Raw genomic sequence first — 288358 nt, forward strand, 5'->3', positions numbered from 1 at the left:
GAATATTTTCTACGACGCTTGTTAATTCACAAAAGTGTTTTGGAACACTTACATTCTTTATTAAAGTGCAAATAAACACGTGAATAGCAACAATAAATCACAAATAAAAAATGAGGTCAAATGCTGATAGCATTAACTAGTGCAAAAAAATTTAATGTAAACAGAATCAGAACACTGACTTTGCCTTTCCAACATGATTCAAAACAATTCTTAAAAAAATATATAGCATTAATATTATAGTATACTACTATATACAGTCGGGCAAATAAGTATTTAGTCAACCACTAATTGTGCAAGTTCTCCCACTTGAAAATATTAGAGAGGCCTTTAATTGTCAAGATGGGTAAACCTCAACCATGAGAGACAGAATGTGGGAAAAAAAAAAAAAAAAACAGAAAATAACTTTGTTTGATTTTTAAAGAATTTATTTGCAAATCATGGTAGAAAATATGTATTTGGTCAATACCAAAAGTTCATCTCAATACTTTGTTATGTACCCTTTGCAGTCAATAACGGAGGCCAAACGTGTTCTGTAACTCTTCACAAGCTTTTCACACACTGTTTCTGGTATTTTGGCCCATTCCTCCATGCAGATCTCCTCTAGAGCAGTGATGTTTTGGGGCTGTCGTTGGGCACTACGGACCTTCAACTCCGTCCACAGATTTTCTATGGGGTTGAGCTCTGGAGACTGGCTAGGCCACTCCAGGACCTTGAAATGCTTCTTACGAAGCCACTCCTTTGTTGCCCTGGCTGTGTGTTTGGGATCATTGTCATGCTGAAGGACCCAGCCACATCTCATCTTCAATGCCCTTGCTGATGGAAGGAGATTTTCACTCAAAATCTCTCAATACATGGCCCCATTCATTCTTTCCTTTACACAGATCAGTTGTCCCTTTGCATAAACACAGCCCCAAAGCATGATGTTTTCACCCCCATGCTTCACAGTGGGTATGGTGTTCTTCAGATGGATTTCAGTATTCTTTCTCCTCCAAACACGATAACCTGTGTTTCTACCAAAAAGTTCTATTTTGGTTTCATCTGACCATAACACATTCTCCCAGTCCTCTTCTGGATCATCCAAATGCTCTCTAGCGAACCGCAGACGTGCCTGGACGTGTACTGGCTTCAGCAGGGGGACACGTCTGGCAGTGCAGGATTTGAGTCCCTGGAGCCGCATTGTGTTACTGATAGTAGCCTTTGTTACTGTGGTCCCAGCTCTCTGTCATTCACTAGGCAAGGCAGGGCAAGGCAAATTTATTTATATAGCACAATTCAACACAAGGCCATTCGAAGTGATTTACATCACATGAAGATTATAAAAATCACATTAAAATCAATAGAATGTTAAAAAAAAAAAAAAGAATTGAAATAGGATATAAAATTATACATAAAAATTGCATTTAATCACGAATAGAATAAAAATAAATAAATAAATAAAATATATATTAAAAAATACTACTACTGCTCATAATTGAAATCAGCAGTGGCGATCAGAATAGAAAGCAAATAGAATGAAATATATAGACAGTTATGGATGTGCAGTGCTAAACAAAAGCGTTTTTAGCCCCGATTTAAAGGAGCTAACAGTTTGAGCATACTTCAGACCTTCAGGTAACTTGTTCCAGAGGTGAGGAGCATAATAACTAAATGCTGCCTCACCCTGCTCGGTTCTTGTTCTTGAAACATACAGGAAACCGGTTCCAGATGACCTTAGGGGTCTAGATGTTTCATAGCAATCTAACAAATCAAGCATGTATTTTGGTCCAAGGCCATTAAGTGTTTTGTAGACGAGCAGTAGTATTTTATAGTCTATCCTTTGACTCACTGGAAGCCAGTGTAACGATTTCAAAACCGGTGTAATGTGGTCGAGTTTCTTTGTATTTGTGAGAACTCTGGCTGCAGCATTCTGTACTAGCTGCAGCTTCCTGACTGATTTTTTTTATCAAGACCTGTAAATATACCATTGCAATAGTCCAATCTGCTGAAAATGAATGCATGCATAAGTTTTTCCATGTCTTGTTGAGTCAGAAGCCCCTTAATTCTGGTTATATTTTTTTAGGTGGTTATAAGCAGATTTAGTGACAGACTTTAGATGGCTATCAAATTTTAGGTCTGAATCAATAATTAGGCCAAAGTTTCTGACTTGATTTGTAGCTGTAAGTGACATTGTGCTAAGGTTCCTGCTTATCTTTGACCTTTCCTTTTTTGGCCCAAAAATGATAACTTCTGTCTTCTCCACATTTAACTGGAGAAAATTATGGCACATCCATTCATTGATTTGATTAATGCATTTACTCAGGGAGACTAAGGGACTATAATCATGTGGAGACACAGAAATGTTGAGTTGTATGTCACCTACGTAGGTGTGATAGGAGATGTCATACTGTTCCATAATCTGAGCTAGGGGAAGCATATAGATGTTAAATAAGAGTGGTCCAAGAATTGACCCTTGAGGGACTCCACACGTGAATTTGGTTCGTTCTGACTGATGGTTTCCGATTGACACAAATACATCCCTATAATGTAAATAAGATGTGAACCACTGAAGAACAGTGTCAGTCACTAGGTCTCCCCATGTGGTTCTGGGATTTCTGCTGACAGTTCTTGTTATCATTTTGACACCACCGGGTGCGATCTTGCATGGAGCCCCAGATCGAGGGAGATTATCAGTGGTCTTGTATGTCTTCCATTTTCTAATAATTGCTCCCACAGTTGATTGCTTTACATCAAGCGTTTTACCTATTGCAGATTTAGTCTTCCCAGCCTGGTGCAGGTCTACAATTTTGTCTCTGGTGTCCTTCGACAGCTCTTTGGTCTTGGCCATAGTGGAGTTTGGAGTGTGACTGACAGAGTTGTGTACAGGTGTCTTTTATACCGATAATGAGTTAAAACAGGTGCCATTAATACAGGTAACGAGTGGAGCTTCGTTAGACCTCGTTAGAAGAAGTTAGACCTCTTTGACAGCCAGACATCTTGCTTGTTTGTAAGTGACCAAATACTTATTTTCCACTCTAATTTGGAAATAAATTCATTAAAAATCAAACAATGTGATTTTCTGTTTTTTTTCCACATTCTGTCTCTCATGGTTGAGGTTTACTCATGTTGACAATTACAGGCGTCTGTAATCTTTTCAAGTAGGAGAACTTGCACAATTGGTGGTTGACTAAATACTTATTTGCCCCACTATAACTAGTGCCACCAATGACCGCTAGTACAGTACAATAATAATTGTTATCAGGAGGTATACAATAGTACCATACTGGATATACAGTATACCACAGGTGCCTGTAAAAAAAATAATGCACTATTCTGGAAAGATTTTTATTATATTTATTTTTGTAAATTATTTCAGACAGTAAAACTCAAATTGATTTCGGATTACACAGAGAGTGAGATTTGGAGAAACAAGGTACCTACAGTACAACAAAATTTTAGTTATGTCATACCTATAGAACTACTGTTCATAGTAACATTAAAGAAGTACATTTTTTTAACTTTAGGTCCTTTAGGTCACTGCTTCTCTGAGATTACTTTCGATTTCCCACATCATGGCAGCCAGTTGTTGATTAGATTTACTGACAGCTGTCAGTCAAATTTTGGTAATGTCTTACTTTGCGACACTGTAGTTGGACCACATTTGTTCATCTTATTGCCTGTCTCACATCTCAGAGATTGTAGGTCTGTCCTCTCTCTATTCCAGGTTACATTGATATTTTTTTACAAAAGGCAAGCAGAATGAATGGTTGAAAAATGTAGTATCTCAACACTTTTTTTTTTCCTGAGAAAGAAATCAGTTCTTGTCAAAAGGTCAAATCCGTCAACAGAGCAATCATATTTTTAAAAAACATGTCAAAAAATACAATGTTTCTTTTTTTTTTTCTTTTTCAGTTTTCACAGAAGTGAGTAGGTAACAGCAGAAGCACAAGATTAGATTATCCCAAAAATATGTGCATATTTACAGAGTAATACAAATAAATATATTATAATGATAGCAGTGAAAGTGCATGTAAGGAAAATAGAAAAATATAATATCAGTAAAGTGGGAAATAAAGCTAAAAAGCAGCAGTGAATTGGCAGTAGTTATAAGGACTCTTAAATAGCCATCATTTTTTCATTTAGTCAATTTGGTTTTCATTCGCTTCTAGTCTTCCTTCTGGGAAAAAAAAAAGTTTATTTTTGGGCTTCTTGAGTACATTTCATGTTTGACAGTGTATATTTGCAAAAGTACACTACGCATACAGACTTTTAAAGAATAGGCTTAGATGGCATTGTATAGCGTTTTTGTATACTACATTGGTACCACTACATACATTTAAATCGTTCCAGGACCTGGCTTGTAAGTCAAAATGGTCGCATGTTGAGCGGGATTTTCCCATACGAATAAATTATAATTCGATTAATTTGTTCCACAGCCCAGCAACCTACACTAAATCATTAATAAATACTGTTAGTACAATTTAAAAAAGGAATTACACTTAGCAAAACAAATAAATTATAAATACAATTCGTAATATTATTATTATTATTATTTATTTTTTTTTTTTAATGTAACAAATCGGGTTTTATTGTGACGGTTGTGTTTGGCATGCTGTTCCTAACGCACCGTGTGACTGACAACAGAGTGAGAGAGGTGCGTGCGATGTTTACTTTCACTTTTCATATTCTTTTGTCATTGGCGTCAGCTAAGGTGGACAGTCGCCATGTTGTGTTGCACAAGTTCTCAAATAAATTATTCAAAACCTGACGAAGCTGGCGACTTCCTTGCTGATGTTACAACAATAATTATTGTCACCTTAACTTATAATGGCTGGCGAACGGAGGTCGGAGGAGGACAGTCCAGATCGTAGACATATTCCGGCTGTATTGTCGAGCCAGTTCACTCATACTGTTTTATCTTTTCCATCTTAATTTAAATGCTAAGGGTCACCTTTTCCCTTTTTCCCCACCTGTACTTACCTTCTCAGGACCCATGCTTATTTTTCTCACAAGGAAACGCGCCGTGTGTCCGTCTTGCGGGAAAACAATGAAATTGCGACGCTGTCATAAATCGTCGTATTTCGAGCATGTCATCCTATGTCGAGACAAATGACGAGTCAAGTTTAACATCAGAAGTCGAAAAGATCGTAAGGCGATGCAATCGTATGTCAAGGTACCACTGTATTTAGCAAAGTGATAGAGGTATAAAGAGGTAAATAAGTGAATTCCCCAAAAAAGATGCACATACCTAATGCTGCACCCGCCTGTACCTTTCATTCACCTCCAGGGCCTTTTGAGGTGTCTCACTGTGAGAGAAAATTAGTTTTCCTCAATTAGCATTTCACTACGATTATCATGTTACCCTTTATCCCATCATAATGGAAGTATAATGAACAAAGGTGATTACAAACTACAGTACAGTGCCTTCCAATATAAACAAACTTTGAACTGTGACAAAGGACAAGACAACTTTTTTAGATTAAACGTCATCATTTATTCTAGGACCAAGGACAAAATATGCAAACACTGGAAATAATATGACGATAGACTTTATAATTGTATTGACGGGTCACATCCGCCAGCCACTGCGCAACGCCTTCAAGTCAGGGGCTGTCCTACAGTCCGCTTCAGTTATTCACAGTCGGTCGCAGTTAGTCAACACATGCAGGGATCCAACGCCGAATTTAGGTTACGAAAAGTATGAAAGTTATACACCATACAAACAGAAGGGATTGTCTCAGGAGTGAGTTGTTCGAGGATTCAAAGAAATAATTATATTTTTTGCACCATGCATACATTTTGAAACATTGTGAAAAAAAAATCAATGGGAGAAATTAGCCGCTACAGCATTGGCATTATACTTCGCAATATTTAGGTAAAATAACTGCGAACTGCATGTTTTTTGTTTTTTTGTTTTTGTTTGTTTTTAACCAAGAATCAAGACTGTGTAATGTCCATATCTATAAAGAATTCAGGGATTAAATCATTTATTCACAAGGATTTTCAACGGAAAAGCTCTGTTTACATATGGCAGCTACCACATTGACTGACAGACTAGCATTATACTTTGACATATTTACGCAAAATAAATGCTAACTGCACACTTTTTTTTTGCTTTTAACCAAGAATCAAGACCGTTTTACGTACATATCTATAAAGAATTCTGGGATTTGAGCATTTATTCACAGGAATTTTCACCGGAATAACTCTGTTTACATATGGCAGCCGGCACATTGACTGATGGACTAGCATCGTACTTCGACATATTTACGTAAAATAAATGCTAACTGCACGGTTTTTTGTTTTTTTTTTTTTTTGCTTTTAACCAAGAATCGAGACTGTTTTTATGTCCATATCTATTAAGAATTCAGGGATTTACGCATTTATTCACAAGAATTTTCAATGAAAAAGCTCTTTGTCTGTTATTCCACTCGGTCAGCTTTGACGGTCGCGCCATCAATGCAGGCCCCCTTTATTATTTGTATTACCTGTAATTTAAAATTTATTATTATTACTAGGGGTGTAACGGTACACAAAAATCTCGTTTCGGTACGTATCTTGGTTTTGAGTTGACGGTTCGGTTCATTTTCGGTACAGTAAGAAAACAAAATGCAAAATATAAATGTGCTAGTTGTTTATTACACACCTTTGTGCTTTCAACAATAGGAACATTAGCCTATACAAAGCTAGAATTTTGCTCAAAAAGTAGCGGGTATTTAAAGGTAATCCAACAATAATTCGTCTTTCAGACCCCGCGTATTGGTCAGCTATCTTTCTGAAAGAATGAAGAAAAAAGAAGTCCTGTGCAAAAGAGAAAAGCAATCCCAATGACAAAGATTTTAACATGTATTTTACAAATGAAATGCCTCAATGAATCATTTTTTTTTTCTTATGAACGGTTTTCAAAAGCTTTATTGTTGGATTTTCTCAAGTTAAAGCGCCACACAGAAATTAGTAAACTTAATTGCGTAAGCAGGATCTGTGTATTATTCTTATTATTTAATTACATGTGTTTTAGCTCATTTCAATTTATGTTATTTAAATGGACTATTATTTATTTTATTATGTGTTTATATTTACAAATGTGATGCAATATTCATTTATATTGTATATTTTATGTTACATAACTTTAGTTCCTATGTGAATATTAGTTCCTACTTGTTTTGTTGTGGTAGGAGGGTTTTGTATTGAACATGGGGCTGTGTTGGTTATTATTATAGCAGAGAAGACAGCAGTAAATCAACAAAGACAAGTCAACTGTGCCCCGATCTAACACTCAAGAGATCTGATGGACTCAAAAAGTGGGTTATGATTGCATATTAGTTTGAAAATCAACCGGATACACGGTATTTTTACACGATGACTTCCGGTCTGCACGATCCTAGCTACCAGTGGTAGTATTGACGCAGGAGGGTCGCGTCTCGCGTCAAATAATAAACTCTGCCGTTCTTTTCGCGTGCGCCGTGTTGAGCCGCTTCTGGGACGCGTCTAACACGCGGCCGCACTGCGACTGGTGTGCATTGGCAGATTGACACCCGCGTGTCAAGCCATGTTGTCGCGCCGTTGACGTTTCTGGGTTATACTGTCCTACCGTGTTGGTCCTCATTACAGTAGAGAAGATGGACTAAATATAATCTACACAAAGAAACTGTAACCCGACCGACTCACAGCCTCGAAAAGTAAGGGTTACATTATGTCAGAAACTCATTCATTACGCCTCCGTTCCGAACCGAGCACCACGTACCAAAACAGTTCAATACAAATACATGTACCGTTACACCCTTAATTATTACTGTTTATTATTAATACAATTAATATTAAATTTATGAATTATATGAACTTCTCACGGGGTTATTTTTAACTTGTATATAAATATCAGTCTTTGAACTAGAATGTGATGAAGTTTCTTTCCACAGGAGTGCACTTTCACAAAGATGTTTATTTTTCAAAAGCTCACGGAGAAAAGATTTACTTATATTCTTTTACCATACATGTACCTTAGCTGGGAGCTACAGCGAAGCATTGGTATTCTAATGATTATAATTTGATGTAGATGAGGAAAAAGTAATAAGATTTCCTTATTTGTAAAACCGATTCTGTTGTGTTTGCAGACACATGCAATGTGTATGTTGTGACAATACCAGTTAGGCCAGTGAGTGGCGCTGTAGGAGTGTGTATGTATAATGCGGAGAAGAAGAGATGAGAGTGTCTGGCAAGGATGCTTTGTGATGTGATTCTGTGTTTTCACTGGTACGAGTTCATTAAAAAAGTAATAGAATGCTTCATATGGCTGCTTCCTTCTGAATAAGCAACACAACAGATTCCAAAACAAAAATCCTTTTAATACTGTTGATTTCAACGGAGGTGTCTACTGCTTTAAGATGGCGGCTGTTTACTAACGCCAGCGAGTCTGTCATTTCGCATCTAGTTCTATTTACATGTGATATCGACCGTAGCCCGACGTAATAATACGATTTATTCTCATACTATTCCATCCATCCTTTATCTACTGCTTAATCCGGGGTCGGGTCGCTAGGACAGCAGAAGACAGACGTATTGTATGTTCTACTTACCTGGTTCTGACAGCGCAGCGTGTCAACTACATAGCACTCAGCTAGCTTTGCACTTGACACTTAGGCTATATTCCACAAAGCCGGTCGTGCATAATTGGCCGTGCAGCCACCTTTGCATGATGTAGTTGTGTTGCAAATGTTGCAGTGAGCTGACTGTTCATTTTTCTTGTAAAGTTAAGCCAACCTTTTGAGCACCGCTGCATTGTGTCCATGGTTATAATCAAGTTGCAATGCACAAACACGTGTCTTGTAGTTTCTTCTTCGTCGTTTTCAGGAGGATTTTTTTTCCGTTTTCCCTTTTCCGTTTTTTTCCAGTCAGAGCATCGAAACATGGAATCAAAATTTTAAAATTCAACGGTTCCAGGAGAACCGGAGTATTAGATCCCATCGATGCTCAATCCTCGATGCCCAGCCCTAGTTTCCAACTTGTTATTCACCATATGGTATAATTTGAGAAAATGTCTTTGTAAATATGTAACTATTACATGGGCAGGTTTTGGGTTTTTATATTTAATGGTAGTTTTTTTTGTATTTTGCTTTGTTTTACCTTGAAGTCTGTAGGAATTTATTTATTTATTTATTCATTTATTTATGTTTTTGCGTTGATATGACAACACAAGATGGCGCCAAACCATCGACCAAAGAAAAATTTGTTGGTGGTTGGGTGCCATCTGGTGGTATATTGGTGGCAAAAACCCATTATGTGTTCACAGTGCAAGTTGGCGTGGGACTGCTCTGTGATCGAGCTCCATGAGCTTGGGTGTTGGGTGATTAATGAGCTTGGAAGCAGTGTGTGTTATTTTGATCAGTTTGTTCCTGTTGGTGATGGACAGCATATTATAAAAGCAGGGAGAACAATACAGAACAATACAGAAGGATTGGTAGAAGAATGCTTGTATACAGGAGTGACAGGAGATTGGTGGCAACAGAAAAAGCATCGAGTTTGTGAACTGCATGGAGTCTCTGTTGGGATCTTTTTCTGAATGTCTGTAATGTGTCGGTCAAATGTCAGTTTATTGTCTATGGTAAGTCCAATTATTTGAAGTAGCTGGCCTGTTCTACTGTTGGTTATAAATGGAGGTGGAACAAGTCCAGAGAGTAGTGTGTTTTGAGTTTTGTATGACTATTTCTTTTGTTTTTGTTACATTCAGTTTCAGGAAGTTGTCGGTGCACCACTGAGTGAAGTGAGAAATGGAGTTTTGATAGGCGGTAATGGCGTTCTTCTCACTGAGTAGACCTAGGAATGGCAGTGTCATCTGAAACTTGAAGTATGTGGTGATTAATGAGGGACTGATGCAATCATTTGTATACAGGATGTTGAAAAAAGGGCTGATGACACAACAGTGCAGAGCATCAGTAATGGTTGATGATGTGACAGTGTCTATCCTTAGAGCCTGAGGTCTACTGGAGAGGAAGTTGTGGACCAAACGGATGAGGAGTGGAGATATGTTAAGTTGACTGAGCTTCTTGATTTATTTTGTTTATTATATTCTGTTGAACAAAATGGTTCTTTAAAATATTTTACACTAAATATGTTAAGACAAGGGACATCTTGCATGAAGTGATAGTGGAATTTTTTTTCATTTATCTGTAGTGGCGTATGTGTGCAGCAGAATCACCATTCATGTATACTAAACTAAAGCTTAAAAAAACAATCATAATAAACGCCCTGATGCTGAATGTAACTGAATATATGTTGTATTTAAGTGTGCTTCATTCAAGGATCCCGAACAGATGGGTCAGTGGGCAGGACCTGAAAAAAATGAGTGGTGGGGGCTCCCAGTATAATCATCTGCCGCCGTTTTCTATTTCCAAAATAAGGCTAACAGCACCCTCCTGTGTCTAAACCTGGCAATAAACAGAGCGACGCAAAGTTATTTACAGTATATGTTGTTGTATTTTTTAATACAATAAATCAGATTATATTTGATTAATAGATATGACACATTGGTAGTCACAATGTGAGGCTAATACTGTAAACTTTTGGACTTTAAAAGTTGTCATGCCAGCTTAATAGTGTGTAAGTGTAACCAAAAGAGAACTTTAAAGTAATAATAAAAATGGTAATAAAACCCTTTGACATAACAAAAAAAAAAAAAAAAAAAAAAAACTTTCCAACTTTCACGATTCAAAGCGGACTTCAAATAACTATGATATTATACTCAAGACAATAATAACAAATTTCATACCAGAGCATGGCACTTTCTTTCAAGACATTCAATCAAAAATCTTCCCAACCATCACAATTGAAAAAGATATGCAGTATATATAGTAAGAAAACATTTTAAATTACATGGCTATAGTACATTGTATATAGGTTGAAGACCTTAAAATTGAGAATGAGCTCCGCAGGTGTTGACAATGACTTGGCCGAACCCTCAAAGACCACTGACACTCCTACTCGTCATGATAGGGATAGACAGAAGCAAACGGGATGCGCTGGGGAAAAGCACCACATTTGCAACCTGTTAAGATTTACTATTCAAATATACTGTGTTGGATTGATAAAAAAAAATAAAATAAAAAAAGTCAACTCACCTACTCGTCTCCACGTGCTCTATAGATGAGCCACAAGAGAACCAGGCTAGACATCAGCACCAGAAACCAGAATGAGACTTTCTGAAACCTTTCTTGCGGAATTGCAAGCAATATCTCCAAGGGACTCTCCAACAGTCTCCAATAGCTGGTTATAGTAGTTTCAAACAAGAACAATTTCAAACAAACAGCAAGACGAACATGCGCAAAAAGTTGTATTCAAACTTTTCCCATTCTTATACAAGTAGGAAAGTGTATTTGATGCAAATATGTTATGTATTTTTTGCTACAGCCAACATGTTAACAATAATTTAATTTTAAAAAAGTATCCCGAAAAGAAAATCTAAGAATAACTTTTAATGTCTGGCTCAACAAAAGTTGGCAGCACTCACCCTTGACTTCAACGGCGTGGATAATGGTTATTGTCTTTTCAGTTGTACTCAGTTGTAATGTTGGAGCCTGCATTCACATCCCAACTTCAATGTTTTTTTTTTTATTTTTATTTTTATTTTTTTTATTTATTTTTTTACCAACACCTTGGGAAACCGGAAGTAATGTGTTACAACAGGAAGCACAAACAACTGAAATAACTGTACAATTCAACGTTTACTTGGATTTATTTAATTAGCACACTCACAATAGGCCCGACTGTGTACCAAAGAACTTTAAAGAACTCAAAGCTAGACAACAATGACGTACTGTGAGTAAAAAATCTACCAGTGTATTCAAGGAACCTCTTTGGTGCTAGAAGTAGTTTGAATATTTATTTAAAAAAAAAACATTATGAAAAACAGTACTGTGTTTTATGTCAATGTTACAAAGACATGGTTGCATGATTAAAGAAGTTAGATATTTTTTTGTCGTCTAAATGGAACCAGACACAATGGCATGTGCAGAGTCATGATGCTTGAAGCAAGCCCATTGAATTTTTGATTGAAAGCAAAGTCTTGGATGCACTTTTGTCACCTTTTACAGTCACGTCCATGTTTTTGTGGATGCATAGACATAGAAGAGAGGTTGTCATGCTGATGCAATTATCTGGCCCAATCCACTCACCTCTTTTACAGTGCATCACAAAAGTGAGTACACACCTCACATTTCTGCAGATATTTACGATATCTTTTCATGGGACAAGTTGGACAACACTGACAAAATGAGACTGACACAATAAAAAGTAGTCTGTGTGCAGCTTATATAATAGAGTTAAATTATTTTCCCCTCAAAATAACTTAAAATATAACCATTAATATCTAATCCCCTGGCAACAAATGTGAGTACACCCCTTAGCTTTGAAACTACATCCCTAAATGTCCAAACTGAGTACTGCTTGTCATTTTCCCTCCAAAATGTCATGTGACTCGTTAGTGTTACTAGGTTCAGATGTGCATAGGGAGCAGGTGTGTTTAAATTTGTAGTGCAGCTCTCACACTCTCTCATACTGGTCACTGAAAGTTCCAACATGGCACCAAATGGCAATGAACTCTCTGAGGATCATAAAAGACGTATTGTTGCCCTACATGAAGATGGCCAAGGCTACAAGAAGATGTGCCAACACCCTGAAACTGAGTTGCAGCACAATGGCTAAGATTATCCAGCGTTTTAAAAGAGCAGGGTCCACTCAGAACAGGCCTCAGGTTGGTCGTCCAAAGAAGCAGAGCGCACATGCTGCATCCAAATGCTTTCTTTGAAAGCTCGTCGCAGGAGTTATGTCAGCATTGCTGTAGAGATTGAAGAGGTGGGGGGTCAGCCAGACCATATGCCGCACTCTACATCAAATTGGTGTGCATGGCTTTCACCCCAGGAGGAAGCCTCTTCTGAAGAAAATACACAAGAAAGCCCGCAAACAGTTTGCTGAAGAACTGTCAACAAAACACATGGATTACTGGAACCATGTCTGATGAGATGAAGATTAATTCATTTGATTCCGATGGTCTCAAGCATGTGTGGTGCTGACCAGTTGAGGAGTACAAAGATAAGTGTGTCTTACCTACAGTCGTGCATGGTGGTGGGAATGTTGTGGTCTGGGGCTGCATGAGTGCTGCAAGTGTTGGAGAGTTAAATTCCATTGAGGGAAACATGAACTCCAACATGTACTGTAAAATACTGCAGCAGAATATGCTCCCTTCCCTCCAGAAACTGGGTCGCAGGGCAGTGTTCCAGCATGACAATGACCTCCAAGATGACTGCTGCTTTATTGAAGAGGCTGAGGGTAAAGGTGATGGACTGGCCAAGCATGTCTTCAGACTTGAACCCAATAGAACATCTTTAGGGGATCCTCAAGCAGAAGGTGAAGGTGCACAAAGTCTCAAATATACAGCAGCTCCGCAACGTCGTCATGGAGGAGTGGAAGAGCATTCCAGTGGCAACCTGTGAAGCTCTGGTCAACTCCATGCCCAGGAGAGTAAAGGCAGTTCTGGATAATAGTGGTGGCAATACAATTGACAGTTGACATGTTGTATGTTAATATTGAAAACTTTCATTAAGGGGTGTACTCACTTTTGTTGCCATGGGTTTAGATATTAATGGCTATATTTTGAGATATTTTGAGGGGAGAATAAATCAACTCTATTATATAAGCTGCAAACAGACTACTTTTCATTGTGTCAAAGTGTAGTTTTGTCAGTGTTGTCCCATGAAAAGACATAAATATCTCCAGAAATGTGAGGGGTGTACTCACTTTTGTGATACACTGTAGGTTGTTCTATTGTTTCACATTTTCCCATTTTCTGTAATTGTAACCAGTTTCTAATACAGTATTTTGAATTAGTGTATTTGTTGAGCTTACAGTTACATACAATATATATATATATATATATATATATATATATATATATATATATATATATATATATATATATATATATATATACAGAATTTTGGAGTTGTTCTCTATGTTGACTGATTTGGTAATACGGTAAAAAATAAATGATGCAGTAGTTTCTTTGGTCTGCAGTATTGGTTTTATCTAGTAAATATAAACAGACTTACTCTTAATAAGAAATAAGTGAAACAAGGTTTTGCGAAAGTTTGGTTTCATATGGTCACAAAATGTGTGTGCGGGTGTGTGGGGGTGGAGTGAGTGGGTGGCTGGGTGTGTGTGTGGTTTTTAAAAGAGTGTTTCATTTTACAAAGGTTTTAGTGTTCTGATACTTGTGGGTTGAGTAAATTGTGTGCAGTGATTTGACAAGATGAGTGCAGTTTTTAACTGTAATTGTGTTTGTCTGTCAAACTGAAAGCTAGAAAACAATTTTGCACCGCACAATTCAGTTCACAAAAAAAGCTCAAATTGCTGTTCGGTGGGTCAACCACTCTTCACCTTTGGAACAAGAAACTGATGTGTTATTCTTTATTTCCAATGTAATTTCTCATACCAGGCGGTACGGTGGACGAGTGGGTAGCACATACGCCTCACAGTTCTGAGATCAAGGGTTCAAGCGATTTGGAAAATTAATTTCTCAAACCAGCAAAAGTGTTCTTAATTGATGTCGTTGGGAAAAAGTGAAGAACATGCACTAGAGCCTATTTTCCACCAGAGGACGCACATGCACCTATAAAACAAACAGTCACTTTCGTCATGCATTTGCATGACATACCTGCAATTCAAATACCTGTATACGGTAAACACACACAAACACAAATAGAAGAAGTCAAATGACTTCTCTGGTGTTGGCAGCTCTTGACATCAGTCGTTCATATTTAATTGACAGACATCACGGACTATCATCATCATCATGAAACAGCAGAATAACCACACGAACCATAACAAGCATTGCTCTAAAAGTGACAATAGACTGAAGGAATTTAGTCCTCCCAGCCCAGAGCGCACGGGGAGGCCGGCAACAGAACGGAAATGTGCTCCGCCACCCGACCCCTCCGAGCGGAGCCAGGCCAGGAGGAAGCTAAACTCCGCGCGTTCCTGTGTTAACCCTTTGCACACTGACTCCATGTTTCAAAAGCTTGAAGAACACTCGCCGAAAACAGGTTGACAATTTATTCGTCGACAATGGTAAAAAACAAGGCAAAAACAGACGACGGAGGGACAGTTCTGGATCCAAAACAAGGCTACATGTTTCCGAGCAGAAGAAAATCTGTCTTATCTCAGTGTCCAGTCTTTTTGAAGTCTTTGCTGACGCGGGTCTCGTCGAAGGCGTTTCTGGGCGTTGCTTTGGGGCCGCCCCCGCTGTGGCCGGTTTTGGGCGGTTGGGTTCGTGCGCGGATTGGGACGCCCGCTATCAACTTTGCTGTCCGGGCTGGTGGTGCTTGTTTTAGGACAAAACGCTTTGTCCTTGGAGTTTTGCTGAGAGCAGATTCCCCGAGTATGTGCGTCACTCTTGTGATAAGACGGCATTGTGTATCTCTATTTCTTCTCATTAAACTATGGTGTGCTATTTATTTTATATTAGTAGTGTAGTCCTACCGTAAATATGAAAATGATACACATTTCCTGATTAATTATATTACGTGTGTTAGCCTAATGCAAACAGTTATATGGTGTGTGCGATGACGGTATCGTTTCCCCTTCATATTAACACACATATTAAACTTCACACAGCAATTCCAATCTTGAATTGAAACCCAAAACCCAAAATGCAGATGTTCCAACCACTAGTGTGCTGCGGGTGGAGAATCCCAGCGAGTGGCTGAACAGTAGGGATGGACAGAGTGGAGGCCAACTATTGATTAGCGTACATCTCTTTGACGTGTCTGTCCTCACTCTTTCTCCCTGACAGCTGGGCTCGGCTGGGGAAGCCGTGTCAGGTCCAATTAGATCAGTCTGACACGGATGATAATAATGAAACAAAGTGCTCTTTGTGCCAGCTCGAGGCTATTGATGTATCTCCAGAGTTGGATGGAAGGAAGGTGCTATTCACACACCAAAATGTCTTATCTTACTGCACGCTTTGGCAAACAGAATAAAATACCTGCATCAACTGGAGTGCATTAGTATGGTTTATGTAAATTAGCCTCCTCCTTGAGTCATCACCTTATCGTGGTGGAGGGGTTTGCGTGTCCCAATGATCCTAGGAGCTATGTTGTCTGGGGGCTTTAAGCCCCTGGCAGGGTCACCCATGGCAAACAGGTCCTAGGTGAGGGGGCAGACAAAGAATGGCTCACAACACCCCTTATGATGGAGAAAATTACAGGATCCAAGTTTCCCTTGCCCAGACGCGGGTTACCGGGGCCCCCCCCTGGAGCCAGGGCTGGGGGTGGGGCTCGAAGGCGAGCGTCTGGTGGCCGGGCCTTTTTCCATGGGGTCCGGCCGGGCACAGCCCGAAAAGGCAACGTGGGTCCACCTTCCCATGGGCTCACCACCTGTGGGAAGGGCAAAAGGGGTCGGGTGCGTAGCGATTTGGGCGGCAGCCAAACGCGGGGGCCTTTGCGGTCCGACCCCCGGCTACAGAAGCTAACTCTTGGGACATGGAATGTCACCTCTCTGGCGGGGAAGGAGCCCGAGCTGGTGTGTGAGGCAGAGAAGTTCCAACTAGATATAGTTGGACTCTCCTCCACACACAGTTTGGGTTCTGATACCAGTCCTCTCGAGAGGGGTTGGACCCTCTTCCACTCTGGAGTTGCCCACGGTGAGAGGCGCCGAGCAGGTGTGGGCATACTTATTGCCCCCAGGCTTGGTGCCTGTACGCTAGGGTTTACCCCAGTAGACGAGAGGGTAGCCTCCCTCCGCCTTCGGGTGGGGGGACGGGTCCTGACTGTTGTTTGTGCTTATGCACCAAACAGCAGTTCAGAGTACCCACCCTTTTTGGAGTCCTTGGAGGGTGTGCTGGAGAGTGCCCCCTCTGGGGACTCCCTCGTTCTGCTGGGGGACTTCAACGCTCATGTGGGCAATGACGGTGAGACCTGGAGGGGCGTGATTGGGAGGAACGGCCCCCCCGATCAGAACCCGAGCGGTGTTCTGTTATTGGACTTCTGTGCTCGTCACGGATTGTCCATAACGAACACCATGTTCAAACATAAGGGTGTCCATATGTGCACTTGGCACCAGGACACCCTAGGCCGCAGTTCGATGATCGACTTTGTGATCGTGTCATTGGACTTGCGGCCGCATGTTTTGGACACTCGGGTGAAGAGAGGGGCGGAGCTGTCAACTGATCACCACCTGGTGGTGTGTTGGCTCCGATGGTGGGGGAAGATGCTGGTCAGACCTGGCAGGCCCAAACGTATTGTGAGGGTCTGCTGGGAACGTCTGGCAGAATCCCCTGTCAGAAAGGGCTTCAACACCCACCTCCGGCAGAACTTCTCCCTTGTCCCGGGGGAGGTGGGGGACATTGAGTCCGAGCGGACCATGTTCCGCACCTCCATTGTTGAGGCGGCCGATCGGAGCTGTGGCCGTAAGGTGGTTGGTGCCTGTCGTGGCGGCAATCCCCAAACCCGCTGGTGGACACCAGTGGTAAGGGATGCCGTCAAGCTGAAGAAGGAGGCCTATCGGGCCTTTTTGGCCTGTGGGACTCCGGAGGCAGCTGACAGGTACCGGCTGGCCAAGCGGATTGCGGCTTCGGCGGTCGCCGAGGCAAAAACTCGGACATGGGAGGAGTTCGGCGAGGCCATGGAAAACGACTTCCGGATGGCTTCGAGGAAATTCTGGTCCACCATCCAGCGTCTGAGGAGAGGAAAGCAGTGCACCATTAACACTGTGTATAGTGAAGATGGTGTACTGCTGACCTCGACTCGGGACGTCGTGAGTCGGTGAGGAGAATACTTCGAAGCCCTCCTCAATTCCACCGACACGCCTTCCTTTGAGGAAGCAGAGTCTGGGGACTCTGAGGTGGGCTCTTCAATCTCTGGGGTTGAAGTCACTGAGGCGGTTGGTAAGCTCCTCGGTGGCAAGGCCCCGGGGGTAGATGAGATCCGCCCGGAGTTCCTAAAGGCTCTGGATGTTGTAGGGCTGTCATGGCTGACACGCCTCTACAACATAGCGTGGACATCGGGGACAGTGCCTCTGGATTGGCAGACCGGGGTGGTGGTCCCCCTTTTTAAAAAAGGGGACCGGAGGGTGTGTTCCAATTATAGAGGGATCACACTCCTCAGCCTCCCCGGTAAAGTCTATTCAGGGGTGCTGGAGAGGAGGGTCCGTCGGGAAGTCGAATCTCGGATTCAGGAGGAGCAGTGTGGTTTTCGTCCCGGCCGTGGAACAGTGGACCAGCTCTACACCCTCGGCAGGGTCCTCGAGGGTGCATGGGAGTTCGCCCAACCAGTCTACATGTGTTTTGTGGATTTGGAGAAGGCGTTCGACCGTGTGCCGTGAGTCCTGTGGAGGGTGCTCCGGGAGTACGGGGTACCGAGCCCCTTGGTAAGGGCTTTTCGGTCCCTGTACGACCGGTGTCAGAGTCTGGTCCGCATTGCCGGCAGTAAGTCGAATTTGTTCCCAGTGAGGATTGGACTCTGCCAAGGCTGCCCTTTGTCACCGATTCTGTTCATAATTTTTATGGACAGAATTTCTAGGCGCAGCCGAAGCGTTGAGGGTCTCCGGTTTGGTGGCCTCAGCATTGCATCTCTGCTTTTGCAGACGATGTGGTGCTGTTCGCTTCATCAAGCCATGACCTCCAACTCTCACTGGGGCGGTTTGCAGCTGAGTGCGAAGCGGTTGGGATGAAGATCAGCACCTCCAAATCCGAGACCATGGTCCTCAGCCGGAAAAGGGTGGCATGCCCTCTCTGGGTCGGGGATGAGATCCTGCCCCAAGTGGAGGAGTTCAAGTATCTTGGGGTCTTGTTCACGAGTGAGGGTAGGAGGGAACGGGAGATTAATAGGCGGATCGGAGCAGCGTCTGCAGTGATGCGGACTCTGCACCGGTCCGTTGTGGTGAAGAAGGAGCTGAGCCAAAAGGCGAACCTCTCGATTTACCGGTTGATCTACGTTCCTACCCTCACCTATGGTCACGAGCTGTGGGTCGTGACCGAAAGAACAAGATCACGGATACAAGCGGCCAAAATGAGTTTCCTTCGCAGGGTGTCCGGTCTCTCTTAGAGATCGGGTGAGAAGCTCGGTCATCCGGGAAGGGCTTGGTGTCGAGTCACTACTCCTCCGCGTTGAGAGGAGCCAGTTGAGGTGGCTAGGGCATCTGGTTCGGATGCCTCCTGGACGCCTCCCTGGAGAGGTGTTCCGGGCATGTCCCACCGGCGGGAGGCCCCGGGGTCGACCCAGGACACACGCTGGAGAGACTATGTTGCTCGGCTGGCCTGGGAACGCCTTGGAATCCCGCCGGAGGAGCTGGCTGAAGTGGCTGGGGAGAGGGAAGTCTGGGCTTCCCTGCTGAAGCTGCTGCCCCCGCGACCCGACCCCGGAATAAGCAGAAGATAATGGATGGATGGATGTAAATTAGCCAGTCGTCTGTGTTTGTCATGGTCTGGAGAACACATTTTGAAAGTCATGGTCTTGTCTCGAACCACAAGACTCTGAATTTTAATCTCAAGCCTAAACACTTCACCTTCATTACTATGAATTTTGACACTTGTTAAAAATGCCACGGTTTTTGTGTGATCAGTATGTTTTGGTTTCATATGATTCTTGTCTGTTCCTCAGTGTGTCTTGCTCCTGTGATTACCAGTACATGTCACCTATTGCGTTTTGACTAATCAGCTCTCCCTCTGTTCCACCAGTTTCTCATTTCATTACCCCGTCTGTGTATTTAAACTCCCTGTTTGATTTCAGTTGGTTATCGCAAAGGCGTAGGTTTGGATCGGGTCCGATCACGTCATTTTCAAAGTATCGGAATCGGCAAAAAAATATCGGCCATGCCTTTTTTTAATATATATATATTTCAATCAAATCGTTTTCTAATTGTATTTAATGTTACGGACATAATATGTTACACTCATCCACAGTCTTTAGTATAGGCATAAAGTAGGGTTATCAACTTTATCCCAATAACGGCGGCAATTAATTTATTAAAAATGTGTCACGTTAAAATAATTAACGCAATTAATGTATGCGCTGCACGAACCTCTCACTCATTGTCGCGCTCAATCTGTAATGATGCCATTTTACCTATATAGAAAGATAAAAGGCAGCGCTAAATGAGTCGAGTGAACTTTGGCAGCCTCTGGAGCCATATTTTAATTGGATAAAGCCTTACAGTCCCTCTCCTTATGATTGGAAATATCATAGGAGGCAATGTGGGGAAGCATGGTGGCGATGGTGATTTTTGTCTGAACACCTTAAGCTATTTCCCAACGCAGAGAAGATATATCAATTGGTAGCACGACGCAGTCATGGGTGCACTTCCCATCATGCATTTGGGATGGGCACAGTATCATTTACTGAAAGCTCAACAAATACACTAGATGGCAATATTTAGTCACAATACACAAAGTCACAAGTCTTTCTATCCATGGATCCCTCTCACAGAAAGAATGTTAATAATGTAAATGCCATCTTGAGGATTTATTGTCATAATAAACAAATACAGTACTTATGTACTGTATGTTGAATGTATATATTCGTCCGAGTTTTATTCATTTTTTTCTTAATGCATTGCCAAAATGTATATGATCGGATCGGGAAATATCGGGATCGGCAGATACTCAAACTAAAACGATCGGGATCGGATCGGAGCAAAAAAACATGGTCGACACCTTGTATTTCGGTCAGGGCTGTGAGTGCATATGTGTGTGTGGGTTGGGGGGGTCATCAAATGTGCGCTTGAGGGGAAAAAAATGGACTGGCACATTCAGCTTGTGAAAAGGGGTATACAGTGCTGCTCAAAAGTTTGTGAACCCCCTCAACATTTTGGAATTTTCTATTATTTCAACCTGATTTCCTAATCAATCAATTCAGTAGTTTTTTTTTTTTTTGTTTTTTTAACAGTTGTGTTGTCGAGACTAAATTAAAAAGAGTTTTCATCAACTGATGTAGGTGCAAAATTGAACTGTTTGGTCACAACCAAAACCGCCATGTCTGGCGAAAAGTCAACACTGCATACCACCAAAAGAACCTTCTCCCAACAGTGAAGCATGGAGGTGGGAATGTCAAGATCTGGGCTTGCTTTTCATCCTCAGGACCTGGACAACTCCACATAGTCCAGGGAATCATGAATTCTGAGGAATATTGTCAAATCCTAGAACATAACCTGACGCCATCTGTTTTGAAGTTAAAGCTTGGCAGAAGGTGGATCATGCAACATGATAATGATCCAAAGCATTCCAGCAATACAACCAAGGAATGGCTGAAAAAGAAGAAGATTCGTGTTCTGGACTGGCCCAGTCAAAGTCCTGACCTAAATCCCATTGAAATGCTGTGGCGGGACCTGAAGCGAGCAGTTCATGCCAGACGCCCATCAAACCTCTCTCAACTGACTGCGTTCTGCAAGGAAGAATGGGCAAAAATCCCCCAAAGTAGATGTGAGAGGCTGATTAGTCACTACAGAAACTGTTTGGTTGAGGTAATCGCTGCAAAAGGAGGCGCAATATCCTATTAACTGAAGGGGTTCACATACTTTTGCACACATGATATCTGAGTTTTTCTTAAATCAACCACTTTTGTTAAATAAAGAATGACAATATAACTATTTCTTTTGTTTCAGTCCATTATTTGGAATGTCAGTATTGTGGATTTGGGTATAACTTAACATTTAATAAGGTTATTTTAGTTTTTTTTACAAAAAATCTGACCATCGCTGTGGGGTTCACAAACTTTCGAGCAGCACTGTATGTAAGTCTGAACATAATGAAAAAACAATATTTCACTTAATAATAATGGTAGGGTCAAATCTATCCTTAAAAACATATGGGAAGACAATCTAAATTACCTATATAACTGATGTCATTATATAATGCAAATAAGGTTGCTTAAAAGTTTGTGGTGACAATTTGAGCATCCTGAAAAGTTGGTAGTGTTATGTCCCTACCGTCCCTATGCAAACCTACGTATGCCTTTGGTTCATTGTCGATGTCACGTCTCGTTTGTGCTTGTGTACCTGCCCTGCCTCCATACCTGTGTTTGTTATTAACTCTTTCAGCGCTGTTGACGATAACGGACGTGAATCATGTGGCTCTTTTCATGGATTTAAATGAGTTTTTCTCGAGTAGGCGTCCAATCGATTTGAATTAAGAGTGTGTCAGCGAATTAACATTTATTCATTGCAGACAGCCCTCTCTATCGCCGTCACAGCCAGTCACTAAGTTTGCTGGCGTGGTTTCATCTGCATAGAGCAAGGGTGGGCAAACTATTCCACAAAGGGCCGCAGTGGGTGCGGGTTTTTGTTCATACCCATCATGAGAACAGCCTTTCACTAATCCGGTTTCTTACAAGTGCAATCAGTAAATTTCAGTCAGGTGCTTCTTGTTTCCACTGATACCTCATTGGCTAAACTGTCTGTGCTGAATAAGTTTGAACAAAGACCAGGACCCACTGCGGCCCTCGAGGACCGGTTTGCCCACCCCTGGCATAGAGTATAACAGCACAGCACACAATGTTGCCCACTCAACTAAGTTGTTTTTTGATATCCAGTTTGTTTGTCTTTTGCCACATGAGTTTTTGTTTGTAATTTGGTTTTGAACTTTTAGAAAATTATAACATTTGCACCTTGCATATCTGCTTCCCAGCACTTGGCTTCACTTTTCTCTCAACCTCACCTGTACATGTACACTCTGTAAATGACAAAAAAATATAACAAAAAACATAATATACATTTAACAGACTTAACAACATACAATATATATATATATATATATATATATATATATATATATATACAAATATATATATATAATATATATATATATATATATATATATATATATATATATATATATATATACAGTATATAAAAAATCGTCGTCTCGCCCACCCGGGCTGTATGGTCTCTCCTTTCAAGCTCGGGTCCTCTACCAGAGGCCTGGGAGCTTGAAGGTCCTGTGCAGGATATTAGCTGTCCCTAGGATTGCGCTCTTCTGAATGGAGACGTCGGATGTTGTTCCTGGTATCTGTTGAAGCCATGCACCCAGCTTGGGGGTTACTGCCCCTAGTGTCCCGATCACTACCGGCACCACTCTTGCCTTCACTCCCCAACATTTTCTCCAACTCTTCCTTCAACCCTTTATATTTCTCCAGCTTTTCATGTTCTTTTTTTTTTTTTATGTTGCTATCGCTCGGGATTGCTACATCTATCACTACTACCATTCTTCTGATGTTTATCCACCACCACTATGTCAGGCTGGTTGGCCATCACCAGTTTGTCTGTCTGGATCTGGAAGTCCCACAGGATCTGGGCTCGATTGTTCTCGACCACCTTCGGAGGTGTCGCCCACCTTGACTCTGGGGTCTGCAGTCCGTACTCGGCACAGATGTTCCTGTACACTATGCCTGCTACCTGGTTATGTCGTTCCATGAATGCCTTGCCTGCTAGCATCTTACACCCTGCTGTGATGTGCTGGACTGTCTCAGGGGCCTCTTTGCATAGCCTGCACCTGGGGTCCTGTCTGGTGTGATAGACCCCAGCCTCTATTGCTCTTGATTTAAGGGCCTGTTCTTGTGCTGCCATGATCAGTGCCTCCGTGTTGTCTTTCAGTCCGGCCTTTTCCAGCCACTGGTATGTTTTTCCCATGTCAGCTACTTCCTCAATTTGTCGGTGGTACACACCATGCAGGGGCTTGTCAATTCATGATAGCTCGTCAGGGTCCTTCTTCTTCTTGTTGGGCTTCTGATGCCTGAGGCATTCACCGAGCAGGTCATCACTGGGGGCCATTTTCATGATGTACTCTTGGAGGGATGTAGTTTCCTCCTGGATCGTGGCTCTGATGCTCACTAGTCCTCGGCCTCCCCCTTTCCGCTTTGTGTAGAGCCTCAGGATGCTGGACTTTGGGTGAAACCCTCCGTGCATTGTAAGGAGCTTCCTTGTCTTGATGTCGGTAGCCTGCATCTCTTCCAAGTATATATATATATATCAGAGGTTGCGCTAGACTTTTTCGTTGTCTGTCATTTTGACTGACAGTGTCATAAAAATCACTTACATTTTTAAAATGATAATAATGACATATTCAATAGTATTTAGTTTTCATTCATTTTTAATTAATATTCTGTCCGAACAAGCTTAACAAGAGGCAAACAGACAGCGGAGTACACCAATCAGCGACGGGCAGACGTGCCGTTCGCAAAGCGACGAGGGCAGGACGAGGGACTTGCGCGCGGAAGTAAACATACGAGGAGAACGGAGTTTATTCAACATGGCTAGCGCGAGACAGACTGTTGTCAATGACTCGTGTCGATGTGTTTTAGCTCATTTAAAACTGAATTTACCGCGGATTGGAACATATTCTCGGCTCTCCCGTTCGCCATCCGTGTTGTTGTAGAGACGACTTTCGGCGCGCAAGAGTGATGTTGCTCCTGAAGAACACGTCACGCAAATAAACAAATCTGATTTGTCGATTGATTTTGTACCTACTCGAGAGGCTGTGTCCCAGACTTTTCTCTCAGTGTTTGAAAAATACAGGGAGAACAGTCTGGCCGTGCCAGGCAAACACTCAGTTGCCTTGACATTTTTCCGAGTAAGGCCAACGACGTCATGCATCAAGAGAGACAATAGCTAATTAATATGCTCACTCGCCACCCTGTGGTCTGGGGTGTGAATTGCAACCTGTCAAAATGACAGATGGATTTCAGTTTTTTCCGTCACTGTTTTAAAAAAACGGTCAACGACGGAAAATATTCGCTTAACGCGACCCCTGATATATATATATATATATATATATATACACATATATACAGTGCCTTGCAAAAGTATTCGGCCCCCTTGAATCTTGCAACCTTTCGCCACATTTCAGGCTTCAAACATAAAGATATGAAATTTAATTTTTTTTGTCAAGAATCAACAACAAGTGGGACACAATCGTGAAGTGGAACAACATTTATTGGATAATTTAAACTTTTTTAACAAATAAAAAACTGAAAAGTGGGGCGTGCAATATTATTCGGCCCCTTTACTTTCAGTGCAGCAAACTCACTCCAGAAGTTTAGTGAGGATCTCTGAATGATCTAATGTTGTCCTAAATGACCGATGATGATAAATAGAATCCACCTGTGTGTAATCAAGTCTCCGTATAAATGCACCTGCTCTGTGATAGTCTCAGGGTTCTGTTTAAAGTGCAGAAAGCATTATGAAAACCAAGGAACACACCAGGCAGGTCCGAGATACTGTTGTGGAGAAGTTTAAAGTCGGATTTGGATACAAAAAGATTTCCCAAGCTTTAAACATCTCAAGGAGCACTGTGCAAGCCATCAAATTGAAATGGAAGGAGCATCAGACCACTGCAAAGCTACCAAGACCCGGCCGTCCTTCCAAACTTTCTTCTCAAACAAGGAGAAAACTGATCAGAGATGCAGCCAAGATGCCCATGATCACTCTGGATGAACTGCAGAGATCTACAGCTGAGGTGGGAGAGTCTGTCCATAGGACAACAATCAGTCGTACACTGCACAAATCTGGCCTTTGTGGAAGAGTGGCAAGAAGAAAGCCATTTCTCAAAGATATCCATAAAAAGTCTCGTTTAAAGTTTGCCACAAGCCACCTGGGAGACACACCAAACATGTGGAAGAAGGTGCTCTGGTCAGATGAAACCAAAATTGAACTTTTTGGCCACAATGCAAAACGATATGTTTGGCGTAAAAGCAACACAGCTCATCACCCTGAACACACCATCCCCACTGTCAAACATGGTGGTGGCAGCATCATGGTTTGGGCTTGCTTTTCTTCAGCAGGGAAAGGGAAGATGGTTAAAATTGACGGGACGATGGATGCAGCCAAATACAGGAACATTCTGGAAGAAAACCTATCTGCACAAGACCTGAGACTGGGACGAAGATTTATCTTCCAACAGGACAATGATCCAAAACATAAAGCCAAATCTACAATGGAATGGTTCAAAAATAAACGTATCCAGGTGTTAGAATGGCCAAGTCAAAGTCCAGACCTGAATCCAATCGAGAATCTGTGGAAAGAGCTTAAGACTGCTGTTCACAAACACTCTCCATCCAACCTCACTGAGCTCGAGCTGTTTTGCAAGGAAGAATGGGCAAGAATGTCAGTCTCTCGATGTGCAAAACTGATAGAAACATACCCCAAGCGACTTGCAGCTGTAATTGGAGCAAAAGGTGGCGCTACAAAGTATTAACGCAAGGGGGCCGAATAATATTGCACGCCCCACTTTTCAGTTTTTTATTTGTTAAAAAAGTTTAAATTATCCAATAAATTTTGTTCCACTTCACGATTGTGTCCCACTTGTTGTTGATTCTTGACAAAAAATTAAAATTTTATATCTTTATGTTTGAAGCCTGAAATGTGGCGAAAGGTTGCAAGGTTCAAGGGGGCCGAATACTTTTGCAAGGCAGTGTATATATAAATATATACATATATATATATATATTCATCTTGGTCCTCATTTTGTTATCTTGGTCTTGGTAATTTTGAGTCTCAGGCAAGTCTTGAGCATAACACTTTCACATACACAAGCACACACTAACCCACACCGCTCCATCCAACACATGCACACAACAAATATACACATTTTCTTTCTCTCTCACTCCATACACACAAGCCATGCAAATCAGCCGTCAGGCTGATAAAATTTACAGACGAACTCGGTGACACGAGTGTAATAAAAGCGCAATCTAGCAATGGGCAAAGTCAATTAGGGAACTTGGTGTGGCAGAAATACGAGGCGCCGTCGCCACTTGCGACCCTGACCTCTGTCGTTTTGAAAAGAACCGGCCCACCCCGTGAGGAGTTTCGAGGGGAAGGAGGTCACACTTCTGCAGAAGGCGCACAGAAAGAAGCAGCAGCTGCAACAATCTGAAATGAGGAGCAGTACTCGATGACTTCTTTCACCTTCTTGAGTAGGCTTGTGAACCTAACACCCCTCCTGGAATGGCTGTTAGCATCTTAGCTGCCTATTGGCTTTTTTTCACATTGCCTCACCCTGCTCTGCTTGGATTTATTTAGCATAACTCAAGTAACACAATTCAGATATTCATGCTGTTATATGGATATTAAAGAATGAAAAATTAAAACACACAAAATCGGATATTGAGTAAAACCATGCATATTGAAGGTTAGGCGTCCACAATATCCAATTTTTGCTTTTGCTCTGACGCCATCTACTGTATCTTGGTGTCAAGCATCTATCATTTAGTCGGACCACAACTATAGAAACAGCAAAAGCTAACTAAAGAAATCGCATGTAATATTTCAGTGATGCATTACTGTATTTATTATTCAACATTCCAGTGTTTGTCACTGTAGGCCAGTCCTTCTCAAATATTGGGGCGCAAAGCAATGCCGGGGGTTCATGTGACCTCGGGGTAACATACGTTTTTGAAGTACTAGAATAAAGTGTAATTTCACATCCACTCAGTGGGTGGCAGTGGCGTTCTCATTTTATCTCCTCCCTGCATCAAACAAGAGCTAACAGCAAAGAGCAGGAGATATGAAGTGCTTTGAACAAAGCCTGAACAAAGCGACACCATGAAAAAATATTTGGCAGGGATGTCGGAGATGTCTCCTGAAAGCTAAGACAAGGAAATATGACTAAGTTTATGTAGCGTTTGGCTTCACTTTTAATACAGTGGGAGACAAGGAAAGACTAGTATGATTACTGTGTCTAAAAATGTTAGCAGCGGAATGCATCAAGCCAAATCAATTAGGACGTCACTTAAAAGCATTAGACACCAATCACCTTGATCAGCCGCTAGCTTTTTTTCTGCGAAAAATATTGCCAACAATCGTCCCCTTTTGTGAGTAAATCAGCAAGAACGGTTCGCATCATATATGGCGGCATACCAAGTTGCTCAGTGCAAAAAAAAAAAAACACCATAGCAAAGCTGATACTGCTTGATGCAAAAAAAAACCTCCCAATCCAATGACAGCGTAGATTTTGTTTAATTAATTTGAGTGTGCGTTTACAGTCTAATGTGACTTTTTTTTTTAATTCAAGCAAAATGATTCGCTTCAAGTCTTTTCTGTTACGAAAAAAAAAAAAAAAAAAAAAAAACAATGTTGATAAAGTTATACTTTATTGTAAGTTGATCTACATATCACGTTTTTTCCTTTAATGTTAACAAGGACACAATGTTATGTAGAGGTTTACTTATAATAATTTTATTATAGACAAATGATTTACTGTGGAGGCAGAGTTGGGGGGGTGTGAAACATTTACGTCTTCCTGAGGGGGGGCGTAACAGAAAATAATTGAGAAGCACTGCTGTAGGGTCTTTGAAGCTATTTACATGAAATTTGAGGTTCTAATAATTAACTATGTACTTTTTTTTTTTCTTTTGATCCCGCGAGCTACCCACACAAGCATCGCGATCGACCAGACGTAATGGGCACACCTGCTCTAGCCTCTAACGAATTAAAACCTATCTTTGATGCATGCTACTACAACATCGTAGTTTTGGTTTCCTTCAAAGGGCCATTACGTCTGCCAACTAGGGCTGCCACAGTTAATGAACAACTAATCGATTATAAATAGAACCAACCCTCTTTAGTTTTCACTTTTATTTTGTTTTTGTTTTTATATATTTTAAAAGAAAAACTTAATATTCATTCATTAATTTGTTTTTACATATTTTAGTTTTCATTTTTATATGTATTTATCTTTTTATTGAAAAACAAAAAAGGGAAACTTGTAAATATTTTGAAAATTAATTATAAATGACAAAAATGGAAATAACTAATTATTCATTCATTCATTCATTTCCCTTGCCGCTTTTCCTCACGACGGTCGCGGAGGTGCTGGAGCCTATCCCAGCTAACTACGGGCAGTAGGCAGGGGATACCCTGAACTGGTTGCCAGCCAGTCGCAGGAGACATACAACCATTCACACACACACACTCGGACAATTTAGAGTGTTCAATCAGCCTACCATGAGAACAGATTTCTCGGAGGAAACCCAAGCAGGCACAGGGAGAACATGCAAAGTCCACAAAGGGAAAACAGAAAAAAATTATTGATTTCTGTAGTCTTCAATCTTTCATAGAGGTGTAAAGAAGTTGCATTAAAATTTTATTTTCGCGAGGAACAGGTCGATGCACATGATTTATTTTCGCAGGCCAGACAATATGATATGCTGGACTAGATCTGAGCCCCCGGTTCTTGGTTTCACACCTGCGCTCTGGTTAATGTGTTCCAAAAATGCTGATCCTGTCATAATGAATGTGTTGCTTGAAACCAGACATGAAAAGACAGGAAAACAAGCAAACAAACACACAACCAAACAAACAAACAGATAAATGCATTTAACAAAAACTTGGGAGTAGGAGCTGCAATGTTAATGCTGCTTTCTGATCCACATTCGAGCACAAAAGTGAATTTCAAGACCTTGATTTTGAGCAGAACCTGCAATCAGAGGCAGATGAATAATCAAGCTGCGTGCCATCGGGGTATTCACCATACAACAAGCATCCACCTGCTCCCGAGGATGACGTCACCATCTCTCTCGCAAGCGTCACTGGCTGCAAGGAGAGAGGGTCTGTGTGCAATGGAAAACTGACTTCATAACATCAATCCAGTATTTCTTTTTCATCCCAATTTTGAAGCAAGGCCGACAAATAATCTTTTCTCTCATATATAGTAATAATGTGCATGCAAACTTGCCTTCTATCAGATTATATGTAAATACATCCTCAGAAATTGCTTCTATTTCAGAATCTAAAGAAGTAACAGCACTGAACTTTCTCTAATTATACACAAGTTGTAAAATTGGATTGATAAACTTCAAGACTTTTAGTGAACCTCAGATACTTTGACATGACATCGAAGGAGCGATTCTGCAAAAGGTTTGGAAAGAACGATTTAAATATTGTGCTGTTGGTTGTGAAAATCCATGGGCGTAGGTTTGCATAGGGACGGTAGGGACATGACCCTGCCAACTTTTCAGGATGCTCAAATTGTCCCCACTAACTTTTAAGCAACCTTAATAGCAACCTTATTTGCATTATATAATTAGTGCAGTTATATAAGAAATGTAGATTGTCTTCCCATATGTTGTAGGGATAGAATAAACCATATCATTATTAAGTGAATTATTTTCATTATGTTAAGACTTATATTTATCCCTTTTAACTTGGTGAATGTGTCGGTCCATTTTTCCCCCTCATACGCACGTTTGATTGGCTGATGATTTGACCCCCCCAACCACCACCACACACACAGCGCACAGTCATACAGCTCCGACAGATTCATGTCGACAACATGCAGCCTCCTCCACCAACTTCGAAGAGGAGGGATATTAGAAGTTGTTTTTTTTCCGGCCAGCAGGAGTAAGTAATGTAATGTAAAAAGACGTCAATGTTGTAGAGGTGTGGGAAACACCACTTATTTTGCTACTGAAAGTCCACCCTGCATCAGTAGTTAGCATAACATGAAACTGTGTGAACTTGCTAACCTGAAAAATTACAGCTGTCAGGCCAGCCTCCACTAGGAACAAAGCAGTCAAGCTAGCCGTCCCCTCATTTGGATCATTGTATTATCTGCATTACAGTAATGCAATGCCATGGCTTCAGAGTGCAAGTCTCTAAAGAAAGAGGAAGCAGCAAAAAATGGGGAGCTATCCAAAACGTGTCCACTTCAGGGGAACATTGACATGAACATGAAAATTCTGTGAAATGAAATCACACATCAGGATTTCATTAGAGTACTTTGGGTCGAGTCTTGGGATAGTTTAGTATGCCTCAGATGTAGATCGGTCCTTGGATATCTCAGATTTTTTTCCCGTTAATTTTTCCCATATCACCTTTATATTGCAATTACTTTAGTTTGAGTCTAAGGGTGCTCCAGTGTCACCCAGAAGTGGACCCATTCTTGAATAGCTCTCCGTTTTATAAATAAAGGGACTGCACTTCGAAATGTTTTAGTAGTTTTTGAAAACAAATGTTTGAATCGAATGTTGTATCAGCTGAATGAATACACATGAACGTTAGTATCAGTCAATAGAGATTTATTTTGCATTGATCATCAATTAAATGGTTTCATATTCGTGAGAAATGTAGCCCTGACCCCCGCTCACCTAATCTGTTTGGTCTTATTAATGTCCCTTCCCCATTATAAACTGTACATGGAGGTTACGCTGTCCCTGCCAATGTTGAGACCAAACCTACGTCCTTGTGCACATCTGATCTGCAGCTAACGGGAATGTTTGTTTGAGTTTATTGCTGTCAGAGGAGGTGAGGCAGGTCATTAACTCAAGCTTCCCTTATGCTTGCCTCCTTCATGTGTGAGTGTTTTCATCATTTTCAATTAAAAAAATAAATAAATAAATAAACGTTTTCTTGGTTTGTACAGAGAGCCCCTGGTGCCATGTCATTTCTTTCGTAATCGGTACCCACAGATTACTAAACTGTGGGTACCTTTCTAAACTGTACCCTCAGTTTAGTTATCTGTGGGTACAGATTACTAACCTGTACCCAGAGTTTACTAATCTGCATCCACAGATTACTAAACCATGTTTACAGATGACTAAAAAAAAATTTTTTTTCTCCCCTGGCACTGTAGGTTTGCAATTTGAACATGCATTTTTTCCTGGTCAGGATTTCCACGAAGGAACCAAGAAGTGCTTGAGTGTCAGTCGGTGATGTCACAACTCCGAGTGCACATTAGTGCTGCAGGGTGAGTCTTTAAAACAGGCATGGCTGGGGTTCTCGGTGATGCCTCTCAAAGGGCAAAGGGGGCCACAGGCTGTGGACGCGGGCAAACGCAAGCCTGACCTTTCTTCATCTAACTCACCCCTTACTCCCTCTACTGAATCTCTGCTAGCACCAGGAGGTTCCCTCCTACTCCCACCCCCATCACACACACAAAAAAAAGAACCAATACATTTTGGAACATGTTTGTAAAGTGTCACTTTACATATTAAAGTATAACAGTTCAGCTTTTATTGCTTTACACATGTCCTCACTGGTAATTGGACCAAAACCAATAACTGTGGTTTGGAGAATGTGATTCATGACTTAAATTGTACATTTTTTTCTACAATGGTCTCAAATGTAAAAGCACAGTCGCTAATTGAAAGCGAGAAAAGAGGCTGCCTCAAACATCTTACTGAGATTAGAGCACGAGGAAAAGTTTGAAAGGCGTCCAGTTTCTTCTAAAAATAGCCAGCAGCATGAAGATCGTGTGACCCTGAAGGGTGCAGGTCTTTTTCCTTGGCGGCTGCTACGTGCTGAACACCTTTCAGGCCAAGACGGGAGAGATAAACCCTGCGATGGCCGGAGAGGAGATTGAAAAAATCCTCCTCAGGGAAGTTTTATGATGTGTAGAAATAATCCGGCGTTTCCTCTGCCTCACTCCACGTTAGGAATGTGAGTAAAAGGATGCTGGACCTCTTTTAGGGTAAGAGTTAAGCATGAACTGACCTTGTGTGTATGACAGCTCATCAAAAATTCCAATTTATTGCATAACTGACAACAAAATAAGTAAATTCCCTTGTAAGTATAATGACATTTAAATCCAATTCCTTGTATATCCACCGTAAACATATTCATGTTCATAGTTTAGTATGCTTTGTTATCATTTACCTAACCTCGTTTTTTATTTCCTTTAACAATGATAATAATAATAAGAATGTTTAAATACGAAATGTTTAGTTGTCTACAAGTGTCATTTAATTATCACACTCGTGGACGATCTAAAAAAATTAGAATTGACGCAAACATTTGTTACGTAATTTTGGGGTACTGAATCCAAATCCGACCTTATTTTTTTCTGTCAGATGTAGGTTTTTTTTTTTCCAGAGTGTATTTTTATCTTTATTCAATTTTGATTTCATTGCTGGAGCAATTGACATTGTATTCATTTACAAATGTATTTATTTATCTATTTAAAAAGAATATAAAAATAAACTAATATTTTATAATTTAAAAATGAATATTAACTATATATATGGCGGAAAACACAGACAAGACTGAAAAAGCAGTTTCAGCTCTTGCACTCTTCTGTAAAAGAAACTGCTGTATTTTAAGCCAAAACAACTGTTGTGTTTGATAGAACAATATGTCTATATGTTGCCATAGCATATTCATGGCGCAATAAGCCCCGAAACTATTGTTAATTTGTCCGTTTTACCCTGAAAACCCCCGTTTACAGACGTCGCGCATCTGCTTTTGTTTTAACCCAGCCATTAAACTAAGGTTATTAATTATATTTACCGTATTATTCAAAATGTCTGTTATTTCTAGCTTAGAATCAATAATTGATGTCTAATATTTCATTAAAAAAAAAAAATACTTAAAAATAAATATTCACTCGCATATTTTAAACTTTTTTAAACAAATGACGTCACAATAAAAAAAAATGGCGTCTGTAAAAAAGTCACGGGATATCTACCTCATAACTATCGCTTAATTGTATTTTTTTTATTACTGTCGCATTTTCTCCGATATGTTTGATGATAAATAATCGATCCAAACAAAAAAAAAATTGGAAAAAAAAAAAAAAAACTTTTAAAGGGGTAAATATATGAAAAAGAAAATCTCGACCACTCCTTGATGTCTGCGAATTCTGCATTGCAACCCTTGTTATATTTTTATGTTTTACCCATAAAATCCCCCCAAAATCCAGCTGTGGCCATTCACAACTGTGTCCTGACACTCAGTGATACATGCTACATGGAGTTTTTGGATCAAAACAAGATATGTACGCGATAATATGTCATTAAATTCATGGCGTCTGTTATTCTGCTCTCGCGTGCTCTCGCCTCCAGATAGGGTTTTGTTGTTTAAAAAACGTTTTTTTTTTTTGTTTTTTTTTTTTTATAAATGCCCCCTGTTCAAAAAATGTCTTCCCATGCATGTATCACACATGCATATCGGACAATTTTTGAAATCTGGTCAAATTAGGGGTCTCAGAGTGAAAACTTCAAGTCACCTGAGTGTTTTCTGCCCCATATATATATATTTATATACTCACCGGCCACTTTATTAGGTACACCATGCTAGTAATGTGTTGGACCCCCTTTTACCTTCAGAACTGCCTCAATTCTTCGTGGCATAGATTCAACAAGGTGCTGGAAGCATTCCTCAGAGAGTTTGGTCCATATTGACATGATGGCATCACACAATTGGTGCAGATTTGTCGGCTGCACATCCATGATGCGAATCTCCCGTTCCACCACATCCCAAAGATGCTTTATTGGATTGAGATCTGGTGACTGTGGAGGCCATTTGAGTACAGGGAACTCATTGTCATGTTCAAGAAACCAGTCTGAGATGATTCCAGCTTCATGAGATGGCACATTATCCTGCTGAACGTAACCATCAGAAGTTGGGTACATTGTGGTCATAAAGGGATGGACATGGTCAGCAACAATACTCAGGTAGGCTGTGGCGTTCCAACGATGCTCAATTGGTACCAAGGGGCCCAAAGAGTGCCAAGAAAATATTCCCTACACCATTACACCACCACCACCAGCCTGAACCATTGATACAAGGCAGGATGGATCCATGCTTTCATGTTGTTGACACCAAATTCTGACCCTACCATCCGAATGTCGCAGCAGAAATTGAGACTCAGCAGACCAGGCAACGTTTTTCCAATCTTCTATTGTCCAATTTCAATGAGCTTGTTCAAATTGTAGCCTCAGTTTCCTGTTCTTAGCTGAAAGGAGTGGCACCCGGTGTGGTCTTCTGCTGCTGTAGCCCATCTGCCTCAAAGTTCGACGTACTATGCGTTCAGAGATGCTCTTCTGCCCACCTTGGTTGTAACGGGTGGTTATTTGAGTCACAGTTGCCTTTCTATCAGCTCAAATCAGTCTGGCCATTCTCGTCTGACCTCTGGCATCAACAAGGCAGTTCCGCCCAAAGAACTGCCGCTCACTGGGTATTTTTTTCTTTTTCGGACCATTCTCTGTAAACCCTAGAGACGGTTGTTCGTGAAAATCCCAGTAGATCAGCAGTTCCTGAAATACTCAGACCAGCCCTTCTGGCACCAACAACCATGCCACGTTCATACTCACTCAAATCACCTTTCTTCCCCATGGCATCAACAACATGAAAGCATGGATCCATCCTGCCTTTTATCAACGGTTCAGGCTAGTGGTGGTGGTGTAATGGTGTGGGGAATATTTTCTTGGCACTCTTTGGGCCCCTTGGTACCAACTGAGCATCGTTGGAACGCCACAGCCTACCTGAGTATTGTTGCTGACCATGTCCATCCCCTTATGACCACAATGAACCCAACTTCTGATGGCTACTTTCAGCAGGATAATGCACCATGTCATAAAGCTGGAATCATCTCAGACTCGTTTCTTGAACATGACAATGAGTTCACTGTACTCAAATGGCCTCCACAGTCACCAGATCTCAAACCAATAGAGCATCTTTGGGATGTGGTGGAACGGGAGATTCGCATCATGGATGTGCAGCCGACAAATCGGAATCAACTGTGTGATGCCATTATGTCAATATGGACCAAACTCTGAGGAATGCTTCCAGCACCTTGTTGAATCCATGCCACGAAGAACTGAGGCAGTTCTGAAGGCAAAAGGAGGTCCAACCCGTTACTAGCATGGTGTACCTAATAAAGTGGCCGGTGAGTGTATATATATTAATAAATTCTAATACTTAATTATTTTATATGACCACAAATAGTCACTTAGCCCTCTAAAAGGTTATGTGTCAACTTTCGAAAAGCTGTCCTCTGTAGTGACCACTGTACCAGAAAGGGTTAAAATAGATTTGATGTTTATTGCTATCACTGGCAGTGAATGAGCCAATAGCAACTAAAATCAAGTAATGATCAAAAACACCATACGATGGACCTCATTGGTTTGAGCAAATGTACCTAATAGGATGACCGGCACGCGCGCGCAAGCAGAGACGCACACACACGCCTCCCCCATCCATCCATCCATTTATCCTTCCATCCAACCATTCAATCGCATGCCGCTCGTCACGTGATCACAGTGGGAGCTAAAATGCGCAAAGAGCGCGGCAGCCGGACGCAGCATATGGACATCAGCCCTCGAAAAACAGCACAATTTTCCTCTCCGCGATAGCGAACAGAAAAAAATTGGTATTCCATATTTTTTCTTCTTCTTCTAGGGACACCACTGGGAGAGAGCCAATCGGCGTATGCGTGACGTGGACGCGCGCTGTGGTTGCGTATCCTGTTGATTGTGAAGCCAGACAAGAGAAGCTCCACTGAGAAGAAGCCACACTAGATGGCCTCACTCCAGGGCTTTATTTGTACATAGAACCCATTTTCCCCTTTCTATTGGGACTCCTTTATATTCGTTTAGAATTTTTTTTTGGAAGCGCCAGTTGTTTTTCCCCACTGCGCGTCGTGCTTTTCCTCTCGCGTGTGTCTATGCAACCTCACGGCATTGATGGTGGGAGCGTGTGCTTTTATCCACGTGCATTGATGTAGCACGCAGCGAGGACGAGATAAGGTAGGAGACTGGAACACACACATACGTACCTGTTATTTGCAATTTGTAGCAGCACAGCACATTATTTTCATTGGAAGAACCCCTCTACGAACACACACACGAGCGAGACGGACCATTGTCTCCTCGTTGCTTCCTAATAATTGCGTGTGGTTAAGCAAAAGGGTGTAAAACGCAATTGAGGTGACTCTCGCCCCCTTTGTACTCTTACAGAGCCCTTATCTCAGCATCTGGAAGCCCGTGGAAGGATTTGATTGAAGACAAAGCAGCCACAAATCAGGATTCTTGTCTAAATCGGGAATTACGCATCCAAACTGGGATCTATGAGCGGAAAAGTGGCGAAGCCTAAAGAAGACAAGGATGCTTCCAAGGGTAAGAGGCAACATGCTTTTCATGTTTGGCCTTGCACTGAATGCTTTATTAACTTCCTTACTTGAATACCAAACAAAATAATGATGAAGGTTGTGCAATCACCCCCCCCCCCCCTCCTCGCATGGTGCACCGGGTCACTGTATGTCATGATAGTGAGTTGTTGTCAGCATGTGGAGGCCGCAGGCCCACATTGTGCACGATGAGCTTTTGTTTTGGTGATGGCCATGCCGCAACCAATCATAGCACACATGTAGACTAATAAAAGGATGCAAGTAGAAAGGTGGAACCGCGTGCGATCCAAATCCTTGTATCTCCTCCTGGCTTCCTGTTGAATAACACAAAAAGGATCATCTCAACAAACAAACCAAAAAATCATATATTCAAACCTGTTTTTTAGGGGGGATAAAGCTGGAGTGCCCGTTTATCGCCATGGCGACACGGCAGAGTCAGGGTTACCAGAGGAACCAGTGCATGCACACTCGACACACAAGCGTTTGTGGGCAATACAATGTATCAGATCGTTGTTTCTTCAGGTCAATAGAATTGCACACAAGTTTTAAGCAATCATAGTGGGTCAGTAGTGTTAACTGGATCATTTACGCACACCTGCTACAAGTCGTTTTACGACATTTGTGTGCATCGTAGTGGGGTAAAAAAATAAATAAAACATCCTATAAATACACGCTGGATTGATTGCCATCTGCCATTGATGCCATCCATAAAGTACCATCTTTTTAAACTGAGGTTTAACGTAAACCAAGTATGTAATTTACATATAATAAATTCGTCAGCCTGTCGAAAATCTAAATTCATGCTCAAATTAGGGGTGAGTGATCTAGCCTCAAAATTATATCACTATATTTCAAGAAAATTTGCGATGACGTGCATCCATATACTACATACTCATTTGAGGACATAATCGGCGTCATTGCTGCTACTTTTGCTCTTCAAAATTGTTGTATATAATGTGTGCACGTCTTTAGCAATGTATTCAGTAACGTCCGACATCATCATATCACTGCAGCCTAATTATCACAATATTTCAAAATTAATATCACCACCAAAACTACACCAGTAATAGTAATCTTATGGTACAGCCTTCTCTCCAAGAGTACAGGAATTTAACCAGTCTTGGTACTCGCCAATTTACTGGTGGTACTTAGCTTTAGCTTTCTTGTGAGGGATCACACAGTCTAAGGTTAGGCTGATTTGTCCATACAGCACATCTGGTCAATCCTGTTACATATTTGAAAAGGAAACATGCAAATTCTGCAATTTTTACATCCTTTCACATGCCAGTAAGTCTCTGTCCTCTCGACTACGTCTTTTGTACACAATGGCAATCAAACAGACAACAATGTTAACAAACACTTTGGACCACTGATGCATAAGCTCCCCTAAAAAGGGCATCCATCGCTAAAAACTATTTGTAATTGAGGAAGAAATAATTTGTGTTTCAGTTTTATGCACACACTCAATACAGTTAATATTACAGTACAGCTACTGTACATTCAATGGAGATGTAAAAGTGGAAACTTCAAACGGCAGATTAATATGGTATATTACATTCATTTTAAGTGTTTTTATGAGGGCTGTCAAAAGTATCGAAAAGTACCAAGACTACAGGTGTGACAAAATATCGAAATGTTGATATATCGTGATACTTTGCTTCCCAAAAGGTTATCGATATGCTTGTGCCAAGAATCGAGATATCGTTTTAAAAAGCTGCCAATGTTTTTTTTTTTTAAAAGGAACCAACAAGTTGCTACTAAAATCTTCCACCATAATAGTGTCTCAGTTAACTCTATGACTGCCATTGACAGCGCTCGACGCCCAATGAATGTTCATTCGTTCGAAACCAGAGCATTCACAGTCACTCTTTCCGATTTTCGGGGCATTTATAGGTCACTTTCTGTTCTTTTTAGGACATTTAGAGGTCACTTCCCGTTGAGTTTTGAGTCACTCCCTAATCATTCCCGAAATGCCCCAAAATCAACAGGAAGTGACTGAAAATCAACAGAAAGTGGCCCAAAATGACCTCGTTGCCTGGATTTGGCTGCCTCTGACGGCCACAGAAGTGAGAGGGGCCCGTTTGAAGTGGGAGGGGTTCATTTGCTGCCTGCTTCCCGGTTCAAATGCACTGGACATCTACTAGTGATAAACTTACAGCAAAAGGATGAAAATAGCTTGTTATTTTGTTTATTAGTTGTTTTGTAGAGTGATTTCCTGAACAATGTATCGATATTTGTTGTATTGCCATATCGTGAGATTATTGTTATCGTGGGCTGTGTATTGCAAATCGTATTGTGAGGTACCAAGAGGTTCCCAGCCCTAATCGAGACTGAAATGTTTTATCCAGATACAATATTTGATTGCAAAAGTATCGATACTTAAGTTACAGTATTTGTTTTTGCACTACCACAGGTCACCACAAATGTTGTCATGGGGTAAATTAGATTATTCACATCTTGACAATAATAGTAATGGACAATATTTTTGCATTTTCCTTGTTATCTGATTGGCTGCCATTTACCGTGCTAGACATCCAATTCGTTTTGACTGGGGCTGCGGACATACTACCATCAATGGCACTGGAAGAGTTAATACAAACATATCATTTAACTTAGTTTTTTTTTTTTTTCATTTAGTATCTAAAATGGTGTCAGGTGTTAATTATTTTTTAAATTATCGATCGATTATCGTGACAGCAATACAGTAGTTTTCATTCCTCCACTCCTAGTTCATGTTTGATATATTTTGAATAATTTTTTTCATCAGATTGGGATGTGTTGGTAGGCCAGTAATCACAATTCACTATGTACTGCGTTTTAATTTTCGGTTGACATAGGTAACAGAAAGTCATGGGTCTCTCAGCTTTTTAAGCGCTAGTAGCCGGTTTTGCATAAAGACATATTTTGACCGACCGGGACAGAATCACTTAAAAATGTCCTTGAGCAACACAGCCAAGATTGAATTGGTCCTGATTAACTTTTTGGCAACAGTCACCATCAGTTTGTGCTTAAGTGTGCAAATGACTTTAAATGAAAGCACCATATGCATAATTGTTGTGAATATTACCCTTTGTTTCCCTTGTGACACTTCGAAACACCCGACTTTTAAGTGAGCATCACTTCTTTTGTGCTGACAAGAGAGTGAGAGAAATGTGCTGGCAAAATTGATTCCAAGATTAACCTCAAGAGCATTTTTCTCTCTCAAACTCCCCCTCCAAATCAATGGCCGCTCTGAATGGCTGACTCACTCGAGTTCCGTGGCACAGACCCATCCGAAATCTTCACCTTCATAGAAGAAATTGGGGAAGTAAAATCAACATCATCTCTTCATACATCACATGATGCTGTGGTATATTTTACATTTTAATTTAATAAATACAGGATGTCTATCCTACATTTTATTTACAGTACTAGAGAAGGGCAGCGCACTTCCATATCTAGGAAGTTTTATCCATGAAACACAAAAAGAAGACATATCTACATCAAACTACACCATTACATTGCAGTTTGATGTGAGACCCAGCACGTTGAAACTTTATAATTATAAACATATGATGTTTTAAAGACATTTTTCCTGGTCGTGAAATGTGAAACAGGCAATTTTTCATATTAAAATGTGAAATGTATTGCATTGTAACGTGAAATGTTAAAGGTTCTATATTTAAAAAGAATTTGAACGTAAAAATCAAATGTTTCAATTTAAAACTACAGGTGCACAATAATTATTGTGCCAATAAGAATTATGACGTCATCCCAATAAATCCGATAACATCATTAATAGGCCTGATAATATACAATATTTTTGGCACGGTGTCGGTGGATTGGGATGTGTGTTTTTGTTTCCACTCCTGTTTTGCCAGTACAAGGTATCAGTGACTGTGTGTGGTTCGGAAAGAGGGAGTTTTCCTACAAATCAATCCCTCCCTTTCTGTAACGTAACGCACAAGCGACTTCAGTGTGCAGCACGGCTGGCTAGTAAATAACAAGCATGGCGTCGGTGGTGTAGGATTCTTTCAAGTTGTCAGTAGAAAACTGACAAATCAAAACTGTTCTTGTCTTTGTTTTGTTCATTATATTAATGTTCATGTCATCATGAAAGATCTGGTTAGGTCAAAGGCAAATCTTTGCTGAATCCACAACTGATATTTCTGATCGCCAGGTGTTCAAAAACTCAAGTGAATATACATTTAAAAATTATATATACGAGTATATTATCGGTTATCGTACAGGTATTGGCCTTGAGGACCAGGAAGTTATCGGTATTGGCATCGGTTTCAAAAAATGGATATCGTGCACCCCTGTTTAAAACATACTAATCACCTTAAAATAGCAAATCTACCATGTTCAACGTGAAAAATTTCCAACTCAAAACATATGAATTGACACATTAAAATGTCAGATTTATTAGAGGACATAATATTAGTTTCACAAACTCAAACTCTAGGAAAGGGCGTGAGGAGAGATCACATCTAGAAAAGAAATTGAAAGATCTTCAAAAATTGTCAAAGAGGGCACTAACCCAGAAAAAGAAGTCGAACTAATCACAGCACGAGCAGAATGTAAAAGATTATCTGCATCGAGAGCGGCTGCTGGTTTACTAAGATTGCAGCAAACATTCTATGAACAAGGTGATAAATCCTGGAAGTTACTTGCATGGCAGATATGACAACTAGAACGAAAGACACCAGTTACAAATATTGTAGAGGAGGGTATTACCATAACAGATCCATTAGAAATCAATAATACATTACAATACTACTATAGCGAAATGTATTGTTCAACAAATATAATAGCACTGTCAGATGAGGATTCTTTTTTAGATGAGTTAAATATTCCAATTTCACAAATGAACAGGTGGAAGAATTAGAGGCAGAAATTAATCTGAGGGAAATTGAAAAAGCTATAGATAGTATGAAACCAGGAAAAAGAGCAGGTCTGGATGGGATCCCAATTGATTTGTACAAGAAGTTTAAAAAAGAGTTACTTGTGCCCATCCTTGAAATGTTTCATGAAACATTTGATAATGGCGGTTTTCCACCTCTCTTTAATGAAGCACAAATCACTCTGATACCAAAGCCAGGTCAGCCGGCTAATAAATGTGAAAATTTGAGACCAATAAGTCTACTCAATTCGGATCTGAAGATATTGAGTAAACGTCTGGCATTTCGGTTGCATAGATTTCTGCCTCTGGTTATCCATAAAGATAAAAATGGATTTATATCTTGAAGGCAAGGTTTTCATAATGTGAGAAAATCTTTGAATATCCTATATACCACCAAGCAACTCAACTTTGTTTTATGTTTTGAACAAAGACCCTCCATTTTGGGTCGAAATGGAGTCCTGTGGTCTTAAGTTGCCAGAATTGTTATATCTATACTCTGATTTGAAAAAAAAAGGCTGCTCAAGCAGACCAAAAACCCAATTTTGAAAAACATGATAACAATATGGTATCAAATAAAAGGATATTTAGTAGAACCAAATACAGTGGGGCAAATAAGTATTTAGTCAACCACTAATTGTGCAAGTTCTCCCACTTGACAATATTAGAGAGGCCTGTAATTGTCAACATGGGTATACTTCAACCATAAGAGACAGAATGTGGAAAAAACCTAGAAAATCACATTGTTTGATTTTTAAATAATTTATTTGCAAATCATGGTGGAAAATAAGTATTTGGTCAATACCAAAAATTCATCTCAATACTTTGTTATGTACCCTTTGTAGGCAATAACGGAGGCCAAACGTTTTCTGTAACTCTTCACAAGCTTTTCACACACTGTTGCAGGTATTTTGGCCCAATCTTTCATGCAGATCTCCTCTAGAGCAGTGATGTTTTGGGGCTGTCGTTGGGCAACACGGACTTTCAACTCCCTCCACAGATTTTCTATGGGGTTGAGATCTGGAGACTGGCTAGGCCACTCCAGGACCTAGATATGCTTCTTACGAAGCCACTCCTTTGTTGCCATGGCTGTGTATTTGAGATCATTGTCATGCTGAAAGACCCCGCCACATCTCATCTTCAGTGCCCTTCCTGATGGAAGGAGATTTTCACTCAAAATCTCTAGATTCATGGCTCCATTCCTTTTTTTCCTTTACACAGATCAGTCGTCCTGGTCCCTTTGCAGAAAAACAGCCCCGAAGCATGATGTTTCCACCCCCATGCTTCACAGTGGGTATGGTGTTCTTCGGATGCAATTCAGTATTCTTTCTCCTCCAATCACGAGAACCTGTGTTTCTACCAAAAAGTTCTATTTTGGTTTCATCTGACCATAACACATTCTCCCAGTCCTCTTCTGGATTACCCAAATGCTCTCTAGCTAACCACAGACGGGCCTGGAGGTGTACTGGCTTCAGCAGGGGGACACGTCTGGCAGTGCAGGATTTGAGTCTCTGGCGGCGCATTGTGTTACTGATAGTAGCCTTTGTTACTGTGGTCCCAGCTCTCTGTAGGTCATTCACTAGGTTTCCCCGTGTGGTTCTGGGATTTTTGCTCACCGTTCTTGTTATCATTTTGACGCCACGGAGTGAGATCTTGCATGGAGCCCCAGATCGAGGGAGATTATCAGTGATCTTGCATGTCTTCCATTTTCTAATAATTGCTTCCACAGTTGATTTCTATACACCAAGCGTTTTACCGATTGCAGATTCAGTCTTCCCAGCCTGGTGCAGCTCTACAATTTTGTCTCTGGTGTCCTTCGACAGCTCTATGGTCTTGGTCATAGTGGAGTTTGGAGTGTGACTGACTGAGAATGTGGACAGGTGTCTTTTATACCGATAATGAGTTAAAACAGGTGCCATTAATACAGGTAACGAGTGAAGACCTCGTGAGACCTCGTTAGAAGAAGTTAGACCTCTTTGACAGCTAGAAATCTTGCTTGTTTGTAGGTGACCAAATACTTATTTTCCACTCTAATTTGGAAATAAATTCTTTAAAAATCAAACAATGTGATTTTGGGTTTTTTTCCCATATTCTGTCTCTCATGGTTGAAGTCTACCCATGTTGACAATTAGTGGGCCTCTCTAATCTTTTCAAGTAGGAGAACTTGCACAATTGGTGGTTGACTAAATACTTATTTGCCCCACTGTACACTATCCCAGTTTAGTCCAGTCTGGGGTAATAATTTGTTCATTCCATGGAGGGCGGACGCTATAAATAAAATGTATTATTATTATTAAAGATGTGGGTCTGCTCACGTCATTTTCAAAGTATCGGAATCGGCCTAAAAATATCGGACATGCCTTTTTTAAATATATATATATTTTTTTTAATTAAATTGTTTTCTAATTGTATTTAACGTTACAGACAAAATGTATTACACTCATCCAGAGTAGTTTTGGCTTAAAGTAGGGCTATCAAATTTATTGCGTGAATGGCGGTAATTAATTTTTTTAAATTAATCATGTTAAATAATTAATGCATGCGCAGCACGACCCACTCACGCATTGTCGCGTTCAATCTATAAAGATGCCGTTTTACCTATAGATAGCGCTAAAAGGCAGCGTATAATGAGTAGAGAAAATTTTGACAGCCTTTGGAGCCATTTTTTATGTGGCTAAATCTTACAATACCCCTCTCAACAATTAAAATTAACGTGGGAGGCAATGTGGGGAAGAAAGGTAGTCGTTGATCATTTTATTAACACCCTATGTTCTTTCCCAATGCAGAGAAGATGTATCAATTGGTGCCCCTACGCACAGTCATGGTTGCACTTCCCATCATGCATTTGGGCAGAAGTTAAATGGCTGCAGTATCATTTACTGAAAGCTCAACAAATACACTAGATGGCAATATTTGGTCACAATATACAAAGTCACATTTATCCTTTAAGAATTACAAGTCTTTCTATCCGTGGATCCCTCTCACAGAAAGAATGTTAATAATGTAAATGCCATCTTGAGGATTTATTGTCATAATAAACAAATACAGTACTTATGTACTGTATGTTGAATGTATATATTCGTCCGAGTTTTATTGATTTTTTTTAATGCATTGCCAAAATGTATATGATCGGGAAAAATTATCGGGAATGATTGGAATTGAATCGGGAGCAAAAAAAAAAGCAATCGGATCGGGAAATATCGGGATCGGCAGATACTCAAACTAAAACGATCGGGATCGGATCGGGAGCAAAAAAACATGATCAGAACAACCTTAATTATTATTATTATATTTAAGTTGTGACACTTAAAGGGACTTAAAACAGTCAGTGATTTTTATGTTTCTGACACCAATATTATGATGTCCTTTGATCAATTAAGACTGAAATTTGGATGAGACAGAAAATATTTTTTTAAATACTTGCATTTCAGGAGTTTTATTAAAACAAATCACAATCTTGATCTCTTTAAACCTCCTCTTTCCTTTTTAGCTGAGGGAATTCTTTACCTGTGCCAACTGATCTAGGCAGACGTCACTAATGTAACCCGCCGAGTCAGGCCCTCACAACCGCGCAGATTGTGTGTGCCTGTCCGTGCGCTCTTTCGCCAGGGACAATATATGTATTCCATCGGTGATGCTGAATATCTGCGTAAGAACACTGTATGCCGTGCGATTCGGAGTGGGGTATGGAAACGCTTCAAATTGATGCATTTATAATAATCATAGAAATATGTAGACTATTTAAACATTGAGAAAACTTGCGTTTTTTTCTGCCAACTGGAGGAGATTAAATTAAATGTCAAATCCACTGATAGGACAGACGCACAAATATAAAAGATATAAATGTTTATTGAATATGCATCTTACAGTTTTGTTTAACTGTGAAAAATCGTTACAAAAGACGGGCTTTTATTTACGCAACAACGCATAGCATCCCCACATTTCCTTCTTCTCCTGAGTCCTCACAAATATAACATTTTTTTTGTGTGGGGGGAGGGGGGGGGGCGTTGGGGGGGGGTTGTCGGGCTCGGGCCTGCAAATCAAGTTTATTGATCGGACTCGGGTCGGGTCGGGCTGGATTTTTTAGGCCCAAACTAAAAAAAAGAACATACGTATACAGTCAAGGGGACTAAACATACAATCATCCTGTTTCGTGTGGTGATGCGTGACAATTATTTCTTACTGTTAATGTACCAAATCTTATTTTATTGTCCTGACAGCAGGCTTTATTTCTTTTCATGGACATAAGTAAACTGGCATATTGACGCATTCACAAATCACACGATCTGTAAATTCGCTGTCAACAGACCCGTTGCGCTCTACTCGCCGAAGCGGTGTTGGATTTCGCGGTGAGGGTGGATTTTAATTCCTCATAATTCCGCATGATCATCGCGCATTCCTCCTCCGTGAAGTAAGGTGCCCGTGCCATCGTCACAAGTAGTGTTTGACTCTGGTCACCGCCCCCTTTTATGTGAACGCGCAGTAACTCTGACTGGGTTGACACAGGTTCGACTAATCAACCTCATAATCAGCGTCGTAGTACCGATTGACCACAAACTAGACAACCAGGTTTTGTCAACTCCGGTTACCCGATGGTAAACTGGATTACTTCTGGGGAGGTTGAACTCGGTTCGTAGTATAGGCCACTGGTGTGGTCTTTTTATGTTATTGTTTTGATGGTGTGAATTCTTTGTTTGAAAATCAATATAAATATTATGGTGAAAAAATGTCAGATTTATCACATTAAAACATTAAATTGATCACATTAAAATTGTCACGCTATAATGGGAAATTTACCATGTTAAATAATAAAATGTATCATGTTAAATCATGATATCATGTTTTTTGTTTGTCTGTTATGGCCGCAATATGCTCGCTAGCGATAGCCAGCTGGAGTGCATCTACACTTTCTCCTTATCTCATATGATGATTCATTGTACTCATCATCAAATGAGGGAATCAAGTGTTTGCTTGGCGCAAAACTGACAAATTAAAGATAAATACCTTTACACGACACCTTAGTTGTTCAAGCATGTAACCCTAATTTTAACAAAATTAACGTTTTGACCTCCTAGTGAGAGTAATGTGATTTCTTCTGTGAGGGTCATCCAGTAAAAACTCCACTCCCCCTCCTTTCTTTCTTCTGCAAGGCCGACACGCGGCGTGGTGGACGTGTAGAAGGATCGCCAGCGCCGATATCAACACCAGTGATTCACGTTGTGTTAGGTTCTTCACTGTCCTTGTGAAGCTAACGCAGGGCGACAAAGTGATGTGTGAATGCGTGACGCACGCACTTGGCTCTGCGGCGCTTTTGTCTCCTGAGCCGGGAAACTCTTGTTATATCGACCCTCGTTCACATGTTGAGTATTAACATCAGAACACTTCTGTCTTAATGGGCTTAACTGATGATAGAAGTTGAGATCATATCTTTTGGCATCTTCTCTCTTTTTCCGTGCAGTGCGCAAACAATCTTGCAGAGGTGGCAAAAGTTGTGTTAAGTACAAAGCTATACTGTAAGTAGCTAACAGACAGTCTGGGTATTGTGGAAAAGTCTACAACCCCTGTTCAAATATCAGGTTTTTGTGATATCAGAACATAACTTCATTCCAAACTTTTTTCCACCATTGACTTTTAACAGAGATGTCAAACTAATTTTTTTTTTGCAGCCTACATCATAGGTATGCTTTCTTCTGGATGGCCATTTGTCTGCCAACTGGTACTCCCACAATTCATTGATAGGCCATCAATCGTTCAGAGGCACTGACGACCAACAAATTGTCCAAATTCTCTTTTTTGAGCCACCAAAGAGCAAATATTCTCTTCATCTTTTGTATTTTTGATTATTAAAGAACAAAATGGAAAACATTTCATTTATTTATTAATTTCCTTTTTTTTCTTGAAAAAAGGGAAAATATTATTCTCTTTAATTTAGAAAATTAAAAAGCAAAAAAAAAAAAAAAAACTGTTTCTTTTTAAATTATTTTAAATTAAGAAACATACATTTCTTAAAAGGAAAATGAAACAGTATTTTCATATTTTTGTTGTTCTTGATCTTTTATTGAGGACTACGAAAATTTAATTCAAATTTTATTTTGTGAGAAACAGTCGAAGTGCATGCTTTACTAGGCCTGTCGCGATAACAAATTTTAGTGTGCGATAATTATTCTCATAAATTATTGCGATATGCGATATTATTGCGCCCCCTCCAATTTTTTTTTAACCAATTTACAATAACAGTGAGAATACAGTATATATTAATAGATCAAGTACACCCATTTAAACGCGATAAATATTTACTCTTAAATTCAAAATTACGTTTTAAGAAATCACAACTAAAAACAATAGACCATGCCTCTTAAGTAAAAAACAACAATGTTGATACCGCACAGATACACAGAATAAATAAAATGTGTTTAAAAAACAAAAAAAGCACTTAATAACTTAAGCATTTAGGCAAATGAAAACTTTTCCCGGCATAGCTTCTGCAATGGCGTTCCATAGGGATGCAACGATACAGTTAAGTCACGGTTCGGTACGATTTTTGATACGGGGGACACGATTTTCGATCCGATTCAATACATTTAATGCTCTGTAAAAAAAAAAAAAATAACAATTATATTTTTTGTTTCTATTTTTGTTGTTGTTGTTGTTGTTTTTTGCTAACAAGCAAAAATTAAATTGCCATCATATAAACATGCATTTTAGTGCATAATATCTATGTGCTTACTTCTTACTGATCTGAAAAAAATGTGTATAAAAGTGCTGAGAACAATCTTGTTCTGTTTGAAAAGTGAGGCAGGGCACACTGTTGATTGCTACAGCTCTCTTAGTAGCTAGGTTTACTACATGAGCAAGACATCCTATTTGTGGTCCAACTCCATCAGTGTCACGTACTGAATTAACAATATTTGCAACATTATCTATAGTCACTGGTATGGATTGATTTGGCCTTCTTAACTTCCATTCAGTCATGACAGTTTAGAATTTATCGATGAAGTATATGGACTACGTGTCCCATAATCACTCTGGGCTCACGTAGCCAATGGCATGGGACGTAGCACATCTAGTTTACCATTTCATGATATCTAGTGTGTGCGCTCATTAAAAAAGTTAGCAAGCGCCGCTGAAGTCACGTCTGCTCATTACTACACAACACCAGCATATGACAATCGACTTTCATAAACAGGACGAGTTTGAAGCAGCTGTTCGTTGTCAACGCGAGGTTGTTCGTAGCAGCCAAGTCAGTAACAATGTTTTGGCAGACTTGGTTGTAAATATCCGGCGTTGTGCCGAAAAATAGCCGCCCCGCGTGATATGTCACTCCTGACGGGAGCTCCCACATGTCAACAACACCGGCGCCATAGATGGTCTACAGTCACTCCGGAGGACTGACGCGGGCGGTATAGGATATATACAATAGGATATGTACAATAGGATATAATGGGAACGATTGGCTCCGGCGCTAGTTTTTGCCGAACGAAGATGCATTTTGCGCAGTTGGTAACGAGGAATCCGAACTTTTAACAGCACGTCTGTTGCACGCGCGCACGCACGTGCACGCAAGGCGATAATTCGCAGCGGAAAAATTACCGCCTTCATTTTTATTTATCACGCGATAAATGGAATTACTGCATATTGCGACAGGCTTATGCTTTACATTCGCAGGCCACACAAAATGAGTTGGCGGGCCGGAGTTTTGACACTTTTGATTCTGGGACTTGAAAGTTGAATTGTAAATTGAAGCTCTTGCGCCCCTTTAGAGGATTAGTCATATAGAACTTGAATCGATGAATGAATGAATGCATCAATGATTTGAAACAGTTTTAGAAAGCCTTTTCTGATACTTTAGTCATAACACAGTTATAGTGTTATAGTTAAAACTATGGCTTTATAGGAGGAGCATGACACGTTTCCACGTGTTCATAGACTTTAGTTATATATATATATATATATATATATATATATATATATATATATATATATATTATTTATACCTCATGCATTCATTTAATTGTGTTATTTACTGCACTGAAGTTAGCACCCAAGTACAACATATACAGTATTTTATCTATGAGATGTGTTCCGGTGAGATTGCGGCAGATTGGTTTAACGTCAAAATGGTCTGATGTGGATTGGGTCGCAGCGCCCGGAGCAAAGTGACTCGCCTCGCATCAGAGATGTGCCACTCTTCATCACTGCATCGCGTGCTGACCTGTGTTGGGCGTCCTCGTTTCTGGAGTCAACTGGATTTTTGTTTTGAGAAAGAAACTGATGGAAATGCATCATTTAATCCACAGATACGGTTACATTCAGTGGCAAAAATAATAGCCAAAATGTCATTATTTCCCCTTGAAATTTGATGATTCCCTACGATTGTGACAGCACATCCGCGTTAGAAAAAGATCTATAACATTCAATTATTGTGCCTTCAGACGGCAAATTGGGTCTCTAACAACATAACATCATCCCAACATGTTCCCTGAGAGTCGAGTATTTTTATAACCGGAGCTTGACAAAAGAAAGACCCACAATGGATTCCTTTTGTATGATTCGATAACTGATAATCTCCCATAAAGAGCCACTTAAGAGTATATTCTCGACGACTCTCTATGCATTTTTACAGTCTATTTTTAGAAGCGTATAGAACCTAACATTGTCCTCCAGACAATACCCTGGTGTACCTCCCACTGAAGCCAGTTATCCGTCCTATTTTATCTCAGCACTGATGGTGTAAAAATCCTGCATGGCACTAGCTTTTTTTCAGATAAATTGAAGTTGCTCTCAAACAGCTGTGGCTGTCAGGCGCTTGCTTGAGTAACAGATTTCTTCTCCTGTGGCGACATACTTCAATGCCAGTGTATCACAATTTTTGACTGCTAAATATTTAGAGATCAAGCAATTTTTGTAGTATGAAGGGTAACAATCGTAAAAGGATAAGTTTAATCAAAATGTCAAAATTGGCAAAAAAGAATATCAAAAGAAGAAGAATTACCTCAAATTGCAACAAAAAATACTTCCCAGTGGAAGTGGGTGCTTTGTGTTGACACTCTATATAAACAAGCGACAAGCCTATCCCATGGGTCCTTGTATTGGGGTCCATCTCATGGTTAATCATTCCACTCCCAACACACATCTGGTTTATGCGAACATTTTTTCACAGAAGGCTGAAGAGTCATAAGCTAAAATTGACTACCGTAATTTCCCGAATATAAGGCGCACCCGTGTATAATGCGCACCCAAAATGTACTTGTAAAATCTAGGGAAAATTATTGTACCCGTTTATAACGCGCACCCTAATTTTAGCACCAATAATTAGAAGAATACAAGAAAACAGAGCTCGTGTACAGATACAGAAATGTCATTTTACTGACTGGTGAAACCCAGCACAAGCATAGCACATTGGTAGTTTAAAAAATTACCGTAAACTGACAATATATACGGTAATAACATGATCTGACAACTTCATCAACCAGAATCCAGGAGAAAACAAAACAGATGTGACTTTTCTTTTAAAGGCTGCTGTATAACTTGCTCGTTTCATAATGATGAATAAATGTTTCTTCCATGGATTGATACGGTAAAATAAAAGTGGTGATTTAGGTCGGAAATCAGAAGAGCGCCTCGCTGTTGACCAGGCCGCGGATCGGTACCGGTCCGTGGCGCATTTGGTACCGGGCCGCGCAGAAATAATAAATAATTTATTAATGACTGCATTCTGGCCAATTGACTTTGGCCTGTGCTGCTTAACACACCAATATCCCTGTCTCCTCTAGATTTACAACTACAGGATAGGAGGTCGTCATAGAAATGCATTGATTGGGATGTTAGCACCAAATCTCGTTCTGTATATCTATGCGCGCTTGGACTCGATAATAACGTATGACGTAGGTCGTCGCCAATCACATTTCTTCCCGGAAATAATTAGCCCCCACACCAGAATGACTGAATAACAGACGTCTTTGGACAGACTTTTTACGGGGAAAAGGGAACCTGACGAGCCAGAAGATGTGCCTACAACCTCGAAGAAAACAAAATTTATGCTACTTCCCAATGACTAAAGACCCACGAACTGCGAAGGAGTGAATTTGTGACCCGTATGTGAATAAACCGAGTGATTGGAGCATGTCTGTGCAACAGGAATATCAGCTTGTAGAGATTGCAAATCACGGCGACCTTAAACGTACATTTGAGACAACAACTCTACCGAAGTTCTGGATTAAAGTCATTTCGGAATATCCTGACATCGCTAGGAGCGCGCTGAAAACTGTGCTACAATTTCCAACATCGTGTATTTGTGATGCTAGCTTCTCTCACGCTCCCATCTCGGGACCATCTCGTCTCAACGAAACAAACTCAGGCCTCCCACTGATTCAGCGGGTGAGTTGTATTTTTTCCCTGCACTTAACACGAAGGGGCTTCAAAACAAATGCTATTTTATATTTGCTGTATTTTTCTGCCGCACATTGTTCTGACAAAGTTGGCATGCGCGTAAAGTTAAAAAGGACCGCGAATGCAGCGATTCCAAAGTACACACTACAAACTTTCTTTAAAGAAAGAAATATTAACTTACGTTTGCCATGTTGAGTGCACACAACAACTGCACGTAACCCTCTCACTTCACGACTTCGCCGTGTCGTAAAGCATTAATTTACGCCATTTCCGTGTTGCACATGTATGTTTATGATGTAAATAGTTTTTTAGCACCATTGGATAACATTGAGAGTCCAGCTGAATATAAAAGAGGGCTTTTTTCACCACCACAAAAGCTTTGGGAGCAAAATTTTATAAGGGTGCAAAATTTGACAGGACACCGGTCCGTGAAAAAAAGACCCAAATCACACCGGTCCGTGGTACAAAAAAGGTTGGAGACCTCTGGACTAGAATGTCACAATAGGAACTATTGTTATCTGGATTTGAGTTTCCCGAGGGACAGATATAGTTGACGGACACAGAAAGTCTGTGTTGTGTTGCGTTTGTTACGGTCCGAGTTGCCGAGCTGCAATAAACGTTGACTCAAATGAGTTCAAGAAACTAAATTCTGTGCTTTATGAAGAGTGAAAAAAGCAGAATTTAACACAGACGAAATCATTCGACCACTCAGAGTGAAGTATTACCGTGTAGCGAGTTATAACAGAATTCACCGGTGGAACTTATGTTGACACGTTGTATAGTTCCCGGAGGAAGGTATTTTGTTGAGGGAACAGCCAGAAAGATAGTTATATTCCGCGGGTTGCATATGAGACAGACATTGCTACGGTATTTTGTTGCAGCCTAAATGTCAATAAAGCAACGCGGATTAGCTCCGTTGTTTGATACTCCGACTCCTTAACTAGCTCGCCAAGACCGAAACAAAATGGTGACGTCACGTACCGTAATGGTCGGCAACGGATCGCCGCATACGTTTCTTCAATGCAACATGGCCGTGTCAATAAAAAAAAAAAATCGGTCTTTATATATACATATAATATATTTTTATTTTTGTCTCCATCCGTGCACCCGTTTATAATGTGCACCATGATTTTACAAGTTGAGTTTGGGGAAAAAAAGTGCGCGTTATATTCAGTAAATTTCGAATGCGGTTTTCTTATCTTTTGTTCATCTTCGCTCGTGTTGGAGCTGGACGTGCTCGACGCCATGTTGTTTGTTTTCGAAACCATGGCAACAATCCTCGTCTCCTATTGGTGCACGTGACCTAAAACAGCTTCACACACTGACGATACTACATGGCCATATCAATATCACTGAGCCACGCGGAAAAAAAAGACCGACACAAAAACCCTAATTACTAAAAAAAATGACTGGAAACTTTTTTTGGTACTAATTAGCAATGTATGTATATTATAAAGCAGAGTTCATATAGATCCACTTGAGTGGAACGAAATCCATTTTCTAAGCACTTTTTCCATGGTCTTATTACAGCCTAATCAATTCGAAAGTGAGTTAATTTGCCGGTTGACACAAAATGACATCCGTCATAAGCATTCATGCTTCTCCTCATGGCAGTGTCATGTCGTAATTATGATGGTCTTATGAGAGTTTTATGGCACCACTGCCAAATAAAGTGTTACAGAATACCAGACCTAGCTATTAATGAAACAACTGGAAGAGTAACTGTAGATATAATTAACACAGAACATGAATTTGGATTGTTATATACTTCTATAGAGCTGCAATGCATGCTACGAGGTATGCTGGATGACAACAGTGTTGACAAAAGGTGGCAGCAGAGGTTTACTGTCTCTGCCAAGAAAGCAGTGATGTTCAAATGAAGCTTCTTGAAGCAATGAAGCTTTGCCGCATTTGGTTCAAAGCTTCATAGTGGATCATTTGGTCTTATGACAGTCTTATGATGCTGCTGTCAAATAAAGTGTTACCATTTAATGTCTTTTAGTGTAAATATCCCATAATACAGTGAGGTCAGCTGCGGCTTATAGTCCAGTAAGGCTTATCTATGAAAAAATGCCATTTTCGTGTCAAATTTGGTGGGTAGCGGCTTATAGTCAGGTGCGCCTTACAGTCCGAAAATTACGGTATTAAGATTTTTTTTTTCTCCTACAAATTGGAGGAAATTCAAGATCATAAAATACAGTATTAGAAAAAATGAAATGGTAACAGCTGCTGAAAAACAGCCAAGGTAATTTTTAAAAATGCTTTATTGACGTTTATGATGGGGCTTCTTACAAGCAATTTTTCAAAGACAAAGATGCAAACCTTAATGTGGGTTTCCGTGTTGAGCTTTTATTTCTAAATCATCCAGAAAACTTATAAAAAAAAAAAAAACACATGATGAATTACGCACATGGATTCAAGTGGGCATCACATCTTATTGTAACACTAAGCAGGAAGAGCATAGTCACAGTGAAACTGCTCACATCATAAATAAATCAACCAAGCAACAGTTCATAATTAGAAAAAAAAATCCCTCCATATAATTCTGTCATGTTGGGGTTTTTTAGTATCACAAGTTGTATTTGTTGTTGTTACGTCACCTCTGCCAGAAGTATTTTGCCCTCAAAGCCTCTAAACACTTGAATATTCTAGTGCATTAGTCAGCATGCAGCTCTAATCCACAGAGCTTTTGAGGTGAACGGCTTTGGGAGCTCAGCGCCCGCTGTAACCAGTTGCCGTTAATATTTTGTCCACACAACTCGCAGAAACAATGGCCCGTTGTCGCCCAGCTTTCTTGTACTGTGAGTGACCCTGTTCGCTCCTGCTCTTGTTTTCACTCACAGACCCACTGACAGTTTGAATCTGTGGTGAGGAAATGGCTGAGAATATAAAAGCATCTGGCTGTATGCCGACACTCTCGCACTGACACAGCAGAAGACACAATCGCACGTCAGCGCCCTATCATAAAATCGGCGCAGCAATCACTGGGTTGATGTTATGACCAAATATTGACGACATCAGACATACACAGAGTTCTCATTAGAATAATGGTATCTTTTTGGAACATCAGATAGGTAACGGATTAGTACCTCAGGCTTTATAAATTGGGAAAATGTTACTTACAGAAATGGACTCGATCGTGCAACGGTAGTTAATCTAGTTTTTAAAAAATTTAATCCTCATAATTGTGGCGATGTGTGTCACACCCACCAATATCAATGATGCGTTTTTCCGATAGAACATGACATTCTTCATGACCCGTTCCTCCGGTCTAGAATATCAATGCCAATTTGGCTCAGCACTTTAATGGGAAAGTTTATATTAGGGCAACTATCTACACAACTACCTGTAAATACCAATGATTGAGATACAGTATCGTTATTAGCAAAGGTTAAAAATCTGCATTTCCTGAGATTAATGTTTTGTGATCATGACTAGTGAAACATTCCTTCATGGTTCAACCAAGATCTCATATTTAACGGTATGTTGTGTGCAAAGTTTTCTTTCAGTATGCTGATTTCTGCATTTTAAATCCCACCCAGGATTAATACTTGCTGTGGACATGAAGCAATTAAAGTTGGTGAAAACTATAATGGGGATTAAGGCGAAGTATGAAAGCGAGGCGATAAGGCACGACCGGGACTAATAAATAGGGGTTACAGGCTGGAACTGAGCTAGCCAAGAAAGCAGGAGTCTAACTGGCCATGTATCTTCCGAAGTGCAAATGATTGTTCATGGTTTGAGTTGATATTGGAATAGTCATTGCCAGCTCCTTAACTTTCAGGTCATAAACTCTTGTCTTGTGGCCAAGACTCACCAAGTGGTCACAGCTAGATCTTCTCATTAATATATTTGAGAGTATTCAAAAACATGTGCCACTGTTTCATACAGACTAATACTGTTGGAGACTGCCATAGAGGGAAAGTTTGAAGCAGAATGTTTTTTGAATCAACATATCCACATATCTTCTTAATGTTTTCTAGAAGTCAGGGTGGCATACTAGGAGTAATGGTTCAAGAAAGACTCAAATAAACCTTAATGCAGTGATCTCTCATTTTTCGCGGTTAATGGGGACCAGAACCCGCTGCGACAAGTGAAAAACTGCGAAGAGGTGCGTTCAATGTATTCATTTAGATTTAGCATTGCAAAGAGATACATAAAAGACATCTTTTTTCTCTTTTTTTCCCAAAGTATGATTAAAAAAAAAAATAATAATAAAAAAAAAAAATATATATATATATATATATATATATATATTAGGGCTGTCAAAACTATCGCGTTAACGGGTGTTAATTAATTTTTTTAATTAATCACGTTAAAATATTTGACGCAATTAACGCAGATGGCCCGCACAAACAGATTAAAATTAGATCACAGTGAAAGGTGTACTCGTTGTGTTTTTCGGAGTTTTGCCGCCCTCTGCTGGCGCTTGGGTGCGACTGATTTTATAGGCTTCAGCACCCATGAGCATTGTGTAAGTAATTATTGACATCAACAATGGCGGGCTACTAGTTTATTTTTTGATTGAAAATTTTACAAATTTTATTAAAACGAAAACATTAAGAGGGGTTTTAATATAAAATTTCTATAACTTGTACTAACATTTTTCTTTAAAGAACTACAAGTCTTTCTATCCATGGATCGCTTTAACAGAATGTTGATAATGTTAATGCCATCTTGTTGATTTATTGTTATAATAAACAAATACAGTCCTTATGTACCGTATGTTGAATGTATATGTCCATCTTGTGCCTTATCTTTCCATTCCAACAATAATTTACAGAAAAATATGGCATATTTTATGATGGTTTGAATTGCGATTAATTACGATTAATTAATTTTTAAGCTGTAATTAAGTCGATTAAAAATTTTAATCGTTTGACAGCCCTAATATATACTGTATATATATATAACATACTATATATATATATATATATATATATATATATATATATATATTTTTATGATTTTTTTTTTTAAGCACTTAAAATCTAATAATTATGATACTGTAAGTTTTAAACATTTTACCGTCCCACCAAATTATTTTTAACTAAGAATAAAGTAGTAATAGAAAAATGCTTGGCTTAATTAAATGCTTCACTGAGTGAGTCTACTCAAATTCGCTCAGAGCTGCTCACTTACATACAGTGAGTTGCCACAGTCACTGTTTAACAAGTTAAACGATGATTGACGCATGCGGCTCTTCAGAAGTTCGTGACTCTGGCAAGAAACACATTGATCTGTCAGTCATCGTTTAATTTTAATAAACAACTCAACGAAAAAAGAGCAGGGAGAGGGAGGCGGGGAGCGAGAGGGAGACTGTGCGATCGGCTGGTACAGCTCATCTGTATTTCATTTTTCTTTTTTTTTTAATAGAAAAAAAATCCGCGATGGACTGAGGGCGCAAAGTTTGAAGCGTGAATTAGTGAGGGATCACTGTATATAATAAATGACTAGAGTGATGAGAAATCGTACGGTAAGCTGTCACATGATCTCTTCTGGGGCACTCCTCAAATACTGTCCCATTCCATAATGATTAGGGATCATTTGATCATAAATCGGGACACTTGAGCCATTACCGAAAGATCGTAATCGGGTGAAAAGGATTGGGTTTATAATTTAAAAAATTAATAAATAAAATAAAAAATAAAAAAAATAATAAAAAGGGTTTTTTGACATGACTCAGACAAAAATATGTGATCAGGACATCCCTAATCATATCATCTTCTGTGTCTTTGGCGCCACAGTCCCATCTTTGTGCACCTAACGATTCGATTACTATTACGATTCAGAGACTACAATTCGATTATAAATCGATTATTGTATAAATACTCGTCCCCATTCTGTATCAGCAGCTTTAAACTACATTCAATTAATTTAATGTCGTTAATCAACTGTTAAAGTTGTTAAATTGCTCCCGTTATGCCATAATTTTCCCTGTCTACTTTCGACATGTGAAAGTTTTAAAACTGTTTCATCATTTAAAGATGTATTCAAGTCAAGATTTTGCCGATTTAGGAGTATTTTAGATAAAAAGTTAATCAGGTCTGTAAGAAAGGTTCGCTACAATAGGCTTCAAGGGAAGTCTACTGCTTTAAGATGGCGGCTGGTTACTAAGGCCGGCAAGTCTGTCGTTTTATATCTGGTTTTCTATACATGTGCTGCTAATGCCGCCGAGTCTGTCATTTTGCATCTAGTTCTTTATACATATGATATCTACTGTAGCATTATGTGGATATAGTTTTTGGCGGCTGTCTGCAGCAGTCAAGCATTATTATATTTCATCTAGCGGCATGAGTTGAGCCAGAGCCGTGAGTTAAGCATTGTCATTACCCGGGTAATGACAAGCATGATGTTTACTCTCGGTCCAAAGAGTGCGCTGACTGTGTTTTATTTCCACTTTACTTGGCATATTTCAATAATCGGAATTTGGATGTTTGTGAATCGTTCTCGAATCTTCCACGGCCGTATCGCAAATAATCTAAGAATCGGAAATTTCGCACACCTCTAGTAGGAGCGGAATTCACGTTATAAACCGATGAACCCATTTATTCTCAAATTACAGTTGAATCAAGATCTGAGATCTGATCTCAAGAAGTACAACAACAAACCTCTAATTTAAACACTTATCGTAACATTATCTTAACCATAATGTCTTGAAAGTCACAGGAGTAAACTTTCCCAAACATCCTTCAGTCAGGGCTGCCCCAAGGCTGGTTCATACTGCAGGTCTTAAGGCACAATTCCGATATTTTGTCATATCTGTTTTTTTTGTGTGGCTGTTCAGACTGCCTCTGTCAACTGAGCACGTTCAAGTATTACGCATGTGCACTAACTCACAGTGCGACACGTGCTGAACAAACTGATCTACATGCACAGAAGCATCAAAACATCAAAATAAATGACTACACATGCTGGCTCTGCATCATTCATTCCCAATTTTTTTTTTTTTTTTTTAAATGACAGTCGTCAGGCCAGTCTTTTCCCAAAAAGCCGAGCGCTAATGTATAGCACCATCGCTGCCGTCCTCCGTGCCTCTCATTCTTTGCTGACATAATTGCTGCATGAATTCCGATTTGGGAGATTTGACAGGTCACACCGCAGAATGTGGTCCAGGTTGGATTTAAACCACATACGAAAGTGACCAAGGTCGGATTTACTGGTCCACTTCTATGCGACTTGTCACGTTCAGACCGTCAAGTTAATGCCTCACTCGAGTTGGAAAAACATGAAAAAATCAGATTTGTGTATTAAAGACCTGCGTAATGAACATAGCCCAATTGACTTGATGTTATCAGTCCTACTTCTGAAACCACAAGTAAAAGACTGTGTGTGTGTGTTTGTAGTATTACCATCCCATATTTCAACCTTGAATCCTGAAACAAAGTTGTGTTTGTTGAAAAACCTAAAACCAGCCCTGCTGATGTCAAATAGTTACTTTTCTTTGTGTGTCTTGCAAAGTTTTTCGGTGAAAAAAAGCAGCAATGACCAAGAGTAAGCAATTTGAAAAGCTGTTCATTAATTAAGGCTCTAAGTGACCTCTGTACCTTCAGTGAGATGCCACGCTCCCTGGAGGTTAATACTATTGACCGCATTGATCGGTGAGATGTTCTCTCAAAGCAGCTGCTTCATTAGGACAGACATTTGCACAGAGTCTCCCTATTCATAAGTCGAGGATGCCAGAAAATGCTGCCTATGTCTGGTTGTCCATCAGGTAAACGAAAGAGACCATTCCGCAAGTAATGACTGACATTTATAGAAATGCTCAAGAAGCTGTATTAATTTTTTATTATTTAGACACTGACTGACAAGACACATAAAAGAATGGCAGCTAATTTGAAGTTGAATGCGTCCAAAAGTAGATTCATGTCCTAGTTAATGTCTTGAGCTCTTTGTATTGGCTTCTTCTTGAACTGGGATATGGAAGATGATATATAGCACAAAGCCATTAGCACCATTCTGCAGGGAAAGCTAAGCCATTCAGCGCTGATGAGGAGAAGGAAAGCTGGAAGGGTAATACTGCCCTGGTGATGTATTCAAGGCAGAGAGGATGAAAGATGAAATGGCAAAAGGTTGGAATATCATCATATGGAACCCAGAGGTATTAAATATCAGCCTCTCAAATAAAGCGCAGACGTATGCTGTCTTCCTGTGCATGTTGAAAATGTTTTCAGTATGGCAGGGCTTTCTATTTGGGGAACATCTGAATGAATGCTGGAGAAATACATGGTGCAGATGATTGCTAAATATAGCGGTGATCCTTCACCGATCCCTGAAGCCAATTTGACTAGTCTAGAGAAGGCTGAACATCACGGCTGCGCCTGCCTGCTTCTCATCAGGGAGAGGTCATTTACATAATGAAATGCTGCCACGGCAACCACGGCATCACGCAAACACACGCCTTCAGCCCGTGAGACACCCTCCGTATGGAAAGACACACTTGATTAGGAAATAAAGGGTGGGAGAGCAGCTGTAAATGAGCCATCCTCAGGGGTGTGATGGAGGTGGGGCTCGGTACAGTATGTTTCTGCTATGAAGCCCTAAAATGAACTTATACTAAATCCTGGAACAATCTTTGGTTGAATTTGGAGTTTCATATCATGCATTCACTTCACTCATTTTGGTTTTACTGCCCAACGTACTTCAACTTGGTTCCTTGGTGCAAGATGCCTCAAGCTGATGGCAAAGCAGTACTTTTTGGTGAGGCAGTCTGCTCGCTAAACCTACACTGGAAAGACAGTTGACAGTCCTTTAAATGTCAAGACAACCAATTTAACTTGCATTTTCAAAGTTGTATTGCAAACAATAAATAAGAGAAAATAAAATTTATCAGTTAAAACTTAATATTTTAAGTGGGGATTTCCCGATCCGATCACATGATCAGAAATCGGGCTGATCGCGCCATTTTTCAGAGGATCGGAATCGGGCGAATATGATCGGTTTTATGTTATTTTTTTACAATGCTTTTCTTGGTCAGCAGTGCACTGGAGTTTGCTAGTTAAAGTTAACGATGATTGACAGGTTTTTAGCCTTGATCTTGCCAGAGAAGCTTGGTAGCTCCATGATCAAAGGTGCAAATGTGTCAGTCATTGTTTAGCTTGTTACACACTAGTGGTAGTGTGCTGTGGCAACTCATTGCGTAAGTGAGAGGCTGTTCTCAGCTGCAGTGCGCAGAGTTGAGTAGACTCACTTAATGAAGCATTTAATAAAGACAAACATTTTTCTACGTTATTCTTGTTTTAAAATAGTTCACCTTATGAATGTGGCACGATGGGTCAGTAACATGGTTGATTTAAAAAAAATCTGTATCGGATCGGGGCTCGGTATCGGCAGATCCTCAGTCTCGGACTCGGGTACAGAAATATGCGATGAGGACATTCCTAATTTTAAGTAATCTGGACTTCAGTTAAGTACTGTAGTTAGAACTCAAAATTTTAGTTTACAATACTAACTTGATAAATGAGTTAGAAATGCCCCCCCCCCTCCAGAAAAAACAAAAAACAGGTTACTTAAGATAATTTAAGAATTCGGGTAATACTTAACTGAATGTTAAAATTAGCATGATTTATTTGAAGTTTTGAAGTTTTATTTTAATGTATTTGGGAGCGTATGTCTGTTGGTCCGTTTGTGTTCAAGATAACTCAAGAAGGAGTAAAGAGATTATTATCAAACTTGCAGGGTGTATGTTTGTAACATGAAACAGAAGAGGTGAATTTAATGTTGAGATAATAAGGGTCAAAAGTCACATAGGTCAGAAATTGTGTTCAAGATAACTCCAGAACAAATAGAAGGATTATTATCAAACTTGCAGGATGTGCTTCTAATATGAATAGGTTAAGATGATTAACTTTGGGGTACTGAGTTCAAAGGTCAAATGTCACATAGGTCAATAATATGCATGTGTTCCAGATGACTCAAGAACAGATAAAGGGATAAGCGTAAAACTATTTGGGTATGTTTTTTAATATGAAAGGAGGTGATCAAAATTTGGGGCTAATGAAGTCAAAGGTAACAGAGGTCAGAAAAATGTATTCAAGATCAGGCAAGAATGAATAAAGGAATTATTATCAAACTTGCAAGATATGTTTGTCATCTGAAATGGAAGAAATGATCAAATGTCAAAGATCACAGAGGTCAGAAAATGAAGTTTGGGATAACCTGATAAAGGATTTGCCTATTTAACTCAAATTTGCAGGGTAGATGATATGATGAGAAAAGAAAGTCCCATAAAGGGACATGAGCGAACGGAGTGCCCACTCTACCAAATCTGGCGATGATTTGGTGGTCTGTTCTCTCTGGGTGCTCTTCTAGTTTTTTGTGTATACACAGTCAAAGCCAGTCAAATATGGAAGATTTATCTTATTTTAAGATTTGCAATTTAAATTAGAGTTCCACAAGCTCAACCTCACAGTCCGGGTGTTATCGTTTCTTACCCTTATAAACTTTTTGTTTTGTCACATGTCATCAGCTATTGTCCGTAGTGAGCGATCACATGGTTTGCAGCATGATGAAGGGAGACAGGTCGCTGCCTACACTGCAGTATGGGGGCGAGGGGGTGAGATGGGGAGAAGCAAAAGGACGAAGAGAGAGCGAGTTGGCAGCCAGTGATCTAACAGTAATCCATAACAGCAGAAGTGACGAGCATAAAGAAGATGAACGGTGCTTCAGGCCAAATGAAAAGGTTGCACGCAATAACGAGAAAGCGCTTCAGTTTTAGTGAAAGGTTACTGTGGAAAATTAGGACAGAGACAATGTTCAAATTTCTCTGTTCCGTTTCTTGACTTGACTTCTTTGACACCACAGTAGGGCTACATCATGGCCTACTGGTTTGCGCATCTCCCTCAAAGTTCAAGCTTGGAATTTGCATATAAAATTTCTTGAATATGACATGTGGGGAGGCCAGGGCACACTTTTAATATCCAATGTATGCGTAACAGTGTATAGATCTTAGCATGTGCTCATAGTTTAGTATTTTGCCATTTTTGTGTGCCATGTCCCAACAGGAATTGCAGATGATATCATATTTATTCATACCTGGTTATTTAATTTCACTGTGTTTATATCATGCGGCGATGATAGAAACAATGATTCACTGCCAGTTCCAATTTTACTTGATCAAGTACCTAGGTTTTAAGAGAAAAGGGCAGGGAGAAAGCATTGCATGGAAAGTAATGACTTCATCATCTGCTAAAATGTCACCACAGCAGAGAATAGAGATATTGTTAATTGACAGGAAGTTAATTCTTTTAATTAAAGACATCGGTGTTCCTTGAGTTGCATCTCAGTGCAGGCAGCACAGTGATCTGGATGTAGATTGTCTTAATATTGATTCATGACTTTAGACGTTCTCCATTTGTCAAATCTGACAGTTGGATGAGTGGCGATGCAGGCGGTGTGGTATGATAATCTTGAAAGGACAGCTGGTTTACACCAATTTGTGTCGGAAGGAGTGATTGGAAGGAAGAGGCTACAAGTGCAACATGCGCTGTTTTATCATACATTAAAACAAATCCCAAGTGTTGAAATATTTTGTTAACCCTTTATGGGGCACTCATTTAATTCATTGGCTGACACTAACGGTGCAAGATGGCTAAACCATTTGGACTGGGAATCCTCAATATCGCTCTAATTAAAATTGTGACCTGTCATCTACATTTGTGGGCATCACATTTTGGGTAATAAGGGCCACAGTTATAGAACAATTGTTAATATTGTAGCCTCCATGACCAAAATGTGACCTGGTCACATTCCTGATGGAAATGGGACCAGGTCTTTATGAGGTTACGTTTCTTAAAAATGACCAAAAATAGTCACTTGGCCTACAAAGGGTTAAGGTTGCAGATATCAAATATTTTTTAAACAAAATTTTGCACATACAGTGGTACCTCGACATACGATTACTTTGACACACCATCTTTTCGATATCCGATGTAAAATCTGACTCGCCATTTGTTTCTACATCTGAGGACACGCTCGAAATACGACGATTTATGACAGCGCTGCAGTTTCTTTGTTTTACTGCAAGACGGATAAATTTCACTAAGAGCTACGGTCATTTTCTCATCATCCAGCTGTCCTCCTACACTCGAAGATCAATAGGGTGAGATTTACACACGTTTCTACCACATCTTTCATTAATTTTTTTGCAGATGATGTATAATTATCGCCTGCAAATTATGCCTGGAGTTAATGTGTGTAGGATTATAGTTAAGCGAGTGGTATGGGAAATTCTACCCATTTTGTATAGTCATTTAAAATTAATACCGACATTCAGTGTTAAAAAAATAAATCAATCAATCAAAGGCAGAAAAAAATACAGGAACAAAATTATACTAAAATGTGTGATAAACTGAAATGGCGAGAGACTACAGTCTGGTATGGTCAGTATTAAAATTAGGGATTTTCCGATCACATATATTTGCACCAGAGTTCGAGTACTGATTTTGAGTCCCGATCCGATACTGAACAAGTGTTGTTGTTTTTTTTTCTTTAACAAAAGTCCCAAACATGTTACAGTGCTTCACTTTTTCCAGGAGTGATGCGGAGTATAAAACATATGTTTTTGTATCCTTTGGCTGTGCCATTGCATTCCTGGATTATTTAGTTACTTTTTGGCCCAAAAAAGTTAAAAAATATATATGAATTAGGTCTGAAAGATATTGGAAAAAAATAACATTGCAATATTGCGAAGGCACCAACTTTTTTCATTGGTTGCACTGGTGCACCAAACCTTTTTCTTAAAGTGCACAAGCATAAAATGAATGCGCACATTGGATCACCTTTAATGCCATACCTCCCTCTCCATAACATTCATATGATACATTAATCTTCTGAACCACTTATTCTCACGGGGGTCGCATGGTTGCTGGACCCTGTCACAGCTAACTCTGGGCAGAAGGTAGAGTACACCCTGATCAGGTTGCCAGCCAGGGCACATATTTGTACACAACCATTCACACACACACACACACACCTAAGACAATGTGGAGCGTTCAATCAGCATACCATGTACGTTATTTTTGGGATGTGGCTGGAACGCCTAAGACAATGTGGAGTGTTCAATCAGGATACCATGTACATTATTTTTGGGATGTGGCAGGAAACCGGAGAAAACCCAGGCAGGCACGGGGAGAACATGCAAGCTCCACACTGGAATGCCGGAGCCAGCATTGAACCCACGATCCCAGAATTGTGAAGCAGATGTGCTAACCATTGTCCCACCATGCCGCCTTCATAAAATGAATTATTTCTAAACAATAACAATATAGAAAAAAGATTATCTGTGTTAAATGCCTCATTGAGTGAGTCCACTCAAATTCACTCACGCGGCCGAGAATAGCCTCTCGACACCGAAGATTGACTAAACGGTGATTAACACATTTGTGCCTTAGATCCTAGTGCTTCCAGATCAAAGCTACAAGCCTGACAATCAACGTTAACTTTAAGTACTAAACGCAAGCTGCACTTTTGGCCAAAAAAAAGCAGCCGGAGGTAGGGTGAGAGGCTGTACGAGCATGAAGCAAAAAAACATAAATATATTTTTCTTAACTAAAAAAAACTATTCTGATCCTCTGAAAACCGGCACGATTGGCCCGATTTCCAATCACGTGATTGGATCGGGACATCTCTAATTCAAATTATAAACATAGGATTGTTTTCAATTATTTGCACTTATTGTGTAGGTTAAGTAAATTAATCCCAAATGTGCCCATAATTCCACTCCAGATATTATTGCAAAAATAAATGCATAAAAACATGCCTCAAAGCACATTAGATAAATAATGAGATCTCTCTGCTCTATTGATTCGTTTGATGTGTAATTGTGCCATCAATCGAGCTGAAAAACAATTCAAATACGTCACTGCGTTAATCGCATGATTGCTTTTAATTAATTGCGATTTCTGTCCTTGGTTGCCCTTAAAACTGCATTTTGCTGGAATGATATTTGCGGATTCATGTAAATCTATTCAGTGCTTTGTGTGAAAGAAGATACTTGATACACTTATTACACAATGGTAACTAGTCATAATGTTGTGAACATACACTCATATACAATGTGTAATGCAGGTGGGGCCTTGTTAATCCGTTGTCATGTCGTAATAACATTCATTTCAGTTCACTACATGATCATGTGTTTTTGTCTCCCTTTATTTTTATCTACTTCAGTCACATGTTTTTTGTTGTTAGCATCAGTGCCCTATTAATTGTGACAGACTCCACGTGTGCATATTGGGCAGGGTTACCGTTCAGTCGAATGAACAAAGCTTCTGAGCGTCTTCTCTGTCTCAACCATTAGTGTCTTAGTTTGAATTTCACCTTGGGTCAGGCAGAAGCAGTAAGCATAGTTAAAAGGCCACCTAGCCCAGTTAGCAGCTGAAAAAAAAAAAAAAAAAAGAAGACTGTTCCTGTGTTTGTGGACAGTACGCAGGAGGGTGGATTTATTAGGGCTATGATGCTGCAGCCAAGCCAGGATGGAGACCTGCAGTCAAAGACAAGAGGACCGGTAGAAGACACACTGAGCCCGAGTTGCCATCTGTCCCTCAAAGCTTTTACAGCATGGAGCAATGAGCACCCACTCACCCACATACTGTACATTCCACACACGCACGCGCACCACTACACACACACACTGTTGAACAAGGAGCAGTTTCACAGGAGTCAGCAGCAAAGGCAAAATGTTCCATGAGTGAACACATTTATTATACATCCATCCATCCATCCGTCATCTGCAACTACAAATACAGTATTCTTTATCCTCCTCTGCGAACCACCATTATTATTGCTAAGGAACTAAGGTGAAATCAAACATTAACCGTCATTATATTTTGCAGATCTGATGAGCTAACACTTGGAGAAAAGACTGAATCTTAGAAGCATGAGGAAAATCTTGTTTGTGTGAGCTAGTACAGTATAACTGCCAAGAAAAGGCTCCGCAGATGTTCCTTATGAGTTTTTTTTTAATATAACACGAAAGCCGAGAAAGCAGAGGAACGCTTTGTAAGGTCCCAGTGACCTGTCAAGATACAAATTGAGATCATTTTTCACTCGCACGAGGAAAGAAGCGTGTAAGTGGATCTATTAAACCAAAGTGATGACTAATTGCAAAGCAAGTGTGAGGACAGCCTCCACACATTCTGCTCACACAACCCTAAAAAAACATGTTAACATTGACTCGATGCAGAGCCAACTAATAAAAGATTTGCCAGAAATGGAGTTGGTTTAACACATAAACAATTGAAATGTGGGGTGGAGATAGCACATCTTTACTGCTGCCACAAGCACAAAACCTGTGATTTTTGTAGCAATAGATGTAAAGAATTACAGTTCCTTCATTATTCATGCTGTCATGTGAATATTAACATTTCAAGTACATTAAGATGGATGTAGGAAGGATTACACAACCTTATTGTGTGGCCTTGCTCTGCTGCAAATTTGTAACCTCAACTCATAATCATCAAGTTTAAATATTGTAATGGATAGACATAGCCGTCAATGCACCAGCATGTTGTTAATTTCTTTATTTTACTTTTTTAAATATATTTTTTTCTAAATTAATCAATGTGATAGTACAGTGGTACCTCTACATATGAAGTTAATTCATTCCAGGATCTTGTTTGTTAGTCAAATTGGTCGCAAGTCGTCAGGATTTTCCCATAAGAATACATTATTAATTCCATTAATTCGTTCCACAGCCCGAAAACCTACACTTAATCCTTAAGAAATACTGCTAGTACCATTACAATTGGCAATTACACATAGCAAAACAAATAAATTATGAATAAAAATCAGAACAATAATATAATAATAGTAATGATAATAATACCTGAAATAATGTAACGAATCGGGTTCTAATGTGGCTGATGTATTTTTGCATGGTGTACCTGAACGCACCGCTGACGTGTCAGAGTGAGAGAGGACTTTTTACTTTCACTTTTCATGTTCTGTGTAGGGTTCAGCTGCAGCGGACAGTAGGCATGTTGTGTTGCACAAGTTATGAAATAAATGATTAAAGACCTGACGAAGCTGGCTATTTCTTTAACGATGTTACAATAATAATAATTGTTACCTTACCTTATAAGAACTGGCGAATGGAGGAGGACCGGTGAGAACATAGACCATCTGCTATTGTCGTGTGTTGTATTGTCGAGCTAATTCACCGACGCGCACACCAAGCTCACCTTTGTCCTTTTTTCACCACCTGCACTAACATTGTTGGAACCCATGTTGATTTCTCTCACAAGAAAATCCGCTTTGCATTATGACTATAGCTTTAAAAAAAAAAAAAAAAAAAAAAATCTTTCCTTCCTCTTGCTAGTGATATACAAAACAGTTACCGGTACTGCCTAAGTACTGGCCTTATTATATTACTTATACTTTTGTCTCTTTAGGAACTTTTTTTTTTTTTGCCAAAATTTGCGGTACGAGCATTGTGGCAGGGAAATCAACTGAGCTGACTTCACAAGCAGCTGTTTGGCAGAAAAAAAACAATTGTTTGAAAAAGAGGCGTCAATCTATTTATTGTGATTCTGAGTTGAAGTTGACTTTCTAGCTTAACATGAAATACGGAGAACAATATAACAATATAACATTGCTTTAACTCTTTCTAACAAAAAAAATGTTGGGTTCAAGTGCAGTAGTGAACGCACTCGATCACACAAATCACAAATCAACGGTTTTAAGGAGCCAATGTCACAATAAAAGCATGTGAAATGTACAGTATGAATGGGTTACGCCAGGGGTCGGGAACCTACGGCTCGCGAGCCAGGTATGGCTCTTTTGATAGTTGCATCTGGCTCGCAGACAAATCTTCCATTATTAAAAAAAAAAAAGTTTTGTTATTTAGTGGGAAGGGCGCTAGGATCTCTGGGAAAACCTGGTGGGCGTAAGGGCCAAAGGGGAAGCGTTAAAAAGAGCAACCAGTAGGGGGTGCTCACATTTTTTCCTTTGGCAAGCCAGTGATCAGGCAACATTCAGGACAGGTGCGGCAGTGGAGAACGCAAAAGTCTGATGATGCGTCTGGCAGTCGGTTGAAATAATAGCTATGCATCCGTAGTGTGGTATAGACAGAGATTAAATGCTTCAGTGTGTTACTACACATTTAATTTTGTTTTATTTTCGTTTTTCTTTTACATTTGAAACCAGAAAAAATACAACAACGTCCGTCTCGCATTGCTGCCAACAGACGGCTCATTTCTTATTCGCTCTAAAATGCAAATTCTTGTATTTGTTTATTAATATAATTATTTAAGTTTATGTGACAAAACATTTAACTTCTGCATTTTAGACACTACTAGCATTCACTCGTCATCCGCTCGCTACTACGAACACATCTGCAGTCATACATAAACATAAAGATTAACATATTTCTGAACTATATTAACACACTATACACATCACAACCATCCTAAAATAAAGCAATCCACTAATATACACAGTCAAATTATACTCTTTTTCTCACCTGAAACAAGAAAAAAAATACTTTCAACAACAACGTCCATCTCGCATTGTTGCACAGACGGCTCATTTTCTTATTCGCTCTAAAATGCGAACACTTATTGCCCATGCACGCCAAGAAGTGAACGCAGCACTGGTTAGGGTTAAGCTGAAACTTGTGTATTTTCCACAAGCACAACGAAATAAGATGAAACATTTTAAACAGAGGTTGAATCTATCTGTGGACACAACAAAATAATATTATTTAATTTATTCAATACTATTTAATTATTATTTAATTTAATGAAGTTATTATTATTTATATACTGTAAGTTATTAAAAAGAATTCAGAGACTTATTGTACTTTCAAAGTGTTGAAATTACATAAAATGCACATATTACTTGTATTTTTAGTTTTTAACATATTGAATGGCTCTCACAGAATTACATTTAAAAATATGTGGTGTTCATGGCTCTCTCGACCAAAAAGGTTCCCGACCCCTGGGCTACACCGTGCCTGTCAGGCAGAAAAACACCGTGGGCTGGAATGGACCCCCTGACGGGCCACTTCAAGCCCACGGGCCGTACATTTTGCTCTAAAAAACGAAACGGCACATTTCCATTATTTGTGCCAAAAAAATGTGGCGAAAAAAATCTTTTTAATTCTTTCAATTACATTGATTCTAAGGTACTGTACAATATTATGTTTTGAAATAAATATTACAGCACTTTATGTGTTTTCAAAGAGGCCTGTGAATGAACAAATCAGATGACTGGAATATACTAGGGCTGCAACTAACGATTATTTTCATAATCAATGAATCGTAGGATTAATAAACGATTAATCAAATAATCAATAAATGTCACTTTTTTCAGTTATCTTCAGAATTTTTTAGGCATGTTGTAAGTAACAATGAAGACAAAATGGTTGACTGTTTCCTTAAAAAATATATTTTATACAACTTCCTCATTTAACTATAGGTTACAACTGTACTGTTTTAAGTACATATAACTTGATTTTTAGGTACAAAATTTCTGGAAATTTTTTTAAACATAGGTAGGGCTCATACTAGGGATGGGAATTGATAAGATTTTTACGATTCTGATACGATTATCAATATTGCTTAACGATTCAATTCTTTATCGATTCCCTTATCGATTCTAATTTGGACTAATGGACTGTATGAGGTTCTGGGTTCAATATGTTTTATGGTTCATTCGCCTCGGGTGTTGGTTAGAACACGAGGAGCGTAGAGTGGAGTTGGTCTTTGGCACTTTTAATCCAACTTGGCAACAAGCACAACTATATACAGGCAATGGCACTCAATATGACAATCACTCAATGAGCAGATGAGAGCATGCGTGGAAAGATGTTGATGTATTTGTACGGTGTGGAAGAAGACTGAAATGTGTGGGTATATGTGTGGTTCTGAAAGGAAAGAAAATGACATCTTATTAGTGCTGATGCAGTAAACAATGCAGATTGACTGTAAAGCAGTCAATAAGACACATACATGACCCGTAATATTATAATGACACAAAGGTGGGGGGGGGGGGGGGCGCGAGCGCTAGCGCACAACTAGGAATCACGCTGTGTGCACGTGCGGTCATCTTGGCCATAAAAGTGGCGAAAACTAAGCACTTTACACTCATATGTATGTACAACATCATTTTAAGATGCTAAACTAACACATTCCCTCTTAACACAAATGTGCAACGCGAATATAATGTAAACAACGCTCTCCTCGACGCAACGAGAACGAGCGGGAGCAACCAGCCGACGTAACAGTAAAAACACGAAATGGTCGCGCTGATAACAGCACTAACTTATCATAAGAACTTTATGGCATCAAGAGGAAATACATTCATTCCTGGACGCACAGATTATACTTCCTCTATCAGGTGACCGTCCTCTGCTCGAAATGCGCACCTTACGCCTATTCTCTGTCCCAGAATACGCAGCGCGCATGACGTAGGACAATAACCGGAACTAACTGACTAGTTGCTATGGGAACGAACGCATACCGATGGAATCTTTCTAACAGGAGTATTAAAAATATTAATAAAATCGTTTAGGATTATTTTAGATGCATATATGTTATATTTTTCTTATAGAGTATTCGACGAGGAATACGATGGACCCATTAATAAATATTATTATTATTATTATTGATAAAAAATAATTTTTGGGAAAAATCACCATTTCTTTAAGTAGTCTCATAAATAATGACATGGCCTGTAAAAGTCAATGTAAATTCACTCTGCAACGACTCTCTTCAGGTAACACTTGATGAGAAGTCTCGCCATTGGTATATATATATATATTCCCGTGCTTGCCGATTCTAAAGTGTTTAACATGTGCAAATTTTAAAACGTAAATCGTGCTATAAGAGAATCATTAGAAAAATTGCCAAACGATTCCATGGAATCGGAACACTTGGAACCGGTTCTCTTTAAGAACCGGTTCTCGATTCTCATCCATAACTCATACACACCTGTATTTTTAATTGGAGAGAAAATAAACCTGTATTCTCATTTATTAATGGCAGATTTTTCTCTCTATCCATGTTTCAGATAAAAATGTGCTTGCCTTGTTTCTATTTGTCGCTCCAAATAGCACCCGAACAAACACTTAGTGGTGTGGATGGACATGCAGGTGGATCCAAGACAGCTGCATATTTACTGTGTAAATCACTTGCCTGCAGGTTTTATGTTTTGATGTAGTCAGTGCAGAATGAATACTGTATACCAACATCTTGTCATTGTCGCAGAATGACAGCAGAATAGCAATAATCTGGTGAAGTATATCCTCATTAGATAAAATTCGAATGCATCAGGCATTTAATTGCAGTCTTGGTATGTTTTGTGTTCTTTTTCTAAACTGTTTGGCTCCTTACTTATTACAATGGCGTGACGTCTAATTGAGGTGTATGTCTTTGCAAAGCAATCCCCGCTGCCTGCTGGCTAATGAGCGCTTGGGTCATGGCACCCTCGCTTGCCAATTGAAAGGGGGGTTAGTGGGATCGGAGGGACAAATGACGACTAATGAAAAATGCCCTACAGTGGTGAATATTCTCACAGTCTATGCTGTCGCTTCTGCTTGTTAATGGGCAGTTGTCTGGCTGCTTTATAGGCGTCTGTGGTTACTCTATTTTTTTTTTTTTTAGATTTGCTGAAACTATCATTCCTTTGATGTAGAGGTAAATAAAACCTCAAAGAGCAGCAGTTTGTTATATACTTGCTCCCGCCGGGGTATCTTGACATATAGGTGCTCCAAGTTGAGTTTTTCGATTTAATTCTTCGGTGCCTAAACTTGTCTAACTTCAACATGTTGGCAATTCTCTTCCTGATAATTAAAGAGATTCCCTCTTACTCATCTTCTCAATGAAACCGGAACTTGAGCAATATTTTTTCCCTACTGAATTCCAATAGAAAATGTTTTTTTTTTAATTGAGTGAATTATGAGCTTGGTCACAGAATGAATTAAGCTCGCAAGTCGAGGTACACTAAATATGTTCTCACCTAAATGACCTTTAGCACCAGCTTATGTGAGCGAAATATGAGCTTTTGTTTTGAAGGGTCTGCATTTGGGACCAAGTAAAAGTACACACTCTGAAGCGAGGTGAAAGCGCTCATCATGTCTTAATGCATCTCCCATCTGCTTTGTATGTGTGTGTGCTCTTCCAAGAGGTCTCATATCACTCGGAGGGATCACTGTCAGGTCAGTCTAATTTGTTGTTTCTCAAATGCCACCTTGAGCTTGTATGACATAATGTTTAAATAATGGCAATAATTCAGTATTTTACAATGCTGATGTGGCAAATAACCGCAAGTATAATTTAACTTTATCCTGATTTTTTTTGTAAAGGTTTAAGTAATTTCTAATAATTTAAAACAGGCCACCCTGGCCACGGAGATGTGCATTAAGCAGTTGATAACTGTGGTATTCTGAAAGCCTCTCGAAATTTTGGGATATTTTATTGTGGTTTTCTCCAAAAATTATGCTGGTTCCATTTACAGGAGCAATTTTAGGCTGCAAATTTTAAAGCAATAGTTGCTGAAATCAGTTTCCACATTAATTCCTTAGAAAAATACATATTTTTTTATATGGAATACACACTTTACCGCCAGTGAGAATAGTAACTAATTTTTACACTGTGCGAAAAGCGTCATTCTGCATAGAGTGGCTCAGATTTAGAGGCATACTTTTTTGTTGCAAAAATTTCCATTGCAGCATATCTGCAACATGATGACATTTACGAAATGTCTGCAACCTTATCAGTCGGAACTTCTACAATATTGTAGAGATGTTCCGATACCATTCTTTCATCCCGATACCAATTCTGATACTTGTGCTGTGAGTATCAGCCGATACTAAATACCGATCCAATACCAATGACATCATACACTTTCGTGATCTGGCTCAGTGCACGTTTTTATCTTATACATAAAGAACATTTCAGCTGCTTTTTGGATTTAATTGAAACAACATAAAATGGCATTTTAATGTATTTGCAAATGTGTGAACACTCGTCTATTTAAAAACAAAAAAATTATATGCAAACAGGCAAATGGGAACTCAAATGATCTGTTTACACAAGGACAGTCCAAAACAAACTTTAAAAAAATTATCAAAATAGAATCCACATAATAAACGATAAATACATTTATGTATTTAGCTATTTCACGTAGAACAGAAGTGGATTGTGCAAAGTTGTAGAATTTGAGTATTGATCTTTATCACAGTCCAACCGTTAACTAATACGACTGAGACGATCAGCTTTTGTCACGATCCGTATCTAGATTCAACAACAGCAATATATTACTTATTAAATTTAAAAAAGACATGCATGTATCACCAATTAAACTAGATGCCATTTGACATTTATTCTTTGTTTACATAGAGAAGTAGAAATACAACAAAAACTATTTAAAACACTTCACATTTTATACCGAATCCCAATCTGATACCGGAAAAAAAACATAAAAAAAAAAAAAAATAATAAACATGTTGCTGTCCCACTGAATTATTTTTAGACAAGAATAACGTAGAAAAATACTTGTCTTTATTGAATGCTTCATTGAGTCAGTCCACTCAAATCCGCTCTGAGAACACCTACACACAATGACCTGCCACTCTCTACCTCACTACCGCAAGTGTTTAAACAAGCTCAACGATGCGGCGTCTTTCAAGTATAGCACTCCCAGGCTTCTCTGGCAACATCAAAGCCTCAACAGCTGTCACTCATCATTAACTTTAACAAACAATCTCGAGCGCACTGCGGACCAAGAAAAGCAGCAGGACGGAGAGTGATCGGATCGAGACATCTCTAGTTTGTTGGTTTGTGGTCGGCGCTGCGTTGGCGCAGCACGTTAGAAGTATCTAGAAGTATCTAAAGCATTGATACTCGGATGGTTACATTAAGGATCGCGATATATCACAAGATAACTTTAGTTACGATAGCCGGGGGGGGGGGGGGGGGGTCATTTTGATAATAACAGTCCAAAACCAGGCTTTTTAAAGTAGAAAAATTTTAAGATAATAAAATGTTAACGTATTTACCATTATCAAAACAGAATCCGCATAGTTATCAGGATATTAATCTACCTATTCACGCTACTTCAGACTCTGAAGTAAGTGAAAACTGCACGCATATCTTTAGGTGTAGTTAAAACAAGCTTGCAAACCTCACCATAGAGTTTTGGTAGTGAAGTTTCAAAGATATATTTACGACCTGGCAAGCAATACCTTGGCTCCATGTGTTCCATTAAGCAGCAAAACCCAACACTCTTGACAACAAAGATTGATCATCAAGCACAATAATTTCCAATAATTTGACTGTTATATTTGTTGTTTTTTTATTTTTGCTGTCCCTGGTAGAGGCGTGCGAAATTTCCGATTCTTAGTTTATTCGCGAATCCACCTTGGAAGATTTGAGAACGATTCACAAACATCCAAATTCCGATTATTGAACTATACCAGGTAAAGCGAAAAATTAAAAAAACAGCACAGTCTTCAGGACGCAATGAGGAACGGACCGAGAGTAAATGTCATGTTCAACTCATGCCGCTAGATAAAAAAAAAAAAAAACAATTAAAATCTGACTGCGGCCGTCAGCCGCTACAAACACACCCAGTTGCTAGTTGCTACAAACATACGGCAACATACGGCTATGGTAGATATCACATACATCTAGAACTAGATGTGAATTGACAGACAACGGTCGTGTTAGATCACATACCAAGAACTAGATGCGAAATGACAGACTTTCCCGCGCTAGTAAACAGGCGCCATCTTAAAGCAGCCTTCTCTAGAAGGCTCTGTTGTAGTGAACCTAATTACTTTCTATATATATAAAAAAACAAAAAAAACAAAAACAAAGCTGCAAAATCTTGACTTGAATCTATCTTTAAATGATGAAACAGTTTTAAAACTTTCACGTCGAAAATAGACAGAAGGGAAATTATGGAATAACGGGAGAAATTTTAACAACTTTAACGGTTGATTCGCAACATTAAATTAAAGCTGTCGATACAGAATGGGGACTTGAGTATTTCATTTACTGTTTTTAACGCTTAACTTGATACTGAAATAGTAGTTTATTTCGCCTGAGAGGATTTTTGAACAATTTTGGCTAGTGTACAAAAAAATTAACAGGTGGGTTGTCTCAATAATCGATTAATAATCGAATCGGAGCCTCTGAATCGTAATCGAATCGTTAGGTGCCCAAAGATTCCCACCTCTAGTCCCTGGGTAGTTTTTTTCCCTTCGCTGCAAAGCAGCTTCAAAAGTTTGCTGTTTTGGCTGCTGTTGCGGCTGTTTTTACTCTTGGTAAGCTACTAATATTCCTTTCCATGTTGACTCCTTAGGTGCGTTACTAATTCGGTGGTATAAAATCTGGAAACATTTGTGCAACCCTTTAAAATTTCCTTCTGACAAATCTCGCATTCGGACATTTTACTGGCGGGAGCGTGGATTGTAAAATATCTCCAAAAAGCTGGCATGTTGTTGTTGCTGCTGTGCCCTTACAGCATTCTACTGCGCATGCGTTGCAAGCGTCAGCACCTGCTGTGGCACAGTGGACCTACGGGCATCGGCGCCTGCCCCTCTGAGCTCGCAAGTACCGAGTACAGTGAATGTGGCCGTATCGGTGTTACTCTCGATGCTGGTATTGGAATCGGAACTTCTTTGCAATATTCTACCATGAACACATATTTCTCCTGACTGTGCCCAGCTGTATTCATCCTTCTGTTTGAACTTGGCTTGTTCATGCACGGCTGGGAACTATGTGCTGTCTGGCAAGGTTACGTCATGCAACTCTTGACAGTCCCTCCCCCTCCTGTCTTTGCGTGCGCATAGATAACCTGCTACGAAAGTAAACCCTCCTTAGAAAGATTTAAAATGCTCTCTCATTAACAGCCGGAAGCGGGATGAAGGATTGCATCATTATGGCGAATGAATGCAGTTTAGGGACTGTGTCATTATCATGGATTTTTCCTGCAATAATAACGGCTAAATTCAATATCTGCACGTCCTGTTTCCTCATGCTGCTTTCTCTGCTTCATTACCTTCATTTTACCCTAGGAGAACCAGAACTTTTTTTTCTTTTTTTTTTAGTAGAAATATATATCATTCTGTCTGTCTACTTTGCTTCTCTAACTTAACACTCTGCTCAAATGCTCTGCTCCCTGCCTCAGCAATACTTATAATTCATAGTGTCAAGTTTGACGTCGCCTTGGTGGCCAACGAGCTTGTAATATACTCGGCCCGGGGTTTATACTGAGCTGTTTGCATCGGGTGGCTTGTCAAGAGTGCAGCGTGGGCAGGAATGATGACAAACATAACTTGCAATTGTGTGATAAAGTAGCGCTGCTTTCGACAGTTGAGACTACCACTTTTTACCTCCGCTATTCATAGTGTGGATTTTGTCAAGGAGTCTGTCAGGAACTGCGATGTCCTTTTATCTGCAAGCAATGTCAAGAATGTGAAGCACCAAAGAGACTCTGAATCCAAAAATGAATAATAATTTAATTGATAACTGATGTAATCCTACAGATTAACACTTCAAGTGGCCTAGAATTGTCATTATTCCCTCATCTCAACCTGAAAAATTGTCTTTGACCAGGTAGTCCTTGTGCGCAAGCAAAAATGTTGTGAACAACATCGGGGTGTGGATCCCAGGGTGCTCTGGGAGTGCTTGAAGAAATGTAAGCAGCTTAAACAGTCTGTGATGTTGTCATCTGCTTTCAGCTGCGCTCCCAAAATAACAGGCCCTCCGGGTAGCGACCAGCAAAGCAGCGCAGGGCCAGCCAGCCGACTGACAAACAGACAGAGAGACCCAGAGACCAAATTACATCCACTTACTCTGTACACTTAAATTCATATTGCACCCACCAACACAACGAGAACCCTCTTTTTAAAAATGTGTATATTATTCTGCAAGTGGGCCATGTACTGTGTCGTGTGTCTTTTCCAAAATCACCTGCCTACTAATTGGGCAGTGTATTACAGTATCCTCAGTACCCCTCTCCTCCCATCTAGGTCAGAATGTAGGCTAGTTCAGGTCATCATGCATGCATTTGGTAGAAGGACATGGACATGGGATGGGTGCAAATTGTAATGCTCCGTCAATTGAAAATTCAATCTTGTTTCCATCTCAAACTGAATGATGAAAATTAAGTCCACAGTTCAAATACTTAAACATGATAAGCAGTGCAGAGAATGGAAGGATGGCTCAGTTAGTAAAGTCAAAACTTAAGACATACAGCAGCCTGGAGTGTTGAGACCACATCAATCATCATCTTAGTCTCAGAGTCAGTATTTTCCATTACCTTTACCTTTCCTTTTTTTCCCTTAGTATTTTATTTTTTTAGACAAGCATTTTTCTACTTATTCTTGTTTAGTTCTGGGATTTTAGATTTTGCCTTCCCTCGTGGAGCTTTCATGTTTTTCCTATACCTGCGTGGGTTTTCTCCGGGTTCCTGCCACATCCCAAAAAAACGTGCGTGGTATGCTGATTGAACACTCCAAATTGTCTGTAGGTGTGAATGTGTGCGTGAATGGTTGTGTGTCAATATGTGCCCTACGACTGGCTGACAATTAGGCCTGCACAATATATCGTTTGAACATCGCTATCAAAATATTGCTTGCAGGACGTGCAGTTGTTTTTTTTTTGTTCTCTTTTGAACATGTAAACTTTTGTTTTGCTTCATAAAAGCAGCAAGTGTGCTTAGACATGGCCTCCTGGATCTCTTTTATATACCCTTTATCCTGGGGTAAACTGTATTTTATGAATACAATGTGGTCATGTTGAGTCAACCAAAGTCTTCCCAAACAAAGCTATTCAAGTCAGCTGGTGAAAATTCTTCTAGTTTTAATAATGCAATATATATCCCAGTATATATACAGTAAAGTTTTTTCCAATATCGTTCAGCCCTACTGGTAACCTGATCAGGGTGTACCTCATCTTCTGCCTGGAGTGATAGGCTCCAGCACCGCTGCAACCCTCGTGAGGATAAGCGGTTCAGGAGATGAATTAATTATATGAATGTTATGGAGTGTAATTAAAAGTATGGCGTTAAAAGTGATATAATAAAAAATGTGGGTGCACCTACATTTTGTGCTGGTGCACCTTACGAAAAAAGTTAGGCGCACCAGTGCACCCAATGCAAAAGGTAAATGTGGAGCCTTGGCAAAATTTATTTCAAATTCGCAATGTTATTTTTTTTTCCAATATCGGTAGAGGTCTAATTTATATATTTTACTACTTTTTAATATATTTTACTACTTTTTAATGGTTAAAAGTTACAAAATAAGCCAGAAGTACAAACGCTGCCAAAAATGAAAACAAAAATATATGTTTTATATGCCGCAAAACCCCTGGAAAAAGCAGAAGTACTGTACTGTAGAAATTACTGTGCTGTAACATGTTTGGAACTTTTGTTCAAATAAAAAAAAAAAAAAAAAAAAAAACACAAAACTTTTTTTTTCGATATCGGATCAGGACTCAGCAGATTCTCAAAATCAGGTCACTTGGACCCTGGTACCAAAATATGCAATCGGTATATCTCTATTTTGAATTGTTTCAAATCTCAGCTACTAATGAACTCTACCAAATAGTGATGAAACAGTAAATGGATCACTTCTCACACTCAAAAAGTCCAAACATTTACAGTGTATCACAAAAGTGAGTACACCCCATAGAAACCATGTACATACCTAAATGTCCAAATTGAATACTACTTGTCATTTTCCCTCCAAAATGTCATGTCACTTGTTACAGGAGTGCTGTCAGCATTGCTGCAGAGATTGAAGAGGTGGGGGGTCAGCCTGTTAGTGATCAGACCATACGCCGCACTCTACATCAAATCGGTGTGCATGGCTGTCACCCCAGGAGGAAACCTCTTCTGAAGACGGTACACAAGAAAGCCCACAAACCGTTTGCTGAAGACATGTCAACAAAGCACATGGATTACTGGAACCATGTCCTATGGTCTCATGGTTTCATGTGTACCGTCTTCAGAAAGAGGCAAGAAGGACTCAATTTGGACATTTTGGGATGTACATACTTCCGAAGGGGTGTACTCACTTTTGTTGCCGGGGGTTTAGCTATTAATGGTTATATTTTGAGTTATTTTGAGAGGAAAATAAATTAACTCTATAAGCTGCACACAGACTACTTTTCATTGTGTCAACGTGTCATTTTGTCAGTCTTGTCCCATGAAAATATATACTTAAATATCTGCAGAAATGCGAGGGGTGTACTCATTTTTGTGATACACTGTACCTTTTGGTATTGCCATTTCAGGTACCACTGTGTTTTACGTCTCAGATTCCAATGTGAAATTGAATGTTGGCGAGTGAAAGATACATAATGTGAGAAATGTACACTTTGTTTGTCACATCTCATTTCAAAACAAGCAACCCATGAAACAGTGTGTCCCAGAGGCTACTGCCAGTAGCTTTAACCCTCTGAGGCTATTAACCACAGTGCCATTCGTTGTGTTATATCAGAATGCCATTGCTCTCCACGCCGTGAGAGTCATTCGTAAAGGTCGGATGGTTCTGACTGAGGCACCATCATTTATAAGGTCTTGCTGCATGAGTATCTGCATTATTTATAATCCATGACACTAGGATGCGGTGGAGAAGAGCTGTAAGGGTTACCGGAAGAGCAAAGCCCATCTTTATTACTTTACCCCTCGATTTGTAATTGCTAAAACCCAGAGGTGGTAAGTCAAGTCATGACAGCGACACTCATTACCATGTAACCTGTTTTACCTCTCCTACGCACGGCACCCAATCGTCTGGATGAATTACTGCATCTCCAAGGTCAGAAGCTTAATTGCAACTATATCATCAGCTAACAGAGTCCCCCTGACCCTTTGTAAACCTCCACCTGCCACACCCTGATATCAATTTTTACTTGTCAGACCCCTGCTTGTGGTCAGCTGTTGCATTGCGAGAGCGGTTCAATTTGTGGCTCTGATAACCTGCTAAGCTGTCATCATGTGCCGGGCCTTGAAATGGCCTGTCCACAGAGCCGCTGCTCCGTGCGTCCCAACTCCTGTTTACAAGTCGGGTCAAGAGGGGAGATCAACATGTTGACTTGAAGGCATGGCGACGATGGGGGGAATGCGGTCAGTTGAGGAATGATTGGATGGTTCTGAAGTGTCGTATTATAGCAGGTGGTGGAGAAAAAGATAAAACTTGCTATAATAAATTTTTCACTGACCGACTGCCAAAATCCAAATGAATTTTTATCATATCCAAAGCCTAAATGCTAGACTCAAAGGTCACATGGGTTTTTGTATTTTTCAATTATCTTTATTTCTTGCGAATCAATGAGTACTTCAATCCTTATTTTCTTCTATTAAGACCCGAAGAAAAGCTTAACTACTCAATCAATCAATCAATCAATCAATCAATCAATCAATCAATCAATCAATCAGATGTAGAACTAAGAATAATATCCCACCCCGATATTTTTGCTCCCGTGTATTATCCTTAAACACATCAGACCTTGCTGCACAAAAAAAACAAAAAAACCCTTCCTTCTTGATTAGACTATTTGAAGCAAATTTTACTGCATGTTATCCACCTACTTTTTTGTGTTCAGTGGTGAGGTCGAGAAGCCACTTACTCAAGGTGCTTTTGGCACTTAACTGGTGTCCTTCTGGGATTGTGGCTTTGAGCCTTGGTGAATGTTTGTGATCAGGTCATATGAAACACAATGACTAATTTCCTCACTTTACATTACATCTTAACCTGCCTGTTGTGTTATTGCGAGGGGAAACGGTAACTACAGGGCTCTAGACTGCAGCCAAATGGTCACATTTTCCAACTAAAATTAGAGACAGTACGGGAATTTTTTTTTTCATCTACTCGCTCTTGCACGACCAAGGCATGGCAAGGCAGATTTATTTATATAGTACAATTCATAACAAGGCAATTCAAAGTGCTGTACATCACATGAAGATCATAAAAACCACATTAAATCAGTAGAACATAAAAACAAAGACAATCGAAACAAGAAATAAAATTATTAGGGCTGTCAAACGATTAAAATTTTTAATCGACTTAATTAAAGCTTAAAAATTAATTAATCGTAATTAATCGCAATTAATCGCAATTCAAACCATCCATAAAATATGCCATATTTTTCTGTAAATTATTGTTGAAATGGAAAGATAAGACACAAGATGGATATATACATTTAACATACGGTACATAAGTACTGTATTTCTTTATTATAACAATAAATCAACAAGATGGCATTACCATTATTAACATTGTGTTAAAGCGATCCATGGATAGAAAGACTTGTAGTTCTTAAAAGACAAGTTATAGAAATTTTATATCAAAACCCCTCTTCATGTTTTCGTTTTAATAAAATTTGTAAAATTTTCAATCAAAAAATAAACTAGTAGCCCGCCATTGTTGATGTCAATAATTATTTACACAATGCTCAAGGGTGCTGAAGCCTATAAAATCAGTCGCACCCAAGTGCCAGCAGAGGGCGGCAAAACTCCGAAAAACACAACAAGCACACCTTTCACGGTGCTCTCATTTTAATCTGTTTGAGCGGGACATTTGTGCGTTAATTGTGTCAAATATTTTAACAGGATTCATTTTTAAAATTAATTACCGCTCGTTAACGCGATAATTTCGACAGCCCTAAAAATTATACATAAAAATCACATTTAATCACGAATAGAATAACAAATAATAAAATTAAAAAATACTACTACTAATAATAATATTTGAAATCAGCAATGGAGATAAAGCACAAGAGGAATAGAAAGCAAATAGATTGAAATATATAGATAGTTATGGATATGCTGTGCTAAACAAGAGCGCTTTTAGCCCTGATTTAAAGGAGCTAACAGTTTGAGCATACTTCAGACCTTTAGGTAATCTGTTCCAGAGGTGAGGAGCATAATACCTAAATGCTGCCTCACCCGGCTTGGTTCTTGTTCTTGGAACATACAGGAGACCGCTTCCCGATGACCTTAGGGGTCTAGATGTTTCATAGGAATCTAACAAATCAAGCATGCATTTTGGTCCAAGGCCATTAAGTGATTTGTAGACGAGCGGTAGTATTTTATAGTCCATCCTTTAACTCACTGGAAGCCAGTGTAACGATTTCAAAACCGGAGTAATGTCGTCTAGTTTCCTTGTTTTTGTGAGGACTTTGGCTGCAGCATTCTGTACTAGCTGCAGCTTCCTGACTTTTTTATCAAGACCTGTAAATACACCGTTGCAATAGTCCAGTCCTGCTTCTTCAGGATTGATTAGTACTGTATATGGCTATAACCCATGACAGATTTTTAATATCGAAAACAACGATTTCGGCACAAACTCCCGCAAAGTACAAAAATATTTGTTTTCACATCACTCGTGACACAAAATGAATTAGTTAGATAAATCTTTGGCACACATAAGAACAATTCCTTGGAACCCTGGGACAGGTTCTCAAAAAAGAACTTAAAAAAACTATCCATTTGTCCTTTGTTGAGTACTTGTACTTAACTGCCCAAGCAAACTTGAACAAATCTTAGAATATGATCCCCAAATGAAAAGCCATTCAAAGAAACTCAAAGGGATCTAGAGAAAAACAGATATGAAACTGCACAAGATAGTCCCTTACTCCCTGCGTTAGTCTCATGTCTTATCTAAGAGTCTTAACTATATGTGTGTAGGAAGAGGACCAAGAACATCCGATCGTAAATTGCTATTGATGCTGCAGAGGAGGTGTGCGCCCGGCCATAGGATTGGAGAACATTGGAGTGGATTGGAGAACTGAAGGCGAGGTTGGGCAAGGGGAGGGTCAAACATAAAGTTAAGATGAAGCGCAGAGACTCCCCGCTTCCTCCCGCTTCACCCCACAAACACACATAATAATTTTACATCTTTTGTGGTAAACCAGATGATGATAATCAAAAGTGATGCGCCTTACGATGTGACCGCAAATAGTACACTCAAACCGCCTGTTTGCATCCTGTCGTATCACGGAGCAGTGGGTGTATTGGGTTTATTCTTAGTAGCGCTTCATCTCAGTTTGAATGGGACATCTGGTCTTATGGTAACGCAATAATACCATATGGAAATGAAGGCTGCATGAAGGATGTCACCACTTCAGCAATTGTAGCGTTCATTTCCAGTGTGTTGCAGTTGCAGTTTTCTTGTTGAAAGTCCACAACTGAGGGTACAAGGTGACGACTATGTGTGACTCCTTTATTGGAAAGAATATTGCTTTTAAAACGGGCACTAAGCCATACTTTAGATTAAAAAGCTGGAAGAGTTTTAACACTTTTACTTTCAGCATATTAATGAGCTATAATATTTCATGGTGGGTCATTAGCAATTTATTTTCTGAGTCCTCTAAATGTATTGCGAATAACACAAAGTGCACAATCGGTGATGGAGCCAACACTTTGCCGCATCATGTGACCAGAAAATACTTTTACTTTAAAGAACAGCTTGACGAGAATGAACTGTGACGTTAATCACCAGGTGAGGCCCACTCAATGGCAACTCGACAATGCAGACATCAGGTCAGATAATGAGATCATGTAGCAATTAATGCTGGATTGCTGTAATTCTTCTCTCTTAAGCAGCTATTGAGTGGAGAACTAACAGCCAGTGTCCCTCGGGGAGAAACCTGCTTATTTTGGTAACATTGCGCTGCTGCCATTGTAGCCGTCATCATGTTGATTATCACTGACATAGCACAGCAGTTCAGTCCTTTGTGGCTCAACAGTGTTAGCAAACACAAAACGGGGGCAGCTGTAGTAATCGTCCTGTGCAGGTGCAGAAGAATGCAATAGTGGATGGGTAAAAGATCAGTTATTTTGAGTTACATTTTGTGTTCGTAGATTAGTAGTTGTGCCGTGGGCAATTATCCAATCACTTACTTTTTTCAAAATAAATTATTAACAAATACTGTCACCTAATCTTTAATCATTTATCTTTGCGAGTGATGTATAATGAATGGCAGATCAAGTAACTCATACACTCCACAAGTTTGATCAGCATATTTAATCATATTGACAACGTTTTTTTGGAACATTTTTACAGATCTTTAAAGACACATTATCATACCTGTCAACCCGGGGCCGTTGGCAATCTTACAAATAGTGACGTATGCCCTTACAAATTGGTGACTAATCTTACAATGTTGTATATGGCGTGCAATATGAAATAAAAATAAAACTCAATTTTTAAAATAATATGAGTTTATTGGTAATATTTTAACATATAACCTGGTGCAATCAAAGAACAATCAATATCTTCAGCTACATCTTGATTACTAAAATTTAACAGTGATGTTTGTTATAATTGTATGTAGCACTTTTGGCAATTTCTATCATGTCTTGATGGCTGTACTTCATGGCACTTCAGTTTGCAATTCAGTTTGACTTGAAGTTATTTCCTTAGTGTGTCCAATTATAAATTAAAAAGGTCAATTGATAAAATTAACTTACCGATGCAATCTTTGAGTGTGGGACCATTTATTTTGCCAATTCTGAGAAGTGATCAGCAATAGTTGGAGGCAAATTGTGTACAGCATCAAATTGGCAGTATAAAATCTACGCTTTCGTCACTTTTCATTCTGCAGACTTCATCTTTATGACCAGTCTTGCTTTTAAAAATGACAGTTACAAATTAATTCTCCCAAAAATTGAGTTAGTAACTTGGTTACCTGAATGTAAGAGTAATTAGTTACTTGGCAAAGTAACTGGTGTTACCTTTCATGTTTGTTTTTTCATTTGGGGGAAAAAAAAAAAAAAAAAAAAAAAAAAACAGTAACCTTTGCTATGTTTGGAAGTCATTTAATGTTGTGAATCATTTTGTCTACTTTCGACATGTGAAAGTTTTAAAACTTGTTTCATCATTTTAGGGCTGTCCTAAATGACTAATTTTCTCCCGATTAGTCAGCCGACTATTTTTACGATTAGTCGACTAATCTAATAATTTAATTTTTTTTTTTTACTAATTTAGCAATGAAATTTTTGTTGACGCTTATCAAATTCACAAAAACATATTGGAACACTTACATTATTCATTTAAAGCACAAATAAACACGTAAATAACAATAATAAATCAAAACATAAACAATGAGTTCAAATGCTGATAGAATTAACTAGTGCAAAAGAATGGAATGTAAACAGATTCAGAACACTGACTTCGCCTTTCGCATTAATATTATAGTATAGTACTATATATAATTGTATTATAATAATTATAATAATTATTCATTGCCAATCAGATTTTTCATAAAGGGTGTCATTTTAAAGGTATTCTTAGTGTAGAATCTGAATTCTGAAGTATGTGGGATTAACTCCAGTAATCGCTTTTTATATGACGAACATGACATGTTTTTATTTTGAAATGTTCATTGGAAGTACGTTCGCTAAACCGCTAACTTCAGCTTTACACTCCGCAAAAAAAGCACTTTTTGTCATTGCATGTAGTGTCAGTAATAGATTTTTTTGTCATTTTTTTCGTTTGCAAATGCTGTTAACCAGCGATTTTTCATGTTTGAAGTGTCACCTTTTAACCGCAAGTTTGCTTTCACGAGACGACTGCCAATGTTTTATAGCAGGCTAAAGTAGGTTGCCTTTTTTACCCCCATTCACCCCAGTAGCAGTGCTAACGTTAGTGTTTAATATAGATGTTTTCTTATTATGTATGTCTGAACTTTAATTCTACAGCGTGTTGATAAGAGAAAGAAACTACCAATGTATGGACGCACGCACGTGCGCAGCAATAAAAGGCAGCCGTGAAAATTACCGCCCTCATTTTTATTTACCGTGCAATAAATGGACTCATTGCATATCGTGACAGGCTTAGCAACTTCAATAAAACATGTCGTTAGTTAATTAGATGGACTTACAAACTGGGTGACGGCGCTTTAGGTGTTTATTCACGGCCGACGTGCAGCCAAGCTTGGCAATGAAGAGACAGGACACAAGAGTGTACCCTCCTTTGTTACTCTGAAATAAGTCAATGTTTTGGACACTCTGGTGCGCTTTTTTGGCTTTGTGCCGCTTTCCCCGCTTGCATACAGAGCGTCCGACATTCTGAACTTTCCACGCATATATTTTTTTAACCCTTCATTACCTGTAGACGGGATGTTGTGCTCGTCGACGGATTACGTCATCGATGACGTCGACTATGTCGACTAGTCGGGACAGCTTTACATCATTTAAAGGACGTGTGAAAGTTTTAAAACTTGTTTCATCATTTAAAGATAGATTAAAGTCAAGATTTTGCCGATTTAGGAGTATTTTAGATAAAAAGTTACTTATGTTCGCTAGGAAGGTTCACTACAACAGAGCCTTTCTGAGAAGTCTACTGCTTTAAAATGGCGGCTGTTTACTATGCCGCCGAGTCTGTCATTTCGCATGTAGTTCTATATGCATTTGATATCTAGGCGTAGATTGCAGGCGGTCGGCTACAGTCAGGAAATATTGGAGCCACCTAGCCTAGCATCGCATTTGCTACAGCATCACAACAAACAGTCTTCTCTCTCTTTGTCTTTGATTTTTCTCGCGTCATTTAACCACCGTAGTAACGCATACTAACGCACATTGTCTCGTTGTTAAAACGGTGACAAAATCCGAACGGAGAAAAAAAATTTAATGCACAAAAAACGTACAGATTTTGAATGTACGGCATACACATTTAAAAATCAGTGCTCACTTGTACAAATTACGCTGAAACTGTACAACTTGACAGGTATGCATTATACTATTCTGTTGTCCCCAGCCACTCTTGTCCAGGTGTTCCTTGGCCACTCAATTTCTTTGATTTCTTCATTGATTTTTGTTTCATTTTTGATTTTGCGTCGTGTCACATTCACGTCACAGTATGTTTTTTGATCAGTACTCTGAATCTTCTTGTATTCAGTCTTCTCTTCATACCTGGTTAGCTTTTTTAATTTCTAAGTTAAAAGTACAACTAAATAAACCGTTTTTACCTCCAACCCAACCTTGCTTCTTGGCCCTGATTGCTCAACTATTCATTTCACCAACTCCATTTCTGTCATTGTTAACCTTTTATATAATTTTATTAGTCTTTTATTTAAAGTGTGAACCCCTGTTGGTTTAATGTTTTGCTCGTCAATGACAAAAAACGGCTTTAACTGATATATGAGTGCTGTCCAAGATAATAGGAGTTAATAATTCGGAGAAACACATGCTACATCAAGTCATTGAAATTATCAAACAGAAAGACCTATTTAACCTAATGCCCCAGATGAGGCCCAACTACTGCCAAAGGTCTTTTATTCCTTCTGGTCAACACTAATACCACTTAGGTGGAAAAGCGCTATATAAGTGTAACACCATTTACCATTTATTTCAAATGAATCAATTTCTTTCAACTCTTTGATGGCACTCTAATCCCTTTTGATGTTCTTGTTCAATCACCCTTCCCAGTCAAAATGAATTGGACATCTACCGCCATCAATGGGACTGAAAGATGAACATTCACAACCAGTCTTCCCAGTTTTAAAGAATTGAATATTAATCGTTATCAGTGCCAGGCAATTAGTTAACTACCGTAATTTCCCGAATATAAGGCGCACCCGTGTATAACGCGCATCCCAAATTTACTTGTAAAATCTAGGGGAAATTATTGTACCCGTGTATAAAGCGCACCCTAATTTTAGCACCAATAAATAGAAGAATACAAGAAAACAGAGCTTGTGTACAGATACAGAAATGTCATTTTACTGACTGGTGAAACACTTCACAAGCATAGCACATTGGTAGTTCAAAACATTACCGTAAACTGACAATATGTAGCCTACTGTAATCATATGATCTGACAACTTCTTCAACTTACCAGAATCCAGGAGAAAACAAAACAGATGTGACTTTGGCTGCTGTATAACTTGCTCGTTTCATCATTATGAATAAATGTTTCTTCCATGGATTGATTGATACGGTAAAACAAAAGTGGTGTTTTAGGTCGGAAATCAGAAGAGCGCATCGCTGTTGACTAGACTAGACTAGAACTATTGTTATTTGGATTTGAGTTTCCCGAGGGACAGATATAGTTGACGGACACTGGAAGTCTGTGTTGTGTTACGTTTGTTACGGTCCGAGTTGCGGAGCTGCAATAAACGTTGACTCAAATGAGTTCAAGAAACTAAATTCTGTGCTTCATGAAGAGTGAAAAAAGCTGAATTTAACACAGATGAAATCATTCGACCAATCAGAGTGAAGTACAGTGGTACCTCTACATACGAAGTTAATCCGTTCCAGGACCTTGTTTGTAAGTCGAAATGGTCGTATGTCGAGCAGGATTTTCCCATAGGAATACATTATAATTCCATTAATTCGTTCCACAGCCCAAAAACCTTCACTAAATCCTTAAAAAATACTGCTGGTACTATTACAAATGGCAATTACACATAGAAAAACAAATAAATTATAAATCAAAATCGGAATAATAATAATAATACTAATAATTCCTGGAAAATGAATGAATGAATGAATGTATTAATGTAACGAATTGGGTTCTAATGTGGCGGACGTTTTTTGCTGACCCTGAACGCACCGCGGAGCTGACGTGCCAGAGAGACCGGTGAGCTTGAGTTTCACTTTCACTTTGAATGCTTTCTTGAGAACACCGTCAATTGCGGCAGACAGAAGGTGTTTTTGTTTTGAATAAGTTGTGAAATAAATGATAAAAACGTGGCGAAGTTGGCGATTTCTCTGGAGATGTTACCACAATAAGAATTGTCAGCTTAACTTATAAAGACTGGCGAACGATGGTCGGAGGAGGACCGTGGAGATGTATTGTTGAGCCATTTCACGGATGCCCACCCTACGCTCATATTTTTCTGTCATTTGCATCTTCATTTAGAAGGTAAGCGTCAACTTTTTCCTTGTTTCACCACCTGTACCAACCTTTTCTGAAACCAGTGTTGATTTGTCACACAAGAAAATCCGCCGTGCATTCGTCTGCGGTGCTGCCATTGTCGTCGTATTTCGAACATGTCGTCGGATGTAGAAACAAATGGCGAGTCAAATTTTACGTCGGATGTCGAAAAGTTCGTGTGTCGAAGCGATCGTATGTAGAGGTACCACTGTATTACCGTGTAGCGAGTTCTAACAGAATTCACCGGCGGAACTTATGTTGGCACGTTGTATAGTTCCCGGGGGGAGGTATTTTGTTAAGGGAACAGCCGGAAAGATATATTCCTCGGGTTGCATGTGAGGCAGACATTGCTACTGTATTTTGTTGCAGCCTAAATGATAATAAAGCAACGCAGATTAGCGCCGTTGTTTGATACTCCGCCTCCGACTCCTTCCCTAGCTCGCCCCTACCGAAACAAAATGGTGACGTCGCGTACCGTAATGGTCGGCAACGGATCGCCGCATACATTTCTTCAACACAACATGGCCGTGTTAATAAAAAAAATAGTTCTTTATATTTATATATGTATATATATATATATATTTTTTTTTTGTCTCCATCCCTCTACCCGTTTATAATGCGCAGTTTTGCACACCAAGATTTTATAAGTTGATTTTGAGGAAAAAAGTGCGCATTAGATTCGGGAAATTACGGTATGTGTTTGTGTGTTGATGCTGTCTGTGTGTGTGTATAGACCTGGAAACTGCATTTAAATTTCCTGCACCCGGGTAACAAGTTAAGTAAATTTGAAGCACTGAGATTTGTTCTCATGCAACATACTGTATTTTACTTGGCTCAGTAAATGGCTCAGTAAATGGAGAGAAACACTAACATTGATTATTGCCCAAACTGGAAACGGCGACACACTGGCCTAGGTCGACTCTGGTATGGCTCCATGGCGGAATAGAAAGCAGCTTCGCTTACAAAAATAAATAAATAAATAAATAAAACTTAAAAGAAGGATTGCCGAGGAACTGACACTTGTAGAGCTCTTCACACTGCAGGTGTCGGACGTTATTTAGCAGTTGCCCGCAGCTTCGTTTTGTGGTTTCTCTCATTTGCTGTTTCACAAGCTAATCTTTGGCTTAGGCTAGGATTTTAAATCATTTGCTGTATGTTGTGCCAGATCAGCAGATTAATTTACTAACCTCATGAGCCAATGAAAAGTGCAAACTAGGAAAGTAGAGAAATAGCTCACAGTTTTGGAGGGGGATTGATACTCATTTTAATTTGAACCCTATAAACAGCTCAGTCATAATTTACTACCAGTTTTGCAACATTTGTTTTGTCTTCTGGGCCATGGACACTTTCCAGTGTATTTTTTTTAAATGCTCATTTACTACAAGATGTGTTTTCTTTCATCGCTGCTTTTCCCAGAAAATAGTCATTGTCAATACATTTGATCATTTTGGATACGGGATTCACCCAGTTCATGAGTCCATGAAAAGTTACTGTGAAATATTGGAGCATTTTGACAAACTAACCCGTGTTCTTAAGAATTGAATATGGTGGAATGAAACTTTTTTTTTTCTCCATACATTTCCTTTCCTTTCATACGTTTTGTCCACAAATATATATTCAGTGGATTAAGGTTGTGGCTTCTCTGTGAACTAGTTATGTTTCATGTGAATACACTTATCTATATATAGAACTGTTACTATTATGAGCATCCTGGTTTAGTCGCCCAATTGCTCGTGCGAGAGCTGTAGGTCCCTGATGGAGTGTATATTACCATCTCAAGTTTTTGTAAATGTGTGTGCTGTGTGCTGTTAGGCATCAGCGTCTGGTGAGCGTGGGTGGTTTGATAGCGCTGAGTGAAGCAGCTGTCTTAACCATTTCCCATGTAATATCTCTGATCAGACTCACTGTAAATACCAGATAGGAAACCCAGCCTGAAGCTCAACCCCAAAGGAAACATACTTACACACAGTGCACATGCCTGTACAAAGAGATGAAGCCATAAACGGTGACTTGTTAAATTAAAGCTATAGACCACAGGTGTCAAACTGGCCCGCTACAGCATTTTGTGTGGCCTGTGAAAGTAAATCATGCGCATCGACTTCATATTTTTGAGAATAACCACTGTTTTTACCCCCCTTTTAAACAAAATTTTTAGAAAAGAAAGATGGTAAATAATAAAGTATAAGAATGAAAAAATAAATGAAAAACAAATTGGAAAAAAAATAATAATAAATTTAAAAATAAACAAAAAAAGAGGATATATACTGTGCCTGATCGAAAATTGGGCCAGATCACATAATTTTGAGAGAATCGGAGTGGGTGAAAAAGAACGGGGTTTTTATGATATTTAAATCTTTAAATTTTGCTCAAAGCAACAAAATATCAACGCTAAGATAGTATCGTGCAAGAATTATCATCTGGGCAGTATGGAAATAGTTTACATTTAGATGAGCTTTTCCCCCCTTGTGCTTTCGCCACCTCATTCCCATTTAATAGTATTGCTGAGGTCAAGAGATTAGGTTTGGTCTCAACATTGGTAGGGACGATACAACAGCATAACCTTTATGTACACTTTTTGCTGGGGACGGGACATTGATAAGACCAAACATATTGGGTGAACGGGGGTCAGGGCTACATTTCTCAAGAATACGAACCCATTTAATTGAAGGCTTTAAGGGATCCTCTATTTTTAAGACAAGTAATTCTTAAAACATAAATGTTAGTATGAGTTATAATACTTTGATATTAAAACCCCTCTTAATGTTTTTGTTTTAATAAAGTTTGTAAAAATATTTTAAGTGATAGGTCGCCATTCTTGTTACATCGCAGTGCGTGACGTCACCGGGCCCGTTGTCGAAATCCCAGCGTGTCACTCGTTAGCTTTCCCAACATGTCGTCGGTTCTACCCTTCCTAGTTGAACCAGATCTGAAAAGTGAGGAGCAGGACAGCACTGTCGGTCGTTCACAAGACGAACTTTAGGGAAAAATGCGTACAGCAAATACCTGATAAGACAAAAGTTGGGCAAAAGTCTCAATGACAACAGAGCGAGAGAGCGTATTCAGTTGGGAACTCCGGTTGGGCGCGAGAGTGTATGCTGTTGGAAACTCCGGTTTTATTATCAGATATTCCAGGTAAGCATATTGCATTTTCAAACTTATCCCAATTTAATTATGTAGATTGTTAGCATCCAGAGCTGTCGTGTGCTTTACATACAGTACAGGCCAAAGAACACACCTTGTGTAATCCATGCCTTGTACATTGTAACGTGTGGTAGGTAGGATACGTGTATGAAAGTACCAAAAAGGGGAGAAGCTTCCACCTATGCACATTTATTCACAAAAAATAATATTTCCACCTTGACCACTCTTCATACGGGAGCTCAGCAGTACGCAAACACGCGTTCCCTGACGAACTCTAACATTGTTGTAAGGTCCATGTCAGAGTCATCACTGTAGCGTGCCATAGTGCTTTGATTATTTGGTATGATTTGGGGAAAACTCCCACGAAGAAAAGTCAACAAAAAAGATAGTAATAGTAATCCAAATCCGCGTGTATTACTCACTCGAAGATCCAGGAATTAGACCGATTCTATGGCAATGCTGCAGCCGCGATCAGGCCGTCGATTCCACAAAATAGACTGATCTGAAAAGCCGCTGTGGGACCGACGAATAAAAAAATAGGCAGATCCGAAACCAATATTGCAGACGCGGTGGGACCGTCAGATCCAGAAAATAGACGGATCCCTTACTTGACTGAGGATCAAGGAAAAATGTTCGGGCGCAAGTTATAACGCGTGGTGGGTAGGATACGTGCATACAGGGACCAAAAAGCATTTATGCACATTTATTCACTAAAAAACAATAATTCCACCTTGATCACTCACTTTACTCCCCTTGTTTCCATTTGACTGGAAATTGCATCCAAAAGCAGCACATCGTGGCATTTTACTTCGCAAGTTTAGGCAGCAATAAGCAATTGTTGAACACGCTACACGTTTGGAAAGATCCCACTTACAGTACGTCATCACCGCGAGCCCGTAAACCATGGCGCCAACTAACGGTCAAAATATGTAGTAACTATTATGAAATATTGCCATTGATATAACATTTTATGTGTTTCTAACAACATATTTTAGTACAAGAGAACAATTGTGGTTCATTAGAGCCAACATGTATTTAAGGTAGAGGATCACTTTAATGATCAATGCAAAATAAATCTCTAGTGACTAATATTAACATTCATGTTTATTGGTTCAGGTGATACAATGTTCAAACCTTTGTTTTCCAAAACTACTAAAACATTTTCTTTTATTTATTTATTTTCCCTTCAGGCATGACAAATCCAAACAAACATACAGCATTCATATGTGTTTACATTTAATTCAACCCAAAAAAACAAAGGGCAGAGAGGAGCCGAAGCTTATTGAATCCCACCCCCAGTATACCATCGGACGCAGAAATGATCGAATAACAATTTTTTACATTCCAGAATGTGTAGTGATTGAGAATGCGTCCTTCCTCTTTGAGAGTCTGCTTCAGGATTTTGAAGTGTAAGTCCCTTAATTTAAAAAACGGAGAGCTATCCAAGAATGAGTCCACTTCTGGGCGACACTGGAGCACCCCTAGATTCAAACTAAAGTATTGCCATATAAAAGTGATATGGGAAAAAATTAATGAAAAAAATATGAGATATCCAAGGACCGATCCACATCTGAGGCATACTAGACTACCCCAAGACTTGAACCAAAGTACTCTCATGAAATTCTGATATTTGATTTCATTTCACATAATTTTTCATGTCAGTTAATGTTCATGTTCGTGTCAGTGTCCCCCTGAAGTGCACCCATTCTTGGATAGCTCCCCATTTTTTTTTTTTTTTTTTAATAAAGGAACTTGCACACTGAAGCCACAGCATTGCATTACCGTGAATCACATAATACAAACAATGATCTAAATGAGGGACGGCTAGCTTGACTTCGTTGTTCCTTGTGGAGGCTGGCCTAACCGCAGTAGTTTTGCAGGTTAGCAAGTTCACACAGTTTAATGTTATGCTAACCCTTGATGTATCCAATGAGATATCCAAGGACCGATCCACATCTGAGGCATACTAGACTACCCCAAGACTTGAACCAAAGTACTCCCTTGAAATTCTGATATGTGATTTCATTTCACATAATTTTTCATGTTGTTTCACGTTCATGTCAGTGTCTCCCTGAAGTTCACCCATGGATAGCTCCCCATTTTTTTTTTTGTTTTTGTTTTTTAAATAAAGGAACTTGCACTCTGAAGCCACGGCATTGCATTAGCCTAAATCACATAATACAAACAATGATCCAAATGAGGGATGGCTAGCTTGACTTCGTTGTTCCTTGTGGAGGCTGGCCTAACCACAGTAGTTTTGCAGGTTAGCAAGTTCACACAGTTTAATGTTATGCTAACTCTTGATGTAGGTTGGTCTTTCAGTAGCAAAATTTGTGTTGTTTACCCTACCTCCACAACATTGTTGTCTTTTTACATTACTTACTTACTCCTGCTGGCCGAAAAAAAAACAACTTCTAATATCCCTCATCTTCGAAGGGGGCAGAGGAGGCAGCATGTTGTTGACATGAATCTGTCGGAGCTGTATGACTGTGAGCTGTGTGTGTGGTGGTGGTTGGGGTGTCAAATCATCAGCCAATCAAACGTGCGTTTGAGAGGGAAAAAAATGGACTGACAAATTCACCAAGTGAAAAGGGATAAATATAAGTCTTAACATAATTAAAATAATTCACTTAATAATCGTAGGCTCTATTCTATCCTTACAACATATGCAAAGACAATCTACTATATTTCTTATATAAGATAACGGATTATATTACTGAAAATAAGGTTGCTTAAAAGTTGGTGAGGACAATTTGAGCATCCTGAAAAGTTGGTAGTGCAATGGACTTACCGTCCCTATTTAAACCTACGCCCTTGGTTGAGGTATTGGATTGGGGCTTGGTAACTCCCTAATATTTGTTTTTTACTCCTTTTAAAGAAATAATGAAAATGATTATTTGATAATCAGAGGTTAAAAAAAGAGGATTTGGGCAGTTTTGAGGTCAGCAATGTTTTAGTAATTCATCGACTAACAAAATACTGTATTGGCCCGAATATAAGACGGCCCTGATTATAAGACGACTCCCTCTTTTTCAAGACTCAAGTTTGAAAAAAAAAAGACTTTTTGAACACCAAATTAATTTTTATACAGAATATAATTACAGTACATCTGACACAAATGATTATAACAATATATTTGAGAGAAAAAGCATGTTATTTTGCCTCATTCAAATCTTAATATCTGAACATTTAAATATGTAAACTAAAGTGCAATCACATTCGTAAATGAATGGCTTCTGGTTTTTGAAATGTAAATAAACCAATCTATTGTGATAAAACAACAAAATTGCAATAACTGCATTAACCATAAGTGCTTTGGCCTGGGGGAGTAAAGTTCAGCATTCGCTTCAATGATATCTGGCGCCATCTAGCGTTGTGAATGGGTATAATGTCCATCCATCCATCCATCCATTATCTTCCGCTTGTTCCGGGGTCGGGTCGCGGGGGCAGCAGCTTTAACAGGGAAGCCCAGACTTTCCTCTCCCCAGCCACTTCAACCAGCTCCTCCGGCGGGATCCCAAGGCGTTCCCAGGCCAGCCGAGAGACATAGTCTCTCCAGCGTGTCCTGGGTCGTCCCCGGGGCCTCCCGCCGGTGGGACATGCCCGGAACACCTCTCCAGGGAGGCGTCCGGGAGGCATCCGAACCAGATGCCCGAGCCACCTCAGCTGGCTCCTCTCTACGCGGAGGAGTAGCGGCTCGACGCCGAGTCCCTCCCGGATGACCGAGCTTCTCACCCTATCTCTAAGGGAGAGCCCGGACACCCTGCGGAGGAAACTCATTTCGGCCGCTTGTATCCGGGATCTTGTTCTTTCGGTCACGACCCAAAGCTCGTGACCATAGGTGAGGGAAGGAACGTAGATCGACTGGTAAATCGAGAGCTTTGCCTTTCGGCTCAGCTCCTTCTTCACCACTACGGACCGGTGCAGAGTCCGCATTACTGCAGACGCCGCACCGATTCGCCTGTCGATCTCCCACTCCCTCCTACCGTCACTCGTGAACAAGACCCCAAGATACTTGAACTCCTCCACTTGGGGCAGGATCTCATCCCCGACCCGGAGAGGGCACTCCACCCTTTTCCGACTGAGGACCATGGTCTCGTATTTGGAGGTGCTGATCTTCATCCCAACCGCTTCACACTCCGCTGCGAACCGCTCCAGTGAGAGTTGGAGGTCACTGCTTGATGAAGCCAACAGCACTAAATCATCTGCAAAAAGCAGAGATCCAATGCTGAGGTCACCAAACCGGACCCCCTCAACGCTTCGGCTGCGCCTAGAAATTCTGTCCATAAAAATTATGAACAAAATCGGTGACAAAGGGCAGCCTTGGCGGAGTCCAACCCTCACTGGGAACGAATTCGACTTACTGCCGGCAATGCGGACCAGACTCTGACACCGGTCGTACAGGGACCGAACAGCCCTTACCAAGGGGCTCGGTACCCCGTACTCCCGGAGCACCCTCCACAGGATTCCCCTACACACACGGTCGAATGCCTTCTCCAAATCCACAAAACACATGTAGACTGGTTGGGCGAACTCCCATGCACCCTCGAGGACCCTGCTGAGGGTGTAGAGCTGGTCCACTGTTCCACGGCCGGGACGAAAACCACACTGTTCCTCCTGAATCCGAGATTCAACTTCCCGACGGACCCTCCTCTCCAGCACCCCTGAATAGACTTTACCGGGGAGGCTGAGGAGTGTGATTCCTCTATAATTGGAACACACCCTCCGGTACCCCTTTTTAAAAAGGGGGACCACCACCCCGGTCTGCCAATCCAGAGGCACTGTCCCCGATGTCCACGCGATGTTGTAGAGGCGTGTCAGCCATGACAGCCCTACAACATCCAGAGCCTTTAGGAACTCCGGGCGGATCTCATCCACCCCCGGGGCCTTGCCACCGAGGAGCTTGCCAACCGCCTCAGTGACTTCAACCCCAGAGATCGAAGAGCCCACCTCAGAGTCCCCAGACTCTGCTTCCTCAAAGGAAGGCGTGTCGGTGGAATTGAGGAGGGCTTCGAAGTATTCTCCCCACCGACTCACGACGTCCCGAGTCGAGGTCAGCAGTACACCATCTTCACTATACACAGTGTTAATAGTGCACTGCTTTCCTCTCCTCAGACGCCGGATGGTGGACCAGAATTTCCTCCAAGCCGTCCGGAAGTCGTTTTCCATGGCCTCACCGAACTCCTCCCATGTCCGAGTTTTTGCCTCGGCGACTGCCGAGGCCGCAGTCCGCTTGGCCAGCCGGTACCTGTCAGCTGCCTCCGGAGTCCCACAGGCCAAAAAGGCCCGACAGGCCTCCTTCTTCAGCTTGACGGCATCCCTTACCGCTGGTGTCCACCAGCGGGTTCGGGGATTGCCGCCACGACAGGCACCAACCACCTTACGGCCACAGCTCTGATCGGCCGCCTCAACAATGGAGGTGCGGAACATGGCCCACTCGGACTCAATGTCCCCCACCTCCCCCGGGACAAGGGAGAAGTTCTGCCGGAGGTGGGTGTTGAAACCAACCACCTTACGGCCACAGCTCTGATCGGCCGCCTCAACAATGGAGGTGCGGAACATGGCCCACTCGGACTCAATGTCCCCCACCTCCCCCGGGACAAGGGAGAAGTTCTGCCGGAGGTGGGTGTTGAAACTCTTTCTGACAGGGGATTCTGCCAGACGTTCCCAGCAGACCCTCACAATACGTTTGGGCCTGCCAGGTCTGGCCAGCATCTTCCCCCGCCATCGGAGCCAACACACCACCAGGTGGTGATCAGTTGACAGCTCCGCCCCTCTCTTCACCCGAGTGTCCAAAACATGCGGCCGCAAGTCCGATGACACGATTACGAAGTCGATCATCGAACTGCGGCCTAGGGTGTCCTGGTGCCAAGTGCACATATGGAAACCCCTATGTTTGAACATGGTGTTCGTTATAGACAAACCGTGACGAGCACAGAAGTCCAATAACAGAACACCACTCGGGTTCTGATCGGGGGGGCCGTTCCTCCCAATCACGCCCCTCCAGGTCTCACTGTCATTGCCCACGTGAGCGTTGAAGTCCCCCAGTAGAACGAGGGAGTCCCCAGAGGGGGCGCTCTCTAGCACACCCTCCAAGGACTCCAAAAAGGGTGGGTATTCTGAACTGCTGTTCGGTGCATAAGCGCAAACAACAGTTAGAACCCGTCCCCCCACCCGAAGGCGGAGGGAGGCTACCCTCTCGTCTACCGGGGTAAACCCCAACGTACAGGCGCCAAGCCGGGGGGCAATAAGTATGCCCACACCTGCCCGGCGCCTCTCACCATGGGCAACTCCAGAGTGGAAGAGAGTCCAACCCCTCTCGAGAGGATTGGTACCAGAACCCAAGCTGTGTGTGGAGGAGAGTCCAACTATATCTAGTCGGAACTTCTCTGCCTCACACACCAGCTCAGGCTCCTTCCCTGCCAGAGAGGTGACATTCCATGTCCCAAGAGTTAGCTTCAGCAGCTGGGGGTCGGACCGCCAAGGCCCCCGCCTTTGGCTGCCGCCCAACTCCCTACGCACCCGACCCCTTTGGCCCCTCCCACAGGTGGTGAGCCCATGGGAAGGGGAACCCACGTTGCCTTTTCGGGCTGTGCCCGGCCGGGCCCCATGGGGACAGGCCCGGCCACCAGACGCTTGCCTTCGAGCCCCACCTCCAGGCCTGGCTCCAGAGGGGGGCCCCGGTAACCCGCGTCCGGGCAAGGGAAACTGGGGTTCATTAATGTTGCTCATCATAAGGGGTCTTTTTGAGCCATACTTTGTCTGGCCTCTCACCTAGGACCTGTTTGCCATGGGCTTGAAGCCCCAGACAACATAGCTCCTAGGATCATTGAGACACGCAAACCCCTCCACCACGATAAGGTGATGACTCATGGGGGGGGGGGGTATAATGTCTAGACCCCGAATATAAGACAACCGCCAATTTTTCAGTCTTATTTCAATGCAAAAAACATCTTATATTCGGGCCAATACAGTAGTTGTCGATTCATCTGCTAAAGTATTAGATGTCAATTAGTCAAATAATTGTTGAAGCCTTTGTTTCGTTGTCATTGACGGTGCGAGAAAGCTAATCTATTTTGACTCATAGGGGTGAATGAACAATTCAATGAGTAAAATATCTTTATTGGTTGACCAACATAATGGCCCTTCAAAGGAAACCATAACTACAATGTGGCCCGCAACAAAGATGAGTTTGACATATCTGCTATAGACCTTTAACGAATTCTCAATGCTTATATATTTCCGGATTACCACTTAAGGACTATATTTTCAATGAACACATTGCATGTTTCACTAATTTTTGTGGGAATATAATGAGCAGCTTTGATTGGCTGTGAATGGAATTGGTGAGTTCACACCTACAGCAGCGCAAACCATCCTCTTTCAAATACGCCTGTAAAATTACAAACACATTGTCTAAAACGTCTGTCTAGATCCATGCTGGACATAATCCCAAAACCTACATTTTCACAGATAATGTATGACTATCTTAGACAGTGTCAGTCAGGTAGCAAACTGTGTGTGTCTTATTAAAATGCTTCAAGTGGAGCGAAATACAGTATTTTCCCCATCACAATTGAATGTCACTTTTTATCATGATGTGACAATGGAAACCTTTACATCCTTGCAATGTGTTTTCATCACACTAAACTTGCAGTGGCACTGTATTTATTAAATATACGCAGCAACATGTCTGGATGGCCTTACTGCATAATTCATGTGGCGGTGTTGAGCTAAATCCTGTGCCCTCAAAACCGCTACCGCCATCGACGTCTGCTTGATACACTTTTCAACTGTGCTGTTTGGTAATCCTTTTTTTTTTTTGCTCTGGACAAAAGCCGTTAGTACACTTTGGAGCTGAAGAAGAATGCACGATAAGGATCTAAGGAGACCATTTGTGTCACATTATTTAAAAACTAGTATTCTGGTTAATCAGACTTGCTTGTTGACAAGGAAGAGATTTTTGCAAGATGAGTGTCAGATAAGGTGATGAAAGTAGAGAAAAGGCTGCTGTTGAGTTTTGGAGACCATGCGGGATGTCTGTCTTTCATGATGGATAACAGACACCAACTTGGCTTCAAACTGTCATGGTTTCACCGAGAGGTAAGCTAATGCTAGAGGGTACCTGACCCCACGAAACAACACAAGTCTAATAGAAAGCAGTTACTTTAGGTTTACAAAATAATTATCTTGAAAATGGACGTCATTTTTCTCTTGAAATCATCCACCTCCTGTTTGGTTACCAAATAAGAAATTGTGCTTCTGATTACTAACGACGGCTCCACCCCTTAATTTTTCTCTGTTGCGTGTCTGCTTGCACTTGTAGTTTGTGTGTGATAGCTTGGCTGATGAGGTAGTAAATGTTTATGCGGAGGAACAGCATAGTGTCAACAGGCCACTATGTCATTGTGTACATGCCTTCTCAATTCATTTTTCATAACAGCAGTAGATCATTTAGCCCTGACATCACAAGTGACGTAATGTATAAGATATAAGATATGAACAGAAATGTTCATGTTGGAACTGTCACTGCTATAATAATCATTATGGTCTCTAGTAACACAATGTTGGTGCTATCCAAGTTGACCATGATGATGACCAAGAAGTACACTGGAGCACTTTTGTGAGCCACATACAGTACAGTATGTCCGTATATTATGTGATTCAGATACAGTTGCTCTTCCTAAATCCTCCCTTCTCTCTGAACGCCTGGATTTGAATGCTTTACATAATCCTGCACGCAGACCAGGCTAGTTGGCACTCGTGGGTCGGAACTGACCTGTTGACTCTGCCTTTTGTTTGTTTGTTTGTTTGCCTGTTTTCTACTCTTATTTTATCTCTAGGTTACATTGTAATGGTAAATAGTAGAAAGGTCTGCACAAGCAGCTTTTTGTTCAACAAAGTGTTGATTTTAATCCTTTGTAGTTGGTGTCATGTTTTTGAACTGCTGTTTTAAATGTTTATACGGCTTAGACTGCTCAGCGACCAATAACCTACAGACTACCAAGTATCCACCAGCGCTGCTCTTCCAAAGACTATGTTCTGCTAATACATTTTTTAGGTGGAATATAAGGTTTTACGCAAGGTATGGTGACATCATGCAGCTGCTCTTTATCTAGTTCTCACACTATTATGCAACATGCTCTTTGACAGCTGTTGCTGTTTTTTCATCGTTTGTAAATTCAGGTCTGAATAATTGTGGCTATGATATGATAAATTACACATATTAGGGAAAGTTCATTTTGTTTTATTGACACTACATTTTTAAGAAGGAGGGCCGGAGGGTGTGTTCCAATTATAGAGGGATCACACTCCTCAGGCTCCGTGGTCAAGTCTACTCAGGGGTGCCGGAGAGGAGGGTCCGTCGGGAAGTCGAATCTCAGATTCAGGAGGAGCAGTGTGGTTTTCATCCCGGCTGTGGAACAGTAGACCACCTGGGGAGTTAGCCCAACCAGTCTACGTGTGTTTTGCGGATTTGGAGAAGACATTCAACCGTGTGCCTCGTGGAGTCCTGCGGGGGGTGCTCCAGGGGTACGGGATACCGAGCCCCTTTGTAAGGGCTGTTCGGTCCCTATATGACCGGTGTTCGAGTTTAGTCCGCATTGCCGGCTGTACGTCAAATTTTTTTCCCAGTGAGGGTTGGACTGCCCTTTGTCACCGACTCTGTTCATAATTTTTATGAATTTGTAGGCGCAACCAAAATGTTGAGGGGTCCGGTTTAGTGGCCTCAGGATTGCATCTGTGCTTTTTGCAGATGATGTGTTGATATTGGCTTTTTCAAGCCGTGACTTCCAACTCTCACTGGAGCGGTTCACAGCCGGGTGTGAAGCGGTCGGGATGAAAATTAGCACCTCTTGTAGTCTTGTTCACGTGTGAGGGTAGGAGGGAGCGGGAGATCGACAGACGAATCATTGCAGCGTCTGCAGTGATGCGGTCTCTGCACCGGTCCGTATTGGTGAAGAAGGACCTGAGCCGAAAGGCGAAGCCTTGGATTTACCAGTCGATCTATGTTCCTACCATCACCTATGGTCACGAGCTGTGGGTTGTGACCGAAAGAACAAGATCCTGGATACAAGCGGCCGAAATGAGTTTCTCCGCAGGGTGGCCGGGCTCTCCCTTAGAGATAGGGTGAGAAGCTCGGTCATCCGGGAGGAACTGGGTGTCGAGCCGCTACTCCTCCGCGTTGAGAAGAGACAGTTGAGGTGGCTTGGGCTTCTGGTTCGGATGCCTCCCTGGAGAGATGTTCCGGGAATGTCCCACCGGCGAAAGGCCCAGGGTACGACCCAGGACACGGTGGAGAGACAATGGGGCAGTTTACATGGTGACTCTCCGAGAAGATGAAAAATTTATGTTTGCATTTATATGGTTCCGTCTCCATTGGAACAATGTCGCAATTCCGCATGAAAACGATGTAGTATTCATGCCAGACCCTATGGGGCAGTGCAGATTTACAAAGCTACAGTGAATGATGCACTTTTACCTCCTCAGCCCGGAAGACAACATGCCCGCCCACTCCAAGCAATGGCATTTTCTTTTGTTCAAAAAGGCAAAAAAATGGAAACATTCAACATATTTAAATTGAAAATATTATAAAAACAGTAAATTAAAGCCGACGTTCTGCCAAATTTGCTGTTTTTAATCTTTAGTAGCACCGCTGCGCACGCCCAATGTGACGGGTACGAGTGCTGACGTTATCAGCGCGGTCCCGCGCCGCGGGAGCTTTTGATATGCATGCGGAGCAAGCCCCCCTCAAGCCCCCGCAATCGAATTCTTCCACTTTGGAGGAAGGATTCCAAGGTTTGCGTCTTTCCCGACACCAAATGAACGCCAGGCCACTCCGCAACACAGTCATTGCGTCTTCGTGTCGCAGAGTCCCCATGTAAACTGCCCCTGTCTCTCGGCGGGCCTGGGAACGCCTTGGGTCCAGCCGACCCTTGATTAAGCGGTAGATGATGGATGGACTGGATGGCACTACATAAAACTCACCATCATATAACCTGTATTAACTCATTGTCTTAGACATCCAATCAATTATAAAAACTGGACCCCCACAATGGGAATTTTGGTAACTGCACTTGCTAAGAATATTTCTATTTTAAATGTTTTTTAAATTAATTAATAGTTTTTCAAATTAGTTATCTAAAACTGATTTTTTAAAACATTGACAGTTCTGTGTTCACGTCAGTTTATTTCATTCAATTAATGTCTTGCATTCTAGAGATGTACAAGTACAATAATTTTTCGACTTCCCATCTGATTTTTTTGAAGCCCAATCCAATGCCGATACGAGACCTATATTTTTAGACAATTAAAAGTAATGCAAAAAAAACAATGAAACCAGTAAATGACAAATTATGTATTTTTACGTATTTACGTAAGCCCCTTGTGAAACCTGCTCAAGAAATGCTCTAAAAATATTACATGATGCCCCTTTTACTATTTTTGGCTTATAAAAAGAAATAGTCCGACACAGCGGACATTTTTGCAAAGTGGTTTGACAGTGCATGATGGTGTTGAAAACACACGTGACATGAATACAAGTTCGGATCCGACCTTTTGACCAAATGCGAGACTGTCCGATACACTGAAAATAGCCGTATTGGTCGCCATACTGATACGCAACGCTCTCACATGAATTATGCAGTTAGGCTATCCAGACATGTTGCTGCGTATATTTAATAAATACAGCGCCCCCTCAGGTATTAGCTGCTTTTAATGTTTCGTACAGTAGCTACAAAAATTGTACAAAAAGCCTCTCAGGCTTAAATAAACGACTATTTCAGTATCATGTTAACAGTTCAGAACAGTAAATAAAATACTCAAGTCCACTCTCTGTATCACCAGTTTTAAACTACATTCAATTAATTTAATGTTGTGAATCAACAGTTAAAGTTGTTAAAATTGCTCTCATTATTCCATAATTTCCCTTCTGTCTACTTTCGACATGTGAAAGTTTTAAAACTGTTTTAAAGATAGATTTAAGTCAAGATTTTGCCGATTTAGGAGTATTTTAGATTAAAAATTAATCCAGTTCGCTCAGAAGGTTCACTACAACAGAGCCCTCCTAAGAAGTCTACTGCTTTAAGATGGCAGCTGTTTACGAACACCGGCAAGTCTGTCATTTCACATCTAGTTTTCTTTACTTTACATGTGCTGCTGACGCCATTGCCACGTCATTTTGCATCTAGTTCTTTATACATGTGATATCTACTGTAGCATTATGTGGACATAGTTTGTAGCGGCTGTCGGCAGCAGTCAGGTATTATTGTTTTTTTTTTTTTTTTTTTTTTTTTTTTTTTTTTTTATCTAGCGGCATGAGTTGAGCCAGAGCCGTGAGTTGAGCATTGTCATTACGAGTGTAAAGACAAGCATGATGTTTACTCTCAGTCCGTTCTTCATTGCGCCCGAAGACTGCGCTGACTGTGTTTTTTTTCTGCTTTACTTGGCATATTTCAATAATCGGAATTTGGATGTTTGTGAATCGTTCTTGAATCTTCCACGGCCGAATCGCAAATAATCTAAGAATCGGAAATTTCGCACACCTCTAGATACCGATACTGAATATCGGATCGGTACGACACTCCTGCATTATAGTTTATATCTAGCAATCAGTACACATGCTGTAATGCTTGAAGGCATTATGCTGAACTTAGAAACAATGTAAAAGGATTGATACAGCTTTTATCGTGTCACCAATTTGAACCCTAATAACATTAGCAAGTGCACTCCATCTATATGCTGTGAAGCACGAAATAAGCTGTTCACAGAGAAAAACACTCGTGCTTATATAGTAAATATTATCTATATTATTATAGCTATCAAATGACTGTGCAGCTGTTGTGTTGTTTGGAGGACACACTGCTCTAATCATCTTATGCGTACAGAGATGACAGATGTTCCTATTAAAACCTTTGATGAATGCAATTTATAAACATTATCTCCAACAGCAGGCTATCCATTGTGCTTTAATGTTTGTAGGATAAGCAGGCAGTGAGAATGGAACAAGTAGGAGTCTTATATGGCTTTGAAGTGGATTTGTGACATCATAAGCAGTGTTTATTTACTGATTGTATTTTGTTGATCCTATTACACTTATCCTTGTATTTTTAATGTATAATAGCTGTAGCAGATATTACCTTCACAAATATCCTAACAAATTTAAAGCGAATTTTTTTCTGATTTGAATATTTTACGAATGTTTTTTCTTTACGGCCAGCTTTTTGAAACCTGAGGAAAATTTGATAATAAATTTTGTTTGAAACTCTGATCTATGCTAATATGCATCAACAATTTCACAGTCTCATAGCTATGGTACACTTACATAAATCTTAAGACATATTTGTCACTTGAATTCATGTGCTACTCCTTCAAAAGTAACAGGAAAACAATGAAAAATACTGTGAGACTTCTCGTGGTATGTGAAATATTCACTGCATTAAATACAAATATAATTGCAGTTACAATTTTCAAACGGTGCATATTGTTACATCGCCATATAATAATAATATTGATGCTGTTTGGACTAAATTGACTACCAAGGAGCTACGCAGCAATGCATCGGTCCTAAAACCATAAGAAACAAACAAACAAAAAAAACAATCCCTATTTAAAGCAATTCTATAGCTTCCATCATCCAAGGTGGGACACACATCATGTTTGGCACCGAGTTTGTCAAATCTCTTTTCACAGCAGCCTTTTGAAAACGTCCTCTGTTAATATTATTTTGTAAATCATGTCACACACACTTTTGTCTTCTCAGAGCCAGTCTTTGTGTAATATTTTACATTTCAATCCCACACCACTTCCATCACCCACCAGGTTCATAGACTGATGACATACATCTCTGACTCATCAAGTGCTGCGTGCGTGAGCATGTGTGTAGATTGCGGCCAAATTGGGCTCTCTCCAAGGCCGTTCTCTGATGTCGGATCAATACTCTTTCAAATGAACGCTCTTTACGTCTATCATGAGTCAGTCAATGACAGTTTCATCACATACATCTATTTTGGCAGGTTGGCACTGGTATTAATCTCTATATTCATACCCACGTGCACACACAACATAAATCACACATACCTGACACACATAATCTCAACCTGCTGACATTTTAATGGCGGAGCTCTCATTCTGACCGCCCATCTCTGCTCAAATTTCCCCTCATGATTGTGGCTTCCGTTTCCTCAAACATCAGCCTTGTTACATCCCATGAATGGTGCTTTGGCTCTGTAATAGATGGCTGGTCATTGTGTCACATTTATTGTTTTCATTTGGACTTCTTTGCACTTTTGTGACAGTCAAAGTAATTTGTCGCACAGTCTATTTTTCACGTTTTGTAAATTCTCATGGATCTTGCATACTCATATGATATATGTATCCCCATTATCATCCTTCAAAAGCTAACTGTCCTTTGTCCATGCTCAGAAACTGAAGTACTGTCCCCTTAGTTAGGGATACAACGATACAGTTAAGTCACGGTTCGGTATGATTTTCGATACGAGGGACACAATTGTTGATTCGTTCAATACAATTAATGCTCTGAAACAAAAAGAAGTGTTATGTAATTTTTTTTTTTTTAAATTTTGCTAACAAGTAAAAATAACAATGATATGCGTTAGACCTGGGAATCTTTGGGCGGCTAACAATTCGATTACGATTCAGAGGCTCCGATTCGATTATAAAACAATTATTGATGCACCCCCCTCCCTTTTTTTTTTTTTTTTTTTTGTTCAAAAATCCTCTCTGGCTAAACCAAACTACTATTTCAGTATCAAGTTAACATATAACAGTAAACAAATATACAAAAATAACAGTAAATAGAATACTCCAGTCCCCATTCTGTATCAGCAGCTTTAAACTACATTCAGTTAATTTAATGTTGTGAATCAACCGTTACAGTTGTTAAAATTGCTCCCGTTATTCCATAATTTTCCTTCTGTCTACTTTTGACATGTCAAAGTTTTAAAACTTTCATCATTTAAAGATAGATTCAAGACAAGATTTTGCCGATTTAGGAGTATTTTAGATAAAAAGTTAATTAGGTTCTCTACAAAAGAGCCTTCTAGAGAAGTCTACTGCTTTAAGATGGCGGCTGTTTACTAATGCCGGCAAGTATGTCATTTCGCATATCTTTTCAATAATACATGTTCAGTGTTTCCCACAGGATTTTAGGAGACTGTGGTGGGAGGGTCTCTGACCAGTGTTTCCCATAGGATTTTTTGAAACTGTGGTGGTGGGCTGCATCGGAGTCGGACAGCCTCACCATGTCGTGCCACGGCGAATTTTTTTTTTCTTCATTATTTTTTTCCCCCAAGAAGAACCATAACAAAGATATATTTGAAATATTTCATTAGCTAGGCTAATGTTATAGCTCTCAGCTACGGTATATGTATGTGAAATGCGTAGCTGATTACAGCTACGTTACCCTATGTAATAATGCGACTTTTTTTCTCGTAGCAATAGTACGACTTACATCTCGTAGTGACTCAGGGTTGGCAACCCAAACTGTTAAAAGAGCCATATTTGACCCCCACCCCCCCCAAAAACAAAAAAAAAAACTAATACAGTATGTCTGGAGCAGCAAAAAATTCAAAGCCTTGTACAAGCCTTATAATTATCAATACTAGCTATATTAGCCTACTATAAAAATGACTAAGTTGGCTAGAAATACATAATTAGCCTTCATGATTAAATGTTTATTTTCCCTGCAGTTGATCCTATAGCGCACCACGTGACTACTCTGTTGTACGATGCCACCACAACTTTAACTTCATTACAATATTAATGAATTGAAAGAATGTTTGTGTCATGTTTGTCCTCCTAGAAATCCTATTAAAACAAAAAATATATTTCCCTCCCCCATCTTTTTCCATTAAAAAAAAAAAAAAAAAAAAGCAGCGCTAAAGAGCCGCATGCAGTCCGAGAGCCGCGGGTTTCAGACCGCCGTCGTAGTCTTCCTTTTTCCTTTTTATTTGACCCTCGTAAGTACTACATTACCACAACAATAACAGCCCTTCTGTCAACTGACCCATTTACAGGACTGGGGGAATTCTAATAGCCGTGTAAAGAGTTTTACTTGATTCGGTGAGAAGGTGAATAGTTTTTTCCCCGTTGTTCGTGAACTAAATTTCCACACAAACGCACATCGAGGTACCATTAACTTAGCAAGGAGAGGTATGAGAGTCATTTTTCGAGTGTCCCAGAGCTCGCGAAATTGGGGGGGGGGGGGGGGGGCGCATTTATCAAAGTTTCGTCAGCCGTAATTTGTCTGAAGTTGGCGCGCCGGTGTTGTGCCGAAAAATAGCCACTCCACGCGAAATGTCCCCCCTGACGGGAGCGCCCACGCGTCACTCGTACAAACAGCCTTTTCTTACCAATCGATGGACACGGAAACGACGTTCTTGTACCGTGAATATGCATCATTTTACTCTGCTTGAACTAATAAATATTTTACTGTGACCAACGCTCTGAAAATAGAGCAAGGCTTTATTTTGGGCCCCGCCTCTCCGCGCAAGTTCAATCAAAGTTTGCTTTACGTCCAAGACGGCCGTCCACCACTCACTTTCGCCGAAAAGTCCGATCCAAACTATTGTAATGCCCCGGATATGGGGAAGAAGGAGAGAAGTCTGTATTTGCTTACCCACTTGATTGTGGTAACAATAATACAGAAAAACAATAACAAAATAACAGCGTGCTGCTAAGACATGCGACCGCTATCTCTCGCTATCTCGCTCGTTCTCCCATTCTTCCTACTCGTTCCCCTTGCGTCTCTTAAATAAATAAATAAAATACTACTCTAAAATGCTACTCTACTACCCGCGCGCGCTCTCGCGGGTAGTAGAGTTGAGTGGGCTACAGCTGTGTCAAAAAAGTGAAAAAACATGTCTTATATGTATCTCTTTCCAATGCTAAATGTGAATAAATACATTGAACACACACCAAAAAAAACCTTCTTTTTTTTTGACTGACGCATCTGATTATTATCTTCTTTTTTTTATTCGGCGGGGGGGGGGGGGGGGGGGGGCAAACGAGACTGTGGCGTTCATTTGTGGGAAACACTGCATGTTCTAACACCGACATTGTGTGTCATTTTGCATCTCGTTCTACATCTATATGATATCTACCGTAGCCGTATGTTTGTAGCAACTAGCAACTGGGCGTTGTTTGTAGCAGCTGTCGGCCGCATTCACGTATGATTGTTTTTTTATCTAGCGGCATGAGTTGAACATGATATTTACTCTCGGTCCGTTCCTCATTGCGTCCCAAAGACTGCGCCTACTGTGTTTTACTTCGGCTTTACCTGGTATAATTCAATAATCGGAATTTGGATGTTTGTGAATCGTTCTCGAATCTTCCACGGCCGAATCGCGAATAATCTAAGAATCGGAAATCTCGCACGCCTCTAATATGCTTTAAGCCTTAACGATGTATGGTTTAAACATCGCATGCGCGATAGTCCCATCGCAAGGACGTGCGATAATTTTTTTGTTTTTTTTAATCCACAAACGTCATGCGCTCGCAGAGCCTCCTTCGCTCCCTCTCGCTCTTTGGTCCTTAGTCACTGTGGCACTCGCTTATTAAAGTTAACGATGTTGATTGTCTTTGATCTTGCCACAGAAGCCGACTTCACATGGTCCTCATAAGTCAATCATTGTTTAACTTGTTAAATAGTTGCTGGGCAAGGAAGCGCGCGCTGGAATGAATGTGTGTGTGTCGAGACATTTGATGCAGCCGGACACGCTTGTGGCAATAAACGCTAGAAGTGATCTTGAGGAGTTTGTAATTTCTACATGTCACTCCAGGAGTCATAGCCTAGATAGGTAAACAGAATAATTTACGGTAATAAAGCCAAGCATTTTTCCACTTAAGTACTTTATTCTTGTTTGAAAATGATTCGGTGGGACGGTAATGTTCAAAACTGATCATAATTAATACATTTGAAGTGCTTAAAAACCATTTATTAAAATATATAATAATATCTAATTTATACTGTATACATTTTTTGAAATCATACTTTGGGGAAAAAAAGTGAAAAAACATGTCTTATATGTATCTCTTTCCAATGCTAAATGTGAATAAATACATTGAACACACACCAAAAAAAACCTTCTTTTTTTTTTCTTCCTGGGGGGGTGCGCTACTTTGCGGTCCCCATTAACCGCGAAAAACGTGGGATCACTGTACACTGTGGTCACGGTGAATCATCCAAAGTCTTTCCAAACACCTATTTAAGTCATCTAGTGAGCATTTCTTTAACAATATATATATATATATATATATATATATATATATATATATATATATTTATTTTTAATATCGCTATATCGCAAACCCCCCAAAAAATCGCAAAAAACAGTTTTTTCCAATATCGTTCAGGCCTAATATGCATTACAGTGCATAATATTTATGTGCTTACTTCTTACTGATTTGAAGAAATTTTGTATAAAAGTGCTGAGAACTATCTTTACTGTTTATAAAGTGAGGCGGGGCACACTGTTGATTGCTACTGCTCCCTTAGCATGTATGTTTACCACATGAGCAAAACATCCTAATTTGTGGTCCGAGTCCATCTGTGTTAGGTACTGATTTAACAATATTTGCATCATTATCTATACTCACTGGTATGGTTTGATTTGGCCTGCTTAAACAGGACAAGTTTGAAGTACAGCACTCTTAATTTGCCACTCATGGTTCATCATATCACCATGAGATACAGTGTACCACAAAAGTGAATAAACCCCTCGCATTTCTGCAGATATTTAAAGTGCTTGTGACACGAAAAAGCATGTTTATTTCATAATACACGCGGTATTTTATGCTCCTGAATGATATGGACCGCTTGGATGTGTGTGGAAGCGATCGCTATATTTATTTAGTTTTTTGAATCCCGCGCCAGGAAAATGAGTGACTTCCGGCTTCGGTCTCGCATTGAGGAGGAGGGCGCTGTGACGTGTACGGTAGAAGACGTCCTCTTCACGCTACAGTGTACTGTTGTGTATGAGGACGAAGGATTCAGCTGATTTTGCGGATTAATACTTTTATTTTTTGCATCACGCCAGCCAAACTGGGGATGGTGTGGCTCAGTGGTAGAGTAGTTGTCCCCCGACCCAGAGGTTGTGGGTTCGATTCTCTGCCCTGATGAACTTGTAGCTGACCGCTCGGAATGATGCGACACGCAGAGGGCTTCGACGGGTGTTCTTTAACTTTATTTTCAGTCATTTTTTGTTCTTTTGTTGACACCGTGAAAACTACAAAAATTCAAACGTAACAATGGTGTGGCATTAAAATACAATTCACAAAACCAACAATAAACATTTTCATTTCTCCTACCTCCATCTGCTTTCCAAGCGTGCTATCTTCAATCGGACCAATACAACCTCTCCACACTACAGTCTTTACACAAATACAAGCCAAACTAATATAAACATAAATTCCCGCAGTAATAATAACCCTTGCGATTTATTTGTGGACTCACCTACGATGTGGCTGTGCTGCTTCTTAGACAGTGCAGCGTGTAGACAGGTTTACAGACAGGTGTGCTAGATTTCCTCATTAAGAAAAACACGGGAGCATGGGGTTGTGCGCGGTGCCTTTCAAAATAAATGCAAAAACGGAAGTGCCCGCAAATTCACAGACCCACACGCCATTTACACTCCCACCAAATTCTGTTACAATGAACAAACAGTAATATGAATTGTGCAGAATTTCTCGACGGTGTGCGTGTATAACTACTGTCAATTCTCCATGAAAAGAACTAGTTTTTGAATTGGTGTCTCGATAACGGACTTTTTAAAGGAGGAACTCTGAATTTCTTGCGCCTTGCGTGCGCCAACTTTGATTCGCCGAACTAAGTCATTGCCATCTTGGACTGCCTCAACTACTCGTCCTAATTGCCACTGATTTCTTGAAAGGTGATCGTTCCTTATGATAACAATATCATTGACATTTAGGTTGCGCTTTGGTAAGTGCCATTTCTTTCTTGTGCATATGTTAAGGAAGTATTTCCTTTTCCACCGACTCCACAATTGTTCAATAAGATATTGGACTCTCCTCCACCGCTTTGTCCCATATAAATCTTCCTTTACAAATACTCCAGGAGGAGGAAGGGAAACTTGTGCTTTCAACATGAGATGGTTTGGTGTTAAAAGTTCCCAAGTCTGTGGATCATTGTCATTTCTAATTAATTGAGCACAATTCACAACCTGTTTCAATTTGAGAAGATCATTCCTCCATTCCTCCCACCGTGGTCTAATATCTTCTGAGAATGGCTTGTCCCATCCAGTGTTGCGTTGACTAAGCTCTTGAAGGATTCGCTTTCCTGTTAGAATGAATGGGGCAATGAATCCAGGTTGATCGAAGAGAGAGGCGATGACGGACAAACAGCCACGGCGGGTGGAAGGCTGATCCTTTGCAGATATGTTAAAGTTGGAAGCGTCTTCTTTAATTGACCACTGAACACAGAGACACTGTTCTGACGGAGATACATCTTCATTCGACTTGAACTTATGCAGGCGCATGCCTCCTATTTTGCACAACTCTTGTGACTCGGTGATCAGTTTCTTGGCTTCTTCCACTGATGACACACTAGCTAAACCATCATCGACATAAAGGTTTTTCTCCAAAAATGTTAATGCCCGTGGATGATTATCCTTGTATTGTTTTGCTAGATGCTTGAGGCCAAAATTGGCACATCCCGGAGCCGATGCGGCTCCAAAGAGATGAACTGTCATTCTGTACTCTTGTGGTTCCTTCTCCAGATCACCACCTTTCCACCAAAGGAATTTCAAATAATTTCTTGACTCCGGAGAGACAGAAAATTGATAAAACATTCTTTCGATGTCACAGATAATGGCTACCTTTTCCTTTCTGAATCTACAAAGCACTCCTACTAAGGGATTAATTAGATCAGGTCCAGTTAGCAGTGTGTCGTTTAAAGAAATTCCATGAAATTTTGAAGAACCATCAAACACAACTCTTAACTTATCTGGCTTTTTAGGATGATAAACGCCATGATGCGGCAGATACCACTCTGTTTGACCTTTGAATGTTGTAGGGGCAGGCTCTGCATCACCCTTGTTAATAGTTTCCTCCATGAATGTTTTGTATTGATCATAATATTGTTTATCGGCCTTCAATTTTCTTTTGAGACACTGTAAGCGAACCATAGCTAATTTCTTGTTGTTTGGCAGATTAGGTAAACTGTCACCTTTGAAAGGAAGGGGCATCTCATAATGGCTGTCATGATTTTGCTTAATATTTTTACTGAGAAACTGTATAAACTGGACATCTTCTTGTGACACGTACCTATCCTCGTACGCTTTCTCACTGAAGTCTGCTTCAAGGGCCTTTATAACATCTGTCGTTGTTGGACATGGCAACTCCTTGACTGTGAGCCGGTGCACAAAGCTATGACTTCCTTGTCTGTCTAGGTGGGGGTTTGCTGAACCTATTATACTCCATCCTAGTTCTGATCGTTGTGCGAACGGCTGGTTTGTGTCACCTAAAATTACTTCACGAGGAGCCAGTGCTGTAGGACAGTCGTATCCGATTAAGAGCCCTATATCACAGTCTTGAAGAGGTGGCATCTTGCATGCCAAAGTTTTGAGATGAGGCCAAAGCAATGCTGTCTCCTTTGTTGGAATATAAGATTTGTCTACTGGGATGAAGTCACGACTATAGGCTTTTTGTATTTGAATGAGGATCTCAGAATTGAGTCCTCGTATTTGTAGACCATGAACGCACTTGCTGGGTATAATTGTGTCAATTGCGGTCATGGTACTAAGTTTCAAGTTTACTGGTTGGACGTTTACACTTAATTTGTCGAGCACATCTTCTAAAACAAATGTTGAATCACTTTGTGTGTCCAGCATTGCATATGTGAGTACTTCTCTGTGTGGTTCTTGAACTGATGAAACAAAAACTGGTACAATACTTGAGGTGGCAGACGTATGTTGTGTTGATATGTGTGACACAGCATGGTGTGGCACTTGACTTTCATGTCCTTCTGTGGCAGCAGAGTTACTAGTTCGTGCTTCCACCAGTTCTTGCCTTCGGTCCTCATGCAAACAGGTTGGGTGACGTCGATTGCAGGTGCTACAGGTGTGTCGTCTTTTACAATCCTTGGTCATGTGACCCTTTCTCAAGCATCCAAAACAGAGTCTGTTTTCATGTATAAAGGCTCTTTTATCCTCAATGCTCTTAGCTGCAAAGGTGGGACATTTTGTGATGACATGTGTCTCATTTTTACACACAAAACAAGGCCATTTGGGTTTACTGCTAATTGCTACTTGGCTTTCGTGTGCAAGATCTCTTGGTTGTGTGTTTGTATTGAAGGCTTTAGCTCTCTTTAGGTTCCTGTCATCTATAGTTCTGAAATTTGTCAACAGTTGAGAAGTAATGGGATTACAAGAGATTCTCGCTTCTTTACTTAGGAACTCAGTGAAGCATGCGAAGTCTGGAAAGTTGCCTGTTGTGTCGAGTTCATCGACCACAATTCGACTCCACTTTCTAACAATCCATTCAGGTAGTTTTTTGAGCAACCTTTGATTTTCTTCACAATCGTTAAGAATAGCTAGACCACTGACGTGTGGCATTGCTTCAACACAGCTTTGGAGGAAGTCAGAGAACTCTTGTAGTGCTCGTGGGTCATTAGTGTTTATCTTTGGCCATTTTAAGAGCTTATCACGGAACGCTTTTTGTACAATAAACGGATTTCCATATCTGTCTTGTAGAACTTTCCAAGCTCCGTTATAAGCATTTTCGGAATCTCGGTAAAAGAAACCTTCCACAGCTCTGCGCGCCTCTCCAATAAGATAATTTTTTAAATAAAACATTTTTTCGCTTGCAGGGAGGGGCTTTCTGTCAATGAGAGTCATGTACGACATTTTCCAATCTGTAAATTTTAAAGGATTGCCACTAAACATGGTGGGTTCAGGCACTGGTAACCGATTCATACTCAAAGAACTAGCAATTGCTTGTGCTAGGCTACTTTCCTCTTGCGTCGTATTGTCAAACGATGCTTGGCGAGGTTGAAACGGTGCTGCACCTGGATTCAATGAAGGCTCAGTTTTAAGTCGTCTGTGACATACAGGGTTAATTCTGTCATTGATTCCTTCGTTGCGATTCTCATAGCCATCAAAACCATCATATGCTCTCACACGAGCTGCTGCAATAGCGACCTCCTTTTTTGCTTGTAACTGCTGCAGTTTGGCCCTCTCCTGCTCTAGCTGCTGCTGCGTTTCAACTTCCCTTTGTTTCATTTCCGACATCATTTTTGCTTCTTTAAGCTTCCATTCACTTTCCAGTTTGTGGACATGGGCTTGCTGTGCTTGAATTTCTTCCATGGACTTGGATCGTTCAATCCTAGCGGCTAACTCTGCTTTGGCCTCTACTCTGCTGCTTTGAGTGCTGCTTGACCCAGAATGATCACTTGTTGTTTCAGATGAACTTGTAGTTTCCGTTATGGTGTACCCAAAAACTGAGCCATATTCATTTTTATTTAAAGCTGCTCTGACTCGCTCTTTCTCAAGTTGATCATTATAATCTTCGTCAACAGTTTCAAGGCGGTTAACTATTAGATTACTTATTTCCTTCGTTAAAGTAACACAGGCGTCCATTTTGTTGACAATTTCAGGTGTGGTGTTACTGTTCCTTAAAATAGGTTCATATTGCTCTCTTACAGCATTGTGCTTCATTTCAACATCTTGCTTTGATTTGTTGAGTTCTTCTGCTGAGCAGAGGGTCTTTAATTGTGTCCTTACATCCCTCGCCGTCAATTTCCAAGAGTTATAAGCTTTATGAAATATTTTAGCATGTTTTTTAGCCATTTGCTTCTGCATCTCTTGGCCCTTTTCTGTTAATTTTCTCTCACGTGAGCTAGACCTGAGTGGCATGTCTATGGGATTGTCTGTTTTCTCGGCTTGAAGTGACATTTTAATTTTTTCTTTTTTTTTTTTTTTTTTGACTGTCTTATTTGCTTGCAACCTTTTATTGTCCCACGCTTGAAACTATACTTATAAGCTGCAGTTATTTTACACCACAGAGTAACACTTTGTCAAGCATTTAAAACTTATGGACCTTCAAATAGAATTTCAGCATACACAGTGACAATCAAAAAATGCCATTAATGGAAATCCCTAAATAGACATTAATAGCTATAGAGCTTCAACCGTATTTCCCTTTTATAAACAGACATGTCATGTAATATTATACCATAAACATTTGAACCAAAATTGCGCCCCAAAGTTTTTAATTTACGCCACAAATTACTTTGACGTCATCTAATGCGAGCTGTCATGGCTGGATCTTCAATTCCACTGCCAGATTGGGTGCGTATGTCCCTCCTCTTTGCTCCTTGTCGCTCTGTGTCATGTGTCTGTGTCCGTAGATTACCTTGAATGCGCTTTTCCCTGCGCAAGATGCCGATGGGAGTGGAGTTAGTTTAGTTGGCTTGTTGTTGGACGATCGATGAATTTAAGGTACGAGGGCGTCCGGGCCTCCACCGAAATGGCAATCCGTTGCAGCCGGGAAACATGCGCTGGTCGCCGCCGAGGAGTTTTCACTGTAGCTGACCGCTCGGAATGATGCGACACGCAGAGGGCTTCGACGGGTGTTCTTTAACTTTATTTTCAGTCATTTTTTGTTCTTTTGTTGACACCGTGAAAACTACAAAAATTCAAACGTAACAATGGTGTGGCATTAAAATACAATTCACAAAACCAACAATAAACATTTTCATTTCTCCTACCTCCATCTGCTTTCCAAGCGTGCTATCTTCAATCGGACCAATACAACCTCTCCACACTACAGTCTTTACACAAATACAAGCCAAACTAATATAAACATAAATTCCCGCAGTAATAATAACCCTTGCGATTTATTTGTGGACTCACCTACGATGTGGCTGTGCTGCTTCTTAGACAGTGCAGCGTGTAGACAGGTTTACAGACAGGTGTGCTAGATTTCCTCATTAAGAAAAACACGGGAGCATGGGGTTGTGCGCGGTGCCTTTCAAAATAAATGCAAAAACGGAAGTGCCCGCAAATTCACAGACCCACACGCCATTTACAGAACTCGCCTAGGTATCCTTGAGCAAGATACTGAACCCCACATTGCTCCTGGTGCTGCATCACCAGTAGGTAGATGGCGCTGTAGTGTAAAGCGCTTTGAGCGCCTTGAAAGGTGGAAAAGCGCTATATAAGTATAACACCATTTACCATTTACCAAACGGCTGCAGAAAAATCATTCTGTATGCGGGAGAGGCGTATGCGCCTTTTTGGAGTTTCAAAAGGTTCCCATTCACCGTGGATATTTACTGTGGGACCATTGGACTTACAAGGAAGTGAGTAAACATCTTGTTTTGTATTATGTCAAATACTAATACAGTGATTACAAAGTAAACACTATAAAATTCCTTTAAATAAAGGACTACTTACGTTTGATCATTGATAGGCATGTAAAAAGCTATCCTCACGCTCATTAGCAGTTAGCTGTTAGCACGTTAGCTACACAACAATTCCAGCCACCCTCCTCCAGGGAACGAACTGTAAATAGGGAATGGGACGTACTACGTCATTGTTTGGACCCGCCTCCATGCTGGCAATATAATTCACTTCCGGGCCGGCAGAGTCAATGCGGATTGTAACGTGTGGTAGTGCTAAGCTAACTCTTTCGGTGTTTTAGAAAGAAAATATGGGTGCTTATTGTTGCGTTACCGGGTGCAACAGCGTCTCCTACGACAAAAAAAGGGGTTAGGAAAAATGGACTCACTTTTCACCGTTTTCCTGCATGGAGGACCAAATATCAGATCACGAAGGTACGACGGATGGCTGGATTGCAGCGGTTCGTCGGAAAAGCATTTCTTATGATCATATTTCTGCTGGAATGAGAGTGTATTCCCCTCATCTCTACTCTTGTAAGTTGAACGATTTATCCGTTTTGGTTTCAATACGTTTTTTGTTTTTTTCTTTACTGTTGTGTAAATCTGCCTCGGTAGCAATGCTAACCTACTCCTCCTCACCTACCTGTTGTGTTACTAGGAAAACCTGCATATGAAATGCTGACAACACATCCCGATTGGTCACCATATCTCTTCTTGGGTTATTCTGAGGTCAAGCGCACCACATCGGAGCGTTATGAGAGGTTGGAAAGGCGAAGAGTGCACGCTGAAACTTCAGTTTGCTCTGCTCTTACAAACACAATCCCAAGTGTTGTTATGAAAAGTCAATAAAATATGAATACCAAAACATGACTTGAACAACTTCTTGACAAACTGTAACTGCTTGTTGTTTACTTCAGGTCTTCATAATAAACAGGTGTAATAATTACAAAGTCAGGTGACTTAATTTTGTTATTCTATTTGGAATATGCATTGACAATTTTTGGACAGTGTTGTAGACAAGAACTGGGACTGATAAGTTGCAATAGATTTATTTCAAGTAATGCAATTTCTCCAATACGATATTTGAATTGACAGTTTAAAATCTTTAAATTAGTGCAAACAAGGCCCACCCTCTGACGGTGGCAGCAAATATTATATAATTATAAGTAATACACAAATACAAGATCACAATAAACGAGTCTTTGTCAAAGCAGTTTAAAACACTATTTACTGGCCTTGGGTAAATTGCCAGACAGGATAAATATGTGCTTTAAAGTTCTTGCATTTCCATTTTAAGTATTGCAAGTACTAGTCTCCAACACAGTATTTGAACTGACAGTTTAAAATCATTTTAGTACAAAATGGCCCACACTCTGGCAGGGGGCAGCAAATATTATAATACATAATACATTATAAAAAGCTATATACTATATAAATACAAGATCACAACAAAACCTGTATTTTTCAAAGCAGTTAAAAAACATCCAGTGGCCTTAGGTAAATAAACGTGTATAAATATGTACTTTACAGTTCTTGCATTTCTATTTTAGGTATTGCAACTTTTCCAACACTATTTGAATTGACAGTCTACATTATTGCAAATAAGAATATTATAAATTAAAAATAATAATAGAATATATAAATTCAACATTACAATGAAACGTGTCTTTGTCAAAGTGGTTAAAAAAAACGTCACTGGCCATAGTTAAATAGCCAGGCAGAATAAATATGTGCATTAAAGTTCTTGCATTTTCACAAGTTAAAAGCCCGCAGTTCATCGACGAGAAGGGCAGACCCAGATGGCGTCTGCTGCAGGGGCTTGTTTGAGTCAGACACAGGACAAATGGAACCACTCCATTGAACAAATTTTCTTTGTCAAATGATCCAAGAAGAGAGATGGTGACCAATCGGGATGTGTTGTCAGCAGGTTTACCTAGGAACACAACAGGTAGGTGAGTCGTAGTAGGCGAGCATTGCTACCGAGGCAGATTTACACAACGGTGTAAAAAAACAAAAACGTATTGAAACCAAAAGTGGATAAATCGTTCAACTTACAAGAGTAGAGATGACAGGAACACACTCTCATTCCAGCAGAAATATGATCATAAGAAATGCTTTTCCGACGAACCGCTGCAATCCAGCCATCCGTCGTACCTTCGTGATCTGATATTTGGGCCTCCATGCAGGAAAACGGTGAAAAGTGAGTCCATTTTTCCTCACCCCTTTTTTGTCGTAGGAGACGCTGTTGCACCCGGTAACGCAACAATAAAGCACCCATATTTTCTTTCTAAAACACCGAAAGAGTTAGCTTAGCACTATCACACGTTACAATCCGCATTGACTCTGCCGGCCCGGAAGTGAATTATATTGCCAGCATGGAGGCGGGTCCAAACAAAGACGTAGTACGTCCCATTCCCTATTGCTCTCCGCCGGGCGGTTTGCCGATCCGCAAAGAAACTCGACAACCGGGTCGTCATGTCACAAAATCCAGGCTAGTTATGTGTGATTTTCCACTTCGAAGACTTTGAAACATCTCTCGGTTCGGGTTAGCATGTCGGCTAGCTGTCACTCCTTCTGGTCTGTTTACATTCTCCGAAGCCGGGGAAGGGAAATGACATATGTCCGATTTAGGTGTCATAAAATATCGTTCGGCAGGTGTGACAGTAAAGGTAAAGTCGACTGTTTTGACCATTATGGAGTAATTTTGCCATGTCGTCTTGAATAAATGGATTTTTATTATTTTATATTCCATTTAGCACAAGTTATTTGTCATGACCATGCCATTTATTTAGCAATTGGGGAAAGTACTTGGGTAAAAAGAATATCCTGTAAAAATATTGAAGTAAAGAGACAGAAACAATGACATTTTGCCGCTCTCTTCGTCGCGTTTTCCTCATTGTGAATAGTTCCCCCTCGACGGGCTGACTGGTCCTTCTCAAGCCATTTATATAGCTATTGGGGAAAAATACTTGGATAAAAAGAATATCCTGTAAAAATATTGAAGTAAAGAGACAGAAACAATGACATTTTGCTGCTCTCTTCGTCGCGTTTTCCTCATTGTGAATAGTTCCCCCTCGACGGGCTGAGTGGTCCTTCTCAAGCCATTAATATAGCTATTGGGGAAAATACTTGGATAAAAAGAATATCCTGTAAAAATATTGGGAGTAGAGAGACTGAAACAATGACATTTTGCAGCTCTCTTCGTCTCGTTTTCCTCGTTCTGAACAATTCCCCCTCAATCGGCTGAATAGTAAAACCGATGAGCCTAGTCTACCGCTGACGTCATCCACCTGTTGGGGACGCTAAAGCCCTATAATTGTAGGCGTGGCTAACCAGCAGATTAAAAGACTAATTTCTCGTCATCTGCGCTTCGCTAAATTGTTGTATATAGTCAAATCGTCTCAAAATATGATTCTAATTCACATAATAATGCCATTTAAGACTTTTTTTCTGGTGTCGTATGCTCTTTAAGTATATCTTTTCATGAGACAAAACTAACAAACTGACACTTTGACACAATGAAAAGTAGTCCGTGTGCAACTTACATAATAGAGTTAATTTATTTCCCCCTCAAAATAACTCAAAATATAGCCATTAATATCCAAACCACTGGCAACAAAAGTGAGTACACCCCTTAGAAACTACGTACAACCCATGTCCAAATTGAGTACTGCTTGTCATTTTCCCTCCAAAATGTCATGTGTCTAGTTACAGGAGTGCTGTCAGCATTGCTGCAGAGATACAAAAGGTGGGGGGTCAGCCTGTTGGTGCTCAGACCATATGACGCACTGCCCGTCCCATCAGACCATAAGACCTGGTTCCAGTAATCCATGTGCTTTGTTGAAATGCCTTCAGCAAACTGTTTGTGGGCTTGCTTGTGTATTGTCTTCAGAAAAGGCAACAAGATGAGGTCTTCAAAAGAAACTTTCCCCTTCTTTTCTACAAGGTCATACACAATCAGAATTCTGTAAACTTTCCCATGATGAGCCACAATACACCAAAATGATCCAGCGATACTCGATTCTTCTTAGGCTAAACCACACAAGCAACACACAGACGGGCATAGTTGCGATTCTATTTCCACGAGTACTACCGGCTATTCGTCAAGCACTTGACGCATACGTTCCCGCTGCTTATAAGCCATGACTTAAGTAAATTGAGCAGATTGAGTATCATAAATTATAACGCATTCCGACTCCTTTTGATAAGACATGTCCTTGAACTCCACTTGAAGATAAGATAGGTATTGTGAACGGGAGCTTTGAACTCACGATGCCTTGTTATGTAACAGCTTGTCAACACACAATCAAGCTTGCTTAGACAAGGAGGCGCAAGGATGGTTATTGCATATTACCTACTTTATACTCCATGTAGTAAATATTGCCTGCACCTGTCACATCAGAGCTCCTACATCCATAAATAAAACTGGCGGATGCCTTCTCTGTCAAAGGGGGAGGTTTGAGTAAATGAGCAAGTAACCCAGGTGAGATACAACTCAACCCTGCTTCTTCTATTTGGACTCACCTGACCGTTATAGAGCGATTTATTCCTGTCAGAGGTGCAAGGACATCTATTGCAGCTTTCTGAAGGTCCAGAGTGGCCACACAGGTGCATGTAGATCATGAACCATAATGAACCTCGGTGACAGCTCACTCCAGAGTGCTGGATGTGATAGAGTGAGATTGCCGGCTTGGTCATCTATCACGCAGCCTTTCAATCGCAATATGTGTTCTTCATCAAGGCTATGGCAAAGATGAAGGAGCTTGTAAAAGCTGGGTGATGCTGTCGATCCCTTGTTTGTCCTCCGATTCCACCCCATCACATGTTCTCTGAGAATTAAGAATAATAAAATAATAAATTAGGCTTCAGTTGAGCTGAACTCTTCAATAGACTTAAAAGAATGAGCAGTTCAGAAAGTGAGTAGGTGGAAAGGTAACTCAGATGGTACATTTGCCTCACTGGCCAGGTTTACATAGTGTCTTGCTGTCCGATAAGAATGAAACTCAATGAAAATTCCCCATATGAACGCTTCAATAAGAATCTACAAGAAGAATCCGAACATTTCATTAATATACAGGGAGGTGGCGTATTCTATTCCACACTGCTTATTCAATGCTCAATGCACCATTACACACTTGAAAATATAGTGTCGTCCTACCAGATCTGGTCCGTCAAAGGAAAACACGTTTTGAACTACTTTGCACTTTTTTCATCAAGATGTCTCATTGAATAAGTACAATAAAACAATAACATCTTTTTGACACACCAGAGATCAATAATTGGAGTAAATTCCCATTTTTCTTCTGTATAATTTGTTTCTTCACGTATTCTGGCTTCTTTCCACGTTCCAAAATTCATGCTTGGTTAATAGAAGACTCCTCAATCTGTTTTCTATGTTAAGTGGAGAAACTACAATGAGTTTTAATCTTTTGTGGTATTTAAATATACATTTTTGAAGTCACTGGGTGAAATTGGACACTGGGTGATTGCTCGCAGTATTACGGGCTTTGTTTAGAGGACAAAATTTTCCATTCGAGCTGAATGTAAGTTTGAATATTTGCCCATATGTGTCCTTTGCCCAGTCAGCTGAGCTAGACTCTAGTCCCCAAACCCCCGGGGAGAAAACTAAATGGGTGATACAAGCATACAGTAATAATGAAATACTGTTGAGGCAGAAGATTTTGGCTGACCTCCAATTTGCTCACCACCATAAAACTTTTTTATTAACTTAACTGTACAAGTGTTTCATTCTTCTTAATTTATCATTATTGTCAACTTAGACATATTGTACTGAGCAGCCAGATTAGTTCGACTTGTGCATTACTACTGCACAGTTTCTCTTTTAAAGCTGTCGTCACATTGTGCTATCAGTTTTAGCCTTCCCTGATAACAAGTTAAAATACAATTGAACACAGTCTAGGCATGTGCTGGTATGATATTCTGACGGTATGATAACCGTAAGCCAAAATGTCACGGTATCACTGTATTGTAATTGCAACTCTAAAACGTGTTACTTTGAGATATCTGGGTTATAACAAAAAAAAAAAAAAAAAAAAAAACAGGAACAACAGAACTTTTATTTACTAGGATTTTATTTATATTTTTCAAAACATTTTAGCAAATTGGAACATAAGTAAAGTATAATGTTAAGTTAAAATTAAATTTAAAAAAAAAAAAAAAAAAAAACATTTTCTAAATAAAATTAAAATGAATGCAGTCCTTTAGCTGAGCCTATAGACCCCACTCACATGACATCACAACCACGCCTCCGTGCCAAATGGGGTCAGATTTGGTGTGGTAAAAATTTGGGGGCTACCTTGGCTGATTTACGTAGAACAATATATTTAAACAAATTTTAGCAAGCCCTTCTGTGTGTCACATTTGCTTTATTATTTTTTTTTTAATTCATAATTTCAACAATCTCGCATTTGTGGCGTTCTCTTTCGACACTCGGGCTCTTGCGAAATACTGCTGCTGTGAAATTAAACTAGCTTCAAGTTGCTTTCATTTCTCGCTGCGTATCTTCCCTGTAATGTTCTACATGTCAGCGTGTCTTGTTTGGTAATATCGCATCACATCGAACTCTTTGAAAACAGCGACTGTCTCTTTGCAAATGAGGCAGACACAGCTGTTGCGTATTTTATTGAAGAAATAGTCCAATATCCACCTATCCTTGAAGCGTTGGCCATCGCAGTCAACTTTTTTTTTTTATTGATTGTCGCCATTTTAGAAAATTGGAAGTAAAGGGTCACACGGGGTAATGTTGCTTAGAGTGCCGTTCTAAAATGTTTCAAAGTTTCGTGAGAATAGGCTGAGTTTCTGTGGACAAGATAGTTGTAGATATCAGGGTAGCAGATGTCAGGCAGAGACGGCAAAGACAGCAGGTCGAAAAATATCGATTTAGGCATCAAATATGGATCTGGCGAATGGATCGACCGAAGCTTTTCCACATAACGCCTTTTATGCAACACATCCAATGAGTTTACAGCGTCTGAAAGCACCGGGGCTTCCATGAATTACACTATAAATTGCACGATAAATTGAGACCATTGAGAATACGGACACACAATGACGGACAATATGGCGGCACAATACAGCGACACGCCATTGTATGACATTGGTGAGTGGGGTCTATACCCACAGCCACAGCTCAACATTATTACCCTCAGAACAGAAATAATTGAGTTATTTTCCATAAAAAGCACGTGTATAACTTGTATCATGTTTACATTATAAACACACCCTATTTCTCAAAGCAGACAGTTGCCAGAGAAGAAAAAAAAACACGTTTTACCACTGCTAGACACACAAAACATACTAGAGTTAAGTCTCGTAACTAGTGGGGAAACATTCATGACACTGTTTACTTAGCTTACTAACCTAATTTTGTATAAACGTGAAATCATATTGGAGCTATTGCCTCCCCGGCAGCCACCCTCCACAAACATGTTGGTTGGCCCTCCTCCTCTAAGCCGTGCTCGTCTGTAACTTTTCTGTAGCTGAAGTATGCCCATACCAGCGATTTCGTTTTTATTCGATGGGGGAAAAAATATCAGGAGTTTGCGTTCTCCAGCCATCATGTTGCACAGCTGACTCACTGACACTGAGCAACAACTAGTGGGGAAGTGGAGCCTTGCAGCTGCAAGCAAGGGATTTCTCCTTGCATTTTTGGGACATTAAAAATAGCTAATACCTTTTGGATGGTATGACGAAATATTTTTGCGGTTTTGAAACCTTGATGTTTTTCATACCACGGAAACATGTAATCGGCATATGTCTGGAACACACTTTTAAATACCGCACTGCTTACGTATATGCAGGTTCATTTGGCAAAATTTGAGATAACATTTCAAACTCTGGATTTCTGTCCACTTAAAAAACACATTTTCCAGATAATTAACAGTATGTTCAATTGTCCATCAATATTTGTTCTACTGTTTCACTCAGCTGCAGCAGTTCCCTTCATGTGGACGTTGATTGCCACTGAATTGTGACATTATGGATTGCGAGAGGGGCCAGAGTATTAATCTTCTATTTAAGGGCTAAACCTTCAAAGATTGAAGAAGCGGAGAACATATGATGACAGCAACTGAACAATGGTGACAGAAGACACGTTTTAGAAACATCTAACACGCGAAAGGCTGTTTTGAGCTAAATGTTTGACAAATACACCAAAAATAAAGGCAATCTTACAGTCTGCTGTTGATGTCATCTTAGAAGAGGAGTCCAAAAAAGGATATATGTCGATATATATTTAGGAACAAAAGTTGCTATTTTCACATCAAAACTCCCTTTTCTGTGTCTGTTATTTTTTACATGAAAGGAAAGTACTGCAAAGGATTAATCAAATAGCGAGACCTTTTTTCATACGCCACCTATATCAAGACTATATCAAGACGAGTCTATACCAAGTGAACGTATTCGACCAGTTTTTGGTCATTTTGAGGATGGGTTCAAGTGCATTGGAAGGAGGATGTGAACACTGGCAACTCCTCGTTTTTCGGCAAAGTTAATAATTTACCTAGGTGAAGCTGAAACTAAAACATTGAGTGATAAAGATTGACGACCCCTGGCTTAAACCAACACTTTCACTTGTGAGTGTTATTCTGAATATGAGCTAGACGACCTCACTCCACTGAGCTGTTTTGAGATTTCGTTAGGTGTTGCTTGCTTCCAGATGTGATTTTAACCGTGAGGTTTAGTTCACCTTGATGGACAGCCACACGTCCCCAACGCACTTCTTGGGTCTCGGTTACAGCAGAATGGGTTCAAATCAATAAAGGGAAACTACAACATTCTCTCAGTCATCCTCAGCCCACATTAAAATTCTAGTAGTTGTGGATTTTCAACACAGTCTGGGGGCTTCTCTTGACCTTCTGCTGGTGCAGAAATGTCACTGTATATTACCCTTGCACAATATATCATTTGAACATCACTATAGCAGGATATTCAATTGTTTTTTTGGGTTTTTTTTACATGAAAACTTGGAATCAGGTGAAAAGGATCAGGTTTATAATTTTAAAAATATATATTCATATTTTTCTTCTACGTGCTAGTACAGTGCCACAGCCTCTCACTCTCCCTCCTGCTAAGCAGTGCGACCAAAATGTTTTTTCACTAGTGCAGCTGGCATTTGATACTTAACGTTAACGATGATTGACAGATTAGTAGCTTTGCTAAGCCTCGGTAGCTCTACAATCAAAGGCACAAATATGTTAATCGTCGTTAAACTTGCGGCACAGTCTGAAGTGTGCTGTGCCAGCTCATTAATTGTGTAAGTGAGAGGTTGTTCTCGTGAGCATGAGCAGCAAAGCATGAGTAAATTTGAGTGGACTCACTCAATGAAGCATTTATTAAAGACAAGCAGAGAAAGAACCATTCAAGTTTTCTAGTGAAAATTCTTGTAGTTTTAATATCGCAATATAATATCGCAATAGATTGCATATACTGTATCGATAGTTTTCCAGTATTGTTCAGGCCTACTGCATATAGCGGAAAACACTCATGTGACTTGAAGTTCCGCTCTGAGATCCCCAATTTGGCCAAATTTCAAAATTGTCCGATATGCATGTGTGATAGCTCATTGGAAAGCTTAAAATCTCCATTTTCTGGAGGAAGAAAATTTTTGAACAGGAGGGCATTTTGAAAAAAAAAAAGTTTTTTACACAGCAAAACCCTATCTGGAGGCGAGAGCACACGAGAGCAGAACTAAAGACACCATGACTTTAACGAGATATTATCGCGTACTTACCTTGTTTCGATCCAAACACTCCATGTAGCATATATCACTGAGTGTAAGACACAGTTGTGAATGCACACAGCTGGATTTTTGGGGATTTTATGGGGGAAACATGGCCATATAACAAGGGTCGCGATGCAGAAATCGCAGACATTAAGGAGTGGTCGAGATTTTCTTTTTCATATATTTACCCCTTTGAATGTTTTTTTTTTCTATTTTTCTTTGTTTGGATCAATTACTTATCATCTAACATATCGGAGAAAATATGACAGTAACCAAAAAAAATACAATTAAGCGATAGTTATGAGATAGACATTTTTTTCATTCTAACGTCATTTGTTTAAAAGTTTAAAATATGCGAGTGAATAAGTTTTAAAAGTTTTTTTTGTTGTTGTTGTTTAAATGAAATATTAGACATCAAATAATGATTCTAAGCTAAAAATGACAGACATTTTAAATAATAAATATAATTAATTACCTTCGTTTTATGGCTGGGTTAAAACAAAAGCGGTTGCGCGTCATCTGTAAACGTGGGTTTTCAGGGTAAAACAGACAAATTAAAAATAGTTCAGGGGCTTAATGTGCCATGAATCTGCTATGGCAGCATATAGACATATTGTTCTGTCAAACACAACAGTTGTTTTGGCTTAAAATACAGCAGTTTCTTTTCAATAGGAGTACAAGAGCAGAAACTACTTTTTCAGTCTTGTCTGTGTTTTCCGCCATATACTAGTATGTTATGATGATGTAATGTAACCTGATTATATGTCTTTGTTACTGGCTCTTTATGCGGTACATGCACACAAAATACTGATGTCGAGCATCAAATAACTCCTAAAGTGGGGACTTGTCAAGATGTGGACAACTTGTGATTGTATGAGGGACCGTTTATTTTCATTTTTCTTTCTTAAAATTAGCTGTCAGTCATTTTTGACGTCGTTATTAATGACACCCACACCAAAGTCAATTTGGTGCCTGAGTTGCTCCTAATAGAGCGTTGCTTTTTTTCCACGCTTGTCATGTGATGATTTGAACCCAGTTATTCTTTGGTTTGTATACGGCCGAGAAGCAGTTAAATTTAATTATGGGGCAGTTAAATTTGCTCACCATGCTCCTAAATCAGAACCTCAAAGTCTCAAATCATGTTTCCTAGTTGAAATTAGTGACATAAAACTTTAAGATCTAGTCTTCTTTACTATTACAAATAAATATGCTAAATGAATGAATTAAAACATTTGTCACCGCATATTTTATTTCATTTCAATGGATATTGTGCTGTTCACTAAGGTTTGCACATTTGCTACAATGGAGCAACATACTATAATAACGAGAAGTAATGGTATTCCTTCGCAGAGCATAAACAAATTATGTCTGTAAGTAATATTTTTTGTCCACAAAAATATTGATGTATAACTATTTGTATTATTTTTTTTATCACAATGTGTACAGTAATTGCTGTTTCTTGTGAAATTAGTTGAATTCACTGCCCCCATACAATGCCTGTATGTTTGTAACTTTTATTCACAAATCCAAAAAAAAAATTTTTTTTTAAATCAGCCATACGACTGCTCAGATCTCCAAACACCTGTAAAGTGGGTCACCTGCATCTTAATGCACCTCATATTTTGAGGAAAGTGTTCTTAAGTATGAAAACGTATTGTTCACACATACTGTAAATGGTGAGGAAGATTACACATTTTTATTGGTTTTGGTGATTCTTTGGTTCCTCTGTCATTTTTATTCAGAGTGAGGCACACTTAAGTCCATTATGGGAAAAAATACCACATTTTTGTCCTGATTTAGTTAGATGCTAATCCATCAACAGCGAGAAAGTGGGTCAGTGATTGGCGCCAAGCTCGGTCTGTGCCCACATGAGGACAGATGCAACACGCACACAGATACACGTACATGCAGGGCTTTTCACAGCATCCCAGAAGAGGATTAGACACATATGTTCACATGTGTGCATAAAGAATAAGTGCTTAGCAGCATCAATGGGGGTGCGCATGACGCCTGGCGTGACCTGTGGGTCCCATGCATGCCTCGATACCTGCTTGCCTGCTTGCAAATGGGGCGTATGTGGAAGTCGACGAGGGTATACGAACTACTTACTAACAAATGATGTGACCTTGCAGACTGCACGCTTGCCTTGCAGCTTGTTGCAACTGTTGCTGAAGCCCGTTTTTCAATGCCTGCCATAATATGGAAATGCAACAGTGAGCTATTCCGCTGTTTGTGTCCTATGTGTGGTTCATTTTAAAGGATAGTACGATTTTAGAACCTTTTCAGCTTATTGATGGCCAAGTCCTGGTACTTAATATGAGTTAGTTTCTAATATCAGTTATTGTCATTAACCCATTAGTGACCATTGACGGTAATAGACGTCCAATTCGATTTAGCTGGGTTAAAATGGATTAACTGTTTACCTTCATCAATGGCTGCCATTGAGTTAGTGTAAAACCTTGATTTATTTTTATTTCTTACCCTTTAAATTCCAATATTTTTTTACAATGTGAAATGTTCTTAAAAAAAAAACAAAAAAACAAAAAAAAAAAAAAAAACAAAAAAAAAAACCATAATGGATTCCAGCCCCATTTTTTTCATGTATTATTTTGCCAGCTATGGAAGTATATTGCTGCCACAGCAGAAAAAAAGTCTAGTATCACATAATGCAATTAAAATTTCTCATTGAAACATGATAATTTATCGCGTTAAAACATGACCATTTTCACATTGTACCACCTTACTTGAACCACAAAAATTGTTTTATTTTCTTTTACCAAATGTGCAAGTCAAACAGACAAAGCATGTTAAAACATATAATTCATCAATCTATAACATGAAACTTCTGACATTATAATGTAACAATGTCACACCCTGATGTGTAACTTTGTCACAATTTAAAGTGACAATTTTTATTATTAAAACAGTGAATTTATTACGCTCACGTTTTATCATGTTAAATAGAGGTGCACTCGCTGCCTCATCACTGTATTTGGTAACATGGGCACTCCCTATGAAACAGAGCCACTCATCATACATTATTTTTTAAATCAATTATCAAAATATAAATTACATAATTATGCTAATCATCATATCACTTACCCAACAAATTTGAGTTAAATAGGCTAATCCGTTACTTTTTGCGAAATTCCTTTTCTGACTTCGGTGACCTTGTTTGGACCTTATTACCCCAAAATATAATCACTTTTTCCATCTTAAAAACATCTTGCCAGTTTGGAAACTTCATTCATTCTTATCATCAGTACAAACAGACAAAGAAGCAGACTTATGGCGCTTTCACACTAGGACTGTTTGGTCCTTTTTAAACTGAATGGAGTTCTTTTTCTCAGATAGTCAGCTTCGTTTTGTAAATGTGAACACGCATCCGAACTGTAGTACAGATCAAACGAACTCTGGTCTGCTCAAAAGTTGTGGGTCTTTGTCAACTCTGAGCACACCCTACCTCACTTCTGTAAGTAAGCGGAGCAGGGTGTGCTTATGCTACATTATGTGCAGCGTCAGAGGTTGGAGCTGGATGGAGGAAAGAGGTATTTCCTCTTCTACGTTTCTCCAACCAATGAGTGCACCTTTATGCCCACGTGATGCTACTCAGAAAGTTCGATTGGCGCAGTCGGAATGCTGAACCGTTTCAACAAGTTATTTTGAAGTGTTGCGAAGTCGCTCTCCAACCAGACCTAGTCATCTTGGTCTAATGTGAAAGTGCCCTTACATGCGGAACTGAAAATATGAACTACACCTTCCATATGTTTCACCCATGAAATTCAGGTTAAAATGTGATATTCGTCACGTTAAAATGTTGAAAGTATGAAAAGTATGAAATTTACAACAACAAAAAAATCATCAGATTGTTTTGTGACATGTATTGAGTAAAATTCATCACATTAAGACTAGACGTTTAGCACTTTTAAATCAGGAATTCTTCATGTTATGAGTTACGTAAGTGATCTTTTGCTTGTGGCAGCAATACGCTCCCATGTCAAACAGAGAAAACATCCACTTCTAAAATGAAATGTAATTAAACCCCAATTTTCAAATATAAACTGTCATTCTTTGTTTTTTTTTCCTCTTTGAAACTACATTTGTTGGTTCTTTCTTTGCCTGTGTGTTGATTTTCAAGCATTTTACGTTGTTGTTGTTGTTGTTGTTTTTTTGTTTTGTTTTGTTGAGTTTTCTAACCCCAGTTCATTCTGTTATGGCACCACCGCAGTCCAGGATGATGCTGCCCCAGGTACCCAGGAGTACATTATGTTACGGCAGGACTCCATCCACTCTGCGGATATAAGGAGTAAAGGATCCCCCTTTCGTGCTAAGTGTCACGAAATCTTCTGCTGCCCGCTGAAGCAAGCCGTCCACAAAGAGAACGCTGAGCCCGAAGGTTTGTTCGCACCCCCTCCTTGTTTTGATTTGCTCATGCTTCTACTGCCCATATCCGTCTACTCCCCAACCCCCCCCCCCACCACCACCAATCTCTCTTTCTCTCATATTCTGTGTGAACTGATAGCTCCCTCCAAGCCCAGAGACTCTTTTATTCCTGCCCCATTTTTTCGAGAGAAACTGCTGTCCCTTTCTAGTACATATACAAATATGTGTGACTGAATGTTGAGCCTGTGCTTACTTGCAGAGAACTTGCAGGGTGAATTCAGGGCTGTTTAGACAACATCATTTTCACCTTCAAACAGGGGTAAAAACTTTCTTTAGGGTTTCATCTGCATTAAGATGACATTTTAGAGCACAGGTGTCAAATTAACTTTAGTCAGATTGTCAGCTTGTTTTACCCTCAGAGGAAAGACAAAAGTGTGACTAAATAACTGCGTCATAACAACTAAATAACTCTTGATCTCGTTTTTTTGAGTGGCCCCTAACTTAGAAGTTGAACCTTTCTGGGGCACACACTGTATATTAATGTTTTACTAGAGAGGGACCCTGAGAAAGCATACTTCCGCCAAAGGAGCTAAATTGAAAGCATCACAATATTTCAGACCTTTGTAACCTTTGATCCTTTCTTTTCTCGTCAAATAATCTGCCCCTGCAAATTTGAGTTAAATAGGCTAATCCATTAGCACCATGTTACAGAAAAAATACAACTTTTTCCTGGCTGGTAATCATTTTATTTGTGTTGCTTGTAGAGATGTCCCAACTAGTCGACGTCATCGATGACGTACATTCGTCGACAGGATGTTGTGCTCCAAAATGGTTTTGTAAATTGATAAGCGTAAAAAAAAAAAGAAAAATGGCTAAATTGGTAAAAAAAAAATAGATTAGTCAATTAATCGTAAAAATATTTGGCTGAGTAATCGGGAGAAAATTAGTCGTTAGTTGCTTGGGTCCAAACTAACTGAATAAGTGTGTCTAAAGAGGTAAAAGTTTGGTTTAGCTGAAATTAGAGGCTGTATTCAAAATTTCCGATTTTACATCCTAGTTATGCAGAAAATATTTGTTAAATGTCATTTCTTCCTATTTCAGGTCAAACTTAGTCTATAAAATAAGAAGGCAAACACACATACTCGCATATATATGTAATGTGCGTGTGGGGGGTGCGTTTGTGTGTGTAAAAGCATTAGAAAGTACAGCAGTAAAGAAAAGTGGAAAATAGAATTTCAAAGTCGTGACCACAAACCCAAACTTTTTGGGAAACAAAAGTGTTTTTTATATGTTAGTACAATGAAAGAAACTAGGAAACACAACTGAGAGCCAGGGAGCAAAATATGTGTTGCATGGTGAATTGTCAACTTATCACAAAATTCCTTCTCTAGCCTCTGGTCTTTAACTTTTGACCTAACTACCCCATGATTTATTTACCTCTTCTGATTCATGTTACAAACATATCTTTCAAGTTTGATGATAATCCCTGCATTAATTCTTAAATGATTTTAAACACACAACTAGTGCTGCAACGATTAATCGATGAACTCGAGTATTCGATTAGGAAAAAATGATTTGAATTAAATTTTGCTGCTTCAGTATTCGTTTAATTATTGTGGCCTTGTCTTGGTTTATATTGAAAGTGTTTGCAATCAGTTTTATTGATTTGAGTGGATACACTGCCCTCTAGTCTGCCTCATTTCACATGGCTGAATCCAGCTGCTCCTTGTTAAGACCAACATGAGCTACGTTTTTTTTTGCGCTAATGTTTTTTTTTAATGCATTCGTAATTTAGTTCATGGGTATATTTAGCCGTTTTTTGTGGGAATATGTGTCTGAACCATTTGTTAGGAGAATTGAGAGAAGAAAAAAAAAGTTAACGTTTTATAGCATTTAAGATAGCGGACTTTTGCTATGTAAGTTAGCCAATTGTTCTTTTGTTGTACAGAGATCCTTATTTAATTGGTTTTTTTTATACCGTTTGAGGCTCAGCTCAGGTATTTTAATTTTTCATATTACTTATCCGATTACTCGATTATTCGACAAACTACCGTAGTTCATCGATTAATCGACTACTAAAAGATAGCTGCAGCCCTACACACAACAAACCACAACCGATTATAACAGATTGCAAATGTCTTAGCATACTTTGCAAATGATTTAATACAGTTGTCTACAGTTTGCACAAATTGCAAATGTCTAGCATGTATTTGCAAAATATGAAAGTGGGATTACCAAAAATCAGTCAACAGTTGAATTACATTTTTTTATACACTGCAAATTTATAACGTCTTGATCAAATTATTTTTCCTAAATCTAATCAAAGAATTGTGTCCATCTTGTTTTGAGTTAACAGATTAAAATGTCAGATTATTCCACTTACTTTAAGTAAATATCTAAATATTACTATTTGTTCTTATTAAAACCAATACATCTAAAAGTTGGTAATTTTTCACCTAATTCAAGAAAAAAAAATCAAATAATGTTTTGAACAATATCGATTGTTGAATTAAGCACATTTCTGACAAACAAGCTTTCTTTAAGATTAAATTTAGTAATTTATTGCTCAAAATAAATTTGTTAAGAATATTGTCAGCTATTTTTCCTATTTCAAGAAATCTAATGGATTAAAATTTACTTGAAGCACTGGCAGATAATTTCACGTATTTCTAGTAAATTTGCAGTACACTTAAGAAATGGGAATTTAACTAGTTTTAAGGAAGTGTGTTTTTGAAATGTACTACAGTATTTTTTTCTTTCTTGTTTTAATATTATATATATTAGGGCTGTTAAACGATTAAAAGTTTTAATCAAGTTAGGGCTGTCAAACGATTAAAAGTTTTAATCAAGTTAATTACAGTTTAAAAATTAATTAATCGTAATTAATCGCAATTAATCGCAATTCAAACCATCTCTAAAATATGCCGTATTTTTTTGTAAATTATTGTTGGAATGGAAAGATAAGACGGATAAATACATTCAACATACTGTACATAAGTACTGTGTTTGTTTATTATAACAATAAATCCACAAGACGGCATTAACATTAACATTCTTTATGTGGAAGGGATCCACGGATAGAAAGACTTTTAATTCATAAAAGATAAATGTGAGTACAAGTTATAGTAATTTTGATAGTTTGTATATTGTGACTAAATATTGCCATCTAGTGTATTTTTTTTAGCTAACTTAATGTTTGAATAGCCTATTATTTTGCATAGCTATTTTGATTGGGAATGCCAGATCTCTTTGCATTGAGCGCTTTTCTTTTTGTGAACATTATTTTATTTTTGAGAGATAGGAATATTATTTTTGTTGTGTTTTCACTAAATGATACTGTAGTGATTTAAATGTTCTTAACTGCCCAAATGCATGATGGGAATTTGAGCCACCATGAGTCACAGTGGTTGCTGCAAAGGATATGTCTTCTCTGCGTTCAGTACAAAACATGATGTCAAGTAAAAGATCATCTCTAGCTATTCTTCCATATGTTACTTACCACAATAATTAAACAATTGTGGAAGAAATGCTACCTCGCTATCCATTACATTTCGAGGCTCCAGTAAATGTCTGCGTGACCAATTCATCCTGCAAGGAAATTGATAGAGCTATGAACATCATTGGACCAGCGAATCATGTTGACTCATTGTCGTCAAATGGCTCAGTTTGTCCGATTACCCTCTGAGGAAGACGGCGGCGAACATATAAACACCGAGAGGCGTTAAATGGCTTTATGTGAATACTTCTACAGTGCCTTGCAAAAGTATTCGGCCCCCTTGAATCTTGCAACCTTTCGCCACATTTCAGGCTTCAAACATAAAGATAGAATCAACAACAAGTGGGACACAATCGTGAAGTGGAACAACATTTATTGGATAATTTAAACTTTTTTAACAAATAAAAAACTGAAAAGTGGGGCGTGCAATATTATCCGGCCCCTTTACTTTCAGTGCAGCAAACTCACTCCAGAAGTTCAGTGAGGATCTCTGAATGATCCAATGTTGTCCTAAATGACCGATGATGATAAATAGAATCCACCTGTGTGTAATCAAGTCTCCGTATAAATGCGCCTGCTCTGTGATAGTCTCAGGGTTCTGTTTAAAGTGCAGAGAGCATTATGAAAACCAAGGAACACACCAGGCAGGTCCGAGATACTGTTGTGGAGAAGTTTAAAGCCGGATTTGGATACAAAAAGATTTCCCAAGCTTTAAACATCTCAAGGAGCACTGTGCAAGCCATCATATTGAAATGGAAGGAGCATCAGACCACTGCAAATCTACCAAGACCCGGCCGTCCTTCCAAACTTTCTTCTCAAACAAGGAGAAAACTGATCAGAGATGCAGCCAAGAGGCCCATGATCACTCTGGATGAACTGCAGAGATCTACAGCTGAGGTGGGAGAGTCTGTCCATAGGACAACAATCAGTCGTACACTGCACAAATCTGGCCTTTATGGAAGAGTGGCAAGAAGAAAGCCATTTCTCAAAGATATCCATAAAAAGTCTCGTTTAAAGTTTGCCACAAGCCACCTGGGAGACACACCAAACATGTGGAAGAAGGTGCTCTGGTCAGATGAAACCAAAATCGAACTTTTTGGCCACAATGCAAAACGATATGTTTGGCGTAAAAGCAACACAGCTCATCACCCTGAACACACCATCCCCACTGTCAAACATGGTGGTGGCAGCATCATGGTTTGGGCCTGCTTTTCTTCAGCAGGGACAGGGAAGATGGTTAAAATTGACGGGAAGATGGATGCAGCCAAATACAGGAACATTCTGGAAGAAAACCTGTTGGTATCTGCACAAGACCTGAGACTGAGACGGAGATTTATCTTCCAACAGGACAATGATCCAAAACATAAAGCCAAATCTACAATGAAATGGTTCAAAAATAAACGTATCCAGGTGTTAGAATGGCCAAGTCAAAGTCCAGACCTGAATCCAATCGAGAATCTGTGGAAAGAGCTGAAGACTGCTGTTCACAAACACTCTCCATCCAACCTCACTGAGCTCGAGCTGTTTTGCAAGGAAGAATGGGCAAGAATGTCAGTCTCTCGATGTGCAAAACTGATAGAAACATACCCCAAGCGACTTGCAGCTGTAATTGGAGCAAAAGGTGGCGCTACAAAGTATTAACGCAAGGGGGCCGAATAATATTGCACGCCCCACTTTTCAGTTTTTTATTTGTTAAAAAAGTTTAAATTATCCAATAAATTTTGTTCCACTTCACGATCGTGTCCCACTTGTTGTTGATTCTTGACAAAAAATTAAAATTTTATATCTTTATGTTTGAAGCCTGAAATATGGCGAAAGGTTGCAAGATTCAAGGGGGCCGAATACTTTTGCAAGGCACTGTATTAACATAACAAAAGCATGTGGGTAACAGCAGCACTCGGGCCTGCACTTTCTCTACTCTCTCGCTCCCTCTCTCGCTCGACCACTTTCTTCCTCACTACTCACTCTGACAATGCCGGTCACATTGAAAATAACAGCGGCCCCCTTGGCGGGTGCCGGTAACACCTGCATCCACTGCACTTGCTTTTCTCTGCCTTTAGCTCTCAATCTACTTGAAACGGCGCCATTGTAGTCTGTTCCCGGCAATGCTTGAGTGGGTCGCTCCGTGCATGCGTTAATTGCGTTAAATATTTTAACATGATTAATTTTAAAAATTAATTACCGCCCGTTAACGCGTTAATTTTGACAGTCCTAATACATATATATATATATACACATACACACTGCTGGTAAAAGTATTGGCTCCCCTGCAATTCTGTCAAATAATGCTCAATTTCTCACAGAAAATGATTGCAATTACAAATGCTTAGGTAGTAATTTCTTCATTTATTTTGCTTGCAATAAAAAAACGCAAAAGTGGAAAAAAAAAAAAAAAATTAATCATTTGCATTTTACACAACTTTCCAAAAATGGGCTGGACAAAAGTATTGACACCCTCAGCCTAATACAGGGTAGCACGACCTTTAGACAAAATAACTGCGAACAACCGCTTCTGGTATCCATCAATGAGTTTCCTACAATGCTCTGCTGGAATTTTAGACCATTCTTCTTTGGCCAACTGCTCCAGGTGTCTAGGATTTGAAGGGTGCCTTCTCCAAGCTGCCATTTTCAGAGCTCTCCAAAGGTGTTCTATGGCATTCTCGTCTGGACTCATTGCTGGCCACTTTAGAAGTCTCCAGTGCTTTCTCTCACACCATTTTCAATTGCTTTTTGAAGTGTGTTTTGGGTCATTGTCCTGCTGGAAGACCCATGACCTCTGAGGGAGACCCAGTTTTTCACACTGGGCCCTACATTATGCTGCAAAATGTGTTGGTAGTCTTCAGACTTCATAATGCCATGCACACGGTCAAGCAGTCCAATGCCAGAGTTAGCAAAGCAACCCCACAACATAATGGAACCTCCATCATGTTTGAATGTGGGGACCGTGTTCTTTTCTTTGAAGGCCTCGTTTTTTTTCCTATAAACTCTATGTTGATGCAAAAGCTCAACTTTTGTCTCATCTGACCGGAGAACATTCTTCCAAAACATTTTTGGCTTTCTTAGGTAAGTTTTGGCAAACTCTAGCCTGGCTTTTTTTGGGGTGTGGGGTCTTCCTGGGTATCCTACCATAGAGTCTCTTTTCACGATGGATAGTGCGGGTTAACACTGTTGTACCCTCGGACTGCAGGACAGCTTGAACTTGTTTGGATGTTCGTCGAGGTTTTTATCCACCATCCGCACAATCCTTCGTTGAACTCGCTCGTCATTTTTTCTTTTCCGCCCACATTTATGGAGGTTAGCCACAGTGCCATGGGCTTTACACTGATTGATGACAATGCGCAAGGTAGACACAGGAACATTCAGGTCTATGGAGATGGACTTGTAGCCTTGAGATTGCCCATGCGTCCTCACAATTTTGCTTCGCAAGTTTTCAGACAGTTCTTTGGTCTTCTTTCTTTTCTCCATGCTCAATGTGGCACATACAAGGACACAGGACAGAAGTTGAGTCAACTTTAATCCATTTTAACTGGCTGCAAGTGTGATTTAGTTATTGCCACCACCTCTTATGTGCCACGGGTAAGTAACAGTTGCTGTTAATTACACAAACTAGGGAAGCATCACATGATTTTTCAAAGGATGCCAATACTTTTGTCCGGCCTATTTTTTTGTGTTGTGTGTTTTTTCATCGCAAGCACGTTAAATGAAGATATTACTACCAAAGCATTTGAAATTGCAACAATTTTCTGGCAGAAATTGAGCATTATCGGACAGAATTGCAAGGGTACCAATACTTTTTGCCAGCAGTCTATATATTCTTGACAGTGACTATTTTATTATTGTAAAATTCTATTTTATTTTTAGATTACTCATTCAATTACAACCCCGCCATAAATTATACCTTTGTCATTCTCATTGCACTATTTCAGATTTTTTTTCATACAAAAATAATATATTTTTTCTACAAATCAGGAAAACAGTTATTTATTAGAAAGGGACTGTACAAGTCACTGGCCTCAAAAATGTCCGATAAACCCTATTTAATCTCTCTGTATTTGCTAAATAAATCCATTAGCACTGCATTCAGAACCGCAACTACTTTCACTCAGCCTCAATGAAGCCCTCATTTATCATCACCCCCTCCTCCCAACAGAGTTGTGTGATTGTAGAAATTGCTTTCTTTTGCACACTTGCTGATAGGTAAGATACGAATTGTTTCCAAGCTACTGTGCTCTCTGCAAAACAATGCTCCTCATGGGCTGCCTTACACCTGAGAATCTCAGCAGACACTTACAGTAGATGCCATTTCACCTGTTCATGTCTGACAGGATGTGTGCTCACCTGATGTGTGAAGAGCAGCGACCGTAGTGTAGTGAAGATGTATTATTCAGTTTACTTGCAGTCTTACTTGGACGTGAGTGAGTTTACAGAGGAGGGGAGAAGAGAGGAGACTACGGCTCTTACATAAGCTGCTCATGAGGACATCATTATGGAGGGAAACTGTGTTAAACCACGTGTGGAGCAGGCAACACTCATAGGCACACAAATGTGACGCTGCAGATATATTTTTGAAACGACTGCATCATTCTCTCTTTCACTGCTGAAAAGGTTAGGATCAAATAGTTATTTTTCATGCCACCAATCTGTAGTCTGCGTTATTCCATTTGGCTAACTGTATTTTCCGGATCATACATCAGATTTTGTTCGTAGTTTGGCTGTGTCTGCAAGTCTGAGTCTTAGGTGTGACTTAGAGTGGGGCAAATAAGTACTGTATTTAGTCAACCCATAATTGTGCAAGTTCTCCCACTTGAAAATATTAGAGAGGCCTACTAATTGTCAACATGGGTAAACCTCAACAATGAGAGACAGAATGTGGGAAAAAAAAACAGAAAGTCACATTGTTTGATTTTTAAAGAATTAATTTGCCAATCATGTTGGAAAATAAGTATTTGGTCAATACCAAAAGTTCATCTCAATACTTTGTTATGTACCCTTTGTTGGAGACCAAACGTTTTCTGTAACTCTTCACAAGCTTTTCACACACTGTTGCTTGTATTTTGGCCCATTCCTCCATGCAGATCTCCTCTAGAGCAGTGATGTTTTGGGGCTGTCGTTGGGCAACACGGACTTTCAACTCCCTCCACAGATTTTCGATGGGGTTGAGATCTGGAGACTGGCTAGGCCACTTCAGGACCATGAAATGCTTCTTACGAAGCCACTCCTTTGTTGCCCTGGCTGTGTGTTTGGGATCATTGTCATGCTGAAAGACCCAGCCACGTCTCATCTTCAATGCCCTTGCTGATGGAAGGAGATTTTCACTCAAAATCTCTCGATACATGGCCCCATTCATTCTTTCCTTTACACAGATCAGTCGTCCTAGACCCTTTGCAGAAAAACAGCCCCAAAGCATGATGTTTCCACCCCCATGCTTCACAGTGGGTATGGTGTTCTTCGGATGCAATTCAGTATTCTTTCTCCTCCAAACAAGTTGTATTTTGGTTTCATCTGACCATAACACATTCTCCCAGTCCACATCTGGATAATCCAAATGCTCTCTAGCGAACCGCAGACGGGCCTGGACCTGTACTGGCTTCAGCAGGGGGACACGTCTGGCAGTGCAGGATTTGAGTCCCTGGCGGCGCATTGTGTTACTGATAGTAGCCTTTGTTACTGTGGTCCCAGCTCTCTGTAGGTCATTCACTAGGTCCCCCATGTGGTTTTGGGATTTTTGCTCACCATTCTTGTTATCATTTTGACGCCACGGGGTGAGATCTTGCATGGAGCCCCAAATCGAGGGAGATTATCAGTGGTCTTGTATGTCTTCCATTTTCTAAAAATTGCTCCCACAGTTGATTTCTTTACACCAAGCGTCTTACCTATTGCAGATTCAGTCTTCCCAGCCTGGTGCAGGTCTACAATTTTGTCTCCGCTGTCCTTCGACAACTCTTTGGTCTTGGCCATACTGGAGTTTGGAGTGTGAATATATATATATATAATAGTTAGTTTTGCTATTAGAATAATACTGATGTTATTGGACAATTGTCCATTGTCCATACTGCTATTCAGAAATGACCTAATTATAACACTTCAAAGGAAAAGCTATACTTTGGACAAAATCACAAGAATTTAGTACAAAAAAAATAACGCCCACGGGTTTTAATAAACAATTTCGGTTTCACCCGCGCCAGCCGCGCAGTCTAAACTGAACTTTCTTCAACATAACATCATGTGACTCAATGAGTAATCTCACTGCATGCTGGGAAGTGTAGTTCTAACTCTTTACGCCACAATGCTGACATGTGATCAACAGATATAGTTAGGTCTGATTGGTTCAAATGCACGTTTTCTGGAACAGCAAAAATAAAGAAAAAAGCTTGTTGAGTCGATGCGATAAAAAAGGGCTATGCAACAGAAAATTAATCAGCTCTTTAAGGCAGGGGTCCCCAAACTTTTTCCTGTGAGGGCCACATAACTTTTCCCTTCTCTGATGAGGGGCCAGGGTCAGTTTGTAATAGAAAAAGTGTGACAATTGCAGGAGTGCCTAAATGTAAAAAATTATTGTTTTTCAGAAAGCCCCAATCAAATAACCCTTTCTGGATTCTTCACGGAACAAAAGTAAATAAAATAAAAATAATGACATAATATAATATATTAATAATAAATAATAATACAATAACACTATTAATTAAATAGATAATAGACAAATAACCCTCTCAGGGTTCTTCACAGAAAAAGGCCAGGAAATAAATAACACTATTGAGAGAAAAAAAAAAAAAAAAATCAAAATGCCCTCTGGTATTGTTCAGGGGGACGGACCAAATGTGGAGGCAGGCCATAGTTTGGGGACCCCTGCTTTAAGGGAAAGGAAACAATTCAAGAGGCTTATTTTTTATCTTCTGTTCATCCTTTAATTAGACTCGTCATGTGTCATTGTAAATTCTCACTGAAGGTAAAAGAACTATGAATGAACACGTGTGGAACTATGTACCTAGCAAAACCAGGTGAAATAACTAAAAACATGTATAATATTCTTGCATCTTCAAAGAAGCCTTCTTTTGCTCTGATTACTTTTTGTACACACTTGCCATTCACTTGATAAGCTTCAAGAGGAAGTCGCCTAAAATGGTTTTTGACTTCACACGTATGCCCTTTCAGGGTTGATTACTGGAATTTATTGCTTTATTAATGGGGTTGGGACCTTCATTTTTGTTGCATTGAATGAAGTGTGTCCAAACTTTTGGCCCGTACTGTATGTTACTTATATCTTTATTATTTAAAAAAAAAAAAATGTACATCCAATGTTTTTAAGTAGTTAAAATTGAAGTTTTTCATTCAGATGTGAGGAAATGTGGGGGCAACAATTAGGAGATGGAGGTTGGGGTTACTGCTGTTTTTATTTTTAAGATCAGTTTTTTTGTTTATGTGTGTTATAGGAATAACTGTGCCAAAATCAGTTTTATCTGCATTTAAGTGGTTTTAGGAGGTTTGACCAAAAAAATAAATAAATAAATAAAATAAAAATTCTGGCTCCATGGCGATCTTCATGTCAAATAGTTTCGGCAAGAAATTCTAGCCACTTTCACCCCTGCTCTAGTGTCACGTTTTTGGCAACTTTGTGATTTTATGCTACCGGGGTCAACCTTTTTTTAACCTGATAGCTTCACATGTGGTACTAAGAAGAAAAAAGTATTTTCTGCCCCTTCAATCTGCCTTTGCCAATTTGCTTCTGTTTTGTGGAACAGTATACTTGTTCGTGAAGTATGGGTCACATTCCTATGGATGAAAAAAATCTAATTTGGACTGTTAATACTGTTTGAAAAAGAATTATATGTGTCGCATATGGGCAAAGAAATCGGATTTGAGTTGCAGTGTGAACGTAGTCCTACAGGTATTTTTTTCCTCCTCTTTGTTATTAAATTTTTTGGACGGTGCAAGTGATGGTCTGAAAAATATGGATTTTGTGGCTTCTTCTCTCTCCAAGACTTGCGTCACTCTCCTCTATGCACTGTCTCCCCACAGTTGAAAACAAAACAGCATGCCTGGCGGGGAAGATCTGTGTAAATAGTGCATTCATAATGCAGGCGTCTGCGAGACTTGGTGTTTATACTCGCACGCTCTGTGATTTTTAGATACACAGACGGACAAATATTCAGATCGACGTTTACGCACAAAAACATATGGTGTGACTTGTTTCTGCCGCTTTTCCAGCGAACACTTCCTGCTACAAGGGATGAGCCTGTCGTGCTTGGTCATGTGTTTTAAATTGAGATATGGTGACGGTTGCTGTCACATTTTTACAAAATCATAGAATGGAGTGTTTCAGTTCCCCAACGCAAGAGTGCTGTTAAGCACCTGTGCTGCTTAACATTCAGTTCACTATCTGCAGCAATTAGTCTCATCCACACAGCCAAAATAGCTCATCTGCTGCTCACTCAGCTATGAGAATGTAAGCAGGCCCGCATCTCTATTCATTTCCCACACCCGATGCAAAATGCATGGCGGTGATTCACCACAAAGCCAAAGTGGCACAATTATCTTTGACGGGGCCGCCATCGCTCCTCATAACCGCGTCCCGTCGCTCGGCCTTGGGACGCTCCGACAGCAACGTGTTTCGTTTGCCTTTGCGGTCCGTCTATGGGCGCAGAATGTTGTTTGTCAAAGTCTACGTATTGATGAATAAATGAGGATGCGATTATGTGATTTGGAGCCTGGTTGGCTCGGCTACCAGGAAAGTGTCAATGTCAAATCTGTAGTTTGGCAACACTTTTTTGTTCTTTTAGGGGACCTTCAAAAAGTTGATAAGGCCTTTTTAATCATGTTAAAGTTTCACTAAATACCTCTTATATCTCAATAGAACTACAAGCCAAATTTTGTCCCTCACGAAGATATAAAATATGGCAATGATTTGGTCAACACATGACAATATGACATACAGTATACTGTATATTTAATTAAAATGGCATACATGAAAATGAGGAAGACTCCTATGGAAGGCATCTCATTTTCTGCGAGTAATCGCTGCCAGGTCTCCCAGTCAAAATGGATTGGGCATGTATTGCCATCAGTGGCACTGAAACATGATCACACCACTGCTAGTAAATGAAAGTGACTTTCATGGAAGATTAAAAGCCAGAGGTGTCAATTGTCCACATGAAGGTCATTCCCAAATTGGAGGACATTTTATGTCTCACCCACCAGTTATTTTTCACATACAAAGTACAAAAAAACATGCAATTTGTGTGTAAATTAACTTGTCCTGAGACCACGTCTACAACGAAAATAAACTGTAAATAATAGTATTTTTTTTTAATAACAAATATGTCTGGAGTACCCTCTAAAATGCCATCTTTATCTTGTCCCACCTTCCTCCAAGACCACATTGATACTCACATAAAACAGTTAAAGGTCCTAAGAAATTGTGACGGTGTCAAAAAATTAAAATGACTGAACTAACATATTTTACTTAGAAAACGAATTTGGCACTCAAATATTGCTGTCCATGTCATAGTAATTCCAGTTGCTTCAGACGAGCAAACAAAAAAAGTATTTTCAAAAGAAAAATCACTTCAAAAAAATATATTTTTTTTCAATCATAGAAAACAAAGTTTTTGAATGCAAAAAAAAAAATAAAAAAAATTGAGGCTCAAAAATTTGCATTTGAACACCTAATTTTACATTGAATATGTTTCTTTGATTGAAGCAATCATTTTTGTGTTTGGGCTGTGATATGGGTAGAACATTTGTGTCGAAATAATTCAACCCCCCCCACCCCCCAAAAGTTGCTTCAATCAAAGAAAAAAATCATATGCAAAAATAAAATCGCCCTCCCCTAAAAATATTTTTTTCTAAATATTATTTTTGTTTGAAATTATTTTTTGATTGAAGTGAAAAAAAGTTTTGAAGTGAAAAATGTTTTGAAGTATATTTTTTTTATTATTAAAGTGAACAAGTTCTGAACTACCTTTTTTTTGGAAGTGAAAAAAGTTTTGAACACCGTTTGTTTTATTGAATCCTTTTGACATAAATGTTGCAGAAAATGTTGGTCAGACATGTTTGAGTGACAAGTGGCTACACCAATGACGTATTTCTGAAAAGCTTGAAGAAGCAAGAATCATGGCCACCCCTTGTAAAGGGCCAGCCCCAGCCGTCGGCTCGAGCCCGAGCCGAAAATTACGTGGCTCAGGTGGATGACAGGCTCTATGCCAGGCGCGCACCTCCATCCAAGAGCCTGCCGCTTAATTTGACTCAACACGGGAAACCTCACCTTCGCGCTTGCCGGCCTGGCAGTTGGCTATCAGGGTGCCTGTACTGTGATTTAGCCAAATATTTTAAATACCGAAAAAAAATAAGAATTTTATTCCTTTCCCCTTTGATAGTTTATTATCTATTATTGATGAAAATTAATTTAAAAAAAAAAAAAAAAAGTCACAGCTAACTTTTCAAGAAATTTGAAGCCAAAATGTCCTCAAATTCTGAAATGACCGAAGATAAAGACTAACTTTGAAGTCAAATGCTCTGTTTGTCCCACCTTCTTCACTGCATACTTGAGCATACTGGCCTTGACACTGATTGTTTGTTTACTTGCTTCCTAATGGTGCTTAATTGTCTGGAACATGTCCAGGGTGTTCCACGCTTGCGTTTGCCAATTCAGTGTCGACTCAAGTGCTCTGTCGGGAGTCTGTTCACATGCCTGTTCTCTTAAATCTTTAGGAAAAAAAACAAACACAAACAAGTTATTTGTAATGTAGTGAAGACACTGCACGAAGGCGCTAGTTGTTGATCTGCACCTGTGTTTTATATTCACGCACAGTATAGTAGTCTTTATACTAAGATGTGAAATTGGGTTATACTCATGTTTATTCATTGGGATTTTCAAATAAATCTGTTGGGATGTAGTTATTTATGTTGAGCACTGGAGCCTGTCTATGATTAAGGGTTAGAAAAAGGCCATTCTTTCAGAGCAAAGAGAGAAAAAAATTGAAAAAGGATTCATTTTTTGAGTCAGGGTTTGGGTTTATAAAAGTCATAAAGCAGTGGTGCATTCAATAAACATACATTTTACTTGAGTACTGTTACTTAAAAAAAAACTGTAAAAATGACCTAATCATAAATAGTGTATCACAAAAGTGAGTACACCCCTCGCATTTTTCAGATGTTTTAAGTGCATCTTTTCATGGGACAACACTGACAAAATGACACTTTAACAGAATGAAAAGTAAGCTGTATGCAGTTTACATAATAGATTTAATTTACCTTCCCCTCAAAATAAATCAAAATATATCCATTAATACCGTAATTTCCCGAATATAAGGCGCACCCGTGTATAATGCGCACCCCAAATTTACTTGTAAAATCTAGGGAAAATTATTGTACCCGTGTATAACGCGCACCCTAATCTTAGCACCAATAAATAGGAGAATACAAGAAAGCAGAGCTCGTGTACAGATACAGAAATGTCATTTTACTGACTGGTGAAACACAGCACAAGCTTAGCACATTGGTTGCTCAAAACATGACCGTAAACCGACAATATGCACGGTAATAATATGATCTGACAACTTCTCCAACTTACCAAAACCAGGAGAAAACAAAACATATGACAACAGACTTTTTTCTTTTAAAGGCTGCTGTATAACTTGATCGTTTCATCATGATGAATAAATGTTTCTTCCATGGATTGATACGGTAAAATAAAAGTGAAGACCGGAATCGGAAATCGGAACGAGCGCATCGCTACTGTAACAAGAGGGACTATTGTTATTTGGGTTTGAGTTTCCCGAGGGACGGATATAGTTGACGGACACAGGAAGTCTGTGTTGTGTTAAGTTTGTTATGGTCAGAGTTGCCGAGTTTCAATAAACGTTGACTCAAATGAGTTCAAGAAACTAAATTATGTGCTTTATGAAGAGTGAAAAAAGCAGAATTTAACACAGACCAAATCATTCGACCAATCAGAGTGAAGTATTACCGAAACAAAATGGTGACGTCATGTACCGTAATGGTCGGCAACGGATCGCCACATACGTTTTCTTCAACACAACATGGCCGTGTCAACAACAACAACAAAAATCGGTCTTTATATATATAAAATATATATATATATTTCTGTCTCCATCCCTGTACCCGTGTATAATGCACACCATGATTTTACAAGTTGATTTTGGGGAAAAAAAGTGCGCATTATATTCGGGAAATTAGGGTATCTAAACCCCTGGCAACAAAAGTGAGTAAACCCCTTAGAAACTACGTACACTCCTAAATGTCCAAATTGAGTACTGCTTGTCATTTTTCCTCCAAAATGTCATGTGACTCGTTACAGGAGTGCTGTCAGCATTGCTACAGAGATTGAAGAGGTGGGGGGCAGCCTGTTAGTGCTGAGACCATACGCCGAACTCTACATCAAATTGGTGTGCATGGCTGTCACCCCAGGAGGAAGCCTCTTCTGAAGAGGGTACACAAGAAAGCCCGTAAACAGTTTGCTGAAGACATGTCAACAAAGCATATGGATTACTGGAACCATGTCCTATGGTCTGATGAGACGGGCGGGCTTTCTTGTGTACGCACTTTTGTTGCCAGGGATTTAGAGGAGGAAAATAAATTAACTCTATTATTTTAGCTGTAAATAGACCACTTTTAATTGTGTCAAAGTGTCATTTTGTCAGTGTTGTCCCATGAAAAGATATACAGTACTTAAATATCTGCAGAAATGCGAGGGGTGTACTCACTTTTGTGATACACTGTATATACAGTAGATGTGTTTTTTATTTTTTTCTTTAATTTGGTGTCAAATAGACAAAATATGAAATATGTGAAAATTGAGATCACAGTATATAACACAATTATAAACATATAACATATACAAAGAGAAATTCACCAGAAATGTTTTCTTTACACTTTAGCGTACATTTGTGAAAGACTAAAAAAAAAAAAATTCTCAAGTCCAAACCGGAGTTCTTGTAGGCTGAAATTTGGGTATTTTCAGGCATACTGTATGTTGACGACAAAATCGTAACGCACTTCTTCCATTACGTCAAGTAAAAGAGTGAGTTTCCAAACGTTACTTCTGTTTTGGGCCATGGTGACTTTGTGTAAGCCCGGGCCACTGTATGACTACATTTGGTTGGTGAAAAAGATGCGAAGTTGGAGTGCAACATTAATTAAACACCTAAAAAATGATGCCTCATGCTTCAAGCAGGGTCACTAGCATTCTAATTAATAAATGAAAATGCTCAATGGAACTCACGTCGAGTGTGCTTGTCAAATATTCATTCCCTTTCACTGCATCATTAGGAGCCCACTGTGATCAAGGTCATTTTAAATAGATGTGCTAAGACAATGGAGAGGTTAGATATAAATACTGCATTCTGTTAATGAAAGGATCATTCTTCAATTGTCAAGTCTGTGAGCGGGCACATTTAGCAAGCAGCTCAGTACAGCAAGATATAGTGACATGCTTTTTCATACGTCATTGTTCTTATACACACCAAGACACGCTCATACGGTTTGGCTGGATTTATGTTTGATATAAAGTTTTATGGCTTCAATCAATTCTGGGGGTTATATACCTTTATGATCTTATATATACAGTAAGTGTTCTCACTGAATTACTCATTTTTCCTGTAGACTTTGGTATTTTGTTTGATACAATAACTTTGAGCAAATGTGTTACTCTTTTTTCCCCCACAACTGAGGTATTGGAATTGTCTTCACTTTTCTTGTCAAAAGTGGGCTGAGCTGTGAAAATGGATCCTGGAGCAAACTCAGCAAAATAAAGGTGCACGTAGAATATGAACACTAGATGCACATAGTGCAAAGATATTAAAAAGTTGAAGGAAAAAATATTCAAATAAAATCAAATGTATTTTTATATTGAGAGTAAAGGTTGCGACAAAATTGGAAAAAAGGAAAGTATCAAACAGTAAACAGTATAGAATGCGGTCACCTACTGACTTAAGGCTGGTTTATACCCGAAGCATACACGTGGTCCGCACGGCTTCATGCGGGAAAATGACATCATTTCAGAAACCACGCCTTTCTGCGCAACGATGAAAAAATTTTTAAACCATGCGGACGTTTTCGCGTTGAGACACACAGCGTACTTGGCGTACAAACTACTAATTGCAGGAGTTCGCAAATAAAAACATTTGTATGATTCGGCCAATAAGGACCACTGGGATGATAATGTTCGATGAGAGCCAAGAGCTTCCCTATGTTGCGTGTGATCTGATCTTTGTCAAAATCACACAGATGAAAAAACTGTCTGCTTTAACTAAAACCACCCAAAAATGTATAGGTTTTCATATTTTAATGAGGATAGTATGCAAACAATGACCGTAGGGGGGAAAATAAGTATGTGAACCATCACATTTAATATTTTGTGCCCCCCCCCCCCCCCCCTTTTTTGGCAGCAATAACTTCATCCAAAGGCTTCCTGTAGCTGCAAATCAGTCTGGCACATCGATCAGGACTAATCTTGGCCCATTCTTCTCTACAAAACTGCTTTAGTTCAGTCAGATTCCTGGTGGGGATCAGGTGTTGATGTTGGTGAGCTGTTCCATATTTCCTCCACACATGACAATTGTGTGTACTTCCAAAAAATTCAACTTTGGCTTCATCAGTCCACAAAATATTTTGCCAGAACTTCTGCAGCGTGTCAAAGTGCCTTTTTGCGAACATTAAACGAGCAACAATGTTTTGTTTTTTTAGACAGCAGTGGCTTCTTCTGTGGAGTCCTCCAATGAATACCATTCTTGACCATAGTTTTACATGTAGTTGATGTGTGCGGAGATATTGGACTGTGCCAGTTATTTTTGTAAGTCTATAGCAGACACTCAAAGGTTCTTTTTTACCTCTCTGAGTATTCTGGTTAGTAGGTTTCAGACAGCTCTTTTGACCGAGCCATGATGCAGATCAGACAATGCTTCTCATCAAGACAATTCTTACCAGGTGTGTGTTTTATAGTGGGCAGGGCAGCTTTTAACCACCCATCAGTGATTGGGCACAGACCTGTCTTAAATTATTTTGTAAAAAATTGGTTTCAATTGCTCTTGAAGTGTCCTTAGGCAGAGGGTTCACTTTCTTATTTTTCCCCCTTCTTTGATTGTTTGCATGTTATCCTCATTAAAATATGAAAACCTATAAATGTTTCGGTGGTTTTAGTTAAAGCAGACACTATTTTTTTTGTCTGTGTGATTTTGACAAAGCTCCTATTACATTTGATGGTGATTTTATGCAAAAATGTGAAAAATTCCAAAAGTTCAGATACTTTTTTATTCCACTGTATGCTGTAGACATACTTTTTACTGCCCCCTGTCATTTGGGAGAATATCGGTTTCACAATGGGGCAAGCCTCACAGAGCTGTGCGGAGCAGCACAGAGTATAGATTCTGAAAAATACATGCGGGAAGGAACTCCATGCGTCTTGTTTCTGTGCGGAACGTTAAAAAGTATGACAATGATTTAAGTTTGGACCTGTTTAGTATGATTTGATTGCCTGAAAGAAAATATTGGAAAAAAAACAAACAAAAAATAACATAAAAATTTAGCTTGTCCACTTTCGGAGTTCGTTCTCATTTTTGAGCTATGCGTATGGAAGGGAAGTCAGCTTGCATGCTTAGTACCTGATGAAATATTTGGGGTTCACACATCTATCTAGCCTGCCAAAACATTAAGTTGTGTGGTGTATTTTAGTCTCACTCTTTCACTTCTGTTTTTTTTTTTTTTTTTTTTAACACATATTCTCAGGAAATATTAAAAAGGATTAAAAAAAAAACAAAAAAACTAAAGGCAAGATTCTATCAAGTGTTAATAATGCGATGCAAAAAGGGCAACAACAGGGTTTTGTTGAAAAAACACAATCTCACCAATGTAATAATCAAAATGCCATCAAAAAGGCTGCAGGGCATGCATGCACACGTGTGATCTGACTGATTCTTGTTGCGTGTGTGCGAGTAACATGATGTAATGGGCCAACTGGGAGTACTGATGATCTCATGCAAATCATCAACATCATCATTATCACGAAGCCGCCATCTCTAATCCGCGCTGCTGAATGCCCGAGTGTTGATGATTACGTCCTAATCACTTTGACCCCGCATGATGATGTTGCATATTGCAGGTCATGCCTGGAGATCGAGGAACTTTCCTACTTCCTTTTCATACTCTATGTGATTCACTTTGGTTGTCGCTGACCTTTTAAACAAAACACCAGCGGCTTACTTTAGTGATTTTGCACTGATCCTTCAATCATGCTCTGTGGAATTATTCAATCACATTAAAGCATAACCTCGCACCGGTTGTGTAGCTGGCTTTAGGGCCTCCGTGGATGGGAGGGGCCCGGAGGGAACAGGCGACATTGTGTAATTACTCCCCCTTTGGTCAAACAAAGATATGGAGCCTATTGTTTTGAAGGCCCCAGTGGAGGAGTCATATTTTGAGTGTGATCCGAAATTGTGCTTGAGGGGCTTTTTCTTGGACAGGAACAGTACGTAAACTAGTATAACAGCTCCAATATCAACGCTACACTGGTTGGTAATAAAGAGAATACTGTAGTATTGGATATGTGTCATTGCTATGGAGACGCAACAGAAGTTGCAGGCTAGTGGATCTATAAATAGAGTGTGATGAAATGATCATAGCATTTTTATTCTACAAAAGTCTTACATATATATGTAAAGGTTATATAATGCTCAGTCATTGGCTTTACTTCTTCACCGTTTTCCAATATGTTGTCTGGTCTGAGAGGACTGATATTTCATCCATGCAATATGTCATAAGTAGGAGTGGGAACCTCAGGGCATCTCACGATACGATACGATTCACGATACAAGGCTCACGATAACGATTATCTCACGATATCACGATACAGCGATTATCGATGTATTGGTCAGAAATTGGATACATAATATTCTACGATACAACTGTTGAAACGAAAAAAAAAAAGATATTTCAAAATAGAAAAAATACTGTTTAAGTCATTTATTAAACAGTGACACCTTTTCTGTGCAACATTGCTGTAAAATTTGTATTTACTGCAAATTGTGCACGTGCACATATAGAGGAAACAAACCACAACTACTGATATGTCTTGGAGAGATCATGATGAATGGCACCCTTAATTTCTTTAAAGTTTTAAATCTTTAACAACAACAAAAACAGTGCTGTAGGTGTCAGTCAGCAGTTGAGCTTGGAGTGGGGCAATGATAAAATTGGTGGGTCTTTTCTTCTTATATGACCTTTGTTGCCAAAAGCGTTGGTTTGAGCACTTCCACTATCTGCTTCAGCATTTGAGATGTCAGACTTGATCAGTCACAGTCGTCCTCACCTTAAAAACAACAAAATAACACAAAAAGTATTAGCTATTTCATAGCTTTTGAGTTGAAATCCTGATTTCTTTTTTTTGTGTTGGAAGTATTGAATTAAAAAATATATGAATTGAATGTATAGAAATTAAAAATGCAATAATTACCTATTTTTAATATGTAGGCTACATTAATTATCATGCACATCACTTTATATATCTTGGAACTTATTCAAACCATTTTTATAGATTATTGTATCAAAATGGCAGTAATAACAGTTTGTGTAGTAAACTAGATGGAAAGTGGTTCTCAAGTAATATCAATTAAATCGGTAAATTCATGTGGGCTTGTTCGATATTCATTTTCATCCAGTTTAGGGTCCTGGTTTATTTTATATCATTCGACAACGAATGTCGTCAAAATAATACGTGTAAGTTAAAACTCAATTACATTGCAAAACTTTCTTACCTCAAGTGATGAAAGCGAAGCAGTGAAGAAATCCGGTGTCCAGCTGCCAGTGAACCTTATTTTTGTTAGACAATTCTTGCATACAGCAAAGTCCTATTCACCTTACTTCCTTTCTTGTTGGTGTAAAATCTAAAGTGTGTCCCCATGTGTGATTTGTAGCATTTTCTCTCATTTTTTTCCTCCACCGTCCTCACGAAGCTTTTTTATTTTTTCAACCCAATTGGAGCTTCCTATCTTCTTCTCTAGACAACTTGTGCGCACGTTCCCTTCACCTCCACTCCCGAGCCCCCCTAGTGGACCGCCAAGGAATTGCTCAACAAACATTGAACAGTTTACAGCATCCATACTCCATTGTATAGCCAATATGTTAAATACAAGTATCGATACTTGGCGGGAGCATATCGATAACCGATCGGGTTGCAAAATATCGTGATATATCACTGTATCGAGCAATCGTCACACTCGTAGTCATAAGCTGTACGTTTACCATATTTTACAATAAAGCTGTCTTGGCTTGACTTGTGCAAGTGAATTACATTTGTGTAATTTTACTACACTTGTTTTCATACTTAAAACTATGACTAACATTGGATTAAATCTAATATGATCTTTAATCCAAATGACTAAAACTAAGACTAGAACTCTCACCGGTGGAGATTACTAAAATGTGACTAATGTGACATTTTCAACCAAAACACAAACTAAGATGGCTGCCAAAAACAACACTGCTCTCACACCACATCAAAGTGCCCTTGAGTAAGATACTGAACCCTGAGTTGCTCCTGATCCTATATCATAAGTAGGTGACCGAGGAGACAGTGTAAGACAATTAAAAGCCCATTTACCATCAAAGACCTGACTTTACGGATATTATTAGCAGAACAGAATGCAGCAAAACCACACTGTACACCTGTGGCTTCCTGTGTTTTTGTTTTGCCATTTAGAATTGGTTGTTTTGCCAAAGTGAAGTGATAGTTCTTTAATCTAGCATATATGCAAATAGACCCCCGTGTGATGGAAAGCAGCAGCTGAAGTGAAAAAGGGGGGAAAAAAGCTTGAATCTAACATACACAAACACACTATCCTAAAGCAATGTTCTTTTGTGCCTTGGTATCCTTTGGCTTCTTGTTTTTTGATAACTTCATTAGTGCAGCAGTACTAAAGATCGCATGAATATGAAAGACGGGTTCATTCCTATTTAACTATTGGAGCAGGCGATTAGATGCTGCGTGCGAACATAAACAGATTAGTGATGTCGCCATCCGCAGCAGGCGGTCGCTGTTTCCGTTTGTACTCCTGGCCTCCCAATGCATAAAACAAATGCATTACATCCAGTTTGCCGTCATGAATATTCTCATTTTCGTACTGAACGGTAGTCTTATACGTTTGGCGTACACGTCGGCCTCAAACTGACCTGTTTTTCCAGCATTTCCCTGCAGTCGCTGTTAAGATTTAGATCCCATCGCTATGTAATAATGTCGACAAAAGGATTAGATTAGAACAATGTGTTAGGATTTAAGCCTGCACTGCAATATCACCAAGGCCTGTCTTTTTTAGCTGTTTCACTCCATGTGCAGACGGAGACCCACTTTTGCCTCACTGCTGCGTTTTGCCCTACTTTTTATCTCGCTGCTCTGGATGGTTCACTATCAGTGGTGCGCCGCTCCTCCCCAAAACTCATCTCGCACCATCCATCGCCATTACACGTCTATTGATTGCTCTCTGGGCTGACATCATCAGCAAGAGCAGCAGATGAATGGCAGGAGTGAGTCCACTCTGGTTCTGATTTGGAACATGACCCATTTACCCAACAGTCTGGGTATGTATGAGTCAGCAGCACCATAAGGTGCTTATGGGACTTTGCCAGTTCAGCCACTACTTGGGCTTCCATGTTTAATCAATCAGCGATTATTTGATAAGCAAATTCATCGATTCAGGTTGTCCAATGAAGTGACATAAATCAGCAGAGGGTGCTGGTGGGTAGATTTAGGGGCCTACGATAATTTTTTACAAGCGTTAGTGATTGTTACACTCATCTGATGAGGTTTTAGCTTCTAATTTCTCTTAATAAATTAGGCTCCTTTATTATAAACCAAAAAGGTTAAAATACTTTATTGGAAAGAATCCAGTGTGTACATGCAGTTTGGCCATCTTGACTTCCTAGTTCTTATTTTTGTCATTGGCATTAGACTGGGCTAGAATGTCTCATTTATAAATTCTTATTGGGCTACCCATTTTCACTAATTCACAAAAATGGCATGGGTTATTATAGCCCCTTGCATCAAGCAAACCTGCTTTGGGGACTTGGGAGACAGGAAGGTAGGTTCTGGCCTGGTCTAATTCGGGAAACGGGCAAACATGATGGTAACTTCCAAGTTTGAGGCTGAAGGCAAGCGTTCCAGTGACGCAACTAGTCTGCAACAGCACTTTTCCTAGTTTATCACTGCAAATTATCGAATAATTGTATTGTTATTGAAATACATTTTCACTGTAAACTTGATTATACATGTCCAATAAATGAAAATTGATTGATTTACCTCAACTGAATTAAATGGCACAATACTACCTCGGCAAGAATATGCCACACCCCTCCAATGTTTAGTCTATATATAAAAAATATATATATACTACAGAAAAAGTATTTCAAATGAGTATTTTATACTTTAATCCAAGAAATTTAAACGACAACTACAGGTAGTCCCCGGGTTAAGACGTACTCGATTCACACGTTGTCGACTTTACGACTCAAGAGTCTCGTCCGCCATTTTGTCTCCAATGTTTTTCTTTTTAAATCGCACTCACAGTACCTAATTGTACCGCACAGTATGTTATTTTTTGCTCTACTTTATTAACATTACTTGTTCTGTTGGCGCTAAACGTAAAGTTGTTCCCCTTGACAGACAGCAAGCAAAGCAATTGTGCTTTTTGAAGCTTTTTACTCCCTTCACTTTTGACAAAGCTGTAACAAACATACAGTATGTACAGTTCTGTTCAAAACGACACGCATTTTAACAATAAAACACTTGACGCAAAAAGATTGGTGTTCAAACGTCCATCTAGTCTGTTCAATACGTAAATTTAGTAGATTAAATTAGCCTACCGTAATTTCCGGACCATTGAGCGCCCCGGATTACAAGCCTCACCCGGTACATTTTTAAAGGAAAAAGCATTTTGTACATACATAAGCCTCTCCTGCCTATAAGCCGCGTGTGCCCACATAGTAAACTGAAATATTTATAAAGAAATACACAGTTTTCTAAGTTTAAATACCATATTTTAACGAATCGGGTTATGATACAGCGCGTGACTTACAGGTAAGGGAGTGCGGAAGAGCAAGAGACGTGCTGTTGTTGCGGGTGTGTCTGTGCGTCGGCTGCTAGAGGCAGCAGTCGTGTGTTGTTCGACGAGTTTCCAAAATAAAGAATTGCAACCTAACTTAACGGGTTACTATTTGTCATCGTTACAATACCTTAACTTTTCTTTCCAAACAGCGCCAGCAACACGGCACTTAGCTGACTCCTCAAGCTCACTCCTTAGCGTGTCGCCCTCTTCGTCACGCAGCAGGACCGGCTTTTCAAAACCCGTTGGTGTGATGGTGGATTTTTTTCACGCTGCTCCACGCTGTCAGACTTTTGCAAAAGTTGCTCTTCGCATACGGCCACTTTTGTAAACGATCTGACGCCGCTGGCCATCCAAGCCTTCAATTCAACTCGGCACGTCATATCCATTTCTTCTAGCATGATGCGGGTATGCTAATTCTTGCCTGGCACGGCCAGACTGTTCTCCCTGTGTTTTTCAAACACTGAGAGAATAGTCTGAGACCCAGCCCATTAACGGCCTCTCGAGCAAGTACAAAATCAATCGATAAATCAGATTTGTTTATTTGCGTGACGTGTTCTTCCGCGTCGGAAGTCGTCTCCACAGATGGCAAACAGGAGAGCCGAGAATATGTTCCAATCCACGGTAAAATCAGTTTTAAATGACCAAAAACACATCGACACAAGTCAGTGACAACAGTCTGTCTCGCGCTAGCCATGTTGAATAAACTCCGCTCTCCTCGTATGTTTACTTCCGCGCAAGTCTCTCGTCCCGCCCGTCGCTGATTGGTCCACTCCGCTCTCTGTTTGCTGTGGCTTGCTCCGCCCTGAAAATTTTATCCGCTTAATGGTGGCCAGACTCAATAGCTGGAACAGCGGTGAGTCTTGAGTACCAGGCTATGCTAATTCTAATGCACAAAGATGAGGGTCTGCTACTTTTATTCGTGCACAAAGCACAAAGTTAAAATACGGGTAAGAGTGCCAACTAGCGTCTTCCTCGACACATATATTCCACGTGTCTTATGCTTGCATTTCATTCTCGAGCGCTCCTGGTGGTCGTTAGAAAAATTGATAAATTGGCCGCATCATTGCATACGCCACAGGATTCAAAATGAGGGAAAAAAGTAGCGGCTTGTAATCCGGAAATTACGGTAATTTGCTTCACAAAAGTCCACTACCTTAAATGCCACGAATGCTAACGTATTTACAATTCTCATAGCAAATCGCTCACACATAACTCCACAAACTATAGCTCTAAACTTAATTACAAATGCATGCACAAACATACAGTGCCTTGCAAAAGTATTCGGCCCCCTTGAATCTTGCAACCTTTCGCCACATTTCAGGCTTCAAACATAAAGATATGAAATTTAATTTTTTTGTCAAGAATCAACAGCAAGTGGGACACAATCTTGAAGTGGAACAACATTTATTGGATAATTTAAACTTTTTTAACAAATAAAAAACTGAAAAGGGGGGCGTGCAATATTATTCGGCCCCTTTACTTTCAGTGCAGCAAACTCACTCCAGAAGTTCAGTGAGGATCTCTGAATGATCCAATGTTGTCCTAAATGACCGATGATGATAAATAGAATCCACCTGTCTGTAATCAAGTCTCCGTATAAATGCACCTGCTCTGTGATAGTCTCAGGGTTCTGTTTAAAGTGCAGAGAGCATTATGAAAACCAAGGAACACACCAAGCAGGTCCGAGATACTGTTGTGGAGAGGTTTAAAGCCGGATTTGGATACAAAAAGATTTCCCAAGCTTTAAACATCTCAAGGAGCACTGTGCAAGCCATCATATTGAAATGGAAGGAGCATCAGACCACTGCAAATCTACACAGACCCGGCCATCCTTCCAAACTTTCTTCTTAAACAAGGAGAAAACTGATCAGAGATGCAGCCAAGAGGCCCATGATCACTCTGGATGAACTGCAGAGATCTACAGCTGAGGTGGGAGAGTCTGTCCATAGGACAGCAATCAGTCGTACACTGCACAAATCTGGCCTTTATGGAAGAGTGGCAAGAAGAAAGCCATTTCTCAAAGATATCCATAAAAAGTCTTGTTTAAAATTTGCCACAAGCCACCTGGGAGACACACCAAACATGTGGAAGAAGGTGCTCTGGTCAGATGAAACCAAAATTGAACTTTTTGGCCAGAATGCAAAACGATATGTTTGGCGTAAAAGCAACACAGCTCATCACCCTGAACACACCATCCCCACTGTCAAACATGGTGGTGGCAGCATCATGGTTTGGGCCTGCTTTTCTTCAGCAGGGACAGGGAAGATGGTTAAAATTGACGGGAAGATGGATGCAGCCAAATACAGGAACATTCTGGAAGAAAACCTGTTTGTATCTGCACAAGACCTGAGACTGGGACGGAGATTTATCTTCCAACAGGACAATGATCCAAAACATAAAGCCAAATCTACAATGGAATGGTTCAAAAATAAACGTATCCAGGTGTTAGAATGGCCAAGTCAAAGTCCAGACCTGAATCCAATCGAGAATCTGTGGAAAGAGCTGAAGACTGCTGTTCACAAACACTCTCCATCCAACCTCACTGAGCTCGAGCTGTTTTGCAAGGAAGAATGGGCAAGAATGTCAGTCTCTCGATGTGCAAAACTGATAGAAACATACCCCAAGCGACTTACAGCTGTAATTGGAGCAAAAGGTGGCGCTACAAAGTATTAACGCAAGGGGGCCGAATAATATTGCACGCCCCACTTTTCAGTTTTTTATTTTTTAAAAAAGTTTAAATTATCCAATACATTTTGTTCCACTTCACAATTGTGTCCCACTTGTTGTTTATTCTTGACAAAAAATTAAAATTTTATATCTTATGTTTGAAGCCTGAAATGTGGCGAAAGGTTGCAAGGTTCAAGGGGGCCGAATACTTTTGCAAGGCACTGTATATTAGGTGTAGCAACTTACAGCCTGATGTGGGCCAAAGAGCGCAGCTATCCTTTATCCATGTGAGACGTTTGAGTGCTTCTGTATGGGAGCATTATTGAACAACAGTCCAGTCAGACCCAACGCTGCCACCAGCGGGCAGTGTATACTTCACCATTAAACAAAATACAATACTTTTGGACTTTTTGGATATTTTTAATTTTTAAAGGGTCAATTCCAATTTACGCGGAAATTCAAGTTACGTCACCAGCGTAGGAATGGAATTCGTTTGTAACCTGGGGACTACCTTTATTTTGAAGGTCAGTTAATTTATTGGAAAAACTTGTACCTAAAAATTGTACAAATGCTGTTTTTTGAACCTTTTAACTCACTCGCTGCCATTGACAGCAATAGACTTACAATCCATTTTGAGTGGTATCGCTGTCAGTGAATGAACATTCGTTCATTTGCTACCACCCTCCTAGTTCAAATGGATTGCACATCTACTAGTGACAACCACATTTATGTCAGGTACGAGACGGAGGAACCAGTTGCGGATTGCAGACACAGGATTTTATTGATGTTGACAGGCAAAGAAAACAATCAGGTCAAGCGGTAATGGCTAGTTGGCATGCAAACATATGCTGAATCCCTGACGACCTGACACTGAATGCTATTTGTTTGTGCCTTATATACTGTTCTCAGTTGTTCTTTGTGGCATATTAAAGAGTACCCAGTCTTTGTGATGAGTGTGATGCAATATGCTGGCAATTTGCTGGTACATTGGTACATGACCATTTAATTTCATATCAGAATGATGAAAAGTGCCACACGATTGGACGTCCATCAGTGGCAGTGAACGGGTTTTTAAATATTCTTGTATTTGTTTTTTTAATCATTAAAACAAACAAAAAGGGGAAAAAAACTGTGAATATACTCTTTATATATATATATATATATATATATATATATATATATCTTTTTTAATTGCATTTATTTTAAATATAAAACCAAAACAAAAATAAACACTCTTCATTTATTTATTCATTTTTATTTTTTATTTTGAATGACTTTGAAACTTTTTTTTTTTTTTTTTTTTTTTTTTACTTAAAATGATCCATTTCATTAAATTTCACTCTCAACATTAAATAATTTTCAGATATTGTAGTACACCATTTTTTACATCTTAAATTTGTATTAATCAAGGTAAAAAACACTTGTAAAAATCTGCTCTTACTTTCATTAGTATTTTGGTATGGACCAAACCAGTAACTAAAACAATCAATTTATATTTGTGCATTATCTGCACTGTCGGTTAGAAATCATATCCTGTTATTAAGAAATGTACACATTCTTTTAAATCCAATTCATCAATTAATTTAAAAACTTTTTGACGGATTAATTGGTCATGCAAATGATTGTTATTTTCAGTTCACTATTGAAATGTTTAAAAATTCACCAAATACCTTTCAAGACCTAATGAATAATGGGTTAGAAGGATGTCAGCTTTTCTGAGCAATTAAATTTCGCATTTAATAAGCGAAGCACTTTTCTCAATGATAAAATATAGTATAAAATTAATGCAACACGTTTAAGGAGACATATTTTACAAGCATATGCAAATACTGTATGAGGCCACAGACCTTTTAGAAATGGCGACTGAGTGATAGCTACGAGTGCACCAAAGGCACTATATAACAATATTGACCCATTTACTACCCCCGCCGTCTCCATTTCAGCTATTACTTTGGTCTTTTGAGAACGTGGAAATAATCCCAGCATATCTGAGCCGCTCGATCCCTCTGGCGTTGCGATCCATGACCATTGTGGGATCAACATCCGTGCTTTCCATTTCCAGACGGCTGATCTGCAGTCAACTACAGTCACGATACAATGTCACCGTCCTAATGCGAACGCACCGGCGAGTCCAGTCAGCAAGTGTGTCCCAACTAAAATGAGCTTCATTAATAGTCACATCCAAGTTGGCTCCGCTGCACATTTGACCCCTTTGAATAATTACACTTTTCCTTGAGGACGAGCCACTGATGTGATGGTGTAATGCTGAGGACAGAAATGTGCTTAATGGTCCTGAAGAGATCTGAGTTTTTTTTCTTTTGTAGAACTCTAGGAACCACATAAATTAAAACGATGAGAAAAGTAAAAATTATGCTGAATTACTGTGGATACGTGAAACTGTGTGGTTAGATTTTGGATGAAGTACTCGAAAAGAAAACAATCTGTTTGGCCTGTTCAATTTAATGATCATGTTTCTGTGAAATTGACAGCAAAGGATGTTGATCATGGTCGTTTGGTCACTGTCACCCCTCCCAGTCTAAATGGATTGAACGGCTTTTGACGTCAATGTCAGCCGATGATTTAATTTCTGAAACAACTTTAAAGCTGTTACAACAGGAGGACCTTTCTTGATTTTGAAGGTTCTAAGTGGTTTTATACCAAAGTTACTGTGTGGTCAATGTAAAAAGTTCATTTGTATAAGTCTTATTAGTCCATCACCGTTAATATGGTGTTATATTTGTGCCACCATACATTTGGACCTAGATTTATCCATCACTTGCGAGCAAAAATTTGAGGTACAAGAGCTAACAGACAATGCAAAACGCCATAATTAGCGGTGTGGTATGTTGGAATTCGGCCCCCGGCCAAGCTGCATGGAAACGGCGACAGCCGAACGGAAATAGTGCTTTGCTGCTTACCGCTTCCGTGCACCAACCGTGAAGGCGGAAATTCCACACGCTCACCTCTTGTGTTAACCCTTTGTACTGACTCCATGTTCCAAAAGTTTGAAGAAGGCTCACCGAAAACAGGTTGACAATTTATTCGTCCACAATGGTCAAAAACAAGGCAAAAACAGACGACGGAGGAACAATGCTAAATCCAAGACAAGGCTACATACTGTAGAAAGGTTTCCGAGCAGCGAATCTCTTGTTATCTCAGTGTCCAGTGTTTTTTGAAGGCTAGGTAGTGTGGGCCGGGCTGAAGGTGTGGCTGAGTGTTGTTTCAGGACCATCCCTCTGTGTCCGGTTTTGGGCGGTTAGGTTCGTCCGCGGATGGGACGTGGTTGCCACAGCGTCCGACGCTGGTCTTGACGTCCCAAGCACCCTTTAACAACTTGTTATCCAGGAGACCCTACTTGTTTTAGGACAGAGAGCCCTGCTCTTTGTCCTTGCAGTGGCCAGGAGAACTGATTGCGATAGTTGGTGCGTCAATCTTGCTCGTGACGCACACGTTGGGCTTTTTTGATAAGATGTCATTGTGTATCTATTCTGGTTCTTTTCATCAAACTATGGTGTTCTATTTATTTTATATTAGGTGTGTTGAAGTAGTACAGTCCTACAGTAAATATGAAAAATGATACTATTCCCTGATTAATTATATTACGTGTGTTCGAGTAATGCAAACAGTTAGACGGTGCCTATGAGAAACGGTACCATTTTTCCATTTCCCCCTCATGAGTCCTGATAAGGTGATTGACTTTACTGTGTCCAAGGGCATGGAGTGAAGTCTGCCTAAACTATAGTTAGATGAATGTGTTAGACCAGGGGTCCCCAACCACATTTGGTCCGGCCCCCTGAACAATTTTTTTTTTTTTACTTGTGTTATTTATTTCCTGGCTTTTTCTGTGAAGAACCCAGAAACGGTTATTTGGTTATTATCTATTTAATTAATAGTGTTATATATAATATAATATTATATTACATTATATTATATTATATTATTTATTTACTTTTGTTCCGTGAAGAATCCAGAAAGGGTTATTTCATTGTGGCTTTCTGAAAAACAATACATTTTTACATTTAGGCACTCCTGCAATCGTCACACTTTTTCTGTTACAAACTGACCCCGGCCCCTCAGAAGAGAAAAGTTATGTGGCCCTCACAGGAAAAAGTTTGGGGACCCCTATGTTAGACTAATGCAAAGAATTATATGGTGTGTGCGAGAACGGTACCTATTCCCTTCAGGTAACATAATGAATGTGAGCAGTTTTACCAATATTCGCTCAGGCATATAATCTTTATCCTTGTTCATTTGCTACCATTGATGACGATCATTCTCTGCTGTGGGGGAAAAAAATTGTTAGTTGTTTTTAATACTTATCATGAAAAATCAGCTTTGAAGTGTTGAAGAAAGCGTGATTGTCTAAAAAGTGCTTTACAAGACTCTTACGTCATGAAAAACTAAAAACAGCGTACCTCGGTGTATTCGTCGAATAGAACATTTTACTCCAGGTTTTTGTCTAAGACAACGTCTTTTATCTCTAGACCTGAACGACATTGGAAAAAACAATTGTTGCGATTTTTGTGGGGGTTGTGATATATTGCGATATTAAAAAAAAAAAAAAATTATATATATATATATATATATATATATATATATATATATATATATATATATATATATATATATATATATATATATATATATATATACTGTGTATATATATGTATATATACTGAATATATATTTTTTTTTGGGGGGGGGGGGGATTTTCACTAGATGACTTGATAAGGTGTTTGGAAAGACTTTGGATGATTCACCGTGACCACAGTTTACAGTGATCGCTCGTTTTTCGCCGTTAGTGGGGACCAGAACCCACCGCAATACGTGAAAAACCGCAAAGTAGCGCAACCCCCCTGACCCCCCCCCCCCCCATTTATTTATTTTTATTTATTTTGTTTTTTTGGGGGGGTGTTCAATGTATTAATTCAGATTTAGCATTGGGAAGAAATACATATAAGACATGTTTTTTCAGTTTTTTTCCCCAAAGTATGATTTAACAAAATGTATATATATTATACAGTATATTATTATATGTTTTTAATCAATGGTTTTTAAGCACTTCAAATTTAATAACGATTTTTAAACAGTTTTAAACATTACTGTCCGACCAAATCGTTTTTAAACAAGAACAAAGTACTGTAGTATAAAAATGCTTTGCTTTATTAAATGCTTCTGTTTACCTACCTAGGCTGTGATTCCTGAAGTGACATGTAGAAATTGCAAACTCCTCAAGATCACTTATAGCGTTTATTGCCACGACATAAGATGTCCGGCTGCCTCGAACGTCTCTACACACACACACACACATTCATTCCAGCTCCAGAAACTATTTAACAAGTCAAACTATGATTGACGTATGAGGCGCATGTGATGTCGGCTTCTCTGGCAAGATCAAAGACAACCATCTGTCAACATCGTTAACTTTAATTAGCGAGTGCCACAGTGACTAAGGAACAAAAGCTGGGAGAGGGAGGGAAGGAAGCTGTGCGAGCGCATGTTTGTGGGATAAAAAAAAAAAACAAAACTATTGCACGTCCTTGCGATTGGACTATTGCGCATCCGCACATCGCGACTGCGATGTTTAAACAATGTATCGTTCAGGCTTGCTTATCTCATCTGCGATTTGTCACAATAGTGAAGTGCATACAGGTCAGCATCACCTCGTTCTGTTTTTGGACTGTGACAGAGGTAAAATTAGCATGGTTTTATTGATACAGACAAACTGACAGCCTCCTTAACAGCAGCCTCGTCTGATTTCTTCATTATATTTTTTTCCTTCCCATTCGCCGTGCCGCAAGCTGGTTTCTTTGCGATTAAAGGAAGGACATAGAGGGAATAAAAGTGATTGGGCTATTTATTGTCTTCTCAAGTCTTAAAACGACGCCTGGCTTTGCCAAAATACCCCCATTCACTCATCGTGTATAATTCGCACTTTTCATTGCTCAATTTTTGGCAACTGACCATCTCTTCCTCTTGACGCCCTCCTCCATTTTACCTCCTGTCGTGCTGCTGGCAGGCTTCTGACAAAAAACGTTTTGAGAAGTGTCGTCGCAGCGTGTCACACATGCTGCTCGTGTAGAAGCATCCTACTCAAAGATTGCACAGTTGACTGCAGTAAAATTAGGGTTCAACTAAGCAATCTATTCACCCCAAAATAAGGTGCTGTTGCCATGGCAAACCTGCTGCCAATTTTCTTCTATGTAGCTATTTCTAGATTAAACTACATTGGCTACCACCACCATAATAAATTTGAAGTGAAAGAAAAAAAAGAATCTGATTTAACCCTTAAATACCTGCAACATGAAACAATTATCAGAGAAACCCAAAATTTGAAAAATAAGGTGCTAAGGAATTTTTTTTTTTTTTTTTTCAAATTTGTGAAAAGAAAAGTCAAAATGAATATGTGTAATAAGTGCTCTAATATCTATAACCCTTGCTAAATCCTGTTTTTTTTCCTCATGGAACCTGCAGATGCATATGTTGACTTGCATCCATCATTTTTCTTTTTTTTTTCAAAAAGAAATGTCAAAATTCTGAATTAGTCTCAAAATCATAAAATTGTAGGTGTATCAAATGTTATACATTTGGCAATACAGGTTTAACTATAGATGCCCGTTTGGCAATATTCTATAAATTTTGGGCAATCATTGAGAAGGGATATAATCTGTAAGAACTGTAACTGCTACTATAAACACTTGTTTATGAATTTAAAATTTTTAATACAAAATTGATTGAATATGGAAAATAAACATCCTTTTCTCCTCTCAATATTCTTTTTTTTAATGTGTAAAACAGGGGTGCTCATGCGTTTTCGCTCCAAGAGCTACTTTACAGGGAGACAACCTCCCGCGATCTACCTTAACACCTGGGTGCTGCAGTGTTGTTTTTGGCAGCCCCATTTTATTTTCATCTTAGTCTGTTGGACGATAATACTTATTAGTTTTAGTCATATTTCATTTAGTCATCTCAAAATGTGTTTGTCTTCGTGTAGTTTTTGTTGACAAAAAATCAAGACTAATTTCGTCTAGTTTTAGTTGACGCGTAATAAAAATGATTTTGTCTGTAAAAGTACATACTCCAAAAATAAATGAATTAATAAAAGTTTTCAACTATTTCGAATGAACATTCACAGATATGCACCCTTAGAGATACGGTGAATAGCTCGGGTCGGGTCATCCGGGAGGGACTTGGTGTCGAGCTGCTACTCCTCCGCTTTAAGATGAGCCAGTTGAGGTTGCTCGGGCATCCGGCTCGGATGCCCCCTGGACCTGCACCTCTCTGGAGAGGTGTTCCGGGCATGTCCCACCTACGGGAGGCCCCAGGGACGACCCAAGACACGCTGGAGAGAGTATGCCTCTAAGCTTGCCTTGGAACGCCTTGGGATCCTGCCGGAGGAGCTAGTTGAAGAAGCTGTGGACAGGGAAGTCTGGGTTTTCCTGCTAAAGCTGCTGCCCCCGTGACCCAACCCCGGATTAAGCGGCAAATGATGGATGGATGGATGGATGGATGGATGGATGGATGGATGGATGGATGGATGGATGGATGGATGGATGGATGGATGGATGGATGGATGGATGGATGGATGGATGGATGGATGGATGGATGGATGGATGGATGGATGGATGGATGGATGGATGGATGGATGGACAAGGCCGACTTGTTGATAATAGACACTCAGCAAGAAAACAGTACATTATTTTTAATTAATTATACCCACCTAGACACTACGAGCTGTATGTAAAAAAAAAAGTCTGAGAATTTAAGAGGAAGCGTGCCGTTAGCATTAGCCTAATGCTAAAGTGACTGCTATGGTGACGCTGCAAGTTACATTTAGTGCATGACGATCACTCAGCACAGACCTTAAAACCTAAAGCCACATTGCATATTCGCCCTGGCCAAGATAAGAAAACATATTTTACTGTGTGTGCAAGCCTGCATGGAGACTGGGTATGATACACTGGTGAGTTGGTGGGGTGCAGTACGTCACGTGAGTGACACAAACAGACACTGCTTCGATGCAAGCTAACTACACATAAAATGTCACACATTGTGATTGTGAACAGGTGACGCAAACATCTTATGTTTCAGTCTCCCAAAACACGTTTGTAGCTCGTTATCGTCTCGTCGTCGTCATGAAAAAAGCGTTCGTTGATGAAATATTTTCACTACCGTCATCGTTGACGAAAACAACACTGGTGCTGCATAAACCAAAAAAGTTGTTCACACAACATAATTAACTATGTGTGTACATTAAAAATAAATACATTTATTTATTCGTTTATTTTTGATGCCGCGAGCTACTGACACTAGAGTTGCGATCGACTGGTCGATCGCAATCGATGTAATAGGCACCCCTGGTGTAAAACAGTTAAATAAAAATATTCTCTTAATTTTCATTGTGCCATGTTGTCCAGTAACTTCACAATGGCAAAAAGTTCAAACATTTTAGGATAAATGTGCATATGTGTGCAAACATGGGCTTGAAAACATGATGGTTTAATCAAAATGAGCTAATTTCAAGATCAAACCTTTAGCAACTGTTCACCTGATTTGGATGTAAATACCCACCAGTTGAATCTAAAAATAAGCAGTTAAAGACTTTGTTCATTTTATTTCAAATAAATTGTGCAGGTGTTTAGAGCCAAAAGGATGATCATTGTGTTAAATGCCAATATTTACGGGTGTGGCTGTATCAGCCCATCTGTCTATCTACACACATCTGTAGTGGGAGCTTAGGAACAGGAAATATCAATCAAGTGACCCACAAAACCTCAGGGCACCCATTAACCACGGCATCAATCCCCTAATTTCCCTCATGGGAATCATAAAATAAATCTATGTCTAGAAATGCAAGGTCAGCAAATTGCCACACATACAGTATGAACAATGTCTATCATTCATCTGATGCCACGTCAAACATAGGCTGGTACTGCATCACGGAAACCACCGCTAATGATTCTGATGTTTCATTATGAATTGTGACCTTTATTCCAAGATTCAATGTCGTGCTGCAAGATTTACAGTATAAAGCTAATGACTCAGTGCTAAATTCACATGGACATTTTATTTTATGTTAGAATAATAATGGGGCTCTTTGAAAAAGAAAAAAATAGAACACTGCACACTCGTGTCTTTTAACCACTTAGTCAAAAATCCTCTACAAATTTGCACTTAACTCTTTGGCTGCCACTGAAGGCAATAGATGTTCAATCCATTTGAACTGGGAGGGCTGACAGTGAATGCATGAATGTTCATTCGCTGCTGCTTACTCACTTCAAAGGGATTGGACGTTTCAAAGTAATTTAAAATTTATAGCAAACATATGATAAAAGCCACATGATTGGACGTCTAACATCATCAGTGGCAATGAAAGAGTAAGTTTTCAGTGCACTAGCTAGCTCTCCTTTACCCTATTGTGGACACTGTGAACATAAAACTGCAACAAATGTTGCAGAAACATTGTCCAAAAGCCAACGTATGAGATGCTTGTGGTAAGTTTGTAAATGTCCAGACTGGTATTTATTTCACACCTCTTCCACAATTTGTACAATTATGAGGCAAACTCACTCACAACAAAAATCTGGCAGGGTCCGTGTGTAATGAAACTGCTCCAGCACTTTGTTTCGCTGCCATATTTAGCCTCCATTGATGATCTGTGAAAAATATTTTGGTTGTTTTTGTGCTGGAGGAAGAAGGAAAGCGAGATCATTTGTGGCAGTGCTGATCACGAGCACTTTGAAGCCAGTGACTGAACAAAAGTTGAGAGGTTACATGACAGATGCTCGGAATTCTGTTGGTTTCTAATTAGCTGCAGAGTATTGCTGTTAAAAAAAAAAGAAATCAAGATGGAACTGGTGATGGTCTAACAGGATCAGAGAAGCACATAAAAATCACATTTTTGTCCCACAATTGTTTTTTTTTTTTTTTCACATTAAATTACACAGTAGAATACAGAAAAATCGGTCAATAAGACCAAAGATAGGTCGGTATGCTGTATTTCATTCAGTTTGTCTATTAGTCTAGTCAATCTCATGGTTTGTCCATCAGTCCATCTTTCTGTCGAAAGTCAAAGTGTGTCTGCCTGTGAGTGCTTTGTGACGGTGCAGGGGCTCAGCTTGCCTGGTACACCAGACTCACCGCTGTTCCAGCTATTGAGTCTGGCCACCATTCAGCGGATAAAATTTCCAGGGCGGGGCAAGCCACAGCAAACAGACAACAGTGGAGTAGAGCTGTCCCGACTAGTCGACATAGTCGAAGTCATCGATGACGTAAATCCGTCGACGAGCACAACATCCCGTCGACGGTTAATAAAGGGTTAAAAGAAAATATATATGCGTGGAAAGTTCAGAATGTCGGACGCTCTGTTTGCAAGCGGGGAAAGGGGCACAAAGCCAAAAAAAGCGCACCAGAGTGTCCAAAACATTGACTTATTTCAAAGAAACAAAGGAGGGTACACTCTTCTGTCCTGTCTCTTCAATGCCAAGCCTGGCTGCACGTCGGCGGTGAATAAACACCTCAAGCACCGTCAACCAGTTTGTAAATCCATCTAACTAACTAACGACATGTTTTATTGAAGTTGCTAACCCTGTAGCGATATGCATCCATCCATCCATCCATTATCTTCCGCTTATTCCGGGGTCGGGTCGCGGGGGCAGCAGCTTCACCAGGGAAGCCCAAACTTCCCTCTCCCCAGCCACTTCAGCCAGCTCCTCCGGCGGGATTCCAAGACGTTCCCAGGCCAGCCGAGCGACATAGTCTCTCCAGCGTGTCCTGGGTCGACCCCGGGGCCTCCCGCCGGTGGGACATGCCCAGAACACCTCTCCAGGGAGGCGTCCAGGAGGCATCCGAACCAGATGCCCAAGCCACCTCAACTGGCTCCTCTCAACGCGGAGGAGTAGCGGCTCGACACCAAGCCCCTCCCGGATGACCGAGCTTCTCACCCGATCTCTAAGGGAGAGCCCGGACACCCTCCGGAGGAAACTCATTTCGGCCGCTTGTATCCGGGATCTTGTTCTTTCGGTCACGACCCACAGCTCGTGACCATAGGTGAGGGTAGGAACGTAGATCGACCGGTAAATCGAGAGCTTCGCCTTTTGGCTCAGCTCCTTCTTCACCACAACGGACCGGTGCAGAGTCCGCATCACTGCAGACGCTGCACCGATCCGCCTGTCAATCTCCCGCTCCCTCCTACCCTCACTCGTGAACAAGACCCCAAGATACTTAAACTCCTCCACTTGGGGCAGGATCTCATCCCCGACCCAGAGAGGGCATGCCACCCTTTTCCGGCTGAGGACCATGGTCTCGGATTTGGAGGTGCTGAGCTTCATCCCAACCGCTTCACACTCGGCTGCAAACCGCCCCAGTGAGAGTTGGAGGTCACGGCTTGATGAAGCCAACAGCACCACATCATCTGCAAAAAGCAGAGATGAGATGCTGAGGCCACCAAACCGGACCCCCTCAACGCTTCGGCTGCGCCTAGAAATTCTGTCCATGAAAATTATGAACAGAATCGGTGACAAAGGGCAGCCTTGGCGGAGTCCAATCCTCACTGGGAACGAATTCGACTTACTGCCGGCAATGCGGACCAGACTCTGACACTGGTCGTACAGGGACCGAACAGCCCTTACCAAGGGGCTCGGTACCCCGTACTCCCGGAGCACCCTCCACAGGACTCCCCTAGGCACACGGTCGAACGCCTTCTCCAAATCCACAAAACACATGTAAACTGGTTGAGCGAACTCCCATGCACACTCGAGGACCCTGCCGAGGGTGTAGAGCTGGTCCACTGTTCCACGGCCGGGACGAAAACCACACTGCTCCTCCTGAATCCGAGATTCGACTTCCCGACGGACCCTCCTCTCCAGCACCCCTGAATAGACTTTACCGGGGAGGCTGAGGAGTGTGATCCCTCTATAATTGGAACACACCCTCCGGTCCCCCTTTTTAAAAAGGGGGACCACCACCCCGGTCTGCCAATCCAGAGGCACTGTCCCCGATGTCCATGCGATGTTGTAGAGGCGTGTCAGCCATGACAGCCCTACAACATCCAGAGCCTTTAGGAACTCTGGGCGGATCTCATCTACTCCCGGGGCCTTGCCACCGAGGAGCTTACCAACCACCTCAGTGACTTCAACCCCAGAGATTGAAGAGCCCACCTCAGAGTCCCCAGACTCTGCTTCCTCAAAGGAAGGCGTGTCGGTGGAATTGAGGAGGGCTTCGAAGTATTCTCCCCACCGACTCACGACGTCCCGAGTCGAGGTCAGCAGTACACCATCTTCACTATACACAGTGTTAATGGTGCACTGCTTTCCTCTCCTCAGACGCCGGATGGTCGACCAGAATTTCCTCGAAGCCGTCCGGAAGTCGTTTTCCATGGCCTCACCGAACTCCTCCCATGTCCGAGTTTTTGCCTCGGCGACCGCCGAAGCCGCAGTCCGCTTGGTCAGCCGGTACCTGTCAGCTGCCTCCGGAGTCCCACAGGCCAAAAAGGCCCGATAGGCCTCCTTCTTCAGCTTGACGGCATCCCTTACCCCAGGTGTCCACCAGCGGGTTTGGGGATTGCCACCACGACAGGCACCAACCACCTTACGGCCACAGCTCCGATCGGCCGCCTCAACAATGGAGGTGCGGAACATGGTCCACTCGGACTCAATGTCCCCCACCTCCCCCGGGACAAGGGAGAAGTTCTGCCGGAGGTGGGTGTTGAAGCCCTTTCTGACAGGGGATTCTGCCAGACGTTCCCAGCAGACCCTCACAATACGTTTGGGCCTGCCAGGTCTGACCAGCATCTTCCCCCACCATCGGAGCCAACACACCACCAGGTGGTGATCAGTTGACAGCTCCGCCCCTCTCTTCACCCGAGTGTCCAAAACATGCGGCCGCAAGTCCGATGACACGATCACAAAGTCGATCATCGAACTGCGGCCTAGGGTGTCCTGGTGCCAAGTGCACATATGGACACCCTTATGTTTGAACATGGTGTTCGTTATGGACAATCCGTGATGAGCACAGAAGTCCAATAACAGAACACCGCTCGGGTTCTGATCGGGGGGGCCGTTCCTCCCAATCACGCCCCTCCAGGTCTCACTGTCATTGCCCACGTGAGCGTTGAAGTCCCCCAGCAGAACGAGGGAGTCCCCAGAGGGGGCACTCTCCAGCACACCCTCCAAGGACTCCGAAAAGGGTGGGTACTCTGAACTGCTGTTTGGTGCATAAGCACAAACAACAGTCAGGACCCGTCCCCCCACCCGAAGGCGAGGGGGGCTACCCTCTCGTCTACTGGGGTAAACCCTAGCGTACAGGCACCAAGCCGGGGGGCAATAAGTATGCCCACACCTGCTCGGCGCCTCTCACCGTGGGCAACTCCAGAGTGGAAGAGGGTCCAACCCCTCTCGAGAGGACTGGTATCGGAACCCAAACTGTGTGTGGAGGAGAGTCCAACTATATCTAGTTGGAACTTCTCTGCCTCACACACCAGCTCGGGCTCCTTCCCCGCCAGAGAGGTGACATTCCATGTCCCAAGAGTTAGCTTCTGTAGCCGGGGGTCGGACCGCCAAGGCCCCCGCCTTTGGCTGCCGCCCAAATTGCTAGGCACCCGACCCCTTTGGCCCTTCCCACAGGTGGTAAACCCATGGGAAGGCGGACCCACGTTGCCTTTTCGGGCTGTGCCCGGCCGGACCCCATGGGAAAAGGCCCGGCCACCAGACGCTCGCCTACGAGCCCCACCCCCAGGCCTGGCTCCAGAGGAGGGCCCCGGTAACCCGCGTCCGGGCAAGGGAAACTTGGATCCTGTAATTTTCTCCATCATAAGGGGTCTTGTGAGCCATTCTTTGTCTGGCCCCTCACCTAGGACCTGTTTGCCATGGGTGACCCTGCCAGGGGCTTAAAGCCCCCAGACAACATAGCTCCTAGGATCATTGGGACACGCAAACCCCTCCACCACGATAAGGTGATGACTCAAGGAGGGGTAGCGATATGCAATGAGTCCATTTATCCCACGGCAAATAAAAATGAGGGTGGTAATTTTCACGACTGCGTTTTATCGCTGCGCGCGCGTGCATACATTGGTGCGTGCGTGCTGGTAGAATATGAGACTCCAGTTCCTTTCTCTTATCAACACGCTGTAGAATTAAAGTTCAGGCATACAAAATTAAAAAAAAACACATCTATATTAAACACTGTCACGTTAGCACTGCTACACTGAGGTGAATGGGGGGAAAAAGGCAACCACCGGTACTTTAGCCTGCTATAAAACATTGGCAGTCGTCTCGTGAAAGCAAACTTGCGGGTAAAAGGTGACACTTCAGACATGAAAAATTGCTGGTTAACAGCATTTGCAAACAACAAAAATGACAGAAAAAATCTATTACTGAAACTACATTCAATGACAAAAAGTGTTGTTTTTTTTGTTTTTTTTGCGGAGTGTAAAGCTGAAGTTAGCGGTTTAGCGAACGTACTTCCGGTGAACATTTCAAAATAAAAGCATATCATCTTCGTCATTTAAACAGCAATTTCTGGAGTTAATCCCACATACTTCCGAATTCAGATTCTACACTAAGAATACTTTAAAATGACACCCTTTATGAAAAATCTCATAGGCAATGAATAATTATTATAATTATTATAAAACTATTATATATGGTACTATACTATAATATTAATGTTAGGTGTTTTTTCATCAAGAATTGTTTTGAATCATGTTGGAAAGGCGAAGTCAGTGTTCTGAATCTGTTTACATTCCATTCTTTTGCACTTGTTAATTCTATCATCATTTGAACTCATTGTTTATTTGTCATTTATTATTGTTATTTACGTGTTTATTTGTACTTTAATAAATAATTTAAGTGTTCCAATATGTTTTTGTGAATTGAAAAAAATTTAATTGCTAAATTACTAAAAAAATATATATATATTATTACATTAGTCGACTAATCGTAAAAATAGTTGGCTGACTAATCGGGAGAAAATTAGTCGTTTGGGACAGCCCCACAGTGGAGTGTTTGAAAAATACAGGGAGAATAGTCTGGCCGTGCCAGGCAAGGGCTCAGCTGTACCCGCTGCTCGATAGAGAGAGAAATTAGAGTGCTACAAGTCTCCAAACAAAAGCAGCTATAATTAAGGAAAAAATAAACACCAGAAATAAAAGCACAATTTTTCGTGAGTCATTTTCAATAAAGCAAGTGTTGCGAGGATTATTATGAAAGTCTCCGGTTCAACTCAGAAAATTGAAAAACGCCTCCCGTGGATGTAAATGGGACAAGATCGCTGACAACCAAAAAGGGATTCAGCCTCAGACAGATCATCAAATCATCATGCAGAGAGCACTGTCCGGGCCAGCCAAGCCCCCGCCCCTTGCCTGTAGACCCCAGAGAAGCTCAGCTTCCAATGGGTGGGATAAACGCAGCCTTTAGCCGAAGCCTTGTCTCGTTTCATTGTAGAGGAACAATGTTCTCTCAACTCTGGAGACGCAACACAGTCCGCACTGTTTAAAGGACTGTGAAGCTGGTCAAATAAATGAAAAGCAAGCTGCATCCTAACCAGTGATAAGAAGCAAATTTTGAACAAAGGTTGAGCCTTTTGTAGCGCATATGACATGACAATGACATGTACACACAACATTTTTAGAGCAATCGCCACTAGGAGGTAAAATTAAAGATGGTTGAGTCATGTCTTGATTTTTATTTGGGAATAAATGTTTTTCTTGATGAGGGCGTAGGGGGTTGCGATCCACACTCTTCTTCATCCCAAAAGGATATATCAACATTTGACAAACAGCAAATAATGTACTTATTTACAAACAAGATTCTTTTTTAACTTTTTGACGAGTAAAGTGCCTAGGAAGAGTCTGTTATCTTTTGAATGGGTGATGCGGGACTCTGGGTGAACAAAGGCAGTACAAATGTTAGTTGCGTATTCCTCAGGTCTTATTTTTATAAAATAAACCTATCCCAGGTAACAACAAGCAGAAGGCAGAAGGCAGGGTACACCCGAACTAGTTGCCAGCCAGGTGCTCCTATAATTTGTTGCAAATAATTACTTAAAGTCCCCCATCATGTTTTTTTCATACTAATTAAATGATTGAATCTTGTGAAAGAGTATTCAAAAATCAACTATCAAGACACCCATAACTATTGAAATTGTGCAATACAAATATTTTTTTTCACGGTTTGCTTCTGCATCAATCAAACCAGTGATGCAGTCAATGGCAAGGATTCTGGCAGATGCCATTGGACGCAATGTATAATAGCAGTACAGACTTGTTGACAAAATTGAAAGTGGGTCAGAGAAGGAAGTACAACTTGAAGAACATGATTCCAGGCAGATTTTACCATAAAACTTCCAACCGGAGGCAGAAATTCACCAGAACACGGCATTAGCGAGAGGGCAAGCGAGCGGCAGGGAGAGCGTTACCCGCAAATCCAAGCCCACATCATCTGCTCAGCTCCGATCCGGATCTGCTTGAGTCCATCCTCACCGGTCTGTCAAACTAAAAATACCGACGAGGTCTATTTTCTGGTCCATCAACCTGCAGTCCGATGAAGTCCTGCCGTTCAGCACCCACCAAACTTGAAATACAACATACTCACCTCCGTTTTGTGCATGCGTCTGTGGTTGTATGGACTGGATGAGAGACGTATGAAGTGGCCATTGGGCAACGCAGCCCACAGGCAGGTGGTCTGCAACGGATCGAAGTTGAGCTGCGGTGGACTCTGTGGGATTTCGGGGTTAGACACTGAAGCAAGCGGACGCTTATTATCGGATCACAGCCGCCTCAATGGTAAATACCGTATTGGCCCGAATATAAGACGGCCCTGATTAGAAGACGACCCCCTCTTTTTCAAGACTCAAGTTTGAAAAAACACTTGTTGAACACTTTTTATTACACACATTTTTATACAGAAAATAATTACAGTACATCTGAAAAAAATGATTATAACAATATATTTGAGAGAAAAAGCATGTTATTTTGCCTCATTCAAATTTTAATATATGAACATTTAAATATGTAAACTAAAGTGCAATCACATTCTTAAATGAATGACTTCTTTGGTTTGTTTACATTTAAAAAACCCAATCTATTGTGATAAAACAACAAAATTGCAATAACTGCATTAACCATCAAAGTGAGGTCTAACTGTAACTGTAGTCTTGAAACATATAATGCAAACTGGTTAAACTTGAGAGTAGCTGAGATCTGTCATGACAGAACATTATCCTCAAATTCAGCATTCGCTTCAATGATATCTGGCGCCATCTAGCGTCGTGAATGGGTATAATGTCTAGACTCCGAATATAAGACGACTCCCACTTTTTCAGTCCTATTTCAATGCAAAAAACACAGTCTTATATTCGGGCCAATACGGTATCTTGCATTTACCCCACTCGACTAGACACAACAGCATGGATAGCGATGAAAAATCTTATAATTCAGCATCTAAAAATATTAAAACCGGGATTTTTTTTATTGTTACACTTTTGGCGACGCCGGGGCCAACAACGCCGGATAAAACCTAGTTGTTTCATTCCAATGTCATTGTGAACAACTCTGCTTTCACAACACGTCATTTGACACTTGATCAAAGCAGTCTACAGTAAAATGATCAAAACAACAGAATACATACCAGCTGGCCCACTCTCTGTCCTCAATCCATTCAGCTCACTGCTTGGTCAGACAGGAAAAAATAGAGGCTTATAACAGGCAGTGTTGGTGTTGGAGCAATTTCCTACACAACACAAATGACCAATTTTTACAATTAGAAACGATTAAATTTCTTGGAAAAACAATTAAGATGCTGGCCGCCACAGCAATGAAACTAAACGAATGAGGGCGCTGCATGCATAAAAGCCTGTCTTTGATAGCATCTGTTCCGGTTACTGACGGTTCTTCCTGGCCAACAGCGAAATGAGATTAAAATTAAGTTTTGTGCTTTTCACAATTCATTTTACAAACTACGGGTGTAGCTCAGTGAAGTACAATCTATCAAATTCACTAAAGTACCTCCTGACGTGATAGGGGGACTTTAATGGCATGCTTGCTCTTGCTCTTTTCACTGCGACTGCGATTTTGTCCGCCCGTGACACCATTATGTTGAACAAACTGACTGAAAACCAAATTAGAAGATAATAACTGAACTCACAATAGTTTCTAAAAACTTACAGAACTGTTAAATGACTCTGCAAAACTCCCAACATTCTGCACACCAGATACATTCAACTCTTTATGCAAGTCAAAGACACGTTGGTTGAAAATGAAGCTCTCTTGTTACTCGTCCCTACTTTGACACATGCTGCCCAAAATGAGACTTCGTTTGTCACTGATCACGCGATATCTTCTTCGCCGGCATACACCTCGACAAAGTCGATACACACTTAATGTTTACACGCACACTTATGCTCGACACAGGCTTTGAAGCCCCGTGTCATTTGGCGCATCACTCGCATCCACCGCTCTGCCTTGCCTCCCCATTTTTCCTGCGTTTGGGTCCACCTATCCTTAGTTCCTCGCTTGCCCGCACCCGTTCCTTGACAGTTAGAGTGTTTTTGGTGTATGCATTGACATTGTTGTGAGGCTCCTCACTCAAGTGTGACATCCTACCAGACCCCCACTTGTCTCTTTTTCTGGAACCTTAAGTGACTTACACTTTCTCCATGGTAAAACCCGGCCCCCATCTTCACAGGACATTATCTCTACTCCCCCCTCTGCCTCAATGTCGTACACACTCCTATGCTGTGCAGTCTCCATGGTAACGCAAATCACACTTTAGCGCATGGTGTATTGTCGTGATGACCGGAATTCTTAAGAACTACAATAATTAAACTACTCACGGCCACGCAAGCACACAACAACAAGCACACACAGAGATCAGTTTTTGATCTTATGTGGTGTGAAATGATGACTTCCAATTTACCTGAAATGTCACTGACATCATTCCCGACTGTCTCTGTTCTAATGTTATTTGCATTTAAATGAATGTTTTTCCAGGTTCAGGCAAAGATGGTTGGATTTTTGTGACAGCTGAGCTCATGTTTTCTTTTTCTCATCTTTCTCATCTTTTTCTTTTCTTGGTAGACAACTTAAATATCAGAATGCTCGTCCATCTGTTTCACTGTAGCTTGACATTTTTTGTTTGTTTGTTGTTGTTGTTCCTTTTGTGCCACTTTTCTCAGATTAACCTTCATGTCAAATGTTTCACTGAAGTGGTATTCTTTCTATGTCATTCATTTAAATTCACGTCAATGCCCTAACCTCTACCTTTAGTAATATAATTCATTGACATTATGTACAGTACATACTGTAGGTGTGAATGGGGCCAGTGTGCTCAATGTAAAATGCTTAACTGGAAGTAATCTTCTGCCACCTTGTGGTCACAGTGGCAAGGCTTTACTGACTAAAGTTTCCATCCATTCATTTTCTCCTAAATGGAGGCATCAATAGGTTAGCAGATGAAATGAATCCAATTTGAGTATGATAAACGTTAATAATATCCATGCAAAGAAGATGCCAGAAGGACTTCTATTAACTCTTTCAGTGCCAATGACAATTATAGACATCAAACATGTTGCTCATTTCATCTATCTAATGTTAAATTTGGAAATAAATAATAAATAAAACATAAGTTGACATCCAATGAACTGGGAGGGCTGGCAGCAAATGACCATTCGTTCATCTCCATCAATGGCAGCCTAAGACTTAAAAACAACTTGTGAAACACAATGTCAGATGGAAGTGTTTTAAAATACAAAATAAAACAATGAAAAAAGCCTTTATGTGTGCTTTTGGCAATGATGCGAAAGCGTGAGTTGCATGAGTTCGTCATGCTTTCGTACCGAAGGTAGAGTATTTGGCAAGTGGTGTGTGTGCGCAAATCTTTTTTTTCAATATCAGGTGAACATTTAACTTCGGTAACTATTTTTTCTATTTTTAATTTAGATATTTATGTAATTCTCAATCAAATAAGGTTTTACGTTATTACCTATCACTCAATTAGTACTTTTTACAGTCAGGGGAATTTATATTATTAATTTCAAGGAAAAATCACCCTAATTGATTGAACAAAATGTCATTAAAACATAATATTACAAATTAATTCTAATAGTACAATGATGAATTAAAATTCAAGAAATTGAATGGATACAAAAATTAAATGTACACTGTACTATGAGAATGTTAATTTTCAATTCATTTAACATGAGCGGCAGGTGATGGATGGATGGACGGACGGACGGACGGACGGACGGACGGTCGCATATCAATGTGTTGTGAATTTGCAATTTTAGTAACAACCTGGCAATTGAATGAAGGAAATATTATTCCAGAACTTCTGATCTTGTAAATACTTAGTAAACTGAATTTAAGACTGGAGTAGGTCATTATTCACTAGGGTTGGGCATGGTTTGAAATTAAACGATTGCGATTCCACGTTTCGATTCCGGTTCTGAACGATTCTCGATTCAGATCCTTTTAAGAGGCAGGTCAAAAAAAAAAAAAAAAAAGGCATGGTCACAAAAATTGCATAGTTTATATTAATGTCTTCTGCATGATTTCTTAAATTATATAAAATTCTCACAGGGCTATTTTTAACTAGGGTATAAATATCAGTCTTTGAACTTGAATGTGATGAAGTTTCTTTCCACAGGAGTGTACTGTCACAAAGATGTTTATTTTTATAAAAACTCACGGGGAAAACATTTACACATATTCTTTTGCCATACATGCACCTTAGCTGGGAGCTACGATGACGCATTAGTATAAAGGATTCTATTGATTATAATTTGATGATCTTTTAATACTGTTGATTTTAACAGAGGCGTCAGCGTGCTATGTAAAGTACGTAGCTGCTTATATAGGCTATATATATATAGGCTAGACTGAAAAGTCTACTGCTTTAAGATGGGGGCTGTTTACTAACGCTGGCAAGTCTGTCATTTCGCATCTAGTTCTATTTACATGTGCTAACGCCGCTGAGTCTGTCTTTTCGCATCTAGTTCTATATACATTTGATATCTAAGGTAGTCGTAATAATGCGATTTATTCTCATACTATTCCATCCATTCATCATCTACTGCTTAATCTGGGGTCGGGTTGCGGGGACAGGAGAAGACAGATGTAATTTATTGTTATACTTAACTGGTTCTGACTGGTTAAAGGTCCGGCCAGCGCGTCAAATACGCAGCACTCAGCTATGCACTACTCAGCACTTGGCGGCCTCGACATTTTTTTGTAAAGTTGAACCAAACTTTTGAGCGCCGCCGCACCGTTTCCATGGTTGTAATGAAATTGCAATGCACAAATACACGCTTCTTGTGGCTTCTTCTCCGTGGTTTTCGGCAGCAATTTTTTCCCACTCGGCGGTCAGGAAATCGAAACATGGGATCGAAATTTAAAAATTCGAACGGTACCGGGAGCATCGGAGCCCAACCCTGTTATTAACCTTTTGTACTATAGGGAAAGTGACTATTTATGGAAATTAAATGAAAAGAAAAAAAAAAACATTAAAATGTCACAATGTGTGGACTAGGGCTGTCCCAAACGACTAATTTCACACACATTGAAATATTACCACAATTATTTTGAATAAAAGGCACACATAGTCATAGTAACAAAAATTAAAAATATAGTATTAATTTAGTAGTTTACTACTATATGTACAGTGCCTTGCAAAAGTATTCGGCCCCCTTGAATCTTGCAACCTTTCGCCACATTTCAGGCTTCAAACATAAAGATATGAAATTTAATTTTTTTGTCAAGAATCAACAACAAGTGGGACACAATCGTGAAGTGGAACAACATTTAATGGGTAATTTAAAGTTTTTTAACAAATAAAAAACTGAAAAGATGGGCGTGTAATATTATTCGGCCCCTTTACTTTCAGTGCAGCAAACTCACTCCAGAAGTTCAGTGAGGATCTCTGAATGATCCAATGTTGTCTTAAATGACCGATGATGATAAATAGAATCCACCTGTGTGTAATCAAGTCTCCGTATAAATGCACCTGCTCTGTGATAGTCTCAGGGTTCTGTTTAAAGTGCAGAGAGCATTATGAAAACCAAGGAACACACCAGGCAGGTCCGAGATACTGTTGTGGAGAAGTTTAAAGCCGGATTTGGATACAAAAAGATTTCCCAAGCTTTAAACATCTCAAGGAGCACTGTGCAAGCCATCATATTGAAATGGAAGGAGCATCAGACCACTGCAAATCTACCAAGACCCGGCTGTCCTTCCAAACAAGGAGAAAACTGATCAGAGATGCAGCCAAGACGCCCATGATCACTCTGGATGAACCGCAGAGATCTACAGCTGAGGTGGGAGAGTCTGTCCATAGGACAACAATCAGTCGTACACTGCACAAATCTGGCCTTTATGGAAGAGTGGCAAGAAGAAAGCCATTTCTCAAAGATATCCATAAAAAGTGTCGTTTAAAGTTTGCCACAAGCCACCTGGGAGACACACCAAATATGTGGAAGAAGGTGCTCTGGTCAGATGAAATCAAAATTGAACTTTTTGGCCACAATGCAAAACGTTATGTTTGGCGTAAAAGCAACACAGCTCATCACCCTGAACACACCATCCCCACTGTCAAACATGGTGGTGGCAGCATCATGGTTTGGGCTTGCTTTTCTTCAGCAGGGACAGGGAAGATGGTTAAAATTGACGGGAAGATGGATGCAGCCAAATACAGGAACATTCTGGAAGAAAACCTGTTGGTATCTGCACAAGACCTGAGACTGGGACGGAGATTTATCTTCCAACAGGACAATGATCCAAAACATAAAGCCAAATCTACAATGGAATGGTTCAAAAATAAACGTATCCAGGTGTTAGAATGGCCAAGTCAAAGTCCAGACCTGAATCCAATCGAGAATCTGTGGAAAGAGCTGAAGACTGCTGTTCACAAACACTCTCCATCCAACCTCACTGAGCTCGAGCTGTTTTGCAAGGAAGAATGGGCAAGAATGTCAGTCTCCCGATGTGCAAAACTGATAGAAACATACCCCAAGCGACTTGCAGCTGAAATTGGAGCAAAAGGTGGCGCTACAAAGTATTAACGCAAGGGGGCCGAATAATATTGCACGCCCCACTTTTCAGTTTTTTATACGTTAAAAAAGTTTAAATTATCCAATAAATGTTGTTCCACTTCACGATTGTGTCCCACTTGTTGTTGATTCTTGACAAAAAAATTAAATTTCATATCTTTATGTTTGAAGCCTGAAATGTGGCGAAAGGTTGCAAGATTCAAGGGGGCCGAATACTTTTGCAAGGCACTGTATATACACAATAATACTTTATAATATAAAGTAACTAACATTAGTGCAGTCTTGGATTATAGTAAGCAGGCCACTGCTGTGTTTCCATATATATATATATATATATATATATATATATATATATATATATATATATATATATATTCCTATTTCGTACAGGATTCAGTTCAAAATCATCTTTCTAATTTACAAAGCACTCAATAACTTGGCCCCTCCCTACCTTGCCTGGCACCGCCAGACTATTCTCCGTGTATTTTTCAAACACTGTGAGAAATAGTCTGGGACCCAGCCCATTAACGGCCTCTCGAACAAGTACAAAATCAATCGTCCAATCAGATTCGTTTATTTGCGTGACGTGTTCTTAACAAGTAACGTTACTCTTGCGCGCCGAAAGTCATCACTACAACAACACAGATGGCGAACGGGAAAGTCGAGAATATGTTCCCACCGTGGTAAAACCAGTTTTAAATTACTAAAAACACATCGACACAAGTCATTGACAACAATCAATATGGCTCGCGCTAGCCATGTTGAATAAACGTCTCCATTCTCCGCTCACGCTAATTACTTGTTGCTTTAACAACGTCACGTCTGCCCGTCGCTGATTGGTCCACTTCGCTGTCTGTTTGCTGTGGCTTGCTCCGCCCTCGGAATTTGATCTGCCGGACTGTCGCCAGACTCAATCGCTGGAACAGCGGTGAGTCTGGTATACCAGGCAATCCCTACCTCACAGACCTACTCTGTCCCCACACCTCCTCCCGTCATCTCCGCTCTTCTAATGGAAACATCCTCGCACCGCCCCAACAACGAACACACCGAACGTGGGGGGACAGAGCTTTGGAACTCACTTCCTAAACCCATCCGTACCTGTTCAGACCTTCCTACATTAAAAAAAACTGTTAAAAACTCACTTTTTTAAACTAGCTTTTAACTTAAAATTATTTATTGTTTTGTTCTGTTCACTTTGTCTGCTGTTTTTGTTTTAACTGTAAAGCATCTTTGAGCATTGGTAAAAGCGCTCTACAAATAAAATGTATAATTATTAGGGGTGTAACGGTTCACTAAAATCTCGGTTCGGTACGTACCTCGGTTTTGAGGTCACGGTTCGGTTCATTTTCGGTACAGTATGAAAACAAAATGCAAAATATAAATGTGCTAGTTGTTTATTACACACTTTTGTGCTTTCAACTATAGGAACATTAGCCTATACAAAGCTAGAATTCTGCTCAAAAAGTAGCGGGTATTTAATTTGCCTTTGCCAATTTGCGTTTCAGACCCGCGTATTGGTCAGCTTTATTTCTGAAATAAAGAAGAAAAAAGAGGTCCTGTGCTAAAGAGAAAAGCATCCCAATGACAAAGATTTTAACATGTATTTTACAAATGAAATGCCTCAATGAATTTTTTTTTTTTCTATGAACGGTTTTCAAATGCTTTATTGGTGGATTTTCTCAAGTTAAAGCACCACACAGAAATTAATAAATTTAATTGTGTAAGCAGGATCTGTGTATTATTATTTAATTACAGGTGTTTTAGAACATTTCAATTCATTTTATTTAAATGGGCTATTATTTATTTTATTATGTATTTATATTTTACAAATGTGAAGTAGTGTTCATTTATATTGTATATTTTATGTTGTATAACTTTAGTTCGTATGTGAATATTAGTTCCTACTTGTTTTGTTGTGGTAGGAGGGTTTTGTATTAAACACGGGGCCGTGTTGGTTATTATTATAGCAGAGAAGACAGCAGTAAATCAACAAAGACAAGTCAACTGTGCCGCGATCTACAACTCAAGAGATCTGATGGACTCAAAAAGTGGGTTACGATTGCATATTAGTTTGAAAATAGACCGGATCCACCGTATTTTTACACGAGTGATTTCCGGTCTGCCCGATCTTAGCTAGTAGTATTGACGCAGGAGGGCCGTGTCTCGCGTCAAATAATAAACTCTGCCGTTCTTTTCGCGTGCGTCGCATTGAGCCGCTTCTGGGACGCGTAACACGCGGCCGCACTGCGACTGGTGTGCATTGGCTGATTGACTTTAACGCCCGCGTTTCACTGCGTTGTCGCGGCAGCCACGTTGTCGCGCCGTTGACGTTTCTGTGTTGTACTGTCCACAGTCCTACCGTGCTGGTCCTCATTATAGTAGAGAGAAGACGGAGTAAATATAATCTACACAAAGAAACTGTAACCTGATCGACTCACAGCCTCGAAAAGTAAGGGTTACATTATGTCAGAAACTCGTTCGGTACGCCTCCGTTCTGAACCGAGCACCCCGTACCGAAACGGTTCAATACAAATACATGTACCGTTACACCCTTAATTATTATTATTATTATATAATTTTTTCCCCTTCCCAAGTGGGAGCTTCCATGATCCTAATATACAATCTGCATACCGTGCACAGAGATGTCGAGATCTACAGTTTTCGGGAGCAGCAGCAGAGTAGATTAAAAACGTGAAGTACATGAGGAAAAAACTTAATGATGCAAGTTGATACAGGGTGACCCAAGAAAAAGTTTACACTGCCATAATACAACTTAAATGCCATGTTTATTCAGCTTAGAATTAGAATTTAATCACAAATTATACATTATTGTAAAGAACATGTACAGTAAACTCTATTTTTCAATGTGTCCTCCCTTAAGTGTCACAACAGCCTCCAGGCGCCTGCGGAACGCTTGACAGGTCTTCTTTATGTAGGATGCTGTCATCTTTTCCCAAGATCTAACAATGGACCTCTCCAAGGCTGCCACAGATGTTTGTGGCTTCTTACAGGCACTGTCCTCCACAATTGCCCATATGCTATAATCCAGGGGATTGAGATCTGGACTCTGGGGTGGCCACATATCACCTTGTCAATCAACTTTTTGGTCCGCACAGATCGGCACTTCCAGACCCAGGTTTTCGTGAGGCTGTTCCAGTATCTTTCAGCTTCTTTTTAACTTTGTAGACTGCACATCTGGATATTCTCAGATTTGCTGCAATCTCAGTAGGTGTCAGACCGGCACGCAGCAATTCAGGTACAGCTAAAGATTTCTTCATTTTCAGCAGAAGCACAGGAATTGTAGAGACGAGAGATTACCAGCTGCATTGAGTGACCTTAATGAATCACTTAAGCATGACAACCTATTTAGATATGTTTCAATGGCTTTTAAACAAGCAGTCAACTGAGTGTAAACTTTTTTTTGGGTCACCCTGTATGACACACATAAATGCAACTTCAATTTTAAAAAATCGTTAGAAAGTTGTATGGACTTACAATCCGCTAGCGTCATGTTTCTTGTTGTCTTCCAAAATTACACCTGTGTGACGGCGCTTCAGGTTTTCGTTCATAGCTGACGTGCTACCGAGGTATGCAAGCTCAGCTTGGCAAAGAGTACACACAGTGTATCCCTCCATATTTTCCTTGAAATAATTCGAGGCTCTGGCCATTCTGGTCTGCTTCTTTGGCTTTATGCCGCCATTCTAAACTTTATTCGCATGTAATTTTTTTTTTTAACCCGTCACTACCCATCGACGGTATGTTTTGCCCTTCGACGCATTTACGTCACAAGTCGGGACAGCTCTGGTGTGGACTAAATGTGATCTGCCAGGGTTTTATGGGGTTACATTAATACAAATATTTGTTTTGTAATATACTGTATATTTTTTAATATTTCATTTTTTTTTATTAATCATTGCATTTCTTTAATTATAATCAACAAAATATTTAATAAAAACTAAATTCATTAAAACCATTATTTTTATTTTATTTAAACTCTTTGACAATACATCCACTTCATTTAAACTGGAAGGACTGTGAATGCTCATCTTTCTCTGCTATCAACAACGCTAGATGTCCAATCCATTTTGACTGGGAGGGTTAGCAGAACTCATTCACTGCCAAGCCTCTCCCAGTCAAATAGGTTTGGACGCTTAGCCCCGTCAATGGCAATCTGTGTGTTAAATGATTGTCCTATAAAGGGTGAAAGCTACTCAACTCAGATGTAACAAAGAGCTGTACTTAAAGTTGACTAAAACACAATAAAAATAATAAGAATAACCAGTTTGAATAATAACAATAATAACAATTCAAGAAAAAGATTTTACTTTTAAGGTAACTCGAGAACACAGGCGTGTATAAATAGAAAGCACCTCACAGGAGGATATAAATAACAATGAGTACTTTTATGAGATGCAATAAAGAGATGACACATGATGGATTGTAATGCTTGCACATGTCATCAATTTGTTTGCAGTAGCAGACTCCTCTTTGTTTAAACCCAGTATACCCATTTTGACAGAGGAGACAAAAGTCCTTGTTTGTCTGCCTATTGTGGTCTCGCTCGATTGGCTGTCGATATTCATTCGCTCCAGAGTAGAAAAGTCCCACAATAACCGGTTAAGTCGGCACATTATCGGATCACTTTACAGCATGTGTGTAACATGAGAGCCATGCCTCATCTGCTCCTCCGAATGACAAGAAGCGTCCATTTTTCGACCACTTTTACCCTCAACCTGACTCCCCCCGACGTGTACACGCCCTCCAAATAAATGTTTAATGAGCCTTTAAGTCCTAATGTCGCTTAATGTCCTGTAATGATCTTCCCGTCGGTGGCCACGCCTCGATGCTGGCTCTTCCCTCGCGTGCATCTTCTGACAGATGTTGTGCGTTTCTCACTCCAACTTTGCCGAATGAACTCCGGAGCTTTTTTCACTACGCCCGACGACGCCCAGAACCAGCCACAAGTTCTCAACTATGAGTTTCCCTTTAAGAAAAACAGTCTCAGGTAGGCTGCGTGGTGCATTTATAGTATACTTGATTGTGTTATTAAGTGATGTATTTTAGGAGTGTCGATCTAATCGTGTACTAGGTGTATGAGCTGTCCTTGGTGCTGAAATGGGAATCTGCGGCTCTCTGTGGATGTTTGATGCTGAGTTTATTGTGATTTACTGATTTTCTTAGGCTTTTATGGGGAAATCCAGCTTTTACAGTATGTGTCTACTTTGGGACAATCAGTGTTGTTGTTGTTGTTGTTGTTGTTGTTTTTCAACAGCTTGAGAGCATTTATTGTTTTAGAAGATGCAATGTTTTGTTTTGTTTTGTTTTTTTAATCTGAGTGGTGGATTTAGTTGGTCGAATGTTTGGGGTTTTGAATCTGGGCTGTAGCATAACCTGTGTGGCATGTTGGTGCTTTTACATTCCAAAATAAAACATGGCATGAATATGTTATTTCATTTACGGGACCGAAAATGGAGATTTTGGTGATGTTATTACATTTGGGGGGGAAACAGAGTTCATGTGATTTAGTGCATTCTGCAGTTAATAATTTTCTAATAAATGAGGACAAACCATTTTATGGTAGAAATTTTAAATTTGTGCGAGGTGCTGGGCGTCAAAAAGGGTGGTGTTTATATGACTGCAGTTTTGTCTATGGACACCAGAGGGGGGCATTAGTCAGTTTGTTAAGCTAAGGGCGTATCAGCCTCTATCCGAGTGGGGAATGACTTTTACAATCAAGCTTGTTATTTATATCTTTTTATTTTATTTTTTTTGCATATATAGTTATATGTTTACACACATTTTTATTTTTTAAAGAATGTACATCAATTTGTCACTACATTGTTAAGGTACTTGGTGATTCTCATTTATTGTGAGTAACACTGCTGATTAGTAAAAGAGATTAATCATAAAGGACACTTTTTATTATCATTAATGTGAATTCATACACAAAATTAATGATTTATACCAACTGATGATATGTCCATATTTTCATGCTTCATTCATGTAAGGCTAAGTAAAGTGACACAAAATTGTGCTTAAGTGTGAATATTTGTTTAATCGATTGTACTGTACAGTATATACTAGTATGTGGCCTATTATTGGCAAGCCACCTCTCGAGCATCAAACTGCCTCTTGCTCAAACTAAACTGGTATAGGCTCTAACTTAAACCATGACCTCAACGTAGATGAGAAAATTAAAAAAGAAAAATGAAATCACAAGCAAGTGCATTAAATATTGCAGTACATACAAACATACTGAATCTGTCCGAAAAAGTCATTGCACAAGATTGTTGAGATGGCGTTTTGAAGCTCAATACTGACTGTTATCTAGTTTGCATATTTTCACCAAATTTGTATAATTTTAGGCCAATACATTGACAAAAAATGTTACGCTATGTAAGATGTTTCTAACATGTTTTCAATGCTTTTTCATATTTCAGATTAACATAAAAGCTCACAACATTAAGGCTTATTATTTAAAGTCATCCTTTGCTTAACCTTTGCATATGGTTAATGTTCGTATTCTTATAGCAGTCAATTTACTGTATAGCATCAAAATGTTTAGTTTTTCTGAAATTATTATGTTTGAATTCAGAATTTTTTTTTTTTATCTAAGTTTAGGACGGTAGGAAAACGTTATTTTCTATTATCAGTATGCTTGCTCTTTTAGTATTTAGTATATAGATTCAATTATGTGCCTTTTTCTTGTTTCAATTCCCCCCTGAGTTCAAAGACCAACAGGTGCATCATTATGAGGGAGCCTGTGCAATTTGATGGGTTTTTGAGACTTTTACATGTACACATTTTCCCTCAAAAAATTATTTGTCTGATGTAGAGTTTTAAGATACCCATCTCTGTGGCTAGGAGTGGGAACCTCTTGGTACCTCACGATACGATAGGCTTTGCGATACAAAGCTCACGATAACGATGATCTTACGATATGGCGACACAACAATTATCGATACATTGGTCAGGAAATCATTCAATGATATTCTACAAACGACTAATATACAGAAAAACAAGCTTCTGCTGTGAATTGGAATGAGTTGGTAGAGGGTGGCAGCCAATGAACATTCATTGGCTTCCAACCTCCCAGTTCAAACGGATTGAACGTCTATGGCCGTCAGTGGCAGCCAATGCCAGGCAATGAGGCAATTTTGGGCTATTTAAGATCATTTACCTGTTGATTTTCAGTTATTTCCTGTTGATTTTGGGGTATTTTATGGGTCACTTCCTGTTTATTTTGAGTTACATAACTGGAAGTGACCTGGGAATCACTCAAATGAACAGGCAGTGACTCAAACTCAACAGGAAATTCCCTAAAATGAACAGCAAGTGACCTGTAAATGCCCTGGAAATCAGACAGAATGACTGTAAATGCTCTGGTTTCGAATGAACGAACGTTTCTAGTCTAAATGGATTGGGCGTCGAGCACTGTCAATGCAACCTTAGAGTTAACTGAGACACTATTATAGTGGAAGATTTTGGTACTTGTTGGTTCCTTTTTATTTATTTATTTTTTAGACATTGACACCTTTTTAAAACGATATCTCGATTCTTGGCAGAAGCATATCGATAACGTTTGGGGATACAAAGTATCACGATATATCACCATTTTAATAGTTTGTCACACCCCTATCTGTGGCAAAGAAGATCAAATTGAAGGATAAAGAATGATTTGTTTTTTTTATTGCTCTAAAATCTTAAAAACATGAAAGAAAAATTACTGTAATTTTCGGACTATAACGTCACCCACCAAATTTCACACGAAAACGGTGTTTGTTCATTGATAAGCCGCGCTGGAGTTTAGGCCGCAGCTTTCCTCACTGTATTATGGGATATTTACACCAAAAGATATTAACCGGTAACACTTTAATTGACAGCAGCGTCATAAGACCGTCGTAATTATGACATGACACTGTCATGAGCATTCATTAATGCTTATGACAGATGTCATTTAGTGTCATCCGACAAATTATCTCACTTATGGATGGATATAAAAGATCCAAGATGGACATAAATGGAGCTTGTTACAAAATTTTCCGAATGACACTTAATGACTGACATCTGTCATAAGCATTCATTAATGCCCATGACAGTGTCATTTCATAATTATGATGGTCTTATGACAGTCTTATGATGCCACTGTCAGATAAAGTCTTACCTATAAACCCAAATAAATTAACAAATTATCCGCACTGGACTTAAAATGAGGAGAAACAGTTTCAGTTTATAGTCCGAAAATTACGGTAGGCATATTTTAAGACTTAAGATGGACCAGATGAGATCTGCTTTACTGTATGGGTTGATATTGAGAATTCAGTGCACACGTGCTTGCTGTGTCTGCGCCCACCCCTCTCTGTCCACCGTCCACCCCCTCCGTGCTGCTCATGTGCTAGATGGAAGTGGGATGCTTTCAGGCTGCTCTCAGCATTCTGCGCCTCGCCTCCGACATGAGGAGCGCACCGCCACTACTTCGTCAAAGAAAAGCCACGTTGATGATAGGTTGACATTCATCCGAGCCTCCCTCCCGCCCGCTTTTATCGTCATCATCAACTGCTGAAGGCAAGGGTGGTGCAAACAGGTGTTCGCCGGCGCGGCAGCACATTGGAGCCTGGCTCAGCAGGAGTGCGTGTGGAGCTGCAGGATGATGCAAAGGAGCTTCAGAGGAGATTTGCGGAGAAAAGGAGGGAGAAACTCTTTGCAAGGATCCACAATGGACTGCCTTTTATTTCAGGAGAAGTCAGTTCCTTCATTTTTTATGCATAATTTCGGATTTCCTTTGATCGACTGAAGCTTTTTTATCAAGCGAGTACAGGGGTCGGACCACCATCCCTGCTCGCGACTTGGACTCCAGACAAGAGGTGTTTTTTGTGATAGTCCAGCTGCCAAACTGGCCATGGCAGCAGCCATCGCCAGCTCCCTTATTCGACAGAAAAGGCAGGCGAGGGAGCGGGAAAAGTCCAACGCCTGCCGCTGCGTCAGCAGCCCCAGTAAAACGAAAGGGAGCTGCGACAAACCCGGGCGACTCAACGTCTTCTCCCGGGTCAAACTCTTCGGATCCAAGAAGAAGCGTCGGAGACGGCCAGGTCTGTTATGTAACGATCTCCTCGGCCATCGGGACTCATTAATTTTTGGAAGTGAAAGATGAATCACTCTGACAAAGTTGGGAATCCCGTCTGGTGTTAAGTGTCCACTGAGAAGTCACCTTTGTCTTCTAAGCCTGAGCAGAGGGACAAATTATAGGGATGCTTCATTTTTCAGTCTACAGTCTACCTCTCCAAAATTTGCAATGGATGTAACATGCAAAAGTATTTCATAGACTTCATTCTTCATGGTTTTCTTTTTTTGAAAGAAACCAAAGTATATTTTGCCTAGTTTCCAACTTTCATTGAGACTCGGGCAAAAATCTTATTCCAAACCACCAACCTCCTGAAAAACACTAAACAAAACACTAGGGCCGCCATAATGAATGGACGAATCAATAATTTGGATATGCAGTATCCCATTAATCATATGGAGACATTGTTTACCTAAAATTCCTCTTCGTTGAGCCTCTCAAGACAAACCAGGCTCATTTTCTGTTCTTATGGTCTTTGATAAAATTAGACTGATAATTCTAACTATTAATCAAAATAAGATTTTCCAAAATCCCATAGTCACGTAGTATTCTTAGACCAACTTTTTTATGTGCTGTTTTCCACTGCAGTTCATTTTAACATAATTCACAAGTTTAATGTTAAGTTAAAATATGAGTCGATTAGTCAACAACTGACAAAAATAAACAGTGATTTTCCAATGTTTATGGCAATACAAATACATACTTAAATAAACATGTATTATCACAGTTTACTCACAAATTAGTCTTCAATCTGATCCTGTTCACACACAAAACTGACAAAGATGTTTCGTCATTTTCCTGTCATTATAAGTCACTGGCATAAATCCATGGAAAAAACTTTATTTGTAGGAAAAAAATACTAGTACTTTGTATCCTGTACTCTGATTAGGTTCCACTGTCTTTGAAACGTACACGCGCAATAAAAAGAAATGCAATGCTTTACAGCGATAGACATCCAATCAATTGGAACTGGGAGGGTTGGCAGCTGTCAGCCTTCCCAGTTCAAATAGATTTGATGTCTGCTAATGAAAAATTTAAATGCACAGCTCAAGGATGAAAAGAGCCAGATCATTGGACGTCTATCATCGTTAATGGCACTGAAAGAATTATGTGTTGTCTGTTTGTTTGTGTTTAAACATGCAGAAAAACCGCTGTCTAATCACTCTGTTTGTTTGGACATCATGTGAAAACACCCTTCCAGCATGTGCACTTGTTTCATTTGCATCTAATAGGATATTTACATTTTCATCCATCACTGGAAATACAATAACAGGAAACCTTTTAGTGAAGGTCAAATGGGAGACTAAGTAAGATGAAAGGGCTGGTTAACCGCACCTACACTTGGGACAGTAACAAAAGAGTGGAGAGCTGTTAGCTCTTATCACACAACGTGCTGATGGAAGACAAGCAGGCGGCTTCTTGTATTGTCCTCGCAAATGAAATGCTGTTGTTTTCGTGATTACCATGGTAAAACAAAATGAAGAAACATTACAACACGATATGTGCGCTCACAAATCCCTGTTTGTGCACCCTCGTCCCCAAACCCCATTTTCTGTCTCCACAGAGCCCCAGCTGAAGGGGATTGTGACCAAGCTGTACAGTCGGCAGGGTTTCCATCTCCAGCTGCAGGCAGATGGAACCATTGATGGAACCAAGGAGGAGGACAACGGCTACAGTAAGTCTCAGAGGAACGCTAAGGGAACACGCTGACTATGCAACTGCCACTCCAATCAATAACTGCTTTGATATTTACTTTATATGCTGCTTTTGAGGTGGAGGCACATGAGGGGAGGGCAAAAAAAAACAATTTCTATTTGTAGTGCAGAATGCATGCAGGCACACAAGATACACTAGGTATATTTTTGTACCAATGTACAAATCAGACACTTTGTACAGTGTCTAAAAGTTACAATATGACACTCTCAAGGCAGTGTGTGTAGTTTTTTTTTTTTTTTTTTTTTTTGGGGGGGGGGGATGTTTTTCAAAATGCTTTATTTAAAAAATCTTACCTCAGAAACTTTCACTTGAAGGTTTACATTGTAAATATGTTTTTGAAAGTCCTTTCGCGAACAAAGCCATCATAAGGATTGGGGGGGGGGGGGGGGTGTTAAAGGGATCCTCGACCTTAAATACATGTAGGCTCTAATAAACCACAATTGTTCTCTTCTACTAAAATATGTTGTTAGAAACACATAAAATGTTAAATCAATGGCAATATTTCATAATATTTAGTACATATTTTGACCAATAGTTGGTGCCATGTTTTGCGGGCTCAGAGCGTAAATGGGATGTTTCCAAATGTATAGCATGTACAACAATTGCCTATTGCTGCCTAAACTCGTGAAGAAAAAGCCATGATGTGCTGCTTTTGGATGCAATTTCCAGTCAAATGGAAACAAGGGGAGTGACGTGAGTCTCCACAGATTTCCTGTTGACACGAAGAGGAGAAAGGTTTGGGAAAATGCCGGCACACTAGCAAAACTTCCCAAGGACCCAAGGCTTTGTTCTCGCCATTTTTCTCCTACTGCGTTCGAGGCTTTTAGTCGACGACAACTTATGAAGGAGCTCACCGGAGCGGTTGGATATAACCGCAGACTAAAATCAAATGCTGTTACAACTATTTTCCCTCACAAAAAGCCTCAACGTGCCTCGGATATCGAGTGAAATGTGCGCAAAAAAGCGCCAAAGAGAAGAAACTCTGGCCGCGCTCTAAAGCGGCCAAGCTGCTCCTGTCGCTACAGCGGTAGGCGAACCTTCGGGCGTACCGCTAGTCACAGAGGAAGCTAATAATTCACTTCTACTGTCAGTTCATCAGGCAGTAAGCGTGTCTGTTCAGTATTCACCTAATATGAGTGATGCTGCTACTCAAACTGATCCAAACACGTCCGATGCAATGGTACAGTGGCCGCCGAGCACTTAATATAGACCACCCTTACGTAGCTAATTGTGAGTTGGATGTACAAGACATGGAGGACACTCGATCCAGATGACGAATTTAATGAGGACAGCTATGACACGGCTCCGATCCTGACTATCACACGTGTGCATTCAAAGTTTTATTACCTTCAGTGACAGTTTATAATGTCTATTGTCATGAAAATAAAAATGCTCGAATGACAAGGTGTGTTCAAACATTTGGCCTGTACTGTATGTAAAGCACACGACAGCTCTGGATGCTAACAATCTACATAATTATATTGGAATAAGTTTGAAAACGCAATAGCTTACCTTGAAGATCTGCTAACAAAAACCGGAGTTCTCAGCAGCATACACTCTCTCGCTCCGTTGTCATTGAGACGCACTTGTCGCGACTACATCACCAGTTTTGGCCAACACTTTTCTTATCAGATACTGTATTTCCTGCGCTGCATTTTGCCCTTGCTGCTCGTCCTGTGAACGGCCGACAGTGCTGTTCTGCTCTTCACTTTTCCAATCTGGTTCAAATTGGAAGGGCAGAACCGACGACATGTTGGGGTAGCTAACGAGTGACGCTGGAAGTTCGGCAACGGGCCCGTTGACGTTACACACTGCTGTGTAACAAGAATGGCGACCTATCACTTAAAATAATTTTACAAACTTTATTAAAACGAAAACATTAAGAGGGGTTTTAAAATCAAATTATTATAACCAGGGGTGCACATAATTTTTTCGCCCAGGTTCTCAGAGGAGGACCTGGAGATGTGACTTGGTCCTCATTGAGCTTGAGAGCCGACCCGCCTGATGCGATAAATTTATGACAAGCTTTACTTAGAGCCAATTAACTTTAATTAATTATATTAACAATTAATGCTTGATTAACATCAATCGGCACAACAAAATTGCCATTACTTTGAAGTGAAATGTAAAGAAATTAACATAAAAGCACCAATTTAAAATAAAGGGCATTATGCGGCTCCCACATTAACTCCAAGCCTTTTTAAAAGTGGGATGTCCTCCTCATAAGACCTCATTGAACGTGCATGTTTAGCTTTGTAAAATGCGAGCAAAAACACGTTTGTCAGTGCATGTCGCTGTTCATTACCTTTATTCCGCGACTTGTCCATAGGGCGAGTGGGGTCATGTCTGACATCGATAGTTTGCTTAATTGCCACATGCTCTGTTTTTTTCGTGCTTTTCAAAGTTTGGATGGCTGAAATTCTTTGACCCTACATAAAATGCGCTGCTCTTATCGGCGACATTGGGATTCTCACGGCACATTTTGTACCGCATTTCCGTGCGAGCATCATTTGCTTCTAGCCATGGTACCTCCTGTAGCCACTTTTCAGCAAAAGTCCTTTTTTTTCGGTAGCTCCGGTGACGTCTCTGTCGTCTGTCTGTCTTTTGACGGGGGTGGGGGAACACGGAAGTAATTACTCAGTGTGGCCTTTCTCTTCGACATTTTGAGGAGTTATTTTCTCGTGTCCGCCGCAAATACAGTGGTCAGCCATCAGTATGCAAAAGCGTATGGAAGCCGTTGAGGGGCAGCGCGTTTGTCTACGTCCAGTACGCATGCGCGCATGCGGACCACTTATGTGCACCCCTGACTATAACTCATACTAACATTTATCTTTTAAGAATTGTCTTAAAGATCGAGGATCCCTTTAAAAAAAAAAAAAAAAAAAAAAAAGAATCCCCAAAGTTTTTCGGTTTTTGAGAAGCTATCACCATATTACAGCTGTCAGCTGCTAAATGCAATACCCAAATTGTCAGTTGCTAATATTTCAAAATTTATCAAAATGAAGGTCCAAATTTGTGGATTTGAATAAATGGTCTTATATTTTATTATCATGAACTTAATCAAATTTGAAGAAAAATAAAGATGTGGTTACTTCACTCATATTGCAGACAGACATGAAACATCTTTTTTTGGGGGGAAGTTTGTCAAAAGCTGAATAATGACAGCTAAAAATCCTCAGTTTTCGACCCAACTGTCTGTTTTGACAGAATGGCTCACATTTCTCATATTTTTTATCCTCTATAAAATGTAATTGTTAGGTATTGGTTGAGCTCTATTAATAACTTTCAGTAGTTGTAGTTTTCATATTCCTATTCTTGAAACGTGCATGTTTTCTACAGCCATGGGAAAGTCCTTGTGCTCGGCACGCTGTTGTGTAAACTGATCGCTGCCTCTCCGCCCACTGGCTTGTCGTTTTCCTCTAGACAGATGAAAGAGAAGATCAACGTTAAAGCAACAGCGCAGCCACTTGTCTGCCGTGGCGATAATGCAGCAGCAATAGGCTGCTTACAATTAACTGTGCTTTTACACTATCGCACTGTTTAATGAACCTGTGTGATACATCCACTTTGCCTCTGTGCGATATTGTTAAGAAAAAGTTCTGCCATCTGCACTGAAAGAACACTTTGCCAGTTAGAAAAAAACTTTTGTTTCTAATCTTCTACCTAAATGAAATGGCAGCCACTTTTTACTAAGCAGCGAGCAGCAGGACTCTTCAACTCCAAAAGTCATAATTTCTGTTACACTACCCACACTTTCCTCACTAACGTGGAAAAGTGACCTCATGATTGTTGTGAGGAGGCAATTTTTAAAGTATCCTGCTTAAACTGAAAAGAGAAGGAAGAGTGAAGCTCTTTGCACAACTCCAAAAATAGCATTGTTAGGTGCTGGGTGCGCTTGTCTCCATGGTGACGGTGAGCGCAGTCCTCTTGGAGCTATTGGTGTCTTGTGATGGTGGGAGAGGACCTACTCAAACGCACATATACATAAGTAAGAGCAAGGGTCCAAATAAGATCTTCATATAGCCAGTCGAAACACAAGTCTAGAAAATCACATCAACAGTAAAATCATAAACGTAATCCTAAATCAACCTTGAATAACATGCTTTTCAAGTAATTGAACTGAACACTGAAAAATAAAAGATGAATTATTGACCAGATAAACATTCCCCTTCAAAACAGGTGAGACTGATGACATCTCCTTTAGTTTTATTGTAGTGGAAATGTTTTTGTATGTGTTTTAATGCCAAAAAAATGTATTAGATTTATCACCTTTAAAGTCCCACTGTCACTGACAAAGGGTACTTTACTGAATTCACTAAGTCACAACCCGTTGCCCCTTTGTTTTTAAAATAAACCAATTTCCTCTAGTTATGTTATTGTTGATAATGGAAAGTGAGTTCTGTGATAGTAGCACTTACAAGTAGACAACATATCAAGATGTTGAGCTAAAATAGTTATTCGCTAATTGTTTAACATTGCCTACCTATAGCTGTTCTCAACGCAGTGAGCATTAATGAATATAGTGGTCTGTCTTGCATTCAGGTGCAACTTCAAAAGGGAGGAGTAATAACCCAGATAGCAAAATAGAACTGGCCGGACATGGGCCAAATGTATGGCAAATTCCGGCCCAACTTCGTAAAACGGATCCGCCCCAGTGTCTTTTTGAACAATGGGCCAAACTCAGTATGGATTCACTTGCCGGAACAGCACAGTTTTGGGCCAGAACTGGTCCAAAGTAGCAGACAATAGCACACATGTTACCCAGTCTGGGTCAGATTTAAATCAAAACCATTTTCAGAATTAAATTTGGGGTCCATTTTGTTCAGTGTATCATACTTTAATGTGTTTGTATTGCAATTAAATTTGTTTATTTAAAGCAATAATGACAACACTTGTTTTTCATTCCATTTATTAATGCTAATTTATTAATGCAACATACAGCAACAATACAACATTGTTTTTTCACAAAATATTTTTATTGGAACAAGCAACTCCACGTTAAAGATGACCCATTTTTAGACTGTAAACAACATATTGTATTTGTTCAGGTTCTGGGGTAACGGAGGACCTATATCAGTGATGATGAGAGGGAGTGGTAGATGGTGTCCGAAAAATCCGATGGGCCGTTTGGTGACAGGCAAGCAGTACAGGATCTGGGGGGGCACAAAAATGAGCTCAGTATCAGGATTACAAGATTTTTTTGTTGGCTGAAAGTCACATACCTATAGGTGAGTTGTTGATCAGTCAAAAATGTGAGGCCATGGACTTGTTTAAATAAGCTGCTGATGATGATAAGCGGCACCTGGTCCCAGGTCACCCATCCATGTAATCAAGGCAGAAATACACAAACACAAGGAGGAGGGCCTCTGTTTCAATAATAGTATTCAAACACTGAAACATTTACAGCAACACAATAAATGCTTTCTCCCTCCATATTTTGTTATGCAACAAATTTTAAATTACTTAACTTGCAGACATGGCAGATCTCTTGAATATACCGGCCATTTTATTAACACTCGATTGAATAACTTGTTTAGCAGTCAAGAAGTGACTTCAAAACGCAATTACGACAGTGCTTACCATAAAAATTTCCGAACGCCGAGATGATGTGTCCTGTATTCTGCATGTTCTCCTGTTTAAGGCAGATTCTGACGTTCACCTCTCAAAAAAAAAAAATCCTGACTTTGCGTCACCTCAACACGCGTGACGTGAACGTCGAAGGAATGTGATTGGTCTGCTCAGAACGTTTCCGGTTCAACACAACAACACCGCCGTTTTCAAACATTTCCAAACGTTTTCTGTGTCGCCTACGCGTCAACATTGTTATTAACAACATTTGTTTGTTCAGTATTGATTAGCTGCGACTGCAAAGACACACGTTCCATCTTCATTGCCATTGCTGTCAGTTACCGGAGTCGCAGCGGATGCCCGCCTTCAGAGTGTGCGCTGAGTGGCGTCACACGCCAGCGTGTCCGGTCTACACGGTCCGCCCCGGACCAGTGCCTAACTTATCATTTGGACTGTCAGACTGATGACACGGGCGGCATCTGGCGCACTGACGTTCAGCGGGTATGATTGCAATGGGGATCTGGCGAGCTGAGGCCGGATCCGGCACAGAGTCAGGTGCTATTTGGGAAGTGTCCTGCTTGAGGCTGTGCAAAATGCAGGAGGGGGCATTGAAATGAAGTACTGTCTTGGATAAATCTGGATGTTTGGCCACCCTAACGGGTCAAAATATTAGCTTCATCCTCACTCATACTGCAAAATAATGACCCAAAAAAAAAACATCGACAAAACGTTAATCAGACTGATCACCTCATGGAGCAACGCCCCCACAGCTTCACCGAGGCACCTTTACAAGCCCCCTAGAGTAAAGCAGGGTGACCGGATCACCACTCCTCAACTCCACAAACGTAATGGGGTCCCCACTACCAGCAGGGCCCAATATGGGGATGGCCCCTGCCCAGAAGGACAAGAACCTGCCTCCTGCCCACCATAGTCAGGGGCAAGTAAGGTGCCAGGATTGATAGGATGAAAGTTTGCCCCAAAAGGGGGCCAAGCCCCGACCGCCATGCCATACAATAAGGTGAAATCATCCTACCGCACTTTTATTCCTGCCAACCTTTGACCCTAAACCATGAGTGTGTTCCCTGCTGTGAGTGAGGCGCGATGACCACGGAGCACTTGTGTCCCTTAAGCCTGAGTTATACTCCCGCGTTGCGGTGACGGCGCAGCGACTATGGCATCATTTGACATTCGATGGTTCTCCGTACAGGTGACGCGTTGCTCTGTAATTCACCACCAAGCCACTTGAGGGGTGTGGCGTTATGTTTGTACGGTTTTGACTTCCTCTTGTGTAGTTTAACGGAGAAAAAAAATAAACAATGCAAGATGGAACGCTTGAATGTGGATCTTCAGCTCATCAACATTTAATAAATGTTGATCATACAAATGTTGAGGCGTAGGCGACACAGAAGACGGTTTTGAGGTGGTCTGTCCAACTTTTGATGCTGCATAGAGTTCTAGCCTCGGGTGGAAACCAGTTAGCTGTAGCGGCTAGCTTCAAACTGGTGTCGAGCACTGCGTCCAGCGTTTTGTCCGAGGTCTGCAAAGCCCTCCAGCCCGATTTGTTTGCCATGTCCTACAAACAGCCAGTGGGAAGCCATAGAAGATTTCTGGCGTCTATGGAATTTCCCAAACTGCGTTGGAAGCCTTGATGTTAACGTTATCATAAAAGCACCGAGGTACTCTCAATCAGCGATGATGTATCGTGTGTAAACTGTTGTTGAAAATGAAACATCAAAACAACTCTTTTGACACCAAACCTGTGCTTTATTATTCATATACTTGAAGTGTGACACGTAGATAAGTCACAGACACACAGCAAACATACATACACAATAAATGATGAAGTGCACCGACCAAAAATACGACATGAAGTGATAAAAAGCTGGCAGTTTTTGGCCGACTGGGTCGTTGCTTCAAGTGGCCATTCGATTCTAAACACACACATACTGTACTTGTCTCGGTGGTTCTTCCATTTTTTTAATTCAATCGCTGGCTGACCTCCAGCCCCATATTTTCAGCAATCTCCTCCCACGAATTGCTTGCAATTTGGCAATCTTCATAATGTCTTGACGAGACATTGTAGAAGTTGTCGTACTTGCTCTTCGTTGATACTTTTGTCGGCTTGGTCCATTTTTGCTTGTATAAAAATAATTTTTGAGAATGGCGGTGATTTCGCGTTAAACCGGAGACAACAGCCTGAGCGGACCAATCATAGTCCATTTCCACCACGTCACACGCGTTGACGCGACGCGAAGTCAGAAGAAAAAGAAGGACCCAGAGAGGCTACGGCATAGGGTCGTATATCAGGTCTTCGTTGACGGCGCAGGTCTGACGCGGAAGCATAACCCTTAAGTGACACTACACTGAAGAATCATTTATCTTTGTCTAATCCGATTATTTAAATCAAAACAATCTTTATTCATACAGAGCTTTTCATACATAAAGAATGCAGCTCAAAGTGCTTCTGAAAAATAGAACCAAAATCGAACCCCACAGACTTTGTGCAATCACCACTGTGTCCTTTAGCCTTAATTCGATCTCTCCAAAAGCAAAGGTCAGCGTGTGGTTAGAGGCCCGCCACTCTGGCTGCCCTCCTTCAGGGTGCTCAGGTGTTTTCTAGGAGCCAGAAAGTAATTGGGCTCCCCAGTCTTGAGATTCAGCGGTAATACATGTGAAATGAAGAGGACTGGTTGTGTATGTGCTTGCACATGTTGCTACATGGGGGGAATAACCTAGAAAGGAGGTTAGCATTTGATAAAAAGAGTCTTTGTTGATTTGATTAATTTGTTTAAGCTTTGTACGTTGAGCCAGAGTCCTTCTAGTGTAGTCATGCTGGTGCTTCCCCTCATGAGCAATCAGGGATCTGTGCCTTGCCCAAGTACAGTTGTACGTGCAGACAGGTTGAAGCTCCGAGAGATGCGTATCGAACCTCTCTGCTCGCAAGGAGTTGACAGTTGACAAGCCACCGCAGCTTGTGGGTGCCTGCGCTGTAAAAGTGATAAGGGTGAACGTAATGGCCTTCTAAAAGCTTCTACAGTGCACTTTGCTCAGAGGTGTCCGACGACAAAGACCATTGGAAGGACGCGCTGTGACCTACAGCTCAACTGATATGAGAAGTAGGGATGGACATTGGGGAATATGTATACTGTAACGTGTGGTTGAAAACAATTTAATGTCAATTTTTTTTTTTTTTTTTTTTCCATAATGAAAGATAATAACAAAACTTCACTTGTTTAATTATTTTTCAAGCAATTAAAGGATTAATTAAACCAATTAAATAAAACAGTTTGCTGCAAATTCTTCCTTGGTATAGACAAATGTGTTTTTTCTTTTTTCCATCTTGCAAACCAATTTTAAATGCATAGATTATTAATTAAACAATTATTACAGCTATTATTATTCAGAATGAAAACATTTTGTTGCTGTCATTTTGGAGAATCTTTAAATCATCAAAGGGAGTTCAACAGGGCTCAACTTTAAATCCTCTTTCTTTTGTTGTATTTTGCTTATGTTTCTCAGAATATAGTGAGATTTTTTTTTTTTAAACTGAATCGTTCAACCTTTACTTTTTTTTATTTTTCTTTTATACTTTATTTTGTTTATGAAACCTTTAAGTGGAAGAAAAAAACATTTTCATTTGAGGTTTAATATTTGGCAAATGCTGTATTTTATTCATCATTATCATCAAGAGGAGACATTTCCTCACGGTTCTATTGTATTACACTTGCTTTATTTCATATGTCAGGTCAAAGATGTAATGTAAAAGAACTGTTTTGAAAAGAATAACTTTTAATTCAAAATTACTCTAAGATAGTGTTTTTTGTCAATTTGCATTGAAAGCAACAGTGTTAGGAAAGAACCCACAGAAAAGAAGTATGACTGTTTTGTTGTCCCTATTAGTAAAGACTCAGTCGTTTTTTTGCCTCTATTCAGCTTCCCTGCCTGCATTTTATGGAGCACAGACACTCTCATACAACACAAGGCCGATATTAATTAGTTGTACCTCATTGACCAGCGAGGCTGCTGTTGGCTCACTCAGCTTCACACTCTGTGCGACACAGACCTCATACACATTGTGTATGCGCTTGAGTGTCTAAAATGAGAGGAGTAGCAGTCGTGTTGTCTTCATTTTGAACATAGAACAAGTTGGTAGTCATTTCATAAATGTGCTTACAAAGCGTGTTTCTCATCTCTTGTGATGTGAACAGTAAATACTACATGTATGCCTCAGCATGCATGACACTGTTGTTTTAAAAGCACCATTTACATTTAGGGCCATAAACCAGCGATGTAAACCATGCAAAACCATGTAATAAAACCTTTAATGGTGCCTTTAAAGCAAGAGTAAGCAATAGTTGTTTTCGTTTGTTATGTCTTTTCTTGTTTAGCCTTAGGGCTGTGGGGTGTAATGTGATTTTATACAGCTATCGTAAATCTCTATTGACTTCAGTGAATGCATGTTTGTTGGAATTAGTTTGATACGTACTTGTTCCTAAACTCTGAAACAAGATTGTTTTTACGTGTGAGGACATGCTCTGTTCACTTCATAGCCGATATTTTAAAAATGTCAAGCCGAAGAAATTTAACGGTCATGATCACGTCTTGATATAAACATAGTTGAATCATAATATGTTTCATGTTTCTCGAAAAAGTAACTTTTCTTTCCTGATAATGCTGGATGGTTGTGCTTGGGAACAATGGAGTTTGAAATATTCCTAATGTAGTTGTTATGCTGTGATGTTTATTGGAAAATTCAGTGGGATGATTCAGTTGAGTGGAAACAGTGGGGTCATATTTGAATATACATTAAAAGGCAGGCACATTTCCATTTGTGATGAATGGGATAGAATAGTTGACCGTTTCTGTCATTCTGTTACAGTAATAAAATCTTATGAGGATTTTTTTTTTTTAATATATCAGATATGAGACAAAATACTAAAAGAAATTAATAAATTAAAGAAACAAAACAAAAAAGAGACATGATGAAACAGAAAAAAATCAAATAAATTATAAGGGGATTATTTATTTGTTTATTTATTATATATTTCTTTTTATGAACTGAATGAATGAATGCTTTGTTTGGACATGAAAAAAAACAACAACAAAAAATCTGACAAAACCAATGATATACCTGAGATAACAGCAACAATATATAAGACAATAATAATAAATAATATCAGAATTTATTCATTGTTTCCAAAAAGGAGTAGGATGAAGCATTTGCTTTAGGGCTGTCCCAAACGACTAATTTCGTCCCGATTAGTCAGCCGACTATTTTTACGATTAGTCGACTAATGTAATTTTTTTTTTTTTTTTACGACTTTAATAATGAAATTTTTGTTGAAGCTTATTAATTCACAAAAAACATTTTGGAACACCTAAATTCGTTATTAACGTATAAATAAATAACATAAATATCAATAATAAATCACAAACAATGAGGTCAAATGCTGCCGGCATTAACTAGTGCGAAAAAAATGTAAACGGAAACTACACTAAGACTTCACCTCTTTAACAGGAGTCAAAACAATTCTTACTCTTTTTGTGGTATGTCATTGTCTGTATTGTTCTAAATTTTAAAATGAATTGCAATGTCCTGGACAACCATTTTCAGAATACTTTGTGTGAGTTCAGATGCTTTTTCTGGTGTGCATTCCGCATTTTTGGGGGAGGGGAAAAACTGTTCAACTTTTGTTTGTTTTAACCTGAAAATAGCTAAAGTACAGGGCACACTTAAGTATTGCAATTATTTTGAATGAGAGGCACACATACTCACAGTAACAAAAATTACATATATAGTATTAATTTATTTATTTATTTATACTATATGTATATACACAATGTGGGAGCTTCCATGATCCTAATAAATTTAATAATAATTAAAAATATATATTGTATAATATCTATATTAATTATTTTATTAAATAAAAATGTACGCTGATACGACGCACATAAAGGTAACTTCCACTTTTAAAAAATCGTTAGAAAGTTGTATAGACTTATAATCCGCTAGCTTGTTGTTTCTTGTTGTCTTCGAAAATTATACTTGGGTGACGGCGCTTCAAGTGTTCGTTCATAGCCGACGTGCTACTGTGGTATGCGAGCTCAGCTTAGCAAAGAGTACACACAGTGGCATCCTCCATATATTCCTCTAAATCCAGGCTCCGGCTATTCTGGTCCGCTTTTTTGGCTTTGTGCCACTTTCACATGTCACCAATTCTGCCCTTTTTGGTAATTGGCGGTGTTTTCAACTCCTCGCCGTAGTGAAAAGTGAACCGGCGATTCACTTGGCTCGTTGTCATCGGTTCGTCCGATTTCCTCCTCAGGAAGGCGGCAGCATTCATAAAAACACCGAGAGGCGTCGGATGGCTCTTTATGGATACCTTTATTGACCAAAACAAAAACGTGAGGCGTGCAGCCACTGAACTCTGCGGTACCTGCGCACTTTCCCAACTCACCGATCTCGCTCCCTCTCTCTCGCTCACCCACTTTCTTCCTCTTTGCTCAATCTGACAATGCCAGTCACATTGAAATAACAGCGGCACCCTTGGGGGTGCCAGTAACAACCGCTTGCATCGCGAGCGCCCGCCATTCTAAACTTTATCCGCATGTATTTTTTTTTCAACCCGTCATTACCGTCAACGGTATGTTTTGCCCGTCGACGCATTTACGTCATCGATGACGTCGACTAGTCGGGACAGCTCTAGTTTGCTTATTAAAACCTACCCCCTTTTCTATTCCTCAATTACAGTGGGGAGAACAAGTATTTGATACACTGCCAATGGGAAAGTGCATCAAATACTTGTTCTCCCCTCTATATGTCAGTCTGCCCTGGAAGAAAAAGAAAGAAGAAAGAAATCAAGTAAATAACCATCTACATAAGATGCAAGAGAAAAAATAAAATCTAAATGTTTGATAATTTTGGAACAAAAATATGACTAATCAAGACTCAATTAAAATGCTAACTAAAAGTTGAATAAGGTGAGCTAAGTAAAACCGCTCTGTTCTTGTAAGTTGCTCCATTTGAGCGTGTCTCTTCTTATGTACTGCTGTGCATCCACATGCTCAAATAAAATGAAAATGAATGGAATGGAAATCACGTACTGTACCACAATTGGAAAACCAAAATTTTCTAGGAAATATAGAAATACTACTTTTGTGTTTATTGTTACAAAGTCATTAAGAATCTCAAACTGAGTAGAGCTATCCCGACTAGTCGACATAGTCGACGTCATCGATTACTTAAATCCGTCGACGAGCACAACATCCCGTGGACGGTTAATGAAGGGTTAAATAGATATATGCGTGCAAAGTTCAGAATGTCGGACGCTCGGTATGCATGCGGGGAAAGCGGCACAAAGCCAAAAAAGCGCGCAGTGTTCAAAACATTGACTTATTTCAAAGAAACAAAGGAGGGTACACTGTTGGCTGCACGTCGGCCGTGAATAAACAACTACACTGTGACCCAGTTGTCATTTTCGAAGACGACAGGAGTAAGTCCATCTAACTAACTGACGACATGTTTTATTGAAGTTGCTAAGCCTGTCGCAATATGCAATGAGTCCATTTATCGCATGGTAAATAAAAATGGGGGCGGTCATTTTCATGGCTATGTTTCATCGCTGCACGCACGCGTGCTTGCATAAATTCATGCGTGCGTGCTGATGGCATATGAGACTCCAATTCCTTTCTCTTATCACGCGCTGTAGAATTAAAGTTCAGACGTACAAAATAAGAAAACACATCTATATCAAACACTGTAAACGTTAGCATTGCTACATTGAGGTGAATGGGGAAAAAAGAGCACCTACTTTACGCCTGCTATTAAACATTAGCAGTCTTCTCCAAAATGCAAACTTGCTGTTAAAAGGTTATACTTCAAACATGAAAAAATCACTGGTTAACAGTATTTGCAAACGGGGAAAAAAATGAAAAAAAATCTATTACTGACACCACATGCAATGACAAAAAGTGCGTTTTTGCGGAGTGTAAAGCCTCAGCTGTTTAGCGAACATTTCAAAATAAAAGCATGTCATGTTCGTCATGTAAATAACGATTTCTGGAGTTAATCCCACATACTTCAGAATTTAGATTCTACACTAACAATGCCTTTAAAATGACACCCTTTATGAAAAATCTGATTTGCAATTAATAATTATTATAATTAATATAATGCTATTATATATAGTGCTATATTATAATATTAATGCTAGGTATTTTTTTAAGAATTGTTTTGAATCATGTTGGAAAGGCGAAGTCAGAGTTTTGAATCGGTTTACATTCCATTCTTTTGCACTAGTTAATTCTATTAGCCTTTGAACTCATTGTTTATTTGGGACTTATTATTGTTATTTACGTTTTTATTTGTACTTTAATAAATAATTTAAGTGTTCCAAAATGTTTTTGTGAATTGATAAGCGTCAACAAAAATGTCATTGCTAAATTAGTAAAAAAAAATAATAATAAAATAAAAAAATTAATTTAATTATTAGATTAGTCGACTAATCGTAAAAATAGTCGACTGACTAATCGGGAGAAAATTAGTCGTTTGGGACAGCCCTAAAACTTAGTCAATGCATATTGATCTGAATTATTAATCCCATCACATGTGCTCTAATGGCTTTTTCTTATGTTTCTCTCCAGCCATGTTCAACCTTATTCCCGTGGGTCTGCGCGTGGTGGCCATCCAGGGGGTGCAGACCAAACTCTATCTGGCTATGAACAGTGAGGGCTTCCTGTACACGTCGGTGAGCAATTCACTTGAATTTGTGTCCATTGTCCAACTACTGCAACCACCTGTGTTCAAGGACAGCATACCTTGTATGTACACGTAAACATTTTTTCACAAAGTTGGGTTTATGGAGCCACCTGATTTAAACAGAACTTGTTTAAATGTTAATGAGTGTAGCTTCTGTTAGAAACAAAGTCGTATTTCACACTTTAAAAAAAAACAAACGGTCTGCTGTCAAGTTCCACCCCAGTCCATATTTTTAATTAAACGTGCGACCCTATGAATAAATCAGTTGCAGGCCACTGAGAAGCGCATCGGGCTGGCAGGAGGAGGACCCGTGGGGCACGCAGACTAGACACAAACATGCACTTGACAGACAATCCTTGTAGTCAAATTAGTAAAGATTGTTGTGCTCGACTAAAGGTCTCACTTGGCAGCGCCAATCCTTATTGAAACAAACAAGTTCATCCTATCTTGTTTTCTTTCTGTTTCCAGGAAATAATTGCCTCCGGGGGCTATGACCTTCTAACTCTTACGTGTAAATGTATTTACACACGGTGTACTTTAAATTTGCTTCGAGCAGTCATTCCATTAGAGTCACTTTAATTTAAAAGTTAAATGTTGTACAAGAAAAGCAATTAAAGACAAGCTACTGTAAACCATCTGTGAGCTGATGACACTACAGTACTTTTATGAATGGCTTTACGATTGTGAGCAATTGCTTGACAAATTAGCACAGCTAAGGGGAAAATATCACAGTAATTTGCTATACACTACACTATCTGAACCCCCTCCCACACATTTAGACTCTTTATTTATATGTCAGCGCTCCAGGAGATGGCATCTCCCACTGAGTGACATTCGATATTGTGTGCTGAGCATGTCCAATAAAAAAACATATGCAGCATTATTTAAGATTAATGAGATCAATACCTGTTTTTTAGGAAATTATGTGCACATTTATGTATTTCCTCTGGTTTTATTTAGTTTTTTTACTATGGAGAAGTGGTTGTTAACGCATTAAAATTTAAGTTTTCATACTGAGCACGCATTACCTGAAAGTAGGGGAACAGATCAACAACTGTACCATGCTTAAAACTGTTTTAAGCCTTTAGAGGGCAAGTGACTATTTTTGGTAATTAAAAAATAATAATGATCTTTATTCCTGTATTTTCTTACATATTAAATGTATATAATTTGGATAAATAAATAAATTGATGAATTAACAAAATGTTAATTAAAATGAAATTAATAAAATTTAAATAGTTAAAAAAAAAAAATAGACGGCCAAAGACATCCAATCCATTTTGACTTGGAGGTCTGGCAAACATTTGCTCTACCATTCAAAATAGATTGGACGTTTATCGCTGTCAATGACATCCGATGACATAAATGAGTGCTCTATAGAGGGATAATGTTTAATAAATTAAGTCACTGGCTGCCACTGATGGCAATAATCATCCAATCCTTTTTTTTTTTTAGCACATTTAAAAATGTATGATTGTTAGCTACCATTTGTGTGCATTCTATAGGTATGTTTGGCACATATAGTGCATACATTAAGTAAAAAGAAAGAGTGTGAGAGAACATGAGCAGTGACAAGAAGAGTGCTTGTGTGGGTGAGGCAGAATGCACCAGTGAAAATATATTCATCTATCAGCATCAATGTGTGGGTGAAGGAGCAGCAATTAATATGTATTTCACAATACTACCGTATTTTCTACATTTCTGTACTACTTTGGCAAAAGTGATATTAGGTTCCTATCATATTTCAATTATACCAACTGGCCGATGTTTCTGTCTCACATGAGAAATTGAGTGGAAGACACTCCAAACGGACGTGCAGTTAATGTGTTTGGCGTTACATTACTGAGTGGCTTACTATTTGGCAAAGCCCGCTTACTGTAAGTTTCATCCAGTCAGTTACAACTGTAAGCATTTGAATAAGTGGTAAATGTAAGGTTATTCCCTTTCTAGGACAAGTGATTGTTGTCGGTAATTAAAAAAAACATAGCGTAATAAGACCAAGCTTCCACATATGTGGACACCATATAAAAATATGATGTCCATGTACTAGTATGTGGATGCCAGGCCGGTTTACTCCCACATCCCAAAAAGATGCATGTTAGGTTAAAGGAGCACTCCAGATTGTCCATAGGTATGAGTGTGTGGGTGTATAGTTGTTTGTCTCATGCACTAGTATTGGCTGGCAACCAATTCAAGGTGTGCCATGACTCCTGCCCATAGTTAGTTGCTCCAGCACCCCCATGACCTTCGTGAGGATTGGCGGCATGGAAGATGAATGAATGAATATATATTGATGAATGAATAAAATGTTATAAAAACAAAATTAAAATTAATAGAAACAGAAATACACTCTGTCTATGGCCCCCAATAACATGCTAAAGTTGAAAAATAATAAATAACATTAATAATACAAAACAAAATAACATTTAATTATTTGATTTTATTCTAACTATTTTAAATTGGAGTAAACATTTCGAATAAATACAGAGAATTTTTCATGTTATCTTTTTATTCAAGCTATTTAAAAGATAACAAGCACTATAGCCCGGCTTTGCCTGGCACACTTCTGGGGACACCTGCCCCAATGGGAGAACAGTTTTTATCCAGCCATATAAGGCTTGATTGGCACGTTTTAAAGGTGCCGATTTAACTCCACAGTATCCTACTTCCACTTCATTGCCTTACTTTGACCTACATTCCAAAACACTTTTGAAAGTTGTCCTATTAATGATTTATTGATTGTCAATTTCTCGCTCTATTTGGGGACCCCAACAACGAATCTGCCAATTTCCATTAACTCTTTCACTCTCAGCCATTTTCACCAGAGCAAGGCCCTTCGCTCCCGGCCGTTTTTTCTGGATTTTGACTGATTTTGCAAGGCCCACAGAAAATTCTGTTCTATTGCTATATAAACTTTGAACCCACCAAAAGAAAGATTGGACTCTCTTCTTTCAGCAGAAAAAAAAGTAAGTTCGTATCTTTTTCCATTCTTTAGAAATCAGCATTAGAAAATAGCTTAGTTTGAGCAATTTTCCAATTTCTGATGAAAAAACGGAGAAAATGAGCTTTTTGTAAACGCATACATTTCAAACATAACTTTGACTTTAACAAAGCTATTTTTTGCATTAGTTACATCCCAAACATCTGAATAATGTTTTCCTTTTACAAAATACTATGAACACCCAGACAAATAGAGCTTTAGATAGAATAGTAACAATTTATTCACACACAACGACTGAGAGATGACGGTTTGTCGCCGAGATGACGCCGTTGTCGCCACGTCAGCTGTGTAAACTTTTCCCTCATCGTTGTCTGTCTCACAAAGATGGATTATTTTTGCATTTCTGCGGGGTCTGCTAGGCGAGCCGCTCCACGGGGGGTTTCACTTGTTTTGCATGATCGTCCAGCGCCTGGTGTCCCAGGCGTCCTCTCGTTGTTTTGTCCGGTCGGAGCGCCGCCTGGGCTCAATCCGCCAGCGCTTTGACAATGCTGGCCGGCCGTTCACTGCTGTTGAATCGGCTTGTCTAGTCTTCCAAAATGCGCTACTGCCCTCCAGTGGCCAGTTTTATTGCTTTAAAATTGGTTTGGAGCGTTTTTCTTTGTTTCTCAGATACAGCGGAAGCTATATATGCTTCTTGTAAAAAAAAAACGCAAAAGACGTATAAATACGGTTGTGGGACAGTTGAGCATTTAAAAATAAAACGTATTTATACGGTTCCGGGAGCAAATGAGTTAAAATCCATCATTCGGTTTAGCAGCAATCGGAATTTACTGCTTTTGGGATTTTGTCGATTGTATGCACTATTGAAAGCTCTGGAACCTTGGAACTTACTTGAAACACTATTGATGTTTCTCTCTATGCGTGTGTCAAATTTGGTTAAAATCGGGCCATTCCTTCTGTAGCTGATTTTTTCGATTCTTGATTTTCGATACTTATCAATACCGATATTGATGGATTCAATACAAAACCTACCTAAGAACACTCGCAGAAGCTTATACTGTAGTACAAATGCGTAGAATTTCAGGAAAATAGGGCCAGCCATTTCGGAGTCCATAGGGAACGAAGACATGCACACCCCCACGCACCCCGACACACACACACAGACAAAGTTCCATTCATAGATGTATATAAGTTTTAGATAAGAATAAAAACAAAAAAAATGAATAAGTCAGTATTTCTTTTTCATTGTTGGGCTTTTAATTTTAAAAAATGGTAATGTAGAAACAAAGTTTAAAATAAAATAAAAAATAATAATAAATAAGGGAATATTTACTTTATTTTTTCAGATATAGCCTATTTTATACTTTTTATTTAAAACAACACTATGTAACTTTTTAGTTCTGGTCGATTTTAGCGATCCCGGTGGACAAAAGCGGTAGTGTTTTGCCTTAAGGAAGACTGCGTTTCCCATGAGGACCAGCACACACCCGCACAATGTTGTGAAATCATGATCTCCCAGTCACCTGCAGATAGATTAAACAACACTTCTGTTTCCATTGGCTGTGTGAAGGATGAATAGTAATAAGGTAATGAATCCAGTTGTGGCTAACCAATAACATATGACGGTTGGCAACCGGCTGGCTTAGTGTGGCTAACCCGCCCACCAGACTCAACTTGTCAGCGCTGAGGAGTTCGATTGGGGGGGCAATGTTTATTCTTTAGTATCCTTTTCCATGGTGGCTGAGTGGTTAGCACATCCGCCTCACAGTTCTGAGATCAAGGGTTCAATCCCAGCCCCAAAAACATGCATGGTAGGCTGATTGAATGCTCTATATCAGGGGTGCCCAGGTCCGGTCCTTGAGAGCCCCTGTCCAGCTTGTTTTCCATGTCTCCCTCCTTTAACACACCTGAATCAAATGATCAGCTCTGCAGGAGCCTCATAATGATCCTGAATCAAATGATCAGCTCTGCAGGAGCCTCATAATGATCCTGATTATTTTGATTCAGGAGGGAGACACGGAAAACGAGCTGGATAGGGTAGGGGCCCTCGAGGACCGGACTTGGGCACCCCTGTTCTAAATTGTCCGTAGGTATGAGTGTCTGCGTGAATGGTTATATGTCTCATTGTGCCCTGCGACTGGCTGGCAACCAGTTCAGGGTGTACCCTGCCTTCTGCCCGTAGTTAGCTGGAATAGGTTCCAGCACCTCCGCTGAGACAAAGCGGCATGGACAATGAATGAATGAACCCTTTTATCATGGTAGCATTTTTTCCCCCTCAGACAAAACTTTTTGTCTCTTTTGTTGCTCTGCCATCTTTGCAGAATTTGGACGAAAGCGTTTGCATAGACTTCCGTCTTCATAATAAATGGGGTAAAGGGGAAGTGACGTTAGCTGTAAAGCAGTCTGCACATTTGTGTTTTTTTTTGTGTGTGGCAGGGTTCCTGCCACCCTCTGCAGAATTATTAGTACAATGTTAGAATTCTCATAACCGAATCGTCATTAATACCCTGCTGACCCACTTGTTTACTGCTTATTATGCGACGTTAACTTCATTATCCTATTATCTTGCTATATCATCAATACTCCATTCTAGTCTTTCGTGCATAGGTAATTGCTTACAGAGGTTAGTGGTCAAAAGGCACTAAAAAATGAATATATTTTAGAAATAACCGAATCACCATTAAAACCAAGGCGACCCACGTGTTTACTACTCATCATGCGACGTTAACTTCCTTACGCTATTATCTCGCAATATCATCAATATTCCAATCTAGTCTTTCGTGTATACAGTATGTAATTGCTTACAGAGGTTAGCGTCAAAAGGCACTATAAAATGACTATACTTTAGAAGTATCACTCACCTTCAAGAACAATAATTGCAGCAACGGCGTCGTAGTCAAAAAGGAAAATCCACTCAACAAAAGTTTGACATGTGATCACCCCTGGAGGAGGACGGTTGCCGTGCGCGTGCTCAGTAGCGCTTTGATTATCAGTTCAACTGGGATACCCATTTGTCAGTACACCGGTGAAAGCGACACAGACCCCCTCAAGATAGAGAAGAAGTGTCATTCAACTAGCTGTCACTGGATGTATCATCACAAATGTTGAAAATCAATGGGTGAAAAGTTGCCTAGTGTTGCTTTAAGAAACGAGACCTCTGATCATGTGCATCCCAGTGGAAAACAATCACAGAATTTCTTTTTTTTTTCAATGGGTGAAAAGTTGCCTAGTGTTGCTTTAAGAAATGAGACCTCTGATCATGTGCTTCCCAGTGGAAAACAATCACAGAATTTCTTTTTTTTTCAATGTTTAAAAGTGGAGAAAAAAATAAATAGAAGCCAATGTTTCCCAGAAGCCAAAAGAGCAGCCGTTGTCAGACATTTTTAAATGCCAGCGCTATTTTAGCCAATCAAATGTGACTATTAGATTACCCCCACCTACTCGTCACGCATTGGCGACCCCCTCGGCTAATGGAGAAATAAGCTATAATGAAGCAAGGAAGTGAAGCAGACTTTGTCTGAATTTCAGAAAAATACAGTAGGGAAAATTAGTATTTAGTCAGCCACCAACTGTGCAAGTTCTCCTACTTGAAAAGATAGAGGCCTGTAATTGTCAACATGGGTAAACCTCTACCATGAGAGACAGGATGTAGAAAAGGAAAACAAAAACTGAAAATCACCGTTTGATTTTTGAAGAATTTATTTCCAAATTAGAGTGGAAAAGAGTGGATTTCTGGCTGTCAAAGAGGTCTAACTTCTTCTAACGAGGTCTAACAAGGCTCCACTCGTTACCTGTATTAATGGCACCTGTTTTAACTCATTATTCTTATAAAAGACACCTGTCCACAAATCAGTCAGTCACACTCCAAACTCTACTATGGCCAAGACCAAAGAGCTGTCGAAGGACACCAGAGACAAAATTGTAGACCTGCACCAGGCTGGGAAGACTGAATCTGCAATAGGTAAAACGCTTGGTGTAAAAAAATCAACTGTTAGAGCAATTATTAGAAAATTGAAGATATACAAGACCACAGATAATCTCCATGCAAGATCTCACCTCGTGGCGTCAAAATGATAACAAGAACGGTGAGCAAGAATCCCAGAACCACACGGGGGGACCTAGTGAATGAGCTACAGAGAGCTGGGACCACAGTAACAAAGGCTACTATCAGTAACACTGCGCCGCCAGGGACTCAAATCCTGCACTGCCAGACGTGTCCCCCCTGCTGAAACCAGGACACGTCCAGGCCCGTCTGCGGTTCGCTAGAGAGCATTTGGATGATCCAGAAGAGGACTGGGAGAATGTGTTATGGTCAGATGAAACCAAAATAGAACTTTTGGGTAGAAACACAGGTTCTCGTGTTTGGAGGAGAAAGAATATTGAATTGCATCCGAAGAACACCATACTCACTGTGAAGCATGACGGTGGACATCATGCTTTGGGGCTGTTTTTCTGAAAAGGGACCAGGATGACTGATCTGTGTAAAGGAAAGTATGAATGGGGCCATGTATCAAGAGGTTTTGAGTGAAAATCTCCTTCCATCAGCAAGGGCATTGAAGATGAGACGTGGCTGGGTCTTTCAGCATGACAATGATCCCAAACGCACAGCCAGGGCAACAAAGCAGTGGCTTCGTAGGAAGCATTTCAAGGTCCTGGAGTGGCCTAGCCAGTCTCCAGATCTCAACCCCATAGAAAATCTATGGAGGGAGTTGAAAGTCCGTGTTGCCCAACGACAGCCCCAAAACATCATTGCTCTAGAGGAGATCTGCATGGAGGAATGGGCCAAAATACCAGCAGCAGTGTGTGAAAAGCTTGTGAAGAGTTACAGAAAAGGTTTGGCCTCCATTATTGCCAACAAAAGGTACATAACAAAGTACTGAGATGAACTTTTGGTATTGACCAAATACTTATTTTATTTTCACCATGATTTGCAAATAAATTCTTAAAAATCAAACAATGTGATTTTCAGGGGTTTTTTCCACATTCTGTCTCTCATGGTTGAGGTTTACCCATGTTGACAATTACAGGCCTCTCTAAAATTTTCAAGTGGGAAAACTTATTTTTTCAATTAGTGGTTGACTAAATACTTATTTGCCCCACTGTACTGTATTAAACTGGTGCAGAAACTATAAAGAGTGTGTGCCTATTTTCATAGCTACTTTTTACCTTTTTCGAGTGTTTCAGTGTTTATTTGCTGTACCAGTGTTGTGTGACGTCACAGGCATCAAACAATGGCTGTGCTTGTAAGGAGTGTCAATTTTTGTGTTTAATTTTTTTTTCCTCCATTATCAGTGGTCTAAGAAATGTGCAATTTGCATATTGAAATACTTTGTGCAAGTGTTTCACATGAAGGTCATTTATAGTAGGATTTGCCTATAGCTTTAAATGAGTGCTGTATAAACGGTTATTTTCAACTAATTTTGCTTGCATTCAACTTTGCCGTGATTTATACAGTCACCTTTTGAAATGTTTACCTTCCTAAGCAACTGAATACATTCACTTTTTCCTACACAATGAAACCTCATTCCAGTGTACAGTATCGTTAGAATGGCATAAATACAACATCCAGCCTTAGTTCCAAAACAAATAGTACATGATTTTGTGTTTGAGTAGTCTGGCCCTGTGTTTCCATCCCGTTAAATATGTGCTTTGCTCACATCCATGCGTTTTCAACCATGCAAGCTCAATACCTTTAGTAAATAACCATTGCTGTCACGTTCTAGTCCAGTGAGCTGTGTCATTTATGCGTGTGTTGGCTTGAATGTGTATTGCGGATATGTGGCTACTTTTTTTTGTTTTGTTTTGTTTTCTCATCACACTTTCCTTCTAATCCACCACACTCCAGACAGGGAATTGGGGAAAAATAAAACAGACCTAGGCAGCCTAATCTTTGGCTGTTTGTCGAGAATTGCACACAGTGCTGATTCCAGTGGTTTGATTGGTGTCATTTTATCCTGGATAAGGCAGCCGAATTCACATGGGGCGTCGCTCGTCATTGATTTGGCTCGCGTTACGAAAGATCAGCCACTAGCCGATATCTCTTCCAAGGAGATTTCCTTCTGCTGATTGGCTCAGGAAAACATTAGCGGGTGGTGATTATTCCCCAGAAGCCGACATAACACAATCTTGGAGTGGATTATAATTGATAGTGTTTTCTTGACAGACCACTGCATCCACTTAACAGTTGCCTGCTAAATGCTAATTGCGTGTTAGAGTAGAGCAAGAAAAGCAAAAGAAACTGAAACTGATATTGTAATTGGCTTAGTGTGAGTCATACTATAAGTCTGCTGTGGGGTGTTGATGACAAAGAGCCACTGTTTCGGAAGCATCTGTAATGATTTTAAAAAATAAGAATAGCATACCATGATTGGTAAGTGAAGTAGCAGTAGCTAAAAACAAATTATTTGAAAGTCCTGAGTGCTTATTCAGTTCTGTGAACAAAACTCTATAAGTTGTGTGAACTACCTTTTTCATAAAGTCAGCTTAATACTAACACATAATAGGAAACCCCAGTCAGGCTAGCCAATACCATCAGTGTCACAGTCTTTAGGTAACAGATATTTGAACAGAAACGTCTGGTGCAACACCTGTGAACCAATAATATAGCTAATGTATACTCTAACGCAAGTAGTCATTATTCCATGTAAAAATGACTAATATTAGCTACTGGAATTTTGTGTGGGGCATAGTGCTCTAAATGATTTCCATGAAACAGAAAAAGTTTTCGGACTTGATAGAAATTTGGTAGCTTTTTATTATTTAATATTATACATTTATTATATATACTCATTGGCCGCCATTGACAGCACTAGACATCTAATTCATTTTGACTGGGATAGGTTTGCAGCAAATAATCACTACCAGCCTCCCTGTCTCTGTCTTTCTGCCTGTCTCTGTCTTTCTAAGAAAAGAAATGGGAATTCCCTCTTGGTGTGATTTTGGTCCCTCTTTGTGTCAGTCAGAGCAAGTGTGTCGCCCTCAAAAGGGCACAACTTGCCATCAGCTCTTTCTGGCATCAGTTGGACCTGGATATGGATCTGTTTATCAGTTGGCTCCTTTTTTTTTTCCTCCACACTGAATGCAACCAGCCAAATCCACATAAGCTAATTACTAGCAGTAGAGCGGCGTTTCTGGCTCGAGAGCAGAGCAACCTTTCTTTGCTTTGCTTCCAATCTACGCTCATGCGTGACCAAGAAGGATGTAACCAGGAATCTCAAAGAGCAACGGGGCTGCGCCAGAATTTGATTGTTTTGAGGAACAATGGCAGTATTATTGACAGCCAATATACAGTAGCATTAACCGATACCTAAACAATTCTATCTGATGCAAAGTCGTGGCTACCAACTCTGAAATTAGTTACAGATATTACTGATGCTATAAAACAAAAATAAGTAGCGTATTCTCTGGACTGGATGGATGTACGGACGGACGGCTTGCCGTCTACTCATGGGGTCTGCGGATCACGGTCCACGACCAGACCACGGCAGACCTCTCTGGGGACCCAGTGCAAATGGCACTTTTCAAAGAAACAAGAAAGGGAAAAAAAAACATAACATATACTATATATTAACATATAACATTTGTATGAATCGCCGATCTATCACTATGCACTACTATTCTATCGCTAAATTCTGCGTACTTTTTAGTCAAATATCTTCCATGTTCCCACTTCTGTTGTCATCTCCATGACAACGATGTGCTGATTGACTGAGAGAGCCTGCATGGATGCGCTGATTGGCTGAGAGAGCCTGCATGCTGCTAGCTAGCATGGACAGACCGCAGCAGTATGAAACACGAGTCACACACTTTGCAATCTGTAACCAAATCTAACAAAATTTCATGCTCAAAGTTGACCAAGATAAGAAAAGTGGACAACGAAAATCGCCATTTCAATGAGGAATGGACTGACAAATATGCGTCCATTTTACCAACTGCAAGTACCAAACCTATGTGCTTAATATGCTTAAAGACAACTCCGGTGTTAAAATTGAAAATGTGAAACTCCATTATGTTAAAGAGCACAGCTCTTTTGAAGAGAAAATTCCTCCTACCTCAGAATTGAGAAGGCAAGAAATTAACAGGTTGAGCAGTCCTATCAAGAGTCAAGCAAGGTTATTGTTGAATCTATGACACAACAACAAATTGCAACAGAGTGCTCACTCAGAGTGTCGTGGGTGTTGGCCAAACATGAGGAAGCCGTTCTCTGATGGAGAAATAATAAAAGAGTGCATGACTGAAGTGATGGCAGCAATGTTCGAAGGAAAAGAAAAGGAGAAAATGATAACAAAAGTCAAACAAATCTCACTCCCAAATTCATCAACCACAAGACGCACTGAAGTACTGGCTGATGATGTGAGTAAACAGCTTTGTGACCCCCAAATGCCATTTCTCTCATTGAGCAGTGTTTTACAGTTAAAGTTACTGTCAGTAATTATTTTTTTGCACCTTAATGACAGAGCTTGCCATTTATGTTCTGTGCATGTGAACATGTACTGTACTACTTGCACGTTTTCTTTTTTGTCCAGCAGTGTTTTACAGTTACAAAATGTACTGTCAATAGTTATTGTTTGCACCTTAATGACAGATCTTGTCAATTATTTAGTGTACATGTGTAAACATTGTACTTGCATGTTGTTATTTTTTGTATTTTTATTTTAAGTCAAGAAAATGTTTTGTCAATGTATTTTTATTTAATCAGAACGTGCATTGTATTTTTGTTTGGTAAAAAGAAAACCACCTTTACCACCTTCGACCTGCCTTGTACTTGACGGACATTAATAAATGGACCCATGCTTGTATGAAAAAAACAATTATGGACCTTCAAGATTTATATTTGAGGACCACTGCTCTACTCAGAGTTGGTGGAGTTGTTCAGAAGTGATACCGAAGATGAAGACTTTAATGGATTTCATTGTGAATGACAGTGAGCTCAAGAGTTTCACGAACAATTTATGTTGTGTTGTTTAAGCTTTGGTTTAAGCCTTGGTCTCACTTAAAATCAACCCCTAAAAATTCCAGATTCGCTGCTTTTCTGACATTTTTCCCCTTCTTCAATGTGCATTTTTTTTCCTTTGTGCAACTTATCCAAAAAACACAATAATCAAGTTGTACATAACATAAGTTTAGCTTTAATCATCTGCAAGATAAAAATCAGATCTAAGTAAGCTATTATTTATTTCTTTATTTCAAGTTTTTGTATAGATTGGAATTGACATGTGACGGTCTAAAGAATCACATTAAGTTCAAGTTAATCATTACCAAAAGCTATATTCCTCCCAAACACGTTCTTTACATGAATTGTTCCTTCTGCTTTGCTCCCCTACTAGAGCTTGTCCAAAGTCTTTAGACACAGATGATCTCCTGGGGTGCTGTATGATGGCAGTGCTGTTAATACCCACTCTGTAGGGCAACTTCTATACTCTACTCTTGCTTATAAATTATGAAGTGGTCTGTTTTTGTGTGACTGTAATACCACTGGTGCTGAAGCTTGGCAACGCTAACTAAGACAGTGAAAGCATCAGATTTAAAAAAAATATATATACAAGCGTTTTGTTGCTGCAAGGTACTCGAGAGCTAGATTTTGGCGAGAACCATACTGCGCAAAAGCGGGGTCCTCCTGAGAGTGCATGCTGAAAAAGCACATTAAAAAGTACCTGATTCATTTGTTGATTGTCTTGTCTTGTGTTTTCCAAGACCTTCAGTAAATTCAATCAGACTATCTATTCATACGTGTATTTTATGGCACTAATTAATATATTTTTTGGGAGTAGTAAACAGAGCAAATTTCGAGATGTAACGACCTGAGGCAAAACCATTTATGGGGCCTTTGAAATTTGAAATTCCCCAAGTATTGTACTTTTTTTTTAATACAGTTTAGGCCACTGTGTCCTGTTTTTGAAATCTGTTCCCATTAACTGACAGCCTAAGTTCTATAAAGTTGTTTACAGTGCCTTGCAAAAGTATTCGGCCCCCTTGAACCTTGCAACCTTTCGCCACATTTCAGGCTTCAAACATAAAGATATAAAATTTTAATTTTTTGTCAAGAATCAACAACAAGTGGGACACAATCGTGAAGTGGAACAACATTTATTGGATAATTTAAACTTTTTTAACAAATAAAAAACTGAAAAGTGGGGCGTGCAATATTATTCAGCCCCCTTGCATTAATACTTTGTAGCGCCACCTTTTGCTCCAATTACAGCTGCAAGTCGCTTGGGGTATGTTTCTATCAGTTTTGCACATCGGGAGACTGACATTCTTGCCCATTCTTCCTTGCAAAACAGCTCGAGCTCAGTGAGGTTGGATGGAGAGTGTTTGTGAACAGCAGTCTTCAGCTCTTTCCACAGATTCTCGATTGGATTCAGGTCTGGACTTTGACTTGGCCATTCTAAGACCTGGATACGTTTATTTTTTAACCATTCCATTGTAGATTTGGCTTTATGTTTTGGATCATTGTCCTGTTGGAAGATAAATCTCCGTCCCAGTCTCAGGTCTTGTGCAGATACCAACAGGTTTTCGTCCAGAATGTTCCTGTATTTGGCTGCATCCATCTTCCCGTCAATTTTAACCATCTTCCCTGTCCCTGCTGAAGAAAAGCAGGCCCAAACCATGATGCTGCCACCACCATGTTTGACAGTGGGGATGGTGTGTTCAGGGTGATGAGCTGTGTTGCTTTTATGCCAAACATATCATTTTGCATTGTGGCCAAAAAGTTCAATTTTGGTTTCATCTGACCAGAGCACCTTCATCCACATGTTTGGTGTGTCTCCCAGGTGGCTTGTGGCAAACTTTAAACGAGACTTTTTATGGATATCTTTGAGAAATGGCTTTCTTCTTGCCACTCTTCCATAAAGGCCAGATTTGTGCAGTGTACGACTGATTGTTGTCCTATGGACAGACTCTCCCACCTCAGCTGTAAATGGTAAATGGTAAATGGTGTTACACTTATATAGCGCTTTTCCACCTTTCAAGGCGCTCAAAGCGCTTTACACTATCGCGCCGTAGATCTCTGCAGTTCATCCAGAGTGATCATGGGCCTCTTGGCTGCATCTCTGATCAGTTTTCTCCTTGTTTGAGAAGAAAGTTTGGAAGGACGGCCGGGTCTTGGTAGATTTGCAGTGGTCTGATGCTCCTTCCATTTCAATATGATGGCTTGCACAGTGCTCCTTGAGATGTTTAAAGCTTGGGAAATCTTTTTGTATCCAAATCCGGCTTTAAACTTCTCCACAACAGTATCTCGGACCTGCCTGGTGTGTTCCTTGGTTTTCATAATGCTCTCTGCACTTTAAACAGAACCCTGAGACTATCACAGAGCAGGTGCATTTATACGGAGACTTGATTACACACAGGTGGATTCTTTTTATCATCATCGGTCATTTAGGACAACATTGGATCATTCAGAGATCCTCACTGAACTTCTGGAGTGAGTTTGCTGCACTGAAAGTAAAGGGGCCGAATAATATTGCACGCCCCACTTTTCAGTTTTTTATTTGTTAAAAAAGTTTAAATTATCCGATAAATGTTGTTCCACTTCACGATTGTGTCCCACTTGTTGTTGATTCTTGACAAAAAAATTAAATTTCATATCTTTATGTTTGAAGCCTGAAATGTGGCGAAAGGTTGCAAGATTCAAGGGGGCCGAATACTTTTGCAAGGCACTGTATATGTTCCACATATATGAATAATTATCACCAAGTATTTTCTTACATTGTGTATCCTCAACTAATTAGGATTAGATTAATTACTTAAAATCCTTCAAATGACTAAATCACCGCAATGTCTTTTCAGTGTTCCGGAACATTCATCAACATTGAACTTACTTTACCATTTCTTTTGCTTAAATAGCATTTTTTCTGCTTTGTCATGAATCAGTTCTGCACATGGAGAGTAAGAAAAGGGATACAAATTATATTAGAAAGCATTTAAGGTTTTTTTTTTAAATCCTTGAATTATAAAAAACAACATAATTTCTTTAAATAGACTATATAAAATATATATTTTTTTTTTAGATGTTTCAAAGTCTCCTGAAATCTTTTGGTTTTAAGTTTTTTGTCCTGTCATGCATTCAACCTAAGAGGTCCATATTCGGAAATATGATAAAAGCAACACCTGTAATTACTATCCAAAGTAAAGTTTGGGTTTGGAAGGAGACATGGAAATGCCTTATCAAGATAAATGATCCTAATCTGAAATTCACTGGTCCTGAATCATAATGAAGAAGCCATGAATAATTAACAGCTTGGAGCAAAATGAGAATATGGTCATTATCTCCACTGTATGTTTTATTAATGCTCATCTGTGTCATTTGCGTTGTCTGTGCTTCAACGTTCTACATTATTCTCTGCAATGTATAAAGATATTCAAGAGGCAATAGCTTTAATGTCAACGTGTGTGCCTGTTGTATGATGTTGCACAATTCAATGCACTCTCAATTGATTGCTTTTCAGCTATTTGTGCTTCTACAGGCTGGTAAATTGTGCCGCTTTTCCCCTCCAGGAACACTTCACGCCGGAATGCAAATTCAAGGAGTCAGTGTTCGAGAACTACTATGTGACGTACTCCTCCATGATATACCGCCAGCAGCAGTCAGGCAGGGGCTGGTACCTCGGTCTGAACAAGGAGGGAGAAATAATGAAGGGCAACCATGTCAAGAAGAACAAGCCGGCAGCCCACTTCCTTCCAAAACCTCTAAAGGGTGAGAACATCTGCTTGTACTTTGTTTTGTCAGAGCTAAGTGTATCATGAAAATGAATTAATTTCCCATCAATCACAGTCTTCGTTGAAAGTCAAATTGTAAGACTGTAGTTGTACAACTATGTATACTAAAAACATCCAATAGTTTCCTCACACAGTGTTTGTCACAATGCTAATCAAACAAATCACACTGAAAAGTTAATTTGTAACGTGACACAAGATGGTCCAGAGCACTACTTATGTCAAACGGAAGCTCCACAAAACTTGCTTCAACATAGTTTATTGGCATAAGTATGCACCAGCATAATTAATAAAATAAAAAAATACCGACTGATGTAGGGTTTCTTAATTTGCTTAATGGTCGAGAAGCCCACAATGTTTTGAGGGAAACAAGTTGACAAGAATTTTGAAATTATGCCTATTATTTGTTATCATAAATCATGCATTAACATTTTTTTTCAACATAGTCTTTTAAAAAAAAGGCAGTCTTGAAATAGTTTTAAAAAACAAACAAAAATACAATGCACTTCAGTGCAATGGCAGAGAGCTGGGACAGGTTTGTTCACATATTAACCATAAGATGTCGCCATTACGCTCTTAACTGCATTACCAAACATATTCAGAATGCCGTTAAAATATGCACAATATGCAGAAAGTACATAAGCTTATCCACTTTCATTTTTAGTATTGTTTTAGCCCTTGGGTGTTGGAGACAGCCCGCCAGGCTTATAAAGCACCGGGGGAAACCCTCCTCGAGAATATGCCGAGATTCACATTTAGAGAGGGACAAAACCTACTGGACAAACTTGAAGCAACACTGAATAATTTTTGCGATGAAATGATATATTAAGCTACAACAAAAATTATAAATGCACGTGCAATGTCAACAATATCTCAAATACCTATACTACCAAAAATTACGATAATAACAGATTAGATAAATCCCCATCAGTCAACTATATAGTAAAGTGAGGTGGATTTATATCCCTCGGTTTATTTATGCCACAACTGAATAAATAAAACAACGTACTGTATGTTCCATCACAAAATCATCAAGAAACGTACATGTTGATTGAATGACCTCCTTTTGTCTAAAGCCCAAAGGTTGTCTGATTGGTGAGGACGTGGGTCATAAATCAACCACTACATCCCTCTGACATAAGCAGGCCTGTTACCCTCACTCTAAAGGTTAAATGACTTTGTGATGCTGCTTCCAGGTCTGTGGCTTTGGCCAATCTCTTCTGGTTGACCTCTCATTAGAAATCCACGTGTGTGCCACTTGAGACCTCTGTAATAGCTTCTCACTTTCATTTAACCCGTCATCCAGGGGGTCTCAAATACACTTAGGGATCAATAGCTACACAATGATTGCCTTGCTTTAGTCTGAGAGAGGACGGCGTAAAGAAAAAAAACACAATAAGGTGAGAGGAACGCATGAAGGACTTGCTGCCTTTCCATGCAATTTAAAATTCTAATCTTCAACAAAAAGATGTAATGTATATTTGTGTTTGTTTCGGTAAAACAAATGGAATTCCTGATAGTCATTGTAGTTTGTGAACAGTCTAACAAGAGAAACAAGCACAAAACGGTATTTGTGACAGGAGCTGATAAAGATTCTGTGGCCATGCTGTTTCAGGGCACCAATTAATGAAGAATAGTTAGTGGCAGCATCCCCTCGAGATATTGCTCTTCTCTTCCACCTCTTGTTCTGGTTCCACTTATATGGGGCTCAGTTTGGATGAAGCAATGCAGCTCCTTTTATTTTGTCCTTTATCAGAACAACCATGTTACAGATAATTTGAATGGCCACCTGCAGAATATAAACTCAGTCACTGCCAATGACATTTATTGACATCAAATCCATTTAAACTGTGATGGCTTGTGTTGAGTGATGGCGTTTAACTTCCATTGACAGCGATACACATCCAATCCGATTTGACTCCCAATCCAAATGGATTGGGTGTCTAGAGCCATCATTGGCACCCGATGAATTCAACAAACTTGACAATCTACAGTAATAAAGACTTTTTCTGGTCTTTAGTAATTAGTAGAAAATGGGTTAGTTTTCCCAAAACATTCTTTTGTGATTAAAAAAAACAAGTGGGGAAGGAGCATTTTGTGAAAGGAATCATCAAGGCAAAATTATCAGTTTTTTGAAAATAAATATAGAGCTACTAAGACATGCACCGTCAGCAGCACTGACTCACCAAATGGCATGAGATGAACCCCAGTTGCTGTTTTTACATTGCATTCCTCATTCACTCCATGAATTGCATCATCGTGACACTGTTGGAGTGTTAAGAGCCAGTACTTTTCCAACTTTCAACGTGTTAGTATTTCTTGTCCTCGTGGTCGACAGCCAAGCAGAGATTCAACCTCTTTTCACCCTACTTCAAAAAATATACTAGTATGCTGATCTCAAATCCATTGTGATGCAACACTGCCATCTTTGGGGAAATGTTTGTCTTTACAGTGGTTAACAAACTTGGATTTCACAGACAAACGGGCAAGACATTCATACATACTAATCTCAAAAAAACGCTCTTGATCAATATATACTCAAATGGCAGCCGTACAGCCGTATTCCAGTTGACGAATATAAACGTCCATTTCAAAATGAGCTGAATGGTCATTATGATTTATGCTGTTTCTACATTGTCAATGTTTTTTGAACAAAATAATAAGAGTTGTGTTTGTGTGGCAAGTTGTCACCATTTTACCTCTGCTATAGCTAATGAGGGAGTGCATCCATTGTCAGTCCTAACAAAAAATGTCTACATTGGATCACTGTGCCAACCCAAAAATGCTGGGCTAAGTAAAGTGCGCAAAGGAGTGCGTCTGCTGTTTCCGCCTTGGCCTCCCTCTGGGATAAACATCAAATAGTATTTCAGGCAGAAGGATGACAACATCCTGAAACCAAATACTGCGGACCTCAAGATTACAGCGATTTGGTCTGAAGTGGCTGCTGAGATGCAAATTGGGCAAATGCTGCAAACACAGCAGAGGCAAAGCACATGCAAGTGCTGAATTTGTAATGCCAAGCTGTGAATATAGGATTTGTTTTTAAGTGCAGCACCAACTTGATCTGCTGTGACGTCTTGATTCAGCACTTTGCGGCAAGTCAGCCCGTGCAGGACCTGCTCTGAGCTCATTGCTTGGATTTCTGCACAGACATTATGATTCATTTTATGAATCATAGGAGTTTGTATTCATGTGAAGTAATCTTGTTGTTGTTTTTTTTAAATCGGCCGTTACCAGATGTTTAAATTTAGTTTGGGTTTAGAGTAGCATTGTCAATTTAAGTATGGTTTTGCCTGAACTTTTGTTTTGGGATAGGATTAGTTTTGGTTTAAAATTTAGAGTGTAGGGTTAAGAATACCGTAATTTCCCGAATGTAACGCGTACTTTTTTCCCCCAAAATCAACTTGTAAAATCATGGTGGAGGATGGGGATGGAGACAGAAATATATATATTATATGTATATATATAAAGACCGATTTTTTTTTTTTTTTTTTTTTTTTAATTGACACGGCCATGTTGTGTTGAAGAAACGTATGCGGCGATCCATTGCCGACCATTACCGTTCGTGACGTCACCATTTTGTTTCGGTAATCCTTCACTCTGATTGGTCGAATGAGTTTGTCTTGGATAAATTCTATTTTTTCCACTCTTCATAAAGCACAGAATTTAGTTTCTCATTTATGTCAACGTTTATTGCAGCTCTGCAACTTGGACCATAACAAACGTAACACAACACAGACTTTCTGTGTCCGTCAACTATATTTGTCCCTCGGGAAACTGAAACCCATATAACAATAGTTCCTATTGTCACAGTCTAGTGTACAGCGATGCGCTTTCCGATTTCCAACATAAATCCTCAGTTTTATTTTACTGTATCAATCCATGGAAGAAACATTTATTTATCATGATGAAACGAGCAAGTTATACAGCAGCCTTTAAAAGAAAAGTCACATCTTTTTTGTTTTCTCCTTGATTCTGGTAAGTTGAAGAAGTTGTCAGATCATATTCTTACGTTACATATTGTCAGTTTACGGTAATGTTTTGAACTACCATTGCGCTATGCTGGTGCTGTGTTTCACCAGTCAGTAAAATGACATTACTGTATCTGTACACAAGCTCTGTTTTCTTGTATTCTTCTATTTATTGGTGCTAAAATTAGGGTGCACGTTATACACGGATACAATAATTTTCCCTAGGTTTTACAAGTAAATTCGGGGTGCACGTTATACACGGGTGCGCCTTATATTCGGGAAATTACGGTAGGTTTTTTTGTTTTTTTTTAATGTATGCTTTTGGTCTGGGTTAAGATATTAGTTTGGGTTACGGTTTGTGCTATGGGTTTAGGGTTAGGGATTTTGATTTAGACTTTAGTTTGATGCTAGGGCTTAGTTTAGAGAGTTGTTTTCAATTATTTTTCTATTGCAATCGCCCGCCCTCCTCAATGCATATGTCTATAATATTGTAAGATTGTTGGCAATATTAATCATGCTTTTGCTTAAAACAAACTCACTTTTTCCTAGTCTCCCGCGTAGTCTCAGGCTAGTTTCATACCACAATTCTTAATGCAAGAATCTGATTTTTTCGTGTTTCTCCGACTCAAGTGAGGCATTAACTTGACGGTCACTTTCGTTTTTGGTTTAAATCCGAGGTGGGCCACATTTTTCCAGAATGTGGCGGTGGTCTGACCTGTCAAGTCTCCCAAATCGGAATTCATGCAGCAATTACATCTGCAAAGAGCGCTACGGTAGTGTTGCAGCTGTGCATTAGCGTTGGCGCCTAGCTTGAACGCGGTTTCTGGGGCGAGGGATGGGCTTGACAACAGTCATAAAAAAATAAAATGGGTTGAGGATAAGCTTGATAATGCTCAGTTTTCTTTCTGCTCCAAAAGAGCAGTATTTCAAGATTGCTTACACGGCCGGGAGTCGGGGCAAACTGTCAGTATGTGTGTATGTGCGTCATGTGAAGTCATTTGTTTTGATGCTCCTGCGCATGCGGGTCGGTTTCTTCAGCGCATCTCGGACTGCGAATTAGTGCGCATGCGTGATACTTGAACATGCTCAATGGAATAAGGCAGTCTGAACGGGCATGCCAAAAAACAGATATGACAAAAAAATGGAATTGTGCATTAAGAGCTGCGGTATGAACCAAGTCTTAGTGAACCCAAGCGCTTTACATACACTTTGTCATAATTCCTTTCTTTTGCTCAACTTCCCTTGTCTCGTGTCTTCTTTTCAACCCTGTTCAATAGTTTTTCCATGTTTTTTCTCGAGGGTTTTTTCACTTGCATTTCAGATCCCTGCTTTGTGCCGTGTGCTGTCCTTGCTATATAAAAATCCTAAACATGTAATTAATACTTGCTGCACACACTGACAATGAGAGTGTCTCTATTATAAAATGTTTAGTATAGTAGCAAAATTTTATGTCATATTTCTGTACTTACAGTATTCTATGAACTTGTATTTACAGTAGTATAAATGAAACGCTAAAAATTGCAATAATTCATGTGACAACCAATTTGTTTTGTTATCCATTGCGCTTTCCTTTCCATAGTGGCGATGTACAGAGAGCCATCCCTCCACGACCTCACGGAATTCTCCCGCTCCGGTAGCGGTACGCCCACCAAGAGTCGGAGCGCCTCGGCCATGCTGAACGGCGGCAAAGCTGTGAGCCAGAATGAGTCGACGTAGCGCCACCCGCCAGAATTCAACCTTGAAACCTTACCTCCAGCAGAGCGCGAATCCAAGCAGACCCTCTCTTGTAACAGCGGTTCGGCACTTGCTGCAACATACTACGCATTAACACCTAGAAAGCATCAATAACTACAATTACAAAAACACACTAATAGGCATTTATCATGATTTCCAACGCACAACATTAACAAGACATCATGGCACATTAATAACTCATCTGGACAAGTTTAGTCACTGATTTACCACGTGATCACTCAACTCTTAGCTATTTTTTTGCTGATGATTTTTCTCATTTTCTGTGCACAATAACAGTTCTGAGTTCATCTTAACTACAAGCACTTGTGTGTCCGTCAGACAGGGACGGGAAGTGAGTTAGTGGGCATTCAGGGCAGCAGATGTGGGTCTTGGAGGCTGCAAGGATACAGTAAAAGCCTTGATCTCTGTCATCCATGCTTCTGTGAATACAAAGCCTATAAACTCCCCGGCATAGGCCGATCTGGTTATGCCGGCCAGACTGTAGCTCTTCTTTTGTCCTAGCGCACATGCATGGGGAAAGCGAGCCTACGCTCATCTGGCCTGATGTGAGGTCTGAGTGTAGAAGCTCTTTTAACTTTGTTTCCCTTCTATGAGACGCCACAGCTGTCCTTCTTTTTGCTAATTTCCGAATTAGCCAAGAACCTTTCATTTGGTTTATCTGCTAGTTTTTGGTAATCCCCTCTTGTTGTCCTCCCCTGCCATTGTTTAGTATTTTGGTCGCAAAGGGGTTCCAGCAAACCAAAGACCGAATGAAAGAGTGTCCCTTTAAGCCAAGGAAGCCAATTTAAAGGCAAGGCTTGATGTTTTTTCTTCCCCTAATGTACATTTTTGATAAACCCAGCAGAGGAAATGATGTCAGTCAAATTGGAGTGTTCGATGTTTTTCGAGGGGATCCGCTTGACGACCGACGTACGAAACGACATCCCCTTCCCTTTCTTGTTCTGTCATAAAGTCTGTCTCTCGTCTTCGTGGTTTTTTCCTCCGTGATCGTGTCATTACTCCTCCTCGTCATCCTTTTTGGTCGACTTCTTTTGACCGACAATAGAAATATGGCTTCCCAGGATGCTCGTTATATGTTTGAGTAACTTGTTGTGGTGATATTTTCTATATTTAAAATAAAAAAAGAATACTGTGGACTTTTAGGTGGCTTAACATTTTATAGGGATGTCATATTTGTAAAAGTATTTAAAAAAAAAAAAAAAAAAAAAGAATGAAAATAAGGGTGGGCTTCATAAATAAACATCTTTCCTCTCTTGCACAGGGCATGTACAAACACGATGTACAAAAAAAGGGCACATTTTGTGTCCATTGAAGCGCCGTATGGCTTCTTTCTGGTACATGCTTTTTGCGGGACTTTTTGTTCTGGGTGCCCTCGAGATTTGTATTAGGTGAATCTTTCTGTTGCATGGGAGGACGCAGGGGACTTCTAGTCTTCAGCTGCATGACGTAGGCTGTATGTAATTAACCCATGTTGGATCATATGTTCCAAGCTACCAGGATAAACTTAAACAACATTATGCAGGCAGACATCCAGGATGCCTGATGACTTCCAGTTGTTTATTATTTGTTGTATACACAAAAATGCACTGAATAAAAGGTTTATATTAAGATATAATTTTAAAATGTGTCACTGTTTCTTCTTTTGTTTCCTTACCTTTTTCGTTTTGACAGTGGAGGCTACAGTATATTTTCATTGATTGCGGTCTATTGTTGTCAGAGAGCTTGTCTTCGTTTTGTCCGCCGACATTAAGTTTTAAGGCTGTTCAGGAACTATATGAAGCCCTCAGCTCACATATCAAATCCCAAGTATCTTAGGTCGGAGACATCTAATGTTCAATAAGCATAACTGCTGTGCTAAGCTGTGACCAGCCCTTGTACATTGACAGAAGGTGGAAGGCTTCTACATTCGCTTTGAGGGAAACATCCATATTGGGTCAAAACCGATAATGAAAAGCCGATATTATCGAAGTCATTTTAAAATGCTTTTATGGGCCGATATTAATCGGCTACTCAATAATATAGGACAACTCCATCTCCATATTTCCATGTAAATTCAATATTGGAATTTTAAAAATCGCACAGGGTTTAGATACTGTTCCTCCCACTATCCTTCCAGATGCATGAATTTCCCACCTGTTGAAGCATCGTATTGCTGCCAAACCACGTAATTGCTGATTAATCGACCCCAAAGTTATAATAGTCTCTGCGGACTCGTAAAAGTTAGCAATAAAAAATTGCAGTTAACAGTGCAATACACATCTTTAACTTTTTTTTTTTTTTTAAATAACTTTATTTTGTGACATTTATTCCACAAGAGACCAAGTGTTAACAAGGCTGTTAAAGACAGGAAGAAAAGAATATACACTGAAGGTTACATGACTGCTGGCTCACATTCAAAGCAGTAAGACACCAGCGTCACCAAACACTTGTTCAGGCATTTTATGATAGCTCCTTGAAAGTTATTAATACTATTAAGAATTCCTGCTGATTCCCAAATTCTCACCTTGTGTTCTATGCCATTACAGTAAGTGAGCCCTTTTTCAATGCATTGCAATAACATCTCCAAGTGACAGAGTTGCTCACTGTCTAGTATTATGATGAGGAGAATTACACTTGAGTGTTACTAAAAACCATTTTATAAGTGAAGAGAAGGGATGTTGTAGAGACAAAGCAGGAAATATAAACGAGGAGGTAAGGTTTTGCTAATAAGGTCAGCTCTCGCTTTCGGCCTGTCTACATGTTGAATTGCACTTTCACTAATTAGGCATTTTGTTCATGATTAGTATCCTAAGGTGGACAGCCACTCTGAAAAAGGCTGTCACAATGGGATTCAGAAAGAAAGTATATCGAGGGAATCAACTGAAAAATACTGAGGGCTTTAGAAAGTTTGAATAAAGACATCTCATGCATGTTGGTGATTCATTAATCTTTAATATAACATTTAAAAGCATTGCAATGTGTCCCTAGATTTTCTAGATTTGGTTTATTCACCCGCAGAGAAAATGGTGGTGTAGTGGTTTGCATACAGTGTATTCTGGCTTTCTCCCACATTCTAAAAACGTGTGGTGCACGTAAATTATGAGTAAGCTTTTATTTTGTGAGTCTGTCTTTTTTTGTTTGCGTCTCTCTGTCCTGCAATCTCTCCAGGACCAATTTTAATCCAAAATCACCTTTTTTTAACCACTTTTTTTTGTTTTGTTTTTTTGTTATAAGGTACATTTTTCTTCCCAGTCATGAGCACATGCCAAAAACAGGGCACTCTAAAATAGGATGTATGTACTGTACGTCGCAAATCTCTACCCTGGAACTCCAGCGACTGAGTCTGGCGACCATCCGGCGGATCAGATTCCCAGGGCGGAGCAAGCCACAGCAAACAGACAGCGGAGTGGCCCAATCAGCGACGGGCGGACGTGATGTTGGTAAAGCGACAAACTAGCGCGAGCGGAGAATGGAGAAGTTTATTCAACATGGCTAGCACAAGACAGACTGTTGTCAATGACTTGTGTCGATGTGTTTTTGGTAATTTAAAACTGATTTTACCGCGGATTGGAACATATTCTCGGCTCTCCCATTGGCCATCTGTGTTGTTGTGGAGACAACTTCCAATGCACAAGAGTGACGTTTTGTGGCCCCCCTTTTGGCAGCAATAACTTCAACCAGACGCTTCCTGTAGGAGCAGATCAGTCTGGCACATCAAACAGGACTAATCTTGGCCCATTCTTCTCTACAAAACTGCTGTAGTTCAACCTGATTCCTGGGATGTCTGGCATGAATTGCTGTCTTTAGGTCATGCCACAGCATCTCAATGGGGTTCAAGTCTGGCTATGACTTGGCCACTCCAGAACGTATTTTGTTCTTCTGAAACCATTCTGAAGTTGATTTACTTCAGTGTTTTGGATCATTGTCTTGTTGCAGCATCCATCGTCTTTTTAGCTTCAACTCTCTGACAGACGGCCTCAGGTTGTCCTGCAAAACATCCTGATAAATGTTTGAATTCATTCTTCCATTAATGATTGCAAGTTGACCAGGCCCTGAGGTAGCAAAACAGCCCCAAAACATGATGCTCCCTCCACCATATTACACAGTGGAAATGAGGTGTTGATGTTGGTGAGCTGTTCCATTTTTCCTCCACGCATGATGTTGTGTGTTACTCCCAAACAATTCAACTTTGGTTTCATCAGTCCACAAAATATTTTGCCAAAACTTCTGTAAGGTGTCCAAGTGCCTTTTTGCGAACATTAAACGAGCAACAATGTTTTTTTTTCAGACAGCAGTGAATGTCATTGAATGCCATGAATATCATTCTTTGCCATAGTTTTACATATACTTGATGTGTGCACAGAGATACTGGACTGTGCCAGTGATTTCTGTAAGTCTTTAGCAGACACGCTAGGGTTCTTTTTTACCTCTCTCAGTATTCTGCGCTGAACTCTTGGCGTCATCTTTGGTGGACGGCCACTCCTTGGGAGAGAAGCAACAGTGCCAAACTCTCTCCATTTATAGACAACTTCTCTGACTGTCGATTCATGAACAGCCAGACTTTTAGAGATGGTTTTGTATCCTTTCCCAGCTTTATACAATTCAACAATTCTTGATCGCAGATCTTCAGACAGTTCTTTTGACCGAGCCATGATACACATCAGACAATGCTTCTTATCAAGACAATTCTTACCAGGTGTGTGTTTTATAGTGGGCAGGGCAGCTTTACTTAAATTGTTTGGTGAAAATTGGTTTTAATTGCTCTTTAATTCTCCTTAGAAAGAGGGTTCACTTACTCATTTTCCCCCTTTTTTGTCATTGTTTGCATGCTATCCTCATTAAAATATGAAAACCTATAAAGGTTTGGATGGCTTTAGTTAAAGCAGACACTGTTTTTACATCTGTGTAATTTTTGACAAAGATCAGATCACATTTGATGGTGATTTTATGAAGAAATGTGAGAAATTCCAAAAGTTTCAGATACTTTTCATACCACTGTATACAATCTTTGGACATGTTTCAACAAAGAACCAGGATCCAGAACAACATGTTGCAGGATCTTCTGTGGCACAAGATCCTACTTTTCCACAAACGTCTCTTTTATGGTATGAATAAGTACAGCGGTACCTCTACTTAAGGAAGTTATTGGTTCTAAAAGTAGTTCGGCAAACTAAAAATTCCTTAAGTAGAGATGCGTTTTCCATGTAAATGCCCTGATCCGTTCCAAGCCCCCCAACATTTAGACATAAATATTTTACAAAGCATTTAAATGCATCAAAACATGATGTTTTGATACATTTTTATACTTTATAAAAGACGAAAGGTGAGATTTGTGCATATTGTAAAATACAAATAATAAAGAATAAAAGCACTGGGATACACAGAGTTGAGTTCCCTCGTAGCTAATTAGATGCTAGGCAATAGCCAATGGCAGAGCAGCTATAATTATAAATTAGAATTATATTAAATTCTGTAAACTCTGAGAGCTGCAAGTAGCAGCCCATACTGTATTTTTGCCTTTCGTAGTGTGATATTTCTTTCGGAACAAAAGGCAATATGTTCCAGTTGAGATGATGTGTAACCTGAACATTCTGTGTAGAGACGTTCATAAGTAGATGTATCACTGTATCATTTTACTGACACGCAAAAAAACAGCGGTGGCAATATAAACTCTCTGTGTTGGAGGTTATAATAAATGAGTAAAAACATAGCTGGCAGATGTGGCGCTTTGGCCATCCTTACCACTTCCTCCCCCTCCTCCTTAGAGGCTTGGAGACAGTGGAGACATCAATTTGGTCTTTAGAGACTGCCTCATTACGCCCATCGCCAGCAGAGACAGAAGAACTAATAGGCTGGTGTAATATTGGCCCTCATATGAGATTCTTCATCGTTCATGTCGTTTGACATCTCCCTACTCCCTTCATTTCCTTTTGCCCATCTCAAGACTCCATTTATTAGGCGGCGACAGTCCAATTCATTACAGAGTCTGCCTGATTCAAACGTGGGTTTGTGAACATGCACCCACTTTCCTTTGTGGCATCTCTCTCCCCAAACTGACGTTTTCTCCTCTTTATTGGAGCATTGATACCCCACCAATAGAGAAACAATCTGTCTTTTATACCGATTGTTTTGATTTTTAAAGAATTTATTTCCAAATTAGAGTGGAAAATAAGTATTTGGTCACCTACAAACAAGCAAGATTTCTGGCTGTCAAAGAGGTCTAACTTCTTCTAACGAGGTCTAACGAGGCTCCACTCGTTACCTTTATTAATGGCACTTGTTTTAACTCATTATCAGTATAAAAGACACCTGTCCACAAGCTCAGTCAGTCACACTGGTGGGAAATGACTTTGTGTAAAACAAATCTCCAGTGACAATTGAAGAAAATTGATACCGCCTACCTTAAGCCCCTTAGTAATGATAATTAATACATTTCACACAGGAGAAACACTCATGAGTTTGATAATAGTAACTATTAATTATTGAGGATGAGTAGACGCAATCTACAAACCTGTGATATTCGACTGTGGAACTTAATAATAATAATAATTTGCCTTTGTCTCTTTAATATTTGGGTCTGATGGCCTCAAGTTGTTCTGCAAAATATCTTAATAAACTTGTGAATTCATTTTACTATTCGCAACCTGTCCAGGCCCGGAGAAAGCAAAGCAGTCCCGTATCGCAATACACATTGTGTGCTCTTGCCAAGCAATTCAACTTTGTTTTCATCTGTGCACTGAATATTTTGCTAGTACTTTTACAGAGCATCTAAGTGCTCTAGGAAATTTTTTACAAATATGGCAATGGTGAAAAACAGTTTCATCATTGGTGTTCTTTCATCAAAACATTCTTGTTTAATTTTTGCTGTATACGAGTTTGCCAACAGATTTATTGGCATGCATTATGGACTTCTGGCACAGGCTAACAATCATTAAAAATTTGGACTAAAATATTAACAGACCCTGTATGAACTCTGTTTTAACCCAAACAGCAGCACAGAGGAACAAAACTATCACTATAAATTAAAATGTGGTGTCTTTTCTTATCACAATCAGTTCCCTCTGCAGTGTGAAAGGTGATCTAACATTATAGTGACATTTTCTGCTGTCGATATTCAGTTAACATCGTGTCATGAATCAAACCAAAGAGCACGGTGTACCTTTGGAGACAATAACATGACCTAACTCATAAAGCGTCCTCACTGACAACATAGACGTTAGCTCATCCAGCCCGACCAATAGTCTGCATCTATGCAGAAATATCACAGGTTTGTAGACTGCGTCTACTCATCCTCAATAATTAATAGTTACTATTATCAAACTCATGAGTGCTTGGCCTGAGTGAAATGTATTAATTATCATTACTAGGGTGCTTTAGGTAGGCGGTATCAATTTTCTTCAAATGTCACTGGAGATTTGTTTTACACAAAGTCATTTCCCACCTGCCAGTCACGAAATCAATGCGTGAAATTACTGCAATTATCAAAAAAAGACACGACAGTAGCTTCAAGCCAACTTCTAAGAAATGAATGCCATGTTTTAACAACGAAATGAAATTAATTTAATGGCATTTTTTACATTGAGGCCTGAGTGCAGTCGAGTTGTACTGTATTGTTATGCATAGTAGAAAGCCATGAATAAGAATCACTGATCGAAGCGAGGTTGACCATACATTACATTAATGTGAGCAATATATACTTTATGCATCAACTGTATATAAGACATTCTGTACTGTACTTTACGTAATACTATTTAATTATGCTTTATTTTACTTTTACATGTTTAAGCAGAGCAAAGAATGAACTGAAACCTGTCTTACTGTGGCCAACTGATTTCAACGTTTGCAGAGCGAGAGTATGCCGACTACATTATTGATGCATGTATCCCTAGAGGATTATTAAATGTCAGAGGCAAATCGTTTAAAGAGCTTCTTCCTTGAATTGACTGACTGACTGCCCCAATTGGTATCAGCTGTGTGTGACCAGATGCTCAAAAGACCTACCTTTTTATATTCAATTAGAAGTCAGTACAGTATACCATTACGTTACCTTTAAATCACTCCATTCAAATTCGATAACAAAATCTTCCTCTTTTCCTTTTGGCTTTTCCCTTCAGGGGTCCCCACAGCGAGTCAGTCGTCTCCATCTAACCATGTGCAGTACTTCTCAAATAGTGGGGCGGGCCCCCCTAGGGGGGCGCAGAGCAATTCCAGGGGTGGCGCATGTGACCTCGGGGAACATAGTTTTTTGTCATACTTGAATAATATATCATTTTCAAAGTGTGCGCGGTATTTTTGAACAAAACGAGCACACAGCAAAGAGCACTAGAAATATGACGAGCTAAGACGAGGAAATATGACTAAGCGTATGTAGCCTTTGGCTTTCACTTTTAATACAGTGGGAGACGAGAAAAGACCAGTCTGTGTCTAAAAATGTCTGCAACGGACAACAGGAAGCCAAATCAAATAAGATATCCCTTATGAACATTAGACCCCACTCACATTGATAAGCCACTTGATTTTTTTTCAGCCAAAACGTGCCGAATATTGCCAGCAATCGTCGCACTTTGTTTTGCAGTGTTACATCAGTAAACCAGCGAGCACTGTTAGCATCATATAAGGTGGCATACCAAGTTGCTCAGAGCAAAATAGCAAAAATAAAAACTCTCCCACTGTCCAATGACACTGTTGTTTTTGTTCGATTATTTTTTGTTTGTACGGTTAAATGGTTATTTCAATGTATTCGTATTTATTGATTGATTTTAATAAAATTTATTTTTCACTATTAGATGGTCAAAAATGTACCGTGAATGTATTTTTACAGATTGGATGTGAATTTTTTTTTTTTTTTTTTAATTCAGGCAAAGTGATGCACTTTGTCTTTTCTATACTTTATTGTAAGTTGAGCTACATATATATATATATATATATATATATTTTTTTTTTTTTTTTTCCTTTAATATTAAAAAGGACACAATATTATGCAGAGGTATACTTCTATTAATAATTTATAGGCAAATGATACAAATTACAGTGGCGGCAGAGAGTTGTGGGTGGGGGCGCGAAAAGCTTAAATCTTCCTGGGGGGGCGTAACAGAAAATAATTTAAAAGCACTGCCTTACTGTATCAGAAACTGGCTTCCTTTTTCTGTTAGTGTGCTTCCTTTTTTGAGGGTGGGTGAGAATCTCTATCACATTGTCAGTTGCATTTCAAAGAAAAATAAAAGCATCTGGATCACAAATTGTGCACTTTGATTTCACAAACAAGCACACTGAGAGGTTGGACACCTGCCTTTCTCGAACTTATTGCCATTCATCAAAAGATGTGGGACATTTTTTTTTCTATGAAATCACAATATATACTTCTGTATTTGCACATATTGAACTTGCCTCGTTTTGTCTTTTGACAACTAAATTTTGGGCTGTTGTTATCCCACTTCCCCGTCTACCTTTACTCATTCTTAGATGCCTTTGAAACTTACTGCAGCTTGCTCATCCTGGAAGAGAGAATGTTCTACTGTGATTGTTTCTCGAAAATTTTTGCTTATTTTTTCATCATTAATGGCTTCCTCAAAGTTTTTCTTTGCTCTCAATTAGGGGGTTTCAACTAGGGGATGATAAGTCTATTGTCGTTAATGGCAGCAAATGAGTTAATACCTTTTTGTAATTTAGGACTAAGTAAACAAACATGAACTTCTGGAATTGTAGTACAGTGATTGAGTTTGTTTTATCTTACAAGTAGAGTACTTTTCTTTGAAAACTGTGAAAACTATTTCCCAACAATGTCAAGCAAATGTAAAGAATTGCCATTAATAACAATTCACTTTGTTACATGGAAGTTAAAAAGCAAAACAAAAAAACTTTGATGTATCGAAGCAGTTATCATTTTTTGAAGCAGTTATCATTATGCAACAGAATCACACTTCAATATGCTACTGTTTTGTTGCGTCCAACTGGAATTGCTTCATGCAGTCAATGTTGTTGCACAGCCAAGTGGCTCCCTCGGGCTGCAGGAACCACTCATTCCCCCAGCCTGTTATTTCATCTCAACCTACCTAGCAGACTGCAACGTCAACACACACTCACTCAACCCCTACACTCTTGTTTTTTCGCTATTAGCACATTTTTAGAACCAAGTTATGGGTTTGCTTTTTATCACCTGTTTTCCTCCTAAAGCAGCACGCCGCTCCCACCGCACCTCTCTTCCATCTGTTCTCCATGTGCGGGAGGGAATCCCAACTCTCGCCTCTCTGCAACGGATGAGGTCAGGCGCTTACGTAAGTGGGGGAGAAGGCAGCAGACAAGCAGCACTCACCTCTTGTCAGTTTTGCAGGGAAGCAAGAAGACAGGCAAGCAACAGCCAGATCAATTATTTATCAGGCCTCTGCGCCGTGAATGCATTCTGCCCTCCCGCTGTGCCTCAGCAGCAGACAGCTTTAAGGTGAATTTCTACGTGGGGAAAACAGTTTGCCTCCAGTTGTTCATCTGGCGTTGTTCACGCCAGTAGCTCATCCTCTCTGGAATGGGAAATAGAACATATTTCACAATCAGCACCAGCGAAAATAACAACTCAATCTATACCTGCAATATGTCTGGGTAGATTCATAGTCACCCATGGTAACCCACAGGCGTGAACTTTAGCCGTCACACCAGGTTCACTTACATTTTCCTTCTTGTCCTGTGAATACTTATTAGTTATTTTAAAAGAAAATATGAAAACATATTTGTTTGGGTGATATTAGTTTCAGTTTGTTTGTTGTTTTTTTTTTTCATTTGGCTGATCAGACCACATTTTAGAACCAATTTGTGCTGAATTGTGAATGCATAATAGATATTTTTAATTATTTATAAATTAAACCTACGGAAGGCAGCAGTAGGGTAGTTGTTTCCGTATTGAACGAGATTTTCTCTTTTCCCAGGTTTTTTCATTCTCTTAATGAACTGGAGGTGGCGACACAAAATTCAGGATCAAAAAGAAATCAGTGATCACCTATGATAAATACATTTATTAGGAAAGAATCATTAAAAGCTGGACGGCCAGGAAGAATGTCCTCGAGTGCCCCAGGTGCGTTCGAGAAGATCTGCCCCGACCTCTCAACACATTTTGTTATCCCGAAGATGAATAGGCAGCCCCCCACGTTAACCCATGAACTGACTCACAAGAAAGTGGAATTTTACCAGGCAGCTGTGTTATCTGTTCATGACCTCGCTTCAGAGAAGCTGACAGCTGAACTCTTTATATTATAAAGTCAGAAAGACAATATAAAAACAATATAGAAATGAATACCAAGTAAAATGAACAAACAGGAACAATTATCTTTACAGTATGTTTATCTGCATGTATGTGTTCAAGATAACTCAAGAATGAATAAAGGGATTATCATCAAGCTTTGCATGAGGTGATTAAAATGTTGGGGTCATGAAGATAATCTGTTACGGTGGAGGTCTGCTCTCTCAGAGTGCTCCTCAAGTTAAAATATAATACTTTTTGTGTGCTGTTAATTCTAAAATGCGTGTTTTGTTTATGCTTGTGATTTGAATGAAGATAAACTATGTTGTGCAGCAACTCCAAAGGCTTTACTTCCTTTTTTTCCTACAGGATGTCATGATAGCTTCATATAAATTGCTTTTTGGACATAGCTATAGACAAGTTCCTTGAGCGAAATATGGGTGGCGCCATCTTGGACAATGTCTGCTTCAAACCTCCGGTTTCGAAAAAAAACTCATGAGTTGGGGTTGAAGTTAACACCGTGTTGACAACGTTAAAACTGCTAAATCACCCAGAGGAACCCACGGAATCTTCAAATATGGATTCAGCACGACGTAGATTAGACGTAGACGAGGTTGGATGTTTGTTCTTATCACTTCGTTGATCATTCGTGGACAAAATTATGACAACCTGTCAGCCTGTATTGACATGAGGTATAGATTGATACACCGAACACTTGAGTGACCAAAATGAGGTGAAATTACAAATTTTCTTACATTTGCCGAATGCAGAAGGGCTCACACGGATTTTGTTATTACAAGGGAATACTACAAGGTATTTACATGTAAACAAAAATAGTATGTCATTCTTTTTTTATTGCAGACAATGATCGCAATAAAACATTTGGACAACATGATCCCATTTCTTGTTTTATTTAAAACGATTGGTGCATGTGCAAAACAGGTCAATAAAGCGCAATTTATAAAATTTTTTGGAATATATTAACAAAGGCTGAGCGTACGAGGAATGTGTTATAAGACAGCAGAGTTTAAGGGAGCCTCTGTAAACTTACAACCGACATCACGGAGACCCTTGGCTGCATCCAGATTGACTTTATCCTGCTGTCCTCAATAATTCCAGCTCCAATTCCCAATCTTAAAGTTGCTGCACTTAAATACCTCATAGTTGGATCTCCGGATCGAGCTGGCGGGCCGCTTCGAGACGAGCCACTGCCTCAAGCCCCAGCCTCTCGACCCCGTCACGATATATGTCCATCAACGTACAGTAAGTGTTGCTGTGAGGCAGATCAATTTAAATTCCCTTGCTTAACAGCTTTTTACACCTGTAAGTTAAAAAGTTCGTGTTGGATCTCGGGCTAGAGCTGATGGTCTGCCGCGAGGCAAACCACCGTCTGTCCCAGCCCCTGGCTCTCGGCCGCCCCCTTGAGTCGAGCCATCCATCATCAAAGTAGAACGCACATAGTCTCAATATATGTCCATCAACATACAAGTCGTCTTCCCTTGCCTAACAGCATTTTCCAACTGTAAACAAACGAACCAAAACTTGTAACATTTGGATTTATGCGGTGCCATCCAACACGTACTGATTAGCAACAAGCTGGCAGCAGTAGTTGTAGTAAATAACATTAAAGATCATAATTACAATCATCATCGTCATATCAATAGCAAAGGCAACAAGTCGTTGTATGCACCAGATTTAGGTTTCGTATATTTGGAGCACATACCTTCCAGCATTGGCAGCATGACTACACGAACACCCGGGACCCGCGATACATATACATCCTGCAGTATGGACGTCTCCCTCCGGTGTTACCAACACCCATGGTTTGTGGAACGGAGCATTGAGGCACTGGCTTGGTTCTACATCCGCCTTCATGAAGACAAAATCCCTGTGTCCGTGTATGAGGACACAGCCAACTTTTTTTGTGGCTGTGCAGGACACGTACTGGAATGCCTCTCAGCTTCCTGATGGTGTTTCCATCCACTGCCATTGAGTGAATAAAATACGATAATATTTTACTTGTGGTCACGCTCGGCCACTTCTTTATGTTGTCTTCTCATGTCAAGATGGCAGAAGGATGCGGTATTTCCAAATCGTGTTTTTTCAGGGTTTTTAGTGAGTGATGCCACTCCAGTGCCATTGAAGTTAATGGTAAAAAAATCGAAAATGGAAGTTTTAGGCAGACAAAATGAAGTAAAGCGGAAGTACCTCGGAAACTTGTCCATAGCCTGTAGGTGTAAAGTGTGAATGCTCATTTGTCTACATGTGCTATGTGATTGCCAGGTGAGGTGAGGTAAACTGATATCAGCTGGGATGAAATACAGACAGAGGTCAAGGAAGTGATGCATTGATACCACCACGCTTCCAGCACACTAATTCGAGGCTTATAGTCAATATCTAAAAACACAGCATTTAAAAAGGTAAATGTGTTAATGTCTACTCCCTAATTAAAATTAATTTTTGCTTTGAGTAAATCATTTCCTACCCCATAACAAACTCACTTTTCTTTTCAAATAGAAACATCACTTTCTCTAACGTCTTTAATTTCTTCCTATTGTGAGTCTTCTCTTTTTCAGCAAGCAACTATCTCTCTCCACATCCCTCCATCACACAGCTCCTGCCTTGCTCTTCCACACAATTACACACTGCTTCTCACTTCCCCGGTGGCTCTCTACTCTGCTATCTCCCGTTCTCATCCAGAGCACACTTCCCATCGTTCGCTTTTTCTCTGCCTGCGGCTACAACCCTCCCTGTGTTCTCTGTCATTATTCTCAATGCGAAAAATGGGGCCCTGCGCTGTGCTGTTGTGGAAATTGCTTTAGCTTCAGAACACCTTCACCTTCCGGTCTAATCCAATCCTGTTGATCCCCACACACATCTATCATGAGAATGGTGGCTAAAGCAAACAGTGCACTTAGCATAGAGCCTCCATCAAGTGTTAGGTTCCAATTGACCAAGATGTCGATATCATTCCCAGCTATCTGTCAGCTCTCTAAGTGATGTGGAGCCTGACACTTCAAGCGACATTCAATGAAACCTTTAAGGCTGTAATGATACTTACATGACTAGAAATACTTGTGGTTGGAGCAGAGGTTGCGCTAGACTTTTTCGTTGTCTGTCATTTTGACTGACAGGGTCATAAAAATCCGGTCATAATCTATTTTTACCCGTCACTTACATTTTTAAAATGATGATAATGACATTGTGGTGACCCTTTGTTTGGCATAATTCACCTTCCGTACGCCGAGCGCGTTACCGGCTACGACACCGTCACGTGACAGAGACACTTAAGAGCCGCGCGCGTTCCAGCTTGAATAGAGAGTTCACAGAAAGCAGCAGAGCTACAGCGGCTGGACACAGCAATTCGAGCTAACAAGACTCTTAACACTGCATACCGCTTCAACATATTCAATAGTATTTAGTTTTCATTCATTTTAAATTAATATTCTGTCCGAACAAGCTTAACAGAGAATCCACACCGTGCCATCACACATCAAGCAGATGAATATGTAACTTTTTCTCCGCAGTGACAAAAACAGCTGACTGTGGCCCCAGTAGGTAGGTAGCCTACCATATGTAGCATATGGAACAATGAAATTATCAGTTCACCTGCTGTGGCCTGAACGTAGTTTCACACCTTCCTCCTGGTGCGCATGGACTTGAATTGCATGCCCGCTTGTGCAGTCCTTGTTTTTTTCACCTCTTTTATCAACACCATCGTCGTTTTGGGGCTTTTTGAAGAAACTTCGGACACTCAGTTGCCTTGACATTTTTCAGAGTAAGGCCAACGACGTCATGCATCAAGAGAGACAATAGCTAATTAATATGCTCACTCGCCACCCTGTGGTCTGGGGTGTGAATTGCAACCTGTCAAAATGACGGATGGACTTCAGTTTTTTCCGTCACCGTTTTAAAAAATCGGTCAACGACGGAAAATATTCGGTTAACGCGACCCCTGGGTTGGAGCGACCTTAAATCACACTTTTATCTACACTATCACAGCGCCCAAAGTGCTTTACAGGCTTACATATGTACACTAATTGGTGGTACTGCTGCCATGATTTCTTAGCTTTGGGTTAGTCTGACCCAACTCTGTGGTTAAAAATATCCTGTAAATATGAAAAACACAAATTAAGACAGGAATTTCATTTTGATATTTAGATATATAATCCAATAAAAGGTTAATGTGACCACTTGTAAAGCCAACACGAAATATATCAATGTAGAGTTAAATTACTACAGGAATAGAATATAAGTGGTGCGAAATAGGAACTACCTTTTAAAAATAGCTAAAATAGAGTACAGTTTGTCAAAGCAAGTCAAACTAAATAAAAGTCAATAATAATTTGCAAATTTTGCATTTTATGCATCCTAAAAACTCTCACAAAGAATCTTTTTTTCCGCTACATTGGTAATCCATGTACAAATGTAAATAAAGTATTGATAATCAAAATTTCCAATATTAACTAAATAATTAAATCATATTTTCTTCCTATTGATATAGCTTACTAAAGTTACAGTACCTAAAATTAAATGTTACATAATCTAGTTTTGATGAATCAGCTTGTTTTGAAAACATTTACTTGACTTTCTCTTTTTGATTTGAGTTTATTTTGCTCCTTTCTTCTGTTTACGAGTACAACTCAACACTGAGTCACACTTATGACTGATAAATGCTGCTAGTGCTTGATCGCTAGTGTGTGTGTGTCTGTCTTTTAAAATGTTGGCTGGAGCCAGCAAAGTAACAGCAGTGCTCGCATCTGTTGTGAGACATCGCTGACGTTCTTTTCAATGTGTGAGTGCTTGTAATGTTTTTTTTTTTTTTTTTTTTGCGTGCCAGTTGCTATTCCCGATGATTACTGATATTAAGTGACTGCCCACTAAACAGATATACACCATTAAAGCTTTTCATTCACAGCTCTTAATGATGACGGACCTTGAAAACTGTAATTGCTTTCCTCTTGTTTTCAAATGTGCCTCATTAAATCCAAATACATGCATTCATCAATCCTTTTAATACTGCTTCTTCCTGTTAGTCATCGATAACTGGGGTCCAACGGTACTGGTTGGCGCTCATATGTAGAGATTTACAATATGAAAAAAAAACATACATAACAAGAATATTTTCTCTTTTTCAATGCTATTATCATTATTTGTATTTATTTATTTAATTACATTTAGCGTCACGATGGAACAAGTGGTTAGCATGCCTGCCTCACACTTCTTAAATTAAGGGTTAAGTGCCAGACTTCTGCTTTCCTGCGTGGCTTTTCTCCAGGTACTCCGGTGTCTTCCCACTAACCCTGCAATTGACTGGCAAACAATTCAGTGGTATTGAGGATAAGTGGAAAGGAAGAATAATTGATGAATGAATAATTGTTCTTATTTTAAAAAAATAAAAGTACAAAAAATTTTTTTTAATGAAATAGGGGGTGACAGGTCTAATTTGCTATTTATTTTTTGATTAAAAATGAGAAAAAATGTTTTTTTTCATTCAAAAAAAAAACAAAGGATAAAATGCAAACGTACCCTTTATTTTTTGTTTATTTATTTAAATACCCAAAAAAGCACACACAAAAAAACAAAACTGGAATTCTTTCTGAGAAAGTTTATTTTAATTTAACAAGAAACATGAAGTTGATGCAAATGATTGACTTTTGTGGTTCACGCAAAATGATGCGGCAGACCTCTGTTCCACAACATTGTACAGTACTGCACAATGAATGTATATTTGCAACGTGAGTGTGTAAGAATTCACTCTAGGGCTCTGAATAAAAAATGAAAAACTCCTTTAGATAATTCTAGTAGTGGCTGATGCGAAGATGCTGAGGAGACAGAGGAGCGAGGTGGGTCACTCCGGGCGGCCCGCAAAAGGCAGCCGGTTGCCATGGCAGCAGAGCAGTCATAGCTGGTGTTGCTGGGTCGTCGGCGGCTGGCAGCTGGTTGGGGAACAGCAGCAGATGGAGCTTCGCAGGTTTCCAAGAACACACAGACGCTGTCCCTCGCCTACATGTGTCACATCCTTCGCCGTCGTTTTACACGAGGTGGCACGCACACACTCTCTGAGGGACACAGCCTGCTCCATAGGGAGTTGTTTGGGCTTTATCATGCTTTTCAGCCTTTTATGTGGCAAATTACAATAAAAAAGGGCTAGTGTGTCAACCGTTTTAACCTGTAAAGATGGCGATCATGGGATTGAAGGCATGGTCAATTGCAACAGGGGGAAAGCACTGTGACGAAGGGAATACACCAACCCCAAAAGATTTGTAATTGGTACACAGGCTCCCTCCCGTGGAACACACACACACAAAAATCAATGAACACAGTTCACTTGTATTTAACTTTTTAAGAGTATTTAAATGTAATTTTGAACTCATTGTCTACCATTGGCAGCGATTGACCTCTAATTCATTTAAAATGATGACTGGCTGTGAATGCACATGTTTCTGTGCCATTGACGGTGCCAGATGTCCAATCCGTTTTGACTAGGAGGGCTGACAGAGATCATTCCCTGCCAGCCTCTCCCAGTAAAAACAGATTGGCTCTCTAACGCTTTCAATGGCAGCCAATGAGATGTTTTAAACTATACATTTATATTTTTAGGTAATGCTACACTGTGTTTCAATGGTAGAGGGATCCCTGGTTTTTCGCAGTTAATGGGGACCAGAACCCGCCGCGATAAGTGAAAAACCACTAAGTAGTCCCAAAGTATAATTTAGAAAAAAATGTCTATGGCGGAAAACACTCAGGTGACTTGAAGTTCCGCTCTGAAACCCCCAATTTGACCAAATTTCAAAATTGTCCTATATGCATGTGTAATACATCATTGGAAAGCTTAAAATCTCTACTTTCTGAGGGAAGAAAATTTTTGAACAGGAAGGCCTGTGTCAAGACACAGATGTGAATGGCCATAGCCGGATTTTTGGGGGATTTTATGGGTGAAACATGGGAATATAACAAGGGTCGGGATGCAGAAATCGCAGACATGAAGGAGTGGTCTTTTTCATATATTTACCCTTTTAAATGTTTTTTTTTTTTCTCAATTTGTCTTTGTTTGGATCAATTATTTATCATCTAACATATTGGGGAAAATGCGACAGTAACAAAAAAATACAATTAATCGATAGTTTTGAGGTAGATATCCGTGACTTTTTTAAAGACGCCATTTTTTTCATTGTGACGTAATTTGTTTAAGTTTAAAATATGCGAGTTAATAATTTTTTTAAGTCGTGGAAAACACAGGCAAGACTGAAAAAGTAGTTTCTGCTCTTGCACTCCTCTTTAAAATAAACTGCGGTATTTTAAGCCGAAAGAACTGTTGTGTTTGATAGAACAATATTTGTATATGCTGTCATAGCAGATTCATGGTGCATTAAGCCCTCGAAGTATTTTTAATTTGTCCCTTTTACCCTGGAAACCCCCGACGTCTGTCATTTTTAACTTAGAATCATTAATTAATGTCTAATATTTTGTTTAATACGTATATACAGTAATGAATTTCAAAGTGGGCATTGAATGCATAGGGTATATAACCATTGCCTTGCCACATAGGTTGTGTCTACCCTGCTCCTTAATGTTATTCCACAAAAGGCTGTGCCTTTAAACCTCATTGGGAAATCGAAAATCCCCAGCAAAGCATGGATTCAAGTTCCCCCACGAGTGGTCCCAGGATATCGCCCTGAATCTATGTGTGACTCACAGGTGAATATGCTCGATCCCCGCCACACCTTTTGGAAATGTAAACTGACCAAGTATTAAATTATATTTAACCAAAGGTCTCTTACTTGTTAGGTAGTGATCCGTCAGGGGGAGTTGTTAGTGGGTGTTCTGGACAAAGCTCACTATGGCGCCTCAGCATATGGGCTTGTCCATTGCTGCTATGAACTATATGGAGGGGAGACCAGCGGCAAACTGCTCAGCTGTCTGGCCAGACTCTTCACTGCTTATCTCCAGTTATACAGAGGATTCACTCTTGGTGAGTCTAACCATTCTTTTCCAGAAGGCATATATGAAAATATTTACTTTCAATGTTTTTTATAAAATGTTGTTTAAAAAAAAAAAAAAAAAAAAAAAAAAAGGTGTTTAGGACATCCTGGTGAAACCAAGTGCTAACAAAAAGAGGAAACGTATTATTCAAGAATCCCTGAAGATTGGTACAAAAGTGAGTTTGAGCATCTTTAATCGTTCAAATAGCAAACATAAGATTGCCACAATCATATTTGAAACTATTGCAGCCTTGTCAAATTCAGTGCATCCTTCTCAGTGGGTGATACTGGCCAAAATGGCTGCAACAGTAAAAGTGTAGTTTGTGGGCCCCATTGGGCTTCCACGTGGTCTATGGGCATAGGTATGGACTACACACAAACAGTTAATGTGATAGTTGACTTTAGTTCCTAGGTTGCTAACAATGAGTTCTATCTATGTAATGATAACAATATATGTCTTTCCATTTCTCAGGCTCTGCAGGCTGTATTCAACCTCACCCCCGATGTGGGTGAGGCGGAGGCTAAGAGCCGTTGGCAGGAAGCTCATCTCAATCCGGACCAGCGAGATTTCAGCATGGCTGACCACAAATTCAAAGAAGTGGCCAACCAAGTGAACAATGACATTAACAAGGTAGCATTATACCTTTTAAAAGGATTGTTTATTAATACGTGCATTGGTCCACATACCGTAATTTCTGGACGATTGGGTGCCCCTGATTACAAGCCTCACCCAGTACATTTCTAGAGGAAAAACAATTTTGTACATACATAAGCCTCTCCTGCCTATAAGCTGCGTGTGCCCACTTAGTAACAAGAGACATTGACAAAGAAATATACAGTTTTCAAAATTTTACTAACACACCTTTACTTTTCGTTCCAAACAGCGCCGGCAAACACGGCAGTTATATAGCAGCAGCACGGAAGTTACATAGCATCAGCATGGCGGTGCAGCACTAATTGTGCTGGTTAATAAAAACATAAAAGTCTTTGTTAGCAATCTTCATCTTCCTCCTGTGCATTCAAACCATGGAAGTCTTCACCCTCAGTGTCGGATATGAAGACGCTCAGATGCACTTCGCCACGCACCTACTCAGTCTCTCCTTCGCTGTCGCCTTCAATGTCTCCCATAATGAGGCAAATTCACTCCTAGCCCGTGCTGTCCGCCTCGTCACGCAGCAGAATGTTATGTTATGTATGTTTTTTCGCTGCAAATGTAATACTAATGATAACTTTTAAACATATTACTGTCCCACTGAAGTATTTTTAAACAATAATAAAGTAGCAGAAAAATGTTCTGCTTTATTAAATGCTTCATTGAGTGAGTCTACTCAAATCCGCTCAAGCTACTCACTTACACACAATGAGTTGCCACAGCAACTGTTTAACAAGTTAAACGATGAATGACGCATGAGGAGCTTTTGAAGTTCATGACTCTGGCAAGATCAGACACAAACATCTGTCAATCATCGTAAACTTTAATAAGCAACTCAAGTGCACGTGCACTGTCTGAAGAACAAAGAGCAGGGAAAGGGAGGGAGGGAGCGAGTGTGAGACTACGAATTCGGCTCGGGACAGCTCATCTGTATTTTTTTTTTTTTTTTCTTAGTTGAAAATAAATCTGTGATTGACTTGGGCGCGAAGTTTGGAGCGCAAAGTAGCAAGGGATCACTGTATACTTAATCTTTAGCCTTGTAAGCAAGACAGGACTACATGATGAATCATTGAATCAAACTTTAACCGTCCAATCATTTTACTGGTCATCTAATGTTCAAGCCAATCAGGAGAAAGAGGCAGGGGCTCCAGATGTGACCGGGAAGAAACTATCTGGTTGAATACTATAGTGGAATGCAATGCGTTTTTTGTAGATAGTTCAATTTCTCGAGATTTGTCTGAAATACACTTAATTTCCTCATTAAAAGAGGAGCAAAGAATTCACGAAAGCTATTAATGACAGGAAATTATGTTTTGTGAGTGTGATGAGAAGCGCCATCGTCCAATCAGCAGCCATATTTTTTTTTAAGGTTTCTCCCAAGAAACACATTGATTTGTGAAATGAATACATCGTGAATATATGGAACAACAAATCTGGTGTGCTGGGTAAATTGAATTTTAAAACATTTTTTATAAAATTACATACCACAACTCAATTTAAAACATTTCGCTCGAAAATTCAGATAACTGAGGATTTACGAATTTGTTGTTTCGTAAGTCGTTTCGAAATTTTGGTTTCTATAAAACAAGCACTTTATACCTGAAAGTTTTTGCTTATATTTTGACATTATTTTCACCAGTTACAAAGGTTTTGCATATGATTTGGCTTTTGTTAAATTTCGTTTTCTTTCTTATGGTACAATATGTTATTCTTGTAGTATTGTGAACTAAAATCTCGGAGGGCATTTTTTTGCTTATCTTTTTTGGTTGTTGTTTTTGTCCCCGTTAATATTTCAACCTTTTCAACAAATATCCTACAACATCACATCTGTTTATTATTTTCTACTTATGTAAAATTTTGTCGTGAGCTGTAGTCTTGAGAAATATCCTCCTTTTCCCCCTCTTAGCTGTAAAATCACTTTTTAAAATGAATATTTAGACAAACAACTCCTATTATAGTATTAGTTCTAATGGTGGTAGTTATTATTATTCTGCATTAAACCTTGAGAACCACTGGTATCGCAAAGAAATACAGTATGTCTTCCATACGAAACCAAGCCAGTTATGGATCACTAAATACTGGAAAATATAGAAAATAAATATTTTTCTGTAACAAGGAGAGGGTCTACTCTTTCTTAGTTATAGTTTTATATTGGAAGTCATAATATGAAAATAAGTCAAAATACTACCAGCTTGCAACGAATGAGTTCATCTAATTTACTTGGTCAAAAAATAACTTCACATTCAGGATCTCTGCTTTTGCTGCATGTGCACAAGCTCTTGCTCATGTGCATCGTTTGACTTTCTTCTCCAGTAAAAAACGAGTTGCCGAGCAGAGGAGGCAGCTGAAAGCAATGACTGGCGGATCACAGAACCCACGATTGTGAACTTCAGCAACTTGGCAGACCTGCACTCACCCTGCCCAAGACAAATCTAAACTTAGCTTGGCAATAAGAAATACAAAACTTGCTTACAGATTGCTTCCACATAAAAAATGAAAAAAAAAAAAAAAAAATCTCATATTTTGGGTTTAAACGGCTCGCACAAATAATATTCAAGTTTTCTTTCTGTTCATTAATATTCCGCAAATCTGTCCCGAGTCCACCGTGGAATCATTTCTCATTGTGAGGTTACCATAGCAACTGTAATTAAGGTCCAGCAAGATGGCACTGTTTCCAATTAGAGGCCAGGCCTGTGCCACGCCAACTGGTTCCTGCGCCTTTATTGCACAGTGTTGTGGGGGCAGGAGGGGGTCACGGTGTAAGTAGTGGGTAGAGTGAGAAGACAGATGAGCGGCACATATAAATGTGATAGGATGCCGCGAATGGAGCAATAGTCAGCAAGGAAGTCAATGTCACATGATGTACTCAAAGAAAGAGGCTCTGAGGCCACCGTGGGTTCTTATGGTTAATTAATTAAACACAAAAATTGATACCGCTTGCGAGCACAGCCATTTTGTGACAAATATGACATCAGTAACGACATGCGCGTACAGCACATTAACGCTGATACATTCAAAACAGGAAAAACGTAGCGAATGAAATAGGTACACACATTTTATAGTTTCTGTTCCTGTGCAATTTGTCTCTGTTTTTCGCCGTCTAAAACTCAGACGAAGGTCGCTTCACTTTCTGAGTGTCACATTCGGCTGCAGACCGGATTGTTTTTATTACAGAGTTCCCTGCGTCACACCTGCATCACATCTCATCAGCAATATATTCAAACACAGGCGACCCAAGGAAGGGTTGCTGAAATATTACCTTGCTTGTCGCCATTTGACAATTTGTATTCTCGTGCCCTTCGTTCACACTTCACTCGTCGTGCCCTTGGCTTGGTTTTAGTTTCTTGTTATTGCTCTCATTTTGTATCCTCTACCTTGTGAGGGTATTGAGTGTATTTGTTTTCCCCCTTCTCTTGTGGCACTCCGCCCATCGCCTCAGTTTACCCTCAGGTTTGTTTTTTAGCCCTGTTGAGCTTTTGGGATGGACCCTTTTTTTTCGAATTTGCATGTTCTTTGCGTTCAATAAATCCTTTGTATGCACTTGTCTACACAATCGTCTGCGTGACGTCCAACCTTGCTTCCGCATTCGCCGATTGTAACACTGAGCCAATTAAAGATTGTTCCTTTGATTGCCCTGTATAATACAAGTGGCAAACCAATGCGTGACAAATAGGCAGGATAGTCTAAGGGGGTGTTTACATGGTGACACTCCAAGAATACGATACATTTCATGTTTGCATATACATAGTTCTGTCTTAGTTCTGCCATTTGTTTTTTTTTTGTTTGTTTTTTTAACCTGTCCTTTTCAGCTGTTTGACACAGAGAATGGAATTCTAAGTGTCCGGTTGGTCTGAACAGTTTTAATGTTTCACATTGCGAGTATGACATACTCCTATTGTGATCATTCAACATATCTCATTTATGATGACAGAACAATGAACAGGAAGGGGTTATGGGAGAACAGAAAAAAAAACACAACAAAACAAAGAAAAAAAGCAACAACAAGAAACACATTGAACGTCTACACCAGGGGTCCTCAAACTTTTTCATGTGAGGGCCACATAAGTTTTCCCTTCTCTGATGAGGGGCCGGAATCAGTTTGTAACAGAAAAAGTGTGACAATTGCAGGAGTGCCTAAATGTTAAAATGCATTGTTTTTCAGAAAGCCACAATCAAATAACCTTTTCTGGATTCTTCACGGAACAAAAGTAAATAAAATGAAAATAAAAATATGATATGATATGATATATGATAATAATAACACTATTAATTAAAAAGATAATAACCAAATAACCCTCTATGCGTTCTTCACAGAAAAAAAGCCATTAAATAAATAACACTATTGAGAAAAAATAATAATAATAAAAAAATTAAAATGCTCTCTGGTATTGTTCAGGGGGCCATACCAAATGTGGGCCGTAGTTTGGGGACCCCTGGTCTGCACTAACTTATAACATGTTGGTGGTATCGTCAGCTAGATGTATTTCCGGTTGACACCATGTGGGGGTGCCTATTGACCAGGCAAAGAAGGGGAGGGGGTGGGGGAGACTATAAGCTAAGTGATTGGGAGGGGTAGAGTGTACACAAATCAGCACTGTGATCTAGAACCCAGTAATCGTATGAATCCCTTGTGTGTGTAAGCCCGTTGGCAACTGACCCTACGCCCCCCCACCGCCAATCCCGGTGTTCGGTCATTCCTTACTACGCGGCGAAACGTCCTACACAATGCTAAGTACGCTTGCGCATGCATCCACACGCATGTTCACATCGGTTAGAAGCGGCGAGTACTCACTATTTTGGTTTTTATTTAGTTATTTCGAACCTTTTCACTGCCTCAAAGATACTTTTTCCATGTACTACCCTCTCATACTTTTAACCATTGTGTTTTTTTTGGTGTTAGCTTTGAAGCAGTTGACCACATTAGTCACGTAGCTTATTTGAACCGTCCTTATTTGATACAACTACATTTAAATATTTTCTGCAAGTTTAGAGCACACAGTAGTACTTTGGGTGTCAAATTCAACTAATGTAGGACGTTTCGCCGATGTGGGAGATTTTGGCAGAACACCGGCACCAGGACCCTCCACCCAAGCACGCCCAATCACAACCAGCCGCACGCGAGCCCAACCAGACACGCGACAGCCAATCAGACGAGCGGAAACGCCGCGAGGGCGCCAACCCAGGGCCACGGCCTCCACCCAGCCAGCCCGGGGAGGGAGGGCGGTCAGGGAGGCTTGGGGGGGCAGTGCAGTCCATCCCTCCTCCCACAGCCCAGCAAAGGAGCCATCGTCATCCCCCCGGGATCCAGGGTAGTCCCCCGGGCCACACGCGCTCCCATCAACCGGCCTTCACGGATGGGAAGAGGGGACGCACCGTACCAACCCCACGCCCACCCCCACCCCCCTCGGCCCACCCATCCCGTGAGCCGCAGCCCCCCAACCGGCACAGCATGTCACGGGACCCCCCAGCGGCCCACCGAGCCCAGGGCGGGGCAAGAGTCCCCCGCCGGAGCATGCGAAATCCAGCCGATACACCAGCGTCCAACCCGTGACAGAGCACCGGATGAATACTTCCGTCTAAATTTGAACGATGTCGCAATTCCACATGATAACAGTGTAGAATTCATGGTAGGCCCCAGGGGCAGTGCAGTTTTACAAGACGACAGCCAATGATGCACTTCCTTGACAAAAACCTTCAATCCAATCGCCCACTCAAAGCAACGGCGCCCACGCGTTTTTTTATTTTGCTTCAAAAGGCACAAAAACGCAAACATTAAATATATTTAAATCAAAAATATTATAAAAACAGTAAATTAAAATGCTGTTAAAATGACGTTCCTGTAACATGGGTTAAGATTCCCAAATGTTAGCCAGGGCTTGCTTTTCCCACACTCCCTGAATGCACCACGTCACATGACAAGTCACATTATATCAATTAACCAATCACTAGTCACCCAGGCACCATATAAGCTGCCTTGACTCTGATCCCTCCAGTCTTGTTGGAGAGAAGCCAAGGAGCAACGGCTGCAGATCAGTCGCAAACGCTTTTTGTTTCTGATGTATCTACCAAGCAATTGTATTTTTCAAACTTGTTTAAAGGCTGTTTTATAACTAGAACCAGACCTTTTCATTGGTGCCGGGGCCCTGTCAGTGTATGCTTGACTACATCCGAGTGAATTGGTGAGTCTGAATTTTGTCATGTTGTTATTGGATTAGCCACCATGCTAACTTATGCTAACTTGTGTATTCATGTGATCTTATGTGTCTAAGTGCTTATCATTGTATTTTATTATTTTAGCAATTATGCTAATTTTCATAACTGGGTTGGATGGTCAATGAAGGCCAGGAGCCTAAAGACGGTCCTTTTCCTGTCCTTCAACACAATTGTCAAGTCAGGGTCTGGTAGGGGGCTCTGCAGCCTGTTTCTCTCACCGCTACTCAAGCCAAACACTTCCAATAACCATTCAACTTCGCATGAATCAAGCTGCACTACTGGGCACTCACCTTGCACATCCAAAAAAATGAAGGCATTCATGCCTGGCTGTTCATAACCTGTGAACATCGGTGTGGGGGAAATTGGACTCGGGAGTTTTTACTGTTGATCGACATTGATGGTGTGTACACCAAAATACTGTAAATATTTCTAAGGGTTTTTTTTTTTTTTTTTTTGGTGTCACCTTTTCCAAATACATTTTTCACTCAAACCAAACTTGTTTTTTGTTATTGATCGCCGCTGCCCTCTAGTAGCCGAACCTGAGCTTCCTGATACGCCCACTATTGGTACACCTCAGTGATGTTTTTAACATCATGGTTCACACTAGGGTTGTTCCGATCATGTTTTTTTGCTCCCGATCCGATCCCGATCGTTTTAGTTTGAGTATCTGCCGATCCTGATATTTCCCGATCCAATTGCTTTTTTTTTTGCTCCCGATTCAATTCCAATCATTCCCGATAATTTTTCCCGATCATATACATTTTGGCAATGCATTAAGAAAAAAATGAATAAAACTCTGACGAATATATACATTCAACATACAGTACATAAGTACTGTATTTTTTTTATTATAACAATAAATCCTCAAGATGGCATTCACATTATTAACATTCTTTCTGTGAGAGGGATCCACGGATAGAAAGACTTGTGACTTTGTATATTGTGACTAAATATTGCCATCTAGTGTATTTGTTGCGCTTTCAGTAAATGACACTGCAGCCATGCCCCAATGCATGATGGGAAGTGGAACAATGATGGGAAGTAAACCAATGACTGTGCATCGTGCTACCAATGGATATATCTTCTCTGCTTTGGGAAATAACTTAAGGTGTTAAGACAAAGATCAACTGCCACCTTGCTTCCCCACATTGCTTCCCATGATATTTCTAATCATAGGGAGAGGGATTGCAAGGTTTTAGCCAATTGAAAAAAGGCTCCAAAGGCTGCCAAAATTCACTCTACTAACTTTGCGCTGCCTTTTATCTATCTATATAGGTAAAACAGCGTCATTACAGATTGAGCGCGACAATGAGTGAAACGGTCGTGCAGCGCATATATTAATAGCGTTAATATTTTAACGTGACACATTTTTTAATAAATTAATTGCCGCCGTTATCGGGATATTTTTGCTAACCCTACATTAAGCCTAAACCAGAGACTCTAAATGAGTGTAACATATTATTTCTGTAACGTTAAATACAATTAGAAAACGATTTAATTAAAATATATACGTAAATATATTTAAAAAAGGCATGGCCGATATTTTTTTGCCGATTCCGATACTTTGAAAATGACGTGATCGGACCCGATCGGGATCTCTAGTTCACACTTGTGAAATTCCACCATGTTTGCTGTTTTGAATGTTTCCTAGCAGCGACTGCGCTTGCCCAAGTGAGAGCGTTCCATTCATATGGTTGCAGAGCAATCCCCACAATCGAATCGTTCCACTTTGGAGGCCGTAATCAAAAGTTTGTGTCTTTGCCTTCCGTTTTGGCGAGGCCATTCCGCAACACAATTGTCGCGCATTGCTGTCGCAGCGTCACCATGTAAACGTCCTCTAAGATCATCGCATTTGAGTGGCTAAAATAGCAATGGCACTTAAAAATGTTGACACGGCTATTCTGCCTACTTCTGGGAAATATCAGCTTTTACCTTTGTCTTCACTATTATACATCGTAAAAGTGAAATTACTTGTCTTTTCACTTATGAAACAAGATTTATTCCGCTGGGACGCACATAATCAAGGTATTGTCTATTACACACAGGCTGCCATTGACGGTGAAAGATGTCAAAATCTATTTTGACTGGGTGGCGAAGCAGGGTTCAGTCGCTGTGAGCCCCTGCCAGTCAAAAAGGATTGGAGATCTATCACCGTCAATGGCATATATCATATTTTAATCATGAAAATAGCACTTAATGTACGAATTCTATGCAGTATTGACAATGTAATGGAATACAAATGTTCGTTTTAGTTTTTAAAGAATAAGAAATTTATATAACATAAACAGTTTTATTAGTTTTCTACATTCAATACAATTTTTAATGCCAGATGCTGTTTTATCATTCAACACTGCCGCAATGCCTTTAAACCTGTATAATAAGACAAAATTGGAAATGCATACCAGCGATCATGATGCAATCAGAAGCTTTTATTAATCTTTCTCACTTCTTCCAAGCATGTGCAGTGCACTACTAAAACACTTGTGATCAATGAATTGATTCAGTCTAAAGGATACAGCAGGCAATCCATCACTTTACAGCTTTCCTAAAAAGCTATAAATCATCTTCCGTAAGTAGCCATGGAAGGATGTTATTTATCTTTTTTTAATATATATTTTCTCATTATTTTTCTATACTACTAAAAGCATGCAATTCAGAGGACAGCTCAATGGATTACATAATTTTCAAATGAGCAGCTCGTATACCAAGAACATGTATATGACGAGAAAAAAATTCTTTTAGAATTTAATTCACTTCAGCAAACATCAATCATCTGCACATAGAGACCCCTAGTGGTGCTGGAAAATTTGGTACTGAGTGTCTGTATTGTTAGTTCGTTTGTTTGTTTGTTTTTTGTCTCTGTTTGTATATTGATAACTCAAGAACAAAAAAAGGATTATTGTCAAATTTGCTGGATATGTTTGTCATATTAAAAGGAAGAGGTGATTACATTTGGGGGTAATGAGGTCAAAAGTCACAGTGGTTAGTAAAGGAAATTCGCTCTAACTGTTTAAGGGATTCGCCTATTTAAGCCATATTTGCAGGGTAGGTGATAAGATGAGCAGAGAAATGTTCATGCGTTAAGGAAGTACCTACTATACCAAAACGGCAACGTTCTGGTGACAAAACCTGACTGTAACTTATGTTTACATTTTGACCTCATTAGTTTACTGATTGAAGGCTAGAAATACCAAACTGACAGCAGTGTTAAAATATTTTGTCATCCCAGTATTTACAGTAAAAGTCGCTTTGTGTCTGTTTGTCTATTTGTATACCAGGCTGTCAGGATTGTCCCCCCCCACCCCACCCCCAAGTTCCCCTTCACTCCTAATGGCTTAATGGGCACCCCGTTGAGCCTCTCGAGCCCCCCGGTGAGGGACACACTCCGAGTAGAGAGGAGCACAAAGGAGCAGGCACGTCTCTTGAGAGGAGAGTCTTTATGGGACTGTGGGCCACTGCTGTGCTAACTGGGGGCTGGCCTCATGGTGATTACACTCCCAGGGGGTCCGCTTTGTAGGCCCTGTCACCCAGAACTTCACCTTTATACAGCCCCCTGCTGCGCACCAGCCCAGTGCACCCCTGTCCATCACTGCTTGTTGGCATGTGAAGAAACTTCCTGGACCCCCTTTGTGATTTACAGTAGTTGAAAGACTCGTATAGCAAATGGATTGGTCAGAGAGTGAGATAACGAAGAGTAAGATAGAGAACTGATGTAACTCTTTATAAAGCACTCATTTAACTCATGAAATTAAAACAAATAAATCAACTTTAGAGTGTTATTGGGGGCCGTAACCGGATTATGTATAGTGTATAAACCAAAGTGAGTACACCCCTCGCATTTCTGCAGATATTTAGGTATATCTTTTCATGGGACAACACTGACAAAATGAAAAGTAGTCTGTGCAGCTTATATTATACAGTTAATTTATTTTCCCCTCAAAAATAACTCTAAATATAGCCATTGATATCTAAACCCCTGGCAACAAAAGTGAGTACACCCTTTGGAAACTACCCTAAATGCCCAAATTAAATACTGCTTTTTATTTTCTCTCCAAAATGTCGTGTGACTCGTTACAGGAGTGCTGTCAGCATTGCTCCAGAGATTGAAAAGGTGGGGTGGTCAACCTGTTAGTGCTCAGACCATATGCCGCACTCTACATCAAATTGGTGTGCATGGCTGTCACCCCAGGAGGAAGCCTCTTCTGAAGACTGTACACAAGAAAGCCCGCCCGTCTCATCAGACCATAGGACATGGTTCCAGTAATCCATGTGCTTTGTTGACGTGTCTTCAGCAAACTGTTTGCGGGCTTTCTTGTGTACCGTCACAAATCGATTGTATCCAAAGTGCAGATTACCCTGAATTTGTGTGCTGTAATCAAATTTAGCTTCTGCAAACATCGTTTGATGCACAGTTGACTATTTTGGGTCATTTATATGTTGCCAAATGCCATCAAGACATCACTGAGTTCTTTCTCAGTCTTTGGTCCAAATGTAAACCACAAAATAGGTAGAAATGTATTGTTCCTTGGTTCTACTACAGCATCCTGTTGATGCATGTATATCTGCTTCCATAATTTTCTGTCTCTGTACATTACTTGACACCTAAAACATTCATTTTTCACCCTCAGGCTCTGGCAAGTTTGTATTAGGAAAGCATCTGTTGTAAGAAACATTAGATTTGAACTTCTGATGATGGACGATCTATCAGCATCTGTCCACCGCAATCAATACGCTCTTTAAGCAGGAATTGTGCGGTCAGATAGGTTCTACTCAATGTACAAATTGTTGTTTCCGGGGAAAACACAGGATTTCACGCAGAAAAATGTCATCTTTTATAGAATGGTTAGTGTGTATGATTTATGAGGTCTTTGCAATTCTCCTTTGGAGCCCAAGCCTCAAACCTAATCCATTTTCTAGTCACTGGTATGGAAAATTGAGAACTTTAATTCCATTTCTTCATAGTCCAGAACCATCCAGCACTGCTGCAGGAACATTATAATTTTAAATTGATTACACATATAAAAAAAAAAAAATATGACCTGAAGCACATTTTACCGTATACAATCTTTGAAGTGTAACATCAACACCACTTTTTTGTCGTCTTATTGGACCTCTGTGGTGCATTATTTAACTCTGGAGGAATCGCCACCACAAGGCAAAGCATTGGTGAGCTTCTTGCAACTGGAAAATTGCAATGAACTATTTATGACACTTCCATTAGTCACGAGTTGCTTGGTACTTTTTTTTTTTTTTTTTTTGCAGCTGTCCAAAACTTATTATATATATACAGTACAGCCAATGCATCCCTGCATGGCCAGTAAACATCATCATCATCCATCGTATTCATTCACATTTTATGTTGATCCAGGACTATAAGCCTGTGAAATATGCAGTCTTTAATGAAAATTTTGATACATCTGAGAAAGAAGAAGGGGTGTGAGGTAATGGAAATGTTCTGCCTAAACCTTTGTTAAAGAGCTATTAGAATTTGCATAGCTGTTTTTACATCTCCAGTGGATGTCACACACACAAAAAAAAAAAAAATTAAATGAAAAAGAAACACAAGTGCAACTCGTTTAGAAAATATCCTATTAGTGTTGCAGTACCCCACTGATGGTATGTTGCATCACACTCAACTTGGGTTTGTTTTATGTGCTCTTGACTACAGCACTATTTCCTGCATTTGAATTCTCACAACAAATGCACTCAAATAAATGCAGTGTGCATAGTTCTTTGTTTTGATACCATAGATTGTCAATATTTCACCAACTCGTGCAGAAATCCCAAGTGTGCTCTGTAGTGATCAATTCCAGTGGTGCCTTACTTACTTACTTACTTACTTACTTACTAGTGAAAAATGCCTATTAAACTGACCCAGAAACGTCTTGGAACTCCTGAAGATGCAAAACAAAGACGTCTTAAACATTCATAGGATGTTGGTGCGTGGTTATTCCCCAAAGTTCATGTCGAAAATGGGCGCAGTGTTATAGTGGCTTACAATAATGTCAATTATGCATTTTATGGGTGGTGGTGGTGGTGGGGGACAACCTCAACCTCATTTTTGATTAACTATAGTTATAACACTAGTATACTTTTATGCTATCCACTGACAAGTGTTTTTGAACTGGTGAAGGTTTGACAGTCATTGTACTTGCTTATGGAAAATTGGCTTACAAATTGGTTTTGTAATTACATTTTTTTTTAATTGAAAATGTGTTATAGAGGGAAAATGAAGAATTTTAAAAAATAATACTTGCTGTCATTAATGAACTGAATATTCTGACATCAGAATAACTTGAAGGGGTGGAGAAATGCAGAAATATTAGACATATGGAAGAATAATACTACCAAATGGGTCCTTCTTTCTTTGTCAGGCGACTAAGACAAAGGAGTTTGCAATGGTGGTTTGGCGGCTGCAGACAGGTGCTGCCTTGCTTACTTGATAGCCCCGGCCAGTCCAAGAAGACAGTTTTTATGATTAATGCATGTCATCCAAGACAACATGCACAAAGGCTGAAGAGCCACAGAGGGAGGATCAGGCGGCAGACAGGATGGCGACCAGGAGGGGGTTGCAAATGACACACATTAGTGTCGAAAAATACCCCACTGGTAACTTTCTTTTTATTCAATTGACTTCCATTAAATTCTCATCTAGTCTTGTTAAGTAAATTATGTTCATTGTAATTGTAATTTATTATCTATCAACAATGATAATTATAACAATTGTCATCATAATAATCTTAATTCCAACGTACTGTAACACCATTCTCGGTTTAAAATTTAAAGCAGTCAAGTGTATATATAGTCGTTAAAGGTTAGGGTTAGGTTAGCTCAGGAGGAAAGTCAACTATTGCTTGAAACGTTTATTTCCCAATAATAAAAAAAAAAGGGGGGGGGGCTGCCACATTCTGTTTGGAGATTAATGTTGCTTTTTACGTGGCGCAGCCGAGAGACAGTCGCCAAGGTCCATGTCAGTGTTGTCTGCCGGTTGTGCTATTCCCTTCCACCGCCCAGCTTTTGTAGCGCCGTTCTGCAACCTTTTTTTTTTTTTACACATAGCAGAGGGCGCGTTAAATGCTCCATTTGCTCCCTGCACGGTATTCACTTTCCTCCTGTCTCCTCGCTTACTTCATGTGATTTAAGCGTTCAGCTGCATCATGTGTGATCCTAAAACCCTTTGTTGACCTTTTGACAGCACTTAACCCCACCCACTCTACATTTAAGACCTCGTAATCAGACACAGCTGCGGCCTTCAAAACAACAACCGGACAAGCAATTGCGCCATAAACTATCTGTGTAAAATAATAATAAAATTAAGAATAAAGTTGAAGCGTTAAAGCGTCACTGGTATAGCGTCACTGCTTCAATATAACAAACCCTATTTGTAACACTAAACTCATCCCACACCGTCAACTAACGAAAGCTAGTGGAAATAGGCCAGGTAGCCAATGATTTTTAAGCACAAGTACTTGGCTGAAGCTAACGGAAGCAAACTACTCAGTCAATCATGAGTCTTCATGACTCAAAAGCACATGAACTACGAACTAGAACCAGTTTTATTTCTGTCACAAATGATGCCCCCGTCTTGCAAGTAGCAGAAATATTCAATTGAATGAATATTTGTCTAAGCACAAAAGAGATCAGTTGCTTCAAATGGCGTACCGCACGCAGGCTATTTTTAGACCGTGACGTCGCATCGTAAAGCGGAAGTAAAGCCGAAGTGGGACATCATAGACCCAACGTAAAAAGTGCTACTTTTCTCTGGTAATCTTTAAAAAACGAACATGCCGATCACGCATTGCTTTTTTGGAACTTGTAGAACCGACTCTAGACATTACGACACATTAAGGATGTTTTCTTCATACATTTCCGGAGCCAAAAACTCGGGAGGAAAAAATGTGAAGACCGAATCAACGTGTGCGGACTTTAACACCAGCTCGGCGAATCCATTCAAGTTTCATATGCAGTAAACATTATGTTGGGTTGGCATGGTCTTTCAGAGGACAAAGAGGTAAGCCATTTTTATATTTTTAACTTTAGCGTAACGTTGTGCCTTACTGCTTCTGTCTGACAATGAATGACCTGAAAAGAATTACAATGGTATCTGACTGCCACTGTTACCGTTTCTGTTATATAGATATAAAAAACAACTTTAGCAAGGGGGAAGTGTAAAAAAATTATAGGATTAAGATGTGTTATCAATGAAAAAATTACAAGTGTTCGTTGGCTGTCACTGAGTAGCATTTGCGATCGCTACACAAAGCTAACTAAATTACCCCCAAGAACGGTAAGAGACGTAAGACAACCAGAGGATATATAAGAAAGACAGGAATGATGGTAAAGGATGGCTTGTTGAAACAGGAGAATGTCATTGTCAGTCGCGTCGATAAAAAAGCTAAAGCTATGCTTAGGTCGGCTCGTTTTTTTCGTCTTTTTCAGCCTTCGACACTAAAGCCATCTCTCTTTAACTGAACATTTTTATGTTCTTCCACATCTTTGCCAGTCAATTTGGCACCAGGCACATCATTTTCGGAGAGAATTGGTAGGTTTAGCGCTGTAAACATCTCCTTCGAACACGATTTCCATTCATTTCCTATTAGGGACAAACGGTGGCATGTCCCTACTCAGCAACAGTAGCTAATGTCATGAATATTAATGAGCGGAAGTGACGTGTTGCTTGCGGTACGCCATTTAGGAAAGTATTAGGTCTATACATTTCCTGAAAGTGCATTCATAAGGTTTTCCAATTACATATATCAGGGATTTTTTGGGGGGAAATCTATGTTTAGATTGCATAAACCACTAACATCTGCATCCAGGCTGTTGAATAGAAATGTAACAAATTCTAACCTGGGCATGTGCCAAGAATTTTTGATCAATCAGAAGTGGTCTTACAACAATAATAATATTGCAGATTTTGTTTTTGAGAGGGTCTGTGTTTTGATGGTGCTTGATTTATACATCATTGCATGATGGGTTTTAGAAAAAAAACACAGCAGCGTAACTTTGGATCAGACGTGCGAGAGCTAAAAACTACTATATATATTGCATCATTTTATACAGTCTTACAGACTTTATAAAACCGGCCACAAAAAAAAAAAAAAACTGAAAATTGAGAACTTGAATCAAGGCCTAAACAATGAAAAACATTTAAAGGAATCATAATTCTTTGATTTCGATCTTCACCATTAGAGTCGACATAATCAGAAATGGCGAAAGTACCGTTGTGGAGTGCAAAGTAATGACCACGAGTGCTGTTAAGTCTTCTTCCTGTCTTCCTTTCCCTTTTTCAGTGCGTACTTATGTAACAGGGGCAAAGCGGCTCTGTGGAGGCTGACGGCGTTGGATGTCAGCCTGCAGATTTGGATCTCTTCAGTGGAAAAAAAAAAATCAAAAAAGAAAACCCTGAGCTGCGGTCAACCAGATCAATCTAGAACATATGAGAGAAGATGATGCTGAGACACTTAGCACGAGAATGAATTGGAAAGGTGAACGTTGTGAAAAAGAAGTCGACACCGCCGCATCGCTCGCTCTCAGCTTTTGTCCCAGCAACTACAAGTGTTGAAAAGAAGATGTGGGAAGATTAGAAATAAAGCTTTGATTCTGATTCTGACTTGGTGGGTGGCTGCAGAGGACGTGCAATAGATGCTACTCAGCTGCACAGCTTTCTTATGGCTGCGTAGTAATACAGTACAAATGGGAGGTGAAGCCTCTCTATGCTTCCTGATACCTTATTGGCTGTCACTTGACAGGCATCCAATCCATTTTGACTGAGAGGGCTCCTCCAAGTTTTTGAATTATTTTTACGATTAGTTGACTAATCTAATATAAATCACTTTCAATTCATTATCTTTATATTTTAGTTATAAATATGCACCCGAACCGAGCATTATGCAGTACCATTTAACTATGTAGCATTATTTTACATAGTATAAGTAGATGTTTGCAAATATCTAATTTTGATCAATTTATAAAGACAATCATCTGCTTTCATCAAGAACTACAGTAATCAAAAAAAATTTAGTTTTTTTTTTAATTGAAAAAAATTCTTTGAAAGTAAATAAAAAGACCATTCCCCGGCTTTTTTAAATCATAAATGTTACATATTTATTTTTAATTAAGACAATGTATACTCGAGGCCAAAAAAGAAACAATTTTCTACAATTTGTAGCTAAACAATGTCACTAAGCATTTAAACCTTTATTGGACAAGTGACTATTTTTGATATTAAGAAACCAACCAACCAACCAAACAAACAAAACAAAAAGCGGCCCGACAAAGGCCTGGTGTCCATTTGTGGACATCACATTTTGGGTCATGTAGGCCACAATCAGGGTCAGCCTGGGAGATTGGTTGCCCTAGGCGAAAGTGTAGCTAGGAGCCTCCGCCCCACACAAAATGACAATATACAGTAAAATATATATATGAAGATATTGTATTTTTACAACTTAAAGGATGTACAGTTTAAAGCCAAACATTGTTGGAAAGCTATCATTTCTAATTAAAAATGAAAAGCAAATTATCCTTATGGCACGTGTTCGTCTTTTTCATATAGTAACACAAGCACATTAATTTCATTATCTAAATCGTGGGGTCAGCAACTCATAGCTCCAGAGCCACATGCGGCTCTTTAGCGCTGCCTTAGTGGCTCCCTGGTGCCACCTGCTGTAAACAATGTTGTAGTACAACATATTGCCACTCTTGCCTCATGCCTACCAGCTTGGAATGCAGCGCTATAAATAACTTTCAAAGTTCATGTTCTGTACCATTTGTTTCATCAATTGCTAGTTATTTGATTTAGTTTGTTGTTACGTGATAATTTTAGTTATGATGTGAACCGTGCGTTTGATTGGCCATTGATTTTATCACCTGCCATTATTGTCTTCGTTTGTGAAGTGGATCTACTTACATACTGTAAACGTAAACTGTGCCTTCCCGTCTCGTGAGTACCACAAAATATACATAGCATAGTGAAATATACTTGATATGTTGGAAAACAATCAGGTATCATGGTATGATGATTTATTTCCCCCAAAGCAATTTGTTGCTACCTCCACTTTATTGAGCCCTAGCTCGCCTCTACCCATGGCCGGCCCTGGCCACAATATTAATACTTGGTGGAGTCCAAATATGTTCATCATTACCCAAAATGCAAGGTCATATATATGTGTATATATATATATATATATATATTTTTTTTTTTTTATTATTCTTAAATAAAAGCATTTCAAAGAAATACATACACTGCTAGCCAAAAGTATTGGCTAGGTATTGGCTGAAAATATTGCAATTACAAATGCTTTGGTAGTAATATCTTCATTTATTTTGCTTGCAATGAAAAAACACAAAAGAGAATTGAAATAAAAATTATTATCATTTTACACAAAACTCCAAAAATGGGCCGGACAAAAGTATTGGCAAAATTTGAAAAATCACGTGATGCTTTTCTAATTTGTGTAACTAACAGCACCTGTGACTTACCTGTGGCACATAACAAGTGGTGGCTATAGCTAAATCAAACTTGCAGCCAGTTAAAATGGATTAAAGTTGACCCAACTCTGTCCTGTGTCCTTGTGTGTACCACATTGAGCATGGAGAAAAGAAGACCAAAGAACTGTCTGAGGACTTCAGAAGCAAAATTGTGAGGAAGCATGGGCAATCTCCAGGCTTCAAGTCCATCTCCAAAGACCTGAATGTTCCTGTGTCTACCGTGCACAGTGTCATCAATAAGTGTAAAGCCCATGGAAATGTGGACAACCTCCCTAGATGTGGACGGGAAAAAAAATTGACAAGAGATTTCAAAGAAAGATTGTGCGGATGGTGGATTAAGAACCTCGACTAACATTCAAACAAGTTAAAGCTGTCCTGCAGTCTGAGGGTACAACAGTGTCAACCCGTGCTATCTGTCGGCATCTGAACGACAAGGGACACTATGGTAGGATACCCAGGAAGACTCCACTTCTGGCCCAGAAACATAAAAATGCCAGGCTGGAGTTTGCCAAAACTTACCTGAGAAAGCCAAAAAATATTTTGGAAGAATGTTTTCTGGTCAGATGAGACAAAAGTAGAGGGAGAAGGGAAAAGGTATCAACATCAAGTTTAAAGGGGGAAAAAATGAGACCTTCAAAGAAAAGAACACGGTCCCCACAGTCAAACATGGTTGAGGTCCTTGCTGTTTTAGGTTTGCTATGCTGCCTCACCGTGGACTGCTTCACCGTGTTCATGGCTTTATGAAGTCTGAAGACTGCCAACAAATTTTGCAGCATAATATAGAGTCCAGTGTGGGAAAGCTGGGTCTCCCTCAGAGGTCATGGGTCTTCCAGCAGGACAATGACCCAAAAGACACTTCCAAAAGCACTACAAAATGGTTTGAGAGAAAGCACTGGAGACTTCTAAAGTGGCCAGCAATGAATCCAGGCCTGAATCCCATAGAACACCTGTGGAGAGATCTGAAAATGGCAGTTTGGAGAAGGCACCCTTCAAATGTCAGAGACCTGGAGCATTTGGCCAAAGATGAATAGTCTAGCAGAGCATTGTAAGAAACTCACTGATGGATACTGGAAGCTGTTGTCCGCAGCTATTTTGTCTAAAGGTTGTGCTACTAAGTATTAGGCTGAGGGTGCCAATAGACCCCAATCACGTGACGTCACAACTCCGCCCCCCCGACTGGTGCCGCCATATTGTCCGTCAGCTCATCGTGTTTACATATTACCGCTACGTACATTCCTCCTATTACTGCGTGTTTTTCTGCTTGTCTAAGGAATCACCGCCTACTAAAAGAACCCAAAAACCTTCCTGACAATCGTTAACATTGATTAATCAAAATGGTGAAGGCATGTGTGGTGGTTGGTTGCAGTAACAGAGAAGATAAAGGGTCATTTTAGTAGTTACTATGTGCCCATTGTTAAAAGGGCACATCCCTAAAACAGCACGGTTTGTTTATCTCGGTCCATGATGCGTTTGTGTTGACAGCCGTCAGACAGCGGCGAAAACATTAATAGTCGTGATGCCAACACGATTGCAGACATCATCAGACGGAGACCACGAAGCTCGGCGCCACGGTCGCGCAGCAAGAAGGTGAGCGCAACAACAGGTGTTGTGCCGAAAAAATAGCCGCCCTGCGTGAAATGTCCCCCCTGACGGGAGCGCCCGCACGGAAACGACTTTCTTGTACCGTGAATATGTATTATTTTACTCTGCTTGAACTAATAAATGTCATACCTGTGTGATTGTCATTGGGATATGGTCGTGAAAACTTGTAGACTCATACATTTCTGTTCAAAAATGGTTATGTGGCCCAGTCCACGATTTGTTACTAAAATACAGTACTAATATTTTGTGTAATTTAATTATTTAAAACTGATCTTACAGTCATAATTTCGTAAATCCATTACTGTAATGCGTCCATGAAAACATTTGATGTTTTCACGTCAATAAAGCGTTATAAATAAGCGCTCCCGTCAGGGGGAACATTTCACGCGGGCAGCTATTTTTCGGCACACACCGGCCCGTTGTTGATCAAGTTTCATTTTACAATCGTGACTTTATGATGTAGTTGTAGATGTTTCCGAACTCCACTGCAGGCAATTCCTTTGGATTATTTATCCAGCTATCAGCTGCGATTTTGTATGGGCAGATTTGCAGGCCAATACACGCTAATTTTAAGTTGTGTCGCCTCCTTGTGTCTGTCGGCAGTGACTCGTGATAATAATAAGTCATGTTTAAGACATTTTTATGAAAAAAAGACGCAAAACACAGCTGAAATATATGAATTTCAGACATTTGTCTACAAATGTTTCCCTGTGCGTGCCCCCATCTCAAAATGGCGACACGTTGCTATGCGAGATGACGTCATCGTGACATCACTCCGACTGCGAGAATATTATTAACTCATTGCCTGCCTTTGACAACAATAGAAGTCCAAATCATGTTTAAACTGGGTGCACTGCCCGTGAATGTTCATTTTTCAGTCCCACTGATCGATGATCAACTACTGTATTTTGAAGGTCAATTAACCCAATATCCTCCTGACTACCAGGGAAAAAAATGTTGTCCAATCACATTTATTTTGAAATTCCCCAATCTATGTGAAGTAATTAGAATACTGCAAAATAAATTTTTGAAATTTTTACTTTTGTTTTTAAGCTTTGATGTGTCCTCTACAGTGGACATCGGAACCCAATAAAGGGGAAACAGAACTTCATTGTCAAACAGTTAGTCCAACAGAAAATATCGAAGAGTCAACTTGACAAAGGCTTCAACATAAACATAACTGTCCATCATGCCTTTTCTTTTGTTTCACTTTTGCTTCTATTGTGTTTTTTGGTAGGATACTTCAAAAGCAATTCCCTTTCTTGGTAACACAAAGGAAATCTTGCATTCGGAGCACATAACATACTGTATGTTTTACTGTTGCAGTCAGATCGGCGACACCTTGATGCATGTATTTCATCCACCATCTCTGAAAGATGCACAGCACCATAGTGTCTCAGAGCTGCATTTGTCTGTTGTTTTCATTTTTGACATGGGGGAGTGTAGTCATCTTCACTGTCACTTGCTGCACGTCCTGCTTGGGCTCGAGCAATTAATCCTTCACCAAGGAGCACTTTGAAGTCAAGGAACTTCTGTGGTTTCTTCACCAGACACTCTCAGTCACTCTTATGCTGAAGCCATGAGTTGGCAGTTGCCAGGTCAAAAAAGGGGGAAATGGCACGATATGTCCATTTTCTAGTCTGAGCGGGCATCCTGTAAAAACTCTACATTCAATTGACCAAGTCCACACCATCCATGTTGGTGTTTTACTCAGCAATATCCAGTGGCCTTGACACTTGGACAAACCTTTTCTATTTCTTGGACCATCTTCTGCGTGTGCCCTGATGTTCAATCCCATAAGCAGATGATGCCATGAACACTGGCTTGTTGTCCAACCATTTTATGACAGCAAGTTCAGATGTGCTTTGTCTCACAACCATCTCTGGTGACCCTTTTTAGTTCTTTTTGAAGAGCTCATCCCCTCTGATCTTGCAGTCTTTTGGAACCCTGTTATTCATGAGGGTTCCAGTCGCTGTCAGTCCTTTTGTCATCAGGGTGTCAAGGAGGCTGATTGTTGTAAAGTACATGTCAAAGGACAGGTGGGTGCCTTGAGAACAGACTATGTCAATTGAAGAACAGCTTGTTCCCCAATGCTCTATCCTCCTGGAACTGTGAAGGTTGTCTTTCCTTGGTAGACCACAAAATCCAAAACTAGACAAGTTGGTGCACCAAAGACAAATATTTACCTTGAGTCCACTTGGGTTTGGTTTGCCCGGTACATACTGGCACACTGGGCATCGATCAGTCAAAGGAACCATTTGCTTGTCACAATTTTCCTGTTCTTGGCAGACTCGGACGTCATTGCCGTAGTTTGGTCAAGAGGGCCCTGATTGTCCACAAGACATCACTTGTTTTTTCTTCATTTGAAACATCAAGGTCGTTGACAAGCTTGATGGAGTTTCTCAATTTGTAAAACCGATTTCTGGTCTGCTCTGCTTGAATTTCCTCCTCAGAGGTCCCTGAATCATCTTCCTCTATTTCTGCGTCAAATAGTGGATATTCATCATCTTCATCAGATAACTCAATGTCTGAGTTTCCATCAACAATCTACAGTAAAATTCACTCTGCTCCTGAGAATGACCTTTCTTGTCATTTGGGAAAGGGTAAAATGTACAAAAGTACTTCGAATGTCCGATACCGAGGACATTTTTTAAACACTTGAAACACTCTGCTAAAATACACTTGAAATAACTGAAACAACACTTAAATGTGTTCTTAAGAGTCTTATAGACAAAACGCCAACAACATTTCAAGACAAAATGTGTTCGATAAAAAGTATTAAGCACTTACTTTTCCTCTTCCCATAAAATGTGCTTGCATTGACGGAAGCCATTTTCTTCCATGGTAAAGTAAAGGTTAACAAAACCCCACCCCTACACATTTGGTATCATTGGAAAGCTCTGGATGTCCTCTATAGAGCACGAAAGGAATGAATTCAATTGGATGCAGTGGGTGGGAGATATTTAGGTTTATAAATGTCCTGTACAGAGGACAAATTTGAACTACTGGTAGTCAGGAGGATATAGGGCAGTCATTTAACTCATTTGATGCCATTGACAGCTAGTGATGTGCCCTACTGTGCCGAGGCTCCGATGCGTGTGCCGAGCAAACCGGGAAAAAAATCTGCAAAGCGCGCATCGAGGCATGTGTTGATTACGCTTGTGGCCACGCCCGAAGCCTCGGAAGGCACGTTGCTACGTCCGAAGCCTCACGAGACGGGCTTCCTACGTCATCGCCAACACATAGTTTCGCCGGTGATTCGAAATGAAATGGCACACCGAGACGACAATGAGCTGACAGGTGACACTGACACACCCAGCTCGCATCTTCAAACCTAAATTCAATCGGATTCGTTTTGCAATGGACGCACTGTCCAACATCGAAAAAGAAGAGAACATCCCCTGCCTGGGCTCATTTTGAGCAGTTCCCTCCTAAAAAGGTACAAATTATAATAACCAGTGTGAATATATATTGTAAATTATTGTGACAACACAGTGTATCCCTCGTTTTAATGTATTTCTTCTACTAGCTGATTTTTCAAAAGGTGAAGTGCAAACTTTGTTCTAAAGAACTTGGGTACCAAGAGAACACTTCATCTATATGTTGAGGCATTGTACCCCGGCCTCATCCGTCCCTTGCGAAAGACTATTTTCAAAAGCAGGAGAAATCCTATCTAAAAAAAATGAAACCGTTTTAAAGCCAAAAACTTTAGAAATTAGGAACGCTTTCCTCAATAAAAATGAATGAAATGTGTGTCTTGTTCCTTTTTTATATGTCAATGTCTAAAATAAAGCAATCATTCTTTCAAGTAGAGCCTACAGTAGATCTTGAGCTCGGGTCGGGCCCAAAATGTCACTCATTTACGTTCGGGTTGGACTTCTTCTCGCTAACTTTTTTTTTTTTTTTTTTTAGAATAAATGTATATTTGTATATTGAAGTTAAACTAAGGAATACTTGTTTTAAAATAAAATAAACTGTGGTAATCCCAAACATGAGCCGCAGTAAACCAGTGCATTGTTTGCGCACATGAAGGCTCTGGGGCTCTCCGCGAGTCTGCAACTCTGCATCCTGATATTTCCTTTTCGAATTTCGATATGGATATGATATTAGTCAAACCTCTTCATTTGTTTCGAGGGCCGCACCTCTTTATGCAAAGCAGGACTTTGTGGTGTTCTTTAAAATGTTCTTTTGTTTCAGTTCCTTAAGGCAGGTTGTTCTTTTGTTTGTTCTGATGCGAGTCATTAAAATAAAGAATGTTATTTAAAAGTATTTTAAGTTTATTTTTGTATATGCTGCTGTTCCTCTCCTTGTCAGAGAGGTGCGTCCATGAGAGCACAATATCCCACACAGAAATATATTTAACAAACCTATCCAGCATTATTTTGTTGTGTACATGCATTTATTATGATGATAAAAATATGTAGACTATTTAAACATTAAGAAAAATTGCGTTCTTTTCTGCCAACTTGATTAAAATAAATGTCTGTTGCTGCATTGTGCCAAGGAAATGACGCATGAACTATCCACCTGATAGAACAGACACACAAATATGAAAGATACAAATGTTTATTTAATATGCATTTTACGGTCTTGTTCAACTGGGAGAATTTGTTACAAAAGACAGGCTTTAATTTGTTATCATTATGCACACAGGTGTTGTCACAAATGTGATCACACAAAATGCAACCATTTTCCAAGCAGTGCTCTGTCCAGGTCTGACTGACGCATTGCATCCCTGCATTTCCTCCTTCTGGGTCCTCACAAAAAATAAAATTTCGGCTTTTTTTCAGGCTCGGGGATACAAATAAAAAAATACAATTTCTTTTTTTTTTTTTTTTTTGGGGCTCGGACCTGAAAGTTAAGTTAATTGCTCGGGCCGGGTCGGGCTGTATTTCTTAGGCCCAATCTAGGCTCTACTTTCAAGTAACACACACACATTCATTCACATAACAACTCCCTGCCCTTTTGACCCCATCAAATCCATGGTATCATTTTAATCACTCTGTCTGTCATGATATTTATTTTCCACATGGAGGCGCCATAGAGCAAATGAAGCCTCATGATGCTTCGGCCCAGGAGCGAACCAGTTTGATGGAAAGCCTCATTGCTTCATGATGCTTCAGTTTGCCATCACTGTTGACAGCACTACACATCCAGTCCATTTTTGATGGGAGAGGCTGGCAGCCTATTATTGTTGGACTGGATGTCAAGTGCTGACAATGGCATCAAATGAGTTAAATGACTGCCCTATATTGGGTTAATTGACCCTCAAAATAGTTGATCATTGATCATCGATAAGTTGTCAATTTGTTGATTAGTAGCCTAATCAATGGCCCTGAAACATAAACATTCATTGACTTTTTTTTTTGTTTTTTTGTTTTTCATTTTGGGAACATGTTGGACCTTCCCGACTGTGCCATATAATGGACCTCCTTCCACCACTTCCTCTGAAGCCACTTTAGCCACAACTTCCTTGATTTGGCTGGTCAATTAGGAGTCGCCCTGTATCCAACCGCTGCCTGCATTAGTGCTCTCACAAAGCACCTCTAGAGCAGTAGATACCCCTCATGCCACCTTACATCTAGGATTACTCCCAATAGAGTTGTAACTCATTCTACACTCAAAAGTCAATAACCAACACAGTGATTTTTCTTCTTCTTCTTCAGTAGGAGTTAAAATAGAACAGTCAAGCTTTTGCTGTCATTTTTAGCATTGAATGTGTCCCCAAAGCTTTATGTGACAATAATTTGAAAAGAACTTTACCTAATTTGGGATATAAATACACCAATGAGCTCGATTGAAGACTGCTTTGGAGCTATTCAGCTCACCACAGTTTGGATTAGGTGTACGATGCTGCCATCTGCTGCAGAAAAGAAGGAAGTGATTAATTAATGAGATTTCGTTGGGAGCCTGTGCGTTAAAACCAGCTTTCACATCTGGGGCTAGATTCGAACCGGTAACTTCTGGCTCGCTGGGCATCTGGTGTCCCATTAGACCTTGGCTAATACTCCACATGTTTCTTGAAAGACAAATGCGAAGTTGCAGCTAGTTCGGAGGTAAATTTCAATTCCAAATAAAACAAGGTGTTTAGTAGATGAGTTTTGACATTTGACAATTGTGGGAATACCCTATAATTTGATGACGTTTTCTAAATTACACACATAAGAAAGTTCAATGAAGTGTATGCATTTACTATTTTTATTTATGTACATGTGTTATTGCATAAAGGTGCACTAAAACTCTGTGTTACTACCACATTTGAACTGTTAGTCTTTAGAGAGTTATAAACAATTGAAGCACTTAATTTTCACTTTCCCTTTTTTCTAAAACACTAAATCTTACAATCAAATGATCAATGTTAGTGAGTCCGTTCATATATTTTGAAATGATCTTTTATCCTGAATTTGATTTGGAAAAATTATGATAATGACATTCTTGTCTAGTAGAAACCAAAATCAAAGAAAATCCAATGTGTACATGGCTAGACTGAGAATTTGCTGAAAGATGATCAGGTCTCAGACATCATCTACTTTCCTGGCTCATCATCCGGACGCCTTGGTCGGAGGACGGTAAGGATAGGATAGGACGTTAGGCGGGGAAAAAGATATCGGCTTATCCGCCGAAGACCATTTATCCGCTCTTACTAACCACCATTAAATTAGGGCACGCGCAGGAGCGGCCTGACGTGTGCCGTGAGAAAACCCTGGAAGATTACGCAGTGGTAATTAATAGAACGAGCCCAGATTATCAATCTTGGTATATGGGACGTGGCAGGAGGTCTCTTACTAGACATACTGTAAACCTCCCGACCCCCTGCTGAAAGCACCCCTGCTGGGATACGTCTCGCTCCGTATTAGACATCCTTTGGCTATTATTACCACCACTATATCTATGTGTACACATTTACAGAAACCTGCATACATTTTGTATCCACATCCTACAAAGAAGACTTTCCATTCTATGTGATGCAAATGCTGCTATTTCTAGGGTTTGGACATGCACTCGTGTATTATACGCACCTCAAATCGCCCATCAAAGTACTCACCTGTTACCTCAAATTAAATCAATTTTAGCTCTATAACACAATATCTAAGACAGGGTTTTCATGACCCACCCCTCCCAATTGTGTTAAATTCTCAAGATTTAATTTCTTTCATAATTATCTTTTTTTTTAATTCCTCACCTGATGCACGTTTCAGTGCAGGTCATATCATCGTTAATCATCATCATTGTTATTTTTTTATTTGTTAACAATATTAAACTCTTCTATTACTCATTTATTTTACTTGCATGTTGTCATAACTATTATTACTTTTACTATTTTTTCATGTAACACCAAAATATTGATTCAATATGATAATATTGTGGCTAGGGTGTCCCAGGCCCCCTATATAAAATCACATATTAACAGATTCGGACTTGCACACCCCTTCATTGTATTCCACTTGCTAAATGAACCGAGCACACGAAATTTCACTCCCATAGCTTGTTGCTAAGGCTTCCCTCATTGACATTCCTACTGGACTGGCAGTGGTTAACGTGTCGGTCTCGCACACTTCTGACTAATGATCGCCTCTCTCCCAGACTGATTGTCTACCTTGCATAATTCACATTGGACAAGGTGTTACATGCACTGGTGCAATGCAATTGAAGTGCAATACAACTAGATAGAAGCAATGCAACTGAAGACAGGGAAGTGACAGCTGCACTACTGGAAGCTGGCCTTGTCAGCCGTGGGGAATTGGCGACGGTGATGTTCGACGACCTGAAAGATGAGCTGCCGCTCGTCTTCGTCCTTCGTCAGGCACTGGTTGAAGTCGGTCGCCAGCTTCACCGCTCGCTCGGCAACATCATTCACCGACTTCAGCTCGGAAACGACAACTGGAACTTCCCACAGATCCGCGACTGTAGCTGGAAGAGGCAGCTTCAGGCAGTGCAACAGGTTCTGCGACCTCCGGGTGATGAAGTCGCCCAGGTCAGCCCTCTTGAGTTGTAAGGGTCCTCCTTCCTTCCAGCCGCCGCAGTTCCTTCCCTTTCTCCTGAGCCTCGTAGAGGTTGTGCAGCATCTTGGCCTTCTCCTCTTCCTCGGTCTTCGTTGAAAACATCGCCAGGGGGGCCAAGTCCTCGCTCAAGTACCAGAGATGCCCACGGAACTTCTTGAGAGCAGCCAAGCCGACTTCACTGTCAACAGCTGTGTATCTGTCCAGCTCCTCGCACATCTCCAGGTCGTTGACAGGTGCATCGACGGTCACTGGAGCTTCGAACCACCGCTTGAGTAGACCGTCACTGCGAACACGTTGATCTTGTACAGAGCTCTTGCTTCATGTGGAGTGAATTGGAACTGCTTCCGGAAGATGTAGATTTTCAGCGAGTAGATGCCTTTGGCCATCCATCGAGCCCGGTGGTACGCCCCAGGCCGGTTGAAGCGGACAACTTCTGTCCCGGGGCCCGTAAGGAAGAAGCGGGCGAGGAGGAGGACCTTGCGGTAGTCGTCCCTGTGGTGGGTGGTCTCCAGCTGGCTGTCGATAAACCCGACAATTTCGTCCTTCTTGAGACGCACCCACTCAGAGAGGTTGTCGTTCGGATCGTCATCAAAGGGAGATGCCTTCGAGTGGTCCAGTAAATTCCATTCTGCTTTGAAGCGGATGAACAGGGAAATATCAGGGCCAGAGGATCAGAAGAAGAGGTTGAAGACAGCCGCGATGACCAGTTCCATGCTATGATCGCTGGAAAGTGCGATTTTCTCGAAGTAAAGTCACATTCTATCAGAAAAAGACTTGCTTAAACCACCTCCCACGTGGTAAGCTTCCCAAATCCGATGAGTTTTTCAAAATCTGTGATATTTTGGGGGGGAAACCCCCCCCCTTCGGGTTTCAGATAGCTTTCTGGATCGGCCACTGTCAACACCAGGTCAAGGCACCACCGCATACGTTCATATGAGTGCAAATGGACAGTTGAAAACAGATCAGGATGACGCCCCTACCCGGCTGGCCCCTGTATACGGCATTGCCAACATTACATGTGCCGTGAGGGAACCCTAAATATTAAGCGATCATTGTGATTTTTTTCTCACAGTACTTTGGCAACAAGTGGAATGCATTGAGAGGGTGTGCGTGATTAGTTTCCTGGATTTACTTTTTTGGGACACCCTAATTGTGGCGCTCGCCTATGGAATACCAGTTACCCAGCAGTTATGGAGTATAGAATCATTTGGTTACTTCAAAAAGACTTATAAGGAAAGCATTTTTGAGTCGCTACTTGAACACCAGTTGTAATAATACATAACACTATTGCCACACACACAGCCACAACAAAATGTTCCCACAACAAATAGATGATGGAATGCCAGGGACAGAGACAAAGCCATAGCTTTGTATGCCCTGAAAATATGCCCTGTAGACAACTCAGACCACTAATCTGCTTGTGCACGAGCCTGCTGTGAGATCTCAACAACCATTCAATGGAGCTGCTTGACTGGACGCATAGTTCACTGGACACCCTAATCAATAAACTCACACTAATCGACAATATTGCTTAAGTGCAATGGCAATTAACAACTTCTGGGAATACAATTCATGTGAAAAAAGAAAGAAAAAGGAAAAAAAAAAAAATGCTCATGTAATGTGATGTATGTAACTCTACCGTGTTTGATTGTGCGTCCTTGGCTGTAGCGGGACGGTTAATGACAAGCATATGCTTCTCCCGTCTGCCCTTGTCTTTCTTCGGTTCTTTCTTTCTTTCTTCGGGCAAATCATCACATTTTGTAATCGTCATTGATGCCGATGATGATGACAGTAAACATTTTATTCATTCGTTCATTCATTCATTGTTCAATATTTTGAGTATAACATATATTTATGCAAGGACATAGGTTTGCATTGGAACGGTAGGGACATGACACTACCAACTTTTCAGGATGCTCAAATTGCCCCCACCAACTTTTAAGCCACCTTATTTGCATTATAAAATGAGTTGTTATATGGATAAATTAGATTGTCTTCCAATATGTTGTAACAGTAGAATAGACCCTACCATTATTAAGTAAATTATTTTCATTATGTTTCGACTTACATTTATCCCTTCTCACTTGCTGAATGTGCCGGTCCATTTTTTTCCCCTGAAACCCACATTTGATTGGCTGATGACTTGAAACCCCCCCCCTTCCACCACACAGAGGTACACTCACACAACCCTGCTGACAGAAATACAACATGCAGCCACCTCCACCCTCTTTGAAGAGGAGGGATATTACGTTTTTTTGGCCAGCAGCAGCCACTGTAAGTATGTAAAAAGACGTCAGTATTGTGGAGGTGGGGGAAACACCACTAATTTTGCTACTAAAAGTCAGACCTGTATCAGATTTAGCATAGCATTAATCTGTGTGAATTTGCTAATTTGCAAAACCACTTCTGTCAGGCCAGCCTCCACAAGGAACAACAAAGTCAAGCTATGTGTTCATTTGGATCATTGTTTGCATTCTGTGGATTACCATGGCTTCAGAGTGCAAGTCTGGTCCACTTGAGAGGGACACTGACATGCACATGAACTGACATGTAAAAAAAAAAAAAAAAAAAAAAAAAAAAAACTTAAACGAAATGAAATCACACATCAGAATTTCATGATAGTGCTTTAGTTTGAGTCTTAGTGTAGTTTAGGATAACTCAGATGTAGATCGGTCCTTGGATATCGCAGATTTTTTTCCATGATTTTTCTTAGTCCCAAATCACTTTTATATTACAATACTATAGTTTGAGTCTAGGGGTGCTCCAGTGACCCCAGAAGTGGACCTATTCTTGGATAGCTCCCCATTTTCTAATCAAGGGACTTGCACTTCAAAATGTTTCTTTTGTAGTTTTTGAAAACAAAGGTTTTAATTGAACGTTGTATCATGTGAAGCAATTCACATAAAAGTTAGTATAAGTCAATACAGATTTATTTTGCTTTGATCATTTCGCCTATCAATTAATTAGGTTCATATTCGTGAGAAAATAATGACGGTTATGCTGTTATATCAACCTTACCAATGTTGAGACCAAACCTACGCCCTTGTATTTATGATATTTTACAATTGTGTATCTGTAAAGCCCCATGGGATCTCTATGATGATTTAAGACTATATACATAAAGTTGACCTTACCACTTTTAAAATGTTATTTATCAATTGTAAATGTATAGGTTTTCATTCCACTGCCTTTGAAAGTTTAGAAAAAAGTACAGATGCTGAAATCTCTAAAAATGCCAAATTAAAAGGTAAAAATGAATTGATTAAATAACACGAGATGCGTAACAATAAAAATAAACATGCCTTTATTGTTATCTAACCAAAAATAATTTAGCAAATGGTAGTAAATAAATAAATAAATAAAAAGAAATCAGGACAATCTGTTCACATTGCCATGAATTCCCCTTTCGTATTTCTCAAAAGCACATATAACTGTTGTGGTAAAAGTGGAACATAATCCGATAAGAAATACTCCAGTATTTTTAATCCTGCAATATTAAGGAAACTTTACAGCTGCAGCACCATTTAATTGGTGATAATGTTGACAGGAAGTTGATCCCCTCGACTCACTCTCATTGACTTCATACATCAATACCACATGAGTAAACACACTGAAGGACATACTGTAGATGAGCACACTTGAAAGACACAGGAAGCAAGCTAGTTAATGAAGATGACGTAATGCTGTCTGAATCCAGATGTAATGCTTGGGAGCTCTAATTGGGGATGGAGTGGGTGAAGTTGGGGGTGGGGGGGCATTTGGGAAAGAGGAAGGCAAGACTTCAATACATTTTATCCCTGCTTGCTTGCTTGCTTTCACCTCAACTCTGTACTTCTACTGTACCGGAAAAAACAAACATGCAAATGAACAAAAATGTGGCCAAATTTACAGTTACAAAAGGATTAGTGACGAGAATGGCAACCAAATAAAAAATGCTGCCATATGTTTAACTCATCCACTGCATTTGACAATGATGGACGTCCGATTCATTTGAAGTGGGAGGGTAGAAAGATTCGCAGAAAGAGAGTACAGCCCCACCCCCATTTCAGATTGTTTAAAAATGGTTTACTGATTCTAATTAATGAATTTTTACAGTAGGGAACCCTATGGGAATTATGTATTTGAAGCCTAGAAATGTATGATTTGCAAACTTTTTTTTTCTTTTGTCCTTTTTTTTTTTTTTTTTAAGGTTACCTTTAGAGTTGAAATGGTCCCTGGTTGCAAATGTGATTTAAATGGTTCTTACATGCATTGAAAATGCCAACATTAAGTGAACTTGATTTGACATAATTTACAAAAAGTACTTAGTTGCAATATTCAAAACTGGTTTACCTGAAGTGAAAACCTCACTCCTAAACTGAAAGGAATATTTGCAATAAGTAATCAAGCCAACATTGTTTTATTTTCTGTGTTTCAACAAATATTTTAATGAGTGCTCTGTGAAATTGATGGCTAACTAATAAAAGTTTGAATTGTTCATTCACCAGATCGGATTACGACTGCATCTGAAATATAAATTAATAAATTGAAGGGGAACGAAAACTAATGTAGTACATAAATGAAAAAAAACAGCATTTAATTTACATGGATCTTTTTCATGCTTCTTTATAATTGTTAGAGACTGTTCACTTCCCACGTCAAATCGACTTTGACATAGATGCCAAATGAGTATTTTTATAGATACTAAAGAATGTTGATTCTGTCTGACTCCACCATCATCAACACAAAATCTTGGTGAAAATGTAAGGCAACAACTGAATGGAAATTAATATTGTGACATTGCAGAAGCTTATTAAAACAATGCCACAGTAGATGCATGCCGTAGTCAAAACTAAAGGCAGTCCAACAAAATATTAGATTGTATGACCTTTTTTGGGGGGCGGGGCAGAAATGTAAGTTGTACTTATAAAGGAAATTTCACAGCAAAACTAACACCCAGATTTGAAAACTATACATTAAAATATTCCATTATTCAAACCTGTTTTGAAAGTGACATAGGTTACTTTAGAAGGTTTTTTTTTTTTTTTTTTTTTTAATCAGTCTCTAAATTCAAATGGCGTGATCGGATACTCGGTAATTTTCAGCGACGACGTCAACTTGGGGAGACGAATGTAGAAATTCTGCCACTTACTATAGGCATCAATGTGGGAACTGTCAGTGACAAAGTGCAGAACTATTACGTTGTTGGTGGATTAAGGGGTATCAACATATGTTTTTTTATCAAAAAAGGATGCGCTTAAATGAGGGTGGGTGAGATTTGAGCTGCAAACGCGGAGCAATTTTCATGAATCTGGACCGGGGCGTGAGGTTAGCCTAGAGTGGCACCGCATATCCCCTTGGCTTCTGGTTTTCTGCCCCCCCCCTCCTCCAGCTACAGTTATGGACTCGGTCTGAGTGCACAAATTTCTTTAGTCAGCTATTGATGCCTCAATTGTGTCCACTATAGTTGTTGGTGGTTATTTGTTAGCAATTATTGTCATCTCCGTAGACACAAATTTCATTTTCCATCTGGGATTTTCCACTCACTGGCACACACAACCTACTGTATGTGTATTGCTTGAAAATACTACACGGTGTAAATAGGGAAATAGACTGGAAACGGAACACTCGGCTCAGAAGAGGCGGGCTGAAGGGTCAGAAACCGGATTCCCCATCAAGTTTGCTTATGAGAATCAGGCGTTTCTCCCTGCGGGTGGAACGCCTGATATCGTGAGGATATTAAACCCTTAGTGAAAAGCAGTGTTGCCAACTTGCCGACTTTCTCGCTAAACTTTCCAAAGCCTTTTATTGACTTTTTTTTTTTTTTTTTGTCAAAAGCGACTAGTGACTTTTTATTTATCTTTCTTTTTTTTTTAACTCACTTTTTGCTTCTCCCATGACATTATTCCTTCCGCATTGGTTAAACTGCCTGTGCTGGATCAGTTGTAACAAAGACCAGGATCCACTGCGGCCCTTGAGAACGAGTTTGCCCATCCCTGATTTAGATTAATTCATTTCAGACTTATTGTTTCCTGTAGCTTCCGAGTTAGCTAGTAGAGGGAATGCACACTCATGTCTCTGGGCTGATGAGATGTTAAGGAAGCGACCCGAATTGTTGTGGATCATTTTGAACTTGTTGAACTCAGCAATTTTCGTACAAAGAGCCAATTGATCCTCCAGATTTATTTGCTGCTGCTATATAAAGAAGTCCCAATCGACTAAGTATATAACACCCTATGTTTGTCCCCCATTCAAACTTTTTGTTCACAGTTTAATAATGTTGTCGCAAACAAAGAGATGTAAATGGCATTTACATTTGTTCTCTGTTTGCCACTTTCAGTACAAACATGTATGTACTGTACAAATGTTTATTGTCCCATGATACTTTGCCAGCTGGGCATCACCGCACGCGTGTCACAATAATAGAACATTAATTCAGCGAACAAAGGGAGACGTCTGTATAGGGGCTGAGGCATCAGTGAGGATTAAAGCAAGTAAAGCGATGCATAGAGTCAGTTTGTCTCAAGTGTGTTTGGTTTTGTTGACCAAATCGGACTCATTGATCCTCCCTGGAGGCCCAGTAATACTCTCAGTAAACTTTGGATTCATCCAATGTATAAACAAATGTTGTAAACAAATGTTTTGCTCGCCACCCCTGTGCTGTTTGACTGATAACCACCCTCTGCTTTGAGGAAGATAAATCAAGCGCTTAGCATCTTAGGCGGCCGAGTCTGGCCCATTCTGCTCATCAGGCTCCATCCTTAATTACATAATGAGATGAATTAATTGACTCTATTAATCCAGGTGACCATCTGTTGGCCAGTCACAGTCCAGACAGTATGAGCTGTGATAGCGCAAGCCGACTCTTTCGTGCCAAGAATCACGGACAACCTTATTAGACCTACTCATTCAGTTGTACAGTTGCGTCGTCCTTTTGTTTTAACAACTAAATTGAATCTACTATAGTGGGGCAGCAGGTTGGGAGGGGGCGCTGAGGGTTTCTTTTCACACGGATGTCAAAAAAAGGGAGCAGCTTCGTGTACAGACGCACTCCTTGTGACACTGGAAGGACGATGAACAAAGCAGCACATTTGTATGCTGCCGTGTCTGAATAGGCAGAATAATGATATTAGTTCGTTTTTGTTGTGGGGGAAGGGGAGGGTTTTCTCAAAGCAACAAAACATCTTGAAACATTTTAGTTAAATTATTCACTGCCAACAAATTTTGGATGTCAAAATGAGTAGGAAGTCTATTTCCGTTAATGGCACTGGAACATGATCATTTACAGCTTTCTTTTTTTTCTTTTTTTTCTTTTTTTTTTATTATCAGTTCACTTTTCTATGCTGATGATCTGGCCTAAATTTAACTTTTAAAAAATTGCTGAATTTGATTGGGGAGTGCTGATTATTGGTAGCTATTGACACTCACATACCAATAATTGGATCTAATTTGAAGATTTGGGAAGTGATTACTGACTGTGTGATTTGTCTTTAGCTGAACTGAAGGGGCTGATCGGTATGTGTTATTGTGATTTGTGACAGTTTTTATTTTTGGAATTTATTAATTTTATATTCACTAACATTTTCTTCCCTGTCCTGGAAATGCTTACATGTTATTATTTTCAGTGATAATCTGACAATAGCGGCACAGTGGTAAATGGTTGAAGAAAACTTGAGTAGAAAATTTGCTTTCATCTGAAAAAAGTACTTTAGACCACTGAACAATAGTCCAGTGCTGCTTTTCTGTAGCCAGGTCAGGTGCTTCTGCTGCTGTTTCAGGTTCAAAAGTGGCTTGACCTGGGGAATGCGGCACCTGTAGCCCATTTCCAGCACACGCCTGTGCACAATGGCTCTGGATATTTCTACTCCAGACTCAGTCCACTGTTTCAGTAGGTCCCCCAAGGTCTGGAATCGGCCCTTCTCCGCAATCTATCTCAGGGTGCGGTCACCTCTTCTGGTTGTGCTGCGTTTCCTGCCACACTTTTTCCTTCCCACAGACTTCCGACTGAGGTCCCTTGCAGCACTCTGGGACCAGCCTATTCGCTCAGAAATGTCTTTCTGTGTCTTAGCCTCTTTCTTGAGGGTGTCAATGATGGCCTTCTGGACAGCAGTCAGGTCGGCAATCTTGCCCATGATTGCATTTTTGAGTAATTAACCAGGCTGGGAGTTTTTAAAAGCCTCAGAAATCTTTCGCAGGGGTTTTGATTTAATTCGTTGATTCAGATAATTAGGTTAGTAGCTTCTTTAGAGTACCTTTTCATGATATGCTAATTTTTTGAGATAGGGATTTTTGTTGTTTTCTTGACTTTTTTGCTAAAATCATCAATATTAAAACAATAAAAAGCTTGAACTACTTCAGTTGTGTGTAATGAATCTAAAATATATGAAAGTCTAATGTTTATCAGTAAATTACAGAAAATAATGAACTTTATCAAAATATGCAAATTTTTTTTAGAAGGACTAGTACAGTGGTACCTCTACATACGAAGTTAATTCGTTCCAGGACCTTGTTTGTAAGCTGAAATGGTCGTATGTCGAGCAGGATGTTCCCATAGAAATAACATAATTCCATTGATTCGTTCCACAGCCCAAAAACCTACACTAGATCTTTAATAAATACTGCTGGTTCTATTACACATAGCAAAACAAATCAATTATAAATAAGGATAAGAATAATATAAAAATAATAATAATTCCTGTAATAATGTAACGAATCAGGTTCTAATGTGGCGGACGTTTTTTGCTGTACCTGAATGCACCGTGTTGCTGACGTGACAGAGAGAGGCAGCGTTGAGCTTGAGAGTGTACTTTCACTTTCAATGTTTTCTTGAGAACACTGTCTACTGCGGCGGACTGTAGGCGTTTTGTGTTGGATAAATTGTGAAATAAATGATTAAAACATGACGAAGCTGGAATTTTTTTTGTTGATGTTACCATAATAATAATTGTCACCTTAATTTATAAAGACTGGCGAACGGTGGACGGAGGACCGTGGCGATGTATCGTTGAGCCAGTTCAAGGATGCGCACCCCACGCTCATATTTCTCTATAATTTGCATCTTCATTTAGAAGGTAAGCGTCACCTTTTTCCTTGTTTCACCACCTGTACCAACCTTTTTGAAACCTGTATTAATTTCTCACACAAGAAAATCCTCTTTGCGTTCGTCTGCGGTGCTGTCATATTTTTTTTCGAACATGTCTTCGGATATAGAAACAAATGACGAGTCAGATTTTACATCGGATGTCGAAAAGATCGTGTGTCTAAGCGATCATATGTCGAGGTCTATATTGTGTATTTGTGTGCGTGTGCGTGCGTGCGTGCGTGCGTGTGTGTGTGTGTATGTGGCATACCTGCACTGGGTGTGGGCTGGTGTGTGTGTGTGTGTGTGTGCCATCTTGGCACTGTTCATGTTCTATCCTCGGTTCAAGCTCAGTTGTTGTCGATGCTTTTGAAAGCTTAGTTTTAAAGACATTTTAAATATCTACATTGCTTCCTCAGGTGTAGGACTATCTCTAAGGTGCTATTCACATGATCTGTTCAAAAAATAATTCTGACCAATTATGAAATACACTCACCGGCCACTTTATTAGGTACACCATGCTAGTAACTGGTTGGACCCCCTTTTGCCTTTGGAACTGCCTCAATTCTTCGTGGCATAGATTCAACAAGGTGCTGGAAGCATTCCTCAGAGAGTTTGGTCCATATTGACATGATGGCATCACACAGTTGGTGCAGATTTGTCGGCTGCACATCCATGATGCGAATCTCCTGTTCCACCACATCCCAAAGATGCTCTATTGGATTGAGATCTGGTGACTGTGCCATTTGAGTACAGTGAACTCATTCTCATGTTCAAGAAACCAGACTGAGATTATTCCAGCTTTATGACATGGCGCATTATCCTGCTGAAAGTAGCCATCAGAAGTTGGGTACATTGTGGTCATAAAGGGATGGACATGGTCAGCAACAATACTCAGGTAGGCTGTGGCATTCCAACGATGCTCAATTGGTACCAAGGGGCCCAAACAGTGCCAAGAAAATATTCCCCACACCATTACACCACCACCAGCAGCCTGAACCATTGATACAAGGCAGTATGGATCCATGATTTCATGTTGTTGACTCCAAATTCTGACCTTACCATCAGAATGTCGCAGCAGAAATTGAGACTCATCAGACCAGGCAACGTTTTTCCAATCTTCTATTGTCCAATTTCGATAAGCTTGTTAAAAATTGTAGCCTCAGTTTCCTGTTCTTGGCTGAAAGGAGTGGCACCCGGCGTGGTCTTCTGCTGCTGTAGCCCATCTGCCTCAAAGTTCGACGTACTGTGCGTTCAGAGATGCTCTTCTGCCTACTTTGGTTGTAATGGGTGGTTATTTGAGTCACTGTTGCCTTTCTATCAGCTCGAACCAGTCTGGCCATTCTCCTCTGACCTCTGGCCTCAACAAGGCATTTCCCCCCACAGAACTGCCGCTCACAGGATATTTTTTCTTTTTCGGACCATTCTCTGTAAACCCTAGAGATGGTTGTGCATGAAAATCCCAGTAGATCAGCAGTTTCTGAAATACTCAGACCAGCCCTTCTGGCACCAACAACCATGCCACGTTCAAAGTCACTCAAATCACCTTTCTTCCCCATACTGATGCTCGGTTTGAACTGCAGGAGATTGTCTTAAACCATGTCCACATGCCTAAATGCACTGAGTTGCCGCCATGTGATTGGCTGATTAGAAATTAAGTGTTGGGCAGCAGTGTACCTAATAAAGTGGCCGGTGAGTGTATACAGGACTGTCTCAGATAATTAGAATATTGTGATAAAGTTCTTTACTTTCTGTAATGCAATTAAAAAAACAAAAATGTCATACATTCTGGATTCATTACACATCAACTGAACTATTTCAAGCCTTTTATTATTTGAATATTGCTGAATTTGGCTTACAGCTTAAGAAAACTCAAAAATCCTATCTCAAAATATTAGAATATCATGAAAAAGTATACAAGTAGGCTATTCAACTTATCACCTGAATCATCTAATTAACTCGAAACACCTGCGAGGGTTTCCTGAGCCTTAAAAACACTCAGCTTGGTTCAGTAAACTAAATCACAAGTATGGGGAAGACTGCTGATCTGACTGCTGTCCAGAGGACCATCATTGATACCCTCCATCAGGAGGGCAAGACACAAAAAGAAATTTAACTGGCTGATTAGAAATTAAGTGTTAACAAGCAGCTGGACAGGTGTACCTAATAAAGTGGCCGGTGAGTGTATATTGAAGGATTCTTGTTCATTTCATTTATTTTTGTTGTTTGTTTTATTGCTTTACAACTTTTATTGACAACATGTTAACGGCTAGGTCTTTATTTTAAAGGTGAAGTTCAGCAAGATGGAGTATTGTGTGTAAATAAGAGGGACCCAAGTGTAAGAGTGAGGCTATAGGGAGAAGAGACCAAAAGGTGGAGGAGATAAGTCTTTAGGCTCTATCGTCCAGAGCAATGGAGAGTGTGGAAAATAAGTGAAGAAGTGCAGGCAGGCTGAAACGGTTGTAGAAAAGTGTCAGGTGTGATGTGTCATAGAAGGGTTTCACCTAAAATGAAAGAAGGTTCATAAAACTGTGGTGAGACCAGCGAGGTTTTATGGTCTGGAGACAGCACCACTGAGGAAAAGACAGTAGGCAGAGCTGGAGGTGGCAGAGAGGTTCTCTTTGGGAGTTACCAGGATTGATTGGATCAGGAATGAGCATATCAGAAGGACAGCGCATGTTAGAGGATTTGGAGATAAAGTCAGAGAGGCC

At 39.9% G+C, this 288358-nt stretch overlaps 1 protein-coding gene, 1 long non-coding RNA gene and 1 other non-coding gene across 7 annotated transcripts; all 3 read left to right on the forward strand.

Annotated features, from left to right (window-relative positions):
* Nucleotides 1-35966: 35966 nt before the first annotated feature.
* fgf13a (fibroblast growth factor 13a) lies at nucleotides 35967-234141 on the forward strand. Of its 5 annotated transcripts, XM_057851042.1 has the most exons (7): nucleotides 35967-36470; nucleotides 36681-36839; nucleotides 132433-132600; nucleotides 193580-193690; nucleotides 207943-208046; nucleotides 223494-223692; nucleotides 229263-234140. In XM_057851042.1, the coding sequence occupies exons 2-7, from the start codon at nucleotides 36791-36793 to the stop codon at nucleotides 229397-229399; spliced, it is 768 nt and encodes a 255-aa protein (XP_057707025.1). In that variant the 5' UTR covers nucleotides 35967-36470; nucleotides 36681-36790; the 3' UTR covers nucleotides 229400-234140. The 5 variants fall into 5 exon arrangements, with proteins under 5 accessions (XP_057707025.1, XP_057707028.1, XP_057707027.1 ...); XM_057851045.1 differs by lacking the exon at nucleotides 132433-132600 and having other exon boundaries at nucleotides 229263-234141; XM_057851044.1 differs by lacking the exons at nucleotides 35967-36470; nucleotides 36681-36839 and adding an exon at nucleotides 49788-52106 and having other exon boundaries at nucleotides 229263-234141.
* LOC130924453 (uncharacterized) lies at nucleotides 118707-119327 on the forward strand. Its single transcript, XR_009064881.1, has 2 exons — nucleotides 118707-118996; nucleotides 119121-119327. It is a non-coding gene; the product is annotated as an uncharacterized LOC130924453 (long non-coding RNA).
* A 14732-nt stretch (nucleotides 234142-248873) lies between the features above and the next one.
* On the forward strand, nucleotides 248874-249010 carry LOC130925810 (small nucleolar RNA SNORA5). The gene has a single exon (XR_009065842.1). It is a non-coding gene; the product is annotated as a small nucleolar RNA SNORA5 (small nucleolar RNA).
* Nucleotides 249011-288358: the final 39348 nt, after the last annotated feature.

Source organism: Corythoichthys intestinalis, chromosome 11, assembly GCF_030265065.1.
Source record: "Corythoichthys intestinalis isolate RoL2023-P3 chromosome 11, ASM3026506v1, whole genome shotgun sequence".
In the NCBI taxonomy this organism is placed as follows: Eukaryota; Metazoa; Chordata; class Actinopteri; order Syngnathiformes; family Syngnathidae; genus Corythoichthys; species Corythoichthys intestinalis.

Bases quoted from the DNA above. Each gene is read 5' to 3' on its own strand.
- fgf13a (XM_057851042.1), top strand. From the start codon at position 36,791: ATGAGCGGAAAAGTGGCGAAGCCTAAAGAAGACAAGGATGCTTCCAAG. The intron at 36,840-132,432 runs GTAAGAGGCAAC...GCACCACCGCAG, and splicing joins AGACAAGGATGCTTCCAAGG to TCCAGGATGATGCTGCCCCA. The intron at 208,047-223,493 runs GTGAGCAATTCA...TTTCCCCTCCAG, and splicing joins AGGGCTTCCTGTACACGTCG to GAACACTTCACGCCGGAATG.